Here is a 288,358-nt window from a genome sequence, read left to right as displayed (position 1 = left end):
CCCTACTTCCTGGCAATATTCAATCAAAAATTGGCCCCTGCTCCCCTATACACTTTTCAGAACCACCCAGAAGATACCAAGTCCTGTAATAAGCCCCTCTCAACTCCTTCCTGGTTCTGTGGTGTGACTCTCCCTTGCTGCAGCAAGTTGAATAAGGCTAACTTGACTCTATGCATGTTCCTGTGACATGTGGGTGGCAATTTGGGCTGAGCTTAGCTGGCTGGTTCTTCTGCACCTGGAGTCATTTATGTGTCTTTGGTCTTCTGGCAGCTCAACCAGGATGAGATGGTGTCCTCTAATTCAACTCAATTCTGGCACCATCTACCTGAAGATAGAGACAGATCCCACAGGTTGAAGTCTCAGCTACCAAGACTGCCCCTGCCCACATTTCTGATGCCAATTGCAAGCCCCAATTACCTGTGCTTCTGAACCACAGCCACTTCCTTTGGCTTGATTAACTTGCTAAACCAGCCCACAGAACTCACTTACTTTTATTGATTTATGATAAGGATATTACAAAGGATACAGATAAAGAGATGCATAGGGCAAAGCATGTGAAAAGGGGCACAATCTTTCCATGTCTTCTCTGGGGCACCACTCTCTGGGGAACCTCTGCACATCCAGTTATCCGGAAAATCTCTGGACCCAATCTTTTGGGGGGTTTTTATGGAGGCTTCATTGTGTAGACACAAAACCAACCTTTAGCCCCTCTGATCCTGTCTTAGTTCTGTGACCAGCCTGCATCCCGAAGCTTCCTAGGAACTGCCAATCCTCAGACAACTCATTAGCATATAAAAAGATGTTACTTCAGAGATTCTAAGGATTTTTAGCAGTTGTGTGTCCAGAAGTAGGGAAGACGACCTAAATACATATTTCATAATATCACAGACCCCTATGTCAAGAGATCTCTATAAAGATACATCAGTACAGCCCTTTCTCTATGTTGGCTCTCTCCCACCGACTACCCTGAATTGTAACATTGTGGCTTCTATACATGCACCATCAGAGTGGGGGTTCCTGAAGCTAGGAACATGGTGTATGTCCTTTACCCAGGGCTTCCAGCTCAAGACCGTGCTCCTGTGTAGATGTGCTCAATAAACATTTTTTCAAAAAAAAATAAATTTGATATTTGACCCATGATAGTGGTATGTTGAGCTGACTTCCCCAATCCCCAACCAAACCTCTGGCAAAACAAGTTTATAGCGTTGTATAAGTTTGTTTTGAGAAATTAATATAAAATACTAAGAGAAATTATTGACACTTTTATGATAAAGATAGCGCTAGAATGTAATGAGACTATAAAATAAAATTGTGGCAAATGACTAAAAAAGATGAGGCTCAAGTTAATAAACAATCTTCCTATAATTTGTTTTTTCCTGGTGAATTGCAACAGCAGCTACTGATTTACAACAGGCAGCTTCTGACCAAATCTAGCTCAGCTTGTGACAAAGAAATATAAATCAACATGAGAAATAAAATACAGTTCATTTTTGTGCACCAAATGTCATCAAGGCATTTAGAAAAATGCTAAAATACTACTCAGGGATGATTTTTTTTCTCCAGTAAATTTTAATCATTCCAAATAGGTGATAAACCAAATGAAGTTATTTCTTCCATAATTAAATTGACTAAATCCACAAGTTCACCACATTAATTAAAATAGCACTCACCCAGTTGTAAAATTACAAATGCATGTCATTCTTTGGCTTTGGAAGGCGGCTTTTTATTAGTTCATACATTTAAACTTACACAGGCTATGGCTTGCTCTGAACTATTCTGGATTTGCTAATTTTGCAACAAATCATTTGTTAGAAAAAAAATGAAAACTTAAGTAAAATCTGACCTTTAACTGAATACTACACTTATACCCAGTGCAGTATTTTTTTTCAGTCAAATGACAGTTATAGCCCTTATAAATAAAACTAGTTACCAACTTCAAAATAATAGATAACCTTGAGCTTTCAGAGGGAAAAAAAAGGTATGCTTATTTTAATCCATTTAAGTCTGGGTATAAATGATTTCAGAACGTAATGGCCTGAAAACCCAATAATCCTAGAGTCTGATTATATTTGACACTGAAGACCTAAAGACAATGCAACATCATTAAACATGGGGTGCGTGCTGTGTCTTTGACATACATTATCTGTAGGGTGGATAAAGTGAAAAGAAATAGGATTTCTTTTGTTTTTTAATGGGATTTTTAAAATGTAAATCTAGATTTAAAATGTTTGACTACATCATTCCCTTATCTCTCTCTCAAATCCCACATGAAGTTAGTTTTCAGACTCAGATTTGGAAGCTCTGAGTCTAATTCCCAACTCAGCATTAGAATCCCCCTTTCATTACTCTAAGCTCATGCGGCTTTTCAAAACGGCCCTTACTCTGTTTGAAGGGCTGATTGTTAGAAGCAGCTTCCTTATGCTGTTAGAGGCTTAACCCCTGTCCCTGTGCAGTGTCCCTGAATCATTAGTCCTTGTTCTGTGCTTCTCATCCCTAATGACCCAAATCCTGCAACTATTGCTCTTATTGTTATAGAACCCAGGTTCAGAGGCTTGACCCACAGAAAAAAATTGATGTCTAGGAGAGAAGTGTTAGGGAGAAAGGCTTTATTTGGTGGCCAAAGAATGGAGAAGAGGCAGCTTTGCTCCCAAATCAGCTTCTTCGCTCCAGGGGGTTGGGAGGTTCTGGATATAGGATACGAATAATGAGGGAGTTGGAGAGGCTAATAAAGGGGAGGAATAGTCTTGTCTTTTCTGGAAATAGGAACTCGGGTGCCACCTCTTCACTACTTTCATGGTCTGGTGTTTCCAGTCATGGTGGCTGGTAGGTGTCTTTAGCTTTAAATGATGGTGCACAAAACATACCTCAAGTGACCAACACGTGTACATACCATGCTGAGTAGAATCTGACCCAAAAGTTAAGGCAACAAGGGAGACAGACACAATCTGAAGGCAGAGGGACCAAGGCTTTGCATCCCATTCTAGCCACCCATCAGTCTTCTGCAGGTTTAGGTCAAGAGTAAGAGTTTTCAGCAAAAGCAGCCTTCAGGTCCCTAAAGAGTAACGTAGGCAACTGTCATCATAACCCGCACGCATTGAGGTGTTATCTAAAGCAAAGCCAGTGGGGGACTAATGATGTATTGTCCAGCAGGTGACTTCCAAAAATTAGTGATTTTTAAGTCATTTAAGAGCAAGTGAAGTAAAGGACTTCTTTAGTTTTTCCTTGGTAACAATATTATATGTCTTTCAGGCTTCTCTACCTTCTAGATACCATATCCTGGGCTGGCTCAAATTTGTCAGTATCAGTCTTAAAGTATAAATCAAAAATTTAGTTCTATGATAAGTACCATACACTAGGTACATGTTAGAATTGGGCATTATAAACATATAATTTATAAATGTATAAAACAATATCTCTGTCCTCCAGGAATTTCTAGATGGGGATAGAATATTTCTATGCTCTCTCTCCATGTTTCTTTTTCTGCCCTGCCACAGTCTCCTTAAGGGAAAAGTTTTGTTGAGCTGACCCCAGGACAGTAATTGAGCCATGTTTTATGAGCAGACCAGGTAGTTATGATTTAAAAGATCACCACTCATTTGTGGTCATTTCTCCCCTCCTCCTGTCTAACATCAAGACAAGACTTGGCAGCTGGTAACAGGTCAGCCAATTGCCATTTCTGCTTCAAGTGTCTACTCTGGTAGGTGGAACCCCCATTTGTGTCTGTCTGTCTCTCTTCACTGGAGGTGGGGGTCGGGGAGAGTAAGAGCCTTACTTTGACTTAAAGCCAAAGCTGTCTCTTCCAATTTAATTTCCCTGGTGGGTTCTTCTTTGTGGATCAAGAGCATTGGTCCAAATTTCACAATGGTACTTTATTTTGTTTTCCATCGTTCTTTACAGATAGATTCCTCTGTGGGCATCCCCAGTGAGAAGGCAAGGGAAGAGCAGATGAGAGGAGCATTCTTGAGACTCTGTGCCTAATTTCATCTCAGCATGAGGACTCCATCCAGAAATTCCAACACTCACAAATTAGAACAGGATATAAGAATGCAGAAGAGAAGAACCAAAGCAGCCCTGGAGCTTCAGGGGTAGGAAGTGCAGGTTTGAAAGTTACAGAAAGGATGAGGGACTTCAGGAGCAGCTAGAAGACCATGGGGATACATGGCTTCCTTCGAGGGATTGAAGCACATTAGAATATATTCAGGAATGGGGCTGGGGTTGTGGCTCAGTGTAGACTGCTTGCCTAGCATGTGTGCGGCACCACATATAAACAAATAAATAAATAAAGGTCCATCAGTAACTAATAAATTTAAAAAAATATATATATTCGGGGAATGGTGAGTCGTCAAATTTAGTATGTAAGAGGGCGAGGACAGAAGAATGCTGAAAATGGGAACTATCCAAGACTTGGAGGGATTTGACAATCAAACCAAGGTTTTGCACTTGATTTGGTAAGAAAAGGGTCATCACTGAGGGTTGAGGCCTAAGGATGTGAAAGTGATCCTGTTACCAAAAGCTCAGTCCTTGTCCCCAATGCCAGTCCAATAATGAGAAAAGAGTTTTGAGAAAAAGAAAAAAGAAGTTATATGGCTTTGCTAGTAAAGGAGAAACACAGGGGACTCCTGTCCCAGAGGCTATGATTCCAACTATCAGAGGGGAATGGAGGGTACCCCCCGGGGGGTATCAGGGATTGAACCCAGGGGTGCTTTACTACTGAGCCACGTCCCCAGTCACCCCTCCTTTTAAATTTTTTTATTTTGAGGGTCTCATTAAGTTGCTTAGGGCCTCACTAAGTTGCTGAGGCTGCCTTTGAACCTACGAACACCTGCTACCCGCTACCAACTTTGAACATCCTGCTTTGGCTTTCTGAGATGCTGGGATTACAGGTATGTGCCACCGCTCCCAGCAACAGAGGTCTTTTAAAGAGGTGATTCAAAAGCTCCATTCCAGCTGTGCCCTGTCAGGGGTTATAATTCACTTGTAGCCTTGAGAGAGAGCCTTTTCTTAGGTCTTCTGGCGTCAGCCCTGAAGTCTGAATTACTTCATCTCTGTGGTGTGAATTACTTCATTTCTGTGGTGGCAGATAACTTAGCCTAGGATGAGAAGAAGGATAATCTTCCTTTCCCCAGGGTTAGGGAGGGGGAGAGGGAGAAGAGAAAGAAAGGAGAAAAAAATGTCAGTTTTAAAATGAGCCACAGTAGCAGAGCAGCAAGGGTTATATTCAAAACATTTAGTGTAGCCCTAGTACATGAGACGATAGAGCTGGCCATCATGGGAGAAGGCTGGTGAGCATGACTCTGTCATGCTCTTATCTGACTTTAAAATAGTCAACCACCGGAGGGTAGTACAACCCGCTTCCTGTCTCTGGAAGATCTAATGCAGACACAGTTTGGACTCATTGTTTAGCTGACACATCACACCCTTGGTTAGCATTGGGCCTGACACTGTCTGAGATCATGGAGTCTTTTATTTTATTTTTCACAAAAAAATATTTCAGGTCTCACTCACATCCACAATTTAAAAGTGACTTAGGGGATGTCTGTATAAAGTCCAACCTTCATCCTGTGCAAATTAATCTCTTTTAGTCTAACTGGACATTCCTGACTCCCCCAAATAATTTTAAGTCCTAACTCTGCGATCTATCTCTTTATCTCTTCTTCCTAGTTGAGTATTGTCAGAAAAGAAAATCCATCAAAGGTATTGCTAAAAATGTTGACAAAATAAGGTCAAAGTCAGGGCCCAGGAGTTCTAATTGAGAGCCCTATTAATAACATTAAACCATCAACCAACAGATGGCAGGGACATTGCTTCCCTGGAGGCAAATCCACCCATCAGCCTCATCTTGCCCCTCAGCATTAATCATTTCATTCCCCTAAGGACCTCGCAGTGACATCTGAGGCTCTGCATTCTTTGATCCAGGCTCTTCAGCCCCAGCATGATGATCAGGAGGTTCAGGTAACACTGTTGTTCTGCTACTTCTGTAGAGATTTCTCTTCCTTCTTTTTAGTGTTTTCACTTTTTCTTATGCAAATAATCAGCTACCATAATTCTATCTTAAAAATTGTTAAGGAAAACCAGCACCATAGAAATAGACATTGATTTAATTACTCTTTTGGACATCCTGGTGACGTTCTTATTCATTGCAATATTCAACAACCTAACTGGTTTAAAATGATTAAAACTGCACATCAAGGAAGAACAGGGAGCTCCATCCCAAGGAACACATTCTGCTAATGCCTTTCCACAGGTAAGGTGTTGAACTGTTCTTACGTGGCAAGGTGCACAGACAGAGCCTTTGGATTATCTGACTTATAAAATAGTCAACCTGTTTGAGATCATCACAATCTCCTTTGAAAATATGATAAAAGCATGACCGTGCATGATTCAAACTCCTCCAACCTGGTGTCCCTCAGAAGACTCAGGCCAACCTTTGAGCCCTGATCCATGCTCTTCCTGGGCCAAATTGGTGCCTGCTCCTGATGGGGCAGCTTGGCCCAATGGCAAGGGTCAGTAGATGAGCCCTACAGGGTAGGCAAGACCAGTAATCATAGAGGAGTCAAGGTAGTGACTAACAAAGCATATTTTAGTATTTGAGGACCCCCTTAAACTAACTGAAAACAAGATGAAAAGTCTCTGGCTCTAAGAGAGACCAAGAACATAGCAAGTTGGATATTACAGCCAACTGTTAGAAGCCTTCCTGGGTAAAGATAGGTGTGTCTGTGGCTCTTGAATTTGGAGGTGACTGGTTTCAGATAGTCTCTGGCTCAGGCATTTGCTCAATCCTGAGATCCATTGAAGGTCTGAAGACTCATAAAGGTATAGAATTGAATCATGACTTAAACATAAAAAAAATAAAAATGGCAAAGGTAGCAGTAAAAATCCATCCAGAGCAGAACACCAAACACTCTTTATTCTAGCAACGTCAAACACAATTGGGTCTTCATTAGTCTAATAGTGAAATTTGCAGAAAATTTTTCATTTTCAAAGGTCCTGCTTACAAACCAAACACCTCTGGTGTTATGGAAAGAGGTCATAGTGGCCATTGTATGGGCCTGCTGTGTGTTCAACCTCTCATTATGTCAGGGTTGTACAGTGAGTATGATGAGTGATTTGTTTTTAGCCATAGCTGGGCTGCCCTGGGCAAAGACAGCTGTGGGATACTGTTTCTCAGCCAATGCTATCCCCTCTAGGGAAGAAGCTTAGCGATGCTGGACTTTAGCTGCTGAGACCCTGGAACTTCATCAGGACTAAACCAGAATAGACTAAATGACCACCCTACTCATACAATATCACTCTTGGTCATGGCTGTGGAGGGGAGGGATAAGGGTCTTCTCTTCTCCCTCACCTTAAAAAATTATATGTCCAGGCATTTGTTATGATCTATAATCCACTCTTAGTTAAATACTATGACTAAGAGGAATTTATCCTAGGAATGCAAGGTTGGTTGAACATCTGCTATGGACTGAATTGTATCCTTCCAAAATTCATATATTGAAGCTTTAACCCCTAATGTGATGGTATTTGGAGATACAACTTTTAGGATGTAATGAAGTTTAAATGGGGCATATAGGTCAGGTCCTAATCTGAGAGGATTGTAGCCTTATAAGAAGAGGAAGAGGGAAGGGCATGAGGACATAGAAGATGGCCGTCTGTAAGTCAGGAAGAGAACTCACACCAGAACCCAGCCATCTTGGAGCACTGATCTCAGGCTTTCAGCCTTCAGAAATGTGAGCAAATAAATTTCTATTGTTTAAGACTCTCAATCTATGGTATTTTAATATGGAACCTGAGCTAATATAACATCCAAAACTTAATTCATATAACACACATATCAGTAGAATAAAAGACAAAAACCACATAATATCTATAGGCAGAAAAATGCATTTGACAAAATTCAACAATCTTTCATGAGAACAATACTCAATAAACTAGTAATAGAAGGGAAATTCCTCAATGTTATAAAGAGAATCTATGAAAACCACAGTTAACTTCATTCTTAATGGTGAGACTGAAGTTTTCCTCCTGAGATGAGCAATAAGACAAGGGTGTACACTTTCATCTCTCCTGCTCAGCATCAGTCTGGAACTTCTAGCCAGGGTAATTAAACAACAACATGAAATAAAAGCATCTGGATTAGAAAGGAAGAAATAATACTCTTAAAAAAATTTTAAAAGAAAAAGAAAAAAGAATTTTCAGATTACATCATCTTGTTTACAGAAAATTCTGAGGAATCTGCTAAAAATTGTTAGAACTAATGAATCAATCTATAAAAGTTGTAGAATACAAGACATATAAAAAAATCAATACATCTCTATAAAATTTGAATTTACCTTATGTGAACAACAGGTCTATGGCAGTGACTAAGGCTCCTCTATGTTCTCTGTGAGCTCTCCAAGATGAGCAGCAGTGGCTTCAGGCCTTTCCATCCTCCTCGGTACCACCCTTCTGGGCTCTAGGTTCTCATTTCTGATGCTCTGCACCAGCATCAGAATCTACTAAGGTGGGAGTTTGTGCAGATTCTTGGGATGTCTACCAGATTTACTGGCTAGACCCTTCTCCAGCAGGCCCTGGGGACCTACATTGTGACTAGTATCAATATGGACCATTAAACATGCTGATTTTGGTAACTACTAGCCCAGTGTCTCTAAGCCATTGACCTGGATACTGCCAGAGTGACCATCCTGTCACCCATCTGCTCGCTCCCTCTGATTTCTGTTTTGCAAGAGGCTTCCCTAGCCAAAGGGCCCCAGAAATGACATGCCCAGTGAGAGACAGGATTGTGTCCCCATCACATGCATAACCATTTGAGATAGCTGAACCCCACCTTGGCTACTATTTATTGAACCCCTGGTCATGCTGACATGGTGCTGGACACGTTCTAAACATTATCTTAGCCATTTGCTCTTTAAGTCACACTTAATCTGTGGAATTTCTATGACTAGGCCATATTCATACAAGCAACAGAGATGAGATCTGAGCACTGATTTGTCCAATAAGGATGATCAGACCCTGTGCATGGTAGAAGTCAGAGTGATGAGAATTTCTGGGCCTCAGTGTTTGACCAAGTTTAACATGATCAGGTTCTCCTTCATCATCTGCTTTGCTGTCTTTTCTACTTGAAAACCAGCTGAACAAAGAGTCTCACCTTCCTGAGGTATACACATAAATCAATCATATCTTTCAAAGAGCTGCTAGCATTTTTGCTATTTCAAACTTTTCCCTTTTTCTCCTGCTTCCACCCCACATGTATAACTTCTCCCTCAATTCCTAAATGTTTCAGAATGTGAATATTCTTTTTCTTCAACTAAAGGCTTCAGTTGCTAATTCTAGGGGATTCTATTTACTCTGGAAGTCTCTGGGCTTCATTCATACCTGTTTTTCAGGGTTTAGCCTCCTTTTTCTAAGTTTAAAATTGCTGGGGAGAGGATCCAGGGACTGAACTCAAGGGCATTTAACCACTAAGCCACACCCTCAGCCATTTTTATTTTTCATTTTGAGACAGAGTCTTGCTAAGTTGCTTGGGGCCTCATTAAGTTGCAGAGGCCGGCTTTAAACTCAGGATCCTCCTGACTCAGCTTCCTGCACCACTGGGATTACAGGTGCCACCATTCCTGGCTCTAAGTGTGAAACTTGAGGAATATAAAAATACTTGTGCTGCAAACTTAGGCCTGGAAGTCTATACTTTGCTGTGGCCTTTTGTATTTTCATAGCAGAATTTGGTCCTCAGATTCTAGGACTTTGAAACTCTCCTCCAAGAATTCCCTATCATACCTTCTCTCAGGACTGACCCAGGTTTGGGAAACACAAGGGTTGGATGGTACATTTTCTATGGGCCAAATTTGCTTCCATATTAATTTCTAGTAGTCTGCACAAATCTGAACAGACCAAGCAAAAAAAATCAGATATTTAGTCAGTGAGGTACCAAATGTATACAGGGGGGGGGGGGCTACATCTAGCAAATTTTGGAAGTTTGATGAGGAGCCTTTCTCCTCTCTGAGGATATTTCATGTAAACACCGATGGCTGGTCCACTAGAATAGAAGCATCTTCCCCAGAGGTCACTGCTGGGGTCCAGATGAGCTCAAGTTCCACTTCCATTCCTTTCCCTGCTGTGATATTTCTTTCTCAGGATTAATCAGGATATTTGGCAAGAAATCCCACATACTCTGGCCTCTTCCCTCCCCTGCCTGAGTGGAGGTGCATCACTCAAAGTCAGACACTGCAGAGGGTATGCAGGGCATAGGTCTTACCCAAGGGAATGAGGATGCTGCATTTGTGACATGGTCTTTCTTCTCTATTCGGTCTACAGACTCAGGAAGCAATGTGCATCAGGGCAGGAAGGGCTGGCCCTCACTCTTTCTTCCCTTTGGAATGTTTGCTCTGTCCTCACGGGGTCTGCCGGTGCTGAGGAGGTGGGGTAGAAAGACCCTTCTGTCCTGGTTGCTGGACAGAACTCTCTCCTGTCCCTCTGGTGCTGGGTGGTGAAGAGGTTGACTCTGGGACCTGGGTCTAAAACAATGACAAAGAAGGTTGAGGTCACTTTGGTTCCCTTCTTCTCAGGCATAACTTACTTTTATTAGCATTATTAAGAGTTTCAAGTCCCACCAGGTGCTGTGGCACACGCCTGTCATCCCAGCAACTCGGGAGGCTGAGGCAGAAGGATTGCCAAGTTCAAAGCCAGACTCAGCAACTTAGTGAGGCCCTCAGCAACGTTGTGAGAGCCTGTCTCAAAATAAAAGAATAAAACGGGCTGGGGATGTGGCTCAGTGGTTAAGGGCCCCTGAGTTCAATCCTTGGTACCAAAAAGAAAAAAAAAATTACAAATCCAAACTGTGACAGACAACTTTCTAAGACAGTACCACAATCTCTACCACTTGATGCTATATTCATGTTAAAATCCATTACATGGCAAAGGTGAAGGGACTTTTCAGGTGTAGTTAAGGCCTCTAATCAATTGACTATAAGTTAGTCAAAACAGTGACTTAGCTGGGTGGGCATGACCTAATCCAGTGGCAGAGATTCTTGCTCTTCTACTGACCCTGATGAAGCAGCCGTGTTGAACACCATCCAGGGAGAGTGGCTGCCAATAGGAGCTGGACCTCAGCCCCACAACTGCAAAGACCTGAATTTTCCGGCAAGGTGTGTGAGCTCGGAACACGTTCTTCTCAAGCTGGCCCATTGAATGAGAATGCAGCTCAGCTGAGGCCTTTACTGTGGCCTTGGGAGTACCTAAGCAGAGGACCCAGCAAAGTTTGCCTGGATTCCTAACCCATGAGAACTGTGGAATAATAAGTATTTTAAGCTGCTAATTTGGGGGTAACTTGTGATGCTGTAATAGGAAATAGACATACACAGTAAAGTAGAGAAAATGGCATAATGCATTGCTACTACAACTACATCCACGGACCCACGTTGTCTACAACCCGTTTCCTGATCCATGGGAAAATACAGAAACTGAGAGTAAACACTGAGAAACTTTCATAGCAATTTGACATTGCCACGATATCCAAGGTCATGGTCAGTGGATTCATCTCAAGGAGCAGAATATAGACCAGTTTTGATCTGTTAAACTCATAGGATGGATTGTGTTTGGTGCAAGCTTTGTATGGGATATGTATGAAAATATGAATGGTTTCAAGATTAGTCTGATGACTGAAATCCAAAAAGGTATAAAAATCTGAAAAATGTAAACCTTTACTTATTTTATAACTTATTTTAATGTTATTAACTCTTGTTTGTTTTTAAATTTAGCAAATTATTAGTTAAATTAGGGAGGTAATAGTCCAATTTATTTATATTTTTTCTCCTATACTATTTTAATCCCATTTCTTTTTTTTATCTTTTATTTTTTCTTCTTTTTAGATATACATGACAGTAGAATGCATTTTGACATATTATACATACATGGAATATAACTTCCCATTCTTGTGGTTATATGTGATGTGGCGTTACACTGGTTGTGTATTCATATATAAACATAGGAAAGTTATATCCAATTGATTCTACTGTCTTTCCTATTCTTTTCCTCCTTCCCTTCCCTTTATTCCCCTTTGTCTAATCCAATGAACTTCTCCCCTCTTCCACCCTTATTGTGAGTCAGTATGCTCATATCAGAGAAAACATTTGGCCTTTGGTTTTTTGACATTGGCTTATTTCACTTAGCATGATAGTCTCCAGTTCCATCTATTTACTAGCAAATTTCATTTTTCTTTGTGGCTGAGTAATACTCCTCTCTCTCTCTCTCTCTCTCTCTCTCTCTCTCTCTCTGTGTGTGTGTGTGTGTGTGTGTGAAATCACCTTTTCTTTATCCATTCATCTGTTGAAGGGTACCTAGGTTGGTTCCATAGCTCAGCTATTGTGAATTGAGCTACTATAAACATTGACCTGACTGCATCACTACAGTACACTGATTTTAAGTCCTTTGGGTAATAGACCAAAGAGTGGGATAGCTAGGTCAAATGGTGGTTCCATTCCAAATTTCCTGAGGCATCTCCATACTGCTTTCCAGAGTGGTTGCACCAATTTGCGGTCCCACCAGCAATGTATGAATGTACCTTTCCCCCCATATCCTTGCCAACACTTATTGCTTGTATTCTCAATAATTGCCATTCTGACTGGAGTGAGATGAAATCTGAGTGTAGTTTTAATTTGCATTTTTTCTAACTGCTAGAGACATTGAACATTTTTTCATATATTTGTTGATCAATTTTATTTCTTCTTCTGTGAAGTGACTGTTAAGTTCCTTTGCCCATTTATTGATTAGGTTATTTGATTTTTTTGGTGTTAAGTTTTTTGAGTTCTTTGTATCTTGGAGATTAATGCTCTGAGGTGCAGGTGGCAAAGATTTTCTCCCGCTCTGTAGGCTCTCTCTTCATGTTCTTAATATTTCCTTTGTTGTGGAGAAGCTTTTTAGTTTGATGCCATCCCAATTATTGATTCTTGATTTTACTTCTTGTGCTTTAGGGATCTTGTTGAGAAAGTTAGTTCTTCAGCCGACATGATGGAAAGTTGGTCCTTCATTTTCTTCTAGTAGGCTCAAGGTCTCTAGTCTAATGCCTAGGTCCTTGATCCCCACTTTGTGTTAAGTTTTTTGCAGGGTAGGAGATAGGGATTCAATTTCATTTTGCTACATATGGACATATGGATTTCCAGTTTTAATAGCATCATTTGTTGGAGATTAACCCCATATTTCAATGGCATATCTTGATGGATTTAGGAATTACCTAGTGATACAGAAAATCAGTCAAAAGAACAAATAAAGGTTTTATATATATATATATATATTTTTTTTTTCACCAGATAGTCTAATGACAAGTCAGTATGTGCCACAGAAACCTGTCTTACTTCCTCTGTATCCATGGGCTTTATATATATATATATATATATATAAACACACAACACACACACACACACATATAATTTGTACTGGGGATTGAGCCCAGGGTGCTTTACCGCTAGCCATATCCCCAGCCCATTTTTTACTTTGAGACAGAGTCTCCCTAAGTTGCTAAGGCTGGCTTTGAACTTGTGGTCCTCCTGCCTCAGGCTCCTGAGCTGCTGGAATTCCAGGTGTGCAGCACCACGCCCAGCCAGTAAAATTTTTTTCAAAGTAACTCAAAGAATTAGTATGTTGTGCAGTTTGAACATGATGGCAACATGAAGAATTCTTTTTACTGTTATTACCAACTAACACAACTAGCTTCGAACTATATACAACTAATTATTAAAGAATACATTAGCAACGCGTGTGGATTGGAGCTTAAGTTTTGTGTAGGAGAGTGTTGTGAGTGAGCTCTGTTATTAACATGGACCATAGAGCTGTGTTATTAACATCATGTCTTTCCACAATTTGTTGAATAACAACAAACTCACAAGCTACATCACCTTCATCTGTTGTAGTTCACTGAGTATTCTTGGGTCACTTGGTAGTCCCAGCTGGGCAATCACAAGTTCTTTTATTCCAATCTTAATCATTAATATCTAAAACACTGGAATCACACATCCCATTTGACACAATGGTATACATAGATAGTTATGGAAAGGCTGAGAAAGAGTTAACGTGGCCAGAGGGGCTCAGTAGGCTGCTCTGAGGGCAAAGGCAGGGAGAGATACTACTGCAGAAGAGTCACTGCAGGTGGTTAGATAAAATTACTAACCTGCCGAGGAACTTGTTCAGGATGCAGAGCTGTCAGAGGGCAGAACTTACTCTAGGACAGGGTTCCATATAGACATCATGCAGTTTCCAGAGGCCACATCAAGCAGGGAGATGGAGTTGAGCTGAAGGCTCTGGGCAGAGAGTAGGAGGTTCATTGCCTGTTGACCTCATGATGTTTTCACCAGATAGAGCTGTGTTATTAACATCGTGTCTTTCCACAATTTGTTGAATAACAACAAACTCATAGAAACCTGTCTTACTTCCTCTTCTATGGGCTTCAGGTGAAGGGATTATATCTAGTGAGATTGACAAACTCCTGGGTCTGGTTTTTCTGACATAAGTTTGACACGCCCCTGTATCCATGGCTTCTGATTTAAGTCACTGAGGTAACAGGTGGCCATTTTTATCAGCAAAACCTATTTATCACTTTGTGCCTTATGGTCTTGCTGTGCAGATGTTGGCTGTTCGCTTGTGCAAACAAGGCAAACAGTCATTCTACCTTGGCACTGGTACTCAAAATGGAGTAGCCTCTGGCAAACAACTGCTTTACAAAGTGGAGTAACTCAGCATTAGGCATAGCCTGAAAACCGCCATTCTATTCACCATACAATAACTCAGGGCAGAGCACAGCCTGCTGTTCATAGAGAGTGTGTTAGGATAACACAGACTCACTGAAGGGTGATTATTCTGGAGCAGTCACCCAGATTAGGGAGTTTGTGACAAAATATAAATCAATGCCCTCTTCTCCACTAAGACCATCCTCCTACCAAAAGACAAGATTCGGGTGAACAAATTGTGCTTTCAGGAATGAATTAAGAACTTGTGAATTACAGGAAGGCAAATGCATAAAAGATTATTTTTCTTTTATGTGATAATGTGGAGATGGAGCACAGTGATCTCACTGCATACTGAGGTACAAAGACTGTTGGGAAGAGAGTTCTGTCAGCAGTAAAATAGGAATCAGTTTGATCAGATGTTTAAGAATGTGAATTGGACATCCAGACTTGCTGGTTTGTCTGATATCTTAGGAAACTTTAATGATCTTAAAACTTCTGTAAAAGGAAGGAATATAACAAAAGACCGAAAGGCAAACCTGAAAGTTTGAATTTCTACACATTTTTATGGTATGACTCAACAACAATCAAGAATGTGGTTAAAGCTGACACAGTGACACAAAGCTGTTCAGGAGGCTGAGGCAGGAGGATCTCAAGTTGAAGGTGAGCCTGGGCAATTTAGCAACACCCTGTCTTAAAGTAAAATAAAAGGGTTAGGGATGTAGCTCTGTGGTAGAGAGCTTGCCCAGCATGTGTAAGGCCCTGGGTTCAATCCCCAGTACTGTAAATGTAAAAAAGGAAAGAAAGAAAACAATGTAGGTGAGGGCTTGTTACCATACACCTGTGAGTCCAAGGTTATGCACAAGCTGGGCATGGTAGTGCACGCCTATAATTCCAGTGACTCTGGAGGCTGAGACTGGAGGATAGCGAGTTCAAAGCCAACCTCAGCAAAATGGAGGCACTAAGCAACTCAGTGAGACCCTATCTCTAAATAAAACACAAAATAGGGTTGGGGATGTGGTTCAGCGGTCAAGCACCTCTGAGTTCAATCCCTGGTACTGCAAAAAAAAAAAAAAAGAAAAAAAATGTCACGCACAGACATAAGAAATCTATGACTCTGGAATGTATTTCTTCAACCAAAGGATGCGGGTAATTGAAGTTGAACTACAATTTTACAGGATAAATTGTGGAACTGGCTACCAATTGAGGACTAAAGATAAATTTTACAATAAAGGGATTATTTACTTCATTTTGGATAAATGTTAAAGATGAATACTCTGAGTTTGCCATAATTACTTTATAATCTCTTCTGCCACTCCTATCAGCACGTCTCTGTGATGCTGACTCCTCTCCTAGGAGTGTTGTGACAAAGCAACAGAAAATTTAGATGCACATTATCCTTTGACGAGTGTTGTCATCAATCCCAACTAGATTAAATTGACAAGCAGGAGCAAGCTCATTTGTCACATTAAAAACTTTAAATACTGACAGAGAGACATGGTTTTTTTGTTCAAACTGTGTGCAGAGGCATTTAATATGGGAAATGACTGTCTTACTTATAACTTCCTCATAGGTTGTGATTTTGGAATGACAAAAGTTATGAATGGAAAAACAGTTCTCAGATTCATCACTATATATACACATTGAGTGAAAAACACGTGGCTTAAAGAATTCTTTTGCCTTTCCCTATGGTATGTCTGTTCTGATTTTCTTATTGAAATATAATTTTAGATCTGTTGAAATCGATGAAAAATTTGGATTTATATCTTACATGTTCAGTTTTTAATCATTTCATTCTTTGGTAATTCATTTTTATTGCATTTTATAGAAGTATTGGACTATGACAAGCTGGAAATTTAAACAGCAGCAGCAAAAAGAAAGAAAAAACAAAACAAAAAGCAAACTTTTCTGTTAGGGAGTGAAAAGTTACCTGGGTATAAAACCACAGGACCCATATCAGCCCCCCCCCCCCACCCATATCTTGTCTGATATATATATTTAGGAGGGTACTGGGATTGAACTCAAGGGCACTCGACCACTGAGCCGAATTCCCAGCCCCCTTTTGTGTTTTATTTAGAGACAAGTTGCTCAGCGCCTTTCTTTTGCTGAGGCTGGCTTTGAACTCCGGATCCTCCTGCCTTGGTCTCTTGAGCTGTGGGGATTACAGGCATGCGCCATCATGCCCAGTTTGTATCAGTACTTTATTTATTTATTTAAAATATATATTTTAAAATTATAGGTGGACACAATACCTTTATTTTATTTATTTATTTTTATGTGATGCTGAGGACGGAACTCAGTGCCTCACATGTGCTAGGTGAGCGCTCTACCGCTAAGCCACAACCCCAGCCCTGTATAAGTATTTTAAGGCAAATCCTAGACAGATTATTTTACACTAAAAGTCTTCAATATGAAGACTCTAAAAGCAATGAATCAAAAACTGTAACCCCAATTTCATCTCATTTAACAAAATAAGGATTTTTTTCCTCTTTCCGCATTTTTTACGGGCACTTCTAGTGGTAGAGATGAGATTTGTTGTTAAAAATAAATAATATTCTTAATAGTATCTGATGATTGGTTTACATTCACTTTTCTCTGGTTATCTTAAACACTAACTGATGTAGCTGACTTTTTCAAGTCAGGATATCCCAGATTTGGTGGATCCCTCTCAAGTCTCCTTTGATCTACAGTTCCCGCTCCTTTTTTATTTATTATTTATCTATCTATTTATTTTTTCTCTTTTTAAAAGCCACATGGTTGGTGATAAAAGGAACTCACTTGTCCTGTAGAAATTTCCACACTTCCAGATTTGGTCAACTGTTTCTTGAAACTGTTAATCTGGATAGATTACAAGTATAGATCCCAGGTAATTCCTATTGCCTGGGAGTGATTCAAAAGCTTTATTATCCAGCGGTTCAGGAGGCTGAGGCAGGAGGATTGCAAGTTCAAAGCCAGCCTCAGAAATTTAGCAAGGCCTTAAGCAACTTAGTGAGACCCTTCTCTAAATAAAATATATAAAGGGCCAGGGATGTGGCTCAGGGGTTAAGAGTCCCTGGGTTCAATCTCTTGTACAAAAAAACCAAACAAACAGAAAAGCTATTAGTCAGGCTTGTGTGCATGTATATGTGTGTACAAGTGCACACAGGATTATTTCCTAGGTGATGCTCTGTTTTTTGTTTGCCCCAGCCCGAGAAACACATGAGCCTGAACCTGGTTGTCCAATTTCAGTGACACTAACTGACATTGATCAGTGGGTTTAGCTTCTTACCCTTACCCATCCATTATAATATCTTCTGTTGACATTTACTTAACAGAATAACAGCCATTCATTATTGCTACCTAGATCCATTTTTTTTCTGCACTGGATTTGCAAAACAGTTATTTTTTAAAATTATCTCATTGCTTCTTCATTTATTAATGTGAATGGCTTTCTGTAGAGAGAAACAGTCCCTCTTCAGTCGGTTATCTTGAAATTCAGTCTGTAAAGGAAAGCAGGGTAAATGCTTGATTCTTTCCCTTTCTTTTATCAACTTTCAGAATGATAAATTTGTGCCTTGGCCATCTCCCAAGGTGACCAATTAATTTTGTTTTGGATTTTTTTTTTGAGTATCAATATGAACTCATAGATTTTAATATATTTGAAGTGTTTCAAAATATTGCCATAATTATTCAAATGGTCCTTTCTTTGGCAGTGGGAGCTGCTTCTAGTTGTCATCCCCCCAGGTGGTGTGGGAGCTCCTTGTTTTCAGACATTACAATGTGTCCCATGTTCCTCTTGTACACTTTTCAGTCCCCAACATGAAATCAGTCATTTCTCCACAGAACACTGGTTCCTTTTAGGGGGATTTGATGTTTATGAGCCACAATTGTTGTTCTACAGGCCTAACTTCTTAAACTCTTTTCTCCTTGGAAGAGCTTACCAGGAACTGAATATGCAGGCTGAGGCTGTTGTTTTGCTTAGAGAGTCCAGTATACATGTCCCCAGGGATCTCAGGAGGACAGATCTGGGTCTCCTTGTACCACCGCTGAATCCCTCAAGGAGGTTATTCTTTCAATAATTTCTTTTGTTCATTCAACAAATACTTAATGAGCCCCATTTTCAGGTATCATTTCAGGCCCCAGAGTATAGCAACAAACAAAAGAGACCTGCTCTCTGCTGTCCTGGAGATGTTCTGCTGAGGGGCTACTTTTCTTCACCAGGTGTTCTGATAAGAATCACAGCAGAGGCCTGAAGCAAGTGAGGAAGGGTGACAGGCAGAAGTCTTCAGGGAAAAGTGAGGGACAGAGGAGACACCATGCAAGGCCCCCAGCCACCTTATGCTCCCTGTGATTTCTGACACTGGAGATGTTGACAAATTCTTTATTCTCCACGTTTTCAACACGTCTTATGAATTGAAAAATACTTTTTCACAGCAAAAAAATTTAACAAGTTTACAGCTTGGCTTTCAATAGTAATCTCTTCTTCTTCTTCTTTTTGTAGTTGTGGATGGACAGCATGCCTTTATCTTAATTGTTTCATTTTCTTTTATGTGATGCTAAGGATCGAACCCAGAGCCTTACACATGCTAGGTAAGTGCTCTGCCACTGAGCTACAGCCTCAGCCCCAATAGCAATCTTTAATGCTGTGACTTCATGATATCATCTGATATACCATCTTCCCCAACATCTCCCAACATTCATATTTATAAAAATAACTTTTCTTGGGCTGGGGATGTGGCTCAAGCGGTAGCGCGCTTGCCTAGCATGCGTGCGGCCCGGGTTCGATCCTCAGCACCACATACAAACAAGGATGTTGTGTCCGCCAAAAACTGAAAAATAAATATTAAAATTCTCTCTTCTCTCTCTCTCTCTTTAAAAAAATAACTTTTCTAATTTCAGACATATAGGTGTTTCTTGAGGCATATGTGGAAGATAAAAAAAGAACACAGAACACAATAAATTAAGACAAAACTCAGAATCAACCTCTGCTAACATGGTGGTTTGTGTCTCTCCATTCTTTTTATAACAATGCTAAGAACTGTGGATTGTGGGCCCTCCCTTCCCAACTTGTAGACTTGTTTTCAGTTTCTGTACAGATTTCTAGATTATATCTGCTCAAGAGTTTCTTGTCAGAGCTGGAGTTGCTGAACTGTGATTTATACCTTCACTTGAGTTGTCCCTTCAGACCTAGGGGCCGCTCCCCTTCCCCTTCCTTCCCTCTCTGTGGGGTCCTGCTGTTTCCACATCCCCAACCAGTTCTTGCTTCTCGGTTGGTCAGAAGTGACCATTTCCTTTTTCCTGCTGAGGAGATCCTATAGGGTGGATGGGGTAGTGAGGCAAGCAATATTTCAAAGGTAACAGTGGAGACAGGATTTAATGAATACTTAAAAGGAAAGAATTTATTTTAGTGTAAAATGGAATTTTCATTTACTGAGTTTGCTTTCATCACCTGAGGCCATGCATGGAATCACCGCAGAGAACCTGTTCATTTCAAAACTTTCAACTCTAGTTATCTGAACCCTTGTATACGTGAAATATTCTTAACAAATTTAGACACACATGGAAATAAAGACTTTCCGAATGAGAACAGGCAAAGGCCACGTGTTCAGAGCTCTAGGCAGGGAGTCTTCCAGAGCCCCCATTCCTTGTGCTGGCAGAGACTCATGGGCAGGCAGGGAAGTGGAGATGTCCATGGTGGAAAAGAGAAGGTGCACCCTGCCTGGAGGCTGTGGGCGTGGGGAAGCTGGGGTGGGCTGACTAGAAGGGGAGAGCATTTTGTGTGACTGGTTTGGGGTGCACAATTGGCTTTCTCTGGTTTGCTCTGAGTTAAGGAGGCAGGGATTAAAAAAAAAATCAGGAATCTGCAGCCACTGCCAAGCATCAACCCATCTGAATGGCTGTTGCAGAGGGCTTAGTTTGGCTTTCCGGACTGGGTCAGAAATCTCATTATCATCTGTGGTTCTGGCCATTGTCCATTTGTATTTCAGCCTCTTGTGAGTTTTTCAAAACATCATGTGAATTTGAATGCAGTGATGGAGAGGGACTGTCCTTCAGAACTGAGCTCTGAGGGGTAAGAGGTCCAAGGTAAGTTCACAGGTGACTTTGGGCAGACAGTTTCCTTATCAGAAAATAGAAAAATATCACACTTGTCTCATCAGTTGTTGAGAGAATAAGAAATACAAATGTCTTCATTAAGGCTCTGGGTAAGTAAATACTTGACTATGGCTGTGAGGCAGAGCTGAGACTTCAGACACCAGCTTTGCTTCTGGTTCAAAAAGGATTCAGTAGATAGAAGTTGCCTCCTGCCACTTGGTTGTGGGGATGGAGTTTCCATTCTGTGGGAACCTGTGAGCTGAGGGTCTCCCCTGCTCTGTCTCCAGTAGCATTTTCTGCTATTCTGCAAGTTTGCAGGGCCATCCCTGATAGGCGAATTGCTGCTCTGCATTTATGATGGAATCTGTACTCTAGAAGAGGCGTAGATGAAACCACTATGGTCTTGGTCTCCATCATCCACTCAGCACGGCCAAGTCTGCAGCAAGTATGAACTGAACTGTCTGTCAGCATTACTACCACACGCCCCACCACCCAGATGGGGCCTGCGGACTTCCTTTAACTTGCCTGGAATTAAGTTTCCTACACAAGATCTGGCACCCTCCTCCAGGGACAAATGCATTTCTCAAATGTCTACTCTCGTAAACAGTTCTACCCCCTCCACCCCAGTACCATGTGCAGTATGTGCTGTGACGGTTTCATGAGTGATAAACAGAGACTGGGACCTTCAAGCATTTAACCAGGGCCCTGAGTATCAATAGAAAGCACTCATTCTTCCTCACTGCTGTCCACCTGACTGAATAACGGTTTGAGATCAAACCTGAATTCCACCAACCCACAAAGAAACTTATTCCTCAAAGGTTTTTTATGCAAACAGGCCTTATCTAGAGTCATTAATGAAACATGTTACCCAACAACTCAGCTTTGGCTGAGAACTGTGCATAAGCCTACCAACTAAACCACACACCACATTATACAGAAGTTTATACTCTTCCTGAGAGCTGATTTCTACAGAAATACACATTTAGATACACTTAGGTACTGGGGTAGTTTCCCAGGTTTGCTATAACAAAACACCACAAATTTGGTATCTTAAAACAAGAGAAATTTATTCTGTCTCACTTCTGTAGGCTATAGTCAGAAGTCACGTTGTCTACAGGGCCATGCCCTCCCTCTGAAGACAAGGGGAATCTTGCGTCCTCCCAGCTCTGGAGGTTGCTGGCAATCTTTGTGTTGTGTGGCTTATAGAAGCTCACTCTGATCCCTGCCTCCATCCTCACAGGGAGATCTTCCTGTGTGTCTCTAGCCAAATTTTTCCTTTCTTAAAAAGATACCAGGCATTGGATTAGGCCCTCTCCTAATCCAGCATGACTTTGTTTAATCTTGATTACATCAGCAACGACCTTTTTTTCCAAATAAGATCACATTTACAGGATTTCAATACTCTATGTAATAGGGGTAGGGGACACCACTCAACTCATGATGGGTACCTTAATATTAATAAAACGTGTTTTTGAGAAGGAGCACTACACAGTGGTTAGGAGAGGGACTCTGGTACCAGATTCAACCTCTGGCTTTGCCACTTCTTAACTGTGTGATCTTGGGGAAAATATCTCTAGGTGGTCTGTGTCTGAGTTGACACATCTGTAAAATGAGGAAGCCTCATCGGGGGTTATATGAATTATCACATATAGAAATCTAGTTCCTCTAGACACAGCAGGTGCTCAGTCCACAGTGACCATGTTGATTGGCCAGGTACTCTTCTGAGTCATTCAAGGGTGTTAAGATTTATAATCTTCAACCAGGCACAGTGGCATATGCTTGTAATGCAAGCAACTCAGGAGGCTGAGACAGGAGGATCACGAGTTCAAGACCAGCCCTGGCATTTTCACCAGAGCCTAAACTTTAAATAAATAGGGCTAAGGATGTAGCTCAGTGGTAAAGTGTCCCTGGATTCAATCTCCAGTACTGAAAAAGTTATAATTTTCAAAATAACCCAATGAAATAGGTTCCATCCCCATTTTAAAGAGGTTATGGCTTTTTTCTTTTCTTTCTTTTTTTTTTTTTTTGGCTTTTGCTTTTTCATACAGTACCCAGGGCCTTGGGCATGCTAGGCAAGCACCCTAGCATTGAGCTATATCCCTGGCCTTTAAAGAGGGTTTAACTGAGGCACAGAGAGCTTAATAACTAGTCCAAAGCCAAAGTGGCTGTTTTAGTCAACTTTGACCAAAAGACCCAATAAGAACAACCTAGAGGAGGAAAAGTTTACTTTGGTTCAGAGTTTATTTTGGTTTCAGAGATTTAGTCCATGGTTGTCCAACTCCAGAGCTCTGAGCCTAAGTTAAAACAGAACATCATGGCGGAAGGGCATGGTGGAGGTAAAGCAGTTTAGGGCGTGGCAACCAGGAAGCAGAGAGAGAGAGAGAGAGAGAGCTTTGCTCATCAGGGATAAAATATAAATGCCAAAGGTATGCCCCCACTGACCTGCTTCCTCCGGCCACACCCTACATTCCTACAATGACTACCCAGCTAATCCTTATCAGTGGATTCATCCACTGATTGAGTTATACCTCTCATAATCTAATCATCTCACTCTGAACATGTTTTTATTTTTGTTTGTTTTTACCTTTGAACATTCTTGCATGGTCTCACACATGAGACCTTTGGAGGGACACCTCACAGCTAAACCATAACAGCTGGGATCCAAGCCCCGCTGGACAGTTGACCCCACTGCAAGATCTGATATGGTTATCACTTCCTCATCTACCTGGCATTCGGTGATGGACCCATGGAGACTTTTCTTTTGAATGCTTTCTTTCTCATATCTTAGACTCAAATAGGATATGGTTTAAGTTTAAAATGAGGCTTTCTCTGCCTTCTTGGTCCTCTGGGGCTCCAACCCTCCAACTGCACAGACCTTTGGCCCTCAGAACAAACTCTCTATGCTTTCGTGCCTGAGCTTCACTTTCAGGGAACTGCCAGCAAGAGTTCAGTTAGAGAATGCCTCTCTAAGTAGAGGCTGTCCTTATGGTCAAGCTGGGCACATCTCAACCTCTACCCCTTATCCTTGTTTATTCCATCAGAAAAAAAAAAGATATGATCTGGTTTGGTGGTACACACCAGTAATCCCAGACACTTGCAGGGATGAGGCAGGAGGATTGCAAGTTTGAGGCCAGCTTCAGCAGTTTAGCAAGACCCTCACCAACTGAGTGAGACCCTCTCTTAAAATAAAAAATTAAAAGGATTGGGATGTAGTTCAGTGGTAAAAATATCCATGGGTTCCATCAAGAAGGAGGAGGAGGAGAAGGAGAAGAAACTCAACCTCAGTGTTGCTGACTAAATGCTTTGTCCATATCGGTAAGAGATGGTTCCTTTCACGGAGTTCTCATCAGGTCCTCATGAGCATGAGCGAGACACAGAGAGGTGGCAGCACCTGACCACAAAGGAGACAAGGACAGGGACAGGCAATGGGTGACTTTTGGAGGAATTTATTCAGTGGCTGCTTTGGGCCAGGACTGGGAATAAACAAGAGAGAAGTTTCCAGCTTGTTTTTGTGATCTAGCAAGAGGGGCAGACACAGCACTGGGTAGGACACAAGAGCCACAACGGAGGACCCATGGAGGTCAGGGAAGGCTCCCTGGAGGAGGAGACCTTGAGCTAAGTCAGACCCTCTGAACAGGGTGTCACGTTCCCTAACTATGGAGCCCATCCTCAGCCTCTCTGTTCTTTCCTCACTGCCTAAATGGGCTGCCGTGAAATAAAACCTGCTCTGTCTGTGGTACACAAGGGGTGCCCAGAGGCCTTGGGGACAGCGTATCACACGGCGATCACCCAGCCTGCTGTGAAGAGCAAGGGGGGCTTCTCAGAACATGCTCTCCTTCTTCAGGGGTGATGCTCACGTCCAGGAACAAATCCCAGCCTTACATACAAACACAGCTCTTCAAAAATATGCTTGTCTACACAGGGACAGGATTTTTTAAAAGGTGTCATAAATGGATCTCATCATTTATGCCATTTCGTGCCACTTCTGCGCTTGCTGCCTCCCTCTCCTCCTGACCAGTTTCTCCGATGCTCATTAAAAGCACAGGCTGAACCAGCCTTCCCCCCCCCCCCCCCCCCCCCCCCCGGTGCCACCTTCCTCCTCGAGGGCTCCCAGAAATGATGCCTGCTCCACCTTTTCGCATTACCAGGGACGTGTGATCCTAATGGTGCCGGAGCAGCCCTGGCTGCCTGGGATGGCATCCTAATGATGATTCTTTTGTAACATTGCCATTATTTCTCCACAGAGTACTGAGGGAGGCCGAGTGGCTCAGACAGACGGTAGAGGCATGTCATTGCATTAAATGGTCGTCTCCTCTCTGTGGCCATCAATAATTTATACCTAAAGGGGGAGACAAGTAGCTACCCAGCAAGCCAATTAAAAATACCAAACCTCACAGATGAGAAGTGTGGTCTTATTTAAGTGTCCAGATTTGCTACCCGGACAGTTTGTAGGAAGCAAATATGTCTACTGTTGCAGACATAAAGGAACAAAATCACTCGGCCACTGAAGATCCACTTTGGAAAACAAATGAACCGGTGAGACTCCACCAGGATGCCATAGCCTGCGTGCAGAGACAGGTGACAAAGTAGAATGGCTTCAGAAAAATACAGTTCTCATTATATAAGGGAACTGGAACTTTCTTCGTGCCCTATCAGCCTCTGGTTCACACAGTCCTCCCCCCCTCCCCCATTTTATCAAGGAAAGAATTTGTGGAACACAAGTATCACCTCACAAAAGCAGAAGGACCTCACTGAGGAGCCATTTTTCTGAGAAGCTGGCAGAGCTGAAAGCTAGATGGGATTTCCAGTAAAATATGCACGAGGATGCAGCCGGTTACCTCTGTTCCCTCCCTAAAGTCCTCTGAAATGGCAGTAAGGGACCAAAACAAACAAACAAACAAACAAACAAACACAGCAAGAGAGAGTCATGAGTCCAAAAAGGTTAAGCAATGAGACAAAGAGAGCACAGCAGAGAGGAAAGGTAACAAAAATTTGGAAACCAGACCTCTGAGTGGCACTGACCCAGCAAGGCAGAGGAAGGGGTAGGCCAGAGCTGGCGAGGAAAGCTGATTGGCAGCTCCCAGGAGCCAACAGCCCAGAGTGCCTGGCACTAGAGGCCAGAGGCTTCAGGGCTGGAAACAAGGGGCAGTTAGGACTTGAGAGAGAAAAGTTCAGCCCCACGAGCAAGAGTGCCAGGCACTCACAGCCAGGCCTGGCTGGATCCTGTTGAACAAAAACAGTTTCACAGAACACCCCTCTGCCACCTCAATAGATGAAGATAAAAACAGGACCATGCCACAACTGTGCCTGAGCATGACACAAACAAGGGCACTGTCCCAGCCTAAAAACAACCCTCTTTTCTGGCTGATACAAGTGACCGCGGCTTCTTCACTAAGGGCAGCTGTCACCCTATTTGCTCCATCCCAACTCCTGAATTTGTGAAATCCTTGCAAAATCTTCCTTATTTCCCAGTTCCCAATTGTGAGGACTCAAGTGCAATTCTAGATCCTTCCTAACATTCTGGCTGAGACACCCATGGAGCTCCATGATGTGGGTCTCCCGCACTGCAACAAGTCCGTAAGTCCAACTGTTTATGGCTACAGGAAGCTCTTGGTGGTCTTTGACTAATGACTAGTCAACAGGCCCTAGGACACCCCCATCCCCTGCTGTCCAGTTCAGACAGCCAAGGGTGGGAAGAGACTGCTGTGATTTGAGAATGTCTCCCAAAAGTCCATGTGCTGGGAATTGAACCCCCCTATTCATCTGTTCATAGCATTTGCAGGTAAGGCCTCTGGGCAGTATGAGGGTGGGACCTGTGATGCAATAGTGACTTTGTAAGAGGAAGACACACCTGAGTTTGCAGGCTCCTATTTACTTACCACATGATGCTCCCTGCCACATCACGACACAGCAAGAGGCCCTCACCAGATGCCAGCACCTTGATGTTGGCCTTCTTAACCTCCAGAAATAAATGTGAGAAATAAATGTCCTTTCTTTATACATTTACCCAGGTTCGTGTATTCTGTTGTAACAGTGCAGAATAGACTAAGACGAGGTCGATGGAGAGATTAGACCTGACACAAGGGACTCAGGCCTTGTTTCTCCAAAACAACAGGATGAATTGAGTGAGACATAGTAGCCAGACCCCCAGTCCTTTCTCCATTTGGCTTGGGGAAAAACTGGTAACCAGACAACATTCCCTTGGCAGAAAATGAAGAGGCCCCACAGGGGAGACAACCAGCCAGAAGATCTTCCACCCTCCCTGCCGTCCTTCCTCCAGGACTTCTCCCATAATCCACCCTTGCTATTCTCCTGTCCTGCCTCCCTTCTCCTTCCTGTCCTGCCTCCCTTCTCCTTCCTGTCCTGCCTCCCTACTCCTTCCTGTCCACCCGCTACCCCTGGAGGCACCCCCATCAGCAAACACAAAGCCTCCAAAATACTTCTCCCTCTCTGTCTCTCACTGGGAGGGCAGCCAAGTCCCAGCAGATAAGAAAGATGATAAGGGAAGAAAAAACAAGGCTCTCAGAGGAGGCTGAGGTAACCCTAAGAAATGAAGAAAATGTCCAAAGGTAAAGTATATTCTCCAGCAAACAAATTACAAGGAAAACACAAGAGTTGGAAGGATTGTTGTGTGTTGAAAAGGATTTATGGGCTTTAACCAATAGCAGAGTATAGACCTTCCTTGGATCTGGATTTAAAGTGTAAAAATCAATCTACTTATGGAACAGTCTGGGAAAGTTGAATATTGACTTCATGTTTGAGAATGAGAGAATCACTGTTAAAATTTTGGATGTGGTTATATACATTAAAAATCCCTTATCTTGGCTGGGCATCATGGTGCGTGTCTATAATCCCAATGGCTCAGCAGGCTGAGGCAGGAGGATCACAAGTTCAAAGCCAGCCCCAGTATCTTAGTGAGGCTGTAAGCAACCTAGTGAGACCCTATTTCTAAAAAAAAAAAAAAAAAAAAAATTTAAAGAGAGCTGGGATGTTGCTTAGTGGTTAGGCACCCTTGGGTTCAATCCCCGGTACCAAAAAAAAAAAAAAAAAAAAAAATCCATATCGTTCAGAGATACATATGGGCATATTTATAGATAAATGTTATGAATTATGGGATTTGCTTCAAAATAATCTTTGGAGGTGGTAAAAATGGAAGGATTGGCACAAGTAGAATTGTCAAAGCTGGCTGGATAGAGGTTTATCTTTGTTAGCTTTTCTTTTGCATATGTTTAAAATTTCCCATAATAGAATATGAACAAAAATCAAACCCAAACACTCCTGAAGTGTAAACTTTAGCTTTGAGGATGACAGAAAGCAAAAATTCTCAGGCTTAGCCAGACCCCAAGTCCTTTCTTGGAGCTTATGGCTACAGGAAGCTCTTGGTGGTCTTTGACTAATGACCAATCATCAGGCCCTAGGACATACCCATCCCCTGCTGCCCAGTTCAGGCAGCCAAGGGTGGGAGGAGACTGCTGTGATTTGAGAATGTCTCCCAAAATTCCATGTGCTGGGAATTGAACCCCAAGAGGGGAAAATGTCAAAGCAATCCATCCTAAAGTTTGCAGACAGAAAAGAAAGCTTGAAAAACTCTTTGAAAGTATTGTGAACCTTATCAGGATCATAAAGCAGGATGTAAAAGGACATCCTCCAGCACCCCTAGAGATTGCTGTCCAGCCTTCTTCCCACTTCTTTTTCCCCATCCCTCGGGAAGCCTAGGATTTCTGCAGATGGGGCTTCTGTCCCCAGGAATCATCTCACTGGAAAGGTTGTTGGGGGAGTTCTGGAGGTCTGTGGGGTTAGATTTGGCCCTGAGTGGAGCAGGAGGGCGGCTAACTTGACCCAGCATAGGTTCCAGGCTGGCACCTTCCTTCTCTCCTTCCTGTGTCTTCTGGAAGGTGAACAGAAGGAGTGGATGGGTCCACAGAGGAAGGGCACACACTGAGAAGGGGACAGACACTTAGACTGGGTCAAGTTCACTGTGAGACTCAATGGCAGTGTGAAGCCGAGAGCTCTTTTTTCTTCAACAGGAATTTTCCAACGGGTTCTGCTTTTGAACAATACATCTAGCTTTTCCTATTTTTGTAAGACTTGCTGCTTTCAGCCTATTGGAAGTATAGTCAGAAGATGCTTCTCCATCTTAGTCTTAGAAAGTACTTTTAGACCAGGGGTAAAGTCCTGGGCTAAGCAAACTAATGCCACTGGCTACAAGGGGCGGGGCATGCAGGGGAATGACCAGGTCAGTCTTATGGGAGTGGACAGAAATGAAGGATGACATCAACTGGGGCACTAGAATTGTTGGCAGAAGGGGGGATGGGAAGTGAATGGGCTTTCACTCCCAAATGTAAGAAGCTAGAGCTCTGATTTTTTTGTTTGTTTGTTTGTTTTTATTTGTGTTGTTTTACCAGAGGAATGCCTTGAAGGGTCTGTGACTTGGAAAAATTCATTTGCAATGTTAATCTTGGGGGAAGAAATTTTCATCTTAGACTGAGTCAGTTTCACTGTGAGACCCAGTAAGGAGCTTGAAGCTGAGAGTTCTTTTTTCTTAAATAGGAATTTTCCAAGGGTTCTCCTGCTTTTGAGCAACACATCTAGCTTTTCATATTTTTATAAGACTTGTTGCTCTCAGCCTCTTTGAAGTACAGTCAGAAAATATTCTTTTCCATCTTCATCTTAGAAAGTACTTTTAGGCTTCATATGAGAGGACTTCACTGAGTGCCTGGACCTGATTCATTTAATGATGGTTAGATGCAAGTTTGTGGCTAATAAAGAGCAGTTTTCTAAAAATAGACAATTATCAGTATACTTGACTCGCCAGCAAAGGGCCACATCAAAACAGTACTGAAAAAAAAAAGAGAAACAGAGGCCAAAGTCATGTCTCCTGATCTTTTTGAGTAATGGACCCCTTCGAGAATGTAATGGAAGATAGGAATATCTCAAAAAAATGTATCAAATGTGTGCACACACATTTTGCATATAATTTTAGAGGGTTCATGAACTCAGGGAAAGAGCTTCTGAGCAAGAGCACCAAAGAGCTGAAGGAAGCCTCGGATAATTTCCATTACAAAAGGAATTTTTGCTCTAAATAGGATTTGCTGTGGGGTGCAAAATGTCTTCCAATATATTCCAGTTGGTGTATTTTATTTGCAAATATGCCATTTCTATGAGACTTTATAGCTAAAACAGTTTTAATCAGTTCAAATCTATTCCTTATACACATCAATGAAATAGCAAAATCTTTTAGTATCCCTTCTCGGTGTCAGACTTGAAGTCTGCAGAACAGACGAGATTCTGTGGGACTGTTTGTGAGTTTGTGTGGCCTCTTGCTGTATCTCCAGCACCCGGGACAGTTCCTAGTACCCTCTATGGGACCTATGATTGAACAAGAAGGAAGCGAAGTACAAAGTGCTGTGCAGAAAACCAAAGGTGATCGTGGTACATTTAGGGTGGGGCAGAGGGAACACCTCCAAGGCAGGCAGGAGGGGCTCAGGGAAGATGTCCGTTGAAGGATGAGACCTAGGGAAACAGCATTTCAGATGGGAAGACTAGAATGTGCATAAACCTCATCCAGAGAGGTGTCCCCAGATGAGGACAGTAGAGTCAATGGGCCCTGGAGCTGGGGAGGGACACTTGATAAGCCTGAAGCAGGAAAAGGAACCAGAAGATGCTCTCTAATTCTTGGTGCCACATGAAGCAATTGGAGGGTTTAAGACATGGAGTGATATCCTTTGATCTACATTTTCAGGAAAATTAACCAGAATGCTGTGTAGAAAATAAGCCATTGGGAGTCGAAGGCAAAGAGGGCATCTGGAAGCCAGTCATCTGAACAAGGGAGGATGGTGCTGCTTGTGGAACCAGATACATGTGACCACTGAAGGAAGAGTCAGCCAGCCACGGTTGACTCAAGGATGCTCCCTGGCTTCTACCTGGAAGATGGCAAGGAAAACAGGAGAGCAAGTTCCGAGGGAGAATCATCAGCTCAGAGTTGGGTGTGTTGAGTTTGAGAGACTGATTGGATATCCCAGTGAAGATGAAGGGACTGTGCTACAGGAGGAGTCCAAGGCAGGAGGCTGAGCCCAGAGCTGTCATTCAAACCTAGAGCAATAATGGGATGCAGAGAAATGGAGATGGCCCTGGGGATCTCACCAGGCATTAGAATCAGAGGAGGCTGGAGCAGGGGCCCCAGCAGAAAGGAGAGTGGTCAGGGAGGTAGGGCTCTGGCCAGGCCCAATATGCTTTCCCCAGTGCCTCTCTCCATGGCTCACTGGACTTCTCTGGGCCTCAGTCTGGCTTCTGGGGCCCTTTGGGCCAGGCTGCACCGTCTCTACTACAGCCTTTGCACGAAGCACTGCTCCTCTGCCTAAACTGTCCTCCCTAGTCTTCTAAACTCTTTTTAATCCCTCTACCCCTTCCTTTTCCCTGAAAGACCCTGGAGGCAAATGCCCTATCACCCCACCCACCCTGCCCTTCCCTGGCTGTGGACCAGTCAGTCCCTCATCTTGCTCATCTTCCAGCAGGCACCAAACATTGACCATGGTGACCCCAAAAACCACATAGAACACTAATCCAACTCTTCAAGTACCCGGCTGCAGCCCTTCTTTCTACTTGAGGTGAAGGGGAAACCCCCATTCTACTCCTAGCCCTTTTGTGCCTTGCATGATGGTGAGGAGTGGAAAAGTCCCAAGACAAGTCCTGTCTCAAGGGCTTGTACCTCCCCCTATTCCCCCAGAACATGGCAGCTTGGGCAACTTGGTGCCTCTGCCCAATGTGCCCTCAGGTATGCCATTACATACTTAGGACCCTGTTCCTAGAGGGTGAAAGGAATGAAGCAATGAGGGTCCTGAAGCCAGAACCGGCTTTGGAAAGGGAGTGAGAAAGAGGCCCAAGCAATAGCAGAACTGAACAGGGTAAGCAGGGCCCATGGAACACAGTGAGGACCAGAGGTGATGGGCCATTTTGATGGTTTTCTTTTCCTTTCTTTCCAGAGATTGAACCCAGGGGTGCTTAACCACTGAGCCACATCCTAAGTCCTGTGTATGTATTTATTTATTTAAGACAGGGCTTCACTAAATTGCTGAGGTTGACTTTGAACTTGCAATCCTCCTGCCCCAGCCTCCAGAGTCGCTGGAATTATAAGCATGCACCACTGCACCCAGCTTGATGGTTCTCTTTATCTTTGCATGTCAGAGTGAGCACACACACACACACACACACACACACGTTGTTTAAACCAAAAAACATGAACAAAGGATGTTCTTGATCTGATCATCTGGAAACCTCAATCTAAGGAATGACTAAAATCTGGGTTATAGGTGAGGTCCTGAGAGACAGGTAGAGTTGGCAATGATTGTGGTAGGCATCAGGGAGCCAGTATAGGCCCTGGAAGAAGAGAGAGGCAATCTGCGAGTCCCACAAATGAAGTTCTAGCAGGTTAGGAAGGGCCTGGAGACTGAGAGGCAAGTGAGAGTCTGCTCCCTCATCCAGGTGCAAGACAGGAGCAATGGGACATACTTAGAATATGAGAACTTGCTGAGTCCAAGCCTTGGAACTCTCTTTCCCAGGAGAAGAGGCACAGGACTCATGGAGAGGATGGGTGGACACCTGTATTAGTTGCCTTTCTTCCACTATAATAAAATTAACTCAACAGAGGAAGGATTTATTTTTGGTTCACAGTTTTGAAGGATCCATTCCAAGATCAAGTGGACTCACACTTTGGACCTCTGGTGAGGATGGTTCATCATGGTGGGCACACATGGAGAAGAAGACTGCTCATCTCATCAGCCAGGAAACCAAGAGAGAAAGAAGAGACCACTTCTCCCAATCCCCTTCAAGGGCACACCTCCAATGGCCTGGGGACCTTACACCAGGCCCACCTTCTAAAAGTTCCACCACCCTTTATAATAAACAGTTAACAATCAGCTCTTTGAGCAAAAAAGAGAGGGTGATGGTTTGCAAATACTCTACTATAACTGGTTTCAAGCCACCGGCTGCACCCCACTGAACCATCACACAGTCCTTCTGACACAGAGGCCCAGTCCATGTGAATGACCTCCAGGGCACACACAGTAATGAGATAATGACAAAGCAGTGAGTTTTGAATATTTTTTTAATCTTCATTTTAAATATAATTTGTTTACTTGTAGGTTCACATCATTTACTCTTTAATAATGACTGGCTTGAAAAATACTTAAACATTTAAGAATCAATCGTTCAGAGGAGGCACAGCCAGTCCCAGCCCACCACTGGCTGGCCCCAGGACAGATTCCTACTTAGTCCAGAGAACTCTGACCCACAGAGCAATCCTGCAGGGTGCTGTTCCCACTGACAGAAGCTGACTTCTAAGAACAGCCCAGAGCCCGGACAGCGGGACCAGCCTTTGACAGGAACACTTTTGTTGCCTGCATGCCTGAGAGCGATCTGATTTTTAGCCAAAAAGAATGACAAAAACAACAAAAAGTCCAATTTAAATCTTGCATTTGCAAGTGTCACTTGAGCTAGAAGAGCTACAATAAGAATGTATCAATGTTCAGATTAAAGTAAAAATTAAGCAATGCCACCCTATTAGTCAGCACTTTTAAGGCTATATTGTTGTAAATTCAGAAAAAAACAGATCAAGAGGCTATTTAAATGCAAATGTGCCATAAAACCGCCTAAGAGTAATGCATCTTCAAAATGTTACCAGCCCTCCTTACAGTAGGCTCCGCTTATAATAGGGTTGTTATTTTTTCAATCTCCAAGAAGTCTTGGGCTACTAGAGTGTAGTTCCTGTGATTATCTGCGGTGGGGGCAGATCTGTGGAAAGATGTAGGGCTTCTTTGGGACACAGTTATCACATGTGCCCTCTGGAACTGGCTTGGGCTTGATATCCACCAGACAACACTTGGGAGGTTCTTCTGCTTGGAGGTTTCTCGACATTCATGTCCCTTGGGTTACAATGCTCCAAAGGAGCCCAAACTTACCTATGAGCTACAGTGAGCAAGAGGATATGGCTCCCTGACTCTATGCCTGAATGAGACACTCCTCAGAAAGAGCCACAGAGCACCTGATTTGGACAACAGGACCTGTCAGTGTTAACACCTGAGGCTCCCACCCCCACTTCTCAGATGTAGCAAGGTCTCTAATGCCACAGGGCCTGGGGACACACTGGGAATACCTAGGAAATTCTCTTGGGCCTGTGCCTGCGACTGAGAACAGAGGGCGCACTTCAAAGTCCCCAGAACACACACAACATTGTAAGAATCATGGATTCAAGTTGGACTCTGTCATGGAATGAGTAAAAGCCACCCAGAATAGCTCTGCCCCATGCCCATCACTGAACAGGGAGTAGACCCAGCCCATGTGGACAAGCAATAATAATGGGTTATGTTTCCAGAAACTGCTATACAGGGGCTACAGTTTGGCTGTAGAATGTTCCCCATAGGCCTATGAGTTAGAGGCTTAGTCACCAGTGTGGCATTATTGGTAGGTGGTGGTGAATCTAAGACTGTGTTTGTGAGTGGCAGGAAAATGGAAGTGGGGCAGACCTTCTGTTTGAATGGAGGCTATAGAGAAGTTTAGACTCAAGTTCTAACCAATAGCATTGGTAATTTCCAAGGCCTTATTAGCATAAATTTGGACCAATAGTGTTGGATCAAGAGCTATATAAACCCCCTGACCAGTACACTCAAGCAGTAACCTGTCATCACATCCCCTCTCACCCTGCAAGAGTTCTTTCCTTCCCACTTGAATAAATCCTACTATTTTCACTCTTGCCTTCCATTATCGTCCAAGGATTTCATTCTTGGGATTTTTGAGACAAGAAGCTGGAAAGAAATTGGTGGTGAGCTGCTGGAGTCTGCTGCAATACTGGAGGTCATAGCCGGCCACTTAGAGCTGCAACACACCATGCAGTTGTAGTGGAGAGGAATCCGGTTTTGCTGGCTATGACCCTCAGAGCTGATGCTGGCAGACATCCCCTCCTGTGATTAGCTAGTAACACTAAAAGGGGCTTTCTCAGCTGCAGAGGACTGCAGCTTACACAGACCCTACCACCAACAGAAGTGGAGAGTAGAGTTCCCTCTCAAACTCCAGCATCAGTGGAACCGTTAAGAGATGGGGCTGAGTGAGAGGTTTTAGGTCTTGGAAGACATGCTCTTGAAGGGGACAGTGGAACCCCAGTCTGTTCCTCTTCTTCTCTTTTTTGCAAATGGCCATGAGGTGAGCGGCCTGCTCTACCAGGCACTCTGTCCCATGACACACTGCCTCACCTTGGGACCAAAGGGCTGACTGACGGGAGACTGAAGCCCCCAGACCTGCAAGCCAAGATAACCCCTTTCCCTTTATAAGTTGGTTATCTCAGTTCTTTGTTTCAGTAACAGAGCACTGACTAGTACAGCACATATGTACTAAGTAAAAGTATAGAACTGCTAGATATTGGGCTGGGGTTGTGGCTCAGAGGTAAAGCGCTTGCCTAACATGTGTGAGGCACTGGCTTCGATTCTCAGCACCACATATAAAGAAGTAAAATAAAGGTTCATTGACAACTAAAAAATATTTTAAAAAAAGAATTGGTAGATATTAAAATTTTTAAGTTACAATCAGAACTTACATAACTCTTTTACTTCTTTTCATTTGGAGTTATCCAGAATTTGGTTTGATGGCTGTTATGCTAGGGTAGGTTGCTCCAGTAGGTGGCTTAACCTGTCCTTTATCAAAGAATGTGCTGCCCTTGGGGTTCATAAATAGAGGCTCTGTCTTGCATAAGGAATGCAAGATTGTGAAAACCCCATTTGCATTCTTCTTTCTCTGTTTTAAGAAACACCATGTAGGGTGAGCACATTTCAGGTCTAGGATTGATTCCTGCTGGAGCTGGAGACAGGGTCCAGTGATGAGGCTGAGGGAGGTGTGCAGGGCTCAGAGTAAACTGGCTCAGGCAGAGGCAGCAGCTATGCAGTTCATCTGTGGGGAGCCCAGTTAAGTATGGAAGGCAGATAGAGGCCTGGTTCTTAGAGGAGAGAGGCCTCCTCTTCTGGGAGACAAGAGGAGGTAGTGTCCAACTAGACCAGCTGTCATCTACTGAGAACTCACAATGTGCAAAACATATGCACTATCGAAGTGACCTCTCCTTAATGCATTCCTATGTTTGTAGACGACATGAACTGGAATATAGAAAAACATCAGGAATGTTCTAAAAAAAAAAAAACCCCATTTAGTCACAGAATATAAGATCAATATACAAAAATCAATTGTACTTCTATATGCTTGCAACCAACCTTCCAAAAATAAAATTAAGAAAACAATTTCATTTATAATAGTGCAAGGGAGGAAAAATGTTCTCTCTACCTTTTAAAAAAGTTCAATAATTGCTTCTAAGAAATAAGCTGACAGTAGACAGATTAAGAGGAACAAAAGGCACAAATTTGTTATATGCACAGGTACTCACATGAAAGAAAAGTGAGTATTCCCAAACCCAGTGAGATTGAGAAGCATATATACCCTCTTCATTTGGGAGAATGGAGGAGACTACAGGCAACTTAGGGGGGGAGTAAATTGTTTGGGAAAAAGATGAATGGACCCTCAGAAGGAGCAGGATACCCTGTGATAAAGTCTGTCTGGGTGTGGTGTTGACATTGAGTCTCTTCTTTGTACACAGTTAATCATGTTGATAATATTTCTGGGGAGGAGAATCCTAACAGTTGTGCTCCTTTCTGGAGGATCTATCTTTAAGCAGATAAGGGAACGTCAGAGAAAGTCCTTCACAATGTGTTAGGGGAGAAAAAGGATAAGAGACGGGAGGGCAGGAGAAGGTCAGAGACACCTGAGTTGTGAGATTGCTCCTGAGGCCCCAGGATCTTTGGCTCAAAGTACTAAGCCTGCCAAAGGGCCACACTGCAGGGTATTGTTTTCTAAGCCCCTAAAATTGAATCTGAGGTACTATAAACATTAGACCTCTCTTGTAACCAGTTGCCATTTTCTCCCCTGAAAATGTGCTATTCCTCTGTTAAATAAAGAAAGCCTTGCTGATCCATTGAAGTCTGTTCCTCATTTTGTTCTCCATTTGCTTTCAGCCTCAAAAATTTAAAAAAACACAAATAGATTTAACGAAAGAAGTGTGAGACTTGAACATTGAAAATTACAGAATGTTGAAATAAATTAAGACTTAAATAAATGGGTAAAACCCATGTTCATGGATTAGAAGACAACATTGTTAATTGAACACAATCCCTATAAAGTTCCAGGTGACTTTTTGACTGAAATTGACAAATTAATCTTAAAATTCACCTGGAAATTGTCAAAGTGATCTTGAAAAAGGAAAATGAAGTTGGAGGACTCATATGTGCCCATTTCTGAGGTACTATACAGTCAGTATCAATGAAGTGCAGTACCAGCCGGGTGTAGAGCTGCATGCCTGTTAATCCCAGAGGGCTCTGGAGGCTGAGGCAGGAGGATCACAGGTTCAAAGCCAGCTTCAGCAACTTAGTGAGATCTAAGCAACTTAGAGAGACCCTGTCTCAAAATAAAAAACAAAAAAGGACTGGGGATGTGACTCAGTGGTTAAGCGCACCTGTGTTCAATCCCTGGTTACCCGCCCACCCCTATGGATGACAGGGAGCAGGGGAGCGACAGACAGACACAGACGTGATGGTAGACTCTGGGGCTGGGGTGGGGCCTGCTGTGCCAACAGGTTTTCTTTAAAAAAGCAATTAACCTGTCTTAAGTCAATAGGGTGCTACATCCCTCAGCAGACAACCTGTTGTCTGAGAGAGGAGGGAATGAAGGCCCAGGGACTCCTCCCTGCTGGGGAGCCCTGGGGGGACTTCTGGGACCTTTATACAAACCAAAGATTCCAGGACTCAGGAAGACAGGATAATTAGAAATAAAGCCCACTGACCACAGAATCTGTAATAACAAAGAGTCACCTTTGGATCTTTAGCATGTCATTATAGTAGTAAAGTCCCCTCCCCCACGTGTTTTTCTTGGGCACCTGTGGGTAACACTATGTGCAGTGGGGACTTGGGACTCTGATGAAATCCTGCTGTCAGTCAAATGTCCAGAGTTGGACCTGGGTGGGACTCTCTGGAAACTCTCCTGGCCCCCTAACAGAACTAGAGGGTGTGTGTGTGTGTGGAGTGTCAACCCCTCCCCCTCTGAGAGGACCCACTCTTTCCCTTTCTCCCTTGAGAGTGTCCTCTTCTTTTCTCCCTTTCCATTCTAATGAGCGCCTGCTGCTGCTATGTGCAACTCACCAGAAATCCTTCCCGTGGCATCTCAAAGAACTGGAGGTTTGCAGATTCCTGTGGTCGCCCTGGCTCCACCGATCTCTTCCTCTCCATCAAGGAAAGACTATATAGACCCATGAAATGGAATTGAGAGTCCAGAAATAGAATTCTGAACTCCTCAAGATTCCAGAAATAAACCCTCATCTTCATGGTCAATTGATTTCCTACAAGGGTGACAAGATAATTCAATAGGGGAAAGAAGTCTTTCCAAAAACAGCCCTGGGACAAGTGAATAGTCACATGCCAAAGACCCCTTCCTCACACTGACATAGAAATGAACTCAAATGAATTCTCAATATAAGAACTGAAACTATAAAACTCTTAGGGAAAAAATAGAATTAAATCTTCAAGACCTGATGTTAAAAAAAAATGGTCTTAGCTGTGACACTAAAAATGTAAGTAACAAAAGAGAAAATAAAAATTGGACTTCACCAAAATTAAACCTTTTGTGCTTCTATAGATATCACCGAGAAAGTGAAAAGGCCATTTACAGAACAGGAGAAAATAATTGCAAATTATGTATCTGATAAGAGACTTCTATCTAGAATACATAAATGATACTTACAATTTAATAGTAAGAGGAAAAATAACCTAATATTGTAAATTGCAAAGGATCTGAATAGTTATTTATCCAGAGAGGATATACAAATGGCTGATGAGCTGATGAAAAGAGGTTCAACATCATTAGGCCACAGGATATTTTGAAATCAAAACCACAGTGAGGTGCTACTTCACGGCTCACTAGGATGGCTGGATTAAACAACAACAACAATAGAAAAGACTGTAACAAGCGCTGTAAGGATGTGAAGGAATTGGAGTCCTCAAACACTGTCATGGAAACACAAATGGTACAACCACATTAGGAAAATCTGGCTGTTCCTCAAAAACCATTACAATATGACCCAGCAATTTCACCCCCAGGTCTATATCTAATAGAAACAGGGGGGAAAAAAGACCACATAAAAACTTGCACAAAAATGTTTATTAATAGCCCCAAAGTGGAAATGACCCAAATAATGAACGGATCCATCAAATGTGGTATGACCAGGCGTGTGAAGTCACGCACCTGCCACGGTCATGACCTAGAACAGTCCTCAGTTCTCTCATACTTCCTTGTAGCCTCCTCTCATCCACCTCCAACCCCCATTTGCTTTCTATCCCTATAGTTCTCCCTTTTCCAGAATCATAGAATATTACAAAATAACCTCTTATTCATATTTTATTATAATATTAATAATATTTAAAATAAATATTAATTAAAAATTTCAAATGTGACATACCTATGCCATGGAATATTATTTGACTGTGGAAAGGAATGAAGTACATGCTGATACGTGTGACCACGGAGATGAACCTTAAAAATATTGTGGTAAGTGAAAGAAACCAGTCACAAAGACCAAATATAGTATGATTCCATTTACATGAAATGCCTAGGGTAGGCACATTCATAGAGAAAGAAAGATTAGTGGCCATCCAGGGCTGGAGAGAGGAAGGAAATGGGGAGTGACTGAGAGGAAGTACAGGATTTATTTCTGAAGTGATGAAAATTTTCTAAAATCAATTGTGGTGCTGGGTGTGGTAGCACATGCCTGTAATCCTAGAAGTTTGGGAGGCTAAGGCAGGAGGATCATGGTTCAAAGCCGGCCTCAGCAACTTAGAAGGTCCTAAGCAACTCAGTGAGACCTTTTCTCTAAATAAAATATAAATAAGGGCTGGGGATGTGGCTCAGTAGTAAAGCATCCCTGGGTTCAATCCCTAGTACCCAAACAAACAAACTCTAATTCTCTAATTAATTGTGGTGATGGTTTGTACAATTCTGAATATACCCCAAACCATGAATTATACACCTTAACTAGATGAATTGTATAGTATGTGAATGACATTTCAATAAAGCTATTCTATTTAGAAATAGGATTTATCAGTAAAAGCATCAGGGTTTGGTGATTTTAAATATAGTTTTAAGCTCCAAAGTCAATGTTTAAAATTGTTGTAGGATATTTTATCTTAGGTAAACTTTGATAGTTTGAGACTTTGGTTCATTTTATGTAATTAAAAAAATTTTGTAGTTGTAGACAGACAGCATACATTTATTTGTTAATTTTTATGTGGTGCTGAGGATCGAACCCAGTGCCTCCCACGTGCTAGGCAATCGCTCGCCACTGAGCTATAGCCCCAGGCACCATTTTATGTAATTTATCAAATTCATTTGTATAAGTCATATCTGTGGGGTCTTTAGTTAAATTTCTTTTTTCCTTTCTGACTTGGCAATTTCTATCTTATTAAAATTTGTCAGTCTGACTAGAGGTAAGTCAAGTTTATTGATCTTTCAAGGAACAAGCTTTTGCTTTCATTGATTTTCTGTATCACTTTTCTATTTTCAATTTCATTACTAACTGTGTTTTATTATGTCCTTCCTCCTGTTCACTTTAAATTTGTTTTGCTTCTCATTTCATATGGTGGAAATGGATGATCATTTTAAGACATTTTTTTGGCAGGGGTGGGGAGTTGCTGGGGATTGAACCCAGGGGCACTTTACCTCTGAGCTACATCCCCAGCCCTTTTTTTGTTTTGAGACAAAGTCTTGCTAAGTTGCTGAGGCTGGACTCAAACTTGCAATCCTCCTGCCTCAGCCTTTCAAGTTACTGGGATTATAAGTTGTACTTCACACCCAGCTGGAGAGTTTCTTGTAGTTAGCCAGTAATTGGGTGATTTTCACAAATTCCATTTTTTCAAGCTGTCTTTTAATTAACATGCTAACATCATTTACTTTTAATGTGATTCATAATATGTTTGAATTTAGGTGTCCCATTTTATTATTTGTTTTCTATTTTGTTTTAGTTAGCTTTTGTACTACTGTGACCAAAGTATCTGACAAAAACAACTCAGAGGAAGGAAAGTTTATTTAGGGCTAGTAGTTTCAGAGGTCTCAGTCCATAGAAGACAGACTTCATTGTTCTGGGCCCAAGGTGAGGCAGCACATCATGGAAAAAGGGCCTGGCTGGGGAAAACTACTCCGCTCATGGTGGGGTCAGGAAGCAGAAAGAGAGAGAAGGAAGGAGGAGGTCACAGGGAAGATGCATTCTTCTAGGGCACAGTCCCAGTGACCACCTCCTCCAGCCACAGCCTACTCTACCTACCGTTACCACCCAGTCATTCCACTCAAATAGGCTGGACTGAATATGTTCTTTATTTATTGGTGATTAGGATTGCACATAATTGTGGGATTCACTGTAATATATTCATAGATGTGTCTAACATTATTTGATCAATTTCATTTCCCAGTGCCTCCTCCTCCCTTCCTCCCTCCCTCCCTCTCCTCCCCTTCCTCTATTCCACTGGTCTCCCTTCTACTTTCATGTGGTCCCTTTCCCCATTTTTTCCTCTCTAGCTTCCACATATGAAAGAAAACATCTGACCCTTGACTTTCTGAGTCTGGCTTATTTCACTTACCACAGTGCTCTCCAGTTCCATCCATTTTTCTGCAAATGGCATAATCAATCTTCTTTATAGCTGAAAAAAATCTTCATTGTGTATATATACCACATTTTTTTCCATTTATCTGTTGATTGACACATATGCCGATTCCATAACGTGACTATTCCATAATACTGACTTTAATTCTTTAGGATAAATACTGAGGAGTGGTCTACCTGGGTCATATGATGGTTCCAATGCTTGACTTTGAGGAAACTCCATACTGCTTTCCATATTGGTTGTACTAATTGACAATCCCACCAATAGCATACAAGTGTTTCTTTCCCTCCATCCTCACCAGTATTATTATTTGTATTCTTGATGAATGCTATTCTAGCTAGTGAGATGAAAATCTCTACAGTTTCGATTTGCATTTCCCTAATTGCTAAAGATGTTAAATATTTTTCATATATGTGTGTGTATATATATGTGTGTGTGTATGTGATGCCATTTGCATTTATTCTTTTGAGAAATGTTTATTTAATTAACTTTTCCATTTATTGATTGAGTTATTTGGGGGATTTGGGGTGTTAACTTTTTTTGAGTTTTTGTATATTCTGGATACTTATCCTCTGTAATGTATTTTTGACATTATCTCTTTGCATATTTTTTCACTCTTCTAGAGATTACAATATATATATTTAACTTTTTACAGTCTGTTTAGAATTAGTATTTTACTATTTCAAGTGGAATATAGAAATTGTATCACCATAATGAAGTCACCTCCCCTTTTTGTTATCATTGTCTTATGCGTTACATCTACATATTTTGAAGCCCTTTTAAGTGCCATTATAATTTTTGCTTTTGATAGTCACACATACACATTTTAAGAACTTAAGGTTCATAACCTCCACAGAAAGAAAGAAAATCAGAGTCCCAGGCCACACCCTAACCTGCTGAATCAAAATTTAAATTTGCTGGATTGGCATGATGGCACAGTGGTCCCAACCACTGTGGAGGTTGAGGCAGGAGGATCACAAGTTCAAGGCCAGGCCAGGAAGCTTAGGGAAATCCTGCCTCCAAATAAAAGTAAAAAGGGCTGGGGATGTAGCTCAGTGGTAGAGCACCCTGGGCTCAATCCCCAGTACTAAAAACAAACAAAAACAAACAAATCCTCAAGAATAATCCATTACACCTATTATAACAGATCTTTACTATTCTGTTCTTTATTTCTAATTTTTCACATTTCCTCTCCACTCTTACTTCCCTAAATAACCTCTAGTGGTCCAGCAAAGACAATGAAGAATCACAACCAAAGAAAGAGAAATCAATTTTAAAGGACTTAATGGCCGCCTGACTGCTCAGACTATTTTCTAGTATAACTGCGCCACCTGCTGGAGAATAATACACTTTTTTGTTTTTATATTTATTTGGTACTGAGGATTGAACCCGGAGGTGTTTAACCACTGAGCCACATCCTCAGCCTTTTAATTTATTTATTTTTTATTTTTTTAAGAGAGAGAGAGAGAGAGAAAGAGAGAGAGAGAGAATTTTAATATTTATTTTTTAGTTTTCGGCGGACACAACATCTTTGTTTGTATGTGGTGCTGAGGATCGAACCCAGACCGCACCGCACGCATGCCAGGCGAGCACGCTACCGCTTGAGCCACATCCCCAGCCCCAGCCTTTTTATTTTTTATATTTATTTTGAGACAAGGTCTCAATAAATTGCTTAGGGCCTCACTAAGTTGCTCAGGCTGGCTTTGAGGCATAGGGATTACCACCACACCTGGCTGTTTTTATTTTTTGAAAGAACCTATCACCAAGTTCTTGCTGGAATTGAATGCCTGACCCAAGGATGCTTTGTGGTTCTTTGGCTAGACACCCCATTTGGGGCTGGAACAACTCCCCCAATGACTAACAGGGTGACAAGCACACAACAGATCTCTAACAGGAAATGGCAATATTCAAGGGCCAGTTGGCCAAGCTCTAGAAACATTTGCCTTTTACAGTTGAAAATGGGCAGCAGCGCCTTAGAGTAAGCATTAATCCCTTCCATGTTCCCTAAAGCAAAACCGTTGACTTAGCAGCATCCTCAAGTCACAAAGATTCTCCTAATGTCCTGTGCCTGGCTCCCAAGTTTGCTGTGTTGAAACCTGACGTGTCTACTGCACGGTTCAGTCTCAGTAGCCCTCAGCCTGGGTATCACCTCTGCACAAACTGAGGCTCAGTGGACAGAACTCTCTCCAGTCCTCACACCCCATAGGGCCAGAGTTCATTACCTCTTCACTGTCACTAATGGCCTGGCCACCTGGCCTGCTACTGGGAAGACTCTAGGCTAGTGGATTACAGATACCCCTCTTTGGGGTGATTGCTGGGGCAGTTGGTATCACCGATATAATGCGCTCAGTAAGAATTTCCTATGAGACCTACAGGAACCAAACTTCAGATCCTGACTTCACTGCCCAGATCATAGCCATTCCTGCCTGGATCTACTTTCAGGTTTGGGGATGCCTTGAGCCCAGGCAGGGGATTCTGGAGGAACAAACGTGGTCAGTTCACTGCAGGTGCTGGGGTACTTCAAATTCCAAGTTTCTTCCCATGAACCTGCTAGTATTTGCTTCTTAGAGTCCTCAGGGAGCTGCTCCACACAGAGTGGCTGTCAATGGAACAGACAGGGAGGGGTGTGCTCACTCCATCTCACCCAGGACTGGAACATGAGGAAGAATTTTAGCAGGTGGAGAGGAGACTAGGGCATTTCTGGTGCAGACAAAGTGCCAGGGCTAAGGCACAGAGCAAGGAACACAAGATAGATTCTGGGGACAAGAACAGCTCTTTGGCTGAGTCCTAAGTGCTGAAGGAGAGCAGCAGGAGAAAGATCTGACAGAAGGGTTTGGCCTGAGCCCAGGAGCCCAGGTGGGGCTTTGCAGGGCAGCACTCACAGGGAGCAACTGAGGGGATCCAAGAGCAGGTGCTAGGAAGGAGCTGTGCTTCAGGACCCTGAGTGCTTCAGGACCCTGAGTCACCACTTGGAATGTTCCTTTTTGTGTTCTTCACCCAGCCAGCTCTTTATCAACCTGCAAGTTTCAGCTTAGATGTCAATCCCTCAGGGAAGCCTACCTGGCACCCCACCTGCTCAGCTCAAACGGTGGCTCCCACTGAATTCTGTATGTTTCCTTCCTGGTCCTTATCATGCTGTCAGTTGTTAATCATTTGCAATGGTTCATTTCACATCCCTGTCACCCTGTGAGCATATGAGAGCAGCAGCCACATAGGTCTTGTTCACTGCTAAAGGTATTTGGTCTCAGCTGGTTGGTCAGCCAACTTGTAGGGACAACATGCTCTGTGTCCACCTTTGCACAGGGCTCCAACATTCCTGGGAGGAGAGATGTGGCTCCTGTGCACTGTAGTTTGCCACAAGCTCTGGAACCCAGTGTCAATCAACCATCAAGGGATTGATGTGTGTGTGTGTGTGTGTGTGTGTGTGTGCGCGCGCGCATGTGCGCGCGCATGGAGGGGTAGAAGGGGCCAATGTTTGTGCTTGGAGACAGGGTCTACTAAGTTGCTGAGGATGGTGTCGAATTTGCAATCTTCCTGGGCCAGGATCCACTAAAATGGCCCTAAAGAGGGTTTCCACCTGATAGAAGCAGGGCCCGGGGTGGGTTTGGAGTCCAAAAGCCAACTCTGCCTAGACCCTTCAGAAATACAAGGAGTGGTGAAGTCCCAACACAGGAACTTCTGACACTCTCTGCCTAGTACTCCTCTAGCAACCCAGGAACACCAACAGGGCTGGTGGGAGGAAGGGTGCTGATCACCCCGTGGGCCTGGCCCAGACCCAGGGATTTTCACTATTATTCCCAGTAGCACAGGAGGCCAGGCCAATAGGGATGGAGACTTATGTTGGAGCAACTGACTTGGGGAAATGGCAGGGCTAGGACAGGGACGCAAGCCCTGTTTGCAGTGAAGCTGTACTGATCTCCAGGAATCACCTTTGCTCTTCTCAAATGGGATCTGGTTGGACATAGTGGTGCATGCCGATAATGCCAGGTTATTCCAGAGTCTAAGATGGGAAGATTGCAAGTTTGAGACCAACCTCAGCAACTTAGCAGACCTTGTCTCTAAGTACAAACATAAAGGCTGGGGAATGTAGCTCAGTGGAAGAGCACCCCTGGGTTCAATCTTCAGTACAGCAAAAGGCAGGATCTGCATGGGGAGGCCCTCTCAGGCAGCTCCCTCTCCATCCTCAATCTCCTAAACCCTGTATTTTCTCAGGCCATGGCCTTGGGGGGAAAAAAAGACCCATGAAGAAATCATGTTCTACAAGCCACCTGCTGGCCCCTGGAGCAGCCCCCTCCTGCTGCACTTGTCTCCTCAGTGCAGGCTTCTCGGAGGGAGACTCCCTGTACCCAGGGTCCCAGTGAAGCCCCTGATTATTCAGGGACACCTTCAGGCAGGGAAGGCAAGAAGAAGGCCTCTCTATCTCTCTCAGGATCAGGAACTTAGACCTTTTAACCTCCACCTTCAGAATCCTTATCTTGAAAGGAGGGTTATTTGCTTAGAAAAGCCAGCTGTATGGCATCCATAAGCTTTGCCCCCAGAGGGCGCTCTGCTCATAGAAGTCTGGCTTGGTCTTGCATCTTGCATCCTGGGCTGCAGCAGGGTCTGGTGGGAAAGACTGAGAAAAACAGTGAACAGACTTGCCTGTGTCTCACCCAGAGTTTCTGGACCTACATTTCTGGGGAAATCCATCTTCCACAAAACACCTTTCAAGAGTCCACTGCAGTCAGCTGGGTGTGGAGGCTCTTACCTGTAATCCCAGCAACTCAGGAGGCTGAGGCAGGAGGACTGCAAGTTCAAGGTCAGCCTCAGTAATTTAGCTAGGCCCTAAGCCACTTAGGGAGACACTGTCTCAAAATAAAAAAGACTGGGGATGTAGCTCAGTTGTAAAGTGCCCTTGGTGGGGGGTGGGAAAGAAGAGAGAGAAAAAGGAGTTCATAGAACTCAGATTGGGGGACACCTGAATGTTTTTGTTTGTTTTGTGTAGGTACATAAAATATGCTGACTAAGCAATGAAGCTTGGAGGGGCTATGCCCCTTCATAGAGTACCACCTTTACTCAGCTGTACCCGTGCGATCTCAGAGCCCCTCCTCTGTGATCCCTCTGGGATCCTGTACATTAGGGGGCTGAACCTGATTCATCTTGGCCTTCTGGGCCCTAGCACAACCTCCTCAGATGCTGGTGGTAAAGAAGCACAGGAAATCTTCCAAAATGTTCCAAATTGCTGTGTGGATTACTTCAAACCAAGGGGAACAGTAGCTTCTCTTATCAGGGCTTTCCCTGATTCTTCCCCGGTCTGATTATCAGGAAAACCCTCCCTGGAATTCCTATCAGGAACCACCAACATGCCATAGGAAGGGACCGGTCTGGAAAAGCTATCCCCTCTTCATCTGAGGGCCTCCTCTTCCAATAATTGCTCACTCTCCCCAAGGTGCCCACATATCCACCTCCCATTTCTCCTGTAGGGAGGACACATAAACTTTAGGTTATACGAGGGTGTCTGCAGTTCATTTTTCCTTCAGGTAATGCTCCTCTGAACAATAATAGATAATAAATTTGTGTCATTGCCTTTTGTTGATTGCCAACTTTTCAGAGGCTCAATTATCAGATCTGCTGGCTGAGGTGAGGGATCCTTTTACCTCTACAGTGCAATAAATATCTGCTGATGCCAAGATCAGCTGTGGAGCCAAGGCCATACCTCCTCCTGCAGGACGAAAGGCAAGTAGAGGGAGTCCCATCTTCATGAGAGCCTCAAAACATGGCGAATTTCATGACTGTCTAAGTACATTGATTGCAGAGCTACTGTGTGCCAGGCACTGTGCAATTGTGCTCAGGCAGATTTTCTGCTCCAAGTTCTTCAGTCCTTTGCAGGGGAGGGGGTGTGTTATGTGATAGAGGAAGGCACTGGCCCAAGTTCCCCTGCTCTGTTCGGGCTCTCAGTACCATTTCTGTAGATCAGCTGCACCTGGGACCTTATTCTCCAGCCTCCACCCACCCCAGTCAGTGTGGAGCAGGGATCTGGTCCAGGTTTGAAAGAGGGCATAGGCTGAGGCGACACATAGTAACACACAGGTGGGAGCATGGGGCTGAGATGGTCCCTCATAGTCTCCCCCGTCTTACTATCCCCCTGGACCATACCATGCCCAAGTCCCTGATCACTCAAGCCCTGCTGGGTTGATAGCACCTTGCATAAAAGCTGAATTCCTACAGCAGCTCTGACTCTTTGCTTCCTTCTGCTAAAAATAGGCAGGGCCTAATATAAATACCCCACACTGTTGAGGTTTTAGAGGCAATTCTAGTCATTTTGGTGACTAACTACTGGAAAAACATTTCTAGTCTTTAGAGCAAAAATCAGTCTGCTGTTCTTTTCAAGAACAAATTATCTCAGACTCCAATAAAAGTAAATTACTTATTTCTAGTGGTTTCTGGAGCACTCAGAGGTATGTTACTATAAAGCCAAGATGGTCCTCACCATGGGAATCTGAGGTCCTCGTCAGGGCTCCCAAACCTCTCCCACTCCCAATGGAAGGGTGAAGGGGATGGGATCTCCAGGGCTAACACAGAGCTGTGGACCTTTCTGAGGGTATGGCCCCCAGGTGGCCAGGCCAGTTGGGGCTTCACCCTTGCCATTTCTCCTAGATGCCCTTGCCCAAGTGGGCACGTCATATCACAGACCAGCCCTCACAATCCAGAACCTGGGTTCTGAGGAGAATGTAGGGGAAATGTGTTCTTTAGTGGAAAACTATAGATAGCCAAATGCAATTATTTTGTCGCATGGTAAGAAGTACAACCAGGAGATAAATGGGGAGGAAGGGTTCATCACTTAACAGCAAGTGAGCAGTGCTTCTCAAAACAGAGAGTCAGGGGCTTTAATTGGGAATTACATCCAAATAGAAGAAACTCCAGCACATGGGCAGGTGAGCTCATTCCTGAGCTTGCTCAGTTTGAGGTCATACCTCTCATGTTCAAAAAAAAAAATGGTGGATGGAAATGCCTCCGGGTGGAGAATTTAGTATTGTAATGAACAAAGTTTACTCTGGGTCACCTAAAAAAAGCAAGTTAAGAATGACTCCACAAATTTGGCTGGTTTCTTGTAAGTTTCTCTGGCAGGCTTATCCGAAACAAACAAACAAAAACTTTAAAAGAGACTTAACAATCATTTAGAGGGGCAGCAGTTCCTAAGTACCTGCTTAGCAGCTGATAAAACTGAATTATTTAGATTACACCCTGTGGGGTTATCTGTGTGTATTTTACAACTCTATAAATTGTGATGATAGCAATGCAGAAAAAGTCTTTGGACGTGCAACTGAATTCTCTCTTGTGGAAAGGCAACCCTGCCCCCATGTGGAAAGTTCTGGATCCATTTCAATATTATTTCAATATTCCTGATTTGTCTATTCTTTGGATTCTGATTGAAACATCCTATAGTTTCCATTAGTAATGAAATAATTAAAATCCTTAACAATGTTCATTTATATGTACATTAGAATCATAATTTGGGTTTTTTTTTTGTTGTTGTTGTTGTTGAAAAAGAGCATTTAAAATACATTTCAGCAATCCCAGAGTTCCTGATACAGGAGGTCTAGGGTAAGACCCTGAATATGGGATGGCTAACAAGTTCATAGCTCACACTTTGAGAACTCTCTGTGGTCTGAGGGCATCCTTGACTGTCAGGGCTGTGTTGTGAGGGAAATTCTCTTGGGTTAGTAGGAGGCTGAATTCCTGGAGACCCACAGGGTGCCTCCCAGATCCTCCCAGAGACAAGCAGCCGGTCCATGGAGGAGGCCGCAGCTATGGGGAGCAGAATCACTTAGCTGTTGGGGCTCAAGACAAACTTCCCCAAAATTTGACTGCAGGAGATCAGAATGTGCTACCCCAAAATATACTTCTTTAGCATATTTTGAGCAAGTTATTCTGGGAAATTGCAGACACAGAAGTAGCTCTGAGAAGCTGCTCCTTTGTAAAGCACATTGACATCTAAGAAGGACAGGTACATTAGTGAAATATCTACATCAGTTAAGGGCTGAGATTTTTTCACTCGATTTCACCTGCACAAGGCCAACTTTACTGCCAATAAGAATTTCCCCTCTTCTTCTCATAATTTATTTCCACTCCACATCCTCCAGAAGCCCTCAGTCCCTGTTCCTTCTGTAACTCAGGATGCTATAGAAGTCTCAGTCATCTGACCTTTTCTTGAGTCATATTTTTGTGGGGCTCCCATGCTGAGGTATATAATTCAACACAGTTTTTTTCTTGTCAATATTTTATGTTGATTTACTTTGTAGCCCAGCCCAAGAACCTCAGAGGGTGGAGAGAAGCCATTTTTCCCTCCTCCACCAAAACAATGCTGCTTCTCTAACCCCTAGTGCGCAAGCTGTCAAGGTGTGTGTGCTTATGACCCATGAGCTATCACTGGTGCCCTTAAAGATGAGACTTTTTAAGGTGGACATGAAGCCCGGGAGGGGTGGGTGAGTTGGGGCTACACCCTTGTCACTTCCTCTGGATGCCCTTGCCCAAGTTGGCACGTCATATTACAGACCAGCCACGGTCCAGAACCTGGGTTCTAAGGAGGGACAGAGACATGTCACTGCAGATTAGTAATCCTACCACTACCTCTCACTACCACCACCATCCCCAACCCAGGACCCAGAGGACAGGGTGTTCTGAGGTCTCTACCACCCATCCTAGGAAGGGTCCTTACAGGTTCCCCAAAGACTGGGTTCTTCTTTTTGAGTTTTCATGGGTGCCCTCTGAGATCAACTTCTAGGCTGTGCTTTAGCTTAGGGACCGCACACTCTAGTGACCAGCTGGAGCTTACCTGTCTGCTTCACATTGCCTCTTGCCTTTTTTCATTGAGGTCAAGTATGTCTTGCTGGTCCTTCAGTTCTGATATCTGTGGCTATCTTGACCTTGGCAATCTAAAATATGCAGACTCCATTGTCCTGCAAGTCTTCCCAGCTCTTTGCTTCTAGCTCACCACAGGGCTGGATGGATAAGGTCAGGCCACTCCTTGGTCACCTGAGCCTTGCCCAGGTTGGCATGGTCCCCTGTGGGAAGTGTCGACCCCAGGCTCGGCTGGCTTTCTAAACAAGTGGTCAGATGTGAGCAGTGGCTTGCTTCACCTCTGTGCATGCCAGACTCTACGGAACTTATAGTCATACCCACTTTACACTTCCTTGCCCCTGAATCTCCTCTGTACAAGTAGATGTAGCAAGTCCAGCCCACAGCTTGCTGCTGGGACATATCAGGTATTTGATAAAAGTTTGCTGAATGAGTGAGAAAGCCACCAACCTGCTGTGTCTGATGGAGTCAGTCCAGAGCACTTAGCTGGTCAGGGCAGGGGACTATGTTCAGGATATTTTATGCCCACCCCCTTCGTTTTACCGAAGAGGGGACTGAGGTCTGGGCTGGCAGATGACTGACAAAAGGTGGCATGGTAAGTTGAAGACAAAGCCAGGCCCAGGGTGAAGCACTGGTTCCCACTGCAAATACAAGGGAGGCTACAGCCCTCTCTTTATACCAACCTTGAACTGCAGCATAATACAGTTGTGTTGTTTTAAGCCACCAGCTTTTTGATAACCTATTATAGTGGTCACAGGAAACCAAGAGAGATAGCAAAGGTGAAGGCTCATTATAAGAAGATCCAATGGTAAGGGGCACCATAGAGTTGATAAAGGAGTCACTGCTTCAAGTGTAATAGCAATTATGAGCTGTGTCCCAACCTCAGGAACATTAAAATATTTAAAAATGTTAATTAAAAATGGATCCATGGTTCTAGACAAGATAGAATAAATATATGTAGCCCTATTTTTCCTGTTAAGTATAGCTAAAAGCCCTGGGTATTATACATAAAATAAATAAGAAGATGCCCAAAGGCAGTGAGATGAAGGGAGACCCATGAGGGAATCAGGACCTAAGGAGCAACATGATGGAGGTTTTTTTTTTTTTGGGGGGGGGTTGTTTTTTAACAGTCCTGGGGATTGAACCCAGGGGTACTCTACCACTGAGCTGCATCCCAGCCCTTTTTAGTTTTTATTTTGAGACAAGATCTTGCTAAGTTGCTCAGGCTGGTCTTGAACTTGTGATTCTCCTGCTTCAGCCTGCAGAGTGGCTTGGATTTCAGGCCTGTGTTAGGGTGCCTGGCACCCCCTGGGTTTTTGTTTGTTTTATTTTGTTTTTGCCTTGTGTACTTGGACTGGATTCTAGAGAAGCCTGCAGTCTGGAGATACTGATGAGCACGACAAAAAAAAAGTTCTAAGAAAAGCTCCCTCCCTCCAGCTAAGGGACCAGGAAAGAGGTAGCCTGGCAAGACAGAAAATGTTTAAAAAACAAACAAAAAACCCATGAAAACTGTTTTACTCCAACTAAATAGAAAACGCTGACCCACCCCATCTCTGTCAACAAAATCCAAGTGGGAAGGCTAGACTTCTGCCAGTGGCCCAGTGTAGCAGGGAGGTATCAGAGGCGGCCACTTGAGGTATCTGAATTGCCACCAGACCCAGCAGGAATGAGGTGGCCCTCTGCTCTCCATAGTGTCAGTGGAGGCTGAGTGAGGAAAATTCCATCCCTACTGGCACAGGGTCAGAGAATGCATGCTAAAAAGAAAATTTAATCAAGATCTAGAGTCTGATAATACCCAAAATGTCCAAGATGAAAATCACTTGTCACACCAAGGAAAATTCTAACTTGAATGAGAAAAATTAACAGACCAACTCCGACACAACCCACATTTCAGAATTATCTGAGAAGGATTTTAGAAAAGCCATACAAAAATACTTCAGTGAGCCATTATGAACATGCTTGAAATAAGTAAAAGAATATATACATACATATACACACACACATATATATGATATATGCATATATATACATATATGCATCTATATAATACATACATTTATGCACTTTAGCAAATAAATAAAAAGCCTGAGGAATGAAATAGGAGATATAAAAAAGAATCAAACAGGAATATTTTAACTAAAAATTTATAATAGCTGAAATAAAAAGTTCACTGAACGTTTGGACATGGTGGCACTGTAATCCCAGCAGTTTAGAAGACTAAGGCAAAAGGATTGCGAGTTCAAAGTCAGCCTCAGCAATTTAGCAAGACCCTAAGCAACTCAGTGAGACCCTGTTTCTAAATACAATACAAAAAAAGGGCTGGGATGTGGCTCAGTGGTTAAATATCCTGGGTTTAATCCCTGGTACCAAAAAAGAAAAAAGTTCCCTGGATGGGTTCAACAGCAGAATAGAGAGGACCCAGGGGGAAAAATTAATGAACCAGATCAAAGAAAAATAACAGGAAAAAAAAAAAAAAAACAACAGAGCCTCAGAGACCTGTGGAAATTATAACCAAAAAAAAAAAAAAAAAAAAAGCCAACACTCGTGTCACTGTAGTTGCAAAAAGTGATGAGAATTTGTGGGACTAAAAAAACGTTTTAAAAATTCTAAATTTGGGAAAAGATATGATCCTACAGATTCAAGAAGCTGAGCAAATATCAAACCAGATAAACCCAAAGAAAGCTATGTCAAGGCAGATCAAAATCAAAATTCTGAAAACCAAAGACAAAGAATCATTATCAGTGAAAGAAAAATGACACCTGGCCTATAAAGGAAAAACAATTCAAATGACAGCAATTTTCTCATCAGAAACCACAGAGGCCAGAGGAAGTGGCACAACATTTTTCAAGTTCAAAAAGAAAAGAACTGTCAACCCAGAATTCTGTACCCAGTGAAAATATGCTTTAGGAATGCAGGATAAATCAAGACATTCACAGATGGAGGAAAAACTAAGAGATTTCCTTGCCCACAGAACTACCCTATAAGAATGATGAAAAGAAGTTCTTGAAACTGAAAGAAAATAATAAAAAACGAATGCCTCTTGATCCCATACCTTATTTCATGCATAAAATCAACTTAAAAAGGAGCAAATACCTTAATTTCAGAGCTAAAACGATTAAACTCCTAGAAAAAAACACAGGAGTAAATCTTTGTGACTTTGGATTTGGCAATGGTTTCTTAAATATGACACTGATAGCACAGCAACCAAAGAAAAAATAGATAGATTGTATTTCATCAAAACTTCAAATGTTTGTACTTAAAGAGAGTATCATCAAGAAAGTTAAAACATTAGCTCACATAGTGGGAATTGTTTTAAAAAATCATGTATCAGATGAAGGACTTGTATTTATTATATATAATAAACTCATACACTGTAATCCCCAATAGGCAAAGGATGTGAATACAAATGGCCAATAAACAGAGGAAAAGAAGCTCAACCTTATTAGCCACCAGGAAAATTCAAATCAAAACTGCAGTGAGATACCATGCCACACTTATATAAGAATGGCTAAGATAGAAAAAGATAGACAATAACAAATGTTGAAGAGGATGTAGGGAAATTAGAACCCTCAGATAGTGATAGTGGGGATATAAAAGGACATAGCTGCTTCAAAAAACAATTTGGCAGTTCCTCAAAATGTTATACATGCAGCTACCATATGACCCAGCAATTGCACCCCGATGTATATACCCAAGAAAAATGAAAGCATATGTTCACACAAAATCTGTGCATGAGTGTTCATAGAAGTATTATTCATAATACAGTTACGGAGAAACTGAGGCAATAAAAGGACCCCCCTACCCACCAAACTTCGATTCTTGCAATCAAGTCAAAAAAATTTCAGACATGTCACTGAGTAACAGGAATGAGTTTATTGAAGGGATAGAAAAGGGGAAGGGGTCACTATCAAGGGAGAGAGTGGGTCTTTTCAGACAGGAGAGGAACATTGTCCTACATTCCAGTTTTATTGGGAATCCCAGAAAAGTCTCCAGAGAGTCTTGCCCAGGTCCACCTCTTGACTTTTGATTGACAGCAGGATGATATCAGACTTTTAAGTACCTACTGTCATGGCAACTCTAGGTCACCCTGGCCCATGCTGACTGGTTCTAATTGGATTCTTCACCATACATTCTAGATTTTAGGGTTTGGAGTAACTAGTCTTATTTCTTAGTTTCAGGATCTGATCACGAAATCTCCTGGTTTTCTCCCATGGACATTATCTTGAGCTTTCATTTCTCCTGCAGTTAACAGGTAGTTTGCTGAGGAATGTGACATATTCTGTCCACTTAGGCCAGGCAGGGCTGCAGGTGAATTGCTTCTTGGAAAAGAAAGCATGTGGGGGTCAGCACAGTGGGCCCATTTTATAGAATTATTCTCTTAACTTCATTTTCTCACCATCCTCATCTGTTTGTCCTCTAACAATAATATCCAAATGTGAAAACAACTTAATGTCCATCAACCCATGAGCGTATGACAATCATTGCATGGCACATTCCCACAATGGAATAAGGATGGACCTTAAAAACATTTTTCTATATGAAAGAAGTCAATCACAGGACATCACACATCGCAACATTCCATTTATATGAAATGTCCATAATAGGAAACTCTGTGTATAGAGAGAAACTAAATTAGAGCTTTCCTAGGACTGACGGGAAAGAGAAAGAAATAGATTAGGGGGTGACAGCTAAAGAGATGGGGCTTCCATTTGCAGTGATGAAAATGTTCCAAAATTGAGTGCATGGATGGTTGCATGACAGTAAATACACCAAACCCACTCAACTGAAGACATCAGATGGGTAAGTTGTACAAGATGTGAATCATAACAAAGCTTTTTTAAAAAAATACAAAGGAAAAAAATACTAAGGATCCTTGAAACATCAGATGGGGGAAAATAAAGAAAAAATTGAAATGTGAGTAACTATAATAGTTTTTTCTTTTTCTTGAGTTTGATGATTGAGGCAAACATTACTATTTTCTGACATGGATCTCCAGATATGTTTAGGAAATAGTGAAGACATGCATAAATGGGGGAGAATTAGAGTTTTGTGGGAAAATAAATCTTCTCTGGATTTTCAGTGTTCCTGTAAAAAAACCTCAGGCATCAGAAATTCAGAAATTAATATTCAGTAGTTAGAGAATGTTTATTTCTGCTTCCCCCAGGAGTATATCCTTTTCGCATATTATTAAGATTATTCTGTAGTCATGTGTTTTCCTAATGGCAAAGCTATTCCTCCATCCTGTGAGCTTTCTCTTACCTCTCCAAGAGCCAAAAGAGCTACTATGCAGGATAGGCGCCTAGGCAACTGCAGTACTTTCCAAGATGGTGAGATTTCTAAAGGGATCCAACCTAGAACACAGAGACATTTGTTCTTTGTAGAAGCCAAGACGCTGGGCTTATGCGACCCTTGGAGATGTTTATTCAACCCAAAGCCCTGTAAGGAAGCAAATCAAAGGAAACACTTTCAGAAGCTGTGGGGAGGCGCTGCCTCTTTCTCCTGTGCGTAAATGGCCAAGATGGCCTTTTCTGTGTTCCTACTTACCATCCAGACTTTGTGTGTGTAAGGACACTTGACCTGGCTCTCATCACACTGTCCTAAGAACACAGGAAAAGCACACATTTGTTATTTTTTTTGTAAGGTAAATAATCAGAACTCTGTTTCTGATCTCAACATCTCATAAACACATTCATAATACAGTGAAAAAGGATGTATGTTAAAAACCTAACGCACACCTTGAGCTGAAAAAATATTAACATCAGTAGACCAGGATCTTAAATACATTCGTTGTAATACTCTGGACAAATGCTTTAAAAATACCACACAGAGATACATTAAAAAAACACAAGAAAATTAAAACTCTAGAAGGTAAATAAAAATGGGAGTGTAAAACCTACAAGAAAATGACAACCAAGACATTAAAAGCATAGGAAACATCAGAAAAAAAAATTAAAATGGAAGGCTTAATCCTAACGTAATAATCATTACATTAAATGAAAATTACCTAGATATATCGATTAAAAGACAAAGAGTGGCAGGTTGTATTTTTAAATTATCTCAACTATAGTTTGTGTTTAAGAAAGTCATTTCTAATATGACAATATTAAGTGTAATATTAAAAGTAAAAGAATGGAAAAAGATATACCATGCAAAACTTATTTGAAATAAAAGTGTGGCCATGGTATCAGATAAAACAGATTTCAGAGCAAAGAAGATTGCCAGTGACAGAGACACTGATGAGAAAAGAGTTGATGCACCAAGAATATATAGCAATCTTACTTTGGATGTACCAAACAACAGAACTGCAAAATCTGTGAAGCAAAAACTCAAAGAACTGAAAGTAGAAATAGATACATCCACAAATATATTTGGAGAATTCGACATCCTTCTCTTAACAATTCATAGAACAACTAGACAGAAAATTATCAAGACTATAGAAGAATTTAACATCATCAACCAGCAGAATCTAATTGACATTTGCAGAATGCTTTACTCAACAAGAGAATATGCATTCTCTTTCAGGTGCCCATGGAACATTTTTCCAGTAAAAATCATAACCTGGCCTTAAAACAAATCTCAACAAATTTAAAAGAATTAAAACCATACAGATTGCATTGTCCCACCATAATGAGTTCAAATTAGAAATCAATAACAGGAAAAAAATACTTTGAAACCAAACAACATATTTCCAAATGACTGATGAGCCAAAGAAAAAAATGTTGAGGGCAATTTAAAAAAATACAAAACAACATTGAACTGAATGAGAGTGAAAATACAACATATCAAAATGGGATAGATAATGAAGGCAGTACTGAGACGGAAATTTATAGCATTAAATTCTTACATGAAAAAGAAGGAACATCTCAAATTAATAACAGAAGCACTCCCCGTTAGCAACTAGACTGAAATAAGCTCAAAGCAAACAGAAGTAAAGAGATAATAAAAATGAGGGCAGCAGAATCAATAGAATGAGAAATGGAAAAATAATAAAAGAAATTTCCAAGTCCAGATGGTTTAACTGGAGAAGTCTGCCAAACATTTGAAGAATTCTACACTAATTATATAAATCTCTTCTTCAAAGTAGAAAACAAGGGATTACTTCCTAACCCATTTTATGAAGTCAGTATTAACTTGTTACCAAACTGCAAAAAGATAGTACAAGAAAGTAAACTATGGAGCCTGGCATGGTGGCACCGCCTGTAATCCCAGCAGATTGGGAGGCTGAGGCAGGAGTATCTCAAGTTCAGAACCAGGGCTAGCAACTTAGTGAGGCCCTAAGTAACTCACCAAGACCTTGTCTCTAAATAAAATACAAAAAAAAAAAGAGTTGGGGATGTGGTTCAGTGGTTGAATGACTGTGGGTTCAATCCCTGGTACCAAAAAAGAAAATAAACTGTAGACCAATATCTCATGTGAATATGGCTGTAAAAATCCTTAACAAAATATTGGCAAACTCAACTCATCAATCTGTAAATGAATTATATAACAGGTCTTAATGGTGGGGGAATTATTCCAGAGGTGCAAGGCTAGTGGCTATTTCAATATGTAAAAGTAAATTAATGTAACCTACCATTGTATTAGCTTCATATTGCTGCTGTAACAAATTACCACAAACTAGTGACTTTAAAACACAAGTTTATTGTCTTACAGTTCTGGAGGTCAGAAGTTCTAAATAGGTTTCACCGGGCAACAATCAAGTGTTAGTAGAGCTGTGTTCCCTTCTTCAAAGTCAGCAATGGCTGGTGAAGTCTTTGTTATATCACATCTCTCTGGCACTGACTGACTCTATTGTCTCCATCTTCCACATTGAAGGATATGTGATTACACTACCACTGAGACAATCCAGGATAACTTCCCCATCTCAGATAGCTACAACCTCAATTCCCCTTTGCGAACATTCACAAATTCCAGGGACTAGGACATGACCTTCTTTGGGAGGCATTATTCTTTAAGATTCACTTGTATCTCACATGCAATTTCCCCAAACCAAGATGCCCCAGTGTCTCAGTGTGCTATAGGATCAAGTCCAACAATTTCATCTAAGTGTTATCAACTCCAAATCCCAAAATTTCATCACTTAAATCAGATATGGATGGTGATCTGTTTATAATCTCTTCTGGAGAAAAATTATCTCTCTATGTGCTAATCACTAGAAATATTTTGTTGTTTTTTTTTTCCCTGAGCTCCAGGCCAGAACATGCACAAGCCCATGTGGTGCCATAGCAGGGCAGACATCCTAACCTCTCTCTGGGATTGCAGTCACTTGTCCTCATTTCTTAGGCAAACACCTGCAGCAGCATCCTTGACTCCTTTGTTTCTCTCACATCCACATCCTGTCAATCCATCAGTGATGCCTCACTTTTGCTTTTTGTGATGCTGAGAAACCCAGGGCCTTGGGCATGCTAGGCAGGTGCTCTACTGCTGAGCTGCATCCTCAGTCCTGTTAGGTTTATCTTTAAAATCCACAGCCCCATTCTGCCCAGCCACAGCCCCCACTGCATCCCAAGCCCTCTCATTCATGGGATCCTTAAAGCACTCTTTCTGGAGCTTTGCTGACACTGTTAGTTCTAACAGAAGATTCTCCTCACAGCAGCCAGAGTGACTTTTTTGAAACTTATGTCAGCTCGTGCCACTCCCTGGCTCAAAACCATCCTTCCTATCACACTCAGATTAAAGTCCAAGTCCTCATTATGGTTTCTAGGGCTCACTTACGCTGGCTCCTGCCTGCTTCCCAACACTGTCTTGGACTCTTCCCTGTCTCCTCACTATGCCTGGTCACACAGCCTGATCAGTCTTCTAGCTTGCTGACCTTGTCCATGTCCCAGGGCCTGTGCCCTCACTGTTCCCCCATGAGGAACACTCCCCTGTTGACCCATGGTTTATTCTTTTGTGCCTTTGGGGCTCTGATCAAAGGTCCCCTCTTCAAGTAGACTGTCAACTGCTCTAGAATGGCCTCTCCCCTTGTCCATCTGCTCCCATTGGCTTCATAGCACAATCTTTATTGTTGATTTGCTTTTATTTTTGTTTCCTTCCCCCGCACAATGTCAGCTCCATGATGAGAGGGAGTTTGACCTTCTGAGTCTTTGGTGAATAATAAACAAATGACAACCATCAGCAAATAAGAACAAATTGTTGTTCTGGAAATTTCCCCCTCTCCTTTCTGTTTTGTGTCCTAGTGCGTTGCCTGCAACTTCCTGGGCTGGTAGGCAGTAATGGTGATAGCAGATATCCTTGTTTTGTTCTGGATTTAAATAGCAAGGTCTCTGGGGTTTTATTGTTAAATATAATTTTAACTGTTGGTTTGAAGTCAAAGTGAAGTAGAATGCTTTTGAAAAAACGTGTTAGCACATGCTTTTGCAACAATTGGTAATGTCTTATCACACATGCATTGCGATATGGTTGGCTTCAAATCCTGCTCTTTCCATGATGCCAAACTACCTCCTCACAGCTGGCCCTCTAATTTGACCATTCAATAGTCAGTATTATGAACAAGGATGGTGTCACCCTCCCTCCCTGCACCAGCCCCTCCTTCAGAAGTGCAGCAGGATGTTGCTGGCTGTACTGAAATATGGCAAAGGCCCAAGGCTGAGGACAGAAAATGACAAGCTGTTCAGGCCTATGAGATGAGACCTCAGGTCCAAGAGGCAGTCTGCATAGGCAATCTGCACTGCGAAGGACCCCAGCTGTGAATGGGAGGAGAAAGAGATACTTTTCTCTGGTCCACAGTATGTCCTTCATCTGCTTGGGGTAGGCTTGCTGAGAACCCCCCACCCCGCCAATGCCACCCAGGAGAATGAATACATACAAGCTGCATGGTCGAGAGGATCCTAGTTTCTAAGCACCAAGTAAGGTGGTAAAGGAGCCCTCTGGGAATTGGCCTCAAGGGCAGCTCCACTTTGCCCAACTCTGGAGGGGAAGTACAAGCAAGGACAAGATGAAGGTCACTGGTAGGCCCAGCGAAAACACCAAGGGAAGGAGAAATGCAGAGAGGAAGCAATTGCTGAGATCTCTGCTCATTTTTTTTTTTTTTTTTGCCTTTTAGTTGTTTTCTTCTTGACTTTTTGGAGTTCCATGCTGGGTACACTTAATCAGCCATAGATTTGAGAAGTTTATATGCAGACTGGGGGGCCCCTCTAACTACCTGGGATTTTTCTCCCTCAACTTCCAGCCATTCTGTTTGCTCCCAAGACTGTGGACTCCCCAGCTTTAATCCTACAGTTACAATCTGTGTGAACTCTACCTCCAATGTGCTGTGTGCATGGGGAATGCTTTCTGGGAAAAAGGTGTGTTCTTACCCAGCACTTTATTGAGGTATAATGTACATAAAGTAAAATGTATGTATCTTAAGTATAATGCTGGGAGCCATTAGCCAAGTAGGTATGACAATTTCCTTGCCAGCGTACCCCATGTTGCTGACATGTTGCAGTGACATTGAATGTAGGTGACCTTGCTCAAGGACCAAGGCAGATTAGGGTGTTCCCGGTTTTCGTGTTTAGGGCGTTCCCAGTTTAGGTTCCAGGTTTAAGGTTTAAGATTATTCCTGCTGGGAATAGGGCGTATCCTGCTGCCTGAGTTCCCCTTGAGTTCTCACGGGATTCAGACAGTATATTTTGGAGATAGAAGCCCAGTGGAGGTGGATTTGGGAAGAGAACGTGGATTTCCCCAGAACGTGATTGTAGACGGCTGGTGTGAGTTCGGGAATAAAGAGTTGCTGTTTGAATCTACAAGCTGTGTGGTGGCTCGTGATTGTGTGCCCAGCCAGACTGCGGCATTTGTGCCCAGCCAGACTGTGGCAGTATAAAGGTCAATAAATTCTTATTTTTCCCAGTAAATTAGTTTTTCTTGTTCAACAAGTTTTAGCTTTATCCCTATTGTCAGTTAACTCATTCTTTCAATTTAGAATAGTATCTAATGTATACGTTTATCTTTATTTATCCAGTAACTTATTACTGTTGAAGTGTAATTACTGAGTCACAAGGTAAGCATATGTTTACCTAGGAACTAGCAGAGTCTTTCCCAAGGTGATTATATGCCATCCTACATTCTAATAGTTACTCCCTGTTATCACCATTTGACAGGTATGCATTGGTATGTCCTTGTGATTTCATTTTGCATTCTCTGATGACTAACGTTTAACATACTTTCCTATACTATTTGTGTAGCATTTGAATGGCTTCTATGAAAGTGTGTATTCAAATCACCTACTCATTTTTATATTAGGTTGTTAACAATGTTTTTTTCTTTTTTAAGTTTTTTTTTTTTTTTCCTGGATGGGTTATATGTGTTCTAATATTTTCTTAAGCCATGGCACTTTAGCAGTATCTTTTTGATGAGAAACATCTAATTTTGATGAAATTTATCAGCTTTTACCTTTAGATTTAATAGTCCAACCCCAAGGTCTTTAAAAATACTTTTTTCTTCTGCAAAATGTATTGTTTTGTCTTTCACACTTAGATCTATAATGCCTTTTCAAAAAATTGTGTATGGTACACAGAATGCATCAGTGTTCAAATTTTTACTGTACAAATAGCCACTACTCAGTTTCAATAGGAAAAACTTTCCTTTCCTATTGATTTGCTTGGTATTTTTATTGAAAAGTAAATGACCATGTATACATAGGTCTATTTCTGGACTCTTATCTATTGATATATTCTAACTCTAGTATCACACACTCTTACTTATTGCAACTTTAGAGGAAAAAAATCTTGAAATTTGGGAAATATCAAGTCCTCCAGTCTTATTTTCCTTCTTCCACATTACATCTTAATCAATCTGTATCTACTGCATTTCCACTTGTCAATTTCTACAAAGCCTAGAGAGGGATCTTGATTTCACTGAATCTATAGATCAATTTGTGGGAAACTGACATCTTAATATTATGCAATCTTCCAATCAATAACAATAGTGTATCTATTGTGTGTGGTTTTTCTTAGCACTGTTATCTAGTTTTCAGGTTAGAGGACTTATACATCTTTTGTCTTCCACAACTTTCTTCTTAGATATTTGACTTTGTTAATTATATTTCATTATAAATGGCATATTTTAAAATTTAATTTCAACTGTTTATTTCAAATGTATACATATGCAATCGAGTTTTGTATATTTGCCTTATCCTGAAAATAGCAGAAAAATAAAGTAACTCTTTGTATACACCTTTCACAGTTATCACTTTCAGAAATACTACCTTCTGAATTTCTCCTCTGAAAAACATGTAAACCTTGGAGTTTAATTTGTTCTTGGTATTTATTTGTGGAAGATAAGAGTACTAAAGCCTACAAAAAGAAACCTATTTTTTTTAGCTAAATGGAGAACAGGGAAAATGACACAAAGGCCTGCATGGTGTGTTACATTTGCAGAATGGTAAACAAAGTGGTATTTCTCAGGGATACCAATTAGGAAAGGCAGACATATTACAATGGACTGAGATTAAGATTGGGTGAATAGGTTTGCTGAGATTCAAATTATCTTTAATTGTCACTTATAAAATTCTTCACTGGGCTGAGGCTGTAGCTCAGCAGCAGAGTGCTTGCCTAGCATGTGTGAGGCACTGGGTTGGATCCTCAGTAGCACATAAAAATAAAATAAATAAAATAAAGGCATTCTGTCCATCTACAACCACAAAAAAATTTTTTTTAAAAATTCTTCACTAGTCAAATACTAGTTGTATGTATTCATCCCTTGCTTTTTCTTTTCATTCTCAATTTCATTTGTAATAGAGAGATTAGCATCTCTAATCTACAAACAGCTATGATAAAAAGGGATCCATTTGAATTTCAAATAAAACCAATGTAAGGCACAACTATTCAGGAATCTTTTATATTTTCAAAATATTTAGGAATATTTTAATTAGAAAAATAAAGGCAATGGGATTTCTATCAGATTCTAAAAGTACCCATGAATTAAATCACTCATATCCCCCACTTATAAAAAGCAAACCAAACCAAACCTTAAATCACATTGTTATTAAGCTTTCTTATAGTAAGGAATAAGACCAAGCTATGCTAAAGTACAAAAACCTGAAATTCTGAGCATGAAAATAATTTATTGATTAGACATCTGATTTGTTCAAGCGGTAGGCCTACTGAAGACAGAATTAACACAGCTCATGGAATAGAAAAAAGATTCCATCCAGCACCTGCATCATTTCATATTTCCTGGGGACAGATTATGCATTCTGTATCACAGCCTCACCCTAAAGCATCCACATGTGCTTGATGTTGATGAACTTGAATTGGATATAAGAAACTTCATGTTTGGCAAGTATCATTAATGATGTTACTTTCAGAAACAATTCTCAGGCACTAGAAATAGCACTGCCTGCAGTGAGTCTTTGAAAACCAAAGAAAAGAATACCATCAAATATAATCTTAAAAACAGGAAGGAAAATATATGCATTTTCGTGAATTAATTGTTTTACATATCAGGAAAAAATGTTGCGATGAGGTTTTCTTTCTAGGAGAATAAAAAAGTAACTTTTAATTGATAGGTGATTTTGTGTATGAAAAATCAGAGAAAAATAAAACCAATTTAACCTAAATGGAATTTAAAAAGAAATGCAGGACTAGTAATATGGAACAAGAGCTGCACTTCTTTGGCTAACTTATTAAAAACTGCTAATTAAACATTTTCAGTCAAATTTTATTTAAAAAAAGCAGCAGATCAACATTACAATTCAAGAATCTAATCTAAATATGCACTTGACAATGAAGCACATCTGAGTATGGAGTGAAAAAGGTTTTCCAAAAAAAACCATTAAATATATTATCTCCAAATACCCAAATTATAAACCACTCCTTGAAAGCCTTTTGTTAAATGGAATCATAAAGAACTGAAGATTTATTGCTGTGAAAACAAATCTGTAGTACAGTAGTATGAATCTTGGGTATTAAGCATAATCAGCTGAATCAAGTTAGGAAGGTGAAAATGTGGTAATGTGTGTGTGTGTGTGTATGTGTGTGTGTGTGACAGAGAGAGAGAGAGAGAGAGAGAGAGAGAGAGAGAGAGAGAGAGAGAGAGAGAGAGAGAGAGAGAGAGAGAATGAGAATGAGAGAGAAAAGGGAGGGAGGGAGGGAGGGAGGGAGAGAAACAGACAGAAGACCGAGACTGTAAGCCAGTTGACCCAAGAACAACTGAGATATCTAACTTGTTCAGTTGAGACCAGGCATCATGTTAATTCTCCATTTTTTAGAAGGCAATTAAAAGTCACAATTCCAACAGCCCACAAATCAAATAAAAATATTGTAGAAAGAAATTAAAACTATGTTCAAAGAGCTTTTTCTCCCAGCTCATTTTCAGCACCCCAAGGAAAATAAAAGCATCCATGACTATCACAGATGAAAATTAAATGAACGTCATTGGAATCAGTTATTTTTCCCCACTGAGGTATAAAATCTATATAGAAATTTGATACTATACTATAACAAATTGTACTTCTCATAGTTCTGTTTTAATTTTGTTTAAACCCTGTTAAATATAGTTTTTTTTTTAATGTAAAAATGTTGTTTTCATGATTCTGTATCTGGTTTCAGTTCTTTTTCATTTGCTTTTATGTCAATGTTTAATATACTGGCTACCAGTTCTAATTAGGAAAAAAATCTTGGTAATCTCTTCATTGACAGCACACTCAGCAGAAATTACTGATGTGCAAGCAAACCATAAAAGGTGCAGCTCTCCAGAAAGCACATTTTGTTGACTGTTTCACTGTCTGAATATTCTTTTCCATGATTCTTGATGAAAGACTCTTTCAATCTTGTAAACATCAGTGTGCACAGTCTCACTACTATGCAGTTTCACGTCCTTGGACAGGAAGGCTGGTTCACAGCTAGTGAAAAGCTAGAGGAGTCTGAGTTTTAATGGCTGATAAATCTTACATCCCGCAGAGGAGGAAAGCACTTTTCCTTTTTTGCTACTTAAGAATGTGGCAGAAACGTATGCTGAGGTAGCCCAGTCAATCCTTATTTTTTTCTTTTTTTAAAAATTTGGTCTCAGAATATTTCTGGAAGGGTGACATTTCGAAGAAGCCACTGCTGGGACCGGCTTCCACTGCAGTCTCTAATGCTGGGCACCTGGCTGTCCTCTTCCGTGGCTTTATCCAGGCACTGATTACTGTTCACATGCTGCAGGGTTAATTTCTGAAAATAACAGGGGGAAAAAAAAAAAGAAATCTTAACATGAAAGTGGAAAGGAAAACATCACCCCCCCCCCCTTTCTTGGTACTGGGGATTGAACCCACGGGTGCTCAATCACTAAGCTACTTCCCTCGTCCTATTTTATTTTGAGACAGTCTTGTTAAGTTGCTTAGGGCCTAAGTTGATAAAGCTGGCTTCAAATTTGCTATCCTGCTTTAGCATCCCCAGTTGCTAGGATTACAGGTGTGTACCATCACATCCAGCTTCAACTATCATTTTGGTGATTACTAAATTTGTCTGCAGAAAAGATTTTTGGTGGGCAGTATAAATTATTTAAAAGACAACAGAGAAAATGTGCATATTTAAAGATGCATTAAGAGCTAAGTGGGAGAGAAAATCCATTTGGTTCAGTGGGGCACAATTGACCTGCAGGAAGATGACCTAATTCTAAGCCCTAATTCTGGCATAAGCTCCGTAACACTGTGAGAAACTTCTCTTTTTGTGAGTGTGCACTATGGTTTCCCTAAAAAATGAAAGAAATGAAAGAAAGGAAGACCAGATTGGTTCCTAATTTAGGATCCTCCAACCTATTTCCAAACAGCAATTTCAAAGTTTTTTCATTTCCCTGTGATAGGGCTGTTCCTGTAAATTCTGTGATTCCAAATCTCAAGCTTTAGAAATTTAGGTCCTTTTGCGGAATTAAAGTTGTATGAACACTGGGATGGCTACGATTTGGTACAAGCAATCTTAAGTCTGTGTTATATTCAATCCAAGAAAAGACTAGCCTTGTGGTTAAGGCAGGTGGTGTGGTACACAAGAACAACACAGGAACTTGGAGTTAGTTTGGTTCATAGCCTGGGTAACTTGGCCTTCCTCCTTTTTAAAATGTAGATTACATATTTTGAGCAGATTCTGTGAGGTTGAGACAACAAAGTTTATATAATATCTTACAAAGAAGGTACTTAACAAATGGCTGACAGATAAAGCTATGCATCTTTGTATCTACTCATTTACATTTTGTAATTGATATTATCTTGTTGATTTTTAGGATAATTTCAAAAAGGCAGGAAAGAGAGTTAACAGATACACAGTTAAAATGATCCAGACTCTGATAATGTACTCTGGTCACATTAAGGTCTTCAGAATAGTTGTGGCAGGCATAAACTTCAAGTTATTTTATAAGTTCAAATGACTTTAAGGAAAGGTGGAACATCAACAAACATATTTATTTGGTTCGCTGACAATTTTAAAATAATTATTTTATCTGGAACATCTCATTTTTATGAAGTGTTTCCTTTGTACCGATGTCAAAACAAAATGTAATGATTATATAACAACTATTTTGGCTTCTAGTCATTCACTATTCTTGTGTTAAAACAAAGTGAGAACTGGCAAAAGATGGTATACATTTGCAGATGTCTCTATCCACACTGATTTAGGTTCAGTGACTTTTGAATTCCTATAAATGCATAAAAACAGAACCGAAAAAGAGTGGATGTTTTAATTTTTCACACAGATGCTGTGTAATTTATTGGCTGATAAGGTGGGCTTAGCAGTCAGACATTCCTGGAATGAATTTTGGATTTGTCAACTGAAGCATAACTTAATGTAACTCATCATCAAAACAACCTCTCTGACACTCAGTATTCTCACTATAAAAAGGGAGCAAAAATACTCACTTCATTGGATTTTTGTGAGGAAACAATGAGAAAATGTACACAAAGTGTCATCTAGTCCGGACTAAGAACTTGACAAATGGTACTTATTAGAAAACAATATCCTAGCTACACCCTGGGCAGCCATGAACACAATCTAGCAGCCCGACATACTAGACTGCTGAAGCTCTGCATGCACACTGTTGCCAAAGCAGTCACATAAACAATGCAGAACAAGAACAAATTTGGCAAAGCAGCAGGATACAAATTCAACATACAAAAATCAATAGCTTTTCTATACACCAATAATGAACCCAATGAAAAGAAGTCAGGAAAACAATTCCATACATGATAGCCTTAAACCAAAACAAGGGACTAAATCTAACAAGGAGGTGAAAGATCTCTACAACGAAAATTATAGAATACTGAAGAAAAAAATTAAAGAAGACATTAGAAGGTAGGAAGACCTCTATGTTCTTAGGCAAAATTAATACTATTTTTAAATGACTGTATTATTTAAAAAAAAGTGATTTATAGATTTAATAAAACTCCCACCAAAATACCAATGACAGGCTGGGATCATAGCTCAGTGGTAGAGCGCTTGTGCCTTACAGGGGTGAAGCACTGGGTTCAATGCTCAGCACTGCATATAAATAAATGAATAAAATAAATATCCATCAACAACTAAAAAAGAATTAAAAATAATAAAAAATATCAATGACAGGGCTGGGATTGTGGCTCAGTGGTAGAGTGCTTGCCTAGTGCGTGTGAGGCCCTGGGTTCGATCCTTAGCACCACATAAAAATAAATAAATAAAACAAAGGTATTGTGTCTAACTACAACTAAAAAAATAAATATCTTAAAAAATAAATCAATGACATTCTTCATAAAACTAGGAAAAAAGTCTTAAAATTCATATGGAAGAATAAAAGACCCAGAGTAGTCAAAACTATTCTAAGCAATAAGAACAAGGTGAAAGCATCACAATACTCAATCTCAAATAATAATATAGAGCTATAGGAACAAAAACACTATGGTATTACAAAAACAAAACAAAACAAAAAAACAACACCAGATATAAAGACCAATGGAATAGAAGACACAGAGACAAATCCACAACGATACAGTTATCTGATCTTTGAGAAAGGTTCCAAAACCATATATTTGATAAAAGAGAGCCTTTTTAACATAACAGCCTCTATCAATGTGTAAAAGAATGAACTAGATCCCTACCTATCACCCTGCACAAAAGTCAATTCAAAATGGACAAGAACTGGGAATTAGAAACTTCTCAATTGCTAAAAGAAAACATACGGGAAACATTTCAATATATAAATGCAGGCATCAACTTCCTTAATAAGACTCAGTAAATGATGAATAAATAAAGCTCAGTAAATAACAATAAGAATCTATAAGTGGAATGGCATCAAATTAAAATGCTTCTGCACAGCAAAGGAAAAAATTAAGAGCATGAAAAGAAGCCTATGAATGAGAGAAAATTTTTGCCAGTTACGTTTCTGATAGGGAATGAACTAAATACTCACTTCTCAAAAGAAGAAATGCAAATGGCCAACAAATATATGAAAAAAAAATGTTCAATATCCTGAGTAATCAAGAAAATGCAAATTAAAACTACACTGAAATCTCATTTCATTTAGTTAGAGTGGCAATCGTCATCTATGTATGATATATCAAAGTGCATAAATGCATTCTACTGTCATGTGTAATTAATTAAAACAAAAAAATTCTTAAAAAGAGAATATAAATAATAGATGATGGTGAGAATGTGGGGATAAAGAAACACTTGTATAATGTTGGTAAGACTGAAAATTAGCATAACCACAATGGAGATTCCTCAAAACACTAGGAATGAAAACACGGGATGACCTAGCTATTCTGCTCTTTGGTATTTATCCAAAATAACTAAAACTAGCATACTATATTGATACAGGCACATCAGTGTTTGAGTCTTGTCTTTTTTTTGTGTGTGTGTGTGTGTGGTGTTGGGGATTGAACTCAGGACCTCACACATACTAGGCATAGCATGCTATACCACTGAGCCATATTCCCAGCCCTACCATCAATATTTATAGCAGTGCAATTCACAATAGCCAAGTTATAGAACCAGCCTAGGTGTCACCTACACATGAATGGATAAAGAATATGTGATATATACACAATGAAATTTTATTCAGCCATAAAGAAGACTGAAATTATGTCATTTGCTGGTAAATAGATGGAATTAAAGAACATTATGCTAAGTGAAATAAGCCAAACTCACAAAGTCAAGGATTGAATATTTTATCATATGCGAGAAGCTAGACAGAAAAAAGAAATAGAAAAAAAAAAAAAAAAAGAGGGAGGGATCTCACAAAAATAGGAGAGAGACCAGTAGAATAGAGAAGGGAGGTTGAAGGGAGAAAAAAGGTGAGGGAAAGGGGAAGTATTGGGGAATAAAATGGAACAAATTATGTACATGTATGAATATGTCATAATGAACTCCACTATTATGTATAATATAATGTACTACAAAAAAAAAAAAAACCTCAAACATTCCAAAACTCCCTGCAAAACTTGTTCTACTGGCATTCTTCCTCAGGCCCATGGCCAATATTATTAAAAACAGAAAGAAATTTAAGTACAATAAAAATTTGGTTGGATAATTCTCTTTTTCAAATCCCAATTTCTAAAAATGTGCATTTCATTTATCTAGATTAATTCAAATAAACTTGAAACAAATTGGGTTACTGTTTGGTACTGATTATTTAACTGTTTAACAACAGTATAAAATTCTCATAATTCAGTTGAACAGCCCCCCAGAGACCTGGACTCTGGTGAAGAATCTTGTTCCAAATAAGGCTCTGGTAACTGACATCGGGTGAAGAGCTCTGTGGATAGTGACACTGTGAGCTTTGTCATCTCAGGACTCAACAGAAAACCCAGCTAATACAGAGTAGACTCCACACAGAGAAAGCTCAATTAAGGTAACTAGACAGGCAAGTGACAAATATCTACCTTTAATCTTTGAAGAGGATAAAAGTTATAATTAATTTTTACAAAAAGTCTACATATAAGCTAGAAAAAATAATTTGCCCACCTCCTGCCCTGATCCCTAGATATAATGGGGTTTCATGCCACACTGTAGTCTAGAAGGGACAACTGTAAGTAGTCAAAGCAAAAGAGGATGGTGTTACATTATGAAATTTATGTAATATATAATATAAACAAGATTTAAAGATATATAAATATAGAAATTTAATTAAAGACACCATGGTATTATATAAAAAATCCTAGACCAAAAATCAAGAATCCCAGGTTTGAGATCTAGTTTATACCATTACCTGTTCTGTGACCTTGGGCAACTGAGTTCCATTCTGGGCTTCAGTTTCTACTCACACAAAACAGTGTCCTGGATTTTATTTCTAGGGTTCCTTTGAAATCCAAGATTTCATTATTTTGAGTTTACATTTATAAATTACTGATATAAATATTTTGTTCTCTCTCTAATTTGTTATGTTTTCAACAGCTAGAAGCAGGATAATTCTGATGGATTGTTCCCCTCTAGAGCTCCCTAGTACAGTCAGCTCAGGCTGCTGGAGGTGGACCAGTACTGCAGCTTGACTTCTCCTTCTGTCCAATTTTGCCTTCTCCCTTTCCTTTTCACAGGTATTGATTCAAAAAGTGACCTCTAATAAACATCTGAATACTAAATTTTATTTTACAGACTGCTTCTGGGAGAAACTAGCCTATGACATTGAATTTTTAATCTCAGGAAAAAACTCTGCAAAGTGATTCATAAGTTTTAAAACTTTACACTCAACAACCAGTTCTTTGTAAATACCCCATCTCAGCCTCTTATATTTCTAAGCAAATATTTACTTTTCAAATACCTGTTGTGGTAGACTGTGTAGGATAGCTAGACAACAGTCATTCCCAATCTTTGTCACTTGGCAATCTCATACTATAAAGACTAGAAAACCAAATGCTTGGTTTTCTGTTCTTCCTTGTCACTGAGCTGGGGGTCACTATGGGATAAAGTTCTGGCCCAAAAGAAATAAGCAGAGTTTGCTAAGAGGGTTGCAAAAAAAGCTTTTGCTTTCCTGAGTAAGAGCGACATATGTGGTAGCGAAACACTTCCTCTTCCCTTCTCTTTCTACTTTGAGTTGAGATGTGACAATAAGAGCTTCAGAAACCATCTTCTGGCCATATAGAAAGTTGATAATACTATAGTTATGCTATCCCTGACACCAATGTCCCATTGAATCTATACCCGAAACCACTGACCTCCAGATTTACATAAGAAAAATAAATGCCTATTTATTTAAGCTACTATAAGTAGTTTTCATATTGCCTAATTAACACACTGTAATTTTTCAGTGAACTTAAAAGTGGGAGGTTTTTCAGACTAGTGGGATTCTACATCATATATAATCAGAGAATGAGAAATTATACACTGCTATATATGATGTATCAAAGTATACTCTACTGTCATGTATAACTAATTAAAAGAAAAAAAATTTAATTAAGTTCTCCAATGATTAAAAAAAAAAGTTTTGGTTGTCACAATGACTGTGCCACTGGCACTTTCTGCCTCATGCCAGAGATACTCTGTATCCTTCAATGCATGGGGCAGGCACAGCCAAAAGAGCAGTAGCATGCACCAAACATCATTCCAGAAGAGACTATTCAGGCCATTTCCAATGGCCATATTAACCATATTAGTTGATATTAGTCATTGTAGCTATGAAGAATATAAACATACTCAATGACAGTGACAGTCTAATTATTTTATTCCTATGGGCTACTGGACAGGTAACTTACCACTGGGTCATACTCCCAGAGCTGGTTGCCTTTTAGGTGATGGCACTTGAGCATGGTAACTGGGCCATTAAGTTTGGAAACATCTAAGCAAAGATCATCTGTTCTAATTTCTTTATTGGCAGTATAAGAGAAAACCTGGAAAACAAAATGGAAACATGTAAGCTTTAATAACAAAAAAAAAAAATTAGCCAGTATTTCATATACTCAATAACCTAGGAGGGAAAAAAATATTCTAAGATACACAATTCTTCATTTTATTGAATTAATAGAGACTTAAATGACTCATAAAAGCTACCACCAGGTTTATACAGAAAAAAAGTAAAAATGGCCTTAGTTCTCTGCATACACTAAGTGTGCTGTCAGGAAGTATAATTTCACTAGAAAGCACAAAATAAATTTTGTGTTCAGCAATGTTAATATAGTTCTCACAAAGGGCCTGTTACAGGAAAATATTTCCTGAATGATGTCACAGATAAAAAGGGCAAAGTAAAAACAGACTTAAAAAAATTCTCCTTTTTATAAGTTAATATTAAGATACTCACCTGATTGCCTCCCATACCATGACAATTAAAAATTCCAACTTTTTCATTCTCTTTTCTGGCCATGTTATCTAGACACTGATTTGTTTCCACATTTCGTATCTATGGGACAACAATGAAAATATCAGAAGTTAGAAGTTAGACAGATAAACACACATACACTAAAAAATCAATTTAAGTTTTCCCCATACTACCATGAAATGACACTGGATTTCCCATATAAAGGTGGTAGGTTGGAGTGGTTTGTGGAGAGGATCAGTAACTGGCTACCTAAAATTCTTTGGTCTAAAAAGAAATATATATAATTTCTGTGTTTAAGAGGGAAAATCCTTTAAATTCTTTTTCCTTCATTCTTCTAATGTTCTCTAGAATTTGTATTTAGTCTAATAAAGTCTTCTCTAGCTAACCAATGTAACAACTCCCTAAGGACACAAATAATAATCAAGACAAGCATATTATATTACTTTTGGTAACTACTCTGATGACTTTTCTGGATACTTAAGATGAGCATTTTCTAGTCAAAGACCTTGGAAATTGGCTTATTTTGGAAGCCTAGGCATGGTATAGTATAATACAAACTTTACTCTTTCATTAGACATTTATCAATTACACAAAAGGAATTTAAATCAGTCATCAGACTTGTGAGAAATATTTTGAGCAATGCCCCTTGACACTTTGCTTTCTTTAAATCACTGCAGCTTCAAAGCACTTGATAAATTAACAGACACCTGAAAGTCCTAAATCTATTACCCTGCATGGTATTGTTAGCAGGTATGCCAGGGGGAGAGGTGTGACAGACTACATTTGTCATGTTATGTAGACAGAAAAATCTAATTTTGTGTGATGAAGTAGGGTTAAAGTTAAAAGCACAAATATGTCATTTACTTTTATAAACAAATATATGGTTTACATATTATTCCAATATTTTAATAAGGCACTAAGAAGGCCAGATACATAAAAGTACAACTATTATTCCCAGGTAGCCAGGAATAAGAATTGAGGCTCTGGCACAGGAGACCCAGATTTAAATCCAAGTGGCCCAAACTTTTTAAAATCAGTAATGGCAATCAGGGTTAGCAGAGGGATGGGGGGGGGGTGATGACTAACAACCCTATAGTGAGGTTATGTAAGACACTGCATCAAAGTATCTACTTCAGAGTCCAGTACAGCTTGATTCAGAAACAGCAAGAATCTGCAATGTTACATTATCACTAGTCACCAACATGTGGCTATTCACTTTATTCAAAACAGATTTTTCAACTTTTTAATATTAATAGTTCCTCATCCCAATATTTTAATATGCTCCCATCCCACCTTGAGAATTGCTACCTGAAACATACCTCATTATCATTCCTCAAAAAACTTTCCCTATTCTCCTGATTATCACTAATCTTACAACTTGTCCAATATTCAAGTTGGAAATCCCAAGGTCTTTTTTTGTTTCTGAGTGCAATATATCACATTAGTGTGTGGTAATTCTTTTACTACAAGATTCATATACATACAAGCGTATATGGATGTGGATACACACACACACACACACACACACACACATTTTGGTACTGGGGATTGAATACTCTGTTGCTTAGCCACATCCCTGACCCTTTTTATTTTTCATTTTGAGACTGGGTCTTGCTAAGTTGCTGAGAATACAGGGATTGCCACTATGACTGGCCAATTCATATCATCTTTTAAATCTATTATTTAAATTCAGGAACCCATTACTTAATAAAAAATAATAGGTTTTATAATTAAACACAGATTTGCATAGAGCAAATATTCCTATACCACAGTTGGAGATCAATTAATACTTGATGATGATGGCTACCTTACTTGAAAAAGAATTCAAGTTATGACAAGATGATGTATTCATACAAATCAATTATTCCTTATAGTTTTGATTAAAATATCAAACTCTCCAATTCTTTGATTTTCTTATTTTTTTTTCTTCCAAACACAGATGTAAAAGTTGCTGAAGAATGGGGATACATACGACAAGAATGATTATTAGAGTAGAATCAATGTTATCCCTGGCTTCTCAACGAACAAAATAGCTATTTTGTTAAATAATTGACTAATCTTACAACTAACTTGTCCAATATGTATCAATTCAATATTTATTATCCAATATTTACAATTCTTTAATCAAACTTAAAACACATTTTTTTTTTAAAATGCAATACTCCCCAAAACATAACAAGGCTTCTTATCACTTTTTAAGTATTTTATAATAAATTAACTTTGGCCATTTTGCTTTTTATAAGTGATATGCTGCTAATAAATGATAGCAAATAAATTGTGCTTAACTCTGCTAGGCACTGTTCTATGAGATCTGTATAAGAGCTTACATCATAGATATAGTATCCATGACTAATTTTGGGTTGTTGTCTGAAATTAGAGCTTGATCTCTAACCCTTGGGGTTACTACTGACTACTAGATGCAGAAAGTGAAGTTTCTACAAGAACTGGATGCTTCCCATCAGATGTTAAAAGTAAGGGAAAAATAGCCAATATCAGTAAAATGTGGCAGTGAGTCCCAGGTGAGATGGGAAGTCAGAGACCCAGTGTTAGGCCCTCTGGTAGGGTCTGGTGACAAATCTCCAAAAGGCAGGGAAAGTGAAGAGATGTCCTGCAGATTAGGTTTCTGGAAGAGGGCAGTTAATGAAGTTTTAATCTTGAGTGGTTTTAATATTAGCAGGAAGAGAGATGTGTTTGCCTCAACAAATTCATAGCATCTTTGTTGCTGGAAGGGTACGTCTGCTTGCCCCAGGTGGGTTGCTTTATACACTGGTTGGCTAGATGATGCAATTTTGGGGGAATATCCTTCTTCTTGTAAAACTGTATGTGGATTACCTCACCTATTGGGTGTTTTCTCAAGAATATACTAAAAATCAGGATGACTCATGGGTCAGGTTTTTGTTTTGTTTTGTGTCTGTGGTGCTTAGAATTGAATCCAGGGCCTTATGCATGCGAGGCAAGCACTCTGCCAACTGAGCTATATCCCCAGATTTTGAGGGTCAGTTTAGGAAACAATTTTATTAGGATCCTAGGAGGGAAAGGATCACCTAGTAGAATTAATTATCTGGTGGGAGTTAAATATGAAGAGCTTCTGGAGAAGAGAAAAATTAGGAACATTTTCTAAGGATGTTGAATTAGATGCTCAAAAGTTGTAATTCCATATAGCTTTAAGAATATGTAAATAATTGTTAGCTTTCTAGTGAGACATGGAGGGTAAAAATGACGGCAACACCTCAATGTTTACTTTGCAATGGACATAGGTACTAGGGTTGGCTATTCAACACCTGACGCTTTAAAGAATATTTGAGGGCTGGGGTTGTAGCTCAGTGGTAGAATGCTTGCCTTGCATACGTGAGGCCCTGGGTTCGATCCTCAACACTACATAAAAATAAATAAATAAATAAAAATAAAGATATTGTGTCCATCTACAACTAAAAAAAAAAAAAAGAATATCTGAAACAAGAATGTTAGAAAAATATAGAATGCTATCAAACATATAGGCATGTTATTAGGGAGAAGAAAAATATGTGCAAGAATGTAAGACTAGCTAATGTAAGTATATTCTAGGCAAATGCCTCCTTTGTTGGACTTAAAAAAAAAAAAAGTACAAATCTTCTGAAAAGTTAGGCAGTATACTGCATTTCAATACAAAGAACGAAGAGGCTAACTTCTTTTTGGTTTTCCCCAGTCATTCAAGGTTTTATCCCACCTTCTGGTGTACATACAGTGCAAGGCTAACTTTTCAGGGGTCTTACAATGCTATTAATTCTTTTTAGTTTGTTTACCTTCCAAATCACACCTTGATGACTATCATAGAGTATGTTTCCTTGTTTGGTAACATACTAATAGCAACTAACATTCTACATCATTAGGAATCCTTGAACCAAAAAGCTGATTTGATATGGGAAAAGGGAACTCTTTCTGGTTGAAGTGGAAATTCCTGAGCATCCATATGGTCCTGATGCTCTCCTTAACCTAGTATGAAGATAACTACTGACAGGATGGCTTCGGAATTTGACATAGTACATCACACAGAGGTGTTTCAGGATAACTCAAAGTTATTTAGGAGTAAGGAGTGTCATAGAGAGTATATGTTAACTCTGATTTTTTTAAAACCAGGGAGTTTGACAAGCCAGATAAGAGCATCACAACTTAGGACCCAGGCAGGGAGAAATATGTGAAATGACAAGGTAGCAGTGTAGATACAGACAGATGGATGACCTCCTGTGCTGGCTGGCTGTGTTAATGACTCCACATTATCCAACAAAACTTTCTGTAATGATGTCAATGTCTACATTTGTGCTCTTCAATATTGTAGCCATGAATGGCATATGTTCATTGAGTACTTTAAATGTGGCTAGTGTGACTGCTTAGCTAAGTTTTAAATTTTATCTTAGCTAATTTAAATTTAATGGCTATGCACTGGATGTGCAGGTTTAAATAATGACACAGAAGGAAACCTTCCCTCAAATGGTGGACAACATGCTAATAAATCCAATTCATCACATCATTGACTACTCTGAAAATCATGTGGAAAGTGCTCAAGTTTGGTTTGTACTTTCTGAACAGTCCTAGGGGAACCTAAATGATTTCACAAGGCTAATTTTTTTTTCCTCCCCCAGTGCTTGGGAACAAACCCATGACCTGCCCATGATAGGCAGATGCTGTACTATTGAGCTATGCCCCAGCCTATGGTTCATCCTAAACAATTTATTTATGGCTGAATAATATATCTTTACTTATGTAGTCAGACATGCCACTGAGCCAAGCCAAAACCATTTTAGGTACCACATTCAGATTGTAAAAACGTCATAAAATGTTAGAAACAGGAACTCTTCTACTTGAGTTGGCAATATAAGACTTATACTGGCCAGAGGCAATATCCACACTTTCAAGGTATCTGTAAGGTGAGAGCTCAGGATGTGAACACATGCAGACCCTGGCCTCATCAAGACATTACCATTACTAGCTATGATACCTTGCAGGTAGTTATTGACTCTAATACAGGAGTGCCCAAAATCTTGATCTGAGGACACTATCTTGCAAGGTGTTGACACATGTGCTACTAAAAGATGGTTTCTGTGATCAAATATGCTTCGGAAATAGTAGGCTAAACAGATTTAAATAGGATTCTTTATTGAAGGACTTCTCACAGCCCTCTAATATACTGGGACACTTGATGGAGATGGGAAATAGTGGTACAGAAAGACAGAAGAAAGACATGAAACCTCTAACACTTCCGAAACATTTATGGTCACAAAATCTACACCTCTGTTCCCCCAGTATCTTGTCTTTCCAGTCAAGAATTGTGAGGGTCATCAGGCATCAGTATTTGATTTTCTCACCATTTAAACAAGGACAAAAATCTTTTAGATTTGTTGAGAGCTCTAAGTAAAATACTAGAGAAGGCCTAGCAGAGACTCATACACAATGACTTGTTTTTCTTTCTTCATCCACAGATCCAGTAACTCTTTAACTGCACTTCTAAAGCACCAACAGGTATATACAAACACGGTTACACTAATACATTATTTTTTACTTTAAGAGTTGAAATAATTGTGAATGTACTCATTCCTGGGAAGCCAAGCAAGAAGTCAGACCTTTTGTCTCTTAGTCTCCGCTACAGTCTCCTTCAGACTCTTGGTACCTCCATTAGGGTGGAAAACATAAAAATGTTGTCAAAGCATGTTTGGAGCCTAGTATTGTGGAATCTGGATTCACTCATTCACTCTTATCCACAAGTAAAATTCTAGTTGGATCAGAGAAAGAATATGGTGTTAATGGTTAAGAGTATAGGCTCTCTTGGGGCTAGGGTTGTGGTTCAGTGGTAAAGCATTCGTCTACCACGTGCAAGACACTGAGCACCACATAAAAATAAATAAATAAAATAAAAGTATTGTGTTCAACTACAACTAAAAGAATATTAAAAAAAAAAAAAAAGAGTACAGGCTTTAAGTCAGACAACCTACATTCAACTCCTCTTTTCCATTTTGTGATTGTGACCTTAGCTATGCTGTTTAAATCTTTTATTTGTGTCTCAATTTGCTTATCTGTGAACTGGGGATAATAGCATCTATCACATAGTATTTAGGTGAGAATAAATGAATATTATCAAAGCATTTATCCTGGTGCTTAACATGAAGTATATGCTTATAGATGTTAGAATTACATGTCTGCCTGAAAAGGCAACTACTCAGTCCTAAGACTGACTAAACCTGTAAAGGTCTGGATTATTTGCTTTTTGTGGCCGGTTATAATGTTCAACACCTGGATTGAGGGAGAGTATGGTGAAACCTAGTAAATCATGCTATGTATGAACATATTACAATAAGTCTTGGTTATACATATGATTATAATGTACAAATAATGATGATGATGATGATGATGATGGAAGGGAGATTAGCATAAGAGAGCAGTAGAGTATATTGGGGAGGGGAGTGTGAGAAGGAGAGGGAAAAGAAAGGTACTAGAGAATGAGACTGATCAAATACATGTATAAATACATGTATGTGTGAAAATGGCATAATGAATCCTATTATTATATATAATTATAATGCACCAATAAAAGTAAGCTTAAAAAAAGAATATTCATTTCCTGGATTAACAACTATTAGATACCATGAAGAAGCATGTTTATTTGACTCCAAGTCCTACAGAAGCTAAGGAAGTCAGACCTGGTTGTAGACATTTTAAATTCGATTACCATAGTCATATTTTATATTTCCTGATTTCTCCCTCTGCTCTAAAATTCTGATTTCAGATTTTCCTGGGCCCTTGAAGCATGACAAAAGAAAAACAAATTCCAGTCACTGTCAAAGGAAGGCTCACATGGGCAAAGGTTTGATCATAATCTTAATATCCCTATCTGCACTTTGATGGGTGCTAGATAACAACACTGTCCCAGAAATCAGATCTTTAAACTAGAGGATATAACTGGTATTAAAGGCCTATTAGGCCAAGTTAATGACCCAATAACAATAAGGCCATATATGGTAATATCTGTGACTTTACCAAGGAAGACAGCTGGCAAGTGGTAGCTAAGAGACCAGCTTGCCTTGGCTGGTCTCTTATTATTAAGGGTTAGACTAGTGTTTCTGAAATACGCCTATACTTCAGACCAGCCAATAATGCTTCGGCACTCTCCAAAACTCGATCAGTTCAAAGGAAAAAACCTAACTCCTCATTTCCTATTCTAAAGGCAAGTTGCAGGAGTGACTGCTGTAAATCCTTCATGGCACATCAGTCACCTTGGGCCTTTATTGACTGGAGGTGGCAGATAAACCAAGACTCTTTAATGAGACCTCAGTGAGAATCATCAGAAGCTCAAGAAACTCAATAAAACTGCTCCCTTGTTTGAGGATGGATTCCTTAAGTCACAATAAAGTTCAGAGGCAGCTCAAGTCAACCCTGTAGTAGCCTCAATAACTACTAAGGATAAACATGGGAGGCAGTGCCTGCTCTAGCTCTAGAGAAAACACTACTAAGCCAAATGGTTTCACTAACCATTTGGCTCCACTTCTGTTTTCTACTTCTTTTCCCATATCCTACATTTCTGGTCCACATTTTTCTTACTTTACTCAAGTCCCTACATCACCAACACCTACTGTCACTCTCAGCCAATAAGCTTTCATCTAACCAAAGAAGCAAGTCATTAGAAGAGAACTTCACACTTCCACCTCCAAACCTATATCTGATCTGCACATGTCCCTGTCCTGTCTACTTTCCTTTCTATTCCAAGGGATGAAATGCCTTCTTCCCACATCCTTAATTAATAACCTCCTCTTGTACATTCATCTTCCAACTACGTAAATACCTAACACCTTTGACTATTGGCTCTTCCTGGTTTTAAAAAAAAAAAAAACACAAAACACACAGAAGTTACCATCTTAGCCAGTTTCAAGTACACTGTTCAGCAGTGTTAGGTATATTTACATTGTTGTGAAACAGATCTCTGTTCACGTCTCCTTCTTGCAAATCTAAAACTTTATACCCATTACACTTCTTCTTTTCCACATCCCTTCAGCCCATGGTAGCCAGCGTCATACTTTCTGTTTCTATGAATTTGGCTACTCTAGGTACCTCACCCATGTAAGCAGAATTATGTTATTTATAGTTTTTTGTCACTGGTTTATTTCACTTAAGCATAATATCTTCAAGGTTCATCTATGTTGTAGTACATGTCAGAATTTCCTTCCTTATTAAAGGCTGAATAATATTCCATTATATGCAGCTACCACATTTTGTTTATCCATTCATCTATTGATGGACATCTGGGCTGCTCCCACCTCTTAGCTATGAATGGTGCTGCTATGAACATGGATATACAAATACCTCTCTGAAACCCTCTTTGGATATATAGTATAGTCAGAGATGGGACTGCTGTATCATATGGTAGCTGTATATATTTTTGAAATATTTTTGGCACTGGGGATCAAACCCAGGGGTGCTTTATCACTGAGCTATACCACCAATCCTTTTTGTTTTTTGAGACAAGGTCTCACTAAGTTGATTAGGGCCTTGCTAAGTTGAAGCTGACCTTGAACTAATTATCTTCCTGTCTCAGCCTCTCCAGCCATTGGGATTACGATGTGCACCACCACAACCAGAGTTAACTGTATTTTTAAATTTATTTTTATTTTTTATTTTTGCAGTGCTAGGGACCAAACCCAGGGTCTCACACATATTAAAGTTAAGAGCTCTACCACTGAGCCACATTCCTAGCCCTCTATTTTTTATTTTTTGAGAAACCTCCATAGCATTTTCCAGATCAGCAGTAGCATTTTACACTACCACCAAAAGTGCACAAGGTTCAGATTTTTCCACACCTTTCCCACACGTGCTACTGTCATATTTTTTTTGACACAAGTCAGACTAATGGTTGTAAAGCTGGTCCTTCTTTTGTATGTTCCAATTTTCTCTTTTGTGCCTAACTCATATAGCCCAGTTTTATCTAAAAATAAAAAAATAAAAAACTCTTTCCTTAACTACATATCCTCTTCTAGCTAACACCCATTTTTCTGTTCTTCTTTACAATAAAATTCCTTGCAAGACTGTTAAACATTCATGATCTACAGTTCTCCCATTCTCTCCTGACAATCTCCATGGAAACTCTTGACACTACTTACAGCATATCCTTGGCCAAATCAGATCTCAGTACTCATATTGCTTGTTTTCTCTGTAGTATTCAAAACAATTGATTATTTCTTCTTTCTTGAGGCAAATACTTTACATAGTCTCTGAGACACCATTCTCTCAGTTCTCCCTCTATTTCACTGTCTAGTTCTCGAAAAATTTTTGTGATTCTTTCTTATCTCCATGGTTTCTCAACTGTGAAGTTCCCTTGGCTTTGTCCTCAGTCTTCTCTCTCCACATGTATTTGCTCCTCCCAAGGTAACCTCATGTAGTTTTGTGAATAAAAATCATATATATGCTGATGACCCTTACATTTAGATCTCCAGTGCCAACCTCTTCCCCAAACTACAGATTTTTAAATGTCATTACCTAATCAACATCTTCCCTTGGATCTCAAATTTAATGTGCTCCAAACTGCTCTGCTGAATCCATTCAGAGGCTCCTCTTTTTACAGACATTTTCATCTCAGTAATGCCAACTCTACCAGTACCGGTATTTCAAGTCAAAACCTTAATATAATCCTCGACTATTCTTTTCCTTCCACTAATATATTGTTCGACTCTTGCTCCCACATATTTATGCTCCATATAGAGGCAATCTGATCTTTTTTTCAAAGGAGTTTGCGCATATTGCTTGTCTTCCCACCAAAATAAAATCCAAAGTCCTCACTACTATATGCTCTGTATGACGTAACCCTTATTAGTTGTTGACCTTATCTTCTACTATCCCTCTACCTGTTCACTCTGTTCTAGACAACTCCCTCCCAGCTGAATATGCCAAGTGCATGCACATCTTAGGAATGCTTGTTCTTGGTGTTATTGGTGCTCAGAATATCCCCTCCCCACAAATTTATATGACTTGCTCACTCACTTCTTTCAGATCTCTGCTCAGTAAATTACCTTATAAGAAGGCTGTCTCAACTACCCTATAAAAAACAGCACCATTGTCCACGGTTACCAGTTGTTCTCTATTCTGGCTATCATCTGATATACTGTATATTTTTCATAACTTGTTTCCCCCATGACTGTAATATCAACAAGGGCAGGATCTTTATTCATTACTATGTCCTTAGTACTTAAATAGTATCTATTACATAATAGGTACTGAAATAAATATTTCTGAATGAATGAACTAAAGAAGAGACAACTTCCTATAGAGTAGGGAGGGGATTACTTCCTGAGTGTTAGAAAGATTAACTGTTAGGATAGGGCCTGGCTGTGGCCCTGGTCACACATGTCATCTTTTGCTACTATGCCTTTCAAAAGGAAATTTTGTCCTATCAATTTCTATCATAAAAGGTTGGATTTTCACCTCATTTTGCTTCTTGTTCTTTCTATAAAAGACATTTTTATAATCAAAAGTTCATAAAGACCTGCAATGAATTGCAGATGGTTTAGCCTGTTAACAAAACACATTGCTATAGGGAAAGAATAGCAGAAAAGGCAAGATTATACGCTATATACATATTTTCAGGCACATTAACCCAATGGATTTGACTTTTGGGGAGAGGTGGGAGCAAAACAGTATTATTTACACTTATGGGATAAAAAGGAGGAAGGAAGCAAAGAAGTTTAATTTTATCATTTGAAGAAAATACCTCAATAAAAGCTCCAAGTGGTCAAACACAAGCTGTAACAATAGATGAGGATAAGGAAGGTTGTCAGTGATTGCTCCTGACTGCATATTCCGGGGCTCAGTAAATATTTTCTTAAATATTTAAGAAAGTAAATATTTTAGTCTTCTGGGTCATATGGTCTCTATGGCAATTATTCAACTCTACTGCTGTAGTGCAAAAGTAACTAAATGCAGTAAGTAAATTCAGGGACATGGCCATGTTCCAATACATATTCATTTACAAGAACAGGCAACAGGGTGGACTTAGCCTGCAGGCCATGGTGTGCTGATCCCTGTCAGAGACTACCAAATACATGCCTATGGTACTGGAATAACTCTTCTTTTTCCCTCTCTACAATTTTTCTGTAAGTCAAATAACTATGGAGTCAAAACAAGGATGGCTACATCTTTTCACAAAGGGTCTATGTACAAGTAAGTCTTTTAAGTGCTAAGACTATCCCAGAAAAAAAATGAGCCAATTCCAAGCAAAGGAGTCTGTGCAGGGGTAGAAAAAGAAATAATGGCTGTTTTATGCAAAGCAGGAGGCCTGTGTTCTCTGGGTAAAAGGGACAGAATGCAGAAAAGAAAGTGTATCTACTGGAAAGGTGGACAATAAAAGAAGAGGCTAACAGACAGAAAACATCTGATAGTGAGCATATTCTACAATATAAGCCTAGTCAAAAAAGAATTGTGATGTATCCTTTAAAAGACAGAGGCTTTCAAACTTTTTTGATTGCAACTGATATTGAGAAATATATTTTCTCATCATGATTCAGTAAAAACTTTACTGTAAGCAATACGAATTTGTACTTTTCCCCCAGACTATTAAAAAAAAAAAATGGTGGTCAAAAGCAGCTGAATTGATTTACAATCCAGTATTGGGCTGTGCTAAAAATCACTGACTTGAGCAGTGATAACATGGATCTTCAACTTCTTTAACAATGATAAAGAAGAAACTGCAAGATTATTAATAAAGGATATCTCAAATCTTTATAGTCCCAAAACTTGGAGTGTTCTACTATAATAAGGAAGAGAAGGAAAGGCACTGCTTCTTGGTAGGACACAGTAATCCAACACCTCTGCATTAAAAACTAGAGGCAAAAACATCAGTTAAACTGCAAGCTGTTGAAAGCACTAACTTAAGGTAGACTGTGATACTTCAGAGATGAATACTGAAATCTCTACAGCAACTATGAAAACAAAAACACAAGCATTACAACTAAGAAGGCAACAACAGAGAATAAAAGAAAATTAACAAAAAAGAAAATGGTTCTTGTTTCTTGGGAATGGAGGAAGGAACAGGGATTTAAAAGGGCTATAGGCGAAGACAGTTGTGTCCTTCTAAGAAAAGTTTGAACTTAGGCTTCTGGGAGACTGACCTCCAGAGTCAACATTTTGGATTAATAACAATAACAATCAGAATTCTGGGCTAGGGGAAGAACCTATTTGGATCCCTAGACAAAGCCAAGATCTAGATGGAACACAGAATGGATGGCCATTGACATTCGAGGAAGACGGCACACAAAATGGTTGCTTGTGACCTTCCTGGAAGTTACAACAGAAGTAGTAAGAATATAAATCTCTCTTATAAGAGATCCTTACAGTATGGGAATTCTCTGGGATAAAAAGCTAACCTCCAAAGCTTAACTAATTTGTTTTAACTAATTAGAAGCATTAATAAGCAGAGACTCCTTCAGATTTCAAGAACATTTGCTGCTGAACTCTAAGAGAATAACTAAAAGCATCACCAGAAACAAACATGTTTATCAATATTCTTTCCAACTTCCCTGCCCAAACCAAGACTTACATCTCCCAAAGGATAAAATTTGCCAAAAATACAATGTTATGAATGATCTTTCAAACTTCTCTGTCAGTCTTTAGAATTTATCTTGACTTTAAAATTTCTTAAGCTTTGATTTGGGACTAAAACTAGTATATATAAGCTTTGTGAGTATGTGATCAAGTAAATGGGTTAGTTTGTTAAAAAATAAGTTTATTGAAGATATTTATATTGTAACAAGATAGAGCATCCTTATTTTAATAAAATATAACATGATAAAATAATATTTCAACTTATGAGGCAGACACTGTGTAAATAAGAACTTTTCCACACTTGAGATTACTTAATTTTAATCTGAAGGTACTCTGAAGTATCTTATTTAATCTCTATGTTTTTTAAATGAGGAACTAAGAATATAATAAACACAAAGAATACATGTTTTTACCTCTCCCAATGAAAAATAGTGACGTGGAATTTGAGAATCAGGGTAAATATTCTCTAGGTACCAAGAAAAAGGTTTGCATTGTAGTTTGTGTCTTAGACCAAGTCTTGATGATATATCCCCATAATCTACCTTTGTAACACCTGTTGAAAGAAATAATTAATGCTGAATTATTAGTGTCCTATCAAGAGAATACAAATCCATTTATATGTTGATTCTAATAAGACAGTTGAATAGAAAAGTGGTATTATTTAGGTGACATGATTACATAGTTACATATCCACCTCTAACATATAAAACAAGGAAAAGACATTAAATGTATTTTAATCTTTCAAAAGAAAACTACATTTATGTGAGAATAAAATACATATTAACAATATATGCAAATACAAGCTATATGGGAATCAAACTTTAATATATCTTCTGGAAAAACAAAAAAAAATCAAAATCTATTTTTCTAAATAATAAATAGTACACTTGTTTCCAGTCAGGTTTCTCTTACACAACTCACTGAATTGTACACACTACTATTTGTTAGACTTGTGGTAACTGAAAAATGAGGACAGAATTGTAACAATGTAAGGCGGATTTATAGCTAATGAAACAATAGTTCCCATAAAACTCTGAATAGCAGAGAAATGTCCCTAGAGACCATGTTCAAGAGCTTTGCAAAGGACTTGTGATATTAGACAATTTAACAAAATCTTGTATGATGGCTTCAAGAGCCTGCTTTCACAGAATAATCATGACCTACTGCTAAAACACTGTTCTGTTTTTGTTTTTTTTTTGATCAAAAAAAGTTAAGAATCCAGAAAGTCATACAAGCCTGGAAAATAGCTGAAACATCACAGAATAAACGTCAAACACTGCAGTTAGGTTAAAAAAGAAGAAGGAAGAGGAGGAGGAAGAGAAGAAGAGGAGAAGAGGGGAGGAAGAAGAAGATGAGGAGGAAGAGGAAGAAAAGGAGATAGAGGAGGTGGGGCGGGAGAAGAGGAAGAAGAAGATGAAGATTATGACAACCACTACCAACCACCACCACCACCACCTGGGCTGGCAAAAGTGACCATGATAATTTAGTATTATTGCCAATAATACTAAAGTATTATATATTACTAGTATTTTTTTTTTAATTTTTAATATTTATTTTTTAGTTATTGGCGGACACAACATCTTTGTTTGTATGTGGTGCTGAGGATCGAACCCGGGCCGCACGCATGGCAGGCGAGCGTGCTACCACTTGAGCCACATCCCCAGCCCCTATATTACTAGTATTATATAATACTAAAGTGCTGGGCACTTTGCCAAGCACATTCTATACTGTGGTTTCATTACTTCTTACCATGACCTCATTATAGGGCAAGTGTTCATGCTCAAAGCTTCATTTCTACCCTCTTGCCTCTCTTCAGAATGCATAGATCGGGGAAAAAAGTATATAGCCTTTTATTTCTAATGCAAAATAAACTAACCTGGAGAAATTATATAGAAGAAATTCTTGAATTCATCCATCCATACTTCTGCAAGTCGTCTGTTATTTTTATTGATAATTTGCCCTGTGCCTCCTGGAAATGTGTATGGGGTAGCCTTCCGAAACACATGTCCAACATGTGAGCAAGTGACAATTTCCAAAGTTCCTCCACACTGCCAAATCTGAACACAATGCAAAGAAGACCATGTAATACATTGCTCAGTATCCAGGAAAAGATAATCTTAGTCTTCCCATTGCAATTTTCCTTTCAAATGAGTAGAGGTTTGGCTTTTATTTAATCTTAAATGGAAAATCTTCATTTACTGTTAAAAACCTTCCAAACTACCTTCACACTACCAAATCTGAAAACAGTAAAGAAGGCCATATCAAACATTGATTTTCTTAAAAAAAAAAAAAAAAAAAAAAAAACCCAAACCATTGACATCAATTGAGTTTTATAGCTGGAATTTCAGAGAATCCCAGGCAAACAGTGGTTATTTGATTACAAAGCCACTGCTTCTCAGGAGCAAATGTTTCTCCAATCATCAATTTTGAACAAATGAAAAATAGCAGATTAAAACACAGAAAAGATAGATTAAAGGCTAAATACAGAAGAGACAGAAGATGTTAAACACTTATTTTTGTAAACACAGGCCAGGATTCATAAGAGGATCATAAATTCAAATATCAGAATTACGACCAGTCCTCGTTAACAAGGACATACTATGGCTTTATTTGTGTATAATGTGTTTATTAATGTGATTCTTGGTGAAAAAACAAAAAAACAAAACAAAACAAAACATGAAACTGGCCATGTAGTAACCAGGCAGATTTTCTTTCCTCCCTTCTCTAATCTGTGTCACTATTTGTACATTAGACAGAACATAGGAATTGAAATCAGATCCATCATAAGTTCTTTAGGGAGATAGTGATAATATGTTTTGTGGTAAAAACAATAAAAACAAAAAAGGGGGAAAAGATCAAGTATGAGGACAAGTATTTAATGCAAAATACTTGTCCTTTCAAATATATTTTCTCCCTAAATTAAAAATCTCATATAGCTATTTGCAATTAAAATCACATTTTGAAAGGTTTTGATTTTATTAACTATTTACAGCCTATCTTCAAGTTTACCCAGGATCTAAAAAGTGTTAAAGCTGGATAGATCTAGAGGATCTAGGGCCCAACCCTCTCCTTTTACAAGAGGGCAAAGGGATTCACTAGAAATAAGTGAGCTCAAGGGTTCAGATTACAGTACCCTTCAGTATGGTTTCTATTATAGTGAGATATGTGTTGTGAGTTAATTACTGAAGAATATATAACGTCATCTAAATATGTTGATTTTAGTGAACATGAAATGGTTTTGATATAAGGTCAACTGTGTTAAATTAATTTAGAGCCAGTTTTAGAAGTTTTGCACTCTATTTTTTATTGAAAAATTTAAAGCTGATAAAATGACCAGGTATTATATATAAATGAAAAATTTTCATATAAGACAAAAAGTATATCACAGAATATGAAATTAAGTTTTAGCAGTTAAGTACCAAAGTAACATATATAAACTACATATTATTTTTTAGAGCTTGAATTGTTTCCTTGAAAATGATAGAAATTAAAAACAATTAGGGAATCTTATGTAAATTTTATAATTGGACTATTAAGATAATTAATTGTATTAAATGAACCCTTAATAGTATTCCCAAAGTTTTTATGGGCCAAAGGCTTTGGAGTCAGATTAAACTCACATTAACTTCAATTTTATTTTTTATTTAGAGATAACATGAATAATCAAAGCATAATATTTGAGGTTAAATACAAGACTTAATTTTTTCAAAAGGAACTTACCCTAAAGGAAATTTCTAAGTTTTCTCCTCCCCAAATATCCATTCCAGCATCATATGTTCCAATTTCCTGAAAGTAATCTCTGTCTATTGAAAAAAGGCCTCCTGCCATTGTAGGTGTTCTGAAATTCAATCATAATACTATACCATTAATATTAATGATTAAAAATTTACAATGAATTTTTTAAAATTATTTATTTGTTATTAGAATAACAAATAATAGAATAGAATAAATTTGTTATTTCATTTCTCTGTACACAAAGTAGAGTCACACTATTTGTATCTTCGTACATGTACTGAGGGTAATGATGTCCATCTCATTCCACCATCTTTCCTACTACAATGAGTTTTTGTTTTTAAAAGATACTATAGTTTTGAAACTGTTTCTAACTACAGAATAATGCTTATTCTCACTCTTCAAAAACTTTCAAAGGCTTCTAAGGGCTTCTGGTGTCAGACAAGACTTGCATACTGCTTAGGCTATCTGCTGGACCCACTGTCATCGTTTCTGCCTGGATATCCCTCACTGTGCAAGTCTTAAGGATGTTCCCTGTCTTGAGCACCTTTCTCTGTCCTCAATTCTGACTTAGATTCCACTTCAAACTCCTTAAACTGAAGCTATTCCTCATAATCCTCTCCATGTGACTGTGTACACATTACACAGTTCCTAGCAATTATAAAGGCAGTTAGTTGATTATATGAACTCAGGTTAGAGTTATATGCCAGGTTCAAAAAGGTGGCAAATACTCCAAAGTCATAATATTAAATAGGATGAAAATGATAAGGCCCCTTTCCTATGCTTAACAGAATAATTTAATAATTCTATTAAATCTTAATGATTCTATTAAATATTCTTTTTTTGGGGGGGGATACCAGGGATTGAACTCGGGGGCACTAGACCACATCCTAGCCCTATTTTGTATTTTATTTAGAGACAGGGTCTCATTGAGTTGCTTAGTGCCTTGCTTTTGCTGAAGATGGCTTCGAACTCGCGTCCTCCTGCCTCAGCCTCCTAAGCCACTAGGATCACAGGTGTGTGCCACCGTACCCAGCCCATTAAATATTCTTAATAAAATCATCACCTTGACCAAGTACGGTATGTTTTCTCCAAAATGGAGCCCAAATCATTGCGCCAGGTATGCAAGGGATTGGGGTTGGCGGGCATAAGTGGATTAAGCAGAGAAATCATAATAAAGAATAATTTCAGGGAGATTTCATTTATTTAAAATGAGTATAAGTTAATCATTTTATTTCCACAAAGAATGAGTATGGAGATAACACAGACTCCAGCAAGGAAAAAGTAAGTACTAGGGTCTGAGGATATTATAAAGATTATATTTTAAGATGAACTGGTCACTTCTATAGCCCTAAAATATATTTAATTCCATGGTCTACTTAAGATAACAGCACTTGCCTATTAGTGTTGAAAATTGTTTCCAAAAAAAGTTTGGACTTATTTTGATCTTAGAAGAGAAAAAGAATGAGAAAAGGCTAAAAATATTAGGAATCAAAGGACACAGGCCAACATGCAGAGCTACTGTTTAGTATAGGGATACCTGACCTGCTAAAATCTTCTCTAAGGCCATGTGCATCTTTTCCCATTGGAGAAGACCCATGTCTTTCATCAGACTTTCAAATACGTCCATCATCTTCAAATTGTTGAAGAACCCCTAATTTAGATGTTGAATTGAACTAACATCTACAGAGAGGGAATGTACCTTGTTCTGGTAAGAACTCAGGCTAGCTTAGGAAAAAAAAAACACAGTGAAAAATCTCAACTTAGCTAGAACTGGACTTGAATTCATGGGAAAGCAGACCTCAGAAGTCCAGAATAGGAGAAAGCAGAAGCCTAAAGAAACGGAAAGAACTCTTAAATACTACAGAAGCAACATGTGGATGCAACTGGGATAAATCCTAGATGATGCAGAAAGTGCAAAGATCTCATATCCTGAACTACATAAAGATTTTTCTGGGGAAAAAAAAATCTATATATAGTCAAATGTGAAACAAAATAAAAATTAAAAAATGAATTAATGGATATCTTTTTTGTACTTTGTTAATTCTAGTTATTTTTATGTTTGAAAAAGCTCTGCTAGCCTTACCAGATAGGAACTATCATCCAGATGGTATGAGACTGAATTAAAAGTCTTCTCTTGTAGTGCAAGGATCCAGTTTTAAGTAATGTTTTTATATACTGACACAATTCATTAAGGGTCAGTTTGATTTATGCTAAATATCATTATCTTTAACAAATGAATTAAAGCAGATTGGACATTTTCAAAATGATCATAGAGAAATGAAATAATATGTCATCATATTTCATGTATGTTAGATTTTTAGAATACATGGAAAAGTTCTAATTTTATTAACTGATTGGAGGAAAAATTCCTTTTAAAAATATTGGTATATGTGAAATTGACTCTTAAACTACATATAAGATACGCAATTACTTCATGGTTCTCCAATGACACTTATAATCTTTTTGATATGACTCCCAAAGCTTTACAATCCTCTGTCAATAATACTTTAGGGAAAACAGATTAGTTACCTGACAGGAAGAGTCCTATCACCTTTCCTTCTGTCCATTTCTCTCTGGGGAACAGGATACCATCGAAAATTAAGCTTCCAGTTGAATCCACCATAAGTCATATCAGAGCCTGCCATGTACTCAAAAGTATCATCACTGATCACATCAATGATAGGACATACCACTGTTCTCCTAATATCATAAAAAGCAATTTAAAAATCTTTCAGAATGTTGCTGCTTACCATAGTTATGTAACAATTATACACCAATTGTTTTTAAAATAAAAACATATTCTATAATGTTAAAGATAAGGATGAAAAAACTTCCTGCAGTAGCTAACATCATGATTATGTGTTGGTTGATAATCTTCTGTCCCTTTTTCATTTACACTTCTGCATATATGCCACATGTAAAAAATGCAAACTATTTCTATAGGTTTTTAAGATTACACTTTTAGTGACTATAGTCATTTCAAAGTATTTTCTTAATAAACAACTCTTGGACATTTGTGTTCTTTACAGTTTTTTTTTTTTTTTTTTTGCTAATGAGATACTAAGTGAATATGTTTATGTACACAAACTTTAACTGTTGCCTTAAGAGTAAACTTCCAGCAGTGAGATTAGTAAATTAAAGGCTCTATTCCTTCTTGTTTTCCAGAAATGTTATATGCATATGTACAGACTTCTTCCTGCAGCTTTCCCATAATGCTATCAATTTTGGATGTTTTTTCTTATATAATAACACTAAATAATATCTCTGTATTTTAAAAATTGCATTTTCTAATTATTAATATACTTTTCCTTCAGGTTTGTATTTCTTCATACAAACTAGTTGATCATAAATTGAAGGGATTTTCAACTGGTATATTGGGGTTTTAAAAATAAGTCTGAAATGAATGACAACAGCTCTTTCTAAGGGAATGTGCCCTAGAGTCTTTGCTAGCCAAATTTTATAGTATGTAATATCCTACCCAGCCTTTGATCTTATTTAAGAAATCTTTCCCTCCCCCAAGATCATAAAATTGATCGCATGTATGAGGCCCTGGGTTCAATCCCCAGCATCATCCAAAAAAAAAAAAAAAAAAAAAAAAAAACCCTCAAAGAAGTATATTTTTGCTTTTCACATTTAAGTCTTTAATCTTTAAGAAATTGATTTTGGGTATGATAAGCAGAGGTATCCAACCTTATTTTCCTTAGGGATTACCAATTGTTCCAGCACTATTTATTTCATAGTCCTTTTTCCTCTGCTATAATTATCAGCACCTGCTCTGTCATAAACTCTATCTAAATCAAGTATGCATGTGGAAATGGGCTGATTTCTGGAGGCTGCCCTTTCACTAGTCTTTTTATGAATTCCTACAACAATATGTCATTGTCATAATTAATATAGCTTTAAAATAAATCTTTACAGTTGGCAGAACAAGTTCCCTTATGCTTACTCCCTCTAGGACCATCTTAACCATTTTTGTTCTTTTTTGCATTTCCATGAAAATGTTAGAACCAGCTTGTCAAGCTTCTCAAAAAATAAAAATATTCTTCTGAGGTTTCAATTGAAAACTCATTGAATTTATAGACCAATTTGAGAAAAGTTGGTATTTTTATGATAATGACTTTGTGTGTGTGGGGGAGTGCGCTAAAGATTGAACCCAGGGCTGCTTTGTGCATGTGAGGCAAGCACCCTACCAACTGAGCTATATCCCTAGCCCCCAATAATGACTTTTCTATTCATAAATATAAGCCTTATCTTCCCTTATTTCACTTTGATTTATTTTTCAGTGAATTTTAGTAGTTTCATATTTCATGCATCTTTTAATAGTATAATCCTAAGTACAGATTATGATTTCTATCACTATTTTAAATGGTATCTTTTGTTTTTACTATATATTTTCTAACTATTCCTTGCTGGTTTAGAGAGAGCAATTTACTTTTCTCATATTTGGCCATATTGTTAAATTCTTATAATTTCGTATACAGATTATCCTTCACAGACAAGAATATCATTTGCAATTCAGAGTATTTTTTTTCCCCTTGTACTGCAAAATTTAAGATTTCTAATGATACCAACAGAGGTGATTCAGGATTTTTTTTCCTTTTGGTGCTCTGGATCAAACCCATGTACTCACATGTGCTCTACCAGTGAGCTACACCCACAGCCCAATTCAGGGCATTCTTATTTTTCTCCCTATCTTTTCAAAAAACAAACTCACTATGTTGCCCAGCTGGGCTTGTATTTGAGATGCTCCCATCTCAATCTCCAAAACAGCTGGGTTTCAGGTGTACACCACCACATTGCTGCTTTCAACAGTTTTTCTTTTATATAGCGTTTGCTTATGAAGGGTTTTTATTTTTTTTTTAAAGCATTCTTTCTTGGATTAGTAAATTTCCATTCCATAATTGCTTACTAAGTATTTTCTTATAACAAATGGATGTTAAGTTTTAGTGAACGCTCTTTTTCTCTATTTATAGAAGTGATCTCAGAGGCTTCTAATAAGTTTGTAATTATAGTTTTACTATTACAGAATGGATTTTAAACTAAACCAATTAGTTATATGTGTGTATGTGTGTGTGTGTGTGTGTGTGTGTATGTTTTGATGGGTTCAATTTGCAGGTATTGTGAAATTTTTATGCTAGCATTCACAATGGGTTTGGGCTATAATTTTCCTCATAGTTCTTTCTGTTTTTTTGTAAGCAAGTTACTCTAGCCTTAGAGTTTGGTTGTTTCCATTTTTTCTATACTCTGTTTTACAAATCCTTATGGGAAAGTTGTTTCCCCTCTTCCATCCCATACTAAGGTTGAGACAGGCAAGTTTATTTTGATATGGTGGAGTCTATATCTCATTCTCACACTGAGGTATAGATTTCAGATCACAGCTTTATATGGGTATTTGCTATTAATCTTCCCATCTTAGGTAAGGCCTAGGCTTTGCCTCCTGTCCTCTCATGTTATTTACCTATCAAGGCAAAAGCTCAGTGTCTCCAGAGTTCAGCATAAACTATGTAATTGAAAGCTGGCTTTAATGTTTGGATAGCTCATTTGCTCTCACTTTGTTATAAGACTGGCAAAATTCTTAAAACCTCTGTGTCAACTCAATGATGCATTTAAAATTTTGTTTTTTTATTTTATCTGATATTTTATCTTTTTCACTTGAAAAAGTTACTCAGAACATCTAATCCACCACACAGCCCAAAATGGAAGTAACTGTGTTTGTTATTTTGGCCAGTTCTCTTTTATACTGTTGTCACGGCACACTGCTTTCTCTCTATGGGTTCAAACTCTTGTTTCTAAAGGTTATGTTATCTTTATGCAACCAAATCATTCCTAAATCTCAGACAGAGCTGAGATGACCTGTCCCAATGTTACCCTAAAGAGCAGGGACAGGAAAGGTTTATATCCTGCCATCCTCGAGTTCATTGTCCAGATGTTTGCTCTTGTTTGGTGGTGAATATTTAACAATATGCTTCCTAATTCATTCCCACTAATAAAATAGTTTGTACACATTATTGCCAGAGTTTAGGTCATGCTCTTCTTACTTTGTTTAGAATCTTCAGGGCTTTTTTTTTTTATACAGGGGATTGAATACTCGGAACCCTTAACCGCTGAGCCACATCACCAGCACTTTTTATTTTTATTTTGAGACAGGGTCTCACTAAGTTATTTAGGGCCTTGCTAAGTTGCTGGGGCTGGCTTCAAACTTGTGATCTTTCTACCTTAGCTTTCTGAGTTGCTGGGATTAAGGCATTTGGCACCAAGCACGGCTTTTTAAGGACATTTTAAAAACAATTCAAGAAGAAATTATTTTTGTATTTATTTAAAAATAAAGAAATCTTCCAACTCATCATGCAGTCTAGGACAAATGTACTGAGAACAAATTTAAGACTCCAAAAAATTACCTGTCATGTTTGATCCTTGCTAAGAGAGGCTCCAGCCATCCCACTGTGCACTCACAATGAGCATCTAAGAAGGTGATCACCTGGCCTTTGGACACTGCAGCTCCTTTCAATCTAGCTCTGATCAATCCAGAACGCTGTTCCATTCGAATTACATGAACTGGCACTTTGAGTTTCTTCACATAACTCTCTAGAGGTCTTTTCAAAAAGTCTGAAAAAATTAACAAAACAATATCATGAAAACTTCTGATCTAGATGTAAAGCAATTTTGATTTGCAGTATTCCTTTAATGCGTATTTACTAAGCACTCCCAGTGGGGATCCATGCCTCACAATGTATTTCCCTGAAGGAAGACTTTCCATTTCATGACAGCATGGACTAGAGCTGCCTCCTTTTATTACATGTGGAGCTCTGACAGCATCTTTGGCTCTGGCTTCACCAAGGACAGGCATGTCACAACACTTCTCTAAGTAACTCTGCCAGGCTTAATGCTTCATTTTCTAACCATACTTAAGGATCATCAATACAAAGGAAGTAGTTTAAGAGTATTAAATCCTGACCTCAACAGAGAGAAGAGAATATGCCACAGCTATTACAGTTCTGAAAATTGTGAAATTTCCTCAGAGGCAGAAACACTCTGTCTTATTGATTGCCACAGTCTCTGATTATACAGTTTTTTTATTAGGAGGAAAGAAGTGAGGTGAAACAAATGAGAAATACTAGACTGTAACTGCAAGGCCACAGAGAGATCCTTAACAGAAAAGTAGGTCTAAGAAAAAAGCTTTTAAGAGGGAGGAGCAATTAAAGATGAAAAGGAAGTAAAAAGGAAAGGGAGAACTATCTTGGAGAGGTCATATAAGAGGTTATTATCTGTAAGGCAAGCATGTCCTGCCTGCAAAGTTCACAACTGACTAAAAAGTAGAAAAGACACAGCTTTATCAAAGCAAAGAGAAAAGATCTTTTGAATCAGATCACTTTTTAGGATTTTATGGCAGAGAAGTTATCGATCAATGGTAACATGACCAGATGTCTTCAACTAGTCCCCATGTGACAAATGTAAGGATAATTTCTGTAGGAATGGAAATATTGAGATGGAACTACTGGGATTTCTCTGACTAGCTCTATCTAATAGGACTCTAGCAATTCACAGAAATCAGGATGTAAATTAAGGGGTTCTTTAAATATTGAGCATAGGAATCCAAAGTACTTCCTATATAGTGGGGTAGGGAGGACAAATGGAAGTGATGTGATTCCTGTTTGGTAAAAGCAAAATGAGTCAATAATGAAGTAATCAGGGATATAGAAACCATCCAGATTACAAGTAATTTCCATTTCTGCTAATATACTTCCTAATATTTGAGCTAAAAATAGTATCTAACAAATATCAGTATGGTTTTATGAACTAAGCCTTCAGATCAGGAATACCTAATTAGATTATGAGTAAAAAGGTGGGAACTGCAAATCCCAGGAAAAAAGCAACATTTTGCAGTTAGCAGCTAACATTTTGTGCCTATTTAGCACAACGCTAACTTGTTACATGTTTTACCTCACTTAATCTTCACAACCACCCTGTGAGGTTAAATGTTATTATGCATACTTCAGAAATGAAAATCTAAGACTCAGAAAGTTATATAAATTCAATCAAGGTGACACAGCTTGTTATGGGGTTGGATGCAAGAGTCAAACCCAGGTCTACCTGCCTTCAAAGCCCACCTTTTTGTCCAAAGCAAGAAAACCCTAGAAGGAAACGCTAAAGAGAACAATTTAGGGTTGTGGAAACACCTGATCCAGCATCAATTTAAAATACTCTATCTTGAGAATTTGACAGAATCTCATGTGGTAGGTATGAGATATATTCTTGTACCTAAGTTTAGAAAAGTTGATTGTATCATAAAAAGTGTCTCCCAACAAGTTTTTCCAAAAAAAATATTAAAAATTTAGTGTAAAATACTTCCTAAAAACTAAAGTAATCTAACCCCCAGATCCACACCTTTGAAATACATAACTGTTTCTAGTTGATGCACAAAATAAAAAATACATGAGACTGTGTATGATAATGTAACAAACTCATTATTTTACAAATTTTCTTGGCATCTTTGTGGTTTTCATGCAATAAGACTAAAAAAACACTGTTGTCTTTTTTTCAGTTCATACAGAATTATAGACTCAAGACTGGGCGGGAAAGTAGGAATATCAAGTCACACTTTACAAAAATGAAGCCATGAGAAGTGAAGTGACTGTGGTTAGAAGCTACTATCTTTTCTTCAACTATTTATACTAATAATTCATGGGGTCCATACCTCCACATTTTTGTTTTCACTCTTTCTGAGATATAAAGTTTCAAGATTTCATCTTTCAGCATTATAGGTTTTCTGCCTCAAAGATTTGAGCAGTATTCCTGTTCCTTTAGTAAAGAGATGAAAGTACATGTTTTTAATCTTCCCTTTTACAAAGTATTAAAATAAAGATTTTTTAAAAGCCATTACTTCACATAAAAATAAGAGTGAATCTTGTTTATTAGAATATCTATAGTTATTGTCCTATAAATGGACCCCTAAACAACTCTCCATCAGGAAGTATGAAGCTATTAGTGAGAAAGGGAAAATCTCACCATTCATAGCAACATCTGAGAAATATTAATTGGAACTCTAAAGAGTAGTAGGAAGAGCAAGAAATGTAGAAGCTAATAAATCTGACTAATTTGACTTCCTTATGTGTAAAATGAGAAAAACAACAACCATCTCTGATTAGGAATCTTATACAAATTCTAAGAGTTAAGATAAACTTTTAAAGTTATGATCCCATAACTACTGACACAAACTAGGGATTCATTCTTTCTGGGACTTCATTACAGATCATACAATAGTAAAGTTCTGTCAGAGGCAATCAGAAGTGATGTATGCAGAAGTTACGAGGTCAGGCCCTGAGTTTACAGAGTCTAGATATTAAATAGGGTTAATTGTAGCACCTACTTCACACTTTTTTAATAAATAGAGCTGCTACGGAGGTTAACTGTGAAATCAAGTACTCTTGAGGCCATGCGCAGACAATGCATACCATATACTCCAATTAGAAAGTATAAGACAAATTTTAAAAAAAGAAAGTCTGCACAGAGCATTAAAGGATGGTAGAACATGCATTCAATAAATTTGCACTATGTAAATAGTCTGTGGGCACTGAGGAGATAATCGTGAGCAAGCAACCCTGATGGAGGGATTAGTATAATAGAAGAACATAGACATTAAACATACAAGTCAATAATGGAAACTCTGTTAAGCACTGTGGAAGAATAGGAAGTGTTCCAAGATGTGTTCAGAGAGACGTGACAGGGTCTGGAGAGGTCAAGGAATCCCTCTCTAAATAATCCCATTTGAACTGAAATTCTGAAGATGATGAGATGTTAAGTAGGCTGGGGAAATGGCAGAGATGAGTACTTCCTGGAGAACATGTTCTAGAATAAAGAATAGCAACAGTAGAGGTGAAAGGTTCTGAGACAGAAAGAATGGTTCTTTTAACAAATTCAAAGAAGAAAATTATGAATAAAGGACAGAAGTACAGGACCAGAGTGGCAGGGAATGGTTCAAGAAGTGCCTGGAAATGCCAGATAGAGTTAGGTGACATAAACCTTAATCAGAGAAGTCACACAGTCATGTTTTTATAATTAAAGGCCCATTCTGTTCATTCTGGGGTAAACAGATGGGAAGGGCTATCTAAATAATTCTCAATCTGTACAGCAATACAAGGAAAATAATACCTAAGGTTCCCCTATATCAAACATGAGGACCTGGATACTTGACACTTTCTAAGAAAAAAGATAAAAAGAGAATCAGATCCCAGAACAGAGACTCTGAGGTAGCATTCAGGAGACCCTGCCTGGAAATTAAGAGCCTTGGGTGAACCAGCAAAGCAGACATCCTCCCACATCAGTTTTCACTCAGATTTACAAAACTTGGGACATTAAGTAAAGGCCTGCATGAGGCAAGGGAAAGAGAGCTGGCATACTTGAGTTCACTTTAGAGTGAACACTTTAGTTTGGGTACAAACACATTTCCAAGGAAGCCATATTCTACCCAAACTTACTTCTATACAGCCTTTTCAGGCATTCACAGAGTAAGAGAAAAACCAAAGGAGGAAATGAAAAAAGAATTCATTCTGTTTGTGGAAAAATCTCTCTCCTTGAGAAATATTTAATTTAGCAAATATTAACACATAAGTAAATCAAGCACAAATCACTTGCAGGATGTTTGTACCACGATGTACTGCATAATGCTATTTTGGTCAAGGATGGACCGTATATATGATGGTGGTCCACAAAATTACATCACTTAGTGTTGGCACAGCTGTCTTAGTTTGTGTAAGTACACTTTGTGTTTGCACAATGATAGTCACCTAGCAATAAATTTTTCAGAACTGTTCCCATTATTAAGCAATACATGACTTTTATATATTGCTCCTTAAATTAAATTAGGTTAATTTTATTGAAGAGGAATAAACTTCTAGGAAAAAGTTATCCATATGAAACTTATATTTTTATTGTCAATAGTAATTATTTCTTTGTTAAGGCTGGTGATTTATAACAACTCTCATTTCACACTGAGTTGTTACACATTAGAGTATTTATGTTTTGTGTGATTACAAATTATTCCTTTAATTAGGGTAAGGAAGAAGATACAAGGCACTTGAGAAGTTAACGTATTATTATTATTTATTATTTTTTTTTTTTGAGGTGCTGGGGATCCAATTCAGGGCCTTGTACATGCTAGGTTAGCACTCTACCAAAGAGCTATATCCCTAGCCCTAGAACCATATCTTATTCTTCATTTGTACCTGTATAATCTGGCAAAATAACATTTAAATTGTTATTTTTTAAAATATTTATTTTTTAATTGTAGTTGGACACAATACCTTTATTTTATTTATTTATTTTTAATGTGGTGCTGAGAATCGAACCCAGGACCTCGCACTTGGTAGGTAAGAGCTCTACTGCTAAACCATAACCTCAGCCCTAAATTGTTATTAACACATAATTTACTCCCCATAATTAATATTCAGTGTAGACACAGAAATGAAGGGTAGAATATCTGACTAAACCATCTTAGGAGACACAATGATAGAGTAGGTAAGATAAGTTGAAGACAATAATAAAAGAAGTTAAAACAATGGGTCATGAAGTTTAAAGCTGAAGGAAGGAAGGAAAAGCAATAGGAAGCTGTTTTCTGTAATGCTTTCCAAATTTTTCTTATCTAAACATAGGAATACTGGGGGAACACACAACACCAATGATCCCTAAATAGATGTACTGTGGGGCGGGGGGATAAGAAAATTAGGAAATATTGGCTGAGTTTGACAAGTTTCTCTACTGATGGACTAAGTTTTTTTTCTATAGTACACTGCATTGTGAAATCTACAAGGATTCAGAATAAATAATGCGAGCCCATTACATTAATTTAACTTTTCCCAAAAGAGTGCTTTATGAAACTGTTTAGGAGACTGTAAGCTTATGAAAAATTCTGAGATTTTTAGAAGAATATATGGGCAAGAGTTATTGCAGAGATTTATTAAGAGATTAGAGTCTTTTATTACATTACATACTAGGGATTGAACTTGGGAGTACTTTACCACTGAGTAACATCACCAGCCTTTTTTATTTTTTATCCTGAGATAGGGTCTCACTAAGTTGCTGAGATTGGCCTCAAATATTGTGATCCTCTTGCCTTAAGACTCCCAAGTTGCTGGGATTACAGATGTGCACCACAGTGCTTCGCTCATCCTTCTTAATCTTTTAATGGACTTAAGATTTCTGAAACTTGGAAATAAAGAAATAGGGAAACCCCACAGAAATAGAAAGAATCTGAAGAACTAAGGGCTCTCCAGCTTAAGACTCCATTTTGCTGTCAAAGGTACTTCCTATACATAGAACTAAAATTCTCCATTTATGGCTATAAGTAGGATCTAGTCGTCTTTTCACTGACTCAGGGCTGCAGCTTTCCACAGAAGAAATTCTAACAAAATTATGTGGTTTTTTAAAACTGTTCTCATAAACATTTACATTATAAAGCATTTACCACAAGCACATCAGACAGAGCACTATTCTAGGATATATAAAGCACTCAAAAACCTTAACACCAAAAAAACCCAAATAATCCAATCAATAAATGGACCAAAGAACTGAACAGACACTTCTCAGAAGATGATATACAACAGTAAACAAACATATAAAAAAAATGTTCAACATCTCTAGCAATTAGAGAAATGCAAATCAAAAGTCTCTTAAGATTTCATCTCACTCCAGTCAGAATGGCAGCTATTAAGAATACAAACAACAATGAGTGTTGGCGAGGATGTGGGGAGAAAGGCATACTCATACATTGCTGGTGGAACTACAAAATTGTGCTGCCAATCTGGAAAGCAGTGTGGAGATTCCTTGGAAAACTTGAAATGGAACCACCATTTGATGTAGCTCCTCGGTATATACCCAAAGAACTTAAAAACAGCATACTACAGGGACACAGCCATATCAATGTTTATAGCAGCACAATTCACAATAGCTACTTTGTGGAACCAATCCAGATGCCCTTCAGTAGATGAATGGATAAAGAAACTGTGGTATGGGGCTGGGGATGTGGCTCAAGCAGTGGCGCGCTCGCCTGGCATGCGTGCGGCCCAGGTTCGATCCTCAGCACCACATACCAACAAAGATGTTGTGTCTGCCGAGAACTAAAAAATAAATATTAAAAAAACTCTCTCTCTCTCTCTCTCTTTAAAAAAAAAAAGAAAGAAACTGTGGTATATATACACAATGGAACATTACTCAGCATTAAAAGCGAATAAAATTATGGAATTTGCAGGTAAATGGATGGAGTTGGAGAATATAATGCTAAGTGAAGCAAGCCAATCCCAAAAAACCAAAGCCAAATGTTTTCTTTGATATAAGGATGCTAACTCATAATGGCTATGGGGGGGGGGGGGGCGTGCGGCATGGAGGAACTTTAGATAGGGCAAAGGGGAAGACGGGGAAGGGAGGGAGCAAGGAGGTAGGAATGATGGTGGAATGAGTTAGACATCATTACCCTAAGTACATGTATGAAGACACAAAATGGCTTGAAAAATTGTGCTCTATATGTGTAATATGAAATAAATTGCATTCTGCTACCATGTATAACAAACTAGAATAAATAATTTAAAAAACATAAAATAAGATTAAGATGTGATACAAATTAAATGCTAAATGAATACTCTGAATTTTTTCAAAAAAATTACAAGTTTGTATAAAATCATTATAGAAATTATAGCAACTAATTTGTAAACTATTAGTGATAAAACGTGTAGGATATCACTGCCATCAAAATTTACCTCTTTCACTGGCATCATCTACTAGAACAATTTCTTCTATCATGTGTCTTGGTGAGCGATTAATGACACTATGGACAGTTCGCAGAAGTGTGCTCCAAGCCTCATTATGGAAAACAATCACGACACTTGTTGTAGGAAGATTATCTGGATACACCTTTGTTTTACACCTAAAAACAAAGAAAATACCTTTATAAAAAGTGACTGTTAAAGATAATACAACAAATCAATCTGGACTAGAAGGGATGAAAGAACAATAAAAATGGTATGATTTAGTGGCAAGTCTGTTAGTACCTTTTATTTAGGTTGTGATTAATGTCATATATTTAATAAATACCTATTTAAAGCAATAAGTTATTTTAAAGATGTTGCTCATAATTTTAAAATCAAATACCCCTTCCTGATAAATGTTTATAGTTGATTCATTTCAATGTAAAATAAACTAAGGCTGTCTTATTATCAATCCCACACTAAATGTATTTTAAGAATCCAATTAAACAAAAAAATCAGAAACACTAGTTTAGTTTAATAACCTAAACAAAACTATAACTTCTACAAAGAAAGAGAAATAGCATTTACTGAGTACCTATTATGTACCAAGTTCTTATTTTTCCTATTCATTCTGTAAGGAAAACTAAAGTCACATGTCACACTCACGTGACAAGCCAAGACAGAGATAACTAAAAAGCACCAGCAGGGCCTGACTGAAGACCTCACAGCCCAGGTTCTGCTGACCAAACTCCTTGTGCTGCTGCTTCCATAACTAATTATCAACTAAATGCATCTCATTTAGTAAAGATTGTGCTTACACATGCAAACATCAGAAAGATCAAACAAACCCAAAATATATTCACACAAAATCAATACATTACATTGTATTTTTCTAGCACTGTGTTAAGTACAAGGTGTCTTCCTTCAACCTTGTTAGCTAGATATTACTAGAGAACAGATACCAAGAGAATAGTAGTAAGCAATCACCTATTAAGGGATGTGTTTTTAAAATCTAAGCTTCCAGGAGCTGGGGATGTGGCTCAAGCGGTAACGTGCTTGCCTGGCATGCGTGGGGCGCTGGGTTCGATCCTCAGCACCACATAAAAATAAAATAAAGATGTTGTGTCCACCGAAACTAAAAAAATAAATATTAAAAAAATTCTCTCTCTAAAAAATAAATAAATAAAATAAAAAATCTAAGCCTCCTAAAAAGAGCGTCTGTAACTCCCTGTTAGATATCCACACTTGTAATAGTTTCTCCAGTCTTTCTTCCTTTTTTCCCTGCTCTCTCTCAAAAACCTAGTGCTTCTTACACTGTTATAAATTTGGAGAGTGGAAAATGGGAAGAAGGGAAAGGGAATGAGGAAAACATCAACCAAACTCCTCTTCTGATGCTTCTGTACACCCCTACTTACTGTACACTCTACCCTGGGGCTTCTCACAGGCAGTAGGAAGAAAAGGGAAAGGGTAGGAAAAATGATGACAAGGTAAAGGGGATAAAAGGAAAAAGAAAGGAAATCACTGTAGAGCCCCATCAGTCCTTGTTCCTCTGCTCTCCTAGAGAAAAAGGACCAAATGAGTAGTTTTCACTGTCATTCACTATATACCATTTCAGCTCCTCTCATCCTTTTTTACCAAATTCCCATGACCTGGGCTTTCCAGCATGGTCTCCATCCTATTACCAGGAACCTATCTAGCTGCAACTGATCCACAATGCCCACAGCCTTATTTCCACTTCTCTGTCCATGCCCCATTTACCCTGTTTACTCAAAGCCATTGTATATGATCTCTTTGCCCAATTTAATCCTTATTATTTTAACAGAATTGGGAAGGAGAACACAGCCAAGGTTATTGCATAGCTGCTGGTTTACCAAAATAACAAAAAGAAAAAAAATCAAGAGAAACAGAAGGTTATTAGGTAAAACATACCAAGAGCATTGTTAGCCACGTACATGGCAAGAAAAGCAGAAAGCAATAGAAGGCCCATACAGTCTGCTACACTCTGTAGCGCCTTTCCTCCAAGTCTGAAATAAAAAGACAGGACCCAAAAGACTAACTACGTAGGCCATAAAAAAGTGTGTCCCTAGAATTCCTAATAACACTTCTGAAAAGTTTCCTATCACAACTTTGTCATAAACAGTAGCTAGATAATTTATATTTATATAATATTATGCTTCAGGTATGGAATAAGTAATCAAGCCAATATTCAATGTTTTATGAGGATGCATCCTGAATGTCTGACTTGAAAATTACTAGCACAAGACTGTGAAATCAGGAATGGCCTGGGTATGAGCCAAGAAGTTCTGAGAAAGTTTCTTTTATTATTTAGCTGGATTGTATTGTGTCATATATGGTCGCTTTTCCTAAGTTAATCCTTATTAGACAGTAGGTTTTGCAGAAAAGAAGTAGTGATTCAGATTTATTTACTGAATGATATGTTAAAGAATTAAATTTTAAAACTGTATGGAAAAAAATAAGATTATAAGAACATAGTATTCAAAAAGAGAAAATTAGAAGAAAACAAATAACCCAATCAACAAATGGGCCAAGGATCTGAACAAACACTTCTCAGACGATGATATACAATCAATCAACAAATACACGGAAAAAATGCTCACCATCTCTAGCAATCAGAGAAATGCAAATTAAAACCACTCTAAGATACCATCTCACTCCAGTAAGAATGGCAGCCATTATGAAGTCAAACAATAATAAGTGCTGGCAAAGATGTGGGGAAAAGGGTACACTTGTACATTGCTGGTGGGACTGCAAATTGGTTCAGCCAATTTGGAAAGCAGTATGGAGATTCCTTGGAAAGCTGGGAATGGAATCACCATTTGACCCAGCTATTCCCCCCTTCTCGGACTATACCCAAAAGACCTAAAAAGAGCATACAACAGGGACACGGCTACATCAATGTTCATAGCAGCACAATTCACAATAGATTAATAGACTGTGGAACCAACCCAGATGCCCTTCAATAGATGAATGGATAAAAAAAATGTGGCATTTATACACAATGGAATATTACTCAGCACTAAAAAACAACAAAATCATGGCATTTGCAGGGAAATGGATGGCATTAGAGCAGATTATGCTAAGTGAAGCTAGCCAATCCCTAAAAAACAAATGCAGAATGTCTTCTTTGATATAAGGGGGGTGACTCAAAACAGAGCAGGGAGGAAGAGCATGAGAAGAAGATTACCATGAAATAGGGATGAGAGGTGCGTGGGAATGGGAGAGAGAAGGGGAATTGCACGGAAGATGATAGGAGACCCTCACTGTTATGCAAAATTACATATAAGATGGTGTGATGGGGAAGAAAAAAGAGAGAGAGAAACGTGTCACAGTAGATTGGGTAGAAAGAGGTGATGGGAGGGGGGGATGGGAAGGGTAGCAGAATACAATAGACACTAGTATGGCCCTATGTATAAACGTGGCTGTATAACCAATGTGATCCTGCAATCTGTACACATGGAAAAATAAGATTACGTACCCCATTTGAATCAAATGTATGATATGTCAAGATCATTGTAATGTTTTGAGCAACTAATAAAAAAATTTAAAAAAAAAAGAAAATTAGGATCCAGGAAAATTATATACAGAAGAATAGATGACAAAAGTTAAATAATATCCTAAGTCTAATAGTTAAACATAATAATTCAGAGACCACAACAAATTTGCCCAGGGTAATATTCTCCCAAAGTAAATCAGAAAGTACCACAAAGAGTGGGAAAATCATGCATGCTCATGAAGATACACAAACCCACCTGGAGAGCCATAAAACACTTGAGAAGAACCAAAGAACCTTTTGGAATTGTAGATCAGCTTTTATAATGGAGAGACCACCTGTCTGTGTGCAATGATCTACACATGACTCACAGGCTGAAAGTCTGGTCTTTTAGTGTGGTGATGTTGACAGCTATTAGAACCTTTACAAGGTGGGCTATATATAGTGAGAGGTCACTGGAACTGCTGCCCTTGGGAGAAGTGATGTAGTTCTTGTAGGATCCTAGTTAGTTCTCTCAAGAAGGCTGTTATAAAATATCGAGCCTGACCCCATATTGGCTTTGTTATAAACAGTAGCTAGATTATTTATATTTTTATAATATTATGCTTCAGGTATGGAATAAGTAATAAGACCTTCACCTCCTGTGAGATTTATCACTCTCACATGTACTCCCACCATATGACATATACCATGGGGGTACCTCATTATACTATTTAGAGTTACAGCCTCCAAAACTGTGAGCTAAATAAACCTCTTCTCTTTTTTTCTCCATTTATTTTTATTGATGTGTCATAGTTGTACATAATAGAATTTGTTGTTACATATTCGAACATATACATAATATAACAATAGAATTTGGTCAATACCATTCCCCAATATTTTTTTATAAAGTTCCAACCTCAGGTATTTCTTTATTATAATGGAAAATGAACTAAATAACATTTTTTTTGTTGTTGTTGGGGGGAATTCACAGAATGCAGAGCTGAGGATGAGCAGAAAGGCCCCAGGCAGTGTTATAAAGCAGATTCCACTCACCATGACACAACTCAGTCTTTAATCTTCAATCATGAAACTAGCCAGAGTAAGGGATAATTTTTAAAAGTTACAGACAAGATTAACAAGATTACAGAGTTAGGAAGAAAGGGAAATGTTTTCCCTTTTTTACTGAAATATAATACAAATATAATAGAAATACATATAAAACACTGACAAATCATTAAGTGTTTAGATGAATGAACTTCCTCAAAGTGCAATGGCTTCCACTGTGCTCCTTCTCCCCAGGATTTCTAATATTACAGTTGAGTTTTACCTGTTTATAAAGCAGTAGTACTCTTAATTTTTTTTAAATTTAATGATCCCTTTATGCTTAGAAATTAAGGACCTGAAAAAGCTTTTGTTTAAGTGGGTTATATCTATTGCTATTTTCAATGTTACAAATTAAGACAGAACTTTTAAAAGCAGGAGAACCCATAAACTCATCACCACCAACTACCAGAGATAACCCATTGTGTCATATGGTGCCCATTATACATTTATTGCCTTCAAGCTCTAAACAGATTTTTCATTTTCAGTTCTATGACACTGGCCCCTCCAAGTGGTTCTCCTTTGCAAGGGGCATCATGTATACAGAAGCTCTGTTAATGGAGGGTGTTGGAGGAACGCTGCAGGAAGAAGAAACTTTACTTCTAATTCCCACGGGCTCCATTTGTTTTCTTTTCCTTCCTACGGTATGGCCCTCAGAAGTGTGGGTGAACACCCAGAGGCATTTAGCAAACTTTTCTGCTATCCAGTGAACTGCAATCAGACCTTCTTCAATGAGATCTGAATCCCAGCCTTAGGGAAGGAGCTCCCTTCTGTGTTTTCCCCCCTTCCTTGTACTTTTCTTCAACTCTAGGGTATCTATTATGTCTTTATCTTCTTATAATCTGTCCCATTATAGTTAATACTTATTAACATTAAACTTTTTATATTTAAGTTATTGTATGATCTGTCTACTCCTTGGTTCCTAATCCACATAGCCCCTCCAACTCCATTATGTAGTAGTTGAAGAATAAGAGCAAAAGGGGTAAATAATGTCTTAGTATTATTATGAGAACTGTTTTGACTTTGCAGACTCCTAAAAAGGGTCTCAGAAATGTTTGAAGTTCCAGCATGACAATTTGAGAACAAGCAAAACAAAGCATAATCTTTTGTCTGAATTTTTTCACTCAAAATTATGTTTGTACATCATCCATGCTGCATGTACAATAGTTTGTTGACTTCTATTAATGCATGGCAATAAACTATATTAAACCATAATTTACTTTTCCATCCTAATACTGATGGACAACAGTACTTCTCAGTCTGGATTATTATGCACAGTGCTGTGATCATCACTCATGTACACATTTTTTAGTGACTATTTGTATACATTTCTGTATTGTTGGGAAATAGGGTATGAATAAGTTCAGCTTTAGTAGATACTATAAAACTATTTCCTAAAGAAGCTGTAAAAGTGCTGTGTTAGAGTTCCAGCTGCTCTACAAACTCATCAATATTTGGTTTTGTGTCATTTTTTTCATTAAATTAATTTTAATGTTTTCATTTCTCTCAGTGTAACACCCAGTATGGGCTCACTGGGTTTCATGTAAATAAAATCTCATTTTAAAAATTGCCTAACTCTGTCAAAGAGACTGCAGCACTCTGCAACCCTAATAGAAATGTATGAACATTCCAGCTAGTCTGTATCTTTGTCAGCATTTCATTTTTTATTTTAGCCATCTAAATAGGTGTAGAGTGGTATCTCATTATGGTTTTAACTGGCAAACAAGGCTAGTATCTTTTCATGTTCTCGTTTGCCAACCAAACAGCATTTTGGGTGACATATCAAGTCTTTGTCTAATTTTTATTGTATTAATTTTAAAAATTAGATTGTATACTTAAAAGTTCTTTAAATATTAAATACATAAAAATATGTCCTTTATGGCATATTTGGCTTGCAAACATTTTCTTCCAATTTTTAGCTTGTCTTGTTATCCACTGTGCAGTGGCTTTAGCAGGGTGAAAGTTTTAAAACTTGATGAAGTTCATTTATCAAATTTTTTCTTTTATGAAATTATGCTTTTGGTATCATATGTAAACACTCTTTGCCTAACTCCAGGTACTAAATATTTTCTAAAAGTTATAAATTTTTAGGTGCTAGATTTAGATCTATAAGTCAATCTGACTGAATTTTAATAGAACATAAGATTTAGGTTGATATTCACAATTCTGCATAGAGATGTCTAATACTCCCAACACTATTTGTTGAGAAGATAATTCTTTCTGTATTGGATACCTTTTGCACTTTTGTCAAAAAGCAAACAGTTCTATTTAATGTGAGTCTAATTCTGAACTCTCTGTTCTATTTCACTAATCTATGTATCTATTTCTTTGCCAACATCACACTGTCTGGTATACTATAGCTTGACAGTGAATCTTCAACTTGGGTACTGTTCATTTCTCTAACTTCATTCTTTCTTTAAAAAAATGTTGAAATCATTTTTCATGGGAGGTATTATACTTTCTTTGCCTTTCAAAATAAATTTTTAAATCTCCTATTGGGACTTGAATGGGAGTGCATTAAATCTACACAGTAATTGGGGAGACCTTTTATGATTGAGTGTCTCACCAGAACTAGAAGAGATGAGCTGTTGGTTTCCTTGCTTTGATGCATACTTCTGAGGATGGTGTCATGTGTTCTAAGTCAGTGGTAGAAGACAGAAAAAGGAAAGCAATGGTGATTCTACTCATTCTCTAGAATTAAGAGTTTTTTTTCTGGTCAGAAAGAGGATCTCCCTCCCTCACAGTTTTAGTTGCTTTCTTGGACACTGCTCTCACTGCTGTGTCACCTTGACCATATAGCCTAGAAGCTGTTGTAGTAAATAAGCAGAAAAAGTAGGAAAAAAATGAGAAAAATATCCCCCTCCTTCTAATATTTTGTTGTTTCTTGAACCAGAAAAACAGGACCCAGTGTGTACTCATGAGTGTTGGGATGCCTTTAATACAATTCTGAATAAAAGCAGTGAGCGCAGACATCCCTTTCTTGTTTGTGATATGACACTGAAAGCACAATCTGTAAAAGAAACAGTTGATAACTTTGACTTCAAGTTTAAAAGTTTTTATGCTTCCAAAGGCAATATTAAGGAAATGAAAAGACAAGCCACAAACTGGGAGAAAATATGAGAAAGTAATTTGAATAAAGGATTTGTACTGAGAGCACACAAAAAAACTTTAGAAAGACAAATAATCTAAAGAAAATCAGGCCAAAGATTTGATGACATTTCATCATAGCTACAAGAACGGCAAAGAAGTATCTGAAAAGATCTTCAATATTCTTAGTAGTTGGAAAAATGCAAATTAAAGTCATGAGATACCACTTAATACTCACTTAATACCTGTAGCAGAAAAGTAAAAAAGTATAAATGAAGATGTGGAAAAACTAGATCCTCATAACATTATTGGTAGGAATGTAAAAGATACCGCCACTTTGGAAAACAGTTTGCCAATTTATAAACAGTTAAACACAGAGTCACCAGGGGATCCACCAACTGAATTTCTAGGAATCTACCCAATAAAAGTGAAAACTTGGGCTAGGGATATAGGTTAGTTGGTAGAGTGCCTGCCTCACATGCACAAGGCCCTGGGTTCAATCCCTAGCACCACACACACACACACACACACAAAAAAAAGAAAATTTATATTCACACAAATATTCTCAGCAACATTATTCATAATAGCCAGAAAAATGAATCAACATTGGACAATACAAAGGATACATGTTAAAACATAATGAATTCAAACATTATCCTCAGGAAAAATGCCCAGATGCTAAAAACTGTATCGTATATGACTACATTTACCGAAATGTGCAGAAAAAGGCAATCTAAACAAATAGTACATTAGTGACAATCTAACCCTGGAGCTGGGAGTGGGAATGGAAAGTAACTACAAATGTGCAGGAGAAATATGTTGGGGGTGATGGAAAATCTCTAAAACTTGTAATAGTTGCATAACCCTGCAAACTGACTATATAAATAACTGAATCATACACTTCAAATAGGTGTATTATTTGCTTCCAGGAAAGATGAAGTAAATGCACTCCATTCTCTTTCCCTGAGTGAACTATAAATCTGGAAGGAATTCATAGAGTAGTTATCTGAGCAGACTTATTATGAAATGTAAATGGGAGCAGGTCCACTGGAGAAGAAGACCAGCATTCAAAGTTCCCCTGAGGCAGAGACTGGCCTAGCATGTACAAAACCCTGGGATTTTCACTCATTCTCCCTCTGGCATTAGCCAAGGCACACTTAAATGTAGTCCAAAGCTGGCACTGTGCATTGAGTATTTTTTTTTTTAAGTTCCCAAAGCCCCAAGAGAAGCCCTCTCCAATCTGAGGAATAAGAAAAGGGTATATTAAAAGTCAAAAAGTAGGGGAAAATCTCCCCTTTTATTCCTTTTTCTTTCTCTCCTACCCTAGCAAGTTTGAGAAGCACTACATTGAGTCAGTCTGTGCCGGGTGAGATATATAGAGAGATCAGAATTATCTGAGCAACTTTTTATATTTTTAGTTTGATCAAAGTTACATACACATGCTTAAAGAGTCAAGCAACTTTCCAATACTTGTTTAAAAAGGGGGGGGGGAGCTGTTCCTTCAATTCTCCCTTCCCAATTTTTTCACTTGTTTCTCTTTCTTGCTATTTATCTCCAAAGTTGTTTTTTTTAAATTTATGTATTTATTCTAATTTGTTATATATGACAGCAGAATGCATTTCAATTCACAGTACACATATAAAGCACAATTTTTCATTTCTCTGATAGTACACAAAGTAGAGTCACACCATTCATGTCTTCATACATGTACTTGGGGGTAATGATGTCCATCTCATTCAATCGTCTTTCCTAACCTCCTGCCTCCTCTTTTCCTTCCCTCCCCTTTGTCCTATCAAAAGTTCCTCCATTCCTACCATTCTCCCCCCTACCATCCCCATTACAGATCAGCATCCTCATGTCAGGGAAAACATTTGGCATTTGGTTTTTTAGGATTGGCTTACTTCACTTAGCATAATATTCTCTAACTCCATCCACTTACCTGCAAATTCCATGATTTTATTCTCTTTTAATGCTGAGCAATGTTCCACTGTGTATATATATCAGTTTTTTTTATCTATTCATCTACTGAAGGGCATCTAGTTGGTTCCATAATTTAGCTATTGTGAATTGTGCTGCTATAAACATTGATGTGGCTGCATTACTACAGTATGCTGTTTTTAAGTCCTTTGGGTATAAACCAAGGAGTGGACTAGCTGGGTCAAATGGTGATTCCATTCCAAGTTTTCCAAGGAATCTCCACATTGCTTTCCAGATTGGCAGCACCAATTGCAGTCCCACCAGCAACGTACTAGTGTGCCTTTCTCTCCACATCTTCTCCAACACTCATTGTTGTTTGTATTCTTAATAGCTGCCATTCTGATTGGAATGAGATGAAATCTTAGAGTAGTTTTGATTTGCATTTCTCTATCTGCTAGAGATGTTGAACATTTTTTCATATATTTGTTGATTGATTGTATATCATCTTCTGAGAAGTGTCTGTTCAGTTCCTTGGCCCATTTATAGATTGGATTATTTGTTTTTTTGGTATTAAGTTTTTTGAGTTCTTTATATATCCTAGAGATTAGTGCTCTATCTGATGTGTGTCTGGTGAAATTTTTTTCCCGTTTTGTAGGCTCTCTATTCACCTCACTGTTTCTTTTGCTGAGAAGCTTTTTAGTTTGAATCCATCCCATTTATTGATTTTTGAGTTTATTTCTTGCACTATAGGACTCTTATTAAGGAAGTTGGGGCCTAATCCAGCATGTGAAGATTTGGGCCTACTTTTTCATCTATAGGCGCAGGGTCTCTGGTTTAATTCCTATGTCCGTTAATCCACTTTTGAGTTGAGTTGTTTAAATGGTGATAGGGGCTTAATTTCATTTTGTTGCATATGGATTTTCAGTTTTTGCAGCACCTTTTGTTGAAGAGGCTATCCTTTCTCCAATATATGTTTTTGTTGCTTAATATGAGATAACTGTATTATGTGGGTTTGTCTCTATGTCCTCTATTCTGTACCATTGGTCAACAAGTCTATTTGGGTGTCAATACCATGCTGTTTTTGTACCTCCAAAGTTAAGTACTGTGTAGTTTTACTTTCTGGTTTTTAAATTTTCTAGTTCTAGGTATCATGTATTTGCTTCGTACTATAGAATGAGAATTTACTTCTATCCCCATCCCAACACATATACTTCCCAGTTCCTCAATCTCTCAATGTAATTTGGTGACTTCATTATTTAATGATTACATTAGGATTGCATAAATTATTTTTCAATATTATATTTTTAAGGTTGAGATGCATTATTCCACTTATGCTTACAAAACCCTAAGACTGAAGTATTACTATCCCAATTTTACATATGAGAAAACTGAGGCTTAGAAAAATGAAGTAGCTTATCTGGCAGTTCATGTCACAAAATAGAGAGGGTTGGGAAAATGAACAGGTAGGTGTGAATACACTCAAAGACTAAGCTTAAGAAGACCATATTTGTTGACAGTGAAATGTGTGAGACTTGCGGAGGGTTTGCTCCCCACCTCACGAGCAGAAGGGAGCAAACCTTCTTGGGAGGCTCCTGAGATTTAGACTGCCAGCAGAGATCAGCATCTGCCTGACCCTAGCTAGGGGTGTACTGATCTAATCTCTCCAAATCAGATACCACTCAATAAAGTCCCTAAAACCTGATTAGAGCTAAGCCCCAACCCCCGCCCCTCTGAACTTCCCACTTAGAACTCTGCAGCAGTCTCATCCTGGGAGTACATCCATCTCGTCTGTCTGGACAAAATTCCAAAAGAGAGTACTTTCCATTCCATCCTACATCACAATAGTGAGAAGGGAATTTGAAAGTTATTTCAACCAGTTCCAGCTTTAGTTTTAGACCACTACAGCTGGCAGCTTGGTGAGTAACACACAAAAAGAAAGGGTTTAACAACTCCCAGCCCTTGCGTGCACTAGAGAACATGCATACTCTCTCTTTTGCTCTCTGTACATAGCCCCAAAACAAACAGAACAGCCAGCATAGGCAGTTATATCCTCACTGACAGTTATAATCACCTAGGAGACAATAGTTTTATTTCTCACTGAGAATTTTTTTCTTCTTCTTCTTTTTTTTTTCCCTGTTCGTATTCCTGTTGTGTTGATTGGTTTGTGTGTGCACACACGTTTCTTTTTCTCGTTTTTTGCATTTTTTTTTTTTTAACAACTGCTCTCTGTTGTGTCTTTTGACGGTTAGGGTTTATGTAGTTTGTTTCAGGTTTTGTGTTTTTTTTTCCTCTTTCTCTTCTTTCTTCTCCCCCGAAAAGCCAATTCTCTTGTTCTTTCTCTATCCCTTTACGTAGTGTTTTTTGTTGCTGTTTTTAATATTTTTTTCAGTTGTAGTTGGACACAATATCTTTATTTATTTTTATGTGGTGCTGAGGATAGAAGCCAACACCTTGCACGTGCTAGGTGAGCGCACTACCGCTGAGCCACAGCCCTAGCCCCTTATGTAGTGTTTTTTAATTTACTTTTCCTCTTACTTCTCTGTAGCTGTCACTTGCTACATCTCTTCTGCTTTCTGTTTACATTTTGAATTTTCTTAACTCTTTTCTACCTTCTTATTATATTTTCTTTTCTCATAACTGTATTTCTGCTATCTTGCAGAACTATTTAGTTTATGTAAGTTCTGTTTCCACCATTCATGTTGTTGCAGTGATCAGTACGATGGATAACAAGCTGCTTATTTTTTTTTTTGTTTTGTTTTTGGCAATTGCTAACCCCCACCATTCCTGTTGTTGTGGACTGGGCATTTATTTTAATGTTGTACACTGTTTACTTCTGTTGTTGCTACTGTTTGTTTCTCCCTTTTCTGTGAGGTGCTGGGAATCTACTGGGACAATAAAAGTTCAAAGGGTAAAGATTCAGCTACTGAGCTAAACCCAGCCAAGAGACAGTATACTTTGCTCCCCATACAACTTAACCAGACTTACACTTTAATAAGTGATACTTTAATACAAAAAACAGAAGAGTCAAAAATCCCAAATTAACAACCAGGCCCCAAGTAGCAACAGCTACTATGCCAGCACTACAGAAAATACTTAAAGAAATACTACACTCAGAAGAAATAAAAATACCCAGAGCTCACAAATGAATAAATCTAAAGAGCAGCTAAAAAATTGAGAAATAGGAGCAAATTAAACATTAGAAATAAATCGAGCCAAGTGCAGTGGTGTACTCCTGTAATCCCAGTGACTTCAGAGGCTGAGGCAGGAGGATCTCAAGTTCAAAGCTAGCATTAGCAAAAGCAAGGCACTAAGCAACTCAGTAAGACTCTTATCTCTAAATACAATAGGGCTGAGGATGTGGTTCAGTGGTTGAGTGCTCCTGAATTCAATCCTGGGTACCAAAAAGGAAAAAAAAAAAAAAAAAAAAAAGAAAATGACAGGAATTAAAAAAAAAATCTTTCTGTAACAACATGGACAATACTCTCCAATTAAAACACACAGGCTGGTAGAGTGGGTTAAAAAAACAAAACCCAATTAAATTGAGAGACTCACTTTACAGGCAGGCTTAAAGTGAAAGGATAAAAACTGATACACCATGCAATGGAGGTCCTAAAGAAGCAGGATTAGCTACTCTCATATCTGATACAGCCATATTCAAACCAAAATTAATTTGGTCTCAGAAGAGACCAAAAAGGTTACTTAACACTGGTAAAGAGAACAATCCAACAAGAAGATATAACAATAGTAAATGTTTATGCCCTCAAATATTTGTACACTTAATTACATAACACAGACATCACTCAAATTAAAGCTTCACACAGACCCAAGTGCAATAATACTGCGTGATTTCAGCACACCTCTCTCACCAATAGGTAGTTCATCTAAACATAAACCCAGTAAAGGCTCTTCATACCTAAAAAAATACTATAAATCCAGAGGATCTAAAAGATATCTACAGAATAATTAGTCCAACAACAGACAAATTCATTTTCTACTCAGCTGCTCATAGAACCTCCTCCAAAATAGGAGGTTTACAAAGCAACTCTTGACAAATATATATATCCTATCTGAGTATAATGGAATAAAATCAGAAATCAACACATACACATGGAGACATGGAGAGCAATACAGTTTTGAATGAGGAATGGTTGATAGAAGAAATGAGAAAATAGACTAAAAATCTCTTAGAATCAATGAGAATATTGATAAAACATATCAAATCCTATGAGACACTATAAAACAGTTCTAAGATGAAAATTTATAGCTATGACTGCCTACTTAAGAAAACCTGAAAGATCCCAAATAAATAACCTAATGATGTATCACAAGGTGTTTAAAACACAAGAACACACCAATCCCCAAACCAATAGAAGGAGAGAATTAAGAAACTCAATGAAATAGAGAATAAAAAAAATTACAAAGGATAAATGAAGAAAAGTTGGTTCTTTAAAAAGATAAACAAGATTGAAAAACCCTTATCCAAACTAACCAAAAGAAAAAGAAGACCCAAATCAATAAAATCAGAGATGAAAAAGGGACAAATCACCACAGATATCATAGAAATTCAGAAGATAAGAAAATATTTTGAAATTTAATACTCCAATATATCAGAAAACCTAGAAGAAATGGCTATATTTGTAGACACAGTTTTGACCTGCCAAAACTGAATCAAGAGGACACAGATCAATAACTAGCAATGATGTAGTAGTAGTAATAAAAAATCTTACCACAGGTCTGGGTTTGTGGCTCAATGGTAGAGCACTTGCTTAGCATGTGTGAGGCACTGGGTTTGATCCTCAGCACCACATAAAAATAAAATAAAGATAAATAAAGATATTGTGTTCACCTAAAAAAAAAAAACCTAAAAAATAAATATTAAAAAACAACAACAAAAAAACCTTACCACAAGGAAAAGCCCAGGAGTAGATGGATTCTCAGCTGAATTCTACCAGACCTTTAATGATGATCTACTGACAATATTCCTCCTACTCCACGAAATAGAATGGAAGCAAGTATCACCCTCATACCAAAATGATAAGGACACATCAAGAAGAGAAAACTACAGACCAATACCCTGCTGAACTTAAATGTAAAATCATATTAACAGAGCTACAGTAACAAAAACTGCATGGTGCAGGGATAAAAACAGACACAAAGATCAATGTTACCAAATAAAAGATACAGAGACAAACCCATACAGATACAGTCATCTGATCCTTTACAAATGTGCCAAAAATGCATGCTGAAGAAAAGACAGCCTTTATAACAAATGAGGCTAGAACCTTATCTCACCCTGTAAAAATCGACTCAAAATGGATCAAAGATCTAGGAATTAAACCAGAAACTATGCAATTCCTTGAAGAAAAGTTTTGCCTCAACATTCCAACATACTGGCACAGGCAACAACTTACTCAATAGGACCCTGAAAGCTCAGGAAATAATGCCAGGAAAATTAACACATGGGATGGCCAGTATAAAGTTTCTGCACAGCAAAGCAAACAATTAAGAATATGAATAGAGAACCTACAGAATAGGAGAAATCTTTGCTAGCTACTCTCTGACAGAGGATTAATATATAAAGAATATATAAAGAACTCAAAAAACTTAACACCAGGGCTGGGGCTGGGGCTCAGTGGTAGAGTGCTTGCCTAGCATGGATGAGGCCCTGGGTTCGATCCTCAGCACCACCTAAAAATAAATTTTAAAAACCCCAAACCATTTAAAAAAAAAAAAAAAACCACCAAAACAAAACAAACAAAAACCCCCAAATAAACCTATTAAAAATGGGCAAATTGGCCAGGTGCAGTGGCACACGTTTATAATCACAGAACTCAGGAGGCTGTGGCAAGAGGATTGCACGTTCAAAGCCAGCCTCAGCAACTTAGTGAGGCTCTAAGCAACTCAGTGAGACTATTTCTAAAAAAGGGCTGGGGATGTAGCTCATTGGTTAAGTGCCCCCGAGTTCAATCTTTGGTACCAAATGGTGGGGGCAAATTAAATAGACACTTCTAAATAGACATTTCTCAAAAGAAATACAAATGGCCAATAAATATACAAAAAAAAAAAAAATGTTCAATATCTTTAGCAATCAGGGAAATGCAACTCAGAACCACACTGAGATTTCATCTCACTCTAGTTAGCATGGCAGCCATCAAGAATACAAACGTCCTTTCCACGCTACTTAGGGAGGGGTCCATTCAGCATTGTTCTTGATTCTAATCCTAACTTTAAAGGGAAACTGTCACAATGTCTGGAGCCCTTGAAGTCCTGCAAATGAAGCAGGAGGATGTTCTCAAACTCCTTGCAGCAGAAACCCACTTAGGTGGCACCAACCTTGGTTTCCAGATGGAACAATATTTCTACAAAAGGAAAAGTAATGGCATCTACATCATAAATATGAAGAGCACCTGTGAGAAACTTTTACTGGTAGCTTGTGCCATTGTTGCCATTAAAAACCCTGCTGATATCAGTGTCATATCCTCTAGGAATACTGGCCAGTGGGCTGTGCTAAAATTTGCTGTTACCACTGGAGCCAGTCCTATTGCTGGTTGCTTCACTCCTGGAACCTTCACTAACCAGATCCAGGCAGCCTTCTGGGAGCCAAGTCTTCTGGTGGTTATTGATTCTAGGGCTGACCACCAGCCTCTTACAGAAGCATCTTATGTCAACCTGCCTACTCTCCTCTGTGCTATGTGGACATTGCCATTCCGTGCAAGAACAAGGGTGCTCATTCTGTGGGTCTGATGTGGTGGATGCTGGCCTGAGAAGTTCTGCACATGTGTTGCACCATTTCCCATGAACACCAATGGGAGATTATGCCTGATCCATACTTCTACAGAGATCCTGAAGAGATTGAAAAGGAAGAGCACGCTGCTGCCGAAAAAGCTGTGACCAAGGAGGAATTTCAGGATAAATGAACTACTCCAGCTCCTGAGTTCACTGCTGCTCAACTGAGGTTGCAGACTGGTCTGAAGGTGTGCAGGTGCCCTCTGTGCCTATCCAGCAGTTCCCTACTGAAGACTGGAGTGTCTAGCCAGCCACTGAAAACTGGTCCACTATTCAGGCCATTGAGTGGGTAGGAACAACCACCGAGTAGTCTTGAGCTGTTCTGAGGACACTTATTAATAAGCAAATGGAAATAAGGTTACAGAAAATAAATACCAGTTTCTTAAAAAGAATACAAATGTACAACAATAAATGCTGGAGAGGATGTGGAGAAAAAGAAATACTGCTACACTGTTGGTAGACATTGTTGGTAAAATTATAAATTAGTATAACCGATATGGAAATAATTATGGAAGTACCTCAAAAAACTAGAAACAAAACCACCATATGACCCAGTTAATACCATTCCTGGATATTTATCCTATATGAATTAAAAGTTAGCATACTATAACAATACATGTATACTCATGTTTACAGTAGCACAATCCAAAACAGCCAAACCAGCACAGATTGTGCTACTGTAAACTACATGTTTACAGTAGCACAATCCACAACAGCCAAACTTGAGAACATTATGTTAACTGAAATAAGCCAAACTCAGGAAGCTGAGGGTTGAATGTTTTTTTTTTTTCCACATTTATATAGAAGCTAGAGAGGAAAAAGGAAAAGAAAGGTGATGGAAAAATCTAAGGGAGATCAGTAGAGTAGAGGAAAGAGACCCAATGGAAGGGAGGAAGGAAGAAAGGAGAAATACTAGGGAATTGTGTTGACCAAATCATATTTTATATTGTATACATGTACAGATATGTAATAACAAATCCCACCATTATGTGTAACTACAATATATACCAATAAAAACAGATGGAAAAATATTTGGAAGCTAAAACTTCACCAGTTAAATCTAATTTATCAAATAGCAAAGAAGGAAGAAAATTAAAAAGACAGTAAACAGAAAACTAGATTCATTAGATCAAAATTTATGAAATTCTAGTTTAATCCAACTGTTTTTTTCACTTGAGCTTCTATGTGTGTCTAAAGAAAACATATGACCATGCTGAGTGGTATCATTTCAAACTTACAGCCACAAACCTCAAGTAGACTCAGTACTTCCAACAGTACTGCCACATTTCCTAATCAACTCCTTCAAACTACTACCTCTCCACAGATTCCTAAGACTTCTCCCTGCCTCCTCACTGACAACCTTGTTTCTAATTTCACTGGACAAAATAAATAAACAAAAACCTTCAGATGAGAAGTTCCATAGTCCCATCAACTCATGTACCATCCTGTATGCACCTGAGATTATAAACGTTGCACTATCTCCTACTACACAATGCCTGAATACCCTGGTTCTCATCAAAGCCAACTACATCCCTTCTCACCTACTTATGTTCAGGCTCTTGGTATGACTCTTCTCTCAAACTTTCCCTCTCAACTGGATCATTTCTATCAACACACAAACATACTGTACTAATACCACCTTTATAAAAGATAAAGGAAAAAGCCTCCCTGATTGTATGGTCTCCCCATTTAGCAACCCTTTCTCTTTCTTCTTCACAACAGCTTAACCTCAGAAGCACTGCTACATTGCTCACTCCATTGCTTTACCGCCCACTTGTTTCCAATTTGATTTTATTATGAAGTATAGCACAAATACTGATATGGAGTGCACACAAAAGGGAGCTGAATGAGTTGCTAACACTGTGTAACCACAATTCAGAAAATGCTGCCAGCACCTCACAAGCCCCCTTGCTCCTGTTAATCTGTTTCCTTCCCAAGAGTGATCAATCACTATACTGTATTAGTTATTTTGCCCATTTTGACTACCCACAAATAGCAGCACTCTCTGAATATTCTTATTTGATTGCTTTGCTCAATATAATATTGTCAAAATTTTGGTGAGATTCATCCATGGTGTGTGGCAAGTAGCTTTTGTTCATTTTTACTGCTTATAAACTATTGTATGAACATATCACATTCTATTATTGACGAACACATGTTTTCCAGTTCAGAATGAATAAAATAGCATTGTTATAAACACTTTGGTCCTTATCACCTAAACATTTCTAAGATAACTTGGAGTGGAATTGCTGGGCCATGAAGAATGTAAAGGTTCACTTTAGTAGATACTGACATATTTTTCAATGTGGCTGCACCGATTTAAACTCCAAAAGTGTATAAGAATATAAATTGGTATGTCACTGTGGTTTTTTTTCTCCCTTTTTAATTTCTAGTGAGTCTCAGTACCTGTCTCATGTTTATGGCAGTTGAATGATTATTGATTATGCAAATGATTATGCATCTTCTATGATATTTGTTTCCCACTCGCTTTTTTATTGGATTGTCTTTTTCTTATTGATATGTAGCAATTTTTTAAAATTTCTGGATCTAAGAACATTACTGATTATGAATGTCATAGATAATATCTCTTCAATGACTTAGTTATTTCCTTTCACTCTTTTTTTAAATGAACAGAAAGTCTTTGATGAGGGTATAGGAGTGCAGCTCAGTAGTAAAGCATGTGCCTAGCATGTCCAAGCCCACAGGTTCAATCCCTAACATGGCAAAAAAAAAAAAAAAAAAAAAGTCTTCAGTGTAGTCAAATTTATTAAGCTTTTCCTTCATATTTTTTTTTGTATGCTTTTGGGTTTTAAGAACTCTTTCCCAAGTGCAAAAGGATATTCTCCTATGTGATCATCTAAGGTTTTACTGCTTTGCCTTCACATTTATATCTGTTATACATATGAAATATAGACTATTCTGTATGATGTGAGAAAAGGTAGTTTCTATTTAGTCCTTAATTATATCAAGTTGACCCATTTGTTTATTTTTTTAGAAGATCATCCTTCTACTACTATGTAGTGCTACCACTGTCTTCAACCAAGTGTTCAAAGTATACATGAGACTGGTTATAAACTCACTATTTTGCTCCACTGATTTATTTGTCTATTCTTGCAATATTATGCCATATTATCTTAATTACTATAGTTTTCTTTAAAAAAATCTTCATAATTCTTCTATAGGAATGTTTGTCCCTCCCAGGTCTTTGCATTTCCAGTGACATTCAAGAATCAATTTGTCAAATCACATATACACAAGGTTATGAATAAGACTACAATAAATTTATAAATTAATTTGGAGAGAAGGAACATCTTCATAATATTGAGCAGTCCAATGAACATGAGGCATTTCTTCATTTATTTAGGCTTCTAATTTCTCTCAATGTTTTAGAATTTCCCTTAAAGGGTAGGTTGTTTTATTTTTCGATATTTTACATTTTCTGACTACATCTTAAGTGATACTTAAAAAATTTATTTTCTAGCTTTTGTTAGAAAACAACTGACATAGAAATACAATAGTTCTTTCTTATAAATACTGACCTTAAAGCCACCAACCTTTTTGAATACTTACTGATTTGAATCTTTATCTATACTTTGTTTGGATTTTCATCCTACACAATCATTTCAACTGTAAATAATATGGCTCAATTCCTTCTTTTTGAATCCTTTTCTTGCCTCCTTACACTGGCTAAGCCCTGCCGGGTGACAATGAATGCCAGTAATGACAAGGGGTATCTAAGTTGTGTTCCAAATCTCAGAGAGAAAGGTTTTGAAATTATTTTTAAGTATGGACAATGTAGCGTTTTGTTTGTTTAGGCTCTCCATATCAGACTAAGGAAGTTCCCTTCTGCTCCTAATTTGCTAAGGAGGTTCATCATGATAGTGACAAATTTACAAATAATTTCTCTCCATCTAATGAAACAGTCACATAATTTGTAACTTTCCCCTGTTAATTAGTAAATTTTACTGACTTCCTATGTCTGAATAAAACAATTTGGTGTTAATGTATCAATTTAACATACTGCTGGCTTTAACTCACTCATGTAATTAATGTCAGTATGAACTTGTCAAATTTAAGATCTTATGCGCTGATTACAGGAAACACATTTAGAAATGTTCCCTCCTGTTTTAGTATCTAAAAAAGTTTCTGTTAGTTTGAAAGTATTTCTTCCTTAAATATATATAAAAACCTAATTTGTTAACAAAGCTATCTATGCCTGAAAGTCTGTTAGTATTTATGTATGTATGTTTTTAGATAGTTTTTAAATAATTAATTCTACTCATTAATAGTTATAGTACTTTATATTTTCCACTTTTCTCTGGTGTCACATTTTTCTAGGAACTGTTAATTTTATCTAAAGTCTTAAATAATTTTATTCATAATATTGACTTGTAATCTTACTTTTATTTTGGTAAAAAAAAACATGAGGTCTACCTTCTTAATAGATGTTTAAGTGCATAATGAGTACTGTTATCTATAGACAATGCTATACAGTAGACCTCTACCTAATTATCTTGCAAAACTGAGGCTTTATACTTACTGATAAACTTCTCATTTTCCCTGCCCACCACAATTCTATCCTCTGCTTTTCTGAGTTCAGCTATCCACTTATAATACTTTACACAATCCACTTATAATAATTTAAACATCTACAGGATATGCAGTGATACTCTCTTTTTCATTCCTGGTACTTACTATTTAGGAAAGCATTTCTTGTTTTGTTAACTCTTCAAAGAACTTACAGCTCCGTTGAGTCTCAATACTTTATGTTTGTAGTCTATTTTATTAATTTCTGTCCTTAATAATTATTTTCAGATCTGGACATATAATAACCCCCCTTTCCATTCCTTACTTAAATTATCTGTGACTCCTTCTATTTTCTTGATTGCTGTTTCTCTATCATATACTTACTTACTATTCCAAGTTTTATTAAATCTTTTAAGTTCCTATTTTTGCTTCTATTTGCTCTGAACTCAATTTTCTCTTCTTGTCTAACTTCCTGAAATGGACAGGTCATTAATTTTCTATCTTCTTTTTTAAATATTAAGTGTATTCAGAGTTATATAATTTCAGCTAACTGAAATGCATCTCACAAGTTTTGAATTGTAATAGCGGCATTATTAATTAAGATAAAGTATTTTCTTCCTCGGTGAATTTAATACCTGGTTAATAGGAGTTACAAAGAGAAGACAGACAAATGGGACACATGGATCTGTCCAATAATGATATAACACTTACAGGCCAGATTTCACACCTTTATTACTACAAGCACACAATTTATTTGATTTCAAGGACACTGGGTTCACAATTCCTCTAGATACAATTACTAATCTATAGGGAAGAAAGAAAACAAAGACACATGTTCAATGACACCACAGAGATGGAGTCAGCAAAATGCAAGTTAAGAACAGACAATTCTACTTGCATTCTTCAAATAGTAAACTGTAGGGGAGAAAGATGGACAAGGATCTTAAGGTTTAAGAGACATATGCACCAGATGCAATGTAACCACCTTATTTCTACCCTGATACTATAGAAAAGGAAACTATATGACATAAGTAGGGAAGTCTGAATAGTAATTGTGTATTTCATGGTATTAAGAAATCACTGTCAACATAATTTGAGGTATGAAAACAGAATCATGATTTTTCTTTTCTTTCTCTTTTCTTATGAGTCCTTATCTTCCAGAGGTACATACTGAAATATATATATATGAATGATATGGCTTTGCCTGGATAATCTGCTTCTACCTTATTGTCCACAGATGTTTCTAATCTAACATAGTGCAGATAGGTTTCTACATAGGTTTCTCTATAAAGGCTGCTCTTGTCATATCAGCTGCTTACCCTAATGTAAATGACTCTAACAAGAGTAAAAGTCCAAAATGGATACCACAGTATATTTAATAATTTAATTTTGAAAGTTACATTTTGCTACTCATATCCTGTACTATTGCTCAAACAGACCAACCCTAGTACAATGTGAAAAGAAACTTCACAGAGGTGAGATTGTTATTATCTAGAGGCAGAGATTGTTGAAGACTATCTTAAGAGGGGACAGATGAGTATATAAACTGAGACTGTTGGGAATTGTTGAAGGTAGGCTGTGAACACATGAAGGTTCATTATTTACTATCTATTTTATTTTTATACACATTTGAAATGTTTCATAATAGAAAATGTAAAAATTGTTTAAAAAGTGGGGGGATGCCAGTATAAAAAGGTAATTTTATGGTAGTAAAGAGTCCCTCTGAGATCTCATGGCTGGTCAAAAGGATTACATATAGCAGCTGTACTTTTGTCAAATCTGAGGAAGCCTCATCAAGCCTAAAATCTGTTATGCAAGCATGTGTATCACACCATTTATGTTTTAAATATAATGAAACTATTCACTATCAAAAATTAGTGACTTAGGGGCTGGGGATGTGGCTCAAGCGGTAGCGCGCTCGCCTGGCATGTGTGCGGCCCGGGTTCAATCCTCAGCACCACATACAAAGATGTTGTGTCCACCGAAAACTAAAAAATTAAATAAATATTAAAATTCGCTCTCTCTTTCTCTCTCTCTCTCAAAAAAAAAATTAGTGACTTATAATGCTACTTACTGATAAGATTAAGAACCACATAAAGGAGGGTTTCAAGATGGCAGAATAGAAGTCACTCTCCTGGCTGCTCCATGGTATGAAACCAAGAAAGCAGACAGGCAGCTTCTCAGCAAGTAAGGTATTGGAAAACTTCAGAAACACTGTAAGTCCACAGGGTAGAAACTCTGCTGCCTCAGATCCACACTGTTAAATGGGCAGACATACAAACAACATGAAAAAGTAAGGAAACAAATTGCCCCAAGCAAACCAAGATATTTCCAATAACAGAATGAATTGACACCACAGTGGAATAAATGTCAGAGGAAGAGTTTAGAATATACAAAGCTAAACTGACTTGCAAGGTAAGGGACAGTTTAGGGAGTAAAATCAGAGAGAAAAACAGGGAGTGAAAGATCACTTTAATAAAAAGAGATTCTAGGAGGAAAAAAAGAAAGCAGAAATCCTTGAAATGAACGAACCAATAAACCAAATTAAAAATTCAATTGAAAGCATCACCAACAGACTAGATCACTTGGAAGATAGTTTCATGCAAAAAAGACAAAATACATAATCTTTTTTTTCATGGGGGGGTGGGTACTGGGATTTGAATTCAGGACAACTCGGCCACTGAACCACATCCCCAGCCCTATTTTGTATTTTATTTAAAGACAGGGTCTCCACTGAGTTGCTTAGTGCCTCAATATTGCTGAGACTGGCTTTGAACTCTCAATCCTCCTGCCTCCGAGTCACAGGGATTATAGGCGTGTTCCATCACACCTGGCCCAAAACATATAGTTTTAAAAACAAAGTTGACCATGGAGAAAAGATGTAACAACACCATGAATAGAACTTCCAAGAAATATGGGATAACCTGAAAAGACCAAATTTAAGATTTACTGGGATAGATGAAGGCTCAGAGATACAAATGAAAGAAATATACTATCTTTTAAATGAAAAAATAATCAGAATTTCCCAAAACATAAAGAATGAAATGAAAAATCAATTACAGGAGGCTTACTGAACCCTAATTATTCAAAATTACAACAGACCCATACCAAAGGATATTATTATGAAAATACCTAACATACAGAATAAGTGTAGAATTTTAAAGGCTGCTAAAGAAAAACAACTGGTATTGTTTAGAGGGAAACCAATCCAGATTTAAGCTGATCTCTCATTTCAGACCTTCAAAGCTAAGAGGTCCTGGAAAAATATATACCAAGCTATGAAAGAAAATGGATGCCAGCCAAGAATACTATAACCAGCAAAATTAAGCTTCAGAATTGATGATGAAATAAAAAACTTTCATGATTAAAAAAAAAAAGTTATAAGAATTCACAACTAAAAAGCCTGCATTACAAAACATACTCAAGATATTTCATGAAGAAGAAATGAAAAATAAAAATGAAAACAAGCAAAGGGAGGAATTACACTGCAAGAACAGTGAATCAATGGTAAAACAAATTCAAATTAAAAAGCAGAAATAAATCCAAATGATGGAATAAAAATCATATCTTAATGACAACACTGAATGTACATGGCCTAAACTCATCAATAAAAAGACAAAGACTGGCAGACTGGAATACAAATCAAGACCCAACAATATGCTATCTCCAAGACATTCATCTCATAGGCAAAGACATCCACAGACTGAGGTAACAGGATGAGAAAAAATGTATCATTCACATGGATCTCATAAACAAGCAAGGGTTTTTCTCCTCTTATCAGATAAAGTGGACTTCAAGCCAAAGTTAATCAAAAGGGAAAAAGGACATTTCATCCTGCTTAAGGGAATTATACATCAACAAGACATAACAACTGTAAATATTTATGCCCCAAATAATGGGGCATTTATTTACATCAAACAAACTATTCTCAATTTCAAGGATCAAACAGACCACAAAACAATAATATCAAGTGACTTTAACACACCTGTTTTACGATGGAATAGATCCTCCAAACAAAAACTAAATAAAGAAGCTATAGAACTAAAAAATACAATTAACTACTAAAATTCACACTGAAAAGGAATATCACAAGACACTACTAAAATACAGATAATAATCAGAACCTATTTTGAAAATTTATACTGTAATAAAAGAAAATCTTGACGATATCAACAAATTTCTAGAGATGTATTACCTACCCAAATTGAATCAGGAGGACATAGAAAATTTAAACAGATCCATTTCAAGAAATGAAATGAAGACACCATCAAAAGCCTACCAAGGAAGAAAACCCCAGGACCAGATGGATTCTTAGCTAAGTTCTACCAGACATTCAAAGAAGAACCAACATCAATCCTCCTCAAACTATTCTGTGAAAGCGAAAAGAGGGAACCATTCCAAAATCAATCTATGAAGCTAGTGTCACCGTGATACCAAAACCAGACAGACACACGAAAATAAAATCTCAGACCAATATCTCTGATGAACATAGATGCAAAATTTCTTAATAAAATACTGGCAAATCACATACAAAAAATATGTAAAAAGGTAGTGTACTATGATCAAGTGGGGTTCATCTTAGGGATGGCAAGAGTGGTTCAAAAATGAAAATCAATAAATGTAACATCACATTAATAGACTTAAAGTCAAGAATCACATGATTATCTCAATAGATACATACAAAGCAAAATACAGCACCTCTTCATATTAAAAACACTAGAAACACGAGGGACAGTAGGAAAACATACCTCAATATTGTAAAAGCTATATTTGCTAAGCCCAAAGCCAATATCATTCTAAATGAAGAAAAACTGAAAGCATTCCTTCTAAAAACTGGAACAAGACAGGGATGCACTCATTCACCACTTCTATTCAACAGAGTCCTGGAAACTGGCCAGAGCAATTAGAGAGAAGAAAGAAATTAAAGGAATACAAATAGGAAAAGATGAACTCAAAATATCCCTATTTGCTGATGACATGATTCTATATTTAGAAGACCCAAAAAACTCCACAGGAAACTTCTAGAACTCATGAATGAATTCAACAAATCAGCAGGATATAAAATTAACACCCACAAATCAACTGTGTTCCTATATATCAGTGATGAATCAACTGAAAGAGAAATTTAAAAACAATCCTATTGAAAATATCCTCAAAGAAAATAAAATCTTTGTGAATCAATCTAACAAAAGAGGTGAAAAGACCTCCACAATGAAAACTATAGAATACTAAAGAAAGAAATTGAAGAAGACCTTAAAAGATGGAAAGATCTCCCATGTCCTTGGATAGGCAGAATTAATATTGTCAAAATGGCTATACTATCAAAAGTGCTATAAAGATTTAATGCAATTCCTATTAAAAATCCCAATGACATTCTTCATAGAAATAGAAAAAGTAGTCATGAAATTCATTTGGAAAACTAAGAGGCTCAGAATACCTAAAGCAATCCTTAACCAGAAAAGTAAAGCAGGAGGCATCATAATACCAGACCTTAAACTACACTACAGAGCAACAGTAACAAAAATGGCATCATATTGGCACCAAAACAAACATGTAGACCAACGATACAGAATAAAAGATACAAACACAAATCCATATAAATACAGTTAGCTCAATCTAGACAAAGGTGCCAAAAACATACATTGGAAAAAAGATAGTCTATTCAACAAATGGTGCTGGGAAAACTGTAAATCTATAAGTAGCAAAATGAAATTAAACTTCTCTCTCTCACCCTGCACAAAAATCAACTCAAAGTGGATCAAAGACTTAGGCACTAGAACAGAGACGATATGCCTAAAAGAATAAAAAGTAGGCCCAAATCTTTATCGGGTCAGCTTAGGACCTGACTTCCTTAACAAGACTCCTAAAGCACAAGAAGTAAAATTAAGAATCAAATAATGGGATGGGATTCAAATTAAAAAGTTTCTTCTCAGTAAAGGAAACAATCAATAATGTGAAGAGAGATCCTACAGAATGGGAGAAACTCTTTATCATATGTACCTCAGACAGAGCACTAAGAGCACTTCAGGATATATAAAGAACTCAAAAAATTTAACACTAAAAAAACCAAATAACCCAGTCAATAAATGGGCTAAAGAACTGAACAGATACTTCATAGAAGAAGAAATACAATCGATCAACAAACATATGAAAAAATATTCATCATCTCTGACAATTAGGAAAATGAAAATCAAACTAAGATTTCATCTTACTCCAGTGAGAATGGAAACGATCAAGAATACAAGCAACAAATAATAAGTGTTGACGAGGATGTGGGGAAAAAGGTACTCTCATACATTACTGGTGGGACTACAAATTGGTGCAACCTCTTTGGAAAGCAGTATGGAGATTCCTCAGAAAACCTGGAATGGAACCACTATTTAACCCAGCTATCCCACTCCTCTGTTAATTCCCAAAGGATTTAAAATCAGCATTCTACAGTGACATCACCACATCAATGTTTACAGCAGCTCAATTCACAATAGCTAAATTATGGAACCAACCTAGATGCCCTTTAACAGATGAATGAATAGAGGAAATGTGATATATATATATATATACACATACATACATACACAACAGAATATAATTCAGCTTTAAAGAAAAATGAAATTATGGCATTTGCATGTAAATGGATGGAACCAGAGAACATCATGCTAAGTGAAATAAACCAATTCCAAAAAAATCAAAGGCCAAATATTTTCTCTGATAAGTGGATGCTGATCCATAGGTGGGGGGAGAATGAAAGAACTTCGGATTGTGCGGAGGGGCATGAGAAGGGTGGGATTGTGAGGATGGGAAGGACAGTAGAATGAGACAGACATTATTACCCTATATATATGTATGATTACTACTGGTATGACTGACTCTGTACCATGTACACAGCCAGAGGAATGAGAAGTTGTGCTCTATTACTATACAATGTGTCAAAATGCATTCTACTGTCATGTATAACTAATTAGAACAAATTAAAAAAAAATAGAAGGGAGACCAGTAGAAAAAAAGAAGGGAATCAGGGAAGGAAGGGGAGAGAAAAGGGGGTACTCGGTAATGAAACTGATCAAATTATACTGTTTTATTGTGTGTACATATGAATATATAGTAACAAATCCCAGTGTTATGTATAATTATAATGTGCCAATAAAAAGGAAAAAAAAAAAGAATGATATTACAGCATTTGCTGGTAAATGGATAGAAATGGAGGACATTATGCTAAGTGAAATAAGCCAAACTCAGAAAATCAAGGGTGAAATATTTTCTCTCATACATGGAAGCTAGAAAACACTAGAAACACTAAAACACTAGAAACATGAGGGGCAGTAGGAAAACATACCTCAATATTGTAAAAGCTATAGTTGCTAAGCCCAAAGCCAATATCATTCTAAATGAAGAAAAACTGAAAGCATTCCTTCTAAAAACTGGAACAAGAGAGTAAAATAAGGGGAAAAGGCAGGAAGTGAGGGTGGGGGAGCCAAATATCATAAAGATATAGGAAAGATCAGTGCAGTAGAAGGACAGTTAGAGGGAGAAGGGAGTGATGAGCCAGGGGAGAAAATGCTGAATGAATTTAACGAAATCACATTATGTGCACATATAAACATACCATAGGGAATTCATTCCATCTTTATAAGTAGAAAGCACCAAATCAAAAATAAATAAATAAGTAAATGTGTGAAAGGAAGATCAGTAGAGTAGAAGAAGGAGAACAGGGAGAGGGAGAAGGGAAGTGAACAAGGACTGAAATGGAGTACAAAAAGTCCATACATACATGATTTTGTCAAAAAGAACCCAATTATTGCATATAAGTATAATGCTCTAATAAATTTTTTTTTCTTCTTCCTGAATAGTTTGCTTGCTCCAAGTTGCTTTTCAGTTTGTTTTGAACTCTACCTTTCATGTTTGAGGATTTCCTATGATGTCTGGTATTCCATGGTTATCTGTTTGTTATTAAGAATGGAGGACCAAAAAACTGATTCAAATAGAATTTATCATCTATGAGCTTTGGAAAATCCACAATGTCTTTGTAGGGTGTTTTTTTCCTCCAACATGACTAGTCTAACTCTGCTAAAAAAGATTCTCCAATTTTGGGGGGACTGGAAATCCTGCCAGCATTAATGAAAGCCATACAGAGGCAAGGTAGCTTGGGATCTCAATAGCCAGAATGTAGGTGATCACTTAATTCCTCTGTCTTTTGCACAGTTCCCTTGCTTTTAACAGAATCTATTATCATCTAGTCTAAATATCGTGTATTATCTTCTTCACAAGAAACAAGTAGACCTCTTATATTACTGATAGGAATGAAAATTGATGAAACATTTTGGAAAAATGTTTGGCAGTACATGCTAAAGCTCTATAAATTTCTAGCCTATTCTCCCTTCCACAAAAGAAATGAAAGTTTAAGCCCTCCAAAAGGAATGCACAAGAATGTCACAATTACTTTATTTACAATAGTCAAAATGTGGAAAGAACACAAATATCTATCAATGTATTTAAAAAACATGGTATATTCATATAACAACCACTACACTACAGTGGTGGGGAGAAAAAAGTCAGACATATGCAACAATATGAGTCTCAAAGACATGAAGGAACATACATACACACCTACCTACCATGTGAATCTATTTATAAAAATTAAAAACAAAGACGTGTGTATTTATAAAAAAATTAAATAAATATATTTATATAAATTAAATATATTTATAAAAAATTAAAAACAAAAACTATGTGTAGAGAGGTCACAACAATGGTTGTCTCTGGGGATGGAAGCAAGGACTGAAAAAGAAAATAAGGGAAATTTTAGGAGTGATGAAGATGTTCTGTCTTGGTCTAGATGATGGTTACACAGTTATATACATACATAAAAAAAATCCGATAAGCTGTAGCCTTAAGATCACATATTTCACTGCATGTTATACACAACTTGAATCTTTTTGTAAAAAAAAATACATAAATATTTTGGTAATAACAAAGTTTAAAATCTCCTATTAATCCATTAAGATAAATGGTTATTTTCCAATAACTGGAATAATCATTAGATCAGCAATATCATGAGATATTATTTTATTATCATTTAAATACGCTTTAATTTCATTAAATAGTAATTTAATAAATGTAACATTCACTTTAAGAACAACCAGCACTAAAGTGCAATTTACTAGGAATTCACAACATATTTTTCATTCAAATACTAATGGGCCCACACTAGGTACTTACCCTTCTAACCTAACATCTGGTAAAGATCTGTTGAGTGCAATCATCTCGCTTGCCATTAAATTGAACTGATTGATTTTAAACATCTCTTTCATCTTTTCTTGATCCTCTTTAGGAATGACAACTGGTTTCCCCATTTCTCCAGGACCTTCATGAGGTTTTTGTACTGGCTCTAGAACTAATAAGAAAGAAAAACTTAAATTAATTTCATAGCAATTAATTTATATTTCTGTTAACATTTGAATTGAAATTGTGCCCTCATAAACTAGAGCCATTTCTGAGCCCCAAATCTCCCACTCTGTTAATACTCTAAGGGGCTGGGTTGTCCTCTACTTCCATGCTGGGATGACCTGACTCAAGACGTACTCACTTTGTCCTATTCATCTGAATTGCTGCATAGTTTTGCATTCCCATCTCAAATATTTTTGCCACATTAAGTTTCCCAAAGCATAGCCTTCATGTTTTTCTCGTGGTCTCCTAAAGTCCAACCTCTTTAATAAAGAATTAAATTCAACTTTCCAAACCTATTATCCATTTGGTGCTCCTCCACAACCCCTCAGTATTCCTTCCTTCAGTTCAATACTGACTCACTACTTTCCTTCAAATGTGCCTCATGTTCTCTTGCTTCTATGCCTTTGTTCAAACAGGTCCTCTCCCTTGACATCCCCTTCCCACTCCTATCTCTGCAATATAAAACCCCCATTTATCATGCCAGGCCCAATAGCTTTTTAAATCTTTCTATGAAAGTCATTTACGATTCTTGATTATCACACCAATTTCATCTGGAACTCTTACTTCTCTAATAAATTGCTAACTCCAACTATAATGATTACTAAACCTGTTTTGCAACACCCCCCACTATGTCACATTTCTTTTTTCGACCGGGATTTGAGTCTTCCTGTATCTTCTATGGAGTTTAGTGTGGTGCCTTATAACAGCTTTGTTAACTATATGCTGAATTAATATGTTAAGTAAAAATGCTACTCAAAATAAGTTAAGATGAAAATCCTACACTTGATAATGATAGGCATTATAATGAAGTTTATGCAAGGTGGAGCATCAGGAACAATAATTCTAACCAAAAGCAGTGTTATAGCATTATATGTACATGTGTGTGTAATACAAAGTAAGCAATATGCCCGATTAGCACTTAACAAACATTACTCCTTGTTTTATCCTTTTGAGATGTTAATAAATGTTCCAAGAAAAATAGGTTCTGAGATACTGAACTTTGAAAATATTGTGTTATATTTCTCATGTAAAAGGTACAGAGAATGTGATAAGGCCATAAATAGAAAACAATATGTCCTGCATGTTACTTGTTTATTTTTAAAGCTGAAATTTTTATTTTCCTTTAGTGTTTTTTTATGTTTGTGGTGTGTGTGTGGCGGGGTGGATACTGGAGATTGAACCTAGGGGTGCACTGAATAATATCCTCATCCCTTTTTATCTTTTGAGACAAGGTCTCACAAAGTTGCTGAGGCTGGCCTTGAACTTGTTATCCTCCTACAGGGATCCCTTCCTCACAGGGTTTATAGGAGTACGCCAACATTTTGGGCCCTTCTACTGTGTTGTTTAGGCATTCTCAAAATATCTACCAATTAGATATGATTTTTTTTTTTTAAGTAGCATCAAGAGAATAGAAGAGCCATGTCTTCCATTCAGGCTTCATCTGCCCAATAACAGCACTAGTTGGTAAAGCTGTTCTGTAGGATGACTGCTGCAGATGGTGGTACAAAGCAAACTATCAGAAATGCAGAGTATGAATTTATTCAGTATGTTTTCAACAAGTTTCTCAGAATATAAAAATCCATTTCATAGAACTCTTAATAAAAAATGATGTACAATAATTTCCCCTGTTCTTAGAATAAACTGGTTTTAGGAAAAACATTAAAATATTAAGAAATAATTTTTAAAATTGTAGGAAACACAAATAATACAGTTTTGAAAACAAATTCTGTCAACTATCTACCAAGCAAATAAGCTCTTTAAATATAGGGTTGGCAGAATTTTTTAAAAATTCTCAACAAGTATAATAAAAACAAAATGTGTAATGTCTTTTTTCTTTTCTTAACTTTCAAAATCATTAATCATAAAACTCTTAAAGATCATGTCTACTTACTTACCTCTAAAAAATAAAGAGCAATCAACAGATTATGGGATTGGAATGTACAGGGATCAACAGGAAGGAGTAGAGGTGACAATGATCTTTTATGGATGGCACACATAAAGAAAAGGTGGGAGACATCTAGTGGCCCTGATTATAAATATTCTTCTCTTACCTTCGTTTGATTTTGGTATAAGGTTAAAAGAGAAATATTTTCATGCTGCTCAATTTAAAAATTATGAGTATTAAGTTACACATTCATCTTCTATAATGTGTTTTTGCTAAGAGTTAATAAAGATCCTGAATCTGATCAAACCTCTGGACTGTCTACCAATTCAAAAAAATATGGGAGAAGAATAACATAATAAACAACATTAAAAGGGATACAAATCCCGGCTGTGGGAAACTGGAAAAAAAGGAACAATACAATTTTTTCTTTTTCATCAACAAAAAAGGGAGGTTGGGGGACAATGAGAAAGAGTATCTGTGCCATAAGACTAGCCGTGAACTGACAACTCTTGAAGTTGATGATATAAGTTCAATTTTCTGTTCTCTCTTTTGTTTGTTTCAAATTTCAATGGTGATGGTCATGAAGAACTCAATAAATAAAAGAAATTATTATCTTAAGAACTATATAGTATAAGTGTGATTGTTTATAGCATAAGAAACTAGATATGATTAGAAATTTAAATCTTGCCCCATCATTGTTGACTTTGAGATCTTAAAGAATCAAGCCAAGAATGTTTAACACATACAATCCTTCTGTTGCAATATTTTATAAGTTTAATAACCTGGTACTTATTATATTTAAGTTCTAGTATAAGGCCTACATCTAATTTATTGGTACACATGAGATATCAGAGCCACATTCACAATTACCATTAATCAAAAGTTGTATGACTTCCAGCAGCTCAGGAGGCTAAGGCAGGAGGATCTCGAGTTCCAAGCCAGCCTCAGCAAAAGCAAGGTGCCAAGCAACTCAGTAAGACCCTGTGTCTAAATAAAATACAAAATAGGGCTGGGGATGTGGCTCAGTGGTCGAGTGCCCCTGAGTTCAATCCTCAGTACACCCCCCAATCCAAAAAAGTTGTATAACTACTGTGTGACTTACAGAATCTACTATAATACTCTAAAGAAGAAATTGTAATGTTAATATCCTAAAGAATTACATGAACTATTAATTTTCCTTGGCAAAGCGGCCTGGATAAAATGTATGCAGCTATGAATATATTTAAATATTAGTGCTAGAAAGCAACCAACAAAAAAGATGGTTTTAACTTTTCTTGTACTCACCTATCTTTCTTATAAATTAAAAGGGTATTTAGGGGCTGAGGGTATACTTCAGAGCTAGAGTGCATGCTTAGCAAGCATCAGGGTTTGGGTTCAAGCCTCAGAACCAAAACACACATACACAAAAGACTTTAGGACAATTTTTGTTTGAAATTAATTCAAATGGGGCTTAGGTATCATTTCAACAACTGAAAAACTTTCTTGGCATAAAATTTTATATGTAGATAAATTCTAAGAATCAAATCAACTTTGAAAAGGGAGTGACAGAGGTGTCTGTGAAGGTTTGGATAAGTGTCTCCCAAAGATCTGTGTATTAAAATGCTTGGTCCCTAATTCGTGACACTATTGGACCGTGGTAGAACCTTTAAGAGTTGGGGCCTGGTTCAAAGTCTTCTTTCTGGTCATATGGAGACATGCTCTTTATGGGGATGTTGGCACCCTACGCGTCCCACTCTTCTCTTTTTGCTTCCCTGCCACAATGAGGCAAGTAGCTTACTCTGTCATGTGCTCCCATCATGACATACTGTCTTGCCAGGAGCCCAAAAGCAACAGGTAATTTATCTCAGGTATTTTGGTCACAGTGAAGAAAACCTAACACAGTGTGATTCCTAAGTATTATGTGAGGACAAAAATACTTTTAGTAAATACTTCTGTTAAGCTTCATTTACATTATAATTAGAGACATGTCATGTTTTAATAAACTTAATTACCAAGAAAACTACTGATTCACTCTGAAAGCCTGAACATAAAACATACACAAACTACAGGACATACTTTGAGTGTACTTTAGTCAATCCTTCAAATTTCTAATCTGTGTTTTTTTCATGGAAATGGAATGAAGAGGTCGAAGTTACAACTCCTTTTGTGGGGGGAGGTTATTAATAAAAAGTAAAAAAAAAAAAAAAACTGTCTTCCAAACTATTTTTTATCTTATTAAAAATTATCATCTTTATTGTCTTTATGTAATATATTTCACCTATTCCAAAACCTTTTGTCCACATTTTAACGTCTCTGAAATTGGAATGTGGATTACAATAACTGGAATACATTTGTTTTCACAGTGGCATATAAAATAGGTATCCTATAAACAAAGGTATACGATGTACTGAAATTTAGTATATTATCTGATTCTTTTAAACTTAAAATATCATCTATAAATAAATCACTTCTAACATTCTGCTACTTCAATATCCTTGCCAATTTCAACCATTGTTCCAATCTCATGTACAATTTATAAAACTCTAAATGATTTTTAAATAATTCTAATAGAGTTTCTGAAAGCTTTTAATGATAATATTTTTACAAAATCTTTTAATCATTGGAAATTCTTTCTGTAAACTGTGCCCTCAATGTTTCCTAATATTTGACAACGAGAATAACTCTAACAAAAGAGCCTGAAAATTAAACCATCAATATTTCAATGATCTGGATATCAAGTAGAGTGGTAAGCATGAAGGATCAATTCCTACTTAAAACTGAACCTGTAAAAATAATGAACGCTCTATATAACATCCAAATTCATAAACTGAAAGAATGAGCAAATCCTGGAAAGTGGAATTCCTAGGCTATAACCCACACTAACCTTGATATTTCAAAGAAGCCCCATCTAGCACTCTAGCATCAGAAGAATTTTCCTACTTTCAGATAGTCTAGAACATAAAACCCACATACAAAACTGTGAGAGAACTACTCAGGAAAACAAACTATGGAATCACTGAAGAATAGCCCTCTTAAAGGAAGTGGAACCCAAATAATAAATTACTCGGCTCTGACAGAACTACAGACTGTACAACCACTGCACTGAAACTTTACTTCAGGGCAGAGTTTTCAACTGTACTCTTTCCCCTAATCATTTCTCTTCCTTTTGCTTCAACCTCTTAAGACTGTTTTTATAGCATGATATCAGCTGCTCCAAAGCCTTGTAAGAAACATCACCTCACAAGGCCTTCAATCCTTGCCTTCTGCCTTAAAGCTCAGCCCTCTTTTCTTATTCTTCCACTGCTGACTTCCTTCTCAGTCCATCCCAGTGAACACCAAACACCCCATGTCATTACCAAGCCTCTTCATTTTGCCCCATCTATTATTCTGATTCAAATCCAGCTCTCCTCCAGGTTCCACTAACTTCATAATCTTTTCTGGGATAATCATTCATTTGCCTTCTTTCCAGTTCCACACTGTTATTTCCAACCATTTCGCTCTTATTTTGTACTTTTGTACAAAACCTACTCCTTTTCTTTGAGGTTCATGCCACTAGTGGTTTTAAACTGTTATTTTACCTTAGGATGCTCCTTAAGAATAATAATCCTTTTCTTATGGTTCTGATACCACACTATCTCATAATTTGATCTTTCAAGTATTCCTTTTTTCCTCTATATTTAAAACCTCTCTTCTCAACTAATATAAATAATATACATATATACATACATACATACATAGAAAACCAACTTTGGCTCCATTCCTTTCTTCTGACTTTTGTTTTACCACCTCCCTTTCATACCAAGACTTCCTAGAGAACAAGTTACACATCTCATTACTTCACTGGTACATCAAATCCACTGGTTTCCACACTTAACAGTCTGAAATGCCAGGATCACTAGAAACTCCATTACTAAACATATCAGAAACACTTCATCTTCATCTTAGGTAACTGCACAAATGTCATGCCAGAGTCACATCAAAGCTGCTCGTCCTCTGGGAGTTCCACTTCTTACCAACTTGTCTAACCAAGGAGACCTAAGAGTCACTTTAAACTTTTCTTTCTCTTATTCCCAATATTCAATGCTTCCCAAGTTACATAAATTCCACTATTTAAACACTTTTCATATATATGCATTTCCTCTCCACCTTCAGTATAATTTTAGTGTAAACCAGGGTACATTTCCAAAATTTCACCATAGTCTTCAAATGGTATTTGCTACCTGTCAAATTCTCTTCTAGTTCAATAGCCAATAGACCACCAAAGTGTTCTTCTAAAAGTACAGATTTGATCTGGAGTTAAGGTGACTTAACACCCTGGTTTAAAAATTCTTCAAGAGCATGTCATTGCCGAAACACAAAGTCCAAAATGTTCATTATGCCATAAGGATTCTCTGACAATCATGAAGTAGTTCCCTCCCCAAGATTCATCCCATGCATCCTCCAACCCATCAACTCCCCATTTCTTATCTTGCACATGCTTCTTTTCTTGGTTTAGTCAGTTTTCATCTCCCATATCAAATACCTGCCTATCCTGATACTCAACTGGAGCACACTTCCTTGTTACACCTTCTCAGTCACCCCAAGCCCTTCCTTCCTTTCTGCTTATATACTTCTGTGATTTCTATGATATCACTATTTTAGAATTATTCTCTCTCTCCATTAGACTGAGTTTCTTAAAGGGAGGAATTCTGTCTCACTTAAGTTGTTGTTCAACAATGTTATGACTAGCACATAGTTCATGTCCAGCACTATGAACACTCTATATAACATCCAAATTCATAAACTGAAAGAATGAGCAATATATCAGCACTTCAAAAATTTTCACCAAGTGAATCTTCACAAGCTAATGGTTCTATTCTTTCTCACTTTTAGGCCTTAGAATTTAAGATAGAACACTATAAGCTTCCTATACAGTGGCATTCAACTAGGGTAGAATGAGGAGAAAGTTAATCCATTCTGTTTGAGCAAAGAATACTTGAGTTTCTTACTGATGAATGGGAATATTTGTTCTGTGATTTAAAGGTATACATACAGAAGGTTTAGCTCTGACAACAGTTATGAAGTTGGTGTTTTACTACCCACTAAAGTTACTTAACAGAGGAGTCATAAAGTAAATAGTATACAAATAAGCTGACTTTGAATGAAACTGTATTTTATTCAAATTTATGTAGAAAGTAAAAATTAAAAAAGGTAATGGTTAGCCTAGGTATTACTAGCATCCTGTACTAGCAACAGAATCTAACTGAAGGCAAATTTCCCAAGAAGAAATAAAAAGGTAGTTACCAATACAAATGAATAATTTTTAGATTATAAATGTTGAGGGACCAAGTGCCATTTCTCTTATAAAAGTGTAAAAAATTCAAATGTGGCTATACACTCTAAGAAAACCTATGATAAAAGAACTATTATTTACATAATATTCCTAAAATAGTGGAAGTATTATATAGCCATGCATCTATAACTAATCATAGACAGTTCAGAGCCTTGAACAGTTAAACTAATAACTCTTCACAGTACAGTTATTTTCATTATGGCTAAAGAAGAGAAGAAAAAAAAGGCAACATGTTTGTTGATATGAATGCAAGGAGTTTAAAATCGAATTTTCCAAGTGTTCTCTGCCAAAATATCAGTACTACCTACCTTGGCCCTTCATGCCTTGGCCCTTCATGTTTTCTTTTCTCCCCCTATATCATTGCAAGGAACTCAATGTAGCCCCTATTCTATATCCTGATCCTAAGCCCTCCCTAAAAGCACTAAAGAGAACTATCTGTAGCATTAACAAAAAGAACTTTCCAGATCTCATGTATCTATAAAACTTCTTCCCCACTGAAATAAGATGGCAGGGCAGGAGACATATCTCTTGATACCTAATGGTACTATTTTAATGCTCCAGCAAGAATATGGCATTAGACAAATCTTGTATAAAATTTTGATAGTTCCAACTACTAGATTCCCTACATTATTTGCTACATAAAATAATTTGTAGAAATTTAACTACATTTAATATTGAATATAAAAACAAAATTGAGTGATTTAGTAATGATAATTTAATATTAGAAGAACCTATTAAAGAATTGTTAGAAATATGATCACCACATATATAGGAAGCTAGGAATTATATCTAAAATGCTTAACTTTTATATTATTCAAATTAGTAAAAACTAGTGATATGTTTATCAAAATAGTTGTATTATAAAAAGTTACTCACCATCCCCAGCAGGAAGTCCTCTTTCCTTTTTCTCATCACATTTGTTGCATTCACTGAAGTAAAGCAGCAAGAACATATCCAACAGTACCCAAATTAAGGAGGTGGCTAGGACCACCTTGCAATATGCAAATTTTCTCATGGCACTTTAAGTCAAATGCAAAATTTTAAAATATATATATATATATATATAAATATACAAAGATCATGAAAATTATTCCAATCCAGTTTCGTCAGAAATCACGTTCACACCCTATAAAGAAAAAAAGGAAAAACACTGACTTAAAATTTGAAACCTAGAAAACGAATTGTCTAATTAATATATTAAGATATGAATTAATTTCATTAATAATGTGCAATTTCATGATTATACAAATAACTCTTACAAAGCAGTATTCAATAGAAAAATGGATAAAGGATTTAAACAGGCACTTTGCAGAAGAAAAAGATACAACCATGAAGAAATGTGCTCAATTCCCTATAATCAGGCATATGAATTAAGACAATAGCCAGTTTGCTATTTCACATCCATCAAACACATAGATCTCAACTCCCTTTCTATACAACTGCTACATTTAATGCTAAGGCAAAAACCAAGCTCTTAATTGCCTTGGGTTTTGGTTTGTTTTTTTGTTTTTTTCTTGGTACTGGAGATTGAACCCAGGACCTTCTGTATGCAAGGAAAGCACTCTACCAACTGAGCTATATCCCCAGCCCCTTGACTTGGGAATTTAAGCAATAAGTGACCCCTGCCTATTTCAAATATCCACATTCAGTTCCTAGATCCAAAGATCTCCCTGTAGCCTGTACTGCAGCAGGTACTTGGGGTAACTCCTGTCCTTCTTCCCTGCTGAATCCTATCCTAAAAACTCTACAATCACCAATCACTCAGGAAATAGAAAACATCATGAAAAAGAAAAAGGTATCATACAATCTTAGATGGAGCCTTCACTCTTGACTTCCCTGATTTTTAGTTTCTATTTCCCACTATCCCACTTCCCATTCTTCTGTTGTAATAGTATGAGAAAGTGCCTGGAGTAACTGTAACCAAATATGGAAAGTAACTTAGGATAGTTTGACTAAAAATTTTTCTGGCACATAAAAAGTTCATCTTGCCATGGGAGGTAGAGCATGATGTAATAACCATCGACTCAAGTAGCTGAGACAGGAGGATGACAAGTTCATGTCTACATTGGCAGTAAATGAGCAAGATCCTCTCTCAAAATAAAAAAATGAAAAGGACTGGGGATATAGTTCAGTAGTAGAGCACCCCTGGGATCAATTCCCAGTACCAAAAAAGAAATTCAAAAAACTGAGCTCGATGCAGTCTGAGACTTCATAGAGGAAAGGAATGTTACTGTGTAATGAACAAGAAAGTTCAAAGACCTATCACTGCCGATCAGGAGAGAGATAAGCAAAGTGCATTCCAGTGCTGTAAACTGAGGAATTATATGCTATGCATGCATGCCCCATACAGAGAGCCACAGAAGCAGATGTTCTGAAGCACTGCACTGACAGGATGTAGTCTCTTCTTACAAGGGCAACTTTATGTAACATGTTCCATGGTAGCCAGCAGAGATAGATAAACCTAAACAATTCAGATAAAGTGAGTGAGTTTATTTATAAAATAGATATAGTAGCTCTTCACAAGATTGCTAGTCAACAACCTGAAAATCACCTAAAAAAAAAAAAAAATATATATATATATATATATATATATATATGGAATACTTTAAGCATAAAATATTCCTTTTTCTGTTCATCTCTCTGGAGTCTCTGATTTCTTGCTTATATTCTTCCTTTAATCAGATCAGCATTCTCTGGCTGCAAAGTGAGAACAAAGATGCTACTGCCATACTTCTGCCTTAAAATCATGCTAAATCAATTTAACACTTGATATTGTGTCACATGCAGTGAGCTGCCACCAATGACTATGGTAACGGGTAAAGGGATTATAGGGCACAATGTCATGAGACAACAGTTCTCTCCACAGAAGCAGATGTATGAATTTATATTCTGAGCTATTTCACATGAAAGGCTACACCTCTTGTGGTCACTAGCAAAGCATTTGATTACTCATGAAATGGATTTCAAATGTGGCTTCATGGTCTCTAAAATATAATGTTTTTTTAAACCGATATATAGTCAGTTCAGCTTTACAGAGAAGATCTCAAGAGAAAGGAAAAACATGTCTACACAAAAAAACTATATTCACATTATTTAAAATATCCCATCCCCTGTATCCAAAACCTTACAGCACTTTAATCATAATCAAAATCTGGAAACAATCCAAATATCCATCACCTGATGAATAAATACACAAATTGTAGTCCAGATTGAGCATCCCTTATACAAAGTGCTTGGGATCAGACTTGTTTCAGATTTTGGAGTTTTTCAGATTTTTGCAATTTGTACCGATTTTACTAGTTGAACATCCCTAACTCAAAATCCAAAATGCTCCAAAAACCCAAACTTTTAAACTTTAGAAAAATTTTTTAAAATGTATGTTTTTTTAGTTATAGGTGAACACAATATCTTTATTTTATTTATTTGTTTTTATGTGGTGCTGAGGATCGAACCCAGCACCTCGCACGTGCTAGGCAAGCGCTCTACCGCCAAGCCACAACCCCAGCCCCAAAACTTTAAAAAATTTTTTAAAGTGTCACACTGCCACTAAAAACATTTCAGATTTTAGAATATTTTGGATTTCAGATTAGAGATATGCAAGCTGAATATCTATAAAATGAAACGCTACTTAACAATCCAGCAATAAGTCAGAGGAACAAGCTTATCATCTGAGAGACTATGTGTACAGTCCAATAATGTTTACTGGCTCAATATTTCCCTTTAGAGCATGCAGTATCTGATATCTTGAATTTTCTAAAGTAATAAACTGATTTAAATTCTAGCAATATCTTAAAAGTTGATAGTTTCTTCTATTTATAAAGTAAATATGTTCAAGACAAAGACCCTGGCAAACACAGAAAACTAAAAGATACAAAACTACCTGTAAATTCACATTCCAGTTAACTCAATGAGTTAAGTGTCCTTTCAGTCATTCAGAACAGACAGTATACAATGTCATATTTAAAAGCAACTTTGTAATATCTATTTTGACTCAAATGCTTTAATAGCTTCAATGGCCTCATTATGGGGAGGGGGAGAAGATGGGTATAACTACAAAGTGGTAGCATGAAAGAACTTCATCATAGTCACACTGCATTTTTGGTTTTTTAATAAACAATGTGTTTAACAGATAGCCCTCTTCCCACCACAACCACTGAGAAATGTGTCTTTTGTTGTTGTTGTTGTTGTGTTGATTTGTTTTGGGGAGGAGTACTAGAGATTGAAACTAGGGGGCACTTAACCACCAAGTCACATCCCCAGCCCCCTCCCCTTTTTTTTTGAAATTTTGAGATAGGGTCTCGCTAAATTGCTTAAAGCCTCATTAAGTTGCTGAGGCTGGCTTTGAAATTGCAATCCTTCTGCCTCAGCCTCTTGAGTTGCTGGGACTACAGGTGATGTGCCACCACACTTGGCTTGAATACTGTGTCTTAAGAAACATATATCTTAATCCTCACTTCAAAATAGCCATGATATCCACAAAGCTATGTCAAAATGGCACATGTATTGCTTTAAACTTAAAGAGCAAACACATAACAGACAAAAATAAAAGAGGCTTCCTGGCTCAAGATTCTGGCCCTTACTTATCCCCTTTCCCATTCCCTCCTCTGAGCACTGATACACACTCTTTGGTAGTGAAAAATGTTTACAAATGGAAAATTCTTAAACTTGCTGTTTTTCTAACATTGTATTCAGAGATTCATCCGTATATTGAACATAGGTGTAGTTAATTCATTTTCACTATGAACAGTATTCTTTCAAAGTTTAGCATACCACGGTTTCTTTACTCTTAATGAACATTTAAGTTCTTTCTAGATTCATTATTATTGGGGAGGCAGGGGTGCCAGGAATTGAACTCTGGAGTACTTGGCCACTGAGTCACACCCATCCCTATTTTTTATTTAGAGACAGGATCTCACTGAGTTGTTTAGCACCTCGCTGTTGCTGAGGTTGGCTTTGAACTCGCAATCCTCCTGCCTCAGTCTCCCGAGCCACTGGGATTACAGGCATGTGCCACTGTGCCCAGCTAAATTCATTTTTATAAGTATGCTATGTAACTATCCAGATCATGTTCCCTGGTACACATGTACAGAAGTATTTATGTAAGGCAGAGGTTTCCCAACCTTTATGGCAAAGAGCCAGATGATAAAAATTATAGGTTTGGGGGGCCATGGTGGTGCACACCTGTAATCCAGCAACTTGGGAAGCTGAGACAGGAGGATCAAACGTTTGAGGCCAGTAGCAAGGCCCTAAGCAATTTAGTGAGACCATGTCTCTAAATAAAAAATAAAAAGGGTCTGGGATATGGTTAAGTACCCCTGGATTCAACCCCTGGTACGAAAACAATTTTTTTTTAGGTTTTTTTGTTTTGTGGCTTTATGGGTCATTCTCTGTTGCAACCATTGAACTCTGGCATAAATTTATGCTGCCATAAATGAATGTGGCAATAGCCAACAGTTTATTTATAGGCACTGAAATCCAAATTTCATAGTTTTCAAATTACAAATTATATATAAAATATTATTTCTATTTTTAAACATTTAAAAATGTTAAAATCTATTCTTAATTCATGAGTCATCATAATGACCCCTGACCTAGAATATATACCTGGGGATGTTAGGTCAGAAGGTATGTGTTTTTCAATATGATTAGATATCATCAATTTATTTTCCCAGGTGGTCGAAACAAACTACCCAGGAACTCTGGAAGATGTGTTCAATCCTTGGCCAGGCTTACTGTTGTCAGACTTTTATTTTTTACAATCCTCCATGAGTGTATAGTTGGTATAGTAATGTAGTTCATCTCTGACATTACTGGTCATTCCATTTCTTCTCTGATGTGCCTACTGAAGTCTGGTTTACTATTCTATTAGATGAGTTGTTTTGTCTTTCTTCTCAGTTTGTGAAAATCTTAATACAATGCCGCATGAGTTACACATCCTGAAAGAATCTTTTCCCAGTTTATAAAGAAACACCAACCCAGGAAACCTGACAGGAAAAGATACATTCAGATAAAGAAATTTTCAAACAGGTTTTATCAGTAGGCAGTATAAGATTTCAAGTAAGCTTTTTTCTACAGTTGTTTTGTTTCTGTCATTCCTTTACCTAAAATCTTTTCATGGCTTCCCACTGTCCTTTAATTAATGTTCCCCACTGTCCTGTTTTTCCTAAAGAACATTGATATTGCAGGGCCCATACTTGAGTGGGTCTTCACTAAACAAATTCTATCCACTGTCAAACAGGTTGGGGAAATGTTGCCCGGGCAAGGTGGTGCACACCTGAAATCACAGTGGCTCAAGGGGCTGAGGCAAGAGGATCATGAGTTCAAGCCAGCCTCAGTAAAAGCGAGGCACTGAGCAATTCGGTGAGACCCTGTCTCTAAATAAAATACAAAAAAATAGGGCTGAGGATGTGGCTCAGTATTTGAGTCCCCCTAAATTCAATCCTTGGTACCCCCCAAAAATAAGTTGGGGAAATGTTATATACTTATATTCACCCTAGAAGGTTCATATTGCTTACTACTGGTATTAATGGGTCTATGAAGTTGTAAAAATTACTGCCCCCCGCAAAAAAAAGACGAGAGTGCTAGTGCATGCCTATAATCCCAGTGGCTGGGGAGGCTGAGGCACAAGAATATTGAGTTCAAAGCCAACAGCCTCAGCAATAGCAAGGTGCTAAGCAACTCAGTGAGACAATCTCTAAATAAAATACAAAAATAGGGCTGGGGATGTGGTTTAGTGGTCGAGTGCTCCTGAGTTCAAACCCCCAGTACCAAAACACACACACACACACACACACACACACCAAAAAAAAAGAAGAAAAAGGAAAGGAAACCTATTTAAGTTTTTAAATTTATAACTTCTCACTTTCAAGCATGGAACTTTCCCCATGTAAACTGTCTTTATTGTATAACATGAAATAGAGTTCAAATAGCAATGGAATAGTAAAAACTTGTTCAAAAACCTAAAATTAGGCAATTTTTAAAATTATGCATTGTTTGCTTTTGTGAAACTGGTATTTCTGTGAATCTGCAAATTCTATTTTTAAAAAAAAAGGATCCCAGTATATTTAAAAGCCAACATATATATTGATTTAACTATTTGAAATTCATATTTCTCTATTGTTCTGTAATGCAAGATGTATTTGCATATAAATCAGATAGTTGTGGACAAAAATGCTGGAAATTCTATAAATCCCTAAATAAAAAGAATCTACAAATTTCCCCTCAGAGAAATGAAATTTATCAACTATTTCTACTATCTCAATTTTTTTTTGTCCTAAATACTGAACCCAGAGGCACTTTAATGCTGAGCTACATCCCCAAACCTTTATTTTATTTTGAAATAGGGCCTCATTGTTGCTTAGGGCCCCTCTAAATTGCTGAGACTGGGCTCAAACTTGTGATTTCTCTTGCCTCAGCCTCCTAAGTTGCCTACAGGCATGCACCACTGTGCCTTTTTTTAAGTTTATAATATCATGCTCCAAAGACTATATCTATCATCAAATACTTCACTCATTATTTCATGTAAGATACCATAAAAACAGAATTAAACACAGCAGGTCTGTACTCTTTTAATCTCTAGGGCATATCTGAGCCTTGGTGGTAACCATAGCCAAACTCTGAGAACTGAACCCTAGAATGTTCAGTTACTGGTTAATGATCTTATTCTGTATGTTCCAGGCAATGGTCAGGTTGTAATAAGCTATTAGCAGGATTTAAAGAATCGTCAAGATTTGTGATGTGTACCTGATATCTGTCTAGGGTTTCAAATTTCAGTTGCCAGAGATAATTATATGGCAGAAATAAATGTAACTGTGGGATCAGCTCCCTATAAGATTAACACTACTTACAGCCATGGCTACAGATATTTTGTATGTGTCTCTCTCATTTATAGCCAGAGAAAAGCATGTTCATATGATTCTCAGAAGACTTAGAAGCCTAAGCCTGACCTCTCTTATATTTATCTGAACAACTTTTCCCTGCTGTTTTGTACTGTAGCCTTTGCTATAATAAACATCAGCAATGAGTACAACTTTATATTGAGCTGTGTGAGACTTTCCTTTAATGGCAACTGAGACCAGTCAAAACAGATACCATTTTAAAATGTGGTTTGCCATAATACCTACTTCTCTATTTGTCAGAAGGTAAGTGATCATAATTACAATCCCTTCAAATGAATAAATCAATGGACAGGAGAAATTTTAACATAGTAGCCCTGAAATTGCTATCCTTATAAAAGCATGGTTGGCAAGGTTACCCCTGGCTGGCACCTAGGAATCTGAATGGTAAAACAGTTCTCTATACCCATTTAAAACCTTCCCTAAATGTTAAGTGTGGATCACTGTACCTAAACTGTACAAACAGTATGATTTATGCCACGCATTTGTTTTCCTTCTAGAATCTAGAATTTTTCTATGTGCTAAACAGTAGATGCCTACGTGACCAACCCCAATAAAAACCTTGGACACTGAATCTTTAATGAGTTTTCTTGGTAGACAACATTTCACAAGTGTTCTCACAATTCATTGCTGAAGGAATTAAAGCACATCCTCTGTTACTCCACAGGGAGGGTTCTTAGAAGACTATACCTGCTCCTCCCCATTTCATCCCTGCAACTTTTCCCCTTGCTTGGTATCCTTTTGCTGTAATAAATCTTAGCTGTTAGTATGACTATGTGATACAGCCTGAGTCCTTCTACCAATCACTGAACACAGGGGTGGTCTTAGGAATCCCCAATACAATCATCACACTAAAACAGAAATGAGTGTGTGTTTACAAAGCCCAATATATTAAAGTTCAAATGTAAGCTCAAATTACAGTTTCAACACTTATACATACCCTAGCTAAGTTAATTTATTAACAAAAAACCTAAGCTTCTTTATTCCTTAAATGAGAAAAAAAAAAAAATACCTACTTCATAGTACCATCACAGTAAATTAAATGAGGGAATGCACAATTCACATACTACACACTTAGTAAATACTAAATGGTATTTCCGGGTGTACTTTCTGAGATGAAACAATCAAATCTTTTACATGTACACCGATGCAATGAAAATTTTATTGGCCATTTGGGGCACCACAAAAAGAATATCAGCACAATTGACCTTGTATCTTCAAATGCTGGCTTTCTGAATTATTTCCAGATCACATGACAGGATTATTAGGTAAACTTGACCAAGTTAAACTCTATATAAGAATTATCTTTTGATTTCTGAGGCTGATCTTCATTTAATATTCAAACTGATCTCTCTAATGAGAAATGAAAGTACTAATTAACTAGTACTGGGGCTGTAGTTTATGGTTATGATTCTCAAATTATTAAACTGGGATTTTAGTATAAGCCCTTCTCTTACATGTATATGAAGCATAAAGTCCAACTAATGTAAGTTCATAGCATAACCAGTAAGTAGGTTTTCAAACCTAGAAAGCTAAAAGATCAAGCCCAACTGTAAAAAGAACAAAACTGAAGTCATTCACTCCAGTCTATCAACTTACCCCAAAGCAGTTTTTCAAATGAATTAATATTCCAAATCCACATGTCCCACATTTCCTGTTGAAAAACAAATTTCCTAAAATCAGTAGATTTCAAAGTAATTCTCTCTTTCCCCACTTACCTGAGCCACCCTTTTCCACCAGACTGCAGGCCAGCTGCCATCTGAGTGCAAGGACATGACAGCACACAGAACCAGACCAACACACTTAGTGTCTATTAAATAAATGAGTGGGTCAAAAAATGAAATATTACTAAAATCCAACACCAAATTCAGTGGAAATACTATAAAATTTTCTTTCTTGTTCTAAGAAAATTATGAGGATATTAACTTTTCGGGGAGAGGACAAAGATACTCAGCTTATTCACTATTCTACTTCTACATATTTTACTGAATTGGACCTCAACTGAAGTCAAGTGATAACTCTATGCTAAGCTTCCTATTCCTAACTGGTCCATATCAACTATAATCATTCTATTTCTCTTACCAGTGTAAATGATCAAATCCTGAGGGGGAAGTCTGCTAGGAAGCATTTGGGAAAAATTATTCTTCTATATAAAAATACTGAAGGAGAGGGCTGGGGATGTGGCTCAAGAGGTAGCGCGCTCGCCTGGCATGCGTGCGGCCCGGGTTCGATCCTCAACACCACATACAAACAAAGATGTTGTGTCTGCTGAAAACTAAAAAATAAATATTAAAATTTTTTTAAAAATGCTGAAGGAGAAACTATACTTTTCCATCTTTGGATAAGCACATTTAGAAGAGCTGTAGACATTCTGAGGCCATGAGGGAAGCAATCATCAACACGCTAAGAATGACAAAATAAAATCATGGACAGTACACAGAACCAGACCAACACTGAAAATTCCTGCATGTGAACTTCTTGATACATGACTTGATAAAGCCCTCAGTGATTAATTGGGTATTCTGGCTCCTACAGTCAAATACTTCCTGATATACCACTCTAAAACTTATAATTATTGATTTAGATAGGTATATATCCCTATGAAGAAAAAAATGAAGATGTAGAGAATCTAAATTAAGAAATCTACTTTCATGGAAGAATACAAAAAAGTAAAATTTCAACATAAACTTCATACCTAAAAACCAGAACTTTTGGTTTCTGACATCTCCAGCTTAGACATGACATTATAGTCAGGAGCCACATCACAACAGGATATGTTCTGAAAAAATGCATCATTAGATGATTTCACTGTTATGTGAACATCACTGTGCTCACACAAACCAAGTAGTATACAGCTACTACACACCTCAGTTAAATGGAATATATCATTGTATATGGTCCATCCTTGCCCAAAATACTGTTATGCAACACATGGCTACATATAATTAATCACAGGATTAGAGATTCCTAATTTGCTCATACTTTGTCAAATATCTGCAAGACACTACTATAAGTAGTCTGATGCACATAAACATGAAAATGTTCAGTCTCTCATATGGTTTGCTTATGTTTCCCCCAAAGTTCATGTGTTAGAAACTTAATCCCCAAATTCAGATGCTGATGATTTTGGAGATAGGATCTTCGGGAGGTAATCAGGGTTAGATGAGGTCATGAGGGATTAGTGACTTAAAAAAAGAAGAAGAAGAAGAAAAAAAGAGGCCTAAGCTGAAATGCTCCCTTGCTCTCAACATGGGATGCCCCTCTACTGTATTATGATAGGGCATTAGGTCCTTATCAGGTGCCAACATCTTGATATTGGACTAGCTAGCCTCTATAACTTTGAGAACTAAATTTCTTTTATTTGTGAATTATCCAGTCTCAGTTATTCTATTATAGCAACACAAAATGGACTAAGACAGTCCTTTCCCTCAACAAGTTTGATATGGGAGATAACAGGGCAAGCTTGTATGGCACTTCACAATTATTATTATTGTTTTATTTTCTGTATTTTGCAAAAGATTCCAAAAGCATAGGGGCTACAAAAAAGACAAACTGGGGGGAACAAAGACTAGAGAATTGGTCTAAGTCAAAAAAATCCAACAAGGTATTTCAGGTGGACAAACAGAGCTAAAACAGGGACTATCTAAGGAATAGCAAGCAGAAAAATTAGTAGATGTAGTTGAAAGGATGTAGTCACAACAGAGGAATTCTTGGCTATTATGCTAAGGTATATGAGTAAGTCATTAATTACTTCCTCTATTTTTATTTCTTAAACACAAACGCCAGATCATTACAACACAACTATCTGTTGTGGTTTAAAAAAATATGTATCATTCCCCCAAACACGAACTTAAACTCTAGGAAATACATTGTCAGAATCATCGACAATGCAAGATCCTAGGGATTATTAGGAGCAACTTCTGGGAAATAAAGGTTCCAGTGGGAAATTCCTTCAGACAGGAGCCCATGCTATTTTCTGGTCATAGAGTCCCCCAAATCACTAAGATTTTGTGATTTTTACCACAATATCAATCTTAGCTTCAAGTGCCAAATTTTTGCCCTATTTCCCTCAGATTATCCTTCTCTCTTCTTTACCATTCTCTGTGCAAGTAGTCTTCATTCTCCATCTCTAAGGTCTGGCTTCACTTCAATGAAACTGCTTGTTGATCAAGTCACTTTAATGTCCCATCACAACAGATGCTTTTCTAGCCTCGTTCTACTTGATGTCTCAGTCATCTTAAATTATTTTGGGAATAGGTAGACTATAAATAACCCTCTTCTTCTCATGGCTTCCAGGACCATTGCTTTTCTCTTACTTTTCTGACCATGCTTCAGTCTTCTTTACTGGTTCCTTCGCCTCTCTCCTGGATCTATGCTTTAGGCCCTTGATATACACAACGTACTTCTGAAGAAACCTATCAGTTGCAGTTTTACCCACTGTGTACCAAGGGCTCTCATCTCTTTTACCTTCTTCCTGAAACTTCTGGTTAGTCTGTAAGCTTCTCCAGCAAGGGAATTATGTTTTTCATACTTGACTCGCAAAGATGTTATGAAATATCTGAAGACAACAGAAACTCATCTATAAAATAGCAATTCCTCTCCAATATTACTGTTTATCCTTTCCTAATACTTTACTTTCCACTATAGAACCAACCACTAATCTATACATTAATTTATTAATTATCTTGTGAGCTCCACAAATGCAAGGACTTGGTTTTATTTAATCTAATACATATCTCTAATTTCTGGTATAGTGCTTTGCTTAAGATAAAGAGTTTAATATTTATTACATAACTAAAATACTAGAAAACAACATAAATGAGACAGAATAAAGGTAAATAAAATCAAAATATTTTAAAGTTGTGTTTACATATAGGATAAGAGATAATTTACTTAATGTTGAGACTTACTCAAATATCACATTGAAAATTAAAAGGTAACACTAATTATGTAAAATAATGTTAAATGTAAATATCAAAGTTGAAAAAGGAATAAGAAAAACAATTAACTGAAAATAAGGAAAGGAATTTAAAACCACAAATATAGAAAGCACAAAATGAAATATTAGGGAAAAAATCCAATAAGAAGATGTCAAGGGCTGAGAATGTGACTCAGTGGCACTGCACGTGCTTATCATGCATAAGTACCTAGATTCAGTCCCTACCACTGAGGGAAGGGGGGATAAGATACACTGTTAGATAGGAGTTTTTAAAAATAATTAATAAAACCTATATGTTACTTATGAGACTACACCAGAAATAAGGATTCCAAAAAGTTGAAAGTGAAAGCACAGAGAATTTCACTCAGAAAAGTAGAATACTTACATTGGACTAACACACCCATAAACAGTAAATTATGATCTCTGGCCAAAACAAAACTAACTATGTGCAGGCTCCAGAGAGCAACCAAAAGGCAGAAACTAGCGAGAAGCCAACACTTGAAAGAGAGAAACATATACTAGATAAGATGTGCTTTTTTATATATAGCTGCTTTCTGAAGACAGATACCAACTCAGCAAGACAGCTAAAACTCAAGAAATTGCAATCACATTACCTTGAAGTACTAAAGGATGAGGTACCAGCTAGCACAGTAACTGTAAAGTGAGGAGGAAAACCTAGAAAGTGGAACCCCAAAAATATGTATGTAAATTCCAAAACAACCCTTAGCTAAGCCATAAATCATACAACACAAGACAGACTCCTGTTACAAAACCAATAGTTAGATGGTTAAAATAACTGAGCAAAGATATCCCCCTGTTGCCTAATTTAGGGGAATCAGTTTAGAGTTTAAGTCTAGCCAGTTAACTGCCTGCTAGAAAAACAAAGAATCAATACTCTTTAGGAGAAAAATGAATTGAGGGTCAGAAAAAGTATTATCCACAATATCCAGTAAACAACAAAAAATTACTAGAAATAAAAATAAACGGGAAAATGTTATTTGTCATCAAGGAAAAAAAGCAATCAACAGGTATCGAATATAAAGCAACTCAGATGATGAAATTAGTTAAAGAAGACTATAAAGTAGTTATCATATATAAGTTTAGTAAGTTAATAATAAAGGAAGAGAGAGATCTCTCATCAGACAAAATTATAAAAAAGAACCAAGTAGAACACAAAAATACAAAGTCTGAAATGTGAAGTTTGCTTAATGGTTTAACAGCAGATCAGAGACAACAAAACATAAGGTCAATCAATGTAAATATAGATCAAAAGAAACTATGCAATCTGAAGATCCAAAAGAATAATTTCTTAATGAACAGAACCTCAGTGAGCTATAATACAACATAAAATTAACATGTGAAATTGGGAGTCCAAAAATGAAAGTACAAAGAAAATTATATAGAAGAGGTTTTTTCCAGTGACCTCTAAAGAAGATAAATATAAAAAAGTAATAAATCCTATAATTAGAGCACATCATATTCAAACTGCTAAAAATCAAAGATGATAAAAATCTTAAAAGCAGCTGAGGTAAAAATGACATTTTATATATGAGGGGAAATGGTTGACTTTTCTACATGAAACAAAGACATTTTCATGTAAACAAATGTCAAGACAACTTATCTCTCACAGCCTTGCACTGTAAGATATGTTAAAGTTTCTTCAAGTACAAAGGAAATGACTCCAGAGGAAGCTGTAAGAAAAAATGAATAACATAAAAAATATAAATATATGAATATAAAAGCCTACTTTCCTTTTTTAATTTCTTAAAAGACATATGACTAGTGAAAACAAAAATTATAGCTTTGTACTATTAAATTTATTAACATGAAGATACAATATGTGACAAAATTAAAGCAAAGGATGGAAGTGGGAGAAAGTTTAACTATGCAGTTGAAAGGGATTTACATATTATGTAACACAGTACAACCCAGCATCCATTTAAAGCTAAAACCAAATAACTCCTGGGAAATTAGAATAGGAAAGGACTTTGTTAACCTGACAAAAGATACCTGCCCCAAATCTACCATAAAAATAAATAAAAACTATTACTGATTAAGTGTTGGACTTCTTCTTCTTCTTCTTCTTCTTCTTCTTATTATTATTATTATTATTATTTGGGTGGTGGTGTTGGGATTGAACTCAGGGCCTTGTGCATTCAAGGCAAGCACTCTACCAACCAAGCTAAATCCCCAGACCCTTGGACACATTATCTTAAAAGTTAGGAAAAAGACAAAGATGCCTCCTATCACTTTCTTCTGTCTAAAGTATACTAGAGCTCCTATCCAGCACAATAAAACAAGAAAAAGAAACAAAAGATTTAAGAATCAGTAAGAACAAAAAAGAGAGAAAGAATTTGGATTAAAAAATTGAAGGAAAAAAAGACTACTGGAATTTATGAAATCAACATACAAAATTTAACTGCATTACTTAGTACAAATAACAAAAAAAATTGCCTTAAATAAATATGTGTGTGTATGTGTGTATGGAATGTGTGTGTAGTTCAATAAAAAAAGTAAATTCTCTATGTGCTTTATACAGGTTTCCAATCAAAACCTCAACATATCTCTTTACAGAACTTTAAAAGTAGATCCTAAAACCACAGAAAATGGCCAAGAACTAGGTGAGACAATGCTAACATATATCAAGCAATGGTAATAAGTCAGTGTGATACATGAAACAGAATAAAAGACCAACAAAACAGAATAGAGCCCAGAATCTGAACCATATGAATATGCAAACTTGATATATGACATAGATGGAACTACAGATCAGTGTAAAAAGGATGGGCTATTTGAAAAATATTCACCCATGCATAAAAATAAAATTCTTACTTCATACCATACCAAAAAAAATTCAGTTACATATGGATTAAAGACTTAAAGATAGATAGATAGATAGATAGATAGATAGATATATCTCCCAAACTTTAAAATATTGGCCTATGTCTCCATGTCATTGAGTAGGAAAGGATTTCTTAAATAGCAATAAAAAAGATGAATAATATCTACTACACAAAAATAATACTTTTAATACAACCAAAGACATCAGACAGCTAAAAGTGGACAAAGATCAGGAGAAAATATGCACAAAACAATTAGCAAAAGATTAGTATCAGAATGTATTAAAAACTTCTCTAAATCAAAACAAACAATAAACAAGAATGCATACAACTGAAAATGGCCAACAGGAATAAAAGGGCAAGCCACAGAGAAGGAACCAGAAACAACCAATGAACATAGATAAAAATATGTTCAGCCGGGAATGGTGGTGCTTGTATCCCAGTGACTCAGGAGGCTAATGCAAGACAAGTTCAAATCCAGGCTCAGCAATTTAGCATGACCCTGTCTCAAAATAAAAATAAATAAATAAAAGGGCTGGGGTTGTACCTCAGTGGTTAAGCACCCATCAGTTCAATTCCAGGTAACAACAAAAAAAAAAAGTTCAACCTCAGCAGTATTAATAAAAACACAAATTAGGGAATAAAGAAATGGACATTCATACATTGTTGTTCCAAGTATAATTTGGCATTGCCACTTTGAAGAGTGACCTGGCAATACCTAGCAAAGCTGAAGAAAGTACCACCCTACCATTCATTAATTCCACTTCTAGGTTCATAACCCTGAATAAACTCTTACATGTGAATATAAGTAGACATGATTGCACCAGTGTTTATAATGACAATAAATATATAAATAAATAAAAACCTAAATGTACATCCTGAAGAAAATGATAAATGAACTGTATTACAGAATACTATAGAGTGGTTAAAATGAATAAGCTAGAACTACATCTATATAAGTAAAAAACTCTGAGAAAAAAGTAACTTGCAGGATAGGTACAGCCTCTTCCACTTATATTATAGTTTTAAAACATGTTTAAAAAAGACATACTGCTTACAAGTACAAATATAACTTGTAAAGATAGAATAAGCCAAATACATGTTAGTGGTCACTGCCAAGGAGGAAGGAGAAGGGCTTCAAATATACTGAAACATTTTTTAATAGAAATGATCTAAATTATGGCAGACTGCTACTTGTTCACTTAGTATCTACTTTCTTAGCAAACAAACTATTATTACTAAAAGTGGCAATCTACATCTCCTCGCCTGCCTTGCAGATTAGGGTAGCCAATAACATAAAATCAGAAGTCATTGGATATTTGGCTCTGGGAAAGATATTTAAAGGAGACAGACTTCACTGGAAGATGGACCCTTTTGCCCTTATGCCTTCCTCGATTCTACTCCCTAGAATGTGAACATAATGGATGGAGCTGCAAAGACCTTCTGTGCAATCATAAGATAACCTTGACAGGGAAAATAACAAGCTAAGGAAAGACAAAAGGAGCTGGTCCTTGGCAACCACACAGTTACCATATCCAGAGTGGGGAGGGGGAAACACTTTAGTTTGTTTTAAAGTACCTTTTAGTGGGGAAGAAAGGAATGCAGGCATCTTTCAGATGCAGCCAAACCTAATCCTAACTGTAACTGAATGATATAGGGCAAAATATTAAGATAAGACAGCGGAGAAGAGGACTCATGTCTCGTTCCTTATCTTCAACTCACTGTGCTTTTCTATAGGTTTTTTTACATTAATTTTAAAAACGTTTTACTTCTCAGATTTTGAACAGTGATTCTCAAACGTTACCCACAAACTTCCGTTGGCTAGCAGATCAAGTTAAGAGCAGAGACAACATGTATACATATACTCTGAGGTGGCCAACCAGAGTGGATAAAGAATTCACCAGGAACTTGCCAACTATACTCTAGAGAGCAGTGCTGCCACTGCCAGTTTGGATAATAAACAAGACTGTAAGATCCCACAGTCTCTTGGCACTGGACTGGGGATGAAAAAGACCAAAAACAATGTGCAGACTAAATGGAAACCTGCTGTCACTCCTTTTCCCCTATTTTTCCTTCTCCATGCATTTCCCAGAGCTCAGTCCCATAATTTTCTTCTTCCTCAACTGAATCACCAAGGAGAAGAAAAAAACAGTTGTTCCCTTAGATGAAATTTTGATTGTCTTTTACAATCATAATCATGAAGCTCCTTCTAAACCAATTCCATTAAACACCGTGTAATGTTTCTTGGATATTAATTTTGAGATCTAAAAAGTTTCAAATTCACTCAAAAGAAAAAAATGGGGATGGAGTAGATTTTAGATTCTGACCCAAGATAATCATCTGAAATATTTAGTTACCATTGAAAAAACAAAACAAAGAAACTGTTCATCTGTTAGTCTGTTACAGATAGTGATCTAGTCAGCAAATTTGGTATATCAGTTTTTGTGTTGTTTTCCTAATTTGGTTTCTTTCTTATTTAGTTTCTCCCTAATGTCATTTAACTTTTCCTAGTTTATAATCTTAGTGGTTGTTTGCATTATCTCCTGCAGATTTTTCTGTCAATAGCTACTACCTGTCTCACTCCCTCATTTCAATTTTCTCCTTAGTCTCAAGCTTCCGAATTCATACCAGTTAAGACCCCTTTTAGGGGATGACATTTCAGTACCTTTTAATGAGATTTTTTTTTTCAGCTTTTACAGGGACAGATTATAGGATGTGCTTCCTGCTCTCAAACAAACAAAAATAGTGCAAATAAGCTGTTATTTACTCAACAATGTAATAGGAAATTAAGTAAATTGTTGGAAAAGTCTCCAAAATAATCCTATTTAGTTCACATCAATAGCTCAAAACATTTTTTTGGAATTACTTTTTAAAAATCTCATCTACATTCTCAAAATTGTATGTTACTAAAAACCTTTAAACCCTTGGGTTATCTCTCCCAGCCTTATTAAAAACACTAAGTATGTTTGTCTTTCTATCAATAAAAATATCTACTAAAAAATAAACTTTTGCAGATGACATTTTCCACTTGAGTTTCAGAGAATATAATTAAATTTACCCACAGCAATCTATTCCAAATACAAATATTATATTATAGCCTAGTCTCAAGCTTCCCTCTTTAACTATAAAGCCAAGAGGAATAACTACAAAAATTTTACAGATAAATGTAAGCGTTTTCAAAAAGCATATTTTTAATAACTATAAAATAACGTTTCAGCTTTCACAATCCTATGATAGCACTGAACATAATGCTATGCCACTAATGAGACAGTTCAGAGAATAGTTACACTTAGCTATAATTTTCAGTTTTGCATTTTACTGTGCTATGTTTCATTCTTAAACAAACAAAAAAGCACAGAAGTCTTAAAAGAGAAGATGAAACCTTCGCTTGATATAGCCAAGTTTATGGTTTCATTATAAAGAATGCTAATCTTGAGGGAGAATTATGAAAAAGAAGAGAGAAAAGAAAAATACTAAAAACCAGGTATTTTACTCTTCCTAAGCAGAGCTTTTTTATAAAAAATAAGTGTAATGTGTGGACCGTGTGTGACTTCTGAATCTATAAGCCAACTTAAAAAGACACTTTAGGGACCACTAGGGAAATATGATAATGGACTAGGTATTAGGTACTACTAAGGAATTATTGTTAGTTTTATTAAGAATAACGACATAGGGCTGGGGCTCAGCAACAAAGCACTCGCCTAGCACATGTAAGGCACTGGGTTTGATCCTCAGCACTACATAAAAATAAAGAAATAAAAATAAAGATATAAAAAATATTTTAAAAAAAAGAATGACATTGTGCTGGGTGTGAGGGGCACATGCCTATAACCCCAGCAACTCAGGGAGCTGAGGCAGGAGAATCACCAATTCAAGGCCAGCCCCAGCAACTTAGTAATACCCTCAGGAACTTAGTAAGAACCCAGCTTCAAATTTAGAACTTAAATGGGCTGGGGATGTAGTTCAGTGATAAAGCTTCCCTGGGTTCAACATGCAATACACAAAATAAAAACAGTAATAATAATAATAATAATAATAATAATAATAATAATAATAATAATAATAATAAAAGTAATGGCATTGTGGTCCTCTTTTAAAATGTTCTCATTTGGGGGCTGGGGATATGGCCCAGTTGTGAGGCCTAGAATTCAATCCTCAGCACTGGGCATGGGAGTTTCATTTTAAAAAATTCATACTGAAGAATATTAGAAGTAAAATGGCTACCACTTTAAAATACTTGCTCTTGGGACAGGAGAGAGAGAGGAGAGGAGATTAAGAGGTGAAGCACAAGGGGCAAAATCTTGGTCTTTGTTGAATCTGGAAGATGGATACAGGTTTAAGAAAATTTATTTTACTTGTCCCTCTACATTTATATATGTTAGAATTTTCTAAAACACAAAAATTAAAATAAAGATATGACTTAAATGTGTTTCAAATAGCTAAAAGATAAATTAAGATTGCCAATGGATTTTATATTCTACTTTGGCAGACCAAGTATTACAAACACTAGTTTTCCATAAACTTGGGGCATGCACATATTCACTCACTCAGACCATGGAGAACAAAAGTAAGTGAGACAATGTTACTGTTGTTAGAAAGGAGAGAGTAAAAACAAATTTGTAATGTTTCAATAGAAGGGTATGGAGAACAGCAGCAAGATAGAAGATGGAAGGAGAAACTGACTGAATGGCTGCAATGTGCCATAAGTATATTTACATATCACTGCTGTTCAAATGGAAGAGGAATTACTCATGAAATTGTGTTTGTTTTTATACCATACCTCATCCCAGCATAATTAAATCAGAATATATGGGTACAGAGTTCCTCCACGAAAATTATTCATTAGAGAATTTCACCCTAACAACAACCCTTTAAAGTAGGTTTTATCTTCATTTTCCAGCCGAGAAAGCTGTACAGTCGCAAGTTTTAAGGGTGATTAGAACATTGACATTTACAGAACTAGAGGGTCTGAGAGGTCAGGGAGAGTGGTGACTAAAACAAAAGCAGACAGAATTCTGAGAAAGGAGTCAGGGACAATGCTAAAGAGAAAGGTTAAGTGACAGCAGAAACTGTTTTAGCCAAGTATTCGGCAAGCAACAATGAGTTTGGTGATTTAAGTGTACCACTAAAAACATCAGAGGGGCTATTTTACTTACCACAAACTGTGGTAAGTAAAGAAAATTAAACATTACTCAAGACTTTAGGGTGCAAATATTTGAGGGCTTAGTATAGACACATATTAGCTATAGCTACACAAATCTGGATTAAAAAAAAAAGTATTTGCAATTCCCAAACAATAAAGGCTCTTTTTAAAAACAGGATATAAGTTAAAGGAGAATGAAAGTATAACAGTCACTGAGTACTTATTATGTAACAAACCTTTTTACTGGCACTATATTATATAGTCTTCCCAACAACTTAATGAGGTAGGTCTTCTATGCTCATCAACTTACAGATAAGAAATAACATTTTGGCATAGAATGCTCGCCATGCCACACCCAACTCTGTTGGCTGTGCACGTATGTCTATACGCCCACCATGGTCAACATCTGGCAGCTGAAAGGAAGATGGCACCTGGTGGGTGGCAAAGGCTTTGATGAATATATATGAAGGAAGTAGGAATGAAACCAACACTGTGAAAAATGGATGTGATGCCTAAACCAGAGTCTGTCATCACTTGTGATGGCAAAAACCTCACTATAAAGACTGAAAGCTTTTTGAAAACAACAGTTTTCTTGTACCCTGGGAAAGAAGTCTGAAGAAACTTCAGCTGATAGAAAGACTCAGAGTGCCTGCAACTTTACAGATGGTATATGGGTTCAACACCAGGAGTGGGATAGGAAAGAAAACACAAGAACAAGAAAATGGAAAGATGGAAAAGTGCTGGTGTCCCACTTTTGTGCATAACTGACAGTTGTACGCAGGTCTATGAAAAAGTAAAATAAAAATTCCGTCATCACTTTAGACAGCAATTAGCTGTAAGAACCGCTAATTCAGCTCAGTTCAATGAGCAAATCTCCACACTTTTTTTCCCCATTACTGTTTTCAATTATCCTTATCATAAACACTTTACAAGCAACTATTTCAGCGTGTTGGTTTGTGTTTGTGCTAAAAACAAAATAAAAACACTCCAGAAAAAATAAATAAATAAAATCTGAAACTTTAAAAAAAATTCAGGCACAGTGGTGCACGCCTGTAAAAACTTTTTCAGGCACAGTAGTGCACGCCTGTAATCCCAGAGATTCGCTCAGGAGGCTGAGGCTGGAGGATTGTAAATTCAAGATCAGCCTCACCAACTTAGTGAGGCTTTTAGAAGCTTAATGAGATCCTGTCTCAAAAGAAAAAATAAAAGGGCTCAGTGGTAAAGCACCTCTGGGTTCAATCCCCAGTAGCACCCCACCCAAGAAAATAGGTAATTTTACCAAAGTCACAGAATATATATGTCAAGGCCAGAATTCAAAATTAGTCAAGTCCTAGTAACCATGGTAAAATTCATAAATCTGTACCCTTTACATTGCTCCCCTCTGGAATTCACATAAATGAAATCATACTACAATTTATTCTTCTCCTCCCTTTTTAATCCAACATGTTTTTAAGACTCATCCATAATTATGCATTAATAGTTCATTAACTACAGAGTCACAAAGCAAGGGCTGGCAAACTATTTTTGTAAAAACAATTTTTGTGGGAATATAGCCACACCCATTCATTTATATATGGCTTATGACTGCTTTTGCACTATAATGACAAAGATAAATAATTGTGAAAGAGAATTTTGGCTTGCAAAGCAAAAAATATTTATTATCTGGTCCTTTAAGGAAAATTTGCTGACAACTGTCATAGAGGCATACATGGATAATGCTATACCCAATAATGTCAAACTTTCACAATTTTGTCAGTATAGTTTTTAAATCTGCATTTCATTAATAACAAAGTGGCAATTTTTCTCCTATGAAACGGCTCTTCCTTTTCCTTATTTAGCTTTTTCACATTTACATACATGTGAGTACTAACAAATATATTGTATATTGTGAGTAAGATCCTTTATGTGTTAGAAATTTCTTCTGCTACATACTTGTTTTTTGTTTTTGTTTTTTAGGTAATGGGGATTGACTCCAAGGGCACTCTGTCACTAAGTGGCATCCCTAGCCCTTTTTAAATTTATCTCAAAACTTAGTCTCATTAAGTTGCCCAGACTGGCTTTCGATTTGCAAGGGAACACAGCCCAGGGCCCTTGCACATGCTAGGCAAGTTCTCTATGAGCTAAACCCTTACACTCTATACTAAGTCTTAAAATCTTGTAGAACAAGTGCCTGCTTCAGGGATTTTACAATTAACTTGTCAAGTTCCACAAAAACAAATAAAATCATATTCCGCAGGACTTTTTAAAAAAATACCAATGAATTTACATATTATTGACAGGTTAACATATATTTTCAATAAACATGACCATGTCCCCACATATATTTAAGTCTCTTTTAATGTCCTTCAATATATTTACAACATTCCTGATTTAAAGATCTTGCCCTCCCTGCATAGTTTGATCTTGAATTTTCGTCACCAAAATGCCCATACATTAAAGGCTTGTCAGCACCCTGTGCACTGGGAGATGGTTGGATCTTTAAGGGATAGGACCCAGTTGGAAGAAGTTAGATCTTGGGGGTGGGAGGAGGGAGATACTCTTCAAGAGGTTATTAGAACCCGGTTCCCTTTCTGTCTTTCTCTTTTTCGTTTCCCTACAGAGCTCTGAAATAAATAGGTCTCTTCTGCCACATGCTCCCACCATGATGTACTATGACACCACAGGCCCAAAGCAACAAGGCCAAGCAACCATGAAGTGAAACCTCTGAAACTGTGGGCCAAAAAAACCTTTCTTCCTTTTAAGATTATCTTACCAGGCAATGGTAGCACACACCTGTGATCCTAGCGCTTGGGAAGCCGAGAAAGGAAGATTACAAGTTCAAAATCAGATTCAACAATTTAGTGAGGGCCTAAGCATTAGCAAGACCCTGTCTCAAAATAAAATAAAAAAGGGATGGGGATTAGACTCAGGTCAAGTGCCCCTGGGCTCAATCCCTGGTACCAAAAAACAAACAAACAAAAAAAGATTTGTCTCTGTTATTTTTTATAATGATAGAAAGCTATCAAATTCCCCTTTTAAGTATTTATTCCTAGATAGCTCTTTAATTATTGTGAAATGTTCTTATTATATTTTTTATTGTATGTAGTTTAGAGTAACAGAATTTATTTTACTATATGAAGCTTATGTTAAACACCTTACGGAACTATCATGAATCCAAAAAATTTATCTGGTCTTCTTGAATTTTTTATGAAGATATTCATATTGACTCTAGAGAATGACCACCTGGTGACTTCCTAAATAAAGCCTTATAACTTTTTTTTTTTTTTGCCCTATTGCACTATCTCGTATTTCCAGTGGAGATATAATGCAATGCTGGAGAGATAAAGTATGATGGACATTTCTATACTGTACTAGTTCTTGTATTTAAAGGAATGCTATTAATCAAGTATGATATCTGCAGTAGGTTTCTCATTGATATCCTTTATCAAGTCACAGAATTTCCTTTCTGTTCTGTCTGTAATGAGATTTTTACCATAAAAGGCTGTTGATTTTAAATTTTAAATTCATTTTCTGCATCTTTTTTTAAAAAAACTTTAAAGTGTTCATGTGAATAATTACATTAATAGATTTTTGTAATGCTGAATCAAGTTTGCCTTCCTGGAAAAAACCCTCTTTTCAATATGTAGTATTTCCTTTACACACTGCTGAATTGAGCTTGCCTACCTATTTTTGATAGTCTCTTGTTCCTTAGCCACATATTTTTACCCTTTATACACATTAAACATTTTATATTCTGAATCTGACAACTAGAATATCTGTATTTTAAAATACCCGGTTGTAAGTTTTCTTGCTCTGCTCATTAACTGTCACTTATTTGAAGTTTTTTTTTTTTTTTTTTCATTGTAAGCTCATGTTTCTTGAAACTTCACCTGCGTTATCTCTCTGAGGCCTGTGTTCCTGTATTTCTCCAGAGAGGAGATGATTTGGTTCTCAGTCCTAACCTGAGACCACTTTTCACTAAATTCTTGGCTAGGGATGGTTGTTGTTTTTTGCTTGCTTGTTGTTTTTGGTTTTACCTTTCAGGTAGTAGGAACTTTAACCCAAAATCCAGTTAAAGCGGATTTATAGTTTCAACTTCTCAGGGAAGACTATTCATCCTTTCAGTGAAAAACAAGCTTGGGCAACTTTCCCTTTCCCATCCCACACTTCTCCCTGCACTGTGGATGAGTTTTCTATTTTTTCCTAGTTTTACCCACTGATATCTTTCAGGGAGTTCCAGGTCTCTAGATGTTACTTCTGATCTTTCTTGATATCCCATGGTTACCTGCAGAAGTCAAATCTCTAAGCTTCCAGAGATCTACAGTATCCCTGGTAGTGTGACTACTACATAACCTCTGTGGATTCAAGGTTTCTTGTTTTTCAACTCTGTTATGGTTTAGATATGAGATGTCTCCTGAAAGCTCCAGTTAATACAAGAATATTCAGAGGTGAAACGATTAATTATGAGAGCTATAACCTAATCAGTCCACCCTAGCTTTGAATAGACTAGGTATTAACTACAGGTAGGTAGGACATAACTGAGGGTGGGGACGGAGGGGAGTGGGCACTGCCCTGGAAGGGTGTATCTTCCCTGTAGCACTTCCTCCCCATCTCTGCTTCCTGACATGGCCGTAAGCTAAGCAGCTTTCCTCAGAAAGGCCCTCACACCATGATATGCTGCCTCATCTTGGGCCCAGAGCAATGGAATTGGCATTCTATGGTCTGAGACTCTGAATCCATGAACCCCAAATAAACTTTTCTTCCTCTAAGTTATTTTTGGTGAAGGCAAAGCAAAGACCAACTAAAATAGTCTCTGAGGAGTTGCCTTACTTGTACTCAAACTCAACAATGGATTTAAGATATTTTAAATATTTGGTCCAGTAAAAAATATTAATGTTTTATAATGTAGACCTTTTTTGTTTTTTCCTATTTGAATGTCTAGTCTGCCACACTGCCAGAAAAAGAAACCTTTCTTCTATGAGCTGCAACAGTTGGCCAGCTGACTATTTTTTCCCCAAATGAAATGTACCTTTACTACCTAAAGCCAAAGGAAAGCTAATTAACAAGTATCTGCCAAACACTGTTCTAGGCACTTGGCACATAACCATAAAACTAAACAAAAATTAATGTAAAGTGTCTATGTGGGAGAAAAGACAGCAAACAATAAACATAAGTAAACTGGATTATATTATAGAAAGAAGTAAATACAGTGGGGAAAAAAAAATCAAGTGACTGGGTAATAAAAGGATCAAGAGTGTCTGGCGTTGGGACTGGGGGAGTAAATTACTGGTAAAGAACTTGCCTAGCATGCCCCAGGCATTGGGTTCGATCTCCAGCAAACACACACACACACACACACACACACACACACAAAAAGGAGAAAAAGAAGATGGCGGCGAGGGGAGTGCATTGCCCACGTGTGCTGCTTCACTGTGTGGGAGTATGACAAGTCAGGACGGCTAAAGGATATCTTGTTAGGAATTTCCAGCAATAGTGGGGTGCTCCGGAACCTGGAGGAAGGATTTCCATCGCACGAGGATCGGCTACGGGGACTCAAACGCGAGAGGTTTGTCGCACGGAGGGTAACACTGCTTATTCAGCAAATCGCCCCGCGGCTAGAGTCTGCAGCACGCGCTGGGAAACGAGGAGATAGCGGCGCAGGGATACAGCGCTGCAGTTTCTGCCAGCCGTGCAAGCACCGTACTCAGGGCTGAATTCTGGGTTAGAGACGGGGAAGGAAGCGGTCCATCTCGGTTCTCCACACCGGTCAGACCACAGAGGAGGCCAGCAGCCACCATGTTGGAAAGCTGACGTCACCAGCCCTGTTTTCGACTGACCGCAGCTCATTCAGCCATAGAACAGGTAATTTCAGGCTGCAATTCGCCTGCGGCTCGCAGACAGATAGCTAGGGTTCAGTGCCTGGGTGCTTCTTAGAACCTGCTCTTATCGGAGCGAACACCGAGCGAGGGGCGGCCGAGTTCCGGCTCCCAGAACCGCCCTGGCCCAGGGCTGGGGAGCCTGCGGAGGCTGCTCCTTGGACCCTGCTCCTATCAGAGCATACACCAAGCACTAAGCGGCCGAGTTCCGGCTCCCGGAACTGAGCCCGCGGAAACTGCTTCTCGGTCCCGGTCCTGCTGAGGGCCGGTCAGGACTCACCCGTTGCTTTGGTTGCCCGGCAAGGGGAACGAAATGCTGCCATTCGCATAGGATACCAACATGGCAGAGATCTGATGTCATCAGAAAGCGGTGGAGGAGAGAACTTCATCAATACCAGCGGCGACAGAAACAGTTGGTCTCCTGGTAGGGGGGGTGAGGCACAGACACCCGAGTCTCCTCAATTTGTCGTCGAGCCAGAGGGGAGGAGCCGGGCCGCCGCCAGCGCCCGGAGCAGGCCCAGCGGCTCGCCAGTGTGGTGACCGCGTGACCCCAATTGGAGAGGGGACGGAGCGGAGCCGCCAACCGCGCCCGCAAGGTGGGCAGACCCGCGACCCAGTGGTACATGGGCGTGGTAGGAGGGGCAGGGCAGAGCCGCCTCCCGCGCTTGCAAGGTAAACAGACCTGTGACAGACTGGCGGGTCAGGTCCAGTGGCCTGCCAGCGTGGTACACACGTCACCCCAACTGGAGTAGGGGCAGAGCAGATCCTTTGCCCACGCCCGGATCAGGCCCTGCCGGTGTGGTGGTCACGTGACCCCAATTGGAGGGGGGGCGGAGCGGAACCACCACCCGTGCCCGCAGGGTGAGCAGACCTGTGACCAACCTGCAGATCAGGCCCAGGTGTGGTAGGAGGGGCAGGGCAGATCCGCTGCCCGCGCCTGCAAGGTAGGCAGACCTGCGACAGACCGGCGGATCAGGCCCAGGAGCCTGCCGGCGTGGTACACACACCACCATAATTGGAGTAGGGGCAGAGCAGAGTCGCCGCCCGTGCCAGGAACAGGCCCAGCGACCTGCAGGTGGGGTAGTCACGACACCCCAACTGGAGTAGGGGCAGAGCAGAGCCACCACCCAAGCCCGAAAGGTGGGCAGATCTGCGACCGACCAGCGGCACAGGCCCAGTGGCCTGCCGGTACGACAGACACGTCACCCCATTTGGAGTAGGGGCAGAGTAGAGCCGCCGCCTGCGCCTGCAGGGTAGGCAAACCTGCAACCGACTGGCGGATCAGGCCCGGTAGCCTGCCGGTGTGGTACACTCGTCACCCCAACTGGAGTAGGGGCAGAACAGAGCCGTCGCCAGCGCCCAGAACAGGCCCAGTGACCTGCCGGCGTGGTAGCCACGACACCCCAATTGGAATAAGGAGAGAGCAGAGCCGCCGCCCGCGCCTGCAGGAAAGATACGCAAGCAGTATGAAAAGACAAGGAAAGAAAGGACCACAAGCAATGCAGGTCAAAGCAACTTTAGAAGAGGTAACAGCTGCAGCAGATGGAATGTCAGATAAAGAATTCAGGATATACATGCTTCAGATGATCTGGAGTATCAAGGAAGACATTAAACAGCAAAATCAGACAATGAAAGATCACTTCGACAATGAATTACGCAAACAAATCCAGGAAGCAAAGGATCAACTATACAGGGAGATAGAGGTTATAAAAAACAAACAAACAGAAATCCTAGAAATGCAGGAAGCAATAAACCAACTTAAAAACTCAATGGAGAATACTACCAGCAGAGTAGAACACTTAGAAGATAGAACATCAGACAATGAAGACAAAGTATTTCAACTGGAAAAGAACATAGACAGCTCAGCAAGACTGTTAAGAAACCATGAGCAGAACATCCAAGAAATATGGGATAACATTAAGAGACCAAACTTAAGAGTCATTGGGATACAGGAAGGTACAGAGCTCCAAACCAAAGGAATGAGCAGTCTATTCAATGAAATAATACGAGAAAACTTCCCAGACTTGAAGAATGAGACAGAATCCCAAATCCTAGAAGCCTACAGGACGCCGAATGTGCAAAATCATAAGAGATCCACACCTAGACATATTATAATGAAGATGCCCAACATACAGAATAAGGAGAGAATTTTAAAAGCTACAAGAGAAAGGAAGCAGATTACATTTAGGAGTAAGCCAATCAGGATAACAGCTGATCTTTCAACACAGACTCTGAAAGCTAGAAGATCCTGGAATAACATATTTCAAACACTGAAAGAAAATGGGTTCCAACCAAGAATTGTGTATCCAGCGAAATTAAGCTTCAGGATGGAAGATGAAATTAAAACCTTCCACGATAAACAAAAGTTTAAAGAATTCGCAGCTAGAAAACCATCTTTTCAAAACATCCTCGCCAAAACATTACAGGAAGAGGAAATGGAAAATAACAATGAAAACCAACAGTGGGAGGTAGGACAGTAAAGGGGGGGGAAATAATCAAAGAGGAAAACAAACCATGTTTAGTAACAGAAATAAACAAATATGGCTGGAAGAACAACCCATATCTCAATAATAACCCTAAATGTTAATGGCTTAAACTCACCAATTAAGAGACACAGGCTAGTAGAATGGATCACAAAACAAGACCCAACAATATGCTGCCTACAGGAGACGCATTTGATAGGAAAAGACATACATAGGCTGAAGGTGAAAGGTTGGGAAAAATCATATCACTCATATGGACTTCGGAAACAAGCAGGAGTGTCCATACTCATATCAAATAAAATAGATTTCAAGCCAAAGTTAATCAAAAGGGATAAAGAGGGACACTACATACTGATTAAGGGAACCATACACCAACAAGACATAACAATCATAAATATTTATGCCCCAAACAATGGTGCAGCTATGTTCGTCAAACAAACTCTTCTCAAGTTCAAGAGTCTAATAGACCACCATACAATAATCATGGGAGACTTCAACACACCTCTCTCGCCACTGGACAGATCTTCCAAACAAAAGTTGAATAAGGAAACTATAGAACTCAATAACACAATTAATAACCTAGACTTAATTGACATATATAGAGTATACCACCCAACATCAAGCAGTTACACTTTTTTCTCAGCAGCACATGGATCCTTCTCAAAAATAGATCATACATTATGTCACAGGGCAACTCTTAGACAATATAAAGGAGTAGAGATAATACCATGCATCTTATCTGATCATAATGGAATGACACTGAAAATCAACGATAAAAGAAGGAAGGAAAAAGCATACATCACTTGGAGAATGAACAATAGGTTACTGAATGATCAATGGGTTATAGAAGACATCAAGGAAGAAATTAAAAAATTCTTAGAGATAAATGAAAACACAGACACAACATATCGGAATCTATGGGACACATTGAAAGCAATTCTAAGAGAAAAATTCATTGCTTGGAGTTCATTCCTTAAAAAAAGAAAAAACCAACAAATAAATGATCTCATACTTCATCTCAAAATCCTTGAAAAAGAAGAGCAAAACAACAGCAAAAGAAGTAGACGGCAAGAAGTAATTAAAATCAGAGCTGAAATTAATGAAATCGAAACAAAAGAAACAATTGAAAAAATTGACAAAACTAAAAGTTGGTTCTTTGAAAAAATAAACAAAATCGACAGACCCTTAGCCATGCTAGCGAAGAGAAGAAGAGAGAGAACTCAAATTACTAGTATACGGGATGAAAAAGGCAATATCACAACAGACACTTCAGAAATACAGAAGATAATCAAAAACTATTTTGAATCTTTATACTCCAATAAATTAGAAGATAGTGAAGGCATACATAAATTTCTTAAGTCATATGATCTGCCCAGATTGAGTCAGGAGGATATAGACAACCTAAACAGACCAATATCAATTGAGGAAATAGAAGAAACCATCAAAAGACTACCAACTAAGAAAAGCCCAGGACCGGATGGGTATAGAGCAGAATTTTACAAAACCTTTAAAGAAGAACTAATACCAATACTTTTCAAGCTACTTCAGGAAATAGAAAAAGAGGGAGAACTTCCAAATTCATTCTATGAGGCCAACATCACCCTGATACCTAAACCAGACAAAGACACTTCAAAGAAAGAAAACTACAGACCAATATCTCTAATGAACCTAGATGCAAAAATCCTCAATAAAATTCTGGCGAATCAGATACAAAAACATATCAAAAAAATTGTGCACCATGATCAAGTAGGATTCATCCCTGGGATGCAAGGCTGGTTCAATATACGGAAATCAATAAATGTTATTCACCACATCAATAGACTTAAAAATAAGAACCATATGATCATCTCGATAGATGCGGAAAAAGCATTCGACAAAGTACAGCATCCCTTTATGTTCAAAACTCTAGAAAAACTAGGGATAACAGGAACATACCTCAATATTGTAAAAGCAATCTATGCTAAGCCTCAGGCTAGCATCATTCTGAATGGAGAAAAACTGAAGGCATTCCCTCTAAAATCTGGAACAAGACAGGGATGCCCTCTCTCTCCACTTCTGTTCAACATAGGTCTCGAAACACTGGCCAGACCAATAGACAGACGAAAGAAATTAAAGGCATAAAAATAGGAAAAGAAGAACTTAAATTATCACTATTTGCAGATGATATGATTCTATACCTAGCAGACCCAAAAGGCTCTACAAAGAAACTATTAGAGGTAATAAATGAATTCAGCAAAGTGGCAGGATATAAAATCAACACGCATAAATCAAAGGCATTCCTGTATATCAGCGACAAATCCTCTGAAATGGAAATGAGGACAACCACTCCATTCACAATATCTTCAAAAAAAATAAAATACTTGGGAATCAACCTAACAAAAGAGGTGAAAGACTTATACAGTGAAAACTACAGAACCCTAAAGAGAGAAATAGAAGAAGATCTTAGAAGATGGAAAAATATACCCTGTTCATGGATAGGCAGAACTAACATCATCAAAATGGCGATATTACCAAAAGTTCTCTATAGGTTTAATGCAATGCCAATCAAAATCCCAACGGCATTTCTTGTAGAAATAGAGAAAGCAATCATGAAATTCATATGGAAAAATAAAAGACCCAGAATAGCAAAAATAACTCTAAGCAGGAAGTGTGAATCAGGCGGTATAGCGATACCAGACTTCAAACTATACTACAGAGCAATAGTAACAAAAACAGCATGGTACTGGTACCAAAACAGGCGGGTGGACCAATGGTACAGAATAGAGGACACAGAAACCAATCCACAATATTACAACTATCTTAAATTTGATAAAGGGGCTAAAAGCGTGCAATGGAGGAAGGATAGCATCTTCAACAAATGGTGCTGGGAAAACTGGAAATCCATATGCAACAAAATGAAACTGAATCCCTTTCTCTCACCATGCACAAAAGTTAACTCAAAATGGATCAAGGAGCTTGATATCAAATCAGAGACACGCCGTCTGATAGAAGAAAAAGTTGGCTACGATCTACATACTGTGGGGTCGGGGCTCCAAATTCCTCAATAGGACACCCTTAGCACAAGAGTTAATAACTAGAATCAACAAATGGGACTTACTCAAACTAAAAAGTTTTTTCTCAGCAAAAGAAACAATAAGAGAGGTAAATAGGGAGCCTACACCCTGGGAACAAATCTTTACTCCTCACACTTCAGATAGAGCCCTAATATCCAGAGTATACAAAGAACTCAAAAAATTAGACAATAAGAGAACAAACAACCCAATCAACAAATGGGCCAAGGACCTGAACAGACACTTCTCAGAGGAGGACATACAGTCAATCAACAAGTACATGAAAAAATGCTCACCATCTCTAGCTGTCAGAGAAATGCAAATCAAAACCACCCTAAGATACCATCTCACTCCAGTAAGATTGGCAGCCATTATGAAGTTAAACAACAACAAGTGCTGGCGAGGATGTGGGGAAAAGGGTACACTTGTACATTGCTGGTGGGACTGCAGATTGGTGCAGCCAATTTGGAAAGCAGTATGGAGATTTCTTGGAAAGCTGGGAATGGAGCCACCATTTGACCCAGCTATTCCCCTTCTTGGTCTATTCCCTAAAGACCTAAAAAGAGCATGCTACAGGGACACTGCTACATCGATGTTCATAGCAGCACCATTCACAATAGCAAGACTGTGGAACCAACCTAGATGCCCTTCAATAGACGAATGGATACAAAAAATGTGGCATTTATACACAATGGAGTATTACTCTGCATTAAAAAATGACAAAATCATAGAATTTGCAGGGAAATGGATGGCATTAGAGCAGATTATGCTAAGTGAAGCTAGCCAATCCCTAAAAAACAAATGCCAAATGTCTTCTTTGATATAAGGAGAGTAACTAAGATCAGAGTAGGGACGAAGAGCAGGAGAAGAAGATTAACATTTAACAGGGATGAGAGGTGGGAGGGAAAGGGAGAGAGAAGGGAAATTGAATGGAAATGGAAGGAGACCCTCAGGGTTATACAGTGGAGGGGGTAGAGAGAGAGGAGGGGAGGGGAGGGGAGAGGTGGGGAGGGGGGATGGTGGAGGATGGGAAAGGCAGCGGAGCACAACAGACACTAGTATGGCAATATGTAAATCAATGGATGTGTAACTGATGTGATTCTGCAATCTGTGTATGGGGTGAAGGTGGGAGTTCATAACCCACTTGAATCAAAGTGTGGAATATGATATGTCAAGAAATTTGTAATGTTTTGAACAACCAACAATAAAAAATTAAAAAAAAAAAAAATTAGGTGATGGGCTGGGGATGTGGCTCAAGCGGTAGAGCGCTCACCTGGCATGCGTGTGCCCCGGGTTCGAGCCTCAGCCCCACATACAAACAAAGATGTGTGTCCGCCGAAAACTAAACAATAAATATAAAAAAATTAAAAAAAAAAAAAAAACACACACACTTAGTGGTGGCATCGTGGTTACAATCCTACAAAGTAGCTATTACTAAAACATTTCATATTTCCCTACAACATACCACCAATTAAATTTTATTAAGTATAAAATTATAAGGAATTATGAGCATTTTCCTCTTAGTGTGAGGTAACAAGGAGGGGAGCCTACAGATATGTTATTACTACATGACTCCATCTACTTCAAAGAAACTGGGGCACACTTTAATATTAATACTTGGAGATGGTGCTCAAAAAGTTGTAAGGCTCCTTATTCAAAAAAATTAAAATAAGTGAAATCTAAAAATAAACACGAAAAAAATATGATATGATCAAAGTCAGTACTTGATGTTCACTCAAACAATGATTTAATAAGCAAAATTATCTTTCACAAACACTTCTAAAGATAATTACAATTTAACTGTATTTCTATTAGTCAATTCTTTGAATGTTATACCTAACCTAGAAGGCAACTTGTCCAATTATCTGATTCTATCTTTCATGGAGATATGCCCTATTAACTCTTTAAAATGTTTTTTTTTTTTTCTTCTCTTTGAAAGAACTGGTACAAAGCTATTAAAACACCTTAAAAAACTGAACTCCAAACCCAAGATAGTACTTTGTAGCCTTATAATTACTTTTATGGTTTTTATCTTTCAAGTTTTTGCTATTGAATGGTAGCAAATAAAACTAAAGCTAACATTTTAAATAAACATTGTGCTATATAATACAACAAATCATCTTTTTTTTTCATTTTTTCCATCTCTCTTTTTAATGATATGAATGATAAATGGTGATAGTAATGAGGCCACTTTAAGTTGTCTGTCAGATAAAACTCCCAAAGGACAGGGCATACAAAACTTAAACATAGGATTTACTTATAAAAAATAAAAATTTTATAGGAAACTTTTGCTGTGATCCCCTTTTCAAGACAAATTGTTTCATGGACCAAATAAAAAAAGACCAAGTTGAGAATGTTTCCCAAGGCAGACAAACACAGGTTTTTTGTTTTGTTTTGTTTTGTGTGGTGCTAAGGATTGAACCCAGGGCCTTGCACATGTGAGGGAAGCACTCTATCATCTGAGTTATATCCCCAGGCCCAAAAATACAGTATTTTAACACAGCAACATAAAATCCACTAATAATAATGGCACTTAAAACACTTCCAAGCTCTAGTCTTGCTCTTGCTCGCTGCCATTCTCCCTTAATCTCTATAGACCATGAGAATTCCTCCTATATTTGGTCAGTATATTTAGTCTCCCCAATTTCCAAAATTCAGCTTCCTATAACTCCTTACCTTTATATATTACCAGGTATGCAAAGAAAATAAATTGTCTTTTAAAAACCTAAGATATTTAAAATTTTTGTAAATTACATTAAAATTTTCTTACCGGCTTATACAAAATTGGAAAATAAACCCCAGAAACAAAATGGGTTTTTTTTGTGTGTGTGTGTAAGCAAACTAATGATTATATACTTACAGAAAAATGGCCTTAATAACATATTAATACTTATATTTCAATGATTACAATGTTAGTAGTGTATATATAAGACATACACTAAAAGGCCATTAAATAAAACACTATAAAGTATGGTACCACGTATTAAATCCCCACAGTATGCTCAAATGCCTTTCTTGCTCTAACACAATATTCCTACACTGGAAATATCAATCCCTTGGCCAATGTAGTGGTTTAGCCAAGGAATGAGAAGGAAAGGGAAAGGAAAAACTCCAGAGACTTCCCCCCACCCCTCTTAGTCCCAGCACATATGCGCTTTAACCCAAAGAGTTCCACTCTGTCTCTATACATTGAAGGTGAGTTCAACATATTATTTGAAAATGTACTCCTGCTACTAAGAATTTTGAAAACTACCTCTAGCATCAATTCTTCAAGTGAAGTACAGGGATTTATCCTGCATTCTAGGAATCATCAAAACCCTTTCTGCAAAGTCAAAACCATTTTTATACTATATCAAGTTATTTGCCATTTTATTCTTATTCTCTAAGTATACAGCAGAGTTCCAGGGACTACATGATGTGCAGCATCAAAAGACTGATTAAAAAGATTATGAGAATCCAGCTACAAGAAAGGCAGATACTGTGTTTTACACAAATATAAAAACAATGTCAAATTTCTCACTAATTTTTTGTTTGCTAAATTATTTTTTTGTAAAAATAAATACACTAATATGTAATCAGATTATTATTTTGTGGAGTGTTTGTTTGTTTTGCAGTACTAGGGGTTGAACCAGGGCCTGGTGTATATACATAAGCAGCTCTACCACAGAGCTATATCCCCAGCTCTCAACTTAGTACTTTAAATGAACTACCTTTAAATTTTTAGTTTTTGTCTTTAATATAATAAATATCAACATATATTTCCCACAAAATAAACTTTTGGGGTCATTAATCACTTTTAAAAATGCAAAATGGTCTAGAAGACAATAAGAAGCACAAATCTATAGAACAAAACAAAAATCATAGTTTAAAAAAATCCACATTTACTTTCATTCATTCCACAACATATATTAAATGCCTGTGTTATGATACGATCTAGCATAGCAGTAAATATGACAGACAATGTTGTACTCTCATGAGACTGTAGTCAAGTGTCCAGAAATACACAATAAAAAAGTGACACTAATAAGAAACTCCATGAATAAAAGAGTTGGTGTGTTCTCAAGTGACTGTGTTACTATATTACACTGGCTCTTCAGGAAGGGCTTCTCTGAAGCACTGTATTGAGGAGGAAGGAGATGGGGGAAAGCAAGGAGCCAGCTACAGGAAGAGCCTTCCAGGCTAAGATCGTTGGGACTCTGCCCATCACAGAATCAACCAGACTCCACCTTCCACACCTGCTTCAAGTGCCCTGCTCTTCAGTTACATCCACCAGCTCTTAGATTCCCAAATATGTCAAGTTTTCTCTTGCTTCCCTAACTCCACATCCATCTAAAATGTCCTGTTTCTCCATCTACCAAACTTAAAGATCCAGGTCAAAGTTTTATGAATGCAGAGGTTTTGCATTCCCAGGATCCAGGGCTATGTCTGCTGACATATTGCTAGAACTCACCAATATCTCCCTGTCTTATGGTACCTTTATTAATGTCATGTAGTTGTGCTTTTATATGCCAGGTTTACCCATTTGACTATGAGTCTCTTGAAGGTATTTCTGAATTTGCGGTACTGAACACAGTGCCTAATTTACAGTAGTTAATAATCATCAGGCAAATGACTAAAACAAATGAATCACTGGATTTTTGTTGTTGTTTTGTTTGGTAGCAGAGACTGAACTCAGACGCACTTGACAATTGAGCTACATTTCCAGCCCTTTTTTTTTTTTGGTATTTTATTTAGAGATGGTCTCACTGAGTTGCTCAGCGCCTCACTTATATTGAGGCTGGCTTTGAATTTGCGATCTTCCTGCCTCAGTCTCCTCAGCAACTAGGATTACAGACATGTGCCACCAAACCTGGCTGAATCACATTTTTTATTCTTATTGTAGCTATTTTTATGTCTAATCTTTTACATGTATGAATTATGTCTCATTTGTCTTTCTATCACTGAGTCTAACACTGAGCATATAAAACCACACATAGTCCATATATGGTAATCTGTAAAGCACTTTATAATTTTTAAAGCCACTCTACAAAAGACAATATTAAAAGGAATATCCAAGTTACGATTTTACCTAAGAATGGAAGGTGTGTCTGGTATTCATGGAATGGAAGGGTCTCAGTTCCCCAGACCAATATTTAAAGGCAGGAAAGGCTCTATGTTAAACACTGGATTTTTACTAAGGTCAGTCAAAACCTGAAAATTGGATTTAACATTCCAGCTGGCAATGCACAGAGCAAGTTAAACAGTAAAAAAAGATCCCCATATTACTAGTTCTGATTATATCTAATCAACTGAGCTTATTTTTGTTATGTGAGAAGCTCGATTATATACTAGCTGTTTATACTGCAACTTCCTTAACCCCACAATGTTCTTAATTTTCACAAGCTCTGAATAGTTTATTTATTCATATACTTTTCTAGTAGTTCTCTTGAACTGCTTATCCAGTATATTCACCCCAGCCTATGGTGAATACATTCTTTTCTTCATTCTCTTTCCTTTGAGTCTTTCAAGACTGGTTAGAACTTTCAGAATTTACAGGAAAATAAAGAAATTTAATCTACACCAATAAATAATGCAGCAGGACTGGAGTATGACAAAGATGATTTATTTATTTTGGTGCTGAGGACTAAACTCACAGTTTCGTTTTCTACCACTGAGCTACATCCATAGCTCCTATGACAAACATTTTTTTAAAAACAAAACTGTTTGGAGGGAACACAAAATTGGTTATGCCAAAACAACTATCAGAAGGTCAACATTCACATTTTAAAGTGATTTAACTATGAATCATGTTTAAGTAACTACCTGCTCCCACTTATTTCTATCAGAAGTCATATATTTAAGTTTAAAGTGATTTTGAAAAACAAAAACTATTTGATTACTGCTCAAATTAGCTTAATTTAGAAGAAAAACTGTAGTGGGGGGGTGCATAAAGCAAGTTTTCAGTAACAAACATGCTGGCCATTGTACCACGTTTTCTACAGGCAATAGGGACATACCACACTTACACAATTATAAAGAGTTCATCTACGCTATCATAAAGGCCCTTTGCTTTTCCTCATCCTCCTTCCTGTGAGTCTTTCAAGGGTGGTTAGAGCTCTCCGAATTTACAGAAAAATAAAGAATTTTAAATCTATACCAATAAATTTTGCAGGAGGATAGCAAGTATCACAAAGATGATTTATTTATTTGGTGCTGGGGACTGAACCCAGTTTCATTTTCTACCACTGAGCTACTTCCCAGCTCCAATGACACAAATTTTTTTAAAGAACAAAACTTGCTGGAGGAAGAACTGGGAAATAATTCAGAATAAAATTCCCTGGAATTATTTATTTTAACTACTCATATCATTATTTTTATGACCACTGTGAGAATAGCAATTATAAATTATACTGTCTCAATATGACACTTTAAAGGTGGCAAAAAATTAAAACTTTCAGAAGCATTTCTAATGTCCTATTAGAGAGAAGAGGTTAAGCAACAGCAATGGGTTCTAGGTAAAGGAACCCTTCCCTATCCAAGGGGTGACAGGGAACCCCAGAATCTCAAAAAGTCTGAAAAACAAAGCTATTTCCACATCCTACAATGTAGGCCTCAGAAATAATGCTCTATTAAACTCAGGTTATCCTATATACACTGCATAAATTGACTGTACTTTAATTGACCTGAAATTTCTACATAAAAATTCAATTTCAACTTAAGCTTTTAATGTAGATATCCTCTAGAGTACCACTAATATTGAGGATCAAATTTCTAAAGACAAATATAGACAACAAAGGAAATGAGGGCAAGATTTAACGTAAAACAAAATGCCAGTGGCAATCTGTCAATTTATAAACACTGCTATGTAAAAAAAAAAAAAATGCCAGAAGAAATTGTTTTAAAATATTTTATTTTGTAAATAAAATAAAATTGGACATCTGGAAAACTGAGATTTGGTGATGAGAAAATTTTTATATGACATAAGCATTATACATATACTTACTGCTCTTCTGTGGTAGGTTTAGGGATCTGTTTAGAAAGCTTCTTTTACTCTGTTCACTGGGTAGCTCTCATTAGAAGGAGTATCTGCAATTGAACTAATAATAATGCCCCATGAAGGCTTAGTCTTAAGTCAGCATCATGAAATGGGTGTTCATTTTCTGTTTTAAAGAAATAAATGAGGTAAAATATGCAGCCAGCGATTCTTTTTTTCCCCCTGTCATTTTTTTTTCATACCTTTATTTTATTTATTTATTTTTTATGTGGTGCTGAGGATCGAACCCAGGACCTCATACATGCTAGGCAAGCACTCTACTGCTGAGACACAACTCCAGCCCCTTTCCCTGTCATTCTAATAAGTAAACTATAATGAGGATCTTATTTTAATTATCATACTATATTATTATTTACTCATACAAAATGAACATCTCTAATCTGAAAATATAAAATCCCTCAAATTCCAAAACACTTCAGGTCCCAAGCATTTTCGACAAGGGATATTTAATCTGAACATCTGTCTCTCTGCCAAACTGTGAGACTAAGATGTGATGAGCAATGGGACAAGGTTTATTCCAGTACATGAATGTGAGGGAATGCCCCAGAGAAATAGAGAGCTGTGGTGTAAGAAATTAAATTGAAGGAAGAGAACCCAATTACTCTAAAACCTTCTGCTTAGTGAAATTCAAGGGCAAATATTTTTATGAGGTCACTTTCAAAGAGTTGTATGATAAAAAAGCACTCAACCTCAGGTTTACTGGTATTGCCTATACACAACAGGCGATCTTCCACAAAGAATCAAATCCAAATGATCTCCTCATCCTTCCCCCCAACCTTTCTCGCTGAAATCCTTTTTCCTTAGATCAACATACTTTGGCATATAGATGGTTCAAGCTTACAAGGAAAGTCTATGACTGCTCAATAATATTTCAGGGCAGAGAATATTCAGAAGTTAGAGAATAATACAAGTTATCCAGCTGGCTTGATTCACATTTAAAGTTCTTGATAATTTTTTCCACAATTTCTATTTTACTACTGTATTCTATATTACTAGATCCAGTCTACTGTCACTTGTCTACTAGTTTCTACCTTCCTGCCCAATCTGAATCCAGCTACTGCTCCCATTGGTCTCCAGAGAAAGTAAAAAAATTCCAGTTTCGGGCCCAGATAATGTGAAAGTCTCCTCATGTTTCTCTCTTTGCCGTAACTTATCTTAACCTCTGTATGTAACACCCAATATCCTAAATTCTCCCCGCCCCTAGTTTTCACAGCATCCTCTTTCTCCAAAATATATCCCTACCTTCTTCCATTATTCAAAATGCAATTCAAATTTAATTTTTAAAGATGTCTATCAGCAAGTCACACCCAACTGATGTTTTCTTCCTCCTCTAGTTTAATTATCACATCTTTTCATAATATTATACTTCATAAAAAAACATTTTAGATATCTCTCATGTGGCCCAAAAAGATTTATGACTTTCATTTACATTGTTAAGAAAAAATGACTTAGGTGAAACAATCATTTTTCACTATAACCTTCTGGTACTGTCAGGATATTTTATCATATAAACATGTTATTTTTCTATTTTTTAAAAAAATCCCACTATTTAATAATACAAAAAAGTATCAAATTTTCCTACTGTCCCAATAATAGTTTTATGAAGAAATATGTTGACATCAGATGGAGAGAAGAGAGCTTCCCTAAATTCACAATCATTCTGATTTTTTTTTAGTTTTGTATGGAGTGTAAGAGGTGGACAAGAGCTTGTTGCCATAGAATTACTTTCTGGTCATTAAAAAAAAAATGCTCTAGCACTGCTTTAAAAAAAAAAAAAAAAACCTAAAGACTTTTTCAAGTACTTGACCCCTCAGAAAGTGGTACTACAAGTACTCAGGCTCCCAAGGAATGTTACAGCAAGATTATTCACTGCCACTTACAAGTCTGGGAGCTGTAATAAAGTGGGAACACAACTGGTCCAGACTTACAATCATCTCTGGTGCGTGGGTAAGACTCCTAGGTGGACCCCATCCTTTTTCCCTAAGCAGAATGGATCACTCCAGATCTTTTGACATATTATTTTATTGCTTTTTTTGGTTATATATATGAGAGTAATTTACATAAGATATTTTCCATGTGAATGCTATAACATATCATAAATGTGAATTAGTCAAAATCTGCCACTTGACTTAGGCCCTACCCCTAAAATATCTGTTCCATATACAGAGACTGATCTTTTTGGCACTATCCATTGAGCTGATTTTAGCAGTAGATCTACCATCTTCCTCCCTATTTCCAACCCCATCTCAAGCTTGCCTTTAGCAGACTCAATCCTGGTGATATGTCTTACCTCAGGGCCCACTACACCTTAAACTTACACTCCAGTCAAAACTAAACCTAGACAAAATACTTCTCAACCATGGTCTCCTGACCAGCTGGTGCTTAGATTCCACCCCTGCCAAACCTGCTCTTCTCCATCTACTTGCAAATCACCTCCTGACTAGGTTTCCAGTTTAGGCTCAACTACCAACCTACAAGTTATACAACCTTTATAATTATGCACTTTGGCACACATAAATATCCTTCAATAGGTTGGACTTTTTATTTTTAGTCTTACAATCTCTAACCCTAGACAAACACCATTATGAACTTCTACTTCAGGATATTAATATAGCACAGAAATTTCTGGAAACACTGCTTAGTTCATTGTAAACTCATGCTAACTAGCTAGATGGTGCCCCATTCTTTACAACTCCTCTCCTTCCACCTTCATTTATGCAAACCCTCACAAGTCCTCTAACATAATCCCTGCTCTGCACAGAAATCCTACCTCATCAGATTCAAGTTCCTCCCACCTCACTTTTACCTCACAGTTCCTTTGTTCCTCTCTCTCAAAGACTCTCCTCCTTTTCAAGGATAATATTCTCTACTTATACACATAATTACATTCCTTTCTATATACTTGGTTTCCCTGTCCCACAAATCACTCCTCTTCACTGTTTCACACTCACCAATTGACTCTACCAGCCCTTTCCCTGGCTGTAATTTATAGACTAAAAACTATGCAAAAATGAGAGTTTTGCCCCTTCTATGTCTCCCTGCAAGAAAGATGTTTAAAAACTGAATGATTTGCCAACATTTAAAAAATCAAGACATTTCACTTGAAAAATCAAGATGGCTGGTTCCTCTGATAAAACAAAATTCTCTGCCATCACTACATATACACAAGCAGTGCTATTTCCTGCTCAAAATCTTTCAAGAACACTGAGGACAAGGTCCTGCACCAGCTATCCACAGTAATTTTTCCACCTTCATCTCACTCCTCTTCCCTTCTGCTAAAGGCCCTTCAGTTACACTGATCCTTCAGTTCTTTAAACCGAATGATCTCTCTTATGCTACATGGCCTCTGTATATACCATTCTTTTTACTGGAAATCCTCTTGCCCTGACTCTCTGTATTATTAAAATCTTTTGACTTATGTATTGCTGCTGAAATGTCATTCTCCAATACTTGCAGAGCACCTGCCTAGCATGCATGAGGCCCTGGGATCCATCCTCAGCTCTACCCAAAGGGGGGTGGGGGGGGAGGCACATTCATTAACTATCCTCAAACTTAATGGTGGCATCCACTCAGGTCAAGAGACTCAATTCTCTCTTTCTTCACCCAGTGACAACATTGGATTCCACTTCTAAAAATGTATCTGTATGTTCCTGCACCCAAGTCATCTGGGCAAAAAGTCCATTAGCCTCATTTCTTACCTGTAGTCTTTTATTAAAGAAACTTACTTATACATTCAAGCTTAGTTTTGATCATGTCAGTCAATACGCTCATCAAAACCCTTCAACAGATCCCTCTTGACTTCCAAATATCCATACTCTTCTATTCAGCATTCAAAGCCCCTCTCAGTCCTGCCTCCTAGCAAGACAGTCTAGTTTGCTGGTTAAGACAGTAAACTCTGGAACCCTAATGCCATGTTACACAAACAAACAAACAGAAAAACAAGTGCAGATCCCCATTTCACCACTTAACTTTGCCAAGCCATGTAAATTTACTATAAGCAACAAATGTATAAATGTAGGTAGAGCTCTTAGAATAGTGTGTGGCATATGGTCAATGATATCTATGTTGTATTTTGCAGCCCCATCTCCAATTATCAAAAGCCAGCATTCCCATCTGTCTGAACCAACTCACAGTTGCCCTAATACTCTTCAGACTTTCCCTTCTTGAGGCCAGAGTCTTCTACAGGGTAAGAACCAGCAGATAAGCTGACAGGGTTGCATTCCCTCCTTTAACTTAAAAGCAGTCTAAAGCTTCTGCTACAAAAGATCCTTTCTCTATACATCTCATGCAGTGACAGATTGCTCATCAAAGAACTTCCAATCCTGATCAAAGATTCTCAGTCTATAATTAGTCACCCTCTTTCCGCCTCTACTTTCTCACTACTCTCCCAAGATGTTGATCAGAAATCATCTTACCACCTATTTTCATGCCCAATAGCAAAGCTGTTTTAGTTCTCTTATACCTCTAAACTAGGTAAAAGTTGAAACTCTCATGCTCTTCTGATAAGCAGTTTCATTACTTCAGACTGTGTTCAATTTACATGAAATAGAACAACCTTCTCTGACAGAGGACAATTCTTGAGTCAAGGGTATACAAATAGCTGTGCTTCCTTACTAGAATCTTTAAACAAACTCACAGGGAAGCTGAGTAAACCCCAAACAGGATAAATCCAAAAAAACGCATAATATGAAGTACTATAAATTTCAGAAAAAAAATGTGGAACACAGCTAAAACAGTACTCTGCAAGCAAGAAACTTTTAGTGCTAAATGACCTGTGATTATAAATGCAAAAATCTTTAACAAAACATTAGTAAGTAGAATTGAGAAATATATAAAAGAATTATATGGCATGACAGAGAGGTTTATTCCAGAGATAACTTCAGAAAATTTTAAAAAGACAAAAAGTTCCAAAGAACAATAAGAGAAAAATACACCTTAACTTCAGAGGAAAAATGATTTGAATGCAATGGATTTCTCATCTGAACTTAAGGAAACCAGAAGAAAGTGGCACAATGTCTTTTAAAGAAAAAGAACTATCCACACAGAATCCTATACCCACAGAAAATGGAAGGGGAAATTAAGATATTCTCAAATGAAGGAAAACTAAACGAATTTTTCTTCAGAAGACTTACTCTACAAGAATGAATAAAGGAAGTTTTTAAAAGAAAGTAATGTATAAAAGAAGGAATCTTGAGACTTCAAGAAAAAACACAGTAAGCAAAAATATGGGTAAATACTAAAGGTTTGGGATTTTCTAATTTATTTTTGACTCAGAAAGCTAAAATTAAAACACTGTCTCATGTTATGTGTTATGTAGAAGAAACATTTATAATTATAAACAGAAGTGTAAAGGAATGTAAAAAGACAGTTTCTATATCAATTGAATAGGTAAAATTAAAACACTAGCAGATAAAATAAGCTCTATAAAGATAAATATAATATCTAGAGCAACCAATTAAAATAAAACAAGATCTATACAAAGAATTATACTCGGGCTGGGGCTTTAGCTCAGTGGTAGTGTGTGAGGCACTGGGTTTCATCCTTAGCACCACATAAAAAAATAAAGAAATAAAATAAAGGTATTCTTTTCCATCTACAACTACAAAAATATTTTTTTTAAAAGTTACACTCAAAAATTGTATAGAAAATCAACATGAAAATTTTTAGGGACTGAGGATATATCTCAGCTGGTAGAGTGCTTGCCTCACATGCACAAAGCCCCGGGGTTCAATCTCTAACACCACCAAAAGAAAGAAAAAAGAAAAATTCTAAAATATTCAAGCAAAGCACAAGAAGTCACAGAAAGGAAAAAAAAAAAAAAAAAACAGAAGAAACAAGAAAAAACTAAAATACTAGACTCAAGCCCCAATACAGCAATAAAATTTAAATATAAATGGTCTACATGCACCAATAAAGACAGAGACTAGCCAAATGGATTAAAAATATGACCCAACTAAATGCTGTTTACAAGAAATTTACCTCAAATATACCAGAATAAGTAGGGTAAAAGTCAAAAAGGGTCAAAATAGATATATTAGATCACCAATCAAAACAAAGCAGTACTGGTTATGTCAACATCAGGTAAAGTACAACTCAGTGCAAAGAGAAGACTATCGAGTCAGAGGAAGACACTGTATAATGAAAAAAAGACAATCTACCAAGAAGACACAACAACCTTATATGTGCATGAAACAGTTGAAAAATACATAAAGCAAAAACTGAAATAACTTAAAACACAAATCCACAATTATAATTAGAAACTTGAACAACACTTTCTCAATAGTTAATAAAATACCTACACAGAAAATGAGCAGAAGGTTGTGGGTATAACTTAGTAGCAAAGCACTTGCCTAGAATACACAGGCCCTGGGTTCAATCCCCAACCCTGCAGAAGAAGAAAAGAAAAGTCTAGATACAGAACCCAACAAAATCATCAACGAACAGAATCTAATTGGCACTTAGAATACACTCCACAAAACAGCAGCAGAAAACAAATGCAAGTGCCCACAAAACATATACCAAGACAGATTATATTCTGGGCCATTTTTATTTGTTATTTTTAGTTATACATGACAATTGAATGTATTTTGACATATCATACATACATGGAATATAACTTCCCTTTTTTTTTTTTTTGGTTGTACATGATGAGGAGTTATGCTGGTCATGTATTCACATAGGAACACAGGAAATTACATCCAATTCATTCTATTGTCTTTCCTATTCCCATCTCCCTCCCATCCCTTCATTCCCTTTTGTCTAATCCAGTGAACTTCTATCCCACTACCCCCCAAATTATTCTGAATTCACATCCACATAGCAGAACATTGGGCCTTTTGTTTTGGGGATTGGCTTATTTCACTTAGCATGATAGTCTCCAATTCCATCCATCTTCCAGCAAACGCCATAATTTCATTCTTCTTTATGACTGAGTAATATTCCACTGCATATATGTACCACCTCAACAAATTTAAAAGAACTAAAATCATACAGAGTTATATTCTTCAACCATAATAGAATCAAACTGGAAACAGATAACAGGAAAATCTCCAAACACTTATAACACAGCACAATTCAGAATAATACATGAATCAAAGAGAAAGTCTCAAGAAAAATAAAAACATACATGGAATTGAATGAAAATAAAAATACAGCATATTAAAATTTGTGGAACACAAGTTTAAAACAGTGCTCTTCAAGAAAGAAACTTTTAGTACTAAATGCCCTCATGATTATAAATGCAAAAATCTTAAAAATTCAGAAATGCATAGAAAATAATGATAGGGTATATCCAGTGATGTTTATTCCAGGGATAAACTTAGCTCAATATTCAAAACTCAATCCACATAATTCACCGTATCAAAAAGAAAAACCAGGGCTAGGGATGTAGCTCAGGACTATGTAATTAGCATATGTGAGGACACTGTAAAAAAGCAAGAAAGGAGGAAAGAATGATCAATTGATCATATGATTATATCAAACCGATGCATAAAAACAAAATTCAACATCTACTTAAAATTTTTTAAAAATCTTGAAGGGCAGGGGCTGGGGCTCAGTGGTAGCACACTTGCCTGGCATGTGTGAGGCACTGGGTTTGATTCTCAGCACCACATATAAATAAATAAATAAAGATCTATCAACAACTTAAAAATATTTTTTAAAAAAAATCTTCAAAAACATAGGAATATAGAAAACTTCCTCAACTTGATAAGGAGCATCTATTAAAAAACTCTACACTTAACATATTTAATGTGAAAGAATAAACACTTTCCCCGCCAAGGTCAGGAACAAGGCAAAGATGTCTTTTCTCATCCTTCTTTCTCAAAACAGTAGAAGAAACTTTAGTCAATGCAGTAAGAAAAGGTAATAAAATGCATATAGAATAAAAAGAATGAAATAAAATTACCTTTATCTGCAGAAGAAAGGATTATCTACATAAAATAATCCAAGGAATCTACAAAAGACTCCTACAACTAATAAGTAGGTTGAACAAGATCATAAAATACAAGATCAGCATATGAAATTAATTTTACTTTTCTTTTTCTTTACTTTTCTAGCAATGAATACAAGGATACTAAAATTAGAAATTCAACACCACTTACAATTGTTAAAAATTTATTTCTATATTCATGTATATAAAAGTCTAGCTGGACACAGTGTTACACACCTGTAATCCCAGCAGCTCTGGAAGCTGAGGCAGAAGGATCACAAGTTCAAAGCCAGCCTCAGCAACTTAGCAAGGCCTAAGCCACTTAGTAAGACCATGTCTCTAAATAAAATACAAAAAAGGGCTGGCGATGTGGTTCAGTGGTTAAGCACCTCTGGGTTCAATCCCTAGTACCAAAAAAAAAAAAAAAAAGTCTAAAAAAAATCAACCAGATCTAAGAAAACTGTTTTTCCCTCTGTGGTTTTGGGTATTGAACCCAGAGCTTTGTGTATACTAGGGAAGTACTTTGCTACTGAGTTATACTCCTAGCTCTAAGAAATCATATGTATAGGACTCATGATAAAACTACACAATGTTAATGAAAGAAATCAAAGATCTAAATAAATAGACAATACAGTGCTCAAAAATTGGAAAATGCAATATAGTAAAAATGTCAATTTTCCCAAAATGGATTCAGGTCTACCAAAATCACAGCAAAATGTCTTTAGAGATACAGATTATTTTACAATTTAATGAAAAAGGAACATAAATAACTAAATAAACTTTGAAAAGGGAATAAAGTGGGAGGAATCAGTCTACTCCATTTAAAAATTTTTCATATAACTATAGTAACCAAAACTGTGTGGTACTGGCAGACATACACTGAATAATGAAACAGAAAAGAGAATCCAGAAGTAGACTTATACAAATATGCCCAATTATTTTTTGGTGAACATACAAAAGCAATGGAAGAAAGACAGCATTTTTAAGAAATGGTACTGAGGCAATTCAACATCTATAGGCAATAAAGAAATAAACTTTGACTTAAGTCTCATACCATACACAAAAATTAACTCAAAATATATCATGTAAAACTATAAGGAATAACTTTTAGGAAAAAAAAAAAAAAAAAAACAGGGGAAAAATCTTCAGGTCTAGGGAAAGCATTCCTGGATTTGACACCAAAGGCATGATCCACAAAAGAATAAATTGAGAAACTGTACTTGATCTCTGCAGATACCTTCTTAAGGGAATAAAAAGACATCTATAGACAAATTACATTTCTAACAAAGGACTAGTTTCTAGAATACATAAAGAACTCTTACAACTCAACAGTAGATATATATGTGTGTGTGTGTGTATTCCAATTAAAAAATGAGCAAAAGTCATTTCCCTGAAGTATGACAAATAAGCACATAAAAAAAATAAATAAAATGGCAAATAAGCATATGAAAAGACTATCAAGGGCTGGATGTGTACTCAGTGGAAGAGTGTGTCTAGCATGTGCTGGGCCCTGGATTCAATATCCAATGTTACTAAAAACAAACTAACTCAACATCATTAGCATTTAGAAAAAACACCTTAAAATCACAGAGAGATTATTACTCTGTACCTAACAGAACAGCTAAAATTAAAAAATAGTGACAACACCAAATGTGGAAAGGATACAGAGAAACTGATCATTCATACATGACTAATAGGAATATAAAATGTTTCAGTCACTCGAAAACAATTTGACAGGTTCTACAAAAAGATAGACATTCAGTTATCACACAACCCAATAACTGCACTCTATCACTTTGTCCCAGAAGACTTATGTTTACACAAAAGTCTGTACTTAAATGCTTATAGCAGCTTTACTTGTGTTAGCCAAAAACTGGAAACAAACTGATGTCCAAAAGGTAGATGGTTAAAACAACCATAAAAGTACATCCACACTATGAAATACTACTAAGCAATAAAAAAAGAAGCAAATATCAGCATATGTAACAACCTGGGTTAATCTCTGTACTATATGATTCCATTTATAAAATATTATTGAAATGACAGAATTGCAAAAATGGAGGACAGATTACTGATTCTAGGACTTAAGAGTGGGGTAGAGGTGAGGGAGAGAGGCATAGCCATTTTAATAAGCAAGAAAAGGAAATCTTGTGAAGATGGAAATATTTTGTATCTTGACTATATTACTGACACTATTATCGGTCTGATATCATGGGTGCTATAGTTTTACAAGATATACCACGGGAAATAACTAGGTAAAGGGTACTTAGAATCTTTCTGATTATTCCTCATAACTGCATGTGGATCTATAATTATCTCATAACAAAATGTTTTATTAAAACAAAACTAGACTTTCACTTACTATTCTAAGGGTCATCACCCAAATGTGAACACTTCAGATCTCCATTTCAACCCCTTATTAGTTCTACTTTGTGCTGGACTAAGTGAAGACACATAGATATAAATGCAAAGTATTATCCCTACCACTGAACATCACACACTCAAACAGAGTGACAAACACAGGCATAAATCAACAGTGACAGTCTTCATAAAGGAGATAGGATGTGATCAAACATTTGCACAAGAGGTAGCACTTCTCCAAGTGGAGGTGGAAAGGGGAACATCTTGGAAAGAGAAGAAATCACTGAAGTCACAGAGGTAGAAATAAATACAGTGCCTATGGAGAAAGTGATGTGTGTGTTGTGAAATAAACCGAAGGATTAGCAGTTTGGGGTTAATTAGGGAGGGCCCCTAAAAACCAGAGACAGGAGTTCAAATGTCACTCAGAGAAGCCTTCCTCATGAACCCAGTCAACGAAGCAGTAGCTCCCTTACCCTCTCTTTCACACCATCCAGCCCCTCTAAAATCCTTTACTTTATAGCACTCATCACAAGCTGTAATTATTAGATAATGAATTCATCTGCATGTTTACTTGTTTAAAGCTGCTGGCTTGCCCCCCAGTTATCTTGAGCCTCTAGCATAGGTCAGGCATACATTAATCACTCAATAAATAGTAACTGAATTAATGAACAAACAGTAATTATTTGCTTCTGGTTCTTTTATCTATGTAGCTACCTTACTTCTTCCTCTATTTTCTTTCATTCTTTTGCATTTGTCCTTCATTGACCAATTATTGCCTCTTTCACCTGATATTTCCCCTCTTCCCGCTCTTTCACCTGTCCTTATCTTAACTCATCATAAAAATAAAACTCAGTATATATATTAAAACAGTGGTACACAACTGCAATGTTGCAACATTTCCCAGTCTCAATCAATGAGGAACTGTATCCAAGAAATTTGTTACTGAAAACAAAGTACAAATGTTGTTATGTTGTTACTTGAAAATAAGAATACGCACTACACAAACAAATTAAGAGCTGAAAAAGGATTGTCCCTGTTGTGGCTATACTTGCCAAAGTATGAAAACCTCTCAGACTGGATGATTCTACCTGGTCTCAGGAAGCCAAAGAAAAGACACTGATGTGGTGGAGAATGCCTGCAGTCCCAGAGGACAGGGATACACAGGAGGATCACTTATGCACAAGAATTGAGACTAGCTTTTATAACACAACAAGATCCTGTCTCATAAAATGAAATAGAAAGCCAGAACAGTACTCCTCCAGGCCACCAAAGTTATGAAAAACAAGGAAAGCTTAAAAAAAGAAAAAAGAAATGCTACAGACCAAAGAGGCATGACACTTAAATACAATGTAGTACCCTGGACTGCACCATGGAACAAAAGGAAGATATTAGTAGAAAAACTGGTGAAATCCAAATAAAGTCCAGAATTCAGTTTTTTTTTAAATCCTATATAAGACATTAATATATGATTAAAATTTGAATTTATTAATATTATGTTATTAAAGAGAGAGCTAGATTATATACCAGGAGCAAAATCCAGCTCATTTCAACTGAGGTCCCCTGAGCTCACCTGATGCAATGTGAGTACTTGGGACTAACAACCAGTTTTAACTATCCTAGTAGCTTGTTCACTTACTCAGCAAACATTTACTGAGTGCCTACTATTTATCAGACACTATAAAGTCTCTAAAGATACAGGGCTAGATAAGGGAGGGGAAAAAATTTAAACAACACTGAGAAAAATCAAGCATTTAACAAGTATTTGCATAAATGGTGAGTACTCCCCAAATTTGTTACAGCCATTCATTAAACCCAGTAATCCCTAGTATTCTAAATAAGGCTTCTTAAGATTCAAACTACACATAAATAACCTAGAATCTTATTAAAGCAGAAATTAATTCAGTTGATGGAATCTGGGGCCTGAGATTCTGCATTTCTTCTAGACTCTCATGTGACTATAATGTTGCTGGTCCATGAACCACACTTGCAATAAAAAGGCTCTGAAGTACCACGGTTTTAACATCCTCAAACTATCATGCAAAACACAAACTCCAAAAACGCAAAAACATTTTGTCTCTCATTTGCCACAGTATTCCCAGGACTTAAAACTGTGCCCAGTATATTCAAGATTTAAAACTAGGCAGCTGGCACTCAAATATTTACTGAATACATAAATGGATGTATGATCTAGACTGCTGTTCAACTTAGCCACTTACCCATTTGGCTATTAAACACTTGAAATATGGCTAATGACTAAAGAGCTAAATTTTTCTTTAATTTTAACTTAAATAACCACAAGTCACATGTGGTTATTTAAATTAAGACTATCATACTGGAAAGTCTAGGTCTACGTCACGAATGTGACACAAAGAGCACTGAACTAATAAAAGTCTGGGTTTCAATCCCAACTCTGCCGATTAGCCTGTGACCTGGAAAGTTTAACTTCTTGAGGCCTCAACTTTTTCATCTGTGAAATGAGGTCAAGATCTCCTAAGTCTCAAGGTTCTTGACAAGAATCACCACAAAGTAATGTGTTAAACATAAGGTATGATAAAGGTGAACATTTTCTGCCCTCCGTAAACAGTTCACGATCACAAAAAGACCACTTTACCCACACTTGCCAGAAAATGCCAAGGGAGTTTGGTTGATGGACTAACAGTGGCTTTGAGAAAGAGGCCAAGGTCATAAAATGGGTGGCAGGGGTCGCTTAGTAAGATTGATGTAAGATTGGCAATGACAATGCAAATCATCACAATTCCTGGCAAATCTTTATTAAACAGGCATTGTATTGATTATGGGTGAGTAAATGACATTTCATTCATTCATTCTTCCAGGAAGGGCTCCCACATTACCTAAAGCCAGCTACTTCCCAAGCACAAACATTTGCTCATTCGGAGCCAGGTCCTCTCGGCCCACAGCCGGCCGGGAAGCCCCCGCCTCCAGTTACCGGCGCGTCTTCCCCTCCCCCGTCGCGCCGGCCCCGGCGAGGGTCAGGCTGGTACCACGGCTCCAAATACCCCACAACCGAACCCAGAAGCCATATTTAGCTATATTCTTGTCAATAAAACAAACTTCCGTCTTCTAAAGAAAAACGGTTCTAACTCAATGTCAAACTAGGACGGAAACTCGCTGCTCGCCGCAGCTGCCAACCAGAGACGCCGCGTGTCCCGCGGCCCTGGAGTCCCCGACCAGGACCCCGCAGCGAGCGCACCCGCGCCCCGGCCCTCGGTAGCACCGGCCACAAAGGGACAGGGGGACGCGGACGGGCCTCCTCCTCCTCCTCCTCCTCTGGCCCCGCGCTAGCGGCTGCGGCTCCAGGGCTGCCCGGGCGCGAGCAGACACTCACCTCGCTCTGCGCGCGGCGGCGGCGGCGGCGGGCGCTCCTCGGGGCCGGCCCGGGGGGTCGCGGCGCGGTCCCGCGGGCCGCAGCGCGGGCGCTACTCAGGGGCCGCCGTCCGCCGCGCAGCCTCCTCGGCCACTGCCGCCGGCTCCCCCGGCGGGCGGGCGGGCCTGGCGCGAGCCCCGCCTCCGCCGCGCCCGCCCCCGCCTCCGCGGCAGGCCTCCTGGGCTCGGCGGGCTAGTCGGGGCCGCCCTGCAAGCCGCGGCCGCAGCCGCTCGCTCTGGGCCCCCTCAGCGCCGCCGGGCGGGGCCGCAGGGCCGCCCGAGGCCGCTCGGGCGCGGTCTCCACAGCGCGCGGCGTGCTCCGCGGCGGCGGCGGCGGCGGCCCTTGCGGCTGCGCGGGGGAGGCGGGGGCGCCGCGCGCTCACCCGGATGCGCCGGCCCCCTCCTGTACACCGAGCCCACCTCGCGGTGGTCGCGCTTCTCTCCGGGGCCAGGAGGTTCCGGCCTCTCAACTTGGCCGCCTTTTCTTGCTCGACCCGCCGGGAGGTGCGGGACCGCGGCGCCGGCGTCCGGGTCACCGGGAGGGAAGCTTCCCCTGCGATGGGTTCAGTGGTGCTGTCTGGGCCGAGGGATTTTGCCCCCCGATCCTGTGTAGGGACAAAGAGGCTGCGGCAGCGAGTAAAATAAACCCAGGCCACTTCACGTCGAGCCCGTCACGGGCGGGAGAAAATGGAGGTGCCCTCACCGCGCGGAGGAGGCCCTCGGATCGACCCAGGGCCGTGCCGTGCCGCAGGCCACCCCTGACTCGGGCGGAGCCACCTGTAGTGTCCGGGGAGGTCTGAAGCCGGAGAACTGTCGGTGGTGCCTCGTCAGACCCGGCGGAACCGGGCGACTGGGCTGCCGTGGTCCAGGACCGGGGCGGGCAGTGAGAGGAGAGGCCACCGACCCGCACGGCCGGAAGAGGCAGCCCGGCCCCGAGGGACCAAAAGAATGCCTGGGGGGTGAGGGGTGCACAATTGGGACCGTTTAGGGGCCTGTCTCCTGCGCAGTATCCTACAAGTGTCTTTCCACTACGCCCCCTTGGGAAGCACTGCTTAGTACTCCTTCTCAATACCCAGCCGCTCCCTACCCTGAAGACCACTAGACCCAGCCCTGATCCTCTATCACACTAGGATAACCAACCGTCTTTTTACCAAGTAAAATTTCTCCTTAAGTCATCCAGAGGTTTGTGTCTTACTGCTTGCCAACCAAGAGCCGGAATGATAAAGAGACTGCACCACTGAAATAGCCCCATCTTAAACTTTTAAATACATATTGTTATATAGGTTGGGGGCGTAGCCCAGTAGTAGAGCACGTGCCTACCACGTGCAAGACCCTGGGTTTGAGTCCCAGTATCACAAAAAAATATTCAGGGGTGTGTGTGTGTGTGTTGACATAACCAAAATGTTGCAAGCAAAAAAATTTTACCAAAAAAAAAAGTTTACTATCCTGCATTTGCGATTATCTACATCTCCCAAATACTGTTTTCAAAAATAAAAATTTAAAACATACTATTTTTAAAATACTTATATAATATTTTGGAAGAAAGTCAGTGATTAGCCCTTTAATGTTCCACAAGAGGAAACATCACTTTGAAATAAAGATGCAGTCTTTTTAAAATACTGTGTCCATATTTTGTGAGCAAATATTCACAAATCACATCTGATAAAGGATTTGTATGCAAAAATATACAAAGAAATCTTACAACAACTTAATAAGGCTAATAATCCAATTAAAAGTGGACGAAAGAACAGACATTTTACCAAATATTTAAATGATCAACTATTAGTATTCAACATTATTAGCCACTTAGGGAAATGCAAATTAAAACCTCAACGGGAAAGCTCTTCACCCCTATCAAAATGGCTAAAATTAATAAGCAAAAAAAAAATGCCAGGAAGTAGAGAAATCAGGACCTTCATATCCATTACTTAAGAAAATATAAAACAATGCACCACTTTGGAATACAGTTTTTCAGGTTCTTAAAAAGTTACACACGGGGCTGGGGATGTGGCTCAAGTGGTAGCCCGCACACCTGGCATGCGTGCGGCCACGGGTTCGATCCTCAGCTCCACATACAAACAAAGATGTTGTGCCCGCCGAAAACTAAAATAAATAATTCTCTCTCTCTCTCTCTCTCTTTAAAAAAAAAAAACTTACACATAAAACTAACATATGACCCAACAACATCACTCCTAGATACATACTCAAGAGAAATGAAAATATGTTCAAATTATGTATGCTTAAATATTTATAACAACATTGTTTGTAATAATCAAAAAGTGAAAACAATCCAAAAGTCCAAAAACTCCTGAATAGATAAACTAAATGTGCTGTATCCATACGTGGACTTATTTGATAAAAGGAACAAAGTACTTATAAAAGATACAATATAGAGGAAACTCAAGATACTAAGTGGAAGAAGTCATTTTGCAATAACACATATAACATGATTCTATTTATTTGAAATGTCTAGAAAAAGTAAATCCGTACAGTTAGTTGATTGGTGATCACCTAGGGCTGAGGGCAGAAATAAGGAATGACTGCAAAGAGTACAAGAGATAGTTTTGCAGTGATAGACATGTTCTAAAATTAGATTATAGAAAATTAAGGCCCGCCTGGGCAACTTAGCAAGACCCTATCTCCAAGTAATAAAAAGGGCTAGGGATGAAGCTCAATAATAGACAATTCCTGGATTCAGTCCCCAGTACTTAAATAAATAAATGGGTTGTGGTAATGGTTGTGCAACTCTGTAAATTTACCAAAAACGGAAACAAGTGAATGTTGTGATTATGTAAAATTACTTCAAATAACAATTTTTTAAAAAAGATGTCTGTGTTCCCTTAAGTAATAGTATCTTTTTGGTTTGGTTTCAAAAATCCTTTACAATTAAAAATGTAAAAAGGCAAATAGAAAATTGGCTGTAATTTGCATTGTACAATGTAATGAAATGTACTTTTTTGCAACTGGTTGTATAGCCAAACACATTTAACCTCCAAGGTCCACATTCTACCTATTCCTATTCATTCAAAACTGTTTCTTCACTTAATCCACTATAAGAATAGGAAATGAGGTAGAAAAGGATAAACATGTTTGAAAGCAAGAAGGAACTGGGTATCTGTGGTGATGGGCAAAGTTGTGACTTATGCAGTCAAGGGGGAGAAATAAAGAATGTCCACGTGCTTCTGCCTTTTTCAAAGCTTTATTCACTCAAATCACTCAATACAATTCCACTCTATAGGTTCTTAATCGAGAAAATGACAATCCTTAATGTCAGGCACTGCAATATACATAATTAATTCAAAGTAAACAATTCTAAGTTAATTCTAAGTACTGGTAACACACTTAATCATGACAGACTCATTACATACATTCCCTCTGCATGCTAAGCTCAAGTGCCAAATCTAGAGTCTAAAGTCTTAGGCATTAAGTCCAGCAGATGCACACTCACTCAGACCACAGTGATCAGATCAGGAACCTATGAAGGCTTCTCCTCAGGTAGAGCTTAATAATGTTGAGGAGAGGGTCCTAAGGGGAAGTTGCAGTTCTCACCAGGGTCAAGATGTGGCTGTAGAGTTTGAGAGCAATGAGAATGATGCAGAGGATCAGACAGATGATCAGACTTGTGTCAAGTACTCAAAGAAGAGTTGGGGTGTCAGTCCAGGTCCTCATCAGGCTCTCTGGCATGTGGGCTTCAGTGTTGGCTGGCTGGATATTCATTTGCTCCATCATTTATGTTAAATTTGGGGGCTTCTGCTCACCCTTTCAATCCCTACCAGCCATTACCAGATTTCTCAGTGATGTCTTTCATTCTAGGGTCAGGACATCTTGTCTGGTGGTTTCCGCCCTGATCTCTCACCTCTGACTTTATCAGGGCAAAGGCAAATGACAGTTACTTCACTCTGAGTTTTTATCAGGGTTGTGGAGATGACAATATTGGAGGGCTCCATAGGCTTGCCTGGTGGGGATTGCAGTTTTATTTTAAGATGGAGTTACTTAGGCTAAAGCCCTTCTTAGTGTAAGGCCATCATTACGGTATCTCCCAATAGGGTCAAGCTCTCCAACAAAGAGTGGAAAAAAGGGCACAGATTAGAGAATCCAAAGTAAGGACACTGACATAATCTTTCCAGTGTTATTCTCATTTCCCTTACTCTCAGATCCCCAGGAGTCTGGTTTCCTCCAAGCATGCAGATGTGTGCCTCAAGGGGAGAACTGCCTTTGGGCTAGATAATAATATAATTCAGAATTTTTAACATAATTGTATGTATTTTAAAAGGATTTTTTTGACTTCTATGATTTTACCATCTGGTGCCTAGAAGATTGATTAATGCAGACACATTGAAATTGAATATCCCATATGAAGTAGTCTATCTGCCCTGCATTTCCTCATCACAGCTCCCCATCCCAGGAAGCACACCAGAGGCTGCTGCTCCTTTGAAGGAATCAGTAACTCAGTGCCTCCTTTCTAGAATGCCTTCATTTAAATAGTTGTTATTTGAATGATGCTGATATTCTTTTGACTTGTGAATAAAGCCAAGTTTGTTCCCAGCTAGCTAGAAAGCAAATGAATGGTTTCTAGGATAGATTGGTTTTTGTGGGAAGATGTGGGAGATGGCCTGAAGCAAAATAAACTGCCTGTGAGTGATTGACCTGTGGTGAGAGGAGAGGGAAAGGCAGAAGAGGTTGGTTATACAGAATGTTGTGTCAAGTACTCAAAGGGTAGGGAAGAGCAAAGAGGGTGATGAATGAAAGAGGAACAGGCAAAGATGAGCCCATACAGGCAGCCCTGCCTTGTGGCTACAGCCTGAGGAATGAATGTGGGTGCCCTTCATTCTATCATAGCTCCCCTGCCCATGGCACATCATTACTGTCAAGACAGCTGCACTGCTCTGAGGCCCAGGAATCAAAGGGTGTGAATTGGGTTAAGACAGGAAGCTGTTCATCCTTTGGGTGGTGATCATGTATAAGGTCAGGTGGTGAGTCAGCAGTCCTGGGCAGAAGAAGGTGAAATCACAGTCAGGACCCCACCAAAGCCTTGGATCTGATGATCAGATCAGGTAATTATGACTAACATTAACAGTTGTACTGTACTAGATGGCTATATATAAAAGTCCCAAATCCTGGTGCCTTAAAACTGTGTAAATTCTGCTGGGCATGGCAGCACATACCTGTAATCCCAGCAGCTCAGAAGGCTGAGGCAGGAGGATTTGTGAGCTCAAAGCCAGCCAGAGCAAAAGCGAGGCACTAAGCAGCTCATGAGACCCTGTCTCTCAATAAAATACAAAATAGAGCTGGGGATGTGGCTCAGTGGTTGAGTGTCCCTGAGTTCAATCCCTAGTGCCCCACTCCCCCCACCCAAAACAAAACAAAACAAAAAAACTATGCAAGTTGTTTTCTATCTCACACTCCATGTCCCTTGAGGGTCAGTAGGGGCTCTGCACATCACTGTGAGCCCATGTTAAAGGACAATCAATAGCAACACACAGCTCCTCAGTGGAGAAGACAGTGCAGGTGACAGCTTACATGGAGTCTCTACACTTCGTCCCCAATATCTCTTTCATGCTTGTATTTCTATGGTCAGATCAAATCACATGACCAGGGAAACAGACTCAATCCCAGCATGTACCCTAAAACAGAGGGAAGGAAATATGTGGATCACAACATTAGTGACTACCAAACATATCAAACATCAAAGTCAGGGTAATTTTTTAAAACTTTACTTTGAAATAATTATAGATTCATAGGATGTTTTAAAAACTGAATAGAGAGATCCTTTATGCCCTTCACTCAGTTTTCTCCAGTGATTACATCTTATGTAACCAGTAGTGTAGTATCAAAACCAGGAAACTGATATTAGTACAACATGTGCATATAGCTCCCAGCCATTTTTAGCACATGTGTAGGTTTCTATAACTACCTCAAGAATCAAGATACAGAACTATTCCATCACCACAAAGATCTCCCTCATTCTGTCCTTTTACACATAGTCACACCCACTCCTTCCCTAGCCCCCATCTCTCTAAACCCTGGCAACCACTAATCTGTTCTCCATCTTTATAATTTTATCATTCTGAGAATGTTATATAAATGGAATCATACAGTATGTGACCTTTCAAGGTCGACTTTTTATTCAACCCATATTATCCTTGCAAACAAAGGGGTCATGTTTGTACTGTCTGCTCTATTGACTGACAGGATGGAAGTCCTGGCTCCAAGCTGGTCTTCTCTGATACCACCCAGCAATGGGGTCAGGGCCTTGAAATATACTTGGTGAAGGTCAGAGTCCAGGTTTTCTATTTAGCCATTGCTGACTGGGGTAGGGGTGAGGCAGTGTGTTTTTTGTTTTGTGTGTGTGTGTGTTTGTGTGTGGGTGTGTGTGTGTGTATGTGTGTTTCCTGCAGTGTTTGGCTGGAATAGAGCAAGTTATTGTCCAAAAGTTTTGTCTAGTGACATTACCCTTCTCTTGGTCTTTTGCCTAGAGAAACCAAGGCACTTTTTTATTTGGATTTTTTTTTAAATCTTATCCTATGATAGTCTGGGGTTGCCTACTTCTCTAGCATTTAGTCCAGGATGTATGAAGCTAGAAAAAAAAACAACAACCCAGGAAAACTCTTTGCCTTGTCATTCCTCAGGTCCCAAGATTCTTAATCAATTATCTTCCTCTCTCCATGCACCTAAATCTCCTTCTGTTTGTTTATATACAGTGCACAGGGCTTTGACCTGTCCTCAGAGGACATGTACTCCGCCCTCTATTTTAACCTTGGTCTGCAATAAAAGTCGAGAATAAATTTTTAAAACCTACATTAGAGCAGATAGCAAATTATTCCTATAAAAATGTCCCTCCCGGTTTCTTGTGTTACATTTGGCTTTCTTGAGTTAGAAAGAAAAAGAAAGATTTACTGCTGGTCAACTAGGAGTTCCACATGTACACTTCGGACATCCATATAGGTTGTAATGTTTATTATAGTGAGAAAAATGCTAGCAACTGCTAGCTAGATCACAGACACTGTTGGAGTCTGCAGTCAGCAAGTATGGAGGAATGGGAAAGTGGAGACAACCAGTGATAAGAAAAAAACCTGAAGCACAGCAGGCCAATAGATCAGACTTGCATTGATACAGGCAGAAAACACTGTCTGGAAACATAGTCAATGAGAGTAAAGAAGGTAGTGGACAAATAGAATCCCAAGAAACTGATATTTTGGAAAGTCAGACAAGCATCAATATGAATTATCTTTATTTTAAGGAAAACAAGAGTCAAGATAGAAGGAAAACCTGTCTGGTATAAAAAGCATCAAGGAAAAGGGAAGCAAGTCTTAAGAAGCCATAGATTTGGTTTGGGTTTTTTTGTGGGGGGGTGGATTTTTTGTTTTGTTTTGTTTTGTTTTTGTGCTGAGGGTTAACCAACTCAAATAGGGTTGCACAATTTAACCAGAGGGGACCAAAGCCACATAATGTCACTAGCACATTAATCTATCCTTGCCAAATGGACATTGTGAGGAAGATGATTGGGATAGCAACACAAAAAAATTCCTGAAGTGAGAGTGACCAGACTTGATCTGGATCCCAATTCATTCAACTATTTTAATAAGTGAAAAACCTACTTTGCTCACAATGCCCTTCAACTTTCCACAGCTAGGTACATTGTGCTCCTCAAAGCGTAACCTACTCCACAGACAAAGCGTGTGAAACTTGAACTGGCTGAGATTGTTTTCAGAGTTGGAAAAGTCGGAGATCCAGTGACAGGAAAACTGGGTGCAGAAACGACTCACCTGGAGAGTCTGTTCAGTTTGTAAACCACTCACCTAACCAAAAATCTGGAAGAACTCAGTATCTCATCAACACAGTGGAGGAGGAGCAGAAAATGGAGCCAAAGGGAAAGATTTACACATTTGCTTTATGGAAAAGGAAAATTTTCTAAGTCTCATCATAAACTATGTCCAATTTCTCTGTGATATTTATGAAATAGCTAAAAGTAAATGGAGTAAAGGGTTTATTATAATTTTTCATGAAGGTTTGTGGTTCTATTTTTCACATTTTCTTTTCAATAACATACTTTCATATTGCACTTAGTATGCCTAACAATATTGCACTTAATATGCCTAGCTGCATTATTTTGTTTCAGAAGGTTTATTTTTTCAGAAGGTTTGTTTTTTTCCTCATTCAAAAGAATGTTGAATTTATCCGAGAATTTTATTTTGGGAGAAGAAAACCTCTTATATAAACATGTAAGTCCACATTAAATGAGTATTTTTGATGGTCTACATTCAAAATAAATTTAAAATTTTTTCTCTGACTTCACCAATTCCAAAAGGAAATTATCGACATGTTTGCGGTCAGAATTTTTTAGATTAAGCTGTATTAATAAGAATATTGAATGTAGAAATAAAATTTTTAAGTTAAAAAAAAAGAAAAAAGCAAATCAAATAGCATGAACTTCAAATTAGGAGAAATGGAAGAGGTGATGGGTACTTGATTTAAAATAGGTACTGTAGCCTGCATGGTGGCATACAACCGTAGCTGATCAGCTATTCTAGACTGAAGCAGGAAAATGACTTGGGGCCAGGATTCAGCCTGGGCAAGGTAGTGAGCCCCTGCTACAAAAGAAGAGGGGGGGCGGGGAGAGAGAGAGAGAGAGAGAGAGAGAGAGAGAGAGAGAGAGAGAGAGAGAGAGAACATAGGGCTAAGGCTGTACAGCTCAGTGGTATAGTAAGTGCTTAGCATGCACAAAGCCCTGAGTTAAATCCCAGCATGGGGGAAGAGGGAGAGAGAGACAGACAGACAGAACTATGGCAAGAAGGCTGGGAAGCCTGGAAAGCTTGACCAACAAATGTGCACAGAGAGTTGTTTCATGAACTAGGTGTTTTAGGAAGACCAAGATAGCAGGGCTGTGTAGAATGGGTTGTATATTGAAAGAGAGTTCTCAGAGGTGGTGGAAACTATCTCAAGGGCCCCTTTGGCAGGTAGTGTGGCATATGTCAAGGTATTATTATTAAGTTGTATAACTCTTGTTACTACATCCTTTGGGCCTAAATATACAAAAAAGCAGTATCTCACTCTTTTGCTAGAAATATGTGGTTCATTATTCAGGTAGGCAATTTGATTGCCCTGCAGGACTGGGAAAATATGACTTGGTGAAAGAAGAGGCTGTATTTTATAATCCTCTGAAAAGTTTTTCTAACTGGAAAGACCTGTAGAAAATTTTCCCATCTTGTGTTACTTGACATGTTTTTTTGTTTGTTTGTTTGTTTTGTTTTGTTTTTTAACTTCTTCTTCATGGAGTTATCCTAAATTCCATCTAATAATATGATGAATTTGTAGTTACAATTTTTGTTGTTACTCTGCAGTCTTTTCAGCCCCTCTCCACATTTCATATGCTATTTGTTTCTTCTTTACTTGTTTTCCTCCATTTCTCTTAACCCCAAAGATCCATTCTACAGCAACTTTGCCTTCAACGAGCACTTCAGTTAGATTGATCTTTTCTTCTTTTTCAGAATTCCTACAATTTCATCATCTGTTGAACTTTATTTTTTCTGACATTAATTAAACATCTCATCATACTGCTGCTATAATATTTTACATTTTAAAGGTCTAACCTCCTAGATAGTGTGCACTATGTTTGTGTATTTTAATTATAAAAATAACATGGGCATTTGATTGAAAAGTCAGAGGGGCAGGAAGATATAAAATGAAAATTTAAACTCTCCCTCAATGCCATCCTCCAAAGTAACAACTTTTTAAACATTTGTGTTACTGTGTATCTCTCCTGTAAACCATCCCTAGCTCTAAACAATACACTTAGAGTTCCAGTTTTTTATTTATAAACCTTAGATAGTGTGTCAATTTTTTTGCTGCCATACAAAACAATCCCCAAAACAAGGTTTACAACATTTACTTCAAGCTTATGAGTCATTGGGTGCAGCTCTGCTGGACTTGGTCCAGTGTGGGTCTGTGTATCTTCTCATTTGGGGACTGGGATGAAGGAGTGGCCATTGTTTGGGGCACATTGTTTCCATGGCAGAGGGTCATAGCTCAAGAGGAGCAAATGTGATACTTCAGAAGGCCTCTGTTCAGAACTGGCCACTGTTACTTCCAACTGTTACTTCTACCTGTATTCTATTATTCAGACTAACACAAGGTCCAATCTTGAGTCAATGAATAGGAGCACTATATGTGCTCTACCAGGATGAAAGGCAAAAATCACACGATAAACAGTGTGGGTATATAATGTATTACAGAAGGGGAGCACAGAATTGGGGACAATTGGAGCAATGATTCACTTAGCCATATACAAATGTCTGTTGAGTCTCACTTTTCAAAGATAAGAAATTGATCTCCTTAATACCACTCCTGTTTCCCTCTTCTCTAAAGTTTCTCAATTGTATTACACATAGTTCTTCTACTTTATGGCTTTAGATAATATAGATAAAATGTTTTCTCGATAATCAGCTTTAGATAAAATCTCTTGAGTTTTTATTATTAAAATAAGGATATGCATATGTAACCCTGAGATTTTTATCTCTTTCCACCTCAAAGCATATCATGAACATTTATAACATTCCCACTGCGTTTTAACACTAAATTCAAGTCTTTTATGCCTTGAATACAAGTCGATTTAAGAAACTAAAATCCAATGAAGATCACTTATGATACTACCCTTGTGCACATATTATTTTTCACAAATCCAAGAAATGTAGTTGGAATGGACTTGTAGAAAAAGAAAATTGAAATCATCTGCTAAATATGTGTAAATGAATATTTTAAAAACTGAGATCAAATGGTTTATCATTCATGACACTCTACATGGTGTTCAGAATCATGCTACACTTAATTTGTTTTATATGGAACTGTGCTCTTTGCTATAAAGCTTTTTGTTTTTCATGGAGTTTCTCCTTGTTGACAGGATTGTCACACTACCTCTAAGTTCATAACAGCTTCTTAAATCGTACTTATTTGTTGAAGCGAATCCAGTTTCCAGTTTCTTATCTCCAAGCCTTTTGATTACTTGTTTAATTTGAACCAATTGCCTTGATATCTACTGCCCAGCCAATTAGCCTGGGGGTTCTTTTTATCGCTGTTCTGAGTTGTGACCATTATTTCCTGGATTATTTATCTTCATTTTTTTAAATTTCCATTTTCATCTTAACTCAACTGTGTTTTTTTTTTTTTTCCAAAAAGGAATTAAATGTTGAGCCTTTTCAGTCTGACTTGCAGACTGATAAATTGGCTGGGCATAGAATTCTATGTCCCAGGCCACTTTCTCTTTCCACTTTGAAGGCATCGTTCCACCAGGCATCGTTCCACCAGGCATCGTTCCATCGTATTCCTGCCTAAAGCTGGAAAGTCCAAAAGCCAATATGATTCTCATCCCTGTGCAAATGAGTTGTTTTTCTCTCATAAAGCTTTTAAAAGTTTTCTCTTTGACATAGTGTACTGAAATTTCATAAGAATATAAAAGTTCACAATGAGTTTTTTTAAAAAAAGCAGTTGTTAACCAATCGGTATTTTAAAATATTATGTTACATGGTCTATAGTGTTGAAGACATGGGGGAATGTACAAAAGGAACACAATAATATTTCAGAGAGTTTCAATCCAAGGGCATTTATAATCTAGCTAAAGAATAAACAATTAGGTAGCCCTTATGAAATGAATTCTTTTTTTTTTTTTTTTTTTTTTTTTTTTTTACAGAAAGGAGCAAATAAGTCCTTGAAGTTTCAGTTCCAACAAGGACATGAACTTTATTGTAGGTGATAAAAAAAAATTTTTTTAAAGTGAGATAATTTTGAAAGTATTTTCCATTAACCAAAGTAAGGCATATACTCATTTGTCTATGTTAAATATAAGTCTATCTTCTTCAACAGTCAAACTTCTATGCAAGAAGAGTTCACCATTTAATGTGTTTTGTGACACTGGAGGAACCTTTGATTCAGAATGTCCCTGAGCTTGTCAAATCCTTTGTATTCTCTGACAAAGGGCATTTTTTGGGAAAATGAGCATGGTGCTGTATGGAGGGGCAAGAGCAGTGAAGAACTGATTTGACAGGGGAGATTTCTTGTATTTTTCACCTGCATTTTCACTCCTTCTGTTATAATTCAGACACTCACTGCATTTTTATGAACAATGGGGTTTTTTTTTTTTTTTGTTATTTTTGTTGTTGATGATCTTTGGTACCAGGGATTGAACCCAGGGGCACTTAACCACTGAGCCACATTCTCAGTCCCTTTTAATATCTTATTTAGAGTCAGGGTCTCACTGAGTTGCTTAGCACCTCGATAAGTTGCTGAGGCTGGCTTTGAATTCACGATCCTCCTGCCTCAGGCTTCAGCTGCTGGGATTACAAGTGTACACCACCACACCTGGCTGGAAAGTAGTTTTTAATCTACAAACTTAAGTACATGTTGTCTATTTGAAAGTTCAGTTATTGCTTGGTCATTCAATTAAGTAATTTTCTGTTTTCACAGAACCAATTATAACTAGCTTTTAGCTTCTACTGTTAAGTAGACTAGTATACTTAAGTTATCACTGCCTTTTCATGAGGAAACAATTTCACAGATTTCTTCCATGTGTAATAAGGAATATTTAGCTTCCCCAATACCAAATCTCTAATTAGAGTGCTCTAGTGAGATAATAAGATATGTACATAAATATATAAGAAGGGATTAATTGGGAGAATTGGCCCACACAATTATGGTAGCTAAAAAGTCCCATGACAGGCTGTCTGCAAGCTGGAAAGTCAGTAGCATGGCTTAGTCCAAGCTCAAAGGTCTCAGAACCAGGGAAGCCAATGGTGTTAACTCTTACTCCAAGGCCAAAAGCCTGATGGCCCAGAAGCAACTGATGTTAAGTCCTGAGGTCCAAAGGTCAGAAGTTCTCATGTCTAAAACAGCAGAAAAAACTCTAGCTTTCAGTTTTCTGTTTCTTCTCTCAAGGCCTCCAGCCTACTGGATGGTGCGCACCCACATTGAGGGGCACCTTCCCCACCTACTCAGATTCAGCCAGACTCAGGTATTAACCTCCTCTGGAAAGCAATCTCACTTTCCAGAGGAGGTTATACACCAAAAATAATGCTTAGCCAAGTTTCTCAGTATTCATTTTACCTAGCACAATACAACTATCATGGATATAACTGAAAATATATTAATCCCTTCCTCAGAATTCAACTTCCTACCCACTTATATAGTCTTTTTTAAAAAAAATAGAATTTGCCGTTTTTCAGGATTTTTGGCTTCCAGGATCTAAAAATTCAGAATTTAATCTTTCAGTATTGTAATTCTCAGGATTTTATACTTTAGAGGTTTTGATCTTTGGGGATTTCAACATCCAGGATCATAGCATTTGGGATTCTGGGGCACTATTCATTTAGTGCTTTCTTACAATCCATGCAGTATCACTTTTGTATCATGTGACTTCTCAGAGAAGATGGTATGACTGCTTCATTACTTTATAGATGATTAATATCCTCAATTTTAAGACTTAATAATTTCATTTAAAACTGTGTTTAAACACATGAACACTAAAAGTACCAACAAGTTCAACCAGGAAAACACCATTTCCAGTTCCAATATCAAGCACTGAAGCATCCAGTGGAATCTTGTGTTTCTGCATCCACTTTATTAGTCGATTCATACTCTCTTCCCCAAACCAGATTTCTCCTGTATCTCCATATTCTTGAAAAGTTTGCAGTTCTCTCTCATAGACAGCATCCCAATGCTCTCGGGTCCCCAGTGCCGACGGGACGAAGCCATCCTTCGCGGAACTACCCTCTCGGGACCGCGCTGCCGCAGCGCCGCCGCCGTCAGCGCCCCTGAAATGAATTCTTAATTAGCCAAAGTGAGTTCAGACATTTATTTTGTGTCTGATGATATAATGTATAGTATATTCTCTCTCTATTCTCTTTTCTTTCTTTCTTTCTTTCTTTCTTTCTTTCTTTCTTTCTTTCTCTCTTTCTTTTTTTTGTTTTGGTACTGGGGATTGAACTCAGGGGCACTTGACCACTAAGCCATATCCCCAGCCCAATTTGTACCTTCTGCTAAAAAATGCTGAAACTTTGTGGAAGGAAACAGAGGCAATCATTTCTTTGCTCTGTTTTCTCTCTTTGTGAAAACCTAAAGTTATTTTTCTACTAATCCTCCATTGCTGTCATTTAAAATAATTTCAAACAAATGTTTTAAATTATATTACAATAGACCATTCAATTAGTAAATGACTACAGAAATTTAAATTATTTTTGTTTCCTTTTTTTTTTTTTTTTAAAAATGATACTGGGGATTGTACCCAAGGGTGCTTTACCACTAAGTTACATACTAAGTGCTTTTTATTTTTTTTACTTTGAAACAGGGTCACTCTAAGATGCTGAAGTTCTCACTAAATTGCTGGCCTCAAACTTGCAATCCTCCTGCCTCAGCCTCCTGTGTTGCCTGGATTTCAGGTATGGTCACCATGACAGCTCATATTCTCTCTCCTCTCTCTCTCTCTCTCTCTCTCTCTCTCTCTCTCTCTCTCTCTCTTTCTTTCTTCTTCATTTTTTTTTTTTTTTTGGTACTGGGGATTGAGCTCAGGGGCACTTGACCACTGAGCCACATCCCCAGCCCAATTTTGTATCTTATTTAGAAACAGGGTCTCACTGAGTTGCTTAGTGCCTTACTTTTGCTGAGGCTGGCTTTGAACTCATGATCCTCCTGTCTCAGCCTCCTGAGCCACTGGAATTACAGGAGTATGCCACCACACCTGGCTTCATTTTCTCTTTTTGATTTGTTCTGTAACTTGATCACATCTTCAGTAAGCTTCTTGGTGACTTGGTTTGTCTTCTTAAGTATTACTGTATTTTCCTTTAGGATCATAGAAATCCCATACCAAACCATGGCCATTTTTTATTTTTCCTTGTGGCCACATGCCTAGAAGCGGTCTAAGACCAGATTGCTCCTATAGCAGTGAATGAGAACATGATCTTTCAAAGTAGATGGAAATAAATGAGATATGGTGAGAAATATAGACCCCAGAGAGTCCTCCCCCAACCCACACAAGAAAGAATAAAATGAGAATACCACCTCTGAATGTTTTTATGACCTCCTTGTTGCTAGTGAGAGAAAACAATCAAGGAATAGTCTAGAGAAACTGATCATTTTAAACAAGGAAAAGGAGTGTACTTCTTTTATGCTAAAGATCCTTTAAAATTATGTTTCTCAATCCTTAATGTGATTCACAGTTCTCGGGAGATACTTGTTAAACATACAACTCTTGGGGCCTCACCCTTGTAGCATCCTGGAGCAGGTAGAGCTGGCTTTATCCCCTCCCAGTCTCAGAGCTCTTTCAGGAAAGTCTTTGGTGTATATATATATATATATATATATATATATATATATATATATATATATATTAAAAAACCCTAAGACTCTATTGCAAAACAACAGCTCGATGCAATTGCCAAACCATTGCTACCTACCCAACCCTTGAAAGGTGTTGCCATGTTCAGAAGGCCTTTCAGTGTTTATATTTCTTTAGATGTCTGTCTGTAACTTAGATAACTAAATTGCTGACTATTAGAAGAGATTGGACACAATAATTTTCACTTTGGGATTTTTCTCAATGTATTTTCTCAGACAAATGACTGGAAGACAAATCATATAGCTGAGAAAATTGAATTCTTACTGATGGGCACGCGCACGTGCGTGTGTGAGTGTGTGTACGTGTGTGTGTATACATATATATGCATACATACACGCACATACTATAGCACACACATGATCACACTCTTACATATATAACCATGTACACAAGACTTTTCACTATACAGATGAGAGTCCATAATCAAAAGGCAATGTCAGAGCTTCCTTCTGATACACAGCTAGTCAGAAAAGCTTCTAGCCATGAGAGAATGAAATAATTTGAAAGACAACACAAAAATGAGATAAAAATACTAGGATTTTCAGAACTGTATGGACACTAAATCCTGTTCCTTTCTCTGGTTCTTTTTTTTTTTTTAACATTTTTTGTAGTTGTACATGGACAGCATCCTTTATTTTATTTGTTTATTGTTTTTAGTGCTGTTAAGGATTGAACCCAATCCCTCACACATGCTAGGCAAGTGCTCTGTCACTGAGCTACAGCCCCAGCCCGTCTCTGGTGTCTTAATAGCCTTCCTGACATCCCCACTAAGTGGTCATCAGCCCAGGTTTGAACTTAACGGATGGGAAAATTTTTAGTGACTCTACGGGTCACTATTCTAATTTTGGTATTGTTGCCTAGGAATTTCATCCTTACATCGACAGGGAATCTAGAACCTTTACCTTCACCTTACTGTCTAGATTTTGCCTAATTTTATCATATATAGTTATGCCACTTATTTTTCTGTTTTGGCAATTTTTCTCTGTCCTTTCATTTTCAATTCTCTGTGCCTTCATTCAGGTATGTCTCCTACAAATAACATAGAGTTAGAATTTATAAAACAACCTTTCAGGGGGCTGGGGAGGTGGCTCAAGCGGTAGGGCGCTCGCCTGGCATGCATGCGGCCCGGGTTCAATCCTCAGCACCACATACAAACAAAGACGTTGTGTCCGCCAATAACTAAAAAATAAATATTAAAAAATTCTCTCTCTCTCTCTCTCTCACTCTCTCTTTAAAAAAATCAATCTCTGCAATAAATTTTTCTTTGAAACTGTGCTTATTCTATTGAGAATTATATATGAAATTATTTCTACTACTCATTGTAGGGATTCTATTTGTCTATTTTTCTGTTGTTGCTTCTTTTATCCTTTCTTTTTTTATTCAATTCTACTTTCCCCCCATCACTTTATTTTTGCCCAGGTGTTAGTTTGGAGATTATCTACTTTATTTCTAATTCTTCTAGAAACTTTAACAATAATTAATTTACTGATAATTTTATTTGCTAACTATTTTCTTCTTACATTTCAGATCTTGCCTTGGAGATCATTTCCTAATGTTTGTTCCTAATGTTTGTTGCATGAAACACAACCCTTACTGTTGGCATTAGAGAGGGCCTATTGGTATTAAACCATTTCTATTTGTCAGAACATATCTTTATTTCATAACATAATTTTATTCTTGAAAGTTTCAATGAGAATACAGTCCTAGATTTATGGTCAGTGTATTGAAGATACCACTCCAAAATTTTCTTGGCTTCCATTATCACTGTTGAGAAATCAGCTTTCAAAAAAAATTTTTATTTATAATCAGTAATTTATATTTTTGTTTCTGGATACTCCCTGTCATTTTTTAAATAACTAGAAATTCACTGGAAGCTCAACATAGTATGGAGAGGTCTTTCAGACCCTTCTCCAGTTTCCCCCATTGGTTGTATCTTACAGAACTATAATAAAATAGCAACATGAGGAATTTGATGTTGAGACAACGTGTATACATAGTCCTATGCCACTTTATTACATGTGTAGATCCTGCAAGCTCATCTAGTTTCAAGATGCAGGACTATTCCATCACCCATCACAAAGATCTTCACAATGGCCCTTATAGTCACACCCAAACCGCCTGTCATCCCTAATCCCTAGAACTACTAATCTGTTTTCCATCTCTATAATTTTATATTTTTAAAAACATCATATAAATGGAATTATATTGTATGCTATGAACTGAATTATATCCCCCCAAATTCACATGTTGAAGCCCTAACCCCCAATTTGACTGCATTTGGAACTAAGGCCCTTATGTGATAATTACAGTTAAATGAGGAGATACCAGGGGACTCCTGATCCCTTCTTCTCTCTCTCCCTTTCTCTCTGCCATGAAGACACAGCAAGAAGGTTGCTGTCAGCAAGCCAGAAGATAGTGGTTACCAGAAACCACCAGTTAGCTCTTGATCTAAGACTAAGAGATCAATTTTCTTCACAACTTCGAAAAAATACATTTCTGTTATTTAAGCCAGTCTATGGTATCTAGTTATGGCTGCCCAAGTGGACTTATGTATGTTATGTAAACTTTTGAGACTGGTTTTTTTTTTCCACTCAGGATAATATTTTTAAAGTTCACTCAAGTTGGTGGATGTGTTAATGGTTAGTTCCTCTTTATTGTTGACTAATATTCTAGCTGGCTGCTTTCAAGAGCTTCAATTTGTCTTTGGTGTTCTATAGATTAGTTACAAGGTGTCTAGTTGAAATTCTTCTTTTAAATTTCTTCTTGAGACTTTCTCTCCTCCCCAAATTTGAGAAATGATGTCATTAATCAATTCTGGAAAATAGTCATTATTTCCTCTGGTATGGCATCTCTCCCATTCTCTCTTTTCTTTCCTTCTAGAACTCTGATTAGATATCCTCACTTTATCCTCCATGACTCTTGTATATTCTCTCTCTCTCTCTCTCTCTCTCTCTCTCTCTATATATATATATATATATATATATATATATATATATAAAATTCTAGATTTATATTCCAGATCACTTACATTTTCTAGTAGTTTAATCCATCCATTGAGTTTTTATATCATAAAAATTTCATGATAATATAATGCACATTATATTATCTCTTTAAAAGTACACAAATTTCATGTTTTTAGTATATTCACAGAGTTGTGCATCCATACCACTCTGATCCAGAATATTGTCATCATCCCAGAAAGAAACTGGCTATCCATTAGCAGTCACTCTCCCGCCCTCTCTTTTCCAATACCTGGAAACTACTAATATATGTTGTTTCTGAAGTTTATGTATTCTGGACATATCCATGGAATTCATATCCATGGAATCCTACAATATATACCCTTTTGTGTCTTATTTTTTTTCATTCAGCATAATGTCTTCAAATTTCATTCATATCATATCGGTATTTCATTCCTGTCATTGCAAAATACTATACCATTGTAGCAGACCTTATCCCACATCACCATTTATTTGTTAACCACTCATCAGTTGATAGGCAGTTTTGGCTGTTACGAACTATGCTATTATGAACATTCATGTACAAGTTTTTGTGTGAACATATGTTTTAAATTCTTTTGGTTACAGGAGTAGCCTTGTTGGGTAATACAGTACCTCTATGCTTAATCATTTGAGGAATTGCCAAATTGTTTTCCAAAGTGGCTGCATGATTTCACATGCTCCCTAGCAGTATGTGATGGTTCTAACTTTCCTATGTGCTTTCCAGTACTTATTATTTCATTTATTTGTATCATAGCAATCCTAGAGGGTGTGATGTGGTAGTATTTCATCATAGTTTTGATTAGCAATTTTCTAATGACTAATGATGTTGAGGATCTTTTGATGTTCTGGTCAGCCATTTGTACACTTCTTTGGAGAACTCTCTAGTCAAATACATGGATCATTTAAAAATTGGATTCTCTACTACTGAATTTTAAGAGATTTTTATACAGTCTAGATACAAGCCCCTTATCAAGTACAGGTTTTATGAATGTTTTCTCTCCAGTCTTTGGATTGTCTTTCACTTTTTCCTGTTTTGTCCATTGAAAGACAGAGGTTTTTAGTTTTGATGAAATCCAGTCATTATTCCCTATTCTATTGTTCCTTCTTCTTTTCATAATATTTGTCCAAGAAACCTTTGCTAAATCCAAAGTCATAAAGATGTGTTCATGTTTTCTTCTTGTAAGTACTGCACGTTGATTGAGCCACTGAAGCTACTGTATGTTTTAGTCTAAGAGTTTTATTGTTTTAACTCTTACATTTAGATCTTAGGTCCATTCAGAGTTTTTTTTTTAATTTTTTAATTGATTTAAAAAGTAAATAAATGACAGTGGAATGCATTACAATTCTTATTACACATATTCAGCACAATTTTTCAAATCTCTGGTTGTACATAAAGTATGTTGACACCAATTCGTGTCTTCATACATGTACTTTGGATAATGATGTCCATCACATTCCACCATCCTTGCTAACCCCCTGCCCCTTCCCTTCCCCTCCCACCCCTCTGCCCTATCTAGAGTTCGTCTATTCCTCCCATGCTCCCCCTCCCTACCCCAGTATGAATCAGCCTCCTTATAGAGTTAATTTTTAAAAAATATTTTTGGTTGTAGATGGAAACAATACTTTTATTTTCATGTGGTGCTGAGGATCAAACCCAGTGCTAAGCAAGCCCTCTACCACAGAGCTGTAACCCCAGCCCAATTTAGTGTTAATCTTTGCATGTGATATAAGAGTCCAACTTCATTCTCTTGCATGTATACATCCACTTGTCCCAGAACTATTTGTTGAAAAGATTATTCTTTCTTGCGTTAAATTGTATTTGTGTGTGTGTCCCCCCCCCCCCACTGGTCTAAGGGTGTAGCTTAGTGGTAGAGTGCATGTTTAGCATTTTGAGACAGAATCTCTCTAAGTTGTTCAGGGCCTTGTTAAATTGCTAAAGCTGGCTTTGAACCTGCAGTGCTTCTACTTCAATCTTCAGAGCTGCTGGGATTACAGGTGTGTGCCACCACACCTGGCTTCTCTCTAGTCTTTATGATTTCCTGCCTGCCCCCTTTTAAGGTTTCAGTTGCTCTTCCTTTGTTCTATCTTTTCTTTTTTCTTTCCTTCCTTCCTTTCTCCCTTCCCCCTTTCCTCTTGTTATGGAGAAACTGACTTGTCGTCGAAAAGCAGCAGCTTTATTTTATGCTGTCGAGCCCAGAGGAAAAACAAAACTCCAAATTCTGAGCACCTATCTACAGTTTCTCACAATGTTTACAGGCTATCTAGTGTTATAAATTTTCTAGTTTACCTGATATATGATTGTGTATGGGGTTTCTAGTGGGAAGTGTGTTTACAGAAGCAGATTGTCCTATGGGGGAGAACAAGGCCTTCAATACATCTCTACCTTGGGCCAGGAGCCTCCACAGGTGTGTTTACATTTCAAAGTTATCTACAATCCAAAAGGTAGGGACCCATGGTCAATCAGGCTTCCTAAAGAGAATCTATGAGAAGGCAGGGGAACTGACCCCTACGCCAGACATAGGTTTCTTACCATAACATTTTTATAATTTCATTTCTCAAGTAGGTCTGGTTTTGACACCACACTCTCTTTATGTATCTTTCCTTCCTTCCTCTTTACTCCTTTCTTCCTTCCTTCCTTTTTCAGTGCTGGGAATCAACCCCAGGGCTTTGGGTGTGTTAGGCAAGCACTCTACTAATCAAACTACACCATGGTTCCTTAAAAAAAAAAAAAATCACAATGTTACCAAAAGCTCAGTACTTGTCCCTGATGCCAATCTAATAACAAGGGCATTGTTTTGAGAAAAAGGAAAAAGAAGGTTTATTGCTTTGCTAGCAAAGAAGAAACAGGGGACTCCTGTCCCAAAGGTTGTGATTCTGCCCAGCAGCAGGAACAGGGGGCTTTTAAAGAGGTGATTCAAAGGCTACATCCCATGTATTCTCTGTTGGAGTTGTAATTCACTTGTTAATTTGGGGGATAGTCATTTCTGAAATCTTCTGGTACCATCCCCAAAGTCTGGATTATTTGTTCCTGTTTCCACATTCCCCTGGTCCACTTCATGCTTTCCTGTTCTGCCACAGCAACTTATTTTTTAAATGGGCATATTTCTTTCTTTTCCTCTCTCCCTGCTCCTCCCTAATCTCCCCTCTTTCCTAATCTCAGGGAAAACAGAATTTCCTTTCTTCCCCCATTTTAGGCAGATTCATCTGTCCTGAATTCAGACCCAACTTAGGTACAAATCAATCCAGAGGAGGCCATTAGTTTATGACCTGGGGACAGAAATAGTCTCTCTTTTAAATATCTTATAGGACACCCCATTTGGCCAGGGGATATTATTCACTGGGCAGAGCAGTTCTTGATGTAACACGATCCCATCAAGCTAAATGCCTGTGGAGACTGACAGAATAAATAACTGCACCCAGAAAAGAAAAAGACAGAAACTAATGACAACCAGTTTTTGTAGGTGGCCTCAACAAAGGGATCTTCAAGGAAGCCTAAAGAAAAGGATGAAAAGGCCTCCTCCACTGCATATCAATATGCCTAGTATAAGGAAAAGACCCAAAAGAAGACTGGGTAAAATTGACAGTGGGGAACATCCTTAAAGTTGATGGCATTTTGATAATGATAATGGGGACAGGTCAGGCTCAAAAATACCCTGTGCTCCAACCCCTTGAATGCCACCTGGGAGAGAAAATATGAAGTCACAGTTTTTGTATATGCCAGATTGCCTGATCCCTCTCCTGGGATGAAAAATTTACTGTGTAAATTAAATTCACAGATAATATTCATAAGAATTATTTCAGAATGTAAAATTTAAGAAAGGGTCCAAAACTAGAAGAGATAAAAGAAAGATATAGTTTTGGAAATACATTTTAGTATGGAAAATGAGAAGGAAAAGAAAATGTTTCTGGATTACAAAGTATTTTGTCTGGTAAAGCTATATTCCTGGGCTAAAGTCCAAGTTGAAAGAGGACAAAATTAAGGATGTAAACAAGTTGTGAATGTCTCAGAAGTTGTAGAAGGTTTGTGGAAGGTTAATCTCAAAAGTTGTGTTTGTGATTATATTACCTATAATTAGCAGCATCAGTCAAAATTATTTGAACTTTAATGTTATGAAACAAAGCCTAAAGCATTGATATGTTTTTATATATCAAGATAATTTTCTTGTATTTCTTTGTAACTGGTTACAAACTAATTATTTATGACTTTATGTGTATGCATCTGAAGTCTATATCTGTCTAAGCCTTGCCTAAGTGTTATGTAAACGTTTATAAAATGAAAGTTTATGTAAGTTTACTGGCAAAATAATCAATAAGTGCTCTCTTTTATATGTTGTATCTGATAGAAGGGCCACACTATCATTTGAAGACTTGAATTATATCCGTTTGCTTTGACTAAGTCAATTTCTGATCATCAACACTGTCTTCTAAATGTATAAGAGATTTACGGCTATCCTTTGATTTTCTGTTAACCCATACAGACTTGTGACTATTATTACTATACATTCTGGATTCTAAATTTTACTTTAAAAGTTAAACTTAGTTAAATGTAAAGCTTAGGAGAGCACTTTGCCAAGTTGGCATTCTCCAAACTAAAATTATGTATAGCAAAAGTCTCAGATTTGTATAAAAATAACAAATTTGGTTGATATTTATTCATGTTGCTGCCAAAAGCTTGGTCCTTGTCTTCAATGCCAACCCAATAACAAGGACATTGGGGGCTGAAGTTGTGTCTCAGAAGTAGAGTGCTCACCTAGTATGTGTGAGGCACTGTGTTCGATCCTCAGCACAACATAAAAATAACATAAAGGTGTTGTGTCCACCTACAACTAAAAATAAATGAATAATTTTTTTTAAGATAGGACATTGTTTTGAGAAAAAAGGAAAAAGAAGGCTTATTGTTTTGCTAGCAAAGGAAAAACACAGGGGACTCCTATCTCAAAGGCTGTGATTCTGCCCATCAGTAGGAGCAAGGGGCTTTTAAAGAGGTGATTCAAAGGCTACATTCCATATATTCTCTGTTGGAGTTGTAATTCACTTGTTAACACGGAGGATAGTCATTTTTGAGATTTTCTGGTACCATCCCCAAAGTCTGGATTATTTTGTTCCTGTGGTATATTCAAGGACAGATAACTCTGACTAACTTTGGGAAGGAATGAAATCCTATTTCCCCTGAAATTAGGAAGGGGGAGAGATCAGGGAGGAGCAGGGAGAGAGGAAGAGAAAGAAACATATCATTCAAAAGATAAATTGCCGTGGCACAGCAGCAAGGGCTACATTTAAAGCATAAAGTGGACCATTGTTACAATGTCTCATTTGATATTTTATAGCTGGATAAAGTAACCTGTTGTCAATAAGTTATATATACAATTTTGTGTTACTCTTCACACTGGAATTGGAATTTAAATGCATTTTTGGAAGACAATAAGGAGATCCTGATCTGTTTAAAGGGTGACATTGAAAAACATGGAAGAATTCTGCCACTTTTTCCACAAAAAGTTAAAAGTTCTCTTAGCCTTTCTTTGATTCATGTTTCAGATGTAATGTTGTATTGTGTTATTTGTGAAAAGCCCCACCTTGTCTGAGATAAGGCTCTGCCTGCCACCTTACTCCAACTTAGAATGGCTCCAAAATAAGCTAGACTTCAGCTCACTTAAAGTTGTATTCAAAAGATTGATTTGGGGGGGCTGGGGTTGTGACTCAGTGGTAGAGCGCTTGCCTAGCACGTGTGAGGCACTGGGTTCAATCCTCAGCACCACATAAAAATAAAATAAAGGTATTATGTTTACCTACAACTAAAAAAAAAAGATTGATTTTTGTTGTAAAGATTACTGTGATCTTAAACAGGGGACATAATGTATAACTAAGTAAAGGTTCAAAGATTATAAAAGTCATTTTTCTTGGTTCATAGCTATTACACAAACTGAATATGTTTTTGCTCTGTTAATTTCTCTTTTTATTTTCCTTGTAAATTTTATAATTGTTGCCTGCTAATGTTGTTTCTTTTAAAAAAAGGAAAGGAAAGGAAAAAAGCAAAAAACAAACAAACAAAAAAATCCCAACCTGGGTTAATTTGAGATAATAAGCTATCATCTATAGGAGAGATAGTATATAATACTGATTTCTAATACTAATAGTGACCCAATTTAAATAAAAGGGGTAACTATAAAATTATAGATATTGAAGTTATATCCTGTTACTCCCTCTTTTAAGACAGTTGAAATTGTCTTGATGGGTGCTTAAAACCAAAAACTTGAAGGACAAAAGTCAAAAAGTAAAAGGGCCAAGTAAAAAAACAGCCAACATTTTGGCCCTTGCCTTCTAAGGTCAACCAGGACCGAGAGAACAACAGGACCCTCTCTGAACCTTACAATTCTGGTAAGTCAGGGAGACTGAGAAGACCTTGGAGAACAGGAAGTCAGCCAGTGCAAATTCTGCAGAGGAGGGTCATCGAGGATGGAAATATCCCTGATGCTTCCAAGAGAAGCCACATATGGTCAGCAGGACCCTGACCTATCATGGCATCACTGATAGAGGAAATTTGAAAGAGCCAAGAGGCTTCACACGCGTCCCCAAGAGTGATACCTGAGGAATATCAACTTACTCGTAAGAGTAGATAGGAACAAGGTCAGTTTTAAACAACTTGGTCTTAAGCACCTGGCAGAGAGTATAGCCTAAGCAGAGTCCTTCGTGCACATTTAAAAGGAAAAACAATAGTTTTTTAAAATGTAACTTGAGATGTACAATTGTGTCAGCCCTATCAAAAGTAGGTAAAGCTGGAGGCTATAAAGGAAGGGTCCTTGTATGGGAGTGCCTAATAATAATGATCACCAAGGACTCTAGAGTCACAAATTTGTCCTGAGTTAATTTGAGCATGATCTCATAGGCCTACAAATCTTCCTAACCGCCTACATAAACTTGAGCATTTTTTCACTGATAAGATTATGAGTTAACTGTCTTCGTGGTTTTCAGAGAGTAACTGAAATACTGATTATTTTTGTGCTAATTGTTTACCAAAAAGTAATGCTTTGCTGTCTTGTATATTGTTGGCTTAGCATAATCCCTGCCCTATATATGCCTTGAACAGTCACTTGCCATCTGCCACTATGGACCTCTGAACTGCTCTAATGCTGAATGCCTTTAACTGTATGTGCCCCACCTCATAGAGAACAAGGACTTCCAGTTACTTCCCCCAACTCCACCCCCTTTCAGCAGGAAGCAGTTTGGAGATGTCGCCATCCATTTTTCCATAGAAATGGAATGCGGAAATTGACTGAGGAAATTTAACAGTGCTCTATGTTCTGCCATGGCAGCTTGTTTTTTTTTTATTGTGGGTTGTTCAAAACATTACAAATTTCTTGACATATCATATTCCACACTTTGATTCAAGTGGGTTATGAACTCCCACCTTCACCCCATACACAGATTGCAGATTCACATCAGTTACACATCCATTGATTTACAAATTGCCATACTAGTGTCTGTTGTGCTCCGCTGCCTTTCCCATCATCCCCCCTCCCCCCTCCCCACCTCTCCCCTCCCCTCCCCTCCTCTCTCTCTACCCCCTCCACTGTATAACCCTGAGGGTCTCCTTCCATTACCATGCAATTTCCCTTCTCTCTCCCTTTCCCTCCCACCTCTCATCCCTGTTAAATGTTAATCTTCTTCTCCTGTTCTTCGTCCCTACTCTATTCTTAGTTACTTTCCTTATATCAAAGAAGACATTTGGCATTTGTTTTTTAGGGATTGGCTAGCTTCACTTAGCATAATCTGCTCTAATGCCATCCATTTCCCTGTAAATTCTATGATTTTGTCATTTTTTAATGCAGAGTAATACTCCATTGTGTATAAATGCCACATTTTTTTTATCCATTCGTCTATTGAAGGGCATCTAGGTTGGTTCCACAGTCTTGCTATTGTGAACTGTGCTGCTATGAACATCGATGTAGCAGTGTCCCTGTAGCATGCTCTTTTTAGGTCTTTAGGGAATAGACCAAGAAGGGGAATAGCTGGGTCAAATGGTGGCTCCATTCCCAGCTTTCCAAGAAATCTCCATACTGCTTTCCAAATTGGCTGCACCAATCTGCAGTCCCACCAGCAATGTACAAGTGTACCCTTTTCCCCACATCCTCGCCAGCACTTGTTGTTGTTTGACTTCCTAATGGCTGCCAATCTTACTGGAGTGAGATGGTATCTTAGGGTGGTTTTGATTTGCATTTCTCTGACAGCTAGAGATGTTGAGCATTTTTTCATGTACTTGTTGATTGACTGTATGTCCTCCTCTGAGAAGTGTCTGTTCAGGTCCTTGGCCCATTTGTTGATTGGGTTGTTTGTTCTCTTATTGTCTAATTTTTTGAGTTCTTTGTATACTCTGGATATTAGGGCTCTATCTGAAGTGTGAGGAGTAAAGATTTGTTCCCAGGGTGTAGGCTCCCTATTTACCTCTCTTATTGTTTCTTTTGCTGAGAAAAAACTTTTTAGTTTGAGTAAGTCCCATTTGTTGATTCTAGTTATTAACTTTTGTGCTATGGGTGTCCTATTGAGGAATTTGGAGCCCGACCCCACCGACTGTAGATCGTAGCCAACTTTTTCTTCTATCAGACGGCGCGTCTCTGATTTGATATCAAGCTCCTTGATCCATTTTGAATTCACTTTTGTGCATGGCGAGAGAAAGGGATTCAGTTTCATTTTGTTGCATATGGATTTCCAGTTTTCCCAGCACCATTTGTTAAAGATGCTATCCTTCCTCCATTGCATGCTTTTAGCCCCTTTATCAAATATAAGATAGTTGTAGTTTTGTGGATTGGTTTCCGTGTCCTCTATTCTGTACCATTGGTCCACCCGCCTGTTTTGGTACCAGTACCATGCTGTTTTTGTTACTATTGCTCTGTAGTATAGTTTGAAGTCTGGTATCGCTATACCGCCTGATTCACACTTCTTGCTTAGCATTGTTTTTGCTATTCTGGGTCTTTTATTTTTCCATATGAATTTCATGATTGCTTTCTCTATTTCTACAAGAAATGCCGTTGGGATTTTGATTGGCATTGCATTAAACCTATAGAGAACTTTTGGTAATATCGCCATTTTGATGATGTTAGTTCTGCCTATCCATGAACAGGGTATATTTTTCCATCTTCTAAGATCTTCTTCTATTTCTCTCTTTAGGGTTCTGTAGTTTTCATTGTATAAGTCTTTCACCTCTTTTGTTAGGTTGATTCCCAAGTATTTTATTTTTTTTGAAGATATTTTGAATGGAGTGGTTGTCCTCATTTCCATTTCAGAGGATTTGTCCCTGATATACAGGAATGCCTTTGATTTATGCGTGTTGATTTTAAATCCTGCCACTTTGCTGAATTCATTTATTAGCTCTAATAGTTTCTTTGTAGAGCCTTTTGGGTCTGCTAGATATAGAATCATATCATCTGCAAATAGTGATAATTTAATTTCTTCTTTTCCTATTTTTATGCCTTTAATTTCTTTCGTCTGTCTAATTGCTCTGGCCAGTGTTTCGAGAACTATGTTGAAGAGAAGTGGAGAGAGAGGGCATCCCTGTCTTGTTCCAGATTTTAGAGGGAATGCCTTCAGTTTTTCTCCATTCAGAATGATGCTAGCCTGAGGCTTAGCATAGATTGCTTTTACAATATTGAGGTATGTTCCTGTTATCCCTAGTTTTTCTAGAGTTTTGAACATAAAGGGATGCTGTACTTTGTCGAATGCTTTTTCCGCATCTATCGAGATGATCATATGGTTCTTATTTTTAAGTCTATTGATGTGGTGAATAACATTTATTGATTTCCGTATATTGAACCAGCCTTGCATCCCAGGGATGAATCCTACTTGATCATGGTGTACAATTTTTTTGATATGTTTTTGTATCCGATTCGCCAGAATTTTATTGAGGATTTTTGCATCTAGGTTCATTAGAGATATTGGTCTGTAGTTTTCTTTCTTTGAAGTGTCTTTGTCTGGTTTAGGTATCAGGGTGATGTTGGCCTCATAGAATGAATTTGGAAGTTCTCCCTCCTTTTCTATTTCCTGAAGTAGCTTGAAAAGTATTGGTATTAGTTCTTCTTTAAAGGTTTTGTAAAATTCTGCTGTATACCCATCCGGACCTGGGCTTTTCTTATTTGGTAGTCTTTTGATGGTTTCTTCTATTTCCTCAATTGATATTGGTCTGTTTAGGTTTTCTATATCCTCCTGACTCAATCTGGGCAGATCATATGACTTAAGAAATTTATCTATGCCTTCACTATCTTCTAATTTATTGGAGTATAAGGATTCAAAATAGTTTTTGATTATCTTCTGTATTTCTGAAGTGTCTGTTGTGATATTGCCTTTTTCATCCCGTATGCTAGTAATTTGAGTTCTCTCTCTTCTTCTCTTCGCTAGCATCGCTAAGGGTCTGTCGATTTTGTTTATTTTTTCAAAGAACCAACTTTTAGTTTTGTCAATTTTTTCAATTGTTTCTTTTGTTTCGATTTCATTAATTTCAGCTCTGATTTTAATTATTTCTTGCCGTCTACTTCTTTTGCTGTTGTTTTGCTCTTCTTTTTCAAGGATTTTGAGATGAAGTATGAGATCATTTATTTGTTGGTTTTTTCTTTTTTTAAGGAATGAACTCCAAGCAATGAATTTTCCTCTTAGAACTGCTTTCAATGTGTCCCATAGATTCCGATATGTTGTGTCTGTGTTTTCATTTATCTCTAAGAATTTTTTAATTTCCTCCTTGATGTCTTCTATAACCCATTGATCATTCAGTAACCTATTGTTCATTCTCCAATTGATGTATGCTTTTTCCTTCCTTCTTTTATCGTTGATTTTCAGTTTCATTCCATTATGATCAGATAAGATGCATGGTATTATCTCTACTCCTTTATATTGTCTAAGAGTTGCCCTGTGACATAATATATGATCTATTTTTGAGAAGGATCCATGTGCTGCTGAGAAAAAAGTGTAACTGCTTGATGTTGGGTGGTATACTCTATATATGTCAATTAGGTCTAGGTTATTAATAGTGTTATTGAGTTCTATAGTTTCCTTATTCAACTTTTGTTTGGAAGATCTGTCCAGTGGCGAGAGAGGTGTGTTGAAGTCTCCCATGATTATGGTGTGGTGGTCTATTAGACTCTTGAACTTGAGAAGAGTTTGTTTGACGAACATAGCTGCACCATTGTTTGGGGCATAAATATTTATGATTGTTATGTCTTGTTGGTGTATGGTTCCCTTAAGCAGTATGTAGTGTCCCTCTTTATCTCTTTTGATTAACTTTGGCTTGAAATATATTTTATTTGATATGAGTATGGACACGCCTGCTTGTTTCCGAAGTCCATATGAGTGATATGATTTTTCCCAACCTTTCACCTTCAGCCTATGTATGTCTTTTCCTATCAAATGCGTCTCCTGTAGGCAGCATATTGTTGGGTCTTGTTTTGTGATCCATTCTACTAGCCTGTGTCTCTTAATTGGTGAGTTTAAGCCATTAACATTTAGGGTTATTATTGAGATATGGGTTGTTCTTCCAGCCATATTTGTTTATTTCTGTTACTAAACAGTGTTTGTTTTCCTCTTTGATTATTTCCCCCCCCCCCCTTTACTGTCCTACCTCCCACTGTTGGTTTTCATTGTTATTTTCCATTTCCTCTTCCTGTAATGCTTTGGCGAGGATGTTTTGAAGAGATGGTTTTCTAGCTGCGAATTCTTTAAACTTTTGTTTATCGTGGAAGGTTTTAATTTCATTCTCCATCCTGAAGCTTAATTTCGCTGGATACACAATTCTTGGTTGGAACCCATTTTCTTTCAGTGTTTGAAATATGTTATTCCAGGATCTTCTAGCTTTCAGAGTCTGTGTTGAAAGATCAGCTGTTATCCTGATTGGCTTACCCCTAAATGTAATCTGCTTCCTTTCTCTTGTAGCTTTTAAAATTCTCTCCTTATTCTGTATGTTGGGCATCTTCATTATAATGTGTCTAGGTGTGGATCTCTTATGATTTTGCACATTCGGCGTCCTGTAGGCTTCTAGGATTTGGGATTCTGTCTCATTCTTCAAGTCTGGGAAGTTTTCTTGTATTATTTCATTGAATAGACTGCTCATTCCTTTGGTTTGGAGCTCTGTACCTTCCTGTATCCCAATGACTCTTAAGTTTGGTCTCTTAATGTTATCCCATATTTCTTGGATGTTCTGCTCATGGTTTCTTAACAGTCTTGCTGAGCTGTCTATGTTCTTTTCCAGTTGAAATACTTTGTCTTCATTGTCTGATGTTCTATCTTCTAAGTGTTCTACTCTGCTGGTAGTATTCTCCATTGAGTTTTTAAGTTGGTTTATTGCTTCCTGCATTTCTAGGATTTCTGATTGCTTGTTTTTTATAACCTCTATCTCCCTGTATAGTTGATCCTTTGCTTCCTGGATTTGTTTGCGTAATTCGTTGTCGAAGTGATCTTTCATTGTCTGATTTTGCTGTTTAATGTCTTCCTTGATACTCCAGATCATCTGAAGCATGTATATCCTGAATTCTTTATCTGACATTCCATCTGCTGCAGCTGTTACCTCTTCTAAAGTTGCGTTGACCTGCATTGCTTGTGGTCCTTTCTTTCCTTGTCTTTTCATACTGCTTGCGTATCTTTCCTGCAGGTGCGGGCGGCGGCTCTGCTCTCTCCTTATTCCAATTGGGGTGTCGTGGCTACCACGCCAGCAGGTCACTGGGCCTGTTCTGGGAGCTGGTGGCGGCTCTGTTCTGCCCCTACTCCAATTGGGGTGACAAGTGTACCACGCCGGCAGGCCACCGGGCCTGATCCGCCGGTCGGTTGCAGGTTTGCCTACCCTGCAGGCGCAGGCGGCGGCTCTACTCTGCCCCTACTCCAAATGGGGTGACGTGTCTGTCGTACCAGCAGGCCACTGGGCCTGTCCCGCTGGTCGGTCGCAGATCTGCCCACCTTTCGGGCACGGGTGGAGGCTGTGCTCTGCCCCTACTCCAATTGGGGTGTTGTGACTACCCCGCCTGCAGGACGCTGGGCCTGTTCCTGGCAAGGGAGGCGACTCTGCTCTGTCACTACTCCAATTAGGGTGGTGTTTGTACCACGCCGGCAGGCTCCTGGGCCTGATCCGCCGGTCTGTTGTAGGTCTGCCTACCTTGAAGGCGCGGGCGGCGGATCTGCCCTGCCCCTCCTACCACCCCTGCGGACCCCTGGGCCTGATCTGCAGGTTGATCACTGGTCTGCTCACCCTGCGGGCACGGGTGGCAGTTCCGCTCCGCCCCCACTCCAATTGGGGTCACGTGACCACCACACCGGCAGGGCCTGATCCGGGCGTGGGATAAGGATCTGCTCTGCCCCTACTCGAGTTGGGGTGACGTGTGTACCACACTGGCAGGCCACTGGGCCTGACCCGCCAGGCTGTCACAGGTCTGTTTACCTTGCAAGCGCGAAGGGCGGCTCTGCCCTGCCCCTCCTACCACGCCCATGTACTACTGGGTCGTGGGTCTGCCCACCTGGCGGGTGTGGGTGGCGGCTCCGCTCCGCCCCCTCTCCAATTGGGGTCACGCGGTCACCACGCTGGCGAGCCGCTGGGCCTGCTCCGGGGACTGGCGGCGGCCCGGCTCCTTCCCTCTGGCTCGAGGACAAATTGAGGAGACTCGGGTGACTGAGCCTCACCCCCCTTACCAGGAGACCAACTGCTTATGTCACCGCTGGTATTGATGAAGATCTCTCCTCCACCGCTTTCTGCTGACATCAGATCTCTGCCATGTTGGTATCCTATGCGAATGGCAGCATTTCGTTCCCCTTGCCAGGCAAACCAAGCAACGGGTGAGTCCTGACCGGCCCTCAGCAGGACCCGGACCGAGACGCAGTTTCCGCGGGCTCCTAGCCCCGGTCCAGGGAAGTTCCGGGAGCCGGAACTCGGCCGTTCCGTGCTCGGTGTAAGCTCCTATAAGTGTAAGCTCCAAGAAGCAGTCCCCGCGGGCTCAGTTCCGGGAGCTGGAATTCGGCTTCTTAGTGCTTGGTGTTTGCTCTGATAGTAGCAGGGTCCAAGAAGCAGCCTCTGCAGACTCCGCAGCCCTGAGCCAGGGCGGTTCCGGGACGGTTCCGGGACGGTTCCGGGAGCCGGAACTCGGCCGCTCCGTGCTCGGTGTAAGCTCCTATAAGTGTCGGCAGCTTGTTTTTTTAAATGGACATGTTTTTTTCTCTTCCTCTCTCTCTGCTCCTCCCTGATCTCTCCCCCTCCCTAATTTCAGGGAAAATAGGATTTCACTTCTTCCCAAAGTTAGGCAGAGTTATCTGTTATCTGTCCTTGAGTACACCACAGGAACAAAATAATCTAGACCTTGGGGATGGTACCAGAAAAATCTCAGAAATGACTATCCTCCATATTAACAAGTGAATTACAACTCCAACAGAGAACACATGGGATGTAGCCTTTGAATCACCTCTTTAAAAGCCCCTTGCTCCTGCTGATGGGCAGAATCACAGCCTTTGGTATAGGAATCCCCTGTGTTTTTCCTTTGCTAGCAAAGCAATAAACCTTCTTTTTCCTTTTTCTAGAAACCGTGTCGAAACTGTGTCCTCATTATTGAATTGGCATCGGGGACAAGGCCTGAGCTTTTGGCAAGGGTAGTCTATTAGATTCTTCATGTGGGCTTTTTATTAATTATGGGAATTTACTGATATAAGTTTCCTTATCCCTGCTTTTACTGCATCTTATAAGTTTTGGTATATTGTGTTTTCATTTTTATTCATCTCAGAGCACACTATTTTCTAATTTCCCTTATGATTTTTTTCTTTGATCCTTTGGTTACTTAAGAGTGAATTGAGCCTGGGGTGGTGGCACACACCTGTAATCCCAGTGAATTTGAGGCAGAAGGACTATAGGTTCAGAGCCAGCCTCAGCAAATTAGTGAGGCCCTAAGCAACTCAGTTAGACCCTGTCTCTAAATAAAATACAAAAAAGGGCTGGGGATATAGTTAAGTACCCCTGGGTTCAATCACCAGTACAAAAAAAAAGTGAATTATTTAATTTCCACATATTTGTGAATATCCTGAATTCTTTCTGTTACCAATTTCTAACTTCATTTCATTTTGGCCAAATAATATATCTTCGGTGATTTTTAACTTGATTTTAAAATTTATTTGGTTTTGTTTTATGCCTAAGCATATGGTTTGTCCTGGAGAATGTCCCATATTTACTTAATAAGAATGGAAAAAATGTGTAGAATTTTCTATATATGTCTGTTAGGTCTTGTTGGTTTATAGGATTAAGTCATCCATTTCTTAAATGATCTTTTGCCTGGTTCTTGAAATATTTTAATATTTTTAATCTATAATTTTTTTGGTCCTTTAAAATTATGCTTGGTTATTTTTAATTAGCTTTTTCTCTCTAGTTATATTTTGCCTCTCGCTTCTAAATTTCTACATACAGATTAAACAAACTTAATTTAGATTTAGTATCTGATAACTTGAATAACTAAAGTCTGTTAGAATGAATTTGCTGTCTGCTCTCACCCATGCTACCTTGTTTTCTTGTATATTCTGTAATACTTGACATAGACTTTCTATGCTTTGGAACTTTGTGGAAATTCTTTGAGCTCTGACTTCAGGGCATATTCTTTCATAAAAGATTTGGCTTGCTCCTGTGGGTGCCGGAGGCTACTTTAAATTTTCAGACTGAAGTTTTTAAAACCTCATGAGTAGTTTGAATTCAGGCCAAAACCCATATGTGTAACTCTACTGAGGATTACATATTATAAGGGAAGATTTTTGGCCTCCACTCAATGTCGAAGTTAAGACAGGCAAGTTTCCTTGCTGTCTTTTTCTCCATGGTAATTGTATTTGTAGTCTATCATTACATTGACATGGTACCCCTTGGGTTTCCCAATTTTATGCAGGCATCTCCTTTTAGATTCTGCACTTTGAGCAGGCCTTGGATTTTAGCTCCTGTTTGTCATATGCTGAAGGACCATCCAATGAAAGCTCAAGGTCATCAGTGTTCAATAGATGACCTCAAAGTGAAAGCTAACCTCAGGGATTTTCTTCTTATCCAGATTTAAGATTTTATTTCATTTTTGTCTTGAGAGGCTTTCTTACTGCCTTGAGAGTACAAAGCACTTAAATGTGTTTATAACATTTATTTCAAAAACTTATTTAGCATTTTAATTGTATTCTAGTACAGAGTTACTTAAGGTAGTTCTGTACATGTTCATTAGGTCTAGTCAGTATACACTATTGTTTAAATCATCTTTTAAAAAATTGATCTTAAGGGATGGGATTGTGGCTGAGAGGTAGAGTACATGCCTAGCATGCGCGAGGCACTGGGTTCGATTCTCAGCACCACATAAAGCAAAATAAAAAGACACTGTATCCACCTATAACTAAATATATATATATATATATATATTTAAAAAATCAATCTTAAATGTATTACTACATTTTTAATTTCTAGAACTTATTTTTGGCTTTTAAAATTATGATTTGTTGCTTAATTATCTCTCTTTTTTATTATTAGTTGTTCAAAACATTACAAAGCTCTTGACATTATATTTCATACATTTGATTCAAGTGGATTATGAACTCCCATTTTTACCCCGTATACAGATTGCAGAATCACATCGGTTACACATCCACATCTACGTTTTTACATACTGCCATACTAGTGTATATTGTATTCTGCTGCCCTTCCTATCCTCTACTATCCCTCCTCCCCTCCCCTCCCCTCCCATCTTCTCTCTCTACCCCATCTACTGTAATTCATTTCTCTCTCTTATTTTTTTTCTTTTTTCCCCATAGGCAAAGTATTGTATAGTAGTAGCTTATAGTACATACGATACCTGCATAGAACATACTGCCCCATACTATCAATTAGTCCTCAACAGCCCAGCAAATTCTAGAGAAAACAGCATATTAAAAATATGCCACTTTTGACTACCTTCTTAATGCATCTCAGAAAATGCTTCTTTACAAGGAGGTGCTTGAGGCATAACCATTCCCACTGCCCACCCTCAGTACCTCCTTTTTGTGTCCACCCAGCATCCTGGATACCAAGGTCTCAGGTCAGGAAGAAAGTGTTCCTATAGCAGAAAGAAGCAGGAAGAACCAAGGTGTCAGGACAATCAATAGGAACCCTGCCAAGCTGAAGGTCAGGAGCAGATGGATAGTTGGATTAAAGAAAGGAACGAAGTATGAAAGCCAGATCCAGAGGCCATGGTATTGGCCTTATAGAGCTAGAGTGCCACAGGTTGGCCCTCCACTGTCTACTCCACTCAAAGTAGTAGTTTCATGCTACCTCTAGTCTTTCTCAAAGATGTGCCACTTCATCTTTTACACTGGGGCACAAAACTGCTGCTTGAGGTGTTGTAGTGGAGCCAATGGCCCCTTACGGCAGACGCTGTCACTCTAAATAGGTGGCCAGACTGCTTTAGCTTTGCCCGTTGACTCATGCTGAGTTAACACCTAAAACACCCCAATTCTTTTCCTCATACTAATTCATCCCCCCATTCCTATATAATTGGATATTTTTGTTTGTTTTTAAATCTTAGCACATAAACACATTCAGATTCAACCCATCATTGGAGCCCACCAGAGCTTTTGATGCTGATCTGTCATCATTAGTATTTACTATCTTTCTTGGTTTCATATCACCTGTCAACTTCATGAGTACTTTGCTATCTATTCATCCAAATCACTGATGAAAATACCAAGCCAGATCAAGGCACAGTTCTTGAACATTTTTTCCCAGCTGATGTGCATGCATTGCTTGATACACTTTCCATATGAATGTTCAACTAATTATTAATTCACCTAGCTGTACCTGTACCCAGAACAAGTCTGTATGGTTATCATGCATGTTCTTGTCAAGAGCCTTGTTGCAAGTACATATTTTGCCAAACTACCTGCATAGCAACCATAGCAAAAGAGTGAAACTAAGACAGGTTTTACAAGACTTGTTCTTAGTGCATCTACTTTAGTGGTTAATGATAGCTACCACCTAATTACTCACCATCTTCCCTTTATTGATCCACTCCAGAAAATGACTCAAGATCACCTTCAAATTCACCAGTCAAAATTTATGGACTATGCCTTCCTCTCTCCTAAAATAAAAAACTTACCCCCACTTTTTTTTTTAAACTATTCCTGCTTCCTAATATACTAAAACAAACAAACAAACAACAACAACAAAAAACCCTCAAAAGTCTCTTGGTAAGGTGTATGTGTGTGTGTGTGTGTGTGTGTGTGTGAAGAATAAATGAAATATTCTGGATAAAGAAACTTGCAATAGAGTGCTCAGCACTTGCAATGTTCAACAAATTCTAGTGTCCTTCCTCCTTCCCACTTCAGCCAGAAAAACATTTTTTCATTTAAATTCATTGAAATTATTTAGCCTATTTGATTGTGCTCTTACATAGTATATCAGGTAGACAAAGGAAGCCTAACTACAGGTGCCCAAGCAAAACAGAAGTTTACTTCTCCTACACATAAAAGATGTATACAGTCAGCTCCAGAACATGTAGGACCCAGCACCCTCCCCTCTTGCTGCGGTGGCATTCTTACCAAGCAGTTTCCATCTCTCAGTTTAGACACCAAGTGTGCTCTTCTTTTCACCTCTGAACTACCGGGAAGACAGAAAGGAAGGAAGAGGAGAGCATGCTTCCATGGGAACAACCCAGTTAGTTCACTGATCATTTTTGCATGCATTTCATCAGCTATAACTTAATTGCATTGCTACGTCTACCCAGAAATAAAGCTGGGAAATAATCATCTTCATTTCGGGCAGCCAAGGGTCTACCTTGGATGACCAACTCATCCTACTTTCTCCAAGTCTTTTTTGGCTCTGTCTTGCATCTTGGGAACTCTCTTAGTCCTGAGCAAACAGACCCTGTGTGTAGCTAAAAAATGTTGATTTCTAAAGAGAGAAGTGGATATTGGTGGACCACTAGCTCTCTTTCTCACTCTCCAATTTGTCTTGTGAAGCTGCTATTTCTTCCTGCTTGTGGGGCTGTTCTTTCTCATTTTAGCTTGAAGATATTTCTCCTTCAACAGAGAACCAAAGTAGAATTAGGTGTTAGAGAATCTGCATGGTCCTTGTTTTCCGTCAACATTGCATCTATCATCCATTATTAATTTTCTTGGCTCTGAACATTTATTTAAATCCCTTTTGATGATCTTGGCATTAAAAAACAGATACTCAGACAATTCATAAAAGAATATATAAATTGGCTAATACGAGCAAGAATAAATACTTAATATGATTAATAATCAGAAAAATGCAAATTAAACCTGCAAGGAGATCTCATTACGCACCCATTTGAACTACTAAAAATTTAAAAGACTGATAATATCAAATATTGGTGAGAAGGTGGTACAACTGGTATTCTTACAAACTGCTGTTAAGTTTATAAAATGGTACACCAGTTTAGAAGACAGTTTGACAGCATCTTAAAATGTTAAGCATATTTCTATCATGACTCATAGTGGAATTTGCCCAAGAAAAATAAAAGAAAGCTTATGTTTATACAAAGACTTGGCCATACAGTCTATTATTTGTTATAACTATCAACCTATAAAGAGCTCAAATTTCTGTCAACAGGCTAATGCCTATACAAATTGTGCTGTATTCATACTATAGGATGCTATTTGGCAACACCAAGTAACAAACCACCAACTCCGGCAACAACTGGATAATCTTAAAATCGTTATGGTAGGCAAAGGAAGCCAGATAAAAACCAAAACAAAACAAAACAAAACAAAAATAGTAATGTATGATCTTATTTGTATAAAATCCTAGAAAATGCAAACTAATGCATAATGACAGATCAGACTATGGCCAGGGGTACAAGGAGGGATGGATTACAAATGGACTTAACAAAACTTTCAGGGGTGATGGAAATGTTCATTACCTTGACTATTTGTGGAGCTTTACTTATCTTACCTTTCAAATATATAAAGTTTATATCTTAACAAAGTAATTTCAAGAAGGTAAAGTGCTTTAGGCAAAACAAAAGTATAGGTGTTAGAAGATAGGTTAGCAGTTAGGCTTGGTGGGGTTGGGAAGTGTGTGGATGCTTAATCATAGCATGGAATCATGAGGGTATTTCTGGGAATGCTGGAAATGTTTTGTGTTTTGATTTGGATGCTGATTACATAGGTGTATGTTTGGATTTGGATGCTGGTTACATAGGTGTGGTCAGTTTGTGAAAATGAATTGAGAGTATGCTTGTGTTTGCTGTGCTTTTAGTACCTGAGCTATTGCTCAATACAGCTGGTTACTTAAGAAAAATATCAAGCCCCATTTCTTTTTGTGCATTATTCTTCCCGCTATCATTCTTACCCATCTCTCTAACCCTGTAAAGTCTTCCTTGGTTCTGCTCCCTTCTTTCCATCCAAACTGACCACACATTGGAGCTCTCAGAAAATAACAGCTTTCTTGCAGGTATGCCCTTATTTTCTTCCCAGAACAACATACTATATTTAATGATTATATTTCCATTAAAACATCTGAAATACTAAAAGCAATTGAAGATGGCAGACTATAAGCTCTTTGAGAGCAGGTGTCAGATTCCAACATCTAGAACAGTTCTTGGTACACCCTATATGCCTGATAAATATACACTTATTTCCTCCAGGTTGCTGCGTGTTTTCTTGATAAGCTGCCTAATATGTGCTTCTACTGGCTAAAGGAAGCTCTTATATTGTATTCTATGTTTTTGTTGTTGTTTGCAGTACTGGGGTTGGAACTCAGGGCCTCACACATGCTGGCCAAGGGTTATACCACAGAGCTACACTTCCAGACACCATATTCTGCTTTTGAATCTCAACATATCAGTCTTAATTAAGACTAAATTTACCTTATTGGCCATTCTTTGCACATGGAGAAAATTGAGGCCATATTATGATTTAGATAAGAATTGTCCCTCAAAAGCTCATTTGCGAGACAATGAAAGAATTTTCAAAGGCGAGATGATTAGTTTACAGGAGGTGTAATAACTAATCAGTGGATTAATCCACTGATGGATCAACTGGGCAGAAACTGTAGACAAGTAGGATATGACTGGGGAAAGTAGGTCACTATGGTGTGCATGACTTTGGGGTCTATATTTTTTCCTAGTGAGCAGATCTCCCTCCCTCCCCTCCCCCCCTTATTGGTTGCCTTGTCCTGAGCCCATGTACGGAAACTCTGGAACTGTGAGTCAAAGTAAACTTTTCCTCCACTAAGTTGTTCTTGTGAGGTCTTTTGGTCACAGTGACAAAAAAGTTGACTAAAGTGGGCCATAAGATTTTCCTCATAGGAATCACTGGGAATCTCCTGCCCTCTTAATCTTTCCATACCATGTGTGTTGTTTTCCTCTCTTTTTTACTCCTCCATCTTCTTCCATATTTTGTATCAAAACCTCTCAGGTACTGTATCCATTCTTCCTAGATGTACGTAGATAATTTATTTATTGTTTAATAGTAAGATTTATTTTGCACTGGGCATGGTAGCACACATCTGTAATTCCAGTGACTCAGTGGGGTTCTGGCAGAAGGATAGCAAGTTTGAGGCCAGCTTCAGCAACTTAGTGAGATCCTGTCTCAGAATAATAAATAAAAAAGATTGGAGATGTTGCTGAGTGGAAAAAGCATTTCTGGATTTAATCCCCAGTGCTCCTCTCCCCCCCCCCACCACAAATATATATGTTTTGCATTATGGATGTTTGAATCATTTTGTTTTCATCTTCATGTATATTTATATTTTTTTAAAAAGAAAACTAACATACTTTCTAAAATCCTCTTGAGTAGCTCACTTAGTTTATGAGCAAGCCAGTTCTTCCTTAACTTTGTGAAGTCTACTTCATCACTAGCTAGAATTTTCATTCCAGCCTTTTATGTTAAGGTCCAGAATGTTAAATGTCCCATGACCTCTGGTAAACAAACAAACAAACAAACAAACAAAAAACATTATTTCCCTCCTATATTTCTGTCCCCAATAAGAAATATATATTTGAACTGTACTTCACAGTTCCTGGGACAGAAGTTCTAAGAGCTTCTAAAGTTAAATTATAAATTCCTGAGTGATAAAAGTGTCTCTGGTATATTTGGACTTAGTTCCAAGTAACCCAAGAGCTTCTAAGACCCATGGTATGGCTGAATGATTTTTGAATGTTAATGAGGTGACTAGTAGTTGAAAACCCCTAGATAGCTTCAGGAACAGGGCTGATTGCAAGAGGAATCAACCTTGTGACTAGAGGATTGGCAATTTTAGGCCACCTCCCTTCTTCCTTGGAGGGAAGGTGGTCTAGAGATTGAGTTCAATCACCAGCAGCCAACTTTGATCAATCAATAGAACTTCCATAAAAACCATAAATAGTAGGGAGTGTGGTAAGCCCTTAACTCCACTGGGACACAAGCTCCTATGCTAATGACTCTTCCAGATCTTGCCCTGGGTTCATTTGTATCCTTTGTAATAGCCTTGATAAATAAACCTGTAAATGTAAGTAAACGTTTTCCAGAATTTTGTGAGCTATTAGAGCAAATTATCAGACATGAAGAAGGGATTGCAGAAGCCCCAGTTTGTAGCTGGTTGGCTAGAAGTGTAACACGGAACGTGGACATCAGGTGGGTTCTTTGTCTTTCAAATTTGAAGAATGAAATCCACAGACACAGGTTGAGAGCAAAGTAACGGGATTTATTAGAAAAGAGAAAGAAAGCAGAAGTCCCAAAGAGGGAAGGGTCCCAAGAAAGAGCTGCCAATGGGTGTCTGTTATCTAGAGGGTTTTATGGGCTTGATCTGTCCCTGTAAGTGATTGGTGGGATGACACGTAAATATAGAATTCAATGAACTCTCTCTATGTTGTCTTCTTCAGCAAATCTAGAGAAAAGTGATTTCTAAGCCTTTATTAGCACAAGGGTGGGGATGAGGGTCTGTTGTCACAAGAGGAAGTACCTTTTGCGGTTAGTCTTGTCTACGGGCCGTTAAGGAACTGTCATTGTGACTAGGACCAGCTGGGGTCAGAAGCTTGATTTCCCAATCCTCTCTTCCTCCTTTCCTTCTTTCAGACCCTTTTCCTGGCTGTCTATGGGTGTTTTATCTGTCTCAGGAGTACAGGTGACATCCCAGGAGTGGTAAATGGAACATGAAGTTGGGGCATTCTTGTGAAACTGAGCCCTTTACCTGTTGGATCCGATGTTAACTCAAGGTAGATAGTGTTGGAATTGAAATGAGTTGCAGGATACCCAGAGGGAATCTGGAGAGTTGGAGAAGTGATCATTGGTGTGGAAAAACCACGCACCAACCCACAAATAGCTTGCAAAAACACCACATACATTCCTTGGGTCTTCAGTCTTCTAATAATTTTCAAATGTTAAAAATTCTCAACACCACATAATAAATAAATAAAGGTATTGTGTCTATCTACAACTGAAAAAAAAAATTTTAAATTTCCTTCTGGTCCTTTTAAAGCAATGCCACTGTCTTTCTGTAAATAAGCACATATAAACATCTGTGAGTGGTTTTGAGATAAGATTCACCCAATATTATCCCATTTAAGAGGGTGGCAGAGCTGGGCATGGTGGTGCAGACCTGTAATCCCAGTGGCTGGGGAGGCTGAGGCAGGAGGATCACAAGTTCAAAGCCAGCCTCAGCAATAGCGAGGCGCTAATCAACTTAGTGAGACCCTGTCTCTAAATCAAATACAAAATAGGGCTGGGGATGTGACTCAGTGGTCGAGTGCCCCTGAATTCAATCCTGGGTACCAAGAAGAAGAAGGAGGAAGAGGAGGCGGCAGCCCTTGGCACTGCCTGGATCTATCAGTCCCTAGCTTTCAGTCTGTCTGTCTGTCTATCTATCTACCTACCTACCTATGTACCCTGGGTTTCTTTTCCAGAGGTTTTGTAAATTCTAATTGAATTGTGATTCTTTAGGACTCTGGTTCTTTACTTTGTCTTTCTACTCTGCTACCTTTTGGTTCTAGTCAATATTTTGATTCAGGTTTTATTCCTATTCACTTCCTCAGAATCACACATTTCTTTCTGAGAAGTATATTATTTCTTTCAATATATCTAGGGATTTTTACCTCCTTTCAAATGGCATCAGAATAATATAAAAATTGTTCTTTCGAAAGGGAAAATATGAATTCAGAAACATGAGTATCCCTTTTAAGAAGAGAATTGGCTTTGGTTAAGGGGAAATGAGGATACAACCCCATGAGTCTTTGTTTATTCAGGTGCAGTACAGTAAATTGCCTCTGATCCAGAATATTTCCAGGGCTTGGGAGTGACACAGTTCATTTCAGAGCTGGCCTGGGTGGACTTAGATCAAAGGTCTGTGCAGACAGCACTCTGCTATTCTCTGTTTTTGCCTCCTGGACTTCATTCACCTTTTGTTTATAGTCCAAGGAGATAAGAACTCTCTTAGCTGTATTAGAATCTGCCTTTATCTTTCAAATGAAGCAATAGGATCCATGCATATACCTCTAGGTTTGTGAACAACATTAGATAACCCCACAAAGCCAGAAATATAGGAGACTAGAGGACAGTGGAGCGACTGCTGGCTTCAATCTGGTTCTGATGTTCTAGTGGTCATGGCTTCTAGTATAGGGACCAGTGTGTGAGAGAATGAGAGCCACATACAGGCAGATGTAGAGATATGAATGGGCATATACCTGTAATCCAAATGGCTTAGAAGGCTGAGACAGGATGATCTTGAGTTCAAAGCCAGCCTTAGCAACGGCAATATGCTAAGCAACTCAGTGAGACCCTGTCTCTAAATCAAATACAAAATAGGGCTGAGGATGTAGCTGAGTGGTCGAGTGCCCCTGGGTTCAATCCCTAGTACCACTCCGCACCAAAATAAGAACATCTCACTATTGTCCTGGAGGACTGCTTATCTGCCTTGTCGTGGATTATTTACTTTAGCCTAAATGTCCTTACTCAACCTTATATTACCTATGTTTCTGTCACTAGCAACCAAAACTCCCTGAGAACCACATGTGCCTGCCCTGGGACTCCAGTTGCTGAGGGCCCTTGTCAGGAACCAAACATGGAGAAGGCAGAGATCTGCAAGCCTGGACTTGGGTGCTCCAGTGGAAATGAGAAGACAAAAGACTAGATCAACAGACAGTTGGGAGGTAGAAGTAGTTCCTGATTCTCCCAGTTCTGCCAGGGTCACCCAGGGAATCCAGGTCATCATCATAGACAGAAAGCAAAATCAGAGCAGTTTTCAAGCTTTCTGCAGACCCCTTCCCTTGTTTTCAAAGCCCATTGGCTGTTCCCCTTTCAAGGGGAAGCTCCCAGTAGAGGTAACATTTGCCACAACTATCAAAGGTTTACCTTCCCCTCTCCAGGGCAATAATAAACCTCTCTGAGTTCTCAGGTGCTGATTATATAACAATGCTAATAGTTAGATCCTACTGTTATATCCTTGTTGTATATGTAAGAAAACTAAGGCATAAAGTACGCCTGCTGTCTGTTCACCAGGGACAAAATACAAGCCCCAAATGCATGCCCGTAGTGACCTACTTTCTCCAGCCACACCTTACCTGCCTATACTTACCACCCAGTTAGTTAATCCATATCAGTGGATTAATCCATCAATTAGGTTAAAGTTCTCATAACACAATCATTTTGCTTCTGAACATTCTAGCATTGTGTCACACATGAGCTTTTGGGGAAACCACATATCCAACTCAACAAAGGGTAAAAGGCCAGGTCAGGGTGGGTGAAACAGAGCTGAGGTTTGCTGTCATTCAGGAGATTCTTTTAGTCAAGTTCCCAGAACAAAACATGTTTTGCCACCTATAGCAGAATGAAGTGTTGTCTTGGAGTGTGTTATATATTTAAGAATAAAATTCTGTTTAAAAAAGAATAAAATCACAAGTAACTACAAAGTACTACAAGTACTACACAGGGAATAATCACATTATCTTAAATATTTAAATGAATGACAGGGTTTAGCACAATGGTGAACATCTATAATCCTGGCATCTCAGGAGGCTGAGGCAGGTGGAACCTGAATTGGAGGCCAGCCTCAGCAACTTAGTGAGACCCTATTAAAAAAAAAAAAAAGTTGGGCTGAGACTGTGGCTCTGTGACAGAGTGCTTGCCCAGCCTATATGAGGCACTGAGTTTGATCCTCAGCATCACATAGAAAAATAAATAAAGTTATAAAAAAAAAAGTGAGGGGATAGGGGGGATAAATCTCAGGGGCAGAGCATATCTAGGTTCAATCCCTAGCACTCAAAAACAATATGATGGGAAGAAAATACACTAAGATAAACAGTCAGTCTCTCTCTCTCTCTCTCTCTCTCTCTCTCTCTCTCTCTCTCTAGATAGGATTAAATATTTTCTTTATGCTTTTTCTATCTCTTCAAAAAAATTTTTTTCAATGAATATGCATTACCTTTATAATTATGAAAAAATTATTTTTAAAAAAGTAAGGTGCTTTTGCAAGATTTGTGAGCCAGAAATGAAAAAGGAAAGAAAGAAATAGCTCGACATAAAATAGCAATTGTCCAAAATATAGATTGCTATATTCACCTAATTTTGATGGACTAAACACAATTTTAAAATAGGTTGTATATTTGATAACTATGAACTGGTTAATTTTCTCTTATTCATTTACATCACAGGCAATAGTCAAAGGAATGACGGTTCTACATTAACTTGTTAAATGTACTGGAAACTGAAAAATAATTTTATTTTGCATTTTTTATTATAGATTTTTTTTTCTTTTAGGTGAATAATGCATAAAGCTGTCCTAGAGGATTTCTTGCAGAGCTTCCATGTGTTAATGACAACTTCTGTCCCTCCTCATCTTCAGGAGTAGGTTTGAGTACTCATTAGTTTAAGATGCTTTTGTGATTGGGGAAAGCAAAATCTGGGAAAAGCAGGTGCCTAACAGGCCCCATTGAACGCTGCCTGGGGCAATGAATGTACTTGGCCATCTCTGATTATCTTGCTTAAGATAAGAACATGTTCCTATAAATCAGAGCACACAAAAGAGCTGGTCACAACACGGATAGCCAGAAAACCCAGATCTCTGCTGGTGGACTCTACCTTGCTTTCCTGATAGCCATCCCGCTACTGCCAGTAACTCAGGCCTGCAGATTCAAGGGAAAGAATCCCATTCTCCAAACCACATCAGGGAGAAAACACTAGGAGAGAGGGAGGCTCTGGCAACACAGTCTGGCTGCCCAGATGTTGCTTCCTATCATTCAATATTCATTCACTACACACTTTTTTGAGGTCCCTCTATTTTCCAGGCACTGTACTGGGCACTAGGGACAGAGCAGTGTCATAACAGACTGAATTGTGTCCTGCCAAATTCACTCGTTGGAGTCTTAATCCTACTTCCTCAGAATGTGAATATACTTAGAGATAGAGTCTTCGCAGAGGTGACTGAATTAAATCAAGGTTGTTAGGGTGGACTCTAATCATGTATCATTATAAGAAAACAAGAATTTGGATGGAGAAAAGATGATGTGAAGTCACAGGAAGAAGATGGTCATCTGCAAGCCAAGGAGAAAATGGGAATAAATTCTCCCTCATTGTCTTAGAAGGAACCAACTCTACCAATTCCATGATCTTCCAGACCTTAACTTCTAGAATTGTGGGAAAATAAAATTCTGTTGTTTAAGACAACCAATCTGTGATATTTTGTTACAGCAGCCCTAGGAAACTAATACAGACTGAAGAAAGGTATAAGGCCCTTACTTCTTGGAGCTTAATCAAAACAAAAAAATGGTCATTTTGGACATTTTCAAACATATATAAAAGTAGAGAAAATTGTATAATGAAACCCAAAGTCCCATAATATAACAGTCCCTTTGGTTTTCTCCCCAATTTCCTGATAACCAGCATCTCTCCATTTCACCCTCTTCATGCTAAGAATGGAAACTTAAAAGCTGCCCCTGGCCCTCCCTCTTAGTCCTGGTGGGTACCAATGAAACTGGAATTGCCATGTTTCTCTGGCTAACACAGCTCTGTATATTTCCTGGCTTTTATTCCTATATGTTGTAACATTCCTGTAGGACTGGTGGAGACAGATTAGCTACCTTTCCAGTTTGGGCCAAATTGTGATTAAATTCATTTTTACTTTTAATGTTATTTTCTCTTATTTCTGATGGGGGCAGGTAACAGAATCCAGTCTGGGGGAACCTCAGCAGGGCCTCTGGCCTGGGGTGCTGGTAACTCTATGTTTCAACTTCAATGATAATCAACACATAGTCAACCTTGTTTCTTCTGTACTTCCCCATTCCCCCTGGATTGCCACCTATTATGTTAAAATAATTTCCAATTATCATTTTTCCATATCATTTTCCTCTGTAAATACTTAGAGATGTATCTAAAAGATAAGAACTCTACTTTTTTTTGGTGGGGGTACCAGGGATTGAATTCAGGGGCACTTGACCACTGAGCCACATCCCCCACCCCAGCCCTATTTTGCATTTGATTTAGAGACAGGGTCTCACTGAGTTGCTTAGGTCCTTGCTGTTGCTGAGGCTGGCTTTGAGCTCACAATCCTCCTGTCTCAGCCTCCAGGAGCTGCTGGGATTATAGGTGTATGCCACCATACCCAGCAGGAACTCTACTTTTTAAACAGTCACAGTACCATTATCATACTTAAAAAATTAACAATTCATTTAGATCATCTAATATTCAGTCAATGTGTCAATTTCCCTGTTGTCCATAAATATCTTTTTTGGTGGTGGTGGTAATGCCTGGGGCATGCTGGGCAAGCACTCTATCATTTAGCCACATCCCAAACCTGCCTTATCCCCCACCTCCCAGTTGAGATGTTTGATCAGGATCCAAACAAGCTCTACATACTCCCATTGATTGACATCTTTTGAGTCTCCTTTAATTTCTAAATTTCCTTTACCTCCTTTTTTTCTTGCTATTTATGTATTTATTGTAGAAATCAAGTCATTTATCTTGTAGAATTTCCCAGATTTCAGAAAGTACATTCCTGTGGTATCATTTAAAAAATAAACTGATGTTTGGGAGTAGAGGCTTGATTAGATTCAGGATAATTATTTTACAGGAACATTTCAAATGTGGCTTTGTGAGTTTCCTATTACATCACACAACAATTCATATAATGCCTGATTCTCTCTCTCTCTCTCTCTCTCTCTCTCTCTCTCTCTCTGTGTGTGTGTGTGTGTAAGATTGATTAGTGGGTTTAAGTGTTATTATATATTTATTGGTCTAATTATTATAGAATTCTTCAGAGATTGTAGAGAAAGTATGATTCTGCAGAGTTGGAGCTTTCTAAATAAATTTTACTGAAATTTGTTTCCTGACCCAGGAGCAAGCTTGGAGGGCAATTTATGCATGATCAACTAGTGAGAGCATTCCAAAGAGATTGACCTAACTCTGGCAGTAAGAGGCTCAGAACCTTGGAGACATCCCTGAGTTGAAAAACTAAATATACTGGGCTTATCTTTTCCCTCAGAGATTTATTTTCCTATCAAAGGACTAGGATAAGGATCCTTCTACTGATCTCCAAGGTCACTTAGAAGAAGAGAAGGAGAAACGGTGTCTTATCCCTTTATAAACAAAAGAAATCCATATTTCTCTGTGGCCCCACTGCTTGTGAAGCCCCCCCCCCCCGCCCCCATCCTTCTTTTCTGTCTGATTCTCACAGGGTACTCTGTGGGGTTGCTGGATGTTGGAGAGCAGTGCTGCAATGCTTTGCTTGCTGTTGATCTTTCTGTGAGTGTCCAAAGAGATCTGTCTTTGATCCAAAAACCTTGTATGTATGTTCCAGAAAAATTAATAAAGATAAATGTTAAAAAATAGCAAAGGAAGCAATCAGTAGAATGAAAAGATAATCTATGGAATGGGAAAAATTGTTTGCAAATGATAGATCTGATAAGGGGTAAGCAACCAAAATATGTAAGGAACTCAAACAACTCAATGGCAAAAATCAAAACAAAACACCCAAATAACTCTGATTTTAAAATGAGCTAAGTACCTTCTTATGTTTTATTACTCCCCTCCTTCTGGCTTTGGTTATATGTTGCTCTTGTTTTTTCTAGATTAAGGTTAAACCTTAGATTCTTTATTTAAAAACTTTCTTATTGTTTAAAAGAAGCATACATTTTTAAGTACTGATGTAGCTGTATCTCACAAATTTTTAATATACAGTATTTTCATTTTTCTTTAATTCAGAATATTTTCAAATTTTCTTTGATATTGCCTCTTTAATACATAATTATTTAGAAGAATTTATTTAATGTCTTAGTATTTGGAGGTTTTCCACTTATATTTCTGTTATTTGTTTTCCGTTTAATTCCATAAAGGATAGAGACAAATCTTTATGATTTAAATTCTTTTATATTTGTAAATGTCTGTTGAATAACTCTGGATATACTGTATCTTGATGAGCCATCTATGTATGTTTTAGTCAGCTTTTTCACTGCTGTGATTAAGGACCCAACCAGAACAATTGTAGAGGAGGAAAAGTTTATTTGAGGGCTCACAGTTTCAGAGGTCCCAATCCACAGACAGTAGGCTCCATTCCTTGGGGATCCAAGTAAGGCTGACCATCATGGCAGAAGAGTAGGGCAGAGGGAAGTAGCTCATATGGTGATCAGGAAACAGGGAGAGATTTGACTCTCCAGGTACAAAATATATACCCAAAGCCACGCTCCAATTCGCACCTCCTCCAGCCACACCCTACCACTTCAGTTACCACTCAGCTAATCGGTATCATGGGATTAAATCCTTGATTGGGTTAAGACACTTACAACCCAATCATTTCTCCTCTGAACCTTCTTGCACTGTCTCACAAGTGAGCTTTTGAGGCACACCTCACATCCAAACCGTAACAATGGATGTCTGAGAAAGAGCATTGTTCTGCTTTTGGGTGTTCTGCTTTTTAATGTCAATTAGATACAGCTGTTTCATGATGGTGTTCAGTGCTGTATTTTTGCTGGTTTTCTGTCTACTTGTTTTATCAATAACTGAGAAAGAAATATTAAAATCTCTAGTCTATCTCTGGACTTTAAAAAATCATTCCAATTCTGTCCATTTTTGTTGTATGTATTTTAGAGCTCTGTTGTTTGATGCATACACATTGATGATGGATATGTCTTTTTGGAGAAGTACTGATTTTCTTATCATGCAAGTTCCTCTTTATTCCTGGTAATTTTCCTTTCCCTGAAGTGTACTTTGATATTAATATGGCAATTCCAGCTTTGTTTTGATTAGTGATTGCGTGTCCCCTCAGAGGGTCTCTGGACAGAGCCTTGTAGGAGACTGGGTGTTCCTATAGCTTGAGTTTTCTCAAGCATGGCTGATCCATGTGGCCTTGACATTTTCCTCAGGGCTGGTTTCTAATCTACCCCTGCCTTCCCTGTGAGACATTGTGTTCCTGCCTAAACTACTCCTTCCTCTCTGTGGGCTTATATCAGTGCCTCTGCTTAAGTAGGAATTCAACTAACCCACCCCTCACTAAGGAAGCCAGATATACCCCATGTAGAAAATTGTACTGATATATTTGGAATTGACTCAAATGATGACACAAAAAAACACTGTGGCGCGGTGGCACATCCCTGTAGTCCCAGCTACTTGAGAGGCTGAGGCAGGAGGAGGATCCTTTAAGCCCAGGAGTTCAAAGACAACCTGCTCAAAACAAGAACAAAGCCCATCAACCAACCATCACCACTACCAACAAGAAAAAACATTTGCAAATGTTTGGGAATCTGAGGCTGGAGTTTTGCTCAAACTGGTAAGGAAAAGTACGGAAGAACAAAAGCAAATTTGCTGAAAGCTTTAGTCACAGCAGGCTGCCATAGTAACACAGGAAAACTGATCTGAATTAGGAGATCACTACAGGGTTGGAAAGAAAATCTGCGTGAAGGAGGATTGGGGAGAAAGGAGGGAGTCAAGAAAGGGGGAAGAGGTTCAAGAAAAGAACAAGAAAGGAAGAAAGAGACTGGGACTCCATCTATGTAGGCAGAGCTTTCTCCAGGATATATATATGTATATATATATATATATATATAAATTCTATGTCAAGAAGTAGAACAGTAAGGGACAGAACTGAAAGGCGAGTTTCTTCCCCATCTTGTGGATTCACTTACTCAGGGATGCGGTGGTATGCCAGTCATGCTGCCAGGTAGTGGGATATGGGCACCAGTGAATTCTCAGATTCTCAAGTCACTTGCAACCTTGGGTTGGGTTGGTGTCAGCAAAGTGCTGGCTGGTGATTCTATGGAGTTTTTTTTTGTTCAGAAGCTGCCTGGAGGAAGAAGGTCAGGCTCTCTCTTACTCATTTTGAGGTTTAGAAAGGATAAGGCCAACAAGAAATAGATATGTGTACAAAGTGTGCATTAGTCCACTTTCCATTTCTATCACAAAATACCCAAGCTGTGGGGTTATCTAGCTCACAGTATTGGAGGTTGAAAGTCTAAAATTGTGGCAGCCCCATCAATTCTACCTTGAGTGAATCTGTTCAGCATGATGGTAAGAGTGTGTAGAAGAGGAGAGATCATATGGCAAGACGGGAAGCCAGAGTGAGAAAGATACTGGGGAGGGGCCTGGCTTGCTGTTTTACAACAACCTTCTCATGAGAACTAACCAGGATCCCATGAGAACTAAATTAATTCTTTCTGAGGGCAGCACTCCCTATGACGATCCACTGGGTCCCACCTCTTAACATCGCCAACTAGGGAACAAGTTTCCAACACACAAACCCTTGGAGGGCAAACCACATCCCCATCATAGCAAACCACATCTAATCATCTAAGAGCTAAAGTTGCAGAATACCACTTACTGCCCAAAGAACTCCTGGGCTTCAGGGACACTAAAGTTCTGCACTGAGTGGGAGAAAAGGAAGGAAGCAGCAGAGTCTCCTAACAGTGCTGTCCACAGACAGTTTCAAAGTGGTGCAAGCCATAGGAATATAAAAACAAAGCTCTGGGCTTCATGCTCAGATCTGCTATTTGCTAGCTATGAGACTATGGGCAATTTACTTAACTTTATATATATATATATATATATATATATATATATATATATATATATATATATATTGCTGTCCTGGTGATGGAACTTAGGGGTACTCTAAGTTATTTTTTATTTAGAGACAGGTTCTCAATAAGTTGCTGAGGCTGGCCTGGAACTTGCGATCCCTTGCCTCAGCCTCCCAAGCCACTGAGATTACAGTTGTGTGCCACTGCACTCAGCTCAGTGACTATTATTATTATCATCCATCAGAGGAGCCATGATCAGTCCCTTTGGCCATTAGGCAGAACGTCACGGAGGCTTTGGAGGATGCCATGTGTCACTGCCCTTTGTTCTTCAACCACGTAGTTGGAAATATTGACATTGTCAGAATATGTGGTACCCAGAAACTGGATGCATGGTTTTGTTTCCTCTGAAGGAGTTAGATGATTATACCACTTAATTTTCTTAATAAAAAGTTCAATCTGATTAAACAAATATGAGTTTATAGCCTTGGGGGAATATCTATAAATTTCCACAAGTGGAAAAGAATAATGAGAAACATAATCAATTTTCTTTTTCAAGAAAATGAGCCCTAGGACATGTGTCTCAGCACTAAGGAACTCCCTAGCTAACCTCTACTCCTGCTGAACTTGAGTCAGAATGCTCAGATATGTTCTGATACTTGTCCCTTCTGTAAGTCTAGAACCCCTGGAAGACTAGGATCAAGGCTTACTCATTTCCTTACTCCTTGTACCCAGTAAAACACCAGGCACATAGTAGAAGTTCAATAAAGGTGTGATGAATGGATAAAGAAATTATAAACTATATGCAAGATCACTGACTCAGACTTTATATTTCTTCCCAAGGAAGAACTTCCACTCCAAGAGCTGAATCTAGTGTGTGTTGGCCACATTAGTGTACAACTAGGTTGTTGTGTAAGATAAGGGAATTTAATGATAGAGACTCCCAGAGTTCAGGTAAGTTAGTATGTATTCAGATATCACCCAGATGACTCTGTCCAGGTTTTAAGCATGAGACAACATCTCCCAGGCACTCCCAGATTTCCTTCCCCTCTGAAGGCTAAGCCTGCTCTCCTTCAAACCCCAGTTCTCAGCATTCTGTATTTCTTTTTTTTTTTAATTTGTTATACATGTCTGTAGAATGCATTTTGACATATGTATACAAATGGAGCACAACTTTCATTCCTCTGGCTGTGCATGGTGCAGAGTCACTCCAGTAGTGTAATTATACATATATAGCATAATAATGTCATTCTCATCTTACTGTCATTTCCATTCCTATAGCCCCACCCTTCCCCTCACTCCCCTCTACACAAATCAAAGTTCCTTTGTTCCCCTACATGCCCCATGGATCAAAGAAAACATTTGGCTTTTGGTTGTTGGGGATTGGCTTATTTCACTTAGCTTGCTTTTCTCTAATTCCACCCATTTACCTGCAAATGCCATAATTTCATTCTTGTTTTTTTAATATTTATTTTTTAGTTTTAGGCAGACACAATATCTTTATTTTACATTTATGTGGTGCTGAGGATTGAACCCAGTGCCTCATGCATGGTAGGCGAGCACTGTACCACTGAGTTACAACCCCAGCCCCAATTTCATTCTTCTTTAAGCCTTCTGTATTTCAATTGTTGTCATCAAAAGCAAGCATTTATTGGGGACCTCATCCCATGTACAAAGCTGGATTCTGAGGATTCAGGTGAGAGTGAGTCCTAGGAACACCTGAAGTTTAGAAACCTGTATCTGTACAAAATGAACCATCTTCAAAAGTATTTGTAAGTAAAAATTTGTAAATAAAATTAAAATTTTGTAAGTAAAAACAAATATTATTTTGTTCACAATTCCCTGGGTTGGTTAGGATGGCTTTTATGGTCCAGACCAACTTTTATGGTTCAGTCCACTGGTTGATTTAGAACATTCGGTTTCACTCTCACCACTTGGCAGTTGGCCAGCTGCTCAGACCAGAACAGCTCATCTTTATTTGGCCAACTGAGATGACCTATCACTTCTCTTTGAAGTTTCTCTCATCCATCATTGGCTAACCCAGGTTCCTTATATGGTAGTCTCAGAGTTTTCTAATATTCTATTGGCTAAAACAAGTCATATTCAGATTCAAGCTTAGATTCAAAGAGTGAAGACAGAGACTAACTTTGGGGGGCAAAAGTGGCAAAGGGGCACATTTATGTAAGTGTGGAAGAAATGACTGTGGCCATTTGCAAACTATTATTGGAACAACGAGAGTGATACATAAAAAATACATATAAATAACAATATGAAACAGCACAGGATACATGCCAGGAAACATAGAGGAAGCCAGGCTTGAATTGAGTAGGAGAGATGGAACAAATATTGGATGGAGGTAGAAGAACATTCCAGCTTGAGAGAGCACTACAGATGTGGAAATGCATTTGATGTGTTTAGGGGGCAGTGAATTCACGGCTTTGATCATAGCAGAGAGCTCACTTAGCAGGTAAGTGGGAACTTAGAACAACAGAGTAGTTAACAGCCAAATTGGCAGGATCTTGATGTAAGGCACTTGAGCTTGATGCTCTAGGCAGTAGGGAGCAATACACATTTTTGATCCAAGGTCAAGAAAGAATACTCTGCAATAAGGTGCAGGTTGGAGAGAAAGGCTTATTTTGCCAGAGGGAAGATCTGATTTGTACAGATGCAACGTCACACCTAGGCTACCACATGAGTAGTCAAACACAAGAGGGACTTTTTAGTGAAGGGTTGTTCTTCGTTATAGTTGTTTTGTTTTGCTGCTCTTCTTAATTCTATATATACCTTGGTTACAAACATACAATACTTAACTTCTAAGGGTTGTTGTCGGATTGAATTGGCAAATATGTTTAAAGGGCTCAGCATAGCACTTTGTTTTTGTAATACAGAGAAGAAAGATTTTAGAAAAGGATTCATAAGAAGCAAGAGAAAAGCCTATGTGTACTGAGGGTCTGTTGTATTGAAATTATTAATATTTTTGAAAAAGGACCACATCTTGTACTGGAACCCACAAATTATGTAACTAGTCCTGGTCATGTGGTCTGTGCCCTAAATGGGGAAATCCATGCTAGATGTAGAGAAAGAGACTAGTTCTAGAATGACCTATGAGTCTTCTCTGTCCAAATGTAGTGCCACCTTAGCTCATTATAGATCAGGCTGGGTAGGAACCTGACAACTGAGCACCTGCAATTTTCTTTCTTTGCAATTAAAAAAATTTTTTTAGCAAATTTAAAAGTGGAAATGTCAACCCTTCCTTCTCCTAAATCTTAACACCTTATGTGTGCCTATCATTCATGCTGTGGGTGGAGCAGGAAGATGGGGAATGTGCTAACGGTAGGGTGGAACCAGGAAGTGGTCAGTGGGCAGAGGTGGTGGAGGAGGTTTAGGATGATTCTAGAGCAGAGGCATGTGGGTGGGCCGACTTGCCAGGAATTCTGTCATAATTTTCCAAATTTCGTTATCTTTTCTTTGTGCATTCAAATGCAGGAAACAACAATAAGCATTCAGAAAGAATGTTAAAATACCTGGATTTATAGTAAATGTGTGTATTCTTACCTCTTACTTAGTTTATAATATATATGTTTTTTTTCCCTCATTACCATATTAGGCCAGCATCAGCATTGTTTTCAATCATGTGACAACCTATATATTATGGATTAGTTTTAGTATTGTTTGTATGTGAAACTGAATTCTGGATACTTTTAGAGCACAACTTGTTTATGAGCTGGGGCAGTACATATTTAAAATTTGTAAAATATTGAATCACAAAGTCCCAAAGAGAGTTATGCAGCAATAATACTCTAAATATATCTTAAAATGATAGAGGTAACCAGTCTACATAGACTCCTCCATAGACAATGACAATGATTGGGGACATCCTGAGGGTTTTAGGAAGTCTAGGAAGCCTGGCATAGTGATGCTTACCTGCAATATCAGCTACTCAGGAGACTGAGTAAGAAGGATCACAAGGCTAACCTGGGCAACTTAGCAAGATGTTGTCTCAAAAACAAAATAAAAAGGTTAGAGATGTAGCTCAGTGGTAGAGCACTTGACTAGTATGCATGAAGTACTGGATTGAACTCAGTACTCACCTCCACATACATGAAAATACCAACTTAAAGACTGGGTATATATAGCTCAGTGGCAGAACACTTCCCTGATATACACAAAGCCCTGGGTTCCATCCCCAGTACTGGGGGGCGGGGGTGGGAAGTCTAGGATGCCTCCTCTTTATTACTCTGATCTCTGGCTTTTTTGTTTTTGACTAGTATGTCTGGGCTAATATGCTGTGAGATCAATTTCCTTATATTTTTTTCTTTCTTTCTCATCGAGCTGGTAGTTAACCTTGTTTTTATGTTCCTAAGGCATTACCTTCCCAAAGTCTTTGCTCTTGGGTCAGATAAGGTAGTCTGGAGTAAACACAAAGAGAGAAGGTTTTTCTTTGACTAGACAGAGCATGTGGGGGTTGGAGAGAGCTGTTTTACTGAGTCAGCTGAACCAGTTAGGAGCAAATGGGGAAAATGGCTTTATTTTACCTCCTTTCTTTGACTTCAAACATGTTTTGCTGAATTTCCATTCTTGATTCTTTGCTGTCTCAGGCTAACTTTTATTTTTAGGGTTATAAACCTCCAGTGGTATTTCATTTAAAATGTCACTCCCCTCTTTGAGCAGAGCTGCGTGGTGGTGCAAGGCGGTGGGGGACAGTCTCTTGGCTGTCCCTCCCCTTTCACACGGCATTGGTGAGGAGAGGCCACATTCCTCTCCAGTCACAACTTCTCTCCTTTAGTGAGCTCTCCTTCTTGGATTTCAGTCCTCTACTTTTACCTAAACATGGAACTGAAGGTAAAGGGTCAGTGTAACTCTCTCCTGTGGGTTTAATGGGGATGATTTATAGGATGTGAGTATGAGGAAGAATGCAGGAGAGATGGACACACACACACACACACACACACACAGTGCTCTATGAGGTCCTAAAACCACAGAAATCTGAGCTGAGATGCTCAACAGCTTCCAGGGAGATGGGTGCAACCCAGAGAGGAGACGCTGGCACCCAGAGGCCATAGCTAGATTTGGTTATAGAGATGGGTGTCTTCTTTATCATGGATCATAGTGCTGTAAAAAATTTGAATGTCATTACAGGTTGTTATGGTTGACAGAGGGCTCCCTGGAGTGTGGCCTGTAGCAGGCCCTTCTCATTTCTATTCATAGTCAGGAGACCATGAAGTACTTGGAAACTCGGCCTCAGGCTGCCTCGACTCACATTCCCACTCCCTGAGGCATCCTTGGTATACATGTGGCCAGAGAACCTGAGTACCAAAGAGGCCACTTGGGGACAGAGGATAAGAGCTTGTTCTCCCCTACCACACACACACACACAGCCTAGAACTATGTAACCTAGGCAGAGAAAAGACATCCCAGCAAGTAGAGCTTAAGTCCTTCATAAGCCAGGAAGATTTGGGGCTGGGAGCCAACAATTAATCACTTAAAAAAAAGAAAGTCTTAGTCCATTTTGTGCTGAAAAAAAAAATCAAGGGATTTTGCATATTTAAATTAGTAAGAGAAAAAAATCAGAAAGTAAAATCAACAATTTGTCAAGTTATCTTATTTCTCATATCACCTATCATCCATCTTCTCAAACATCTATTTTTGTAGTCATCTTCACTATTATCCAGTTGTTACCTTTCCTCTTTGAGCTTGTTTATGCATTAATTCCTTCAGCCATTCATTAAAACAAAAAACAAAAAACAAAACACCACCTTTCTGTGATGGGGTCTTAAGACAAAAAATAATCAATAACAACAAAAAAATAAAAACAAAAAAGCCTGAAAGAATCTCTGTCCTGAGTGAATCTACAAGGAAGGAAGGAAAATGCATAATCCTCAGGAACATGCTCACCTGACTACAAGCATACATGCCCTAACTCATGGCCATTCTGCTTCTTGAACTAGAGGTTAAACTAACACCTCAAGGTGATTGGGTGAACTGGTCCAATGGCTGCTATTCCCTGCACTCCCAACTTCTCATCAAAGGGAAATGGTAGATGAAAAGGATTGAGTCATAACTGATGCCATTCTGCCTGGACAAAAGAGAGCCACCACAAATGGCTACTGGGTGTATGTTTCTGTGTATACCAGGGTATGGGATTATCTATTGATGTATGTATATATGAGTGTATGAAAGTACAAGTGCTTGTGTATATAGATGTGTGAGTATATTCTTTGTGCATGTATGCATGCGTATTATGTGTGTAAGTTTTGGCATCATATCTGGGGAAGAGGAGGGTAATCAAGAGATAAATGCTTTTCAAGCTCATGGCACAAAAATGTCACCTGGGTTAGGGCTGGAGGGCATCATGGCTCATGATGAAGACTGAAGCCATGCCAACAAGAGGAACATTTTCTCTTTTCCTGCAGCCTCTGAGAACAGGATTCCTTCTCTTTGCCCAGTGAATGTCCCTCCTGGGCTGAGGTCTTGCTCTCAGACTTCTGGAGGGCCAGGCCTAGCTGAGCCTGAGTGCTCTGCATTGGACAGAGCATCCCAGGCATGCTCGATTGGGCACCCTGGGGCTTCCCTGCTTAAGAGGCGTGACCAAGTTGCTCCATGTGGCAGGCCATGAGCTCAGGACAGGAAAAGAAAGGGCAGAAAGCACTGCAGTCCCCTAAAGGCTTTTACCCGGTGGGACAAGGGAATGGTGGATTTGCTGAATCCTTCAATTTTGCTCTTCCTTCACTGGAATACCATCTGAAACTGCCTGGCTCCTAGTAATAATGCTTACACAAAAACAACTGCCATAATGCTGTGCGGGGTGTCCCAAAATTCATTGTTATAAAATTCAGGGTCAAGTTATAAGAAAATAACTATAGGCAGGGGTGACCTGTACAGTCAATGAACATTTATGTTGAAACTTCTCTAGTTTATACAGGCACGTTCCTGGGTATGGGGAAAGATTAACATTTTTCATTCCCTGGTCTGGCAGTGCATGGACAAGCTGTGGTAGGAAGGGTAGCTGGGCAGGATAAGAAGCTCATCTGGGCATAGAAAATTGCTATGGGGCACTATGGTTGTCTATGACATGAGCTACCCCAAAGCCTCTGTGTATGTATGACAGATATTAATATCCAACTTCCTGTTTTGTCCCTGGACTGTGAAATGTCACCCTGTGAGAGGTAAGAAAAAGCATCATACATTTTGACAGGGACTGTTTTTCCTTTGCAAGACTGTCCAGATGGGAAATTCTGGTCTCTGAAAGATATATCATGATGTGGGCAGGAAATGTGTCACTCCCACTACCATAGGGCAGTCCTGTATTCAAAACTTGGTGACCTTGGTCAGATGAGGTGACCATAGCAAGGTCCATGAATGTCTTAGAAGGAGGTGTTGCACAGGAAGCTCTGCAACATCTCCTTCCAAGTGAGGGGCTGTTTGTGTTTGTGGTGTACACAGACATCATGGAATCCAGGGACCCATAGCACTACTGAGGTATGGGAGCTAGTGAAGGAAAGATAGTCCTCACCTGTGACATGGGTATTATAGGCCTCATCATAGGACTAATCTGAGGATAAAGGTGACAATGCATGTGATGTGTTGGGCACAGGGCCTAGCATGAAGGATATGCTTAGGACGGAACACCTGGGCGTTTCTGCATGTTTCTGCGTTTCATCCTCAGGCTGAACTTTGATCTCATTAAACTTACTAACTGGCTGAATCTAATAGTGAAGTTGCTTATGCCAGTGACTCAAAAACATGATTTCCTCCTACTCTTTATGGAAAAGAGCAAGAGTTTAAGGTTGCCCATGATTCCAAATTTCAGGTGTGATTAAAACTTGTTTCAAAATAACATTGATGGTATTTTGGGCTGGGAATGTGGCTCAGTGGTACAGCACTTGCCTAGCATTTTTTAGGCCCTGGGTTCTTTCCCCAGCACTGCAAAATGAAACAAAGAAACATTGACAGTATTTACTCATTTTCTAGTAATTCTATAGTCTTAATACTTTAATCAGTCCTAATAAGGACACTGAATTTGGCTCAGGACACTGAATTTTGGTTGTTATGGAAACTTTGCATAAAATAGGTGATATATTTGAGATGCAATTTCCTCAAGTGAAATCAAAGGATTTTTTTTTTGCCCCTGTTCTCATTTGAGTTGGTCTCCTTTGTTATAAGGTTATATCAAGGCATCTAGAGCCCAGTGTGATGTGGAATTTCAACCTGTCATCACTTCCGAATGAAGATTTCAATACTTTAAAGTCTTTTGGGAGGAAATTAATGACACTCTCAATTTAGGGAAATTCATTAGGTTTAATGAAATAACAGTGTGGGCTGGGGAGTGGGAGACTACAAGGAATAGTGCAACTCCCCAGGGCTCTCATGGGAATCTAGGAGGAAACTATATAGAGGTGTGGAGGCCTCCATGACCTTAGGTTTAGGAATATAGCCCACTCAAAGTGATCTTGCCCAGAGGAAGCTGGGGGAATAAATACCTAATTCCTACTCTCCTTGTGCATCCCATGTAGGTGTTCCCCAAGGGCTTAAACCCACCTGGTCACCAGAGAGCCCTTGACCTGTCTATCTGGTCAACCTTTAGGCAGAAATCAGAAGGTGGAGTAAGAAGAGCAGAGCACAGATATGGAAGAGCATTTTTCAGGGGAATGAGTTTCCAATTTTAGATATGCACTTCTAGATAGAGAATTGAATGAGCCTTCTCAGGTATGTACAACATAGTAGGGTGACACCCAAAGAACTAAAACTTAACCTGAGTGTGCAGTAAAACCGAAGAGCTGCAAAAAAAAAAAAAAATTTTTTTTTAAATGCACTATTGGACTTTACCTCAGAGTAGGTTTTACCCTATTAATAGGATCTAAAAAAACATATAAACATATACAATCCACAGGAATGGAATGTCAATCCAACTAGGACTGGTGTATGTGTGTGTGTGTGTGAGAGAGAGAGAGAGAGAGAGAGAGAGAGAGAGAGAGAGAGAGTGAGAGAGAGCGCTGAGTCCCTTTTACATGCAGAATCAGGGGGTTCAAAGCACTTGCTATATGTAACTCAGACTTAAGCTAACAGCTGGCCTCCAGAGATTATGTAAGGAAAGAATAACTATGCATGGGAGCACATGGATGAGCTGGCTTTCTCTGGGCAAGAAAGGAAACTGTGATGTTTTCCCCAACACCCTCATTAGGGTTGGGCTCTGTAACTGAGAGTTTCCATCATGCCCTCTCTCTCAGCTCAGGAGAATTGCTTCCTCATTACCAAGACCTGGTGTGACCCAATGCAAAGCCCGCCCAAGTCATGACAACAATAAAAATACTAGAAAGGCAACAGGGAAAGGCAGGAGAAAAAGAGAAATCAAACAGCCAGGACACCAAGGCCATGAGAAGATACAAAGAGACATTCCAGGATATATACCCAGAGAAACAAGGATCAGAAAATTGGGGAATGGGAAAATAGGGAGGTAATATTTAGAAACTTTATGGGTTTGGCTGCTAAATACATATATTTTTAACAACCATTAATAGCTTGATTTTCAAGCATGATTAATTCTGCCCAGCAGGGAGAATGAATTGAGTTCATTTGGAGAGATTATCTGTCTATCTGTTTATCTTTTTGAAACGGGCTCTGGTGGGTTTCCAGACCAAGGAAACAATATGAGGCCTGGGACAGGGAGTAGCATGGGGTAGTGGGGGTTCAGGGAGGGAGCAGTGAGACTAAGCACATGACCAGAGGAAACATGGCAGAGCCATACCTGGAAAGAGGGGCCTCATACAGTATAAACATGAAAATTTCTTTCTTACCTCATGGTATAACATACTGAAATTTGGGGGCAAAATGTTTTAGATATTAGGAGATACTAACTTTTTGTGATATATACTTTTAGAATCAGAAATCATTTTGCCAATAAGAAAGCCAAGTAATGTTTAAGAGATACACAGACCTGACATACAATATGTGCAATCACTTATGAGAAAAAAAATGATATACAAAGTGGGATTCTTCTAGTATTTGCTTTCTAGTGGATCTATTTTGGGATAAGCAACTTCATGAAATTGGAATTCTTATGCAATGTGCTATAATGACTAGCCTAAAAAAGTAGACCTCCCATTAGATGGTCTGAGGCAATATAAGACAAGCAGCTTACAATGTAGTTGAAAAAAAATATAGGAACCAATGAGAAAATAGCATAAGGTAGGTTTAACAAAGGGCTTAGCTGTGTAGGTCTGGTTATCACAGTGACAGAAATTCTGAGAAAGGTCTATGTGGTGTTGACAGGTTCTCAGGAAGTCAAGAAGAATGCCAGCTGGGTCTGGAAGGAGGGAGATGATCTGAAGCATGCAGAAGACAGAATATTCTGCTTGAGAACTGGAGACTATGAGTGTAGAGGGAAGGGTGGGAACAAAATGAGCTGAAGGTCCTAGGTGAGGGGGCTGAGAAAGAACATCCCTACAGCATCTGAAATAGTACTCATTCTCAGAAGTCACTAGTTGCTGAAATATTTGGGTCAGATGAGAAAGAAGTTCTTTGTGAATTCAGCTCACAAGTTGCCACTAGAACATCATCCAGACACCAGCTTCATTCTTCCTGGGGCTGGCAGGGACAATTAAAAATAATGACACTGTTTCCTATTGGTAAGAAAGTTGAAATTAACAATAGCAGTTAGGATTGTCAGTTGTTGACATTTTCTGGATTATTTGTATTATTTATCCTAAATAACAACCAAGGATCCTGAAACAGCCACAAATAGCTTTATTGATGGATTAAACCAAATCCTTAGAGAAGAAATAATATGCAAAGTCTCTGGGTAATTGAAGAAAAGGAAATATAAACTCAATTAGTTACCCTAATACCAAAACCTGGCAAACACATGACAAGAAAAGAAACTAAAGACCAATATTTCTCATGGATATAGCTGCAAAAAGTTCTTAATAAAGTTGTAGAAAATCAAATTCAATATTAAAAGAATAACATGTTATACCCAACTGGGATTTGGTACAGGAATTCAGGGTTGGTTTAACATTTAAAAATTAATTTAATTTGCCTTCTTTTGTGGGGGAATATACTGGGGATTGAACTCAGGGGCACTTGACCACTGAACCACATCCCCATTTTTTATTTAGACATAGGGTCTCACTGAGTTGCTTAGTGCCTTGCTTTTGCTGAGGCTGGCTTTGAACTCACAATCCTCCTGCCTCAGCCTCCTAAATTGCTGGGATTATAGGCGTGTGCTACTGCACCCCGTTATTAATGGACAAGAAAAGGTATATGATGTCCTTAATAGATGCAGAACAGACATTTGATGAAATCCAATTTCCATTCCTGATTATGAACTCTCAACAAACGAGGAGTAAAAGGGAACTTCCTCAACTTGGTAAAGGGCATGTGTTAGTCAGCTTTTCATTACTGTGACAAAATACATGGATAAAATTGTAAGAAGAAAAATTTTAATTTGATTCATAGTTTTGCATGTTTCAGTCCATGGTTGATTGTCTTGTTGCTTTTGGGGCCTGTAGAGAGGCAGCACATCATGGAGGGGAGCATATGATGGAGGAAACCACACAAAGAGGAATATATATATATGGAGAGAGAGAGTGCACGAGAGGAGGAAAGATGTGAGGGTCCCCAAATTCCCCATAAGGACCTGTCCTCAATGATCTAACTTCTTTCTACCATCTCCCAAGCCTTTAACATTTGGACCTTTGGGGGACACCCTGGATCCAAACTACAGAAGCACATTTAAAAACCCTCCAGCTAATATCATACTTAATGGTCAAAGATGAATCTTTCCCTGTAAGATCAAGAGTACGAGCCAGGTACAGTGGCACACACCTATATTCCCAGTGGTTCAGGAGGCTGAGGATTGTGATAAGCATGTCTGTTCTCATTGCTTCTATTCTATTCTACATTGCACTGAAGATTCTGACCAGTGCAATGAGCAAGAAGAAAAGACCAAAGATTTGATTGGCTCAGTGCTGACACCAAGAAACAGGTCTGGATTCTTTAGGAATGCCTCTGATGTTTTCTTGCATATGACTTGAAATCAGATACATTGCTTTTGCAAATGACCTTGGCCTCTGTGTAGCTGTGTTGCTTTGAAACATCCCTTAACCTCTTGTAACCTCAGTTTCCCAAGTGTTGGGATAAGCATAATAGCAACCCACTGGCAGATCTTATGTGAAGATTAAGTGGAGTAAGTATACACATGAAAATGCTTATAAACTATAAAGGGCTATTCCAACATTTGGTTTTGTTACATGCATGTTGAATGGTGGCAGGAGCAATATAATCCTTTGCAGATGCAGCAGGGAGATGTGAGGGTTGGGATTTGAGGACCTGGGTCACCTAGGTGCTCAAGGAGGGGCTGGAAATTAGGCTGGAGATATGGTCCAATACTTACTAGGTGGTAGCTGGACCAAGCCTCTGAGCACACTGGGTGGGATTCCAGCTTGGGCTGCACCTCCTCCTCTCAGGTGTGGCAAAGGTGGGACATGGTGGTTAGCAGGAGGAGGGAGCAGGGGACACAAATGCCCTGGATGAGATGTGCTCATGAGTTCCCTCCTTATTGCTCTGCTCTCTTTGCTGAACTTTAGATGCTCTACCCAATCCCAAAGCCTCCTCCAGGTTCAGGGGGAAATAACCCACAGTGGGCCCCCATTGCTTGGTAACTCAACACTTGACCTCCTTGGGGAACATCTGCTTTTTAAGAGGGCACAGGGTGCAATGCCACAGTGCCTCCCCAGGACTTTGCAGGGGCAGTGGGGCTTCTACTCAGAAGGTAATTGAAGTCACATTCTCTGCAGAGTCCTCTCAGACTGAGCAGATGGATGGCCTGCCTCTCTAGCAGGGCATAAGGGAGGTAAGCAAAGAGTTTTCATGAAAGAATGAGGCAATTTTTCAGGAGGAAGCACCACATGGAAGAGAGAAGATGGAGAAAGGCAGAGCAGATGTGACTGTTAAATGGTCTGCCCACAATTGGCCCCAAGAGGAGGGCTCAGCCATACAAAAGCCAACTGGTCTGGCCAGCTCCAGGAGGCCAGGAGGGCCAGAGACTAAGGAGGATCACCTGGGTGTGCTTGTGATCACTGCGCATCTGTTAATGAGCAGCTGTGCTTCTGGGAAGATGAGAGGAAGCAGAATTTTACTGCTCTCAGAATTGAGTACCGGATCAGGTATTTGCTTGAAGCAGAGTGCAATCATTCAGATCTTTGAGGAATCACGAGGCATTATGTTCCAGGTCTGGGAACAAAACATGCCCTGTTGGGTGGTTGCTTCAAATACTGAAAAATTAAAGTGGCTTGTTGGGCAACCATTTGGTTTGGCAAGTCCTCTGGCATACCTTGCACAGTTTTGGGAAGCTGTGTCACTTCTGGACTTTTGACAGTTATAAATTTTGAGAGTGGAATAGGTCTAAGGTGTGGCTCTTGGGAGTTGTAACTATAGAAAACAATGAGAAATAAAATAATTAAAATGGCGAGGGGGAGGGGTTGTGGCTCAGGGTAGAGCACTTGCCTGGCATGTGTGAGGCACTGGGTTCAATTCTCAGCACTGCATACAAATAAATAAAAATAAATTGTTCATTGACAACAACAACAACAATTTTTTTAAATAATTACAATGGTCTCTTCCCATAAGTGGCCTGAGGTGATCCGTGAAAATCATCTGCTACTCTCTTGACCCGAAAACCCCACAAAATCATGCAAAACAAAAGGTTCAAATCTTCATGTTTACTTTAAGAACACCCATGAAACTGCACAGGCCATCAAGGATATGCATGCCACGAAGTACCTGAAAGATATCACCTTAAAGAAGCAATGTGTGCCATTCGGTGTTACAATGGAGGAGTTGGGAGGTGTGCCCCGGCCAAACAGTGGGGCTGGACACAGGGATGGTGGTCCAAAAAGAGTCCTGAATTTTTGCTGCACATTCTTGGACATATCCAGGTGAACAAAGCACCCAAGATGCACCACCGCACTTGCAGAGCCCGTGGTTGGATTAAACCATACACGAGTTCCCCTTGCAATCTGAGATGATTCTCACGGAGAAGGAACAAATTGTTCCTAAACCAGAAGAGGAGGTTGCACAGAAGAAAAAAGATATCCCAAAAGAAACTAAAGAAACAAGAACGTATGGCATGGGAATAAATTCAGCATAAATAAATGCAAATAAAAGTAAAAATAAAATAAAATAATTACAATGAAGAAAATGTTCAGATACTCTTTAGCTATGATTTTTTTTTTAAACCCAGGAAGGTTAAACAACTGGTAATTGCTTTACTTTTATTATCATGACTAGCCACAGTCCTAATGGTCTTATCAAACACCTTTTGGGGCTCAGAGACCCTTCCTTGTACAGAAGCCGAAAATGTCCACATTCTCTAAGTCTCCCTTGCAGCAAAGGTCTGAGCATAGGCCACAAGCTCCCCCCACCCAATGGCCTAGCTCAATCTTTCTTTTGGGAGAGCACTGCAGGACACAGACTGGCAGATCCCACCTGTCGGGCCCAGGCATGGAGGAGTAGGTGTGAGTAGTCATTCACCCTGGTGACTGAAGCATACCTCTGTCAGAGGCTCTTTTCAAACTCTGACCATGCTCCAGTTCTGCTTTGCTGCTTGGAACAAAATAACACCACTCCAAGGCCAAGAGCGCTTATTGCAAATTCTTCTTGTTCACTTTCCACCCTCTCTTCCTAAGCCCTTCAGCTGATCAGTGTCCTTGGACCAATTCCATTACTGCACTTGAAGCACTACTACCTTGGCACACATGAACACATCTGTTGTTTAATGTCTTACAAGAGCTGATCCTGGGGTGGCACAGGGAGATGCCAGAAATATGAGATGAAAGAAGCATGAGGAAGCAGGAAAATCACAAAATGAGTGACTTTTACAGACAAATATAGTCTTATAAATCATCACTGATTTAGAGATGAGGATTTCATGGTTCAGAACAATAACATGCTTCACTTGAAGTTTCACTTGAGTGATTTCTACAATACTCCACTGCCTCTTTCCTTTCTAGGTACATTTATGTGGCAAAAATAGTTATTCATCATAAATTTCAATGAAAATGTCCTGATCATGTGGAATAATTGGAATTTTCATTTGCTGTGGGTACAACCACTTATTAAAACTGTTGGACAGTATCTATTACACTAAAGTCTGACGCCAAGAAATTCCATTCTTGGTATAATCCAACAGACATGTGTCACTATGCACACTAGAATATATGTGTGCACAATGTTCAAAGCAGATTGATTCAAAAGAAACAAAGATGCTGAAAGTACCTCAATGTCCAGCAGAAGAACAGGAACATTGTAGGATATTCTAGCAATGGAAAATTGTACAGCAATGACATGAAGTACTGCCACATGCCACACAGATGAATCTCATCAGAGAAGGTAATATGCATTAGTATGATGTGTGTATGGTTGCATTTCTATAGTGTTCAGAACTAATCTCTGGTGTTATAAGCAGAAGAGTGATACCTTGTGGTGTGGTTGTCTTTTGGGAATGGCAATGGGCATAAAGGAGGGACTTTAAGGTACTAATAACATTCTATCCCTTACTGGTTCATCAACTATGTTTACTTTGTAAAAATTCATCTGGTTGTCCACTTATGGTATGTGTGCTTTTCTGTATGTGAGTTATGCTTTAATAAAAGTGTTTATTTTTTTTTAAAGAAAGTTTCTAACTGGGTATGGTGGTACATGCTTGTAATCTCCATAACTCAGGAGGCTGAGGCAGGAGGATCCCAAGTTTGAGGCCAGTTTCCACAATTTAGTGAGACCCTGTCTCAAAATAAAAAACAAGAAGGACTGGAGACATAGCTCAGTGGTAAAGTACCTTTGGATTTAATCCCCAGCACCACCTCCTATCCCCCACAAATCCCTGACAACACAGGTAAACAAAATTAATTATTTCCAAGGAAACTGAAGCCAAAAAGAGTTACAAGAGTTACAATACAAGAATACAAACAGTTATATTGGTGCTGGATCATTTCCTATGGGGAAAACCCTTTATTCAGCTGCTCACAAGAACTTCTTTGTATTATAGCATAGTCCAAAAACTTTCAGTTCATGCTGACAATCTCCAATCTTTGCAAAAAGTTCAGATCCTAAGCGCAAGCAGGAGGGGAACCAAGCAGAACATTTCAGAAAGAGCTCTACAGCGGGGCTAGGGAGTTGTGAAAGTAGATGTGGAGTAAGGCAAAAGGCCAGAGCCACTAGCCACACAAGTCCAGGAAGTGGGATCAAAAGAGCCAAAGCAGGAGTTGAGCCAGGCTAGGGGTGGAATTTAGCTTTCCAAGAGCCCTGAAAGAACTGGGATGGAGAGAGGACAGCTGGACTTGATCAGAACCCATTCAACATTCTAGTGCCCCAATGTGAGAGTTAAAAAGGAAAGATGAAGGGATAGGACATAGGGCATACTGTGTAGTTTGAGTCTTTACAGATTTAAAAAGAAATTCTGAAAATATGTAAGTGTGTTCTGTTTCTTGCTTTCCAAACAATTTCTGGCTTCCTTGGACAAGGCAGGGGATGGGAACTTCTTTGTCCCACCAACTTCTGGGTTCTCTCCAGGGCTGTGCCTGGGAAGAAAACTGCTGACAGCCAGTCTTCCCACCGTTCTTTGCCCATAATGGATCTCCCTCCCTCAGCCACACCCTCTGCTGGCTCTGTCCCTTGTCCCCAGGGTTGGAACACATTCTGGGAGCTGGACTGGTTGGCTCACCTACTTTGGAGCAAGAGCTGTAACATCTTGTGAGTATTGAGTAAGGGTTACCCTGGAAGAGGCCTCAGTCTCTCAGAATCTTTGGAGGATTTTTCATGAGCTTAGAAAAGGAACATCTCTGAGCCTCCATATCATCCTCTGTTTAGTTCCATAACCAACTGACCCCAACTGGCCTTCTCTGAAACTGTATCAATGTACCTGTGTAGTTGACAGAAACAAACTGTCATGTGTGAATAACAGCAAACAAAAACAAACAACAGCAGCACAGTTAGGGAAATGAAACTGGGGGGAAATGGAAGCAGGCTGACAATTTAAGAAGGCAAGTATTGTCACAGCCTGGGGATTAGCAAATTTGAGGTTTTAGGAGAGCAAAAAAGGGAGACAATCTCAGAGATGGAAGAATTATAGTAATTAGAATTGTTTTCTTTCTCTACGGTATGCACAAAGAGTGTTAAAATAATAATTCATTTTAAGTACTGGGTGGGACCTTGAGTAAGAGAAGAGGAAAGGACCAGAGCCCAGAGTGGGATTCACAGGGGTGGATACCAAGGGTGGGGAAAATGCCACCCTGGGAGTATGATCCTGCCTCTCACAATGAAAAGTAAGCACCTCACTATTTGGGAAGTCCTTTGTCAGCATTTTGGGGCTATATATGTAGTGCTAAATTGGTGTTTACTTTACACACATGGATTTAGGAAATACTTCCATTAAGCAAAGGGGCCCATAAAACTATTTTCCCTCATTCAGACTTTGCAAAACAATATTACCTGTTGAGGCCAAAATTCAGAGAGAAGATTGCATGAGCCTGGGTGTGCAAGAGACACAGTGCTTGACTCCAGAGGTTGCCATTTGCATTGCAGTTGCTGTAAAGGGCACTCTGGAGTTGAGCTGTGCCCAATATGCCCATGTGGACATCCACTAGGCACTGCCAGGAAGTTTTTCATAGGTCCCTTCTCAGCCTTCTCTCATGATACTGTTCAAGGCTGTTTTTTCCAAATCTTGCCTCTGACCCTTCCCAAGTCTCTGCCACCTTCCCTCCACCTAGCAGGCGATGCTGCATCCTCCCCTTCCCTGTCCCTGCAAAAGTCAGGACTACAAGTTAGAGACCATATCAACTCCCTGCCCTCTCAATTAAAAATGCATCTCTTTCTGGATCTGCATTTCCCTCTCCCAGCTCAGCTGAAAGGAAAGATGGAGTTCCTTGACCCTCACTCAAGCTCCTTATCGGGGCCTTCTTAGGACTCCAGCACAGGCTATAGGCCATATACACTCCGGCTTGGGTAAGAGGGCTCCCTACTGGATGTGCCCTTCTGCAAGGAGTCTGGAGACAGGGTAGAGTGTCCACATGGGCCCAGGGTCCTGCTTTGAGAATGTGCTCCAGGTACTGAGAACCTCAGAATCTTGTGCCCAAATGGTTCTGTATCCCCTTCAGGGACTTTAAGACCCTTGTTTTGGGCTTGCGGTGCTTTCCCAAAGACATGAGAGGTGGTCACCAGGAGGCTGCTTGTGGGGCTGGAGGAGAAGATGGATGAAGCTTGAACATGTGGGTTGGACTTCCATGTGTGTGAACGCAAGACCCCTCATGATTCCCTGAGGAGCAAGGGATGAAGGAGAGGGGGACTGGGGCCAGAATAGCTCTGACTATAGTACAATATCCAGAACATAACTCCAAGGAATTTGAGCATTTTTAATCAAACTCTGGCCTTCTGACCTATGAAGGTATGTTTGCCAAGCTAGAAGAGTAGACCACATTTCAGTTTATAGTTTATTAGCTTGATTTGTACATTTAAATATCAAGGCCCCCATTTATAATCTTGCCCTAGACCAAGCAAATGTTAAGGTCAGGCCTATTTTCAATCCCTCTTTCTTTCCTGCCTTTAAATACTTCCATGCATCTGTCAGGTGAGAAATAAGCAAGTAAATAAATGAGCAAAGACCTGTCCATAGCCCTCAGTCTCCCCATCTCTCTCTTTCTAAATACAGATTGTTTAACCAAAGAGGAACTCAGCAGTCTGTCACAGAGGGCCTGCAGTGCTCTGAAAACAATGAAGACTACCTCTGCCTAAGTAAGCCTGCGATCCACAGGTATTTATCTCACATATACTTTTGTCTGTGATGGAGAAAACACAGACTACTTCAAGAAGATTCTTCAGAGGGGTATCCCCCAAACAAGCACCACTCTCACACCCCTGAGAAGGCTGTGACTGACTTCTGAGGGACTCCATTAGCTTCTTGTTGTAGTGGGTTTGTCTCAAAGACAAACCAAGTTGCTTATCCTATAGCTTAGATTACGTAATGCACAATGTGCTAACTCTTGCTGTTGGGGGTTTAGAGGGTCCTGACTGAGCTTCAAGGTTTTTTCCCCATAATCAAGAAGTCCCATATCAACTGGAGCAGCCATTTTTTATGTGGTGAGCAGTTAATAGTATATTTTATGCGTATTATTCCAGACAACATGCACAGTGTGCCTTCTATCCAGCAGCCCCATGATCCCAAATATCCACCCTATTTCCTGAGATTCTTGAGAAACAATAAACTAGGCACTCTATGTCTCAGATGATACTGGGTAGCTTAACAAGTACATTATTCATGTATAATCCTTCAGTCTTAACTGAGATCAAGACTTTGGCTGAGGCTACGTAACTGATACACCTCAGTCATGTCACCCGTATCCTAAGGGGGCTCTAGCAAACTTTGGCAAAGGAAACGCAGCACTGGTAAAGGACTCAGGTGCTTGCTGAAGAGAAAGTACACAAAAGGGCTCATGCTGCTGCAGAGGTGAGACATACCTTTCAAGTTCTCAGGCATAACTTGGGAAGGAATTTGGAGGAGGCTTAGGTCCTGTCTCAATACACTAGCTAGCAAAATACGGGTCACCAGTGCTAATTAATCTATAGCAATGCATATGGAAACACGTGAATTACAAATGCCTCAAGATGTATGGAGTTCCCTTTTGTGTCAACACTGGGCAGTGATTAGAGCTGCCAAGGTAGATGTGGATCAGGTTTCTTGCCAGCTCAAAGCCTTTCCTCCCTTGCATGGATGTCCTCCAGCATTTCTCTCATGCTCTTCCCTGCTACCATCTCTTGGTGCTCTGCCACTCAATCCTTGATGACTCTGGCAACTGTCCACAGGGAGTTTATATCCAGCAAAGAAGACAAATAAATGCCTTTCTTTCCCTACTAGATTGGAGGCTGCTGAAAGCAGGAACTAAGAACATTCCATTATCTTCGTCCTCAGTAATTAGTATATAAAAGGCAATCAAGGAATACTGGATAACTGTGACTAATGGGAACATGGAACTGAACAAAAGGGATGTTAAAAGGATATAAACATTGCATGTCAACCAAGACAGAAAGGGTAAGTGGAAATTGATGAGACTACAGGAGGATGGTGTTGGGAGAAAAGGAGCTTCCATGTTGGAGCAATGAGTCTCTAGACCCTGAGTGATGAAGGTGCACAGCTAGTTGTTGGAACTGAAAACTGAGCTGGAGTGCAGAGACTTGGGGCAAAGGCAAGGCTGGAGAGATGGCAAGTCTCTGAAGGCCTTTAAAACCATGTTGTGGACATTGGGATTCATTCTAGGGTCTGTATTAAGCCACTGAAGTGTTTCAAGCAGGGGGACATGATCTGAAAACTGCAGGATCTTCAAAGAGATCATCTGGATCAACAGTGGAAGAAGGGAAACAACTCATAAGGCAATGTGCAGTCCAAGAGAGACAGATGATGGTGGCCATAACAGGGTTATGGTGTGGAGGGATATGAAAATGAAGAATTAAGCATGACTCCCAGTTTTTAGTTTGAACAACTAGTAGATAATTGTGGAATTTACTGACATAGGAAACACTGAAGAAGAGAAGAAAGGATGATGAATTCTGTTTTGTCATGCTGAGTACAAAATGCCTGTAAGCATATGCATCTATTATATGGGTGAGAAATTTTATATCTGGAAATGTATCTTTGGAGAATGAATCAGGAAAGAGCTGCACATGGAAAATAGTCTCTATTAGATACTAATTTAGTAACTCCAAGAGTTAGTAAATGTCTGAGGAAAATAAAGAGTAAGAAGGACAGGGTGTCTTGGACATCAGGAAACTCTCATGTGTAAAGACTGAGCAGGAAGAGCCTGGTTCCAAAGAGGGCTTCTCATGAGAACACCTGGGAAACTTTTAAAATATGTAAGGACATGATTATGCAATATATATTTTGAAAAGCCTGTAATAGCATTAGAAACCATATGCTAAAAGAAGATGACTATCAAAGAGGTAACCAGTGTTTGGGGAGTGGATGGTAGTGTTTCAGATACAAAGGGGAGAATTTCAAAAAGAAACCAATCTTTTAAAAGCAGGACTGACTTTAGTAACAGGAAGCCAAATAGTTTTGCATCCACTTGTCTGACTCTTTAAAAGAAAGAAATTAGCATTTGAACTCAATAAACATTACAAGAAGGAGCCTAGCAAAGCACCCTGTGCTCAATGTCCTCAGACATGTGGACAAAACAGAGATGGGAAGGAGAGGAGAAGGAAGGTGTTTTAGATGGCAGAAAGCTTCTCATTGGAAGCAGAATTTGAACTGAGACAAAACAGATGGTAATGAGGCAAGCAGCTAAGCATTCCTAGGAGAGAAAATAATAGAGTTAAGAGAACAATGTACAGTCTAGGAAACAGAGTTAGTTCCTTGGCTGGAGCAAAAGGCATTAAGTATTAGAAATGAGGGTAGTGCTCAAGTTATTAAGGACCTTATATAGCAAGCCTAAATTTATTTGGTTTTTATTTTTGAGGTAAAAGAAACCCAAGGAATATAATAAAATAAGTGGTACATTGGATTTGTGACTTAGAAAACCCATTCTGTCAGTCAGGGAGGAGGATGGTCTGGGGTTGGGGATGGATTAAGAAAAGATAGAGACCCAAATTCCCACTGGGAGACTGTTGCAAGGATCCAGACATGAGAGACGGGTTCACCGGGGTTAGAGTAGGGGAGAGGTGAGCTGAACTGAGGGCAGGATTAAAATGGGAGGTGGATAGGATACCAGAAGTTTGCTTAGGTGACTGGCTGGTTGAAGCTATCAGTCCTTGAGAGGAGGAATAAAGAAAAAACTAGATTTAGGGGAGGATAGGGGTGGAGATTCATATGGCAGAGAACATTTTGATACTGGAAGGTTATTCCATTCTCCAAAAGAGAAAAAAATACCAGTAACAAAATTGTTTCCTTAACTGCTCTTTTACCTGTAAGTCATTCTATAGCATTCTTCGTTCAAATATCCAGACTCATATGTCACTTTAGTTTCCAACTAGTCACTGCATGAAGTTCACTCATTTATTATTTACTTCATTCAAACATAATTCCAATGCACCAATTACTTGTAAGTTACTGTGAACAGACAAGTAAGACATAACTTGCCCTCTCCTCAGAAATGGCATTCTAGTTGGATCCAAAAGGACTATAACCACCCCATTATAAATCGTGTAGTTTGATGCCCTAAAGGTTCTGAAGTATAGAGAACAAAGTAAATAACCATGAGGTGGAGCAGAGTTAATAAATAGGCTTTAGCATAACTGTGACCTCCCTGAAATCTGTATTAAGGAGGAATAAAGAAAAGGAAGGAAGGGTAGTATGCTCAAACAGGTCTCTAACCCTTAAAAGGTTAAGAAACACTCTAGCTTTCCAAGTTCATTTGGGTACTATTGAAATACTTTTCCAGCATGGAAAGGCAGAGACCAAGGGGAAGCTAATAGCTTGGCAATCTGCCTAGTCCTCTGATAATGGACTATATTGTCTTTTATTTTTATTTTTGTAGTACTGAGGATTGAACTAAGGGCCTCATGCCTGCTAGGCAAGCACTCTACCACTGCTACACCCTCAGCCTTAAAGTACCTTCGTTCTTACAAACATCAAAAGTGACCAATCTTCTGACTTAGCGTGAGAAAAGGCAACAGGATCATTAATTCTAAAAGCCTAGTTAGTTAAAAAGATCAGATGTTCACTGGGGATTTCCAGGCACGTGCGCCAAAGCCCAGGACACCGCCTGGCTGACACCTTCCCGCCCGATTGAATAAACTGTTCCGAGCTCCGCCTTTTAGACTCAACCGAGAGAAGTCAGCGAAAGCTGTGGAGTCCAGACCAGGTTTTCAAGCATCAAGACGGAAGTAATAACAAGCCGGAAGTTCCAGAGCCAGCCCCGGGAAAGGGGGAGGGGGGAGCAGGAGAAAGACTGGGTAGGATGGCGGCTCAAATTCCAATTGTGGCAGCCACTTCCATCCCCGGGATAGCCCGGAACAGCAAGAAAAGGCCAGCTAGCCCTTCCTACAACGGCAGCAGCGGAGGGGGCTACGGAGCCAGTAAAAAGAAAAAGGTATCCACCTCTGGCTTTGCGCAGGTACGCTGGCACTCTCCTACTCTGCGCGTGCGCGGTGCCGAGAAGGACAGAGCGCATGCGCACGGCCGGCGGGGCGGAGCGTGTGCACGAGCGCGTGCGCAGTGTCGGGCTGGGATGGTGCCAGCTGAAGTAAATGCTGGTTGAAGTAGATGCTGGTTGGTGGTGTAAATGAGCATTTCCCCCCCACCCCACCCCTCTAAGTTTTAACGCTTCGGCTTTGGTTAGATTCACCACCCACCTTGTATTGTGAGGGGAGAAGAGGAGATGAGTGGTTGTTACAGATTTAGGACAAGGACCGCCCATCCCCATCGAGGTCGCATTTTGAGCGGGGCGCATGACTTAGAACCTGAGTGTCTTTGAAAAGTAGCGGGTCTCCCCTTGGTTCATCCTACTACATTGGCTGAGTGTCTGAGGTGCAGAGCGCCTTGTCCTACATGGGGGAACATAGAAATGCATTGATAACGTATAGTTTCCCTCATTTAGGAAATTTTTAATTTCTGCGTTATGATACCAGAGCAGAGACAGGCTGGCCTCTTGAAACATCCTTTGTGTTTTCAAACATAATATAAATTAAATCACACAGAATATTCTTTAGTGTCCCTCTAGGTTCCTTTGTAGAAAAGTCTTTTTGAGACTTTTTTGTTGTGTGGAAAAGTCTTTATGAGACTTAAGTAAATCTGACATCTTGTACAAACATTTACTGGTGGACATTTGAGTTAATTTAACTGGGATTCCAGGCGTGCTCCACTTGTGCATATTCTTTATTGGAGACTTTTCTGAGATATATCGTGGAATACTTTCTCCCAATATGCCTATTATTTTGATATTCAATTATGCCAGGACCAAGGAATGTAGTCAGTACATTTTGGAGGAATGATTCTTTTAACCCCCAAAGTAGCATTGGTCAACTCCCACCATAACAAGCTTCAGAGAATGACCAAATGACTTCAGGATGCTGGAAATTCCAATAGCCCAAAGTAGTGGAAATTACAATTCTGGTGGCCTTAGAATACTCACTGAAAGGAAGGGCCTCCAAAGTACTCCCTGAGGACTTTCTTTGTCTTAGCAGCACCCTCTGGAGAGGCTGGAAAGAGCAGGACATTTCCTGGCATAGTGAATTCTTTTTTTTCTTGACTCTCCTCTTCCCAGCTGGTGTTTAAAGAAATGTAGTAACCAATTACTGCTTCCAGCCTCAGCATCCATCCCACGAAGAAGGAAAACAACTTGGCTTCTGTCTCTGGCAATAAGTCTTAAATTTTTGTCCTGCTCTAATTCCCTGATCCACAGCCATTAGCACAGTACTTCCTTGAGTACTGCCTGGAATTTTTCTAGAGGTGATCCTCATCTGTGTTCCTTGCTCAGCCTTTCTGTTATATTTCAGTTCAATTCAGTCAGCAAGTGTTTATGGTATTGTGTTTCTGTTTTGGCCCCAGAAGTATGCTTAAAGATATTTCAAAGTATTATATCCTGTTCCCTCCCTTCCAAAAATCTCTCAGAAAAAGAGAATGACAGATATATATTAGCTTTCTGTTGTTGCTGTTATGAATTACCACAAATTAAGTATCTTAAATAACTCATAGGATGAGAAGGTCAACCCACAGAAAAACCACTGTCTGAGAATGGAGTGTTCAGGAGAAAAGAAAAGCTTTATTCAGTGGCCAAAAAATGAGGAAGAGGGAGCTTTGCTCACAAATCAGCTTCTGGACTCTAGCATCAGGTTGAAGATTACAGATATAGGATAGGAATGGTGAGGGAGAGACTAATAAAGGGGAGGAATATTCATGTCTTCTCTGGGACTAGGTAGTGATCATCCAGGAACTTGCATGCTACCTTCTTTCACTCATTCCATGAACTGGTGTGTCTGGGCGTGGCAGCTGGCAGGTGTCTTTAGCTTTAAGTAGGGAGAAACTAGGCAGGTAGGTCTTGTCATATTAATCCTATATTATAGTTTGGGACAAAACATTTCTCGAATGTTTAACAGGTTTACTTGTGGAGCTGATTAGAATCTGACCCAAAAATTAATGAAACAAAGGAGATAGACATAATATGAAGATAGAGATGCCAACATTCAGTCACCCATGGGACATCTGTAGGCCCAAGTGAAGAGTTAGTGCTTTCAGCAAAAGTGGTCTTCAGTTCCCTAAAGAGAAATGTAGGCAATGTTATCATCATAACCCACATGCCAGAGATATTATCTACAACAAAGCTAGTGGAAGACTAATAATTTATACCTAGCTCTGTGACCTCCAAAATTAGTAATTTTCAAGTCAATAAATAGCAAGTGAAGCTAGAGGGTTTATTTAGGCTTTCTTTGGTAACACATTCATTAGCTCATGGTTCTGTAGATCAGAAGTTCTAACATAATATGACTGGTTGGTTCTCTGCTCTGGGTATTACAAAGCTGAAATCCAAATGTTGATTGGGCTTTCTTTTCTAAAGGTCCTGGGGAAGAAAACAGTCAGCCTCATTCAGATTGTTGGCAGAATTCAGTTATTTGGAGGTAGTAGGGCTGTGGGTCCCTATCTCCTTGCTGGCAATCAGCTGCTGCCCATATTCCTGGGCACACGGCCTCTTCCATTTCCCAACTGGCTATGGAAAATCTCCCTTTAGTCAGTCCTTCTCGAGCTTCAAATATCTCTGACTTCTCTTACCTCTGGATTTAGATTTAAAGGATTTATGTGATTAGGACAAGCCTACTTAGATAATATCCTTTGTTTAAGATCAGCTAATTTGGGACCTTAATTGCATCTGCAAATCTCCTTCACCACAGTAACTAGATAAGGGTTACTTCACCACAGTAACTTGAATAACTGGGAGAAGGTGCTTATACACCTGGGACCATGCTACAATTCTACCTATCACCTACATGGGGGAATATAATAATTTCTAACCTTGAGCCCAAGTTGATTATATATAACTTCCATCTTAGTATTTTACTGTGGCAGGACAGAGGAAGATGGGACTTTTGACAGTAGTAAAGGAGAGGTGGGGAGGCAAATGGGCTTGAGATTGACTGAGGGGTGGTGGGTTTGAATGAGGAAGGCATTCCTGGCCCAAGGTTTCATCAGTGGGGAGGTGAGTGTTTTTATATAAATGACTTTCTTAAGTTAAAAGGGATTTTACAGATCTTTCAGCACCTAAATTTCCCTACATCAATAATTTTAACTATTGTTTTCTTAAAAGCAAAATGTATAAAACGTCCATGAGACTTAAAATTTTACAAAAGATTTTTACTTAAGAGATTATTACAGTGTTTTTAGAGATTGTTGAAAAAATTCAATATTGTGGATTCGTGGATTTTTTTTTTAATATCATGGATTCTTAAGACAAGTTTTACTTTCCAGAAATGTGCATATGGTTTCTAAAGTAAAATTAAGTGCATAGTTGAAATTTAAAGATGTTTGTAAATTTAAATGCTTAGAAGTTCTCAGGATTTGAAGAGAATGTTTTTGGTCTAGTAGTATTGTGAGCAAAGCATTTATAGATGTTTTCCTCTACATCAAACTTAGGAAATAGTTTAATAGTACAAAAACAATTTTGTTTTATTATGCCATCAAGGTGGGTCTTTATCCAGTTCAGCAGAAATTATTATTAAGTGTTTATACTTGTTAAATTTTGTAAATTGTCTTAGAATTACAATGCTGTATTTGGATTTATATTCTCAATGTAACTAATGTGGCTATTGATTAATAATGTTATGAGAGTACGGTCTTCCATTCATTCTGGTTATTATACTTTGAAAAAGATTACTGGACTGGTGGGATGGGGAACAGATATTGTGTTAAAATAAAAGAAATAGTGATAAATAATAGTAATTAATGTTTGAGCATTTACTATGTGATAGACACTGTTCTAAGCTCTTTCTAAGCAATGTCATTTAATTCTCAAACTAACTTTATGTGGGTTGTTATTCTCATTTTACAGATCAAAAGATTAAGGGGAAATAAATAAAAAGTAAATAATTTGCCCACTTCCACATACTAATAAGTGGTAAGAGTCAGGGTTCAAACCCAAGTAGGCTGTCCAGAGTTCACATTCTTTTTTTAATTGCCTTTCTTTATCACTCTAGGTTGGAAGATGGAATTAGATTTCTGTTCTAACAAACTCCATGAGGCAGAAAAATTATTTTGGAGAGGGTATTTCTGCCTTCTTATAGGGCATTTAAACACCCTATTCTAGTTGTTAAATTTTTCTGAGAAATCTAATTGACCTACAGATTGAGTGTTACTTGGTCGACTTTTGATTTATAATGGTTAATAAGCATTTAATAAAGCATCTTAAGTTGAGGCTGCTATTGCTGCTCGAGAAGAATAATGCAGAGTGCAGATGACTAGGGGCGTAGAGATGATGATAGACTCTTTTGTAATTGGAGGCAGCCAGAGAATGCTAGACTGACTTGATTTATTCATTTAAAAAATAATCATTCTATCCCAACTTTTAAAAAGTTATGGTAATCTTAAATCATGTTACTCTTTCTAGGTGTAGTATTTGTATTTTATTTGGTGTATGACATTCTGTATCCTGTTTTTCACTTAGGATTATTTGTGAACATTTCTCTGTATTGACAGTCATCTCAGTCAGTCTAATAGACTTTTAAGATTATCTGACTTCACTGTGTCCTAAGGAATTAATTTCTCTTTTTTAACTGACTTTATTGAATATCAAGGTTTTATCTTGCATTTTTGCTATAGTAACTCTGCAGTTTAAGACTTATCCTTTTTTTAAAAATCTGGGATACTAGATATATCTTGTATTTGCTTTTTCAATGATAAGACAAAAAGACATTTGTCTCCTTTTTTTTGTAACCACAGACAGAAAGCCCAAGTTATCCTGAAGTCTGTGTCTGAGTCATGCAGGCTGCTGTCTGGTGAGAAGAAGCTATTTATTTGGGCTGTGTAGTTGGGCAGTGATGGGCTGAGACCCTAGGCCTTGCTGACTTCAGTGTCTTAGCAACAGACATGTGCTTCTTTAATAGCAGTCCAGGTTTCTCTTCTCTGGCGCTTACATCAGCTCTTTTAGTGCTGCAAAGAGAGAACAGCCCTTAGTGTTAGGCGTTACTTCCTCTCCTCAGCTTAGGGCATTTGTGTCTCTGGACAGTTCACCTCATAAAAATCTCTTAGTGTTAATAGTGCTTTCATAATATGGAAACTATACATCATTTTAAATGTTGTTTTAATGCATCTGAGCCCCAGAGACTTGGACTTCCCTTTGGCTAAGGTATCTCCCTCTCATCTGCTTGGCTGAGGTGAAGGGGAAGGAAGGTGAAGGTGGAGTAACGTGGGGGTGGGAGTAAGGTTGAGGAGGAAAGACAAGCAGAAAACCAGTCTGAACTTCCTGTGGGGATTTATCTGGTTAGAGAGTCAAGAAAGCCCCCCACTATTTTCAGAGGCAAGATCCACTCTGGAATTGTATGGCTCAGTTCTGTTCAGGTGGTTTCCTTTCTCAGCTGCTTCTTCAGCTTGACTTCTCAGGGGATTCAGGCCTGCTGAATGGAAGAGCAGAGGATGGAGCAGGCCCTCCAAGAGGAAGAATCTGTTTGAAAAAAATCCATGCACATCATCTTCATTTCCCTCTTGACTCTCTAGCTTGGGGCTTGGAACTTAGACTTCCGGCCTGTCTTTTAGAAGCCACCCTTCTCTTACTGTCAGCTATGCACTTGTCTGATTATATGACCTCTCCCCTGGCAGGACTTCCAGATTATCTAGCCTACATTGACTTGCTGAGTGCCTGCTTTTCATAGTGGCTTCTGGAGAAGTCCCCTACCCTAATCCCACACTGTTGCCCCTGGTCTGCCTTGAGACAAAGAACTAATGTCAAAAGAATCTGCATTCCTTCCCCTTCACTGAGCACTTAACACCTTTGAGCTTCCTTGCTGGGAATCAGGGGAGAAAAATAAACAGAAAGGGAGAGGTGCAGTCTCGGAGCATTTCCGGAGTAGAATAAAAGTCAGTTGCACTCCCTGAGGCTGGGGCTCTGGGAGCTGGACATGCTCTTGTGGATGGTTCTGTAAACACTGTCCAAGGTCTTGGGGCCCTGTTTTTCTCTTTTGAATTTCCTCTTTGCTTATTTAGCAGTTCAGTTTGTTTGTTTTTCTCAGATGGAAACAGTATCATATTAATAGTCATATTCTTTATGGAAATCTCAAACTATTAATAAAGTTGAAATTTGAGGTGTATCTGGCCCCAGGAAATCTTTTTTAATTCTGCCCATTTTCCCTCTAAGTTGCCCCTACCTGTCTTGGGTATCTAATATGATACCCACTGGGTAGTTCTTAGAGTTGTCTGTCTGTCTCAAGTTCTTAGGATTTTTGTTTTTCTCTTTTTCTTAAATTTAGACCACCCAGTAGGCCTGGCCTCCTGACAATGCAGGGGCATTGGCCTGTTTCCTGCTGAGTAGTCCCGTGGAGCACCCTTATGAAGAGTTGGATTCCTTGGGAGAATGATCTCTTTCCTTCTAAAACTGGCAGGTTTCCTTAGATCTATTCCCATCATGTCCTTTTCAGTCAGTACCCTGGACTTTCTCCTTTGTCCCTAGATTACAACCTCTAAAAAGAGTGATTTCAGTGTGAATTTCCTAAAACAAAAGATTTTGTATAATGACAGGTAAGACTGGTTTGAGTGAGGATGAAGGGAGGGGCCATTCAGACAGGGGGGATGGAATACAGGTTCCAGATTCCTTGGCTGGAGCCCTAGCCCACCCAGAAACCCCAAAGAGGAATCTGGGGAAAGACTGGTCAGAGAACTGTTGTAACAGAGTGAATGTTCCTTGTTTTCCCCACTCTTCTTTCCTCTTACAGATCCCATTGAGAGGTCAGGGAAGTACGCATACGCACACGTCCAGAGACGTAACTTCTCATGAAGTTAAACATGCACTTACCAAAAAACACAACCACTCCATTCCAAAGTATTTACCCAAGAGAAAGGAAAATATTACAGCAGCTTTATTTGGAGTAACTTGGCACTGAAAATAAACCAAATGTTCATCAACAGGAAAATGAATAAATACTTTTTAGTATGTCTATATAGTGGAATTCTCCTCTGCTGAATAGTACTAGGCAAATACATTGAAACAAACTGCTGATCCATACATATATCAACTTGTATAGGTCTCAAAAACTTTATGCTAAGCTAAAGAAGTATATGCTGTCAGACTCCATTTATATGAAGTTCTAGAACAGGTATAAGTACTGTAGAAATCAGAGTAGTGGTTGCCCTGGGGCTAAAAGGTATTGACGAGGAAGGGACATGAGAGAACTTTGTGGGATGATGGTAGTGTTCCGTATTTTTTTTTTTTTTTTTTTTTTTTTTTTACATTTTAATTTTTATTGTGGGTTGTTCAAAACATTACAAATTTCTTGACATATCATATTCCACACTTTGATTCTAGTGGGTTATGAACTCCCACCTTCACCCCATACACAGATTGCAGATTCACATCAGTTACACATCCATTGATTTACAGTGTTCCGTATTTTGATAGCAGTTTGAATTACACCAGTATAAACATTTAGCAAGCCATGAAACATACACTTAAAATCTGTGTATTTTACTATATGTAAATTTATCTTGTTTTTTAAAAAGTTGAATTGTAGTCTGGAAAGATTGGAAATTGCCTCTGAAATCAGATATAACCTTATTTTGGCTATTTCTAATTTGTTATCAGCTTAAAGATTTCTTGTTTTAAAGCATATCAGCCTGCTTGTCTGAATACTGTCTGGCTGTAGCCAGCTGACCTGTGGCACTCCAGCTTCCTCTTCATTTTCCGTCCTCAGAATGCCCATGTCCTGTTGTGTCCTTATGCATGCTGGCTCCTGCGTAGGTTCTCTGATGACTAAACTCTTAAGGTGCTAAGCCTTTTTGCCTTAATGTTTTAAGACACAGCTGATAAGAGAAGCAGGAGTTGGGACTGTGTGGTATCATAGAAATGGTGGGGTTTTTAGAATTGGCTTGATCTGGGTTTGAATCCAAAGGTAGAGTACTGTGTGGCCTTGACTCCATCCTTCTGAGCCTAGGTTTACTTTTTTTTCAAAGTGGGAATGATACCACTTCCTTTGTAGCTGTTGTCGGAATCAAATGAGTCAGCTTGGGTCGGATAGCCATCCTGAGCTTGGCACTAAGAGGAACTAGAAAACATGGCAGCTGCAGGTCCTACCCTCTTTCCTGCTCCCCATTAGGCAGGGTCTCCTCTGGGGCAGACGACCTGCTAGAGTGCTAGTTGCAGTTTTTCCTTGTATGTCCCCCCTTGTTGAGAGCAGAAGTGGTGAATCCTGCTAGAAGAAACTGACTTCAAACAATTCTTACTATGTTTTAAGGGTGTCAGCATGGAAGCCGTGAATGAAAATAAAATGGTGTCCTCTGAGTTTAGCACAGGACCAGTGGAAAAAGCTGGAAAACCTTTGCCGTTTAAGGATCCTAACTTTGTGGTAAGTTTCTAAGGCATTATATTCATAAACAAACAAACAAACAAAAAACAATCACACGTTGGCTACTGATCATGCTGGGCCTGCAGCTTTGGTGGCTCTGGTGTCCCCATCTTGAGTCTAAGTTGCAACCTTTTCCCCATGGGCTGTTATGGGAGCGAAGGGGCAGGATAAGAAGGATCCGTCCTGTGGATCTTCTACTTTGCCAGACCCTAAGAACTTTGGTACCTTTGTGGAATTCATTAAAGGATAACATTTTGAGGGTGGGTCATTCCCATGATGATTGCTTCCCTTCCCTTTTTATTGGTCTTACATTAGTTTCAGGTAAGGCTTGAAATATTTAACTGAAAGAAGAGTGTTCCTCATTAGTTTCTTAAATAAATCTAAGTGTTGTGCTATGAAGTAGAAATGGGCACTTTTTCTTTCATTCTTGAGGGATATAGTAACATGTTGACTCAAAGATTTGGATTACACTCTTAAGTTTATTTTTTATGAATGAGTTTTGTAAATACAGTGTTACTAGTGTCACAAATATTTTGGTAGTTTTTTTCCATTTTATTTTGTAATCTTCATAGGACCAAAAAAAGAGAGAGATTTCCAGAAGGCTTGCCATGCCACAATTGAGACTTACTCAAGTTTTCCAGGATTACTAGTAATTTGGAAGGCAGAGACTTGCCCTCAGAAGGGAGTTTAGAGATTTAGTCATGAGATTAAATCTAACTTTGTAGTAAATTTATTTTAAGGTGATCAAGTCATGAGTGAATTCTGCAAAGTTAGACCCAATAAAAGATTTGATTTTGTGTGTGCATATAAAAACATAACCTTTTATTTCTATTCTATCACCAGCTAACTCGTACATTTTGACAGTCCAAATTTTCATTTGTTCAAATTAAAATGAGAGTATACAATGAAGTACTTTTTAAAAAGGTCTCAGGGTACAAATTATTGGTGATAGAATGAAAGGTACTTAACAGTTATGATAGCATAAATGTCAGATTCTCATAGTAGTCTCCGTTGATTTTTGTTTTTTCCAACCCATGCTTTTAACTTGAGCACTCTGGCCATGGTGGTGCAGTAGCTGGCAAGAAGAACAGAACCTGGAAGAACCTGAAACAAATTCTCGCTGCTGAAAGGGCATTGCCGTGGCAACTGAATGATCCTAACTGTGAGCTGTCTAGAGTCTTCCATGTGATTATAATGCTCAGACTAGGAACTTCCTTACGACAGACCTGTGTTATTTTATTGTGTTTGCATTATTGTAGGAAATTGTTTTTAGCTTGAAAATTTTATAGTGGCATTGATCTAGGAATATTATGTGTGTATTACCTGTGAACTGTGTCTGTGTTGAACCTGTTTGTGTTGTCTTAGGTTAGGGTTAGTGTCATTATTAACATTTCAGTTTGAGAGAGAGGTCCTGCTATGATAATATTGATGTTTCTATTAGACAAATTCTTATTTAAAAGTCTACTCTTAAAATTTATTTCAAAGAACAAGGTAGCCCAAGTATAATGCTAGATTTAGGAGATTCCAACAACCAGCTTAAAGTCCAACTCTTTTGCACTCTTAAGCTAGCATCTTTGAATGTGAATACTTTCTGCTGCAGTATGTTTAAATTTATATAAAACACTGTTAGATGTTCTATTGAAATTCATTGTAAAATGCAGGTTCATTGATCACTACACCTCCTGTCTTGCTGTATGACTTTCATGGGGGTGACTCAGATGGATGACAAATAAGCTAGTCAGTCATCTAGGTGTGGACATGCATGAGTCTGGGTGCTCAGATCCAGTTAGTGGGTTATTTGACATTTCATCACCATCAACCCATGGAGCCTGAGATTGTGAAAGTAGCTTGTGGGCAGATGAATTTTCCAGCAATTCTGCTGGAATAGAGGGTCCCTGGTGACAAGGCAGGGCTAGATCCAAACCCTGTACTTGGTCTGTAACATACTATACTATTTTTCTAAGACTCCTCTCTTATTTGCTTGGTTAATCCACCTAATCCATAATCATAAAGGAAAATTTCAGGAATATTATCAAATGTTATTTACAGTGGTGGGGGGAGGGAGAGAAAGAGAGGAATGGAATTAGAATGTTTTAAGGCAAGTTTAGTCATCTCTTTTTTTCACCCCCTCAGACTTTAGTATTGATGCTCCTCCATCCTTTAAACCAGCCAAGAAGTATTCTGATGTTTCGGGTCTTCTTGTGAGTATAATTATATCTCTATTTATTATAACATTAAATTGAAGAAGATTTCAGAGTAATGTCCAGACTGTGTTCAATATCCACCACCAATGATTCCACCTACAGCCCAGGTACTATGAATAGGTAATAGGTTTGTGCAAGGCATCCATTCTGCAATCTGGGACAGCTATGTGGGCATCCCAGAGGGAGGATTGTTCTAGAAATCAGGAGACGTGAGTTTTACTTCCTTTTTCTTGGATAGTTAACTATTTGGAACAATATGAAAGAAACAATTACCTTTTTAACTGCCAAAGTTTCAAAAACCTGCATTTTAGATGATTATACTTAAAACAAAATATTTAGGGCTGAAGGTGTAGGTCAGTCATAGAATGATGGCCTCACATGCTTTAGACCCTGGGTTTGATCTCTAGCATTGGGGGAAAAAAAAAAAAGTAAATGTTTCCACAGAAGCACTGTGATTTCCAAACTTAAGCACCAGACCCCCCTTTTTTTTTCTCCAAATAAAATCATAAGATAATCCATATATCTAAAAGGGCTAGAGTCCTTCTTAGCCATTGAGGTCTCCTGGTCCTTTTCCTCCTCCCTACCCCCATCCTGATGACCCCCTCAAGTGCTTCTATGGAACAAAGTTTGGGAACCACTAGTGGAGCTGGAAGTAGGAATTGATGACCCCCTCAAGTGCTTCTATGGAACAAAGTTTGGGAACCACTAGTGGAGCTGGAAGTAGGAATTGGGGAAGTGGGAATTGGGCAAGTTACTGAAACTCAGAAACTGAAAAGAGCCCTATTTCCTTATTTGCAGAATGTAGAGCAAGTGGGGTACTTGTAAAGACATCTTCCCCTCACCTTCTTAATCTGTTTTTCATATCTTATGAATTTGTAAGATGGGCTTTTTCTCATAACTATAGAAATAAAACCTGCTGTTTTTTAAACCTGTCTCTTAAATCCTTATATTTTAATGAAAATGTGTGATCCCCAAATTCTATAACAAATTGACCAAATTAGTTTATATACATTATATAAAGAAGAATTGTCTCCTTCTTATATCCTTTTTTGGGGGAATTGCCTTTTTATATATATCCTTCTTTATTCCTGATCATTTTCATTGTTCCAAACTCATTTTCATTTGTTTGCCATTAGTGCTGTATATGCTATAGTTTGGATATAATTTGTCCCCCAAAAGTTCATGTACTGTAAAGCTTGGTCTCCAGTGTGGCTTGAGCTCCTGCTTCCTGCCTGGTAGTCAGGAAATGGTCATGGCAGAGGGAGTTGGTATGATCCTAGATCTCATCTTATAGGCTTCTTTTTTTTAAATAGGCTTCTTCTTTTTTTTTTTTTTTTCAGCCACTGTAATCTTGTACTGCCTCTTATCTCTTTCTCAAAAATAGCTGCTTCATATTTTTTTAACCATCTTAATAGTTGTTTGTGGCAGGAGAACTAGTCTGGCACCAGTTATTCTGTTATGGCCCAAAGTGGAAATCTCTTGCTGTGTCAATTCAAGCTTTTGGAAGCCAGACCCCTTAGAATGTCAGCTTTATCCTCACCATTTTGGGCAGTTCATTTACTAGTATAATGATTTTCACCTGTTAGGAGGTATGAGCGCTATTTTGAGAAACATTATTCCAGGTCTCTTTTTGCCATTGGTGAAGTCTTGCTGTGTTACACAGTACTTAAAACCTCTTCCCCCACTTCTTTGTGAGAATTAAAACATTCTGGATATACAAAAAAATCAAATCATTGAAAGACAGTTCCATAGGAAAATGGGCAAAAGAATAAGAATTAGAAATTATAGTAGAAGAATGTAGATGACTAATAAGTAAGCATTTGTCTGGTAATTATAAAAAGGACTCATTCTACAGGGAAGAAATTAAAGACTTTTTTTTTTTTTCCCCCTGTACTGGAGATTGAACCCAAGGATGCTTTACCATTGATTCACATCCTCAGCCCTTTTTATTTATTTTTTTATTTTAAGTCAGGGTCTCACTGAGTTGCTTAGGACCTTGCTAAGTTACTAAAGCTGGTCTGGAACTTGCAATCCTCCTTCTACCTTCCCAAGTTGTGTGCCACTATGCCTGGCAAGAAATTAAGATGTTTGATTACATATTTTGGCCCCAACATAAGGAAGTGGATATTCTCATACATTGCTGTTTTCAGGTGGGAATGTGCATTAATACAGCTTCTTGAAATGACAATTTGGCATTTCTCTTATAACAGAAAAGCAAATGAATAATCCAGCAATTTGTCTTCTAGGCAGTTGTCTAGAGAAATAGGTGCACAAGGAGCTTTATGCAGAAATACTTATGGAAACTGTGTTAGCAAAATGTTGGAAACAACAGAAAGCTCTATCACAGCGTATATTGTCACATTGTTCTGTGAGCTTGATGCATATCAACATGCTTAAAGTTCTAGAATGCAAAACAGCATAAGCAGCTTGTTGCTGTTACATAAAAATCAGCATACAGTGTGCACTTCTGCAGCATATATGCCAAAATTAGAATGATATAGAGATGATTAGCACAGCCCCTGTGCAAGGATGACATGCAAATTCACGAAGTGTTCCATTTTTTAAATTCTTATTTTTTACTATGCCAAGTTTAGTTTTTCTTCCATAGGATTTCATACAAAACAGGAATAAGCAAATTATGGCCTACATGGCAGATTTATTTATTTTTTATTTTACTGTGGTCCATGAGTATCTTTGTTGTTATTGGTTATAATTTCTTTATAGTTGTTGTGTGGTTCTTAGTATTCATGTGACTTAAACTGTGTCTTTAAGTAGCATTATACCATTTTATATATAAGAACCTTGTAGGGGTATACTTGTGTTTATTTCTTTCCAGTACCATGCTTGTTGTATACTTTACTCCTACATGTTATAAACCCCACAAAAACTTGTTATTATCTTGCTCCAAGTGGTCAACACATTTTTAAAGAATTTGAAAATAAGAAAAAATAAATCTTTACTCATCCACAAAAATAACACATTCACAAAAAAATACATGTTGACTAATTTCTCTGTTGTTTATGTGTTAAGGGTATAAATAAAAACTTCTGGAAGAGTGCCCACCTAGCGGTGGTTTCCTCCGGGGAAAGCAAGGACTTGTGGGTGGAAGGCAATGGTAAAGGGAGACTTTAGTCTTACTTGTACTGTTTTATTTTTTTTTCCAGAGGAGAACATGGTTCACTTATTATTTGTATAATTTAAAGTTACATAATTAAAAACTAAAGCCTAACTCATATTTACAGTGACACACCTGTCCTCAGCCAGCCACATGACTGTTTCCTCTGCACTTGGGCATGGCAAGAAGACATGTGGAAGTCACATCTGTGTTTAGCCCTCATTACAAAGCTATGGAAAATGTTAAGACTCTAGGTGAGATGGGGAAGCTGTGAGCACTGCCTGTAACTCTTTGCTTGTCACCCTGCAGCAAGGGGGACTAAAGCTGATTGCCATTTAGGAACATGACCTCTGTTTGTTGCATCCAGGCTCAAGGGACAGGATGCAGAGGCAGGTAGACTATGGAGATGAGCTTCCTCACTTGTTCATCTCTGGGGTGTTACCTGGCATCCTTCCTTGTGTTCAAAATGCAGGATGCTGACTCCTGGGTCAGGCCCATACTGTTCTAGTTTTTGTCGGTGCCACAGGATCTCCGTATCCCACATTGTTTCTTCAGCAGCCTTCTTGGCAGTAAGGTCTGAACTTGGGTAGCTTAACTAACACAGATCGGTGTAAGGAGAGAGGCATCCATGCAGTGGAGCCAAACTGAGGCCAGCTCATATATGGAGGCCAGGTGGTCCTCACCAGATGACATGCCTGCACCCTGCTCAGAGCTTCAGATAGATTAACTATCTGACAGGGGAAGACTAACTGCCTCAGGGCCATGAGCCCTCGAAAGAGACTTGTCACTGTTTTTCTAATTAAGTTTTCCCTTATAGTACTATCATTAAAGGAAATGTAGTACAGAAAGGCACTATTTAGATCAAGCAAGAGGATCAAAGTTTTATTTGATATAGAGCTTTAATTAATCTTTACTTTTTGGGAATACATCCCACTTTCCTGACACACAGCAGCTAAATACTGTAGGGAGATGCCAGGTGGCAGGAGTGAGAACATGAGAAACCTATGACTCAGTTCCTTTCGGCTTGTTGCCTCTTCTCTGAAGTCTTCCCCCTCATCAAGCCACAAAATTACTAAGAGTCTAGGTCCATACACACATGACAGCAGTGGAGCAGACAGTCCACCCTTGAATAATTGGACATTATCTGTCTAGACTTTAATGCCATCTTTTATAATTTTTTAAATGGAGCTTAAAATTACTCATTTTTAAAATAAAATCTATAGAAGCCATGCTCTTTGAGATATATAGTAAGCAAATTATTTTGTCTGCTTGCACATGGGAAAAACAGACTGAAAGAGAATTTTGATATGTCTAGGAAACAAGTACTCTTTTCTTTTGTGATGGTCCTGTGATGGTCCTTTTGTGATGGTTTCTTTGTTTGTCATTCATTCAGTCAGTCATTCAGTATATAACCACTGATGGCTCCCTGTGCTCTCTGCATTGCACAGGAACTGGTCTACAATGATAAGCCAGCCAGCTTACTTCTACCTTGTGGAGCCTCACAGCCTAAACCTTAATCAGAGAGTATGTAAATAGTAGACTTCAAAGCAGCAGAGATAAGCATTGCCCAGGAGAGCTCCACAGTGCTATGAATATGACCCTCTGCAGAGGCACTGATAAACCTTCCTTGAAGCTGTGACTCACCTTCAAGTGGCAGGAGGGATGAGGGTCCAGCAAGCATGGGAGCAGCGCCTGCCTTGAGGAGCACAGACCTGGGGCACTTACTGGAAGGGGTGGGTGTTGGAAGGCAGGGTTGATGACCATCATGAATTCAGTTTTGGAATTGTTGCTTGCAGCCCTTGAGGGACCAAGAAGAAGGGTCCTAGAATAGGATGTGGTTGTTCTTTCTGTCTGTTCCCTGAAGTGTTTCTCAAGTCTGAGGAGATTAATGAGTCTTTGCCAAAGTGAGCAATGTAGTGTTCTTGGTGACAGTAAAACATAATGCAGATATATTTTGCTTTTTGTAAAGTAGAAAAAAATGTTAAAACTTGTGCTTGAACTTGAAACACCACAACCAAAAACTTTGTCCTTCACTGTGCCCATATCTCACGCAGGCCAACTACACAGACCCCCAGAGCAAGCTGCGGTTCAGTACTATTGAAGAATTTTCCTATATTAGGAGGCTGCCATCTGATGTCATCACTGGCTACCTGGCTCTAAGGAAGGCCACGAGCATTGTTCCCTGAGCCTGAGCAGTGGAGATGAAGTGGGAACTGTTTCAAAGGCAGACTTTGGGCTCATGATTTTGTTTCATGGAAACAAACTCATTCTGCTGTCAATCTCAAAATGTCAATGCTGTGCCTTGGAAAGAATGTTTGGCTTTAATTTAAGGGTTTTTAAAATTTTTTTATTTCTCTGTTTTCCCTCCAAGTGTGATATTTCCTGTTGAATGAAATTATATTTCAGTTGTTGCCTCAAGTAAAATTGTTTGACAAGAAAATACAATAAAATTGTGCTTTTAATTTAACCCAAGTAAGTTCCATATTTTTATTTCTAAGCTGTGAACTCTTGTCTAACATTTAAAGACTCTGCAGTGAATCCACAACAGATCTGAATTATTCTTGATCCCAGTGACTCTCCTTTTAGAGCACATTACCCTTTCTCTTGGATTAGAATGATTGGAAGATTGGAAGAAGTCCAAAATTTGGAATGAAGAAGAAAGAGCTGTGTGCCCCATCCTGTCACACTGGACCAGTCCTTTGCCCTGTGCCTCAGCCTCTCCTTGTCCCCGGATACATGGGAACCAACACTGATGCTCCCTGTCTAAGAATAATCTTGTCTTGGTGGAGGATGCTGCCCCTTGGGCTGCAGCCTGCTCCAGGAAGTTGGCATGTGCTTCCCTGTTCTACAAGGAGAGGAAACATTTCCTTGGACCGGGAAAAGGAGTCTGGAGACATGCCTGGCTTTGCTGAGCCCTATTGCCAGTTGTCATATTTCTGTAGGATAGGTGGTAGTACCAGGCCTTGGATCTTCTGGGCCAGGGCCGCCTCTACTTTAGAGGATTGGACACCCAGATGTCCTTTCTGGGGACAGCCCCTCCTACAACCCACCCCAGGCATAGAGAAAAGAAAAAACAAAGCCTCATCAACTGGGAGAGCAACCTGCTAGCTGGTAGCAACTACCGAAAACTTGACTTTCCTCCTACCAGGTACTTTAGCCCCAATGCCCTTCAGTACCTTCTCACAGTGGTACTCTTCCCCATAACAAGAGACCTAGGTGACTAGGAAAGGAGGGAGCTTTCCTCAGTCCATGGTCACCAAGCATTTGAGCCTCTGGTGCCAGGGTTCTCAAACCACAGCCACATCAGAGTCACCTGAGGGCTTCTGAGGGCTTTATAATAAGAGATGTTGTGAGGTATGCTCTGATGGTGAAATTGAAGTGTCTGAAAAGTCAGAGGCTGCTGCCTGGCTCCTACACTGGCCTTCACACTTCCTGCCTTCAGGAAACACCCCAGCTTCCTTTTCAATGGAGAACAGTTAGTCAAGGACACTTCCTGCTTCTGCTTCCATTTTCTATTATGTAGAGTAAACTTGGGGTCAGTCCATGTCTTTTCCTTGAAGACCCTCCCACCAAATGGGCATTTCCATTCAATACTGATGCTAGATGCTGCCTCAGTTCTACCTATTCAGGCTCTCTAGAGGTAAGTGAAGGATTAAAGAGAGAAGCCCTGCCCTGCACATGTCCTCTGAGAGGACCTGCAGACTGTTGCTTTCATGGGCCTCAGTGTTTCTGGGTGTGTTTTCCATGAACCCTCTGAGTCAAGTGGGGGACTGCTAAAATGCAGTCTCCTGATTCACATTTGAGACCCTTCTGGCAGACTCAGGGAGTGAGGCTCAGAAATCTGCATTTAAAAAGTGTGGTTATAATACACACAGGAGTTTGAGAATCACTACCTTCCACAGGCAGAACACAAGATTATGGACTGGACAATTTGGTCCTATCTTTCCTATTCCTCTGCTAGGGTTTCCCCATGGGCCTCTTTGCTGAAGAGCTGTGAGTTCCAAAGTTCAGGTCATTTCTCACCCCAATCTCCAGAAGTTCAAGCTGAGCCAAACCAAACATCAAACTGTGAATATTTTCAATGAGTCCTATAGGTTTAGAATGGACAGGTAATCAATCCAGTGCTGAAATAGCCCTTGCCATCCATGTGGTGGCCCAGCCCTGGCTATGTGCAAAAATCGTTTGTGTGTGACTCACTTTCTCCATTTCTTTTTCTATATTTTTAATTTTGTTCTAAAGCAGGAACTAGAACCAAATAAAATTAAAGCATTGTTTTGGTTTGATTGGTTTAATATTCTTCAAAGAGCTGAGGATGACTCACAGACTGTCCCCCTTTTATTAGTAATTAAACTGCGATTACTGAAAGATCATAACAGCTCATAATAGCTGATTAAATACCAAGGCTATACCTCACTGAATAATACTCCTAAATTTAAACTGATATTGTTTAATATTGCTCTCAGATAATTTTAATATTTGATGTTTCAGGGTAGCTATAGCAAAGTAGCATTAAGTACAGCCATTTTAGTTTGTTATTTTTGTTGGAAAGGGGTTTTCACTTTGAGTAGAAGAGAACACAAGATAAATAATGTTATATCTATGGATTTTATTGCATTGACAATGCTTCTGTAGCTTTCATGTTCCATTTTTGTGAATTTAAAAAATTGGTTTTTTACTCTTAAGTAATTCATTATTTTCTAGAAAATTTAGGAAGTACAGATAAATAAAATGAAAAAATTCAGAAACTATGCACAGTCCCCCAACTTGTAAGAAACTACTCTTAACATTTTAGTGTACATCTTTCCAAACATTTTACCCATGTACATTTATGCATGCATTTAAAAAGAATATGAACTTTAATATCTTAAAAAAAAGAAAAGAATCCAGCTGTGTGGACGGGGAGGGAGAATGGTGAGAGACATCTTAAAATACCCAGAGAGATTTTGGGGTTTGTTTTAAAAACTAGATTTATTAAAGTATAATTTAAACAGTATAAATTGCTAATTTTAAGTTACTATGCAGTGAGTTTTGACAAATGAATATTATCAAGTCTCCCTCAAAATCAACATATGGAAATTTTCATTCACCTCAAAATGTAGGAGCTTTTTTTAAATCATTCATATTGTAATGAAATATAAATGGAGGCGTTATATATTTCAAGTTTTCCTCATGCTCATATCTAATTTATAATTAACTAAATTCCTGGCCTTAAGAAATAAAAAAGCTCATATTCTGATTCAACTGGGCTGAGCAGGGTCTAGGCATAGTATTTTTTTTTTTTTTTTTTTTTTTTTTTTAGATTATAAAGTTATCTTTAATGGACAGTCTTAGAGGAGCTGATGGAAGTGAAGCTAGGTACCTTTTATATAAAAATGTGGATTTTATCTTTTAGCTGCATTCCTTTAGGGTTTTGAATCCTTCAGAGAGGAGAACAACAGACATAAAGACAAATTTTTAAACTGGGCATCAACAACTAACAGTAGAACTTACAAATATAGCATATGATACAGCATATCTATCTATTAATATAAATGTTATATATTAATATCCATATCTATGAGGGATAAATTATATTAACTAGGCATAGTATTTTTAAAACTCTTCAGATGATTTAAATATGCAGCCCATTTTGAGAATTTTTGTTAGAAATACAAAGAAAATATCTCACATGGGATATGTTTTCTTATTCCCAGATCAACCTTCTGTCTCAGGACCATGGACAATTTGGAAGGGGGTTCAGGGTGTGTGTGTGTGTGTGTGTGTGTGTATTTTTCATTATATTGATGGAATACCTGAGGCAGGCTAACTTTATAAAGAAAAGATATATTTAGATCACAGCTCTGGAGATCGAAGGGCATGGTGCCGGAACACGTGTGAGAAGAGGGATCACATCGAAAACCAGGAAGTCAGAGAAAGACTGGGGTGGTTCATTTCCTTCAGGGGGCACACCGGAAGACCTAAGGACCTACCACTTAGAGACCTCACCTCTTAAAGGTCCCACCAACATTGCCACACTGAGGACCAAGTTCCCAACACATGAACCTTTGGGGGACAAGAACATAGAAATCATGGCAGTGTGTATTTAGGATTCCTGTTTATAGCATCCCACACTGGAGTTGGAAATCTGAATGTCACTGCAGACTTTTTCTTCCTGTCTTTACCCCCTACATTCAGTTTCTTCCTTCTCAGTTCTCACACTGTCCCCCTCCTCTTCTACTTGGCCATCCTCCAGCCTGACTTCAGGAGTACCTCACCTCGGGCTTGCACACTTTCAATGTCCTCCTAACTCCTCTTTCCTGGATGCTGACTCCTCCCTTCTGCTCTCTACTCTGCTGTCAGAGGGGTTTTGAATGGCTTTGCCCACGAGTGACTTGTCTCTGATACCTGGTCAATTCTGGCATTGGCCTCTAGGGCCCAAAGGATAAACACAACCCTTAAGGAAAAACAACAATGAGCTGGATTTGAGAAATCAGCTTTTCTTTTTGAAACCACAGTGAGATACAATCTAATCTAACTGGAATTTGAAAATATCTGATGCATGTTTTCACAGTAAGATGAGAACAATCTAGGCATATTTTAGGACTATGTGTAATGTTGGAGATGTGCTTTCCAGAACTGTGGGTAGCACTCATGGGTGAAGGAGACCTATTTGTCCTACCTCCCAAGTTAAAGCCTGCATCCATCCAGATTTGGTATGTGTTTTGAAATTGATTTAGTACCTGATGGAGGGCTAAAAGTGTTTACAATGAGAAATCTCTGTTTTATGAACTCATGGCTCTTTGGAGGAGATATCAGACACCCGATGCTGTTTCCAGAGCTATATCTGTAAGTTGGAAGTGTTTGTTGAACTAAGTAAATGTAAAGGAAAGAAGCAGATATTGGCCCCTCACCGAACAGGACAGACACATTGCGGAGAGATTGCAAATTATGTCCTCTTACAAATGTGTGGAACAAACAAGTGTTATTTACAATGTTAAAAGGAAAGGTTCATATTCTTAGAGACGCATGTTGAAATATTTATGGGTGGAATGATATGATTTCTGGAATCTGTTTTAGGATGATGTGGGAGGAAGGAAGTGGATAGGAGTAGTGTTGAAACAAGACTGGCCATGGGTCAGTTATTGTTAAAGCTAAGTGCTAAGTACATGGAGGTTTATTCTACTTTTGTTTGTGTTTGAATTTCTCTGTAGTAAAAAAAAAATTAAAGAATATGAT

At 38.5% G+C, this 288,358-nt stretch overlaps 2 protein-coding genes, 1 non-coding gene and 4 pseudogenes across 8 annotated transcripts; 6 read left to right on the top strand and 1 right to left on the bottom strand.

Moving 5' to 3' along the window:
• Nucleotides 1-63,366: 63,366 nt before the first annotated feature.
• Nucleotides 63,367-193,835, bottom strand: Galnt1 (polypeptide N-acetylgalactosaminyltransferase 1). Of its 5 annotated transcripts, none has more exons than XM_046428308.2 (13): nucleotides 193,419-193,835; nucleotides 149,580-149,634; nucleotides 140,962-141,211; nucleotides 132,662-132,836; nucleotides 102,547-102,713; nucleotides 95,197-95,404; nucleotides 91,328-91,498; nucleotides 88,784-88,901; nucleotides 86,940-87,120; nucleotides 85,477-85,616; nucleotides 72,491-72,589; nucleotides 71,949-72,083; nucleotides 63,367-65,475 (listed from the first exon to the last, which is right to left on the bottom strand). In XM_046428308.2, the coding sequence occupies exons 3-13, from the start codon at nucleotides 141,098-141,100 to the stop codon at nucleotides 65,329-65,331; spliced, it is 1,680 nt and encodes a 559-aa protein (XP_046284264.1). In that variant the 5' UTR covers nucleotides 141,101-141,211; nucleotides 149,580-149,634; nucleotides 193,419-193,835; the 3' UTR covers nucleotides 63,367-65,328. The 5 variants fall into 5 exon arrangements, with proteins under 5 accessions (XP_046284264.1, XP_046284265.1, XP_058429941.1 ...); XM_046428309.2 differs by having other exon boundaries at nucleotides 193,702-193,834; XM_058573958.1 differs by lacking the exon at nucleotides 193,419-193,835 and adding an exon at nucleotides 192,961-193,011.
• LOC124081906 (small ribosomal subunit protein uS2-like) lies at nucleotides 118,379-119,228 on the top strand (annotated as a pseudogene).
• On the top strand, nucleotides 161,298-161,704 carry LOC124081907 (fatty acid-binding protein 5-like; annotated as a pseudogene).
• Nucleotides 193,836-200,446: 6,611 nt separating the features above from the next.
• Nucleotides 200,447-206,806, top strand: LOC124081931 (small ribosomal subunit protein uS17m-like; annotated as a pseudogene).
• Nucleotides 206,807-257,977: 51,171 nt separating this feature from the next.
• Nucleotides 257,978-258,444, top strand: LOC124081930 (large ribosomal subunit protein uL22-like; annotated as a pseudogene).
• An 8,731-nt stretch (nucleotides 258,445-267,175) lies between these two features.
• Nucleotides 267,176-283,610, top strand: Ino80c (INO80 complex subunit C). 2 transcript variants are annotated; one of them, XM_046428449.2, is made up of 5 exons: nucleotides 267,176-267,378; nucleotides 275,714-275,824; nucleotides 276,875-276,986; nucleotides 277,958-278,025; nucleotides 283,198-283,610. In XM_046428449.2, the coding sequence occupies exons 1-5, from the start codon at nucleotides 267,247-267,249 to the stop codon at nucleotides 283,327-283,329; spliced, it is 555 nt and encodes a 184-aa protein (XP_046284405.1). In that variant the 5' UTR covers nucleotides 267,176-267,246; the 3' UTR covers nucleotides 283,330-283,610. The 2 variants fall into 2 exon arrangements, with proteins under 2 accessions (XP_046284405.1, XP_046284404.1); XM_046428448.2 differs by having other exon boundaries at nucleotides 267,176-267,402.
• LOC124082030 (U6 spliceosomal RNA) lies at nucleotides 280,488-280,592 on the top strand. The gene has a single exon (XR_006848235.1). It is a non-coding gene; the product is annotated as a U6 spliceosomal RNA (small nuclear RNA).
• Nucleotides 283,611-288,358: the final 4,748 nt, after the last annotated feature.

Source organism: Marmota monax, unplaced genomic scaffold, assembly GCF_021218885.2.
Source record: "Marmota monax isolate L192 unplaced genomic scaffold, Marmota_monax_Labrador192_F-V1.1 WCK01_AAM20220418_F8-fsc00031, whole genome shotgun sequence".
Classification (NCBI taxonomy): domain Eukaryota; kingdom Metazoa; phylum Chordata; class Mammalia; order Rodentia; family Sciuridae; genus Marmota; species Marmota monax.
The sequence above is the reverse complement of the archived record's forward strand: the minus strand, read 5'-3'. Positions and strand labels throughout refer to the sequence as shown.

Excerpts from the sequence above, each read along its gene's own strand:
- Ino80c (XM_046428448.2), top strand. The coding sequence starts at position 267,247 with ATGGCGGCTCAAATTCCAATTGTGGCAGCCACTTCCATCCCCGGGATA. Across the intron at positions 267,403-275,713 it reads CCACCTCTGGCTTTGCGCAG|GGTGTCAGCATGGAAGCCGT; the intron begins GTACGCTGGCAC and ends CTATGTTTTAAG. Across the intron at positions 276,987-277,957 it reads GCAACTGAATGATCCTAACT|ACTTTAGTATTGATGCTCCT; the intron begins GTGAGCTGTCTA and ends TCACCCCCTCAG.
- Galnt1 (XM_046428308.2), bottom strand. The coding sequence starts at position 141,100 with ATGAGAAAATTTGCATATTGCAAGGTGGTCCTAGCCACCTCCTTAATT. Across the intron at positions 91,499-95,196 it reads GCAAGGATCAAACATGACAG|GAGAACAGTGGTATGTCCTA; the intron begins GTAATTTTTTGG and ends TTATGATATTAG. Across the intron at positions 88,902-91,327 it reads GATAGGACTCTTCCTGTCAG|AACACCTACAATGGCAGGAG; the intron begins GTAACTAATCTG and ends ATTGAATTTCAG.